Below are 288,358 nucleotides of genomic sequence, written 5' to 3'. Positions count from 1 at the left end.
ACCGATTTTAGTAATGATGATCGAAGCTAGACCTAAAATTCAAGCGCTAAAATCTTGGATCAGAGTGGATCAATTTGACTGAACTTTTTCAGCAAATTACCTTTACATTATCTTGCTTTTGACTATTATAGTGAGAACTGCCAACTCTTTATCTAATCTCCCATAATGTATTTTTAAGTCAACCAGTGTTGAATTAACCACCTTGTATTTTTTATAGTGTATCCTTCATAGAAATTGTATTCTCCATACAATAATTGAGGAAGACGTCTGGGATATTTGAAACGTATCATTAGATGAATTCATGTGACATGCTTTCATTTCGTTTTAATTTTTAAACTGGAGTTCAATGCACCTAGTCCCTGTCTTGGTTGAATGAACATTTAAACAGCATTTATTTCATACAAAGATAAATGAAATGAAATGAAATGAAATGAAATGGGGGTTTAACGTCCTACTGCTCTGCTCCTAACCTGGGCTAATGAAAACGGGCATGCGCCATACAGTGTGCTATGAGGGAAATTTTGCCCGGGCAGCGGTGCTACGGCCTACTCTTATATCGAATTCCAACTGCTAAGGGATCTTTTACGTGCACGCCAAAGTGTACACAGGACCTCGGTTTTTCGTCCCATCCGAACGACTAGACAGCTGTCCTTATCAGGCCCTCCATCCTGCATCACTGACAAGGGGAAACCACGCCGGAAAATCTGAATGAACTTTCTAGGCCAATGCAGGGATCAAACACCCGACCTCCAGACTAGCGAACCAGCGTCTTACCCACGTGATCCCCCACAAAGATAAAAATGTGGGAGTTCACATACAGAGGAGAGGGAAGTCGACACAAACTAGGTCATTTCGGGACTAACACGTGGTTCAATTTTATTTCAATAATTCGCTTGCGCGTAGGGGTCTTTAGCAGTGGGAGGAAATTTGAGGACCCGGAGAAAACCCACGAGATTGAACAGGCAACCCTACTCCTTGTCACGTACAACCGGGGAATGGAGTTCACATACAGATACATAATTAAATACTTTTAAAATAAAAATTAATATTGGCTGGACAATCGGGAAAACATGAATTAAAAACAAGATAATGACCGTTTTATGATCTGGACAACCGGGATTACACACACCATAATGACTATGACTATTTTATGATCAGGACAACCGGGATTACAAACCACGAAATGGCTGATTCATAGCTTGAACAAAAATCTGGACGCTCGAGACTGGATTAGAAAACGAAAGTTTGTTTAAATTGTAAAACTACGTGTGCGCGTTACATTATACGGTCTGTCCTTGAGTCAAGTGGTGTGGTTTCGATTTCCCCGCTTGTACGTGACAAGGAGTACGGTCGCCTGTCCAACCTCGTGGGTTTTCTCCGAGTCTTCCTGTTTATTCCCACTGCTAAAGACCCCTACACACAAGCGAATTAATGAAATAAAATTGAACCATGTGTCAGTCCCGAAATGACCTAGTTTGTGTCGAGTGGACGTTGAACCCCTCTCCCCCCCCCCCCTCTCTCCCCCCCCCCCCTCTCTCTCTCTCTCTCTCTGTAAACACAGAATGTCTGATATGACGATTTGTAATTGGCGGTGTTCAATCGAATTGTCTTCTGGGTATAACCTTCTCGTACATCTATCTAGTAGCCCACGCAAGCCGCGGGGTTTTGCATTGTTCATCTTGTATTTGATGTTTTATTTGCTGAGAAATTAATTTCAATAATGTCAACGTGGGTTGAATTGGGGGTATATGTTGTTATCAAGCGATGGTGCAACTAAGCATGCTGTTTCTGTGTCAACATGGCCTCCCAGCAACGACAGTGATTAAAACAAATCTATGTATCGTATATATAGGTCTTTAAATCAATCAATACAGATTACTTATATATATATATACACGTGCCTTTGTTGTTATTAACAATATTACTGTGGGGTTTTTTTTAATATTTTAAAGGGGCATTAAGATAGCAAGCTACAGAACAGTGAAATAAACTTAAAAGATCCCTTGGCAGTTAGAATGCAATATAAGAGTAGGCCATAGCGCCGCTGCCCGGACAAAATTTCCCTCGTAACACACTGCGTGGCGTAAGCCCGTCTTCATTATCCCAGTCGGAGTAGAACAGTAGGAAGTTAAACCCCATTTCATTTCATTTTTTTTTTAAATTTACTTTTGAATGATCTAAAAACATAGTTGTAGCGCCTTGTAACTCTACGATTCTCGCATAAATTGTAAGAAAAACATTAAAAAGTATCTTTTTTTATGTATTCCAGACACATTGTGATATTTACTTTTCAATCTCAAAAAATATAATTTTGTAACATTGTAACGCCACGATTCTTGCTTAAATTGTTGTTAATATATTTTTGTTTAGTATCCAAAACACCCATTTTCTAGAAGTTTCTCAAATACCCGTTTATTTTTTATGCTGCTTAAGCTACATTTTTGAAATTTTACTTTTAAATCATAAAAAAAGATATGATTTTATAACCTTGTAAAACACCATGAATCATGGTTATTTTTGTGAAAGAAAAGCGTTATAAGTATATGTTTTTGGGGTTTTTTGGGGGTTTTTTGGTATTCAAGACACCATTTTCTAGAGGTTTCCCAGCTACCAATGTATTGTTTGTAGTGTTCAACCTATAGCTATGTTTAACATAAACAAGTTTATAAAAAAAAACTTACTGTGTGTTTTTTTATTATGAATGAAAAAAGACCCATCATTGATAAACATCAATCTATGACGCACCTTGTTTTATTGTCTCTAGGCACATATATCATTCGTCTCGAGCTATATATTTCTATGGAACACCGTTCACGCCATTATTACTGAAATGGAGTTAACGTCCTGCATCTGCCGGGCTAATACGCCATACAGTGTGCTATGCGGGAATTTTGTCCGGAGAGCGGAGATACGACGTACTTCTATTTCGAATCAAAGGATCTTTTACCTACACGCCAACGTGTACAACGTCCTACGGTTTTGCTCCGACTGGGCTAATGAAGACGCCCATACGCCATGTAGTGTTCTATAAGAGAAATTTCATTGCTTTCGAAGTTTGGCCCCTTATATCGAATTCCAACTGCTAATGGTAGGTTCTCGCTATCCAGATTCGTGCTACGGTTGGAATCGTGCTGATCCTATCAGGTCTTATTACATATTGAGGTCAGTCGTAGCAATCACGTTGATCGCATCGAAACGTATCCGAACGTATCTGCACATACCAGATCGTGGACTCAATAGGGGCAACCCTATCGTAACGCATCGCGGGGATCACGTGGCTAAGTGGATAAGACGCTGGCTCGCTAGCCTGGAGGTCGGGTGTTCGATCCCTGCATTGGCCGAGAAAGTTCATCCAGATTTTCCGGCGTGGTTCCCCCTTGTCAGTGATGCAGGACGGTGGGCCTGGCAAGGACGGCTGTCTAGTCCTTCGGATGAGACGAAAAACCGAGGTCCCGTGTATAGATTGGAATGCACGTAAAAGATCCCTTGGCAGTTGGAATTCGATATAAGAGTAGGCGATAGTGCCGCTGCCCGGGCAAAATTTCCCGCATAGCACACTGTATGGCGTATGCCCGTCTTCATTAGCCCAGCATAGGAGCAGAACAGTAGGACGTTAAACCTCATTTCATTTCATTTAATTTCGTAACGCATCGCACGACAGTGGGAACCTAGCATAAAACAGAACAGAGATTATTATGTTCCATTTCAGCTTCCATATATTTCCAGATACGCTTCGTTGAATTCCCATTCACAAAAGAACTTCGTCAGCGTTGGAAGTTTCCCTTAACAAAGTGTTATTGTTATAAATATTCATTCAAGTTTAAAGCAGTTCCTATCAATTAGTGATAGTTGAATGACGATATTAAGATAGGTAGAATACGTTAATCATGTATAGGGGTGTAATGACCTCTGTCTGACCCATCTTAAGATATATAAAACATAAATCAAAGTATACCACAAAACAAAAAATAACATGAAAATAAATAAAACATGTTGTTTTGATACGAAAAATAAATTTTGAAGTTTTATTCACCTCCCATTTTTTGTTGTCGATTTTGATAATTTTTGAAACGCAATTTTGGATTTACTGTGGGTGGAAAGGGGTGTTGATGATTAAAATTTTATTATATAATAATAACATAAAAACATAAAAAAATAACATAACATAAAAATAACATAAAAACATGACAATAAACATAAAAATAATAATAAAATAAAACATGTTATTTTGATTCAAATTTCATTTTTCATTGTCGATTGTCCCGAAATGACCTAGTTTGTGTCGAGTGGACGTTAAACCCCATTTCTCCCTCTCTCATTGTTGATATTGAGAATTTTTGAAACGCAATGTGAGATTGACTTTGGGTGGAAAAGGGTGTTGATGATTTAAATTTATGATAAAGTGAAAAGCGACGAGTTCACATTGTTGGTGTTATAAGCGTCTGTACATAGCGTTGATGGGTGAGAGGTGGGGTTGGGTACTTTATTTTTCTGTCGGGACACAATTTTAATTTTTTCCACGTAAACACTGCTTACTGGCGGAAGGTGTGTTTCGTGTGTATTGTGTTGTGTATTTCGTAGTCGGAGGGGTGGTTATGGTTAGGTCTAAATATTAAGGCCACCTGCAGATGTAGGCCTAAACAGGGCTAGCGCTAACTCTTGCCCAAGCTCAGTGGTAGAGCTCTGGACCGGCAACTGCGGGGGTGGGGGGTAGCAGTAAGTGTGGGACGCGGCGTACCGCACGCAAACAAAACCGAAAAGACAAACATGGGGACAAGACACAAACTACACAAATATTGAAACCAATTAACAAGTATCAAATCAAGTGAATCGATCCCACAAACTCGGTCATTCCCTGACATATTCTTCAATTTCATTTCAACAAATAGCTTTGGCGTAGGGGTCTTTAGTAGTTGGAGGAAACTGGAGGACCCGGAGAATACCCACGAGGTTGTACAAGCGACCCTACTTCTTGGCATGTACACGCTGCGAATCGAAATCACGCAACATGATTTAAACACCAACACCATGCATTAGCAATTCTATATTTTATATTTTCTAGAGAAAACAAAAATAACGCCTGATTTTTATTAGTTCATCATGACTTTACCAGAGGACAGGAATCGGTTTTTTTAAAACATAATCTCGATTTCTTACCCTCACCGATATTTATATATAAAAACCTATTAATTTCTTTCTTGATACTGGATGAAAGATCAGTGTGTGAGTGCTTTTCAACCTTTTTTTTCAACGGCGCATCTTGGCACACATGAAAAAACAGCGGCACACCTGGCTAAATATATATGAAAATATTTGAATTTTCCAAAATAAAAATATGGTAAGTCCGAAGGCATACAACCGTAGACAGAGACTAGTCATAGATATATAGAATGACTCCAATTAAATAAAGAAAAACACAGCTATGAACTTATCAGTAGACACCAGTGAATACTCAATTGGGATCACGTGTATTTTCGAATTTTCTTAGTGTGCCGTTCAAAATTTCGGGAAGTTCTCGCTGCACACCTGTGTGTCGCGGCACACTGGTTGAGAATCACTGGCCTAATATTTTCATTTGTGTGAAACAATCAACATCTGGTACTACATTACACTTGAGAATCCGCCCACACATAGCCAACAAATACTTTGTATTTCCAATGACTGCGCATCAATTGATGCAATGACAAGATAATCAAGATTTGTAATAAAAAACTAGAAAAACTCATGTAGGCGGTAGGCTAAACCTTGCTATCAAATTCACTGCTATCACACTAAACGACACTAGAATTTCAACATTTTCGCGGAGGTTGTGGGGGGGGGGGGGCTCCGAACACCCATAGCTAACTTTCAGTCATGGCTTTCTGTTCTGTCATTCAAATGTCTGGCTACGTCACTGCAGCTGTATACAAGATAATGGTTCTATATTGGGTATACGGGACATCGGTTTTTCGTCCCATACCAACGTTTTGTCGTTCGGATGGTACGAAAAAACGAGGTCACGCGTACACATTTCCATGCACCCAAAATATCCCATGGCATTTTGAATTCGATATAAGAGCACCGGTTCCGTGCACTGTATGGCGTATGCCCGTCTTCCAGTGGTTCTCAACTTATTTGGGGCAACGACACACCTTGGCACACCTGGCTAAATATATATGAAAAATATTTGAATTTTGCAAAATAAAAACATGGCAAATCATAGACGGCATACAACCGTAGACAGAGATTAGTCATACACACATAAATTGACTCGAACTAAATAAAGAAAAACACAGCTATGAACTTATCAGTAGACACCAGTTAATACTTAATTAGGATCAAGTGGCTTTTCGCATTTTTTTGTGTGCCGTCCAATATTTCGCGGCACACTTAGGGTGTGCCGCGGCACACTGGTTGAGTATCACTGGTCCATGCAGTCGGGGTAGAATAGTAGGACGTTAAACCCCATTTCATTCCATTATATAGATTCACCTTTATCCTAACTTTAATCTACAGCCATTTATATCCCATCGGATTTGGTCTACACACATCAATAATCGAAACAAAGATATATCACATGTTTTCACCTCTTTACTATACACTGGATTCTCTTCTAATAAATAACACATTGGTTTTTTCATTGATATCTTAGACGAAACAACAAAAGAATCAAGAAAAAGTTATCAGATTGGTCTTTAGTGCAAGGCGGCCATTTATCACGCCTCCACACACTATCAAAATTTCTTCTTTTTTTTTCGCGAAACCGATTTTTTTAGTAATTTTTTTAAATACATGTCCACATCTTTTTTAGTAGAAACAAATTTTTTTAGTATTTTTTTTTATCTGAATGCCCACATTTTTTTTCAGTAGGAATCAATTTTTTTGTATTTTTTTTATCATTGGCTGATATTTTAGAAGAGATAAAAGAGAAGAGTTGGGTTATCAGACAATAATAAAATAGTCGATAGATTTACACGTCAACTGGTCATCTATTAGGTTTACTATCAGTTTTAAATATTAACATGCCCAAATAAGGTGTTCAACTGTGTTGTAAATAAAAAATAATCGGAACGAAACTGTAACCTATCATTAAAATCGGAACAAAATTGTAACCATTATTAAAATCGCGGAACGAAATTGTAATCCATTATCAAAATCGGAATGAAATTGTAATCTATTATTAAAATCGGAACGAAATTGTAATCTATTATTAAAATCGGAACGAAATTGTAATCCATTATTAAAATCGGAACGATATTGTAATCCATTATTAAAATCGGAACGAAATTGTAATCTATTATTAAAATCGGAACGAAATTGTAATCTATTATTAAAATCGGAACGAAATTGTAATCCATTATTAAAATCGGAACGACTAGACAGGCGCTTTTACTTCCCACCCACCTGTCCTGCGCCACTGACAAGAAGAAACCGGAGTGTGAAATTCCGAGGAAGTTTCTCGGTCAACATCGTGATCGAACCCCGGACCCACAGGTTAGTAAGCTAGCGCCATATTCACTGAGCCATCTTGCCTTCCTATAATTTAGAAAAGTTTAGAGAAATAGTATCATTTAACGTGGATGAAAACACCATTTGTTTATATATATAGAGAGAAATGGGGTTTAACATCCACTCTACACAAACTAGATCATTTCGGGACTAAAATATGGTTCAATTTTATTTCAATAATTCGCTTGCGCATCGGGCTCTTTAGCAGTGGGAGGAAACCGGAGGATCCGGAGAAAACCCACGAGGTTCGACGGGCGATCCTACTCCTTGTCACGTACAACTGGTGAATCGAAACCACGCCAGTTGACTCAAACCTTATAATACAACGCGTACGCGCTAACCATTCGACCATCCAACACCCCAGATAAAACAAATTAACATGGCCTGTCACTATACTGATCAAAAATAACCACACACGTCATTTCAGTGGAGGTCATTGTCGTGGGTCACCTGTTCTTTTGCCATGGCTTGAACCCTAAAATGACCATGTGAATGCCCTGCTGACCACCTACTACGAGATGTTATTAAAAATGAAACATGGTGTATAAATAATGAATACAATGATTGAACCAGATTATCTTGTTTTACTATTTGTACAATATAATGTATACTGGAGTTACAACAATTCAAATGTTTCTTAAGGAGAGAGAGAGAGAGAGAGAGAGAGATGAGGTTTAACGTCCACTCGACATAAACTAGATCATTTCGGGTTTAACATATGGTTCAATTTTATTTCAATAGTGGGAAGAAACGGAAGGGCCCGGAGAAAACCCACGAGGTTGGACAGGTGACCCTACTCCTTGTCACGTACAGCCGGCGAATCAAAACCACGCCAGTTGCCTCACTCCTCACTGAAAGACCTTATGATATAGCGCGCACGTGCTAACCAATCGGCCTCTCTATCTCTCTCTCTCGGTGTTTTAGATGAGAAGAAAAGATTAATGACCACAATTTACTTAATAAATTAGAAAACAAATAGAAACCATATTTCTATACATGTACTGCAGGATATAAATCAAGTTCTGCATGTCATGTTTGTTCTATTACCAGGTATAATACAGGTAAATAGGAGATAAAGTTATTGTAGATATAAATCATCAACTCACCTTTGTATGTTTTCCCACGACTCCTAACATCTATTGTTTCGACAATTATATCTGGATTTATTACTAAATATATATTATAACATTAAATCACGGGGGGACGGATGAGTTCATATCTATTTCAAGTAACAAGACGATATATTATACCAAAGACCAGAGAGAGAGAGAGAGAGAGAGGATTGGGTTTGACGTCCACTCGATACATCAAATGAAATGAAATGGGGTTTAACGTCCTACTGTTCTGCTCCTATACTGGGCTAATGAAGACGGGCATACGCCATACAGTGTGCTATGAGGGAAATTTTGCCCGGGCAGCGGCACTATCGCCTACTCTTATATCGAATTCCAACTGCCAAGGGATCTTTTACGTGCATTCCAATGTTTACACGGGACCTCGGTTTTTTCGTCTCATCCGAAGGACTAGACAGCTGTCCTTGTCAGGCCCTCCGTCCTGCATCACTGACAAGGGGAAACCACGTCGGAAAATCGGGATGAACTTTCTCGGCCAATGCAGGGATCGAACACCCGACCTCCAGACTAGCGAGCCAGCGCCTTACCCAACTAGCCACCGTGGCTCCCCCACTCGATACAAACTAGGTCATTTCTAGACTAATACATGGTTCAATTTTATTTCAATAATTCGCTTGCGCGTAGGAGTCTTTAGCAGTGGGAGGAAATCGGAGGACTCTGAAAAAACCCACGAGGTTGGACAGGTCAACCAACTCCTTGTCATGTACAAGCGGGGAATCGAATCCACGCCACTTGACTCACTGATAGACCTTCTGATTCAACGCACAGGCGTTACCCCCCCTCCATATATTATCAAAGTTACCCGTATAATTCATTTAGATGTTGAATAAGAAATAATCTTGGCCCAACCTATTGTGGTTTGAGGGTGTTCCGCGAAGATAAAGCCTACTCTGTCGAAACGTGTGGCATTGAGGCAAAACCGGGCCACAGTTGGTTCGGGCAACAAAACCCTAACCAAACATATAAATTGTAAAAAACACAGCTTTTAAAATAAAAGGAAGGGACATCAGGTGTTCTCAGATGTGTAAATGGAATAAGCATACGCTTCATGGGTCATGACATCCCTTTTGGTCACAGACTACTTACTGGTAAATCGAGGGATAAATTTAGACTTGTATTACAGGTATCACAGACTGCTAAACAATCAAGTACAGACGATGTCAAGTTAAAACATATGTCCATGTTCTATCTCACAGACAAATGTCTGTTCAACAATAATATACATGTTTCATCCATCATTTTATTTAAAGCGAGAAAATTCATCGGGATTTTCCGGCGTGGTTTCCCCTTGTCAGTGATGCAGGACGGAGGGCTTGACAAGGACAGCTGTCCAGTCGTCCGGATGGGACGAGAACCCGAGGTCTCGTGTACACATTGGCTTATACGTAAAAGATCCCGTCGCAGTTGGAACTCGATATAAGAGTAGGCCATTTCCCTCATAGCACACGGTATGACGTATGCCCATCTTCATTAGCCCAGTCGGAGCAGAACAGTAGGACGTTAAACTCCATTTCATTTCATTTTCTTTTATATTATGATATCAAAAGAAGCAATCATATAAATACGACTGCATTTGCAATTCGGCAGAATAAGCGGAAAGTGGTCTGTTTAGAAAGGTATCATATGACAGCGGAAACCGGTCTGTTTACAAAGGTATTATATGAGACAGAACGATACAGAAGATTATTGTTGTATAAAAGTGAACTTTTAAAACCGGAACTGATGTTATATCGACATGTTGTTTTTGGTTACGTAAATTACCCAATGAACTTTAGTCGTGTAGACATCAAATTTCTGTTCTTTTAGATATTGTAAAGGTCATGACTGTATTAACAAATCAGTCTAGATCCCATCCTAGTTGGCAAGATCGTATATCAGCATCACAGACCGAGATGGTTCCAATAATATTAATAACGGGAGAAAGTTTACAAAACGAATTCCTGATCGGTACTGTTGTTAGGTATGTTTATTTTTATCGTTTGTAGTCTTCGACATCTTTTCCTCACCTGTTGCGTAAAGGTCGGAAATTGCGTATTTGGTCTTACATCAGCCAAAACACAAAAAGGAAGAGGGGTAGGGAAGGAGAGAGAGCGAGGGGAGGGGGTAGAGGGGATTTTAACGTCCACTCGACACAAACTATGTCATTTCGGGAGAGGGTGGGGAAGGAGAGAGAGGGGGAGAGAGAGAAAGAGAGGGCGGAGAGAGAGAGAGAGGGGGTTAGAGGGGGTTTTAACGTCCTCTCGACACAAACTAGGTAGGTCATTTCGGGATTGTCATACGTACAAATTGTAGTTAAAATTGTGCGCAGGGGTCTTTACCCCGAGGAAACTCACGAGGGTGGGCAGGCAACTTGTCACGTACACAATTGGAATCGAAACCACACCGCTTGGCTTTAACTATGTTTGTACATATTAGCCATGACAAATTTCACAGGGTACCGAAAATGCAAATGACAACCAATGACTTTAAGAAAGAAAGCTTCAAAAGGCGTAGTATACCATGCCAGTGAAACAATACCCGACCTCAACCCTACCAGGTCAACTTTTCAGTGAAACAATACCCGACCTCAACCCTACCATTACAACTCCACAGAAGGTGAAAGCCGACTAAAACAACAGAATTTCTACGAGAATATAAGTAAAATAGGTGTAACGACTCAAGCAATAAATGAAAAACAAATGTTATTGGTTTGACCTCAGATCGTATCCTAAACACGTGGTACCACTAGACCACTTTCATTCATAAAAGCTGGGGTTTCCCAGTATCACAACATACGTCATAAATTTGCCAGGAATTTTCTCCTCATATGGAAGCAATAGTCAATATTTTGGTACTTGTGTTAACACGTGGCTACCTGTTGTGGTGGAATGATAATGTTTCCTTCTTTATTTCAAAGACATTTCGTAGAATATATATATATATATATATATATTTTTTTTTTTAGACCTTTTTTATTGTTTATTTTAACAAAATAAGATTGTTTTAAAGATTTTATATCCCCCAACTTTATCGTTATTACATGAATATTAGCTCTCCATGATGATAAATATATATATTTATTTTATGATCAGCAGTGGAATACCGCGTTTTATCAGTGAAATAAAAGTGTTATTCCACTGGCTAGTTGTTTTTACCTAAAATAATTGTAAAATCATAAAATAAATAGAACATTTGGCATGAGTGAAAATATAAACGTTTTCTTGCTTAGAGATGAAATAAAATATGTTATTCACGACAAAACGACAAATATCCTCTATATATATCTAGTTAAACATATGTTATTCAAGGGCTAAATCTGCCTATTGCGGTTCTTTCTTTAGGTCTGAATGTTATCTAAATTATTAATTAGACATTACTTAACTTGCCAGAAATCCATATTCAATTCTCAATGCCATCGAATACCTGTGACATTTAGTGGATTCGAATAACTGTAAAACTGGATAATCGAGAGTAGTAGTAATGATGATCGAGGCTAGTCTAAACCTGAGTCGCTAAATATATCGGGTCAGTATATTCTGTTTTCATTATCTAGTTTTTAACTATTTAGCGACAACTGTCAGCTCTTTATCTAATCTTACCTAATGCACCTTTAATTTTATTTCCGTCTTTGTAAGTAAGTAAGTATCGGGCACAAAGCCTTCAAATAGTCATTACTCTCAATCGCGCCCTTCTACCCCCAAGGCTGGTACCGCCCCTGTTCTGTTTGTTGTCTTGCTGCATTATGTACCAGATTAAATAGAAACATGTGCTTATCTCATCTCTGATAAATTGTATAATGTTTTATATTAGTAAAGAGGATATAACTCACAATGAATAATGTGGAGACTGGAGAGAATGATAAATATTTGTAAATCTATCAATTTATATTGTAAGAGACTTTATAAATAGATTAACTAGATTTTATCCCTTTGTCGGTAAACACGAATCATTTATAATCGTTAAATGTTTAACAAGCGGGCATTAATAACATGTTTGTTCACAAAAACCATTCGTCTTACAGGCTATCATTCTTCTAATTTTTACATCATCATCATCATCATCATCATTATCATCGCCGTGTCTATAAATCTTCCATTTTATGTATTAGGGTTGATATGTTTGATAACGACTTATGTGAGAGAGAGAGAGAGAGAGAGAGAGAGAGAGAGAGAGAGAGCGAGAGAGAGCATACATTCACTAATATACGACAGTCGAGACTAGCATATGGTTTGATCTTATTTAAATAATTAGCCATGGAAGAAAAAACCTAGAGAAAACCTATTAGGCTAGGTTAGTCCCAAAATGACCTAGTTTGTGTCAAGTGGACGTTAAACCCCATAAGTTGCAATTGATGTGATGTCAGCGTATCGAGTCATTCTGATTAAAATACAGGTCTATATTTCGTTTCGTTTTTTATACATTCGATGGCCTACACTACATGAAGATCTGGCCAGTTGTACTGCGGGGTCGCGTGAGAGATCATACGAGCGGCTTTTGATATTATGACGTCAGATATTGATTAATCAATCAGCGTTGACGTTTCTAGCGGTTTGGCCACAGTTCCGTGCAGAGGACACCTAGAACTCGCAGTAACATACTGTTTCATTGACTAATTCCTCACATCAACTAGACCGCCTGTTATATAACAACTCTTCCAGGTCATAGGGTTGTGAAGACAAGTAAAACGAAATTTTCAACTATAAAAAACGAAACGAAATAGGATCTGTGTTTTAATCAGATTACGTATCGAGTCTTCGTTATATAAATGAAACTGATATTGTTGGATTTTTTCAGCGTCCATTTTAGAACACGTGGTCAATGTTCGTGTGGATATCTGTTGAACGTTTCCATTGGTAAGGGAAGTGACATCAGTTCAAGGGTAACGTGGCACCGGTGAAACCCGTCATCACTGCATCGCAGTTCTAGTTGGATTATGTTTCATTTACGAAATGCCATTCAAAGAATAACATCTTCCTCCAATTTGTCTAAATAGACATGTACCGGGAATCTTGTTATTTTCCTCATTTCAGGTGGGTCGGATGGACGAATGGTTTAACCCGTGTCATTGAGTCAAGTGGCGTGGTTTCGATTCCCCGCTTGACAAGGAGTAAGATTCCCTGTCCAACCACGTGGAGTTTCCCCCAGATCCTCCGGTTTCGTCTCACTGCTAAAGCGAATTAATGAAATAAAATTGAACCATATGTTACTCTCGAAATGACCTAGTTTGTGTCGAGTGGACATTAACACCCCTCTCTCTCTCTCTCTCTCTCTCTCTCTCTCTCTCTCATTTCTGTGCCTAATAATTTCTTACTCATTTGTTATTGAAAGAACGCTGACGATTTCATCACGTGTCTGCCAAATTTTAAAATATGTTCATTGGTCAAAGTATATTATACGTAGAAAAACAATTCTTGGGGTGGGGTATATCGTATACGGATGTTGACGGAAATACGAGCACATTGTCAGCATTTTTTAAATGTTTTTTTTACGGTCAGGCGATTAGCTAACACGGATATGGGTCTAAATATCGGTGAACAGTCATATCTTTTATTTTGTTCTTCTATTTCTATTTTCAGTTTTAAAATATAAAAAGCTGAAATGTAACAAAATCTTTGAACTTTTGACACAGTTTGCAATGTGAAGAGAGAGAGGGGGGGAGAGGGAGAGAGAGAGAGACAGAGAGGGGTACGAGAGAGAGATATGGAGATAGAGGGGCAGGGGGAGAGAGTGAGTGGGGAGGGGGTCTAAAACATAATCTTTAGCCGTGGGACTGAAGAAAACCCAGTAGGTTAGGCAGGCGATCGCCACGTACGAGAGTAACACCAGATCTACAACACTGCACATCTTATCTCTCTACAGTGCGCGTCGCCTCTCCAACCTCGTGGTGTTTCTCCGGGTCCTCCGGTCCCCCCCACTGCTAAAGACCCCTACACGCAAGCGAATTATGGAAATAAAATTGAACTATATGTTATTCCCTAATTGACCTGGTTTGTGTCGAGTGGACGTTAAACCCCATTTCTCTCTTTCGCGAAATGGCCAACAAGAAAACTTGTCAAGTCGTTCGGATTAGACCAAAACCGAGGTCACGTATACACGATTGACAGAATGTTAAAGATCCTGAGTGGGCCGTATTGTCGCTGCCGTGGTCAAATTAGCTCATACTGCAATGCATGACATATACGGTCTCCATTAGCCCGGCGGGTGCAGAAAAGTAAGACAATAAATCCAATCTCATTTCACTCCCAATATAAGTCAGACATAATTGGATAAAAATGAAATGCTAACCGTGGAGACTAAACTTCGCTAAGTTGCTTTAAAATCGATACGAGTTTATTGAAATGTGTTTATTAGATGTGGTCGTGTGCATATTGAGTTAATAATCGATTTAGTTTTGTTAAATTAGATCTTTGAAGAACACCATGTTATAACTAAGCCTTATAAAGTACAAACCAGTCTAACACGGTTTATACAATAATGTGCTTTTTGCAAGAACAAATCTCATTTTCTAACAGGATTTTAACATTATAAAATTAGATTATTTACGTTCCTTATTTCAATACAGAGAGAGGAGGGGAGAAATGGGGTTTAACGTCCACTCGACACAAACTAGGTCATTTCGGGATTAACACATGGTTCAATTTTATTTCAATAATTCGCTTGCGGGTAGGGATCTTTAGCAGTGGGCGGAAACCGGAGGACCTGGAGAATCCCTCGAGGTTGGACAGGTGACCCTTATCCTTGTCACGTACAACCGGGGATTCGAAACCACGCCAGTTGACTCAATGACAGGCCTTATGATACAGCACGCACGTGCTAACCATTCGGCCACCCAACCCCCCATATGGAAGATAAGATAAAGAGTTGACTGTTCTCACTATAATAGTTTTAAAAAAAATAGATAACGTAAATAGAATATGCTGAAAATTTCAGTCAAATTACTCCACTCTGAACCGAGATACAAGCTTTTGAATTTAGTTGATAATCAAATGAAATGAAATGTAATGGGGTTTAACGTCCTACTGTTCCGCTCCTAACCTGGGCTAATGAAGACGGGCATACGCCATACAGTGTGCTATGAGGGAAATTTTGCCCGGACAGCGGCACTACGGCCTACTCTTATATCGAATTTCAACTGCCAAGGGATCTTTTACGTGCACGCCAATGTGTACACGGGACCTCGTTTTTTCGTCCCATCCGAACGACTAGACAGCTTTCCTTGTCAGCCCCTCCGTCCTGCATCACTGACAAGGGAGAACCACGCCGGAAAATCTGGATGAACTTTCTCGGCCAATGCAGGGATCGAACACCCGACCTCCAGGCTAGCGAGCTAGCGTCTTACCCACTTAGCCACGTGATCCCCTAGTTGATAACCAACTTTCAGTGTTATCATCAAAAAATCAAGATGTTTTTCTTTATTGTTTCAGAATCCAGGAGCGTATGGAATGCAGTACCATGACGTCAATCTGGACATGTGTTTATAGGCAATGGTATGTTTAATGGTTGACCAGATGATAAACAATCGGGGCAGTTGGTACTGTTGAAACCGATCGCTATACTTCGTAGTACTGTAATTGTTACTTGACACAAACTAGGTCATTTCGGAACTAACATATGATTCAATTTTATTTCAGTAAATCTCTCTTTAGCAGAGGGAGAAAACCGGAGGACCCGGAGAAACCCCACGAGGTTTGATAAGCGACCCTGCTCCTTGTCACGTACAACCGGGGAATCGAAACCACGCCAGTTGACTCAATGACAGCCCTTAAGATACAGCGCACACGCGCTAACCATTCGACCATCCAACCCCTAGACGTGTAGCGAACACGATTTCGTTTAATAATTGGTTTTCTGGTAAGACACAGAGGAATATGTACTTTGGGAAAAGATCTCTGCGCCGAATGGCCGCCATATTAGAAAATTAGTTTGGATTTTTGTCACGTGATTCAAATTCGTCTCATATGTTTCACGTCCACTCGACACAGACTAGGTCATTTCGCGACTAACACATGGTTCAATTGTATTTCAATAATTCGCTTGCGGGTAGGGATCTTTAGCAGTGGGAGGAAACCGGAGGACCCGGAGAAAACCAACCAGGTTGGACAGGCGACCCTACTCCTTGTCACGAACAACCAGGGAATCGAAACCACCCCAGTTGACTCAATGATACAGCGCGAACGTGCTAACCATTCGGCCATCCAACCCCTCTCGTATAATAAGACAGTAGCAACCACTTAGTGTGTTTTATTACTACGGTATGTTAAAACGTGATTTAAATCACCTGGTCCAGTTACCAGATACAAACCACGTGTTCTACTATATCTTACACTTCCGGCTAATGGTTGCCTGTTAATTCTCAACTCTCTGACCAGTGTAGGCAATAATCTGACCAATTCCTGGGTCAGGGGTTTATCCAGTCCACTGACCCTTCAACAATTCATCCCAGATTACTAACCTTACGGGTTTAAAGGTATGGATTTTCTTTTGTTTTCGAAAAATATATACTTTATCAGGGCCAATCTGATTTCGTTTCATGAAGATCTGAAAAGTTACAGGGGGGGGGGGGGGGTCGCGTCAGGATTCACACGACGTCAGACATTTGATTAACCAATCAGCGTTGATGTTTCTAGAGGGGATACCCTCAGTTCCGTGCACCGTACGTCAAGAATTCGGTGTAACAGACCGCCTCATTGGCTAATCCCTCACATCAACCAGCACTCGGGTTATATAATAACTCTTCCAGACCCTAGTGTAGTAAAGACAAGTAAAACGAAATATTGAACTATAAAAACGAAACGAAACAGGATATGTGTTTTAATCACGACCTAATCCGCGCTAAATTGATTATTTAAGATCTAATTAAGAATACGAAACTATCAACGGTAGATAATCATCAGACTGGATTAAAAAGAGGCCCATCAACAGATTTTACCCAACACTTAGAGGTGACGCTGGCATGACAGTTGGTATTCGATATAAGAGTAGGCTACAGCGCCGCTGAACGTACAAAATTTCCCACATAGCGCACTGTATGGCGTATGCCCATCTTCATTAGCCCAGTCGGAACAGTCCAGTAGGCTGTTAAACAGTTCGGGGCAGAACAGTAGGACGTTAAACCCCATTTCATTTCATTTCATTTTTTTTGGTTTAAATCATCTGTGTAAATACTGAGACAGATGAGCAATTATATTAAAAGGGGGGGGGGAAATTTCCTGGAATCGCAGAAAATGCTCCATTTTACCTGGCTCAAAGTGCATAAAAACAGGATAAGCATTGAAAGAGGTAAAGAAACCCTATACCGCCGGACAAAATTTCTCTTAGATAGAGGCACGACTGACAATTAACATCCAACTTTTTAGTGTTCATATCTGAACTTGATCTAAACGGTAACTATAACATCCACGGTACTAAACGGTAACTTTACCTTTTCCTCCCACCATACTAAACTCTAACTTTATCTGTTCATTCCCCTCCACCATACTAAACGGTAACTTTACCTGTTCACCCTACCGTACTAAACAATCAGATCGTACTTGAATTCATCTGAAAGTGATGACAGTGTAGAGATGACGGGATAGAGAAATTTACTGTTAATCTGGTTCAGACAACCCGATGAAAAACCATACAACAAATATTTTTCAAAAACAACACATGTGTTTAATCGTATAAGGTATGTGTGTGTGTTCCTCTTGACGGAGTCAGTCTACTAATTATTTTGGAAGTATGGTACACTCCCCCGTTTTCTAATGCCCTTGATGAACTTTATCGGATCTATTTGAGTGGGAGAGGATGGGTATTCCCATGCCCCGTCTCATTTTCTGTGCAACTCTTTATATGTCGATTGTATTCGTGATATATGTTGGCATGCAAGTAACAGAATCCTTGACAGTTGCAATTCGATATAAGAGTAGTCGACCGTAGTGCCGCTGTTCGGATAAGCTTTCCCACAAAGCACACTGTATGGCGCTGGACCACCTTCATGAGCGCGGGGTTGGATGGCCGAATGGTTAGCGCGTGCGCGTTGTATCATAAGGTTTATCATTCGATTCCCCTGTCCAACCTCGTGGGTTTTCTCCGGGTCCTCCGGTTTCCTCAGTCTGCCAAAGACACTACGTTAAACCCCCATCTCTCTCTCTGTCTCTTTCTGTCTCTCTCTCTCCCTCTCTCTCTCTCTCTCTCTCTCTCCCTCTCCCTCTATTCATTAGAGTATAATATACGTGATAGACCACGTATATTATACGTTGAGTTTATCAAGAATGAATTATCCCTGACTAAAAGCAACAACAACTACTCGTGTGTACATACATTGATAGGATATATTATAACACATGTTTTATATTGTTTATATTAGTTTTACATACCATACTTATCACTGACAAGACGAGATTAAAACATACACACAACCTGTCAATCATCACCACTTAGTCTTCTATCAGATACTTTCACCTTGTATTTATCTATGGAAAACTGAGATGTATGAGAATGGCCATCACTATCGACCAATGATTAGGCCTGGTACAGCGACGATGAACTGTGGTGTATCGACGATGATATCTGGTGTAGCGACGATGATATTTTGTGTAGCCACTATGAGATGTTGTGTAGCCCTATGAGATGTTGCGTAGCGACGATGATCTATGGTATAGCGACGATGGTCTGTGTTGTAGCCACTATGCTATGTGGTGTAGCGACGATGATCTATGATGTAGCGACGATGATATGTGGTGTTACGACGATGGATGATATGTGGTGTTACGACGATGATCTAGTTGTGTAGCGACGATATGTGGTGTAGCGACGATGATATATGGTGTTGTGACGATGGTCTATGGTAAAGCGACGATGATAGAGATTTGTCAGTCAAGGTTGAGTGTACATATATGGTATCTATTTACTATACAAATTATGTCTTTCTTATTTACTTGGACTACTTTTATTTTGATATCAATTTCATTCGCTGAGTAGTTGTTTTCACTGAAAAAGAGAGAGAGAAATGGGGTTTAACGTCCACTCGACACAGACTAGGTCATTTCGGGACTAACACATGGTTTAATTTCATATCAATAATTCGCTTGCGTGTAGGGGTCTTTAGCAGTGGGAGGAAACCGGATGACCCGGAGAAAACCCACGAGGTTGGACAGGAAACCCTACTCCTTGTCACGTACAACCGGAGATTCTGTTTTCACTGAAGACAAAGATGAAGGGGTATAGAAAGGTTGTGTTCTTCTTGTTTACAATATGGCGTACACTCATCTTCATTATTCTGTCCCAACTTCATGGGTTTTCTCCGGGTCCCCCGGTTTCCTCCCACTGCTAAAGACCCGTACGCGCAAAGCGAAATATTGAAGTAAAATTGAACCATGTGTTGGTCTCGAAATGACCTAATTTGCGTCGAGTGGACGTTAAACCCCATTCCTCTCTCTCATTATTCTGTTTGGTGCATAAAAGTAAGACTTTAACCCCCATCTCATTTTATTGCAGGGTGCCACGGTGTCTCAATGAGTGGGACGTTGGGTCACTAACCTGGGGTCCTGTGTTCGATCATAGATTTGCCGAGAAAGTTCACCAGGATTTTCCGGCGTGGTACACCTTTATCAGTTATGTAGGACGCGTGGGACAATGTATAGTCGTTCGGATGGTACGAAATGCGAGAAGGCCATAGCTCCGCTGTTCAGGCCAAATTTCCCTCATAGCACACTGTATGGCGTATGCCAGTCTTCATTAGCCCAGTAGGAGCAGAACAGTAGGACGTTAAACCCCATTTCATTTCATTTTATTTCATTTCAGTAACACCATATGCCACTTCTTCACAATATTCAATTGGGAAGTCCTATCATTATTATCCCGGTTGGTGCAGAACAGTAGGACGTTAAACCCTATTTCATACCATATTCATGTACTTTTGTAGGCTAACAAATCGTGCCATCCATATTAAAATAAGTGAAATCTTTCTTTATTTTGTTGCCAAAAACAAAACTATTAAGAGAAAGCTGGGTTGGTAGGCCTACTCTCTTTCTTAGTGATATTGACCTAACATATATATATTATAAGTTTAAACAGGTAACAAGTCTATTCTTACACTAATTGGACAATTTGTTTAAGGAAAAAGAAAGTTTGTGATACGGTTACGCTTTTTGGTTTACGGGGAAAAAACTTCAACATATAATGAGATATAATTTACAAGTTAAAAGTACCAGTGTTGATAAACTGGCTTTGAAGTTCTCGTCTAAGTTTAACTTTCTGCCGCCGTAGTTTCGTATATGTTTGTTATGGTTTTGTACTGAGAGGGTGTTTAGGTTACAGAACACTCGGCAAACCTCAGCGGATTCCAGTACCCTACATCTAGCCTCGGCTGTATAACGAACTCCGCCATTGGAACAACTTTCAAGTTCCCGGATTACCAACGGCGTTGCCCATGACGACGCCTTTGAAGAATGTGTTATTATACAAATATTTCAAAGTCTGAAGCTATTTTTCTTTCAAGTTTATCCGATTCTCTTCAAACAGGGACAACTTTGCACTGAAAATTCTACAAAATTTCGATGACTTCTTTTTAAAAGCGGCAAGTGTTTCTAATAAGTAAACCGATGCCGTATCGCAATTGTATAGGCGTAGGTACATATCACTTACCGTCATACAGCCGAGGCTAGATGTAGAGTAACGGAATCTGCCGAGGTCTGCCGAGTGGGTTACAGAAGAAACAGAGGAGCGATGTTTTTTTACCTTCTACAGACGTAGTGTCGTATAAGTTTGTTATGGTTTTGTACTAAGGGGGTGTTTAGGTTACAGTAGAAACAGAGGGTGTAGTGGTTTTTTACCTTCTACAGACGCGTGTGTATCCGCCTGCTTTAATAATTTACATTTTTTTCTTCTAATATCTTGGTTTCAACATGAGGCGGTGGGGGTTGGGGTCTTCAGCCGTGGTTTGCGATCCCCATGTCATGGCATTTTTAATGAAGTGTTTTGGTTACCGAATAAACAATAAAACGCATGGTAATACAGCCGAGTCTAGATGATCAAATGGCAATTGGCATGATTCTTCTGTGCGCAATGTTGCATCAGTTTGGTGAATTAGAAGTTTGAATTTCATCCAACAACATGGTCAGTTCCTGTTCTATAGTACGATCGTACCTGTTTTTAAAGTTATTTTTGTGAAATATAGGGTAAGAGATAACACGATTGCTCTGTTTGTGAGTAAGTTTGGTTTTATCAGATATTTTATATAAATGTTTGCTGGATCTGTCTTAATATTATCTCAATACTTCTACAGATAAAAGTCACGATGATCCATAAACAACATTTTATCTGAATGTCTATACTGGATGTTCGAGATGCATTCCCGGTGGAAGTAACTTTGGCAAGAGAATCTTTATCGAAGTTATTTTTGTAGGCTATGCGCAGCCGATTAGCTAGAAACATTTGCATTATGACAAGACATGTCTTCTTTTTTCATACAGAAAGCTCAAAACAGCCAATAGGTATCAGAACCTTCCATTCACAAGAAATTTGGGGAATTCTCTATGAATGAAAAAAAAAAAATATTCGAACGTGAAATAAAGCTATTCCATGCATCTTCAACATTTTGTCCGCATAATAATTGTGAAATGTTCAATTTTTGCCACGCGAATATTTACTACTGATCAGCTTGGTAGATTATTCGGCTTTTTATTTACAAAACACAAGTCTTGATAATCGAGATACATTCCTGGGAGGCAGACCTACATTTTGTAGGTCAAAGTTCATTAAGTAAATCGATTAAACAAACGTGTGTAAACACAGCAAGAATATGAGTACATATACAAACGTTAAACTTGTAAAACTAATTCATAAATCAAGTACGACTGTTGTTTGACTCGATTCGTTGGTGTCAGTGATTCCTATATCACAATAACCAACATTTGTTCTCGTTTAGCTAATAATATATTAGTGAAACAGACACGGGTATTAACTGCGTGCGAAATAGTAATTGATGAATTTGTTCCCGTGCCATGAATTAGTCTAACTAATATAGAATTTATCAGCTTAACAGCCGAGATTCTGATATAACTTCATATTTGTGATGTTGATGACAGTAACTATTCTCATCGAAAAACTACGTATTTGATACGTTGCCATGATGAACTATTTATCACGAAAACGGGTGGATTCCATCAAAATTTAGGTAATTGAAGGTGACAATTGTTTTTGGGGTAATCGTGATATTTTTGTACTTTTGAAAGAAACAAACATAAACACGTTTTCTAGACACTACTACTAATATCCTCTGTGGTATTTTGCCAGTTCAACCTCGTGGGTTTTCTTCGGGTCCTCCGATTTCCTCCCACTGCTAAAGACCCCTACACGCAAGCGAATTATTGAAATGACCTAGTTTGTGTCGAGTGGACGTTAAACCCCATTTCTCACTCTCTATTTTTGGGGGATCACGTGGCTAAGTGGGTAAGACGCTGGCTCGCTAGCCTGGAGGTCGGGTGTTCGATCCCTGCATTGGCCGAGAAAGTTCATTCAGATTTTCCGGCGTGGTTTCCCCTTGTCAGTGATGCAGGATGGAGGGCCTGACAAGGACAGCTGTCTAGTCGTTCGGATGGTACGAAAAACCGAGGTCCCGTGTACACATTGGCGTGCACGTAAAAGATCCCTTGGCAGTTGGAATTCGATATAAGAGTAGGCCGTAGCGCCGCTGCCCAGGCAAAATTTCCCTCATAGCACACTGTATGGCGTATGCCCGTTTTCATTAGCCCAGGTTAGGTGCAGAACAGTAGGACGTTAAACCCCCATTTCATTTCTCTCTATTTCGCCAGATTCTTTCTTATCTGGCTCACTAAAAACCCCTACGCACAAGCGAAGTATTGAAATAAAACTGAACCACGTGTTAGTCCCGCAATGACCTAGTTTGTGTCGAGTGGACGTTAAACCCCATCTCTCTCTCTCTCTCTCTCTCCCTCTCTCTCTCCCCTCTTTCTCTCTCTCTCTCTTGCCAGACCCTAACAAGGCAGCCATGGTGGCTCAGTGAGTCAGGCGTTTGCTCGCTAACCTGGAGGTCCCAGTGTTTGCCGAGAAACTTCATCTGGATTTTCGGGATTGGTTCCCCCTTGTTAACTGTGTAGAACGGAGGGCCTGGCAAGGGACAACGTTTAGTCTTTAGGAAGGGAGGTCCCGTGTATAAATCGGCGTGCACGTTAAAGATCCCTTGGTATTCGATATAAGGGTAGGCCATAGTGTCGCTGTCCGGGCAAAATTTCCCTAATAACAGACTTAATGGCATATGCCCGTCTTCATTATCCCAATCGGTACAGAACAGTAGGACGTTAAACCCCATTTCATTAGCCCAGTATAGGAGCAGGCTGTTTCACGAAATTTTAACTAAGATAAAATCCAAATTTTAGTAATTTGATTGGATAATATTAGATTGATTTTAGTGCTTAGCCAATCAAAATTGAAGTATCTACTAAAATTTGGATTTTATCTTTAGTTAAAATTTCGTGAAACAGGGCCCCGAACAGTAGGACGTTAAACCCTATTTCATTTCCTCTGTGTATAATCTGATATAAAGACATTATGACGTCAGGTATATGAAATGAAGTAGAGGGTAGTTAGGTAATTGATGTGATTGTCTCCACCCAGGAGTTGATATATTCCTATACAAGGTCCATGTCACCTTGTCAAATAAAACCACAATTGATTGTTTTATAAGTATGTTTGTAGACTGTTACAATATAGTCACACCTAACACAAACACGTTGTGTAATCTAGACTTGGCTAACTTTCTTCACGCCCTATTATTGTTGTGAACAGGGACACGTGCACTGTTTGGACATCTTGTTCGGTACATTATCACAGTAAAATGTAGGCCCTAACAACCCCTACCCCCCAGCTTCGGTTAACCGTCCATTTTTTAGGCAATGTATTTCCATTTTTCGGGAACAAACATTAGAAAATGAAACCATTAATCATAGAAATATAATGGTATAATAGTAAAATGAAATCGCTCGCGGTTTACGTTTTGAATACCAGAATACTTAAGGCCTTGACGAAATCTATAGATGGCCTTAATATTTAGACTTAACCGGTGGCAAATTTGGTCAGAACCGATCATGACGTCATCGGAGCCATTGTGGAACTGCTACGTCATCAAACATCAAAGTTCGTCAAGAAACAAGCATGCAAAGTTTCATTTCGATCGTAATTTCGAAGCGCGCCCAAGAAGAACAACAAGAACATTAGAACATGCGTTGTATCTTTGAAAGGCATTTAGTGAAAGTGATATATAATAACAGACAGCTTTATGGATGACATTCACTAGGTTTATTAACTGCAACGTTTCAATGAGGTCACTCTCACCGTTATGATAACGGTGAGAGTGACCTCATTGAAACGTTGCAGTAGTGAGAGTGACCTCATTGAAACGTTGCAGTTAATAAACCTAGTGAATGTCATCCATAAAGCTGTCTGTTATAACATGCGTTGTACAAATTAGTAGTGAACGTAGAAGATCCCTTAGCAGTTTGGAGTATGCATGCCCGTATTCATTAGCCCGTCTGGTACATTTGGGTGAAATGAAATTGAAATGGGGTTTAACGTTCTACTTTCAGCCAACACAGGGATCGAACACGAGACCTCCAGATAATAAGCCAACGTCTTACTCACTGAGCCACCGCGGCTCGCATCATTATAAAAAATGAAATGAAATGGGGTTTAACGTCCTACTGTTCTGCTCCTATACTGGGCTAATGAAGACGGGCATACGCCATACAGTGTGCTATGAGGGAAATTTTGCCCGGGCAGCGGCACTATCGCCTACTCTTATATCGAATTCCAACTGCCAAGGGATCTTTTACGTGCATTCCAATGTATACACGGGACCTCGGTTTTTCGTATCACCCGAAGGACTAGACAGCTGTATTTGTCAGGCCCTTCGTTCTGCACCATTGACAAGGGGAAACCACGTTGGAAAATCCAGATGAACTTTCTCGACCAATGCAGGGATCGAACACCCGACCTCCAGGCTAGCGAGCCAGCGTCTTAACCACCTAGCCACCGCGGCTCTCATCATTATAAGTAACCATCTCTTTATAGTATTAATTAACGTATCTGCCATCAACAACGACTTCTTGCAGACCTTTATAGTATTAATTAAAGTATCTACCATCAACAACGACTTCTTGCAGACCTTTATAGTATTAATTAACGTATCTGCCATCAAGAACGACTTCTTGCAGACCTTTACAGTATTAAACAAAAGTGTGCGTTCTTCAAATTAAGAAAGAAATATGTGTCCCTCAAATTAAAAAAAAAGTGCGCGTTCTTCAAATTAAAAAGGGGACGTTCTTCAAATTAAACATACATTATGCAAGAGCTTAATGTGCCTATTGCAAGTCTTTCTTTAGGCCTGAAATGTTATCTAAATTATTAATTAGACATTAATTAACTTATCCAGGCCATAATCAACTCTCGATGGCTTCGGATTTCTCCAATATTAAATAGATTAGAACAGTTCAGCCATATTTTGATTTAAGCTAAAACTGGAGGAGCGAGACTCAGCTTCGAACAATCAGTACGGTGGTTGAAATTATTACACACGCCTTGTCAAACCTTCAAAGGCTAATATCTTCGCTGGCAATAGAGTAATTTGAATAAAATTTTCAAATTATTCATTTTACATTATCTATTTTCGAACTATGATATCAAGAATGGTTAGCTCTTTATCTAAATCTTACATAATGTATCTTTAATTAAAAGAAACCCGAGGAGGGAGCCACAGTGGCTAGGTGGTTAAGACGCTGACTCGCTAGCCTGGAGGTCAGTGGTGCTGAACGGAGGGCCTGACAAGGACAGCTGTCTAGTCCTTCGGATGAGACGAAAAACCGAAGTCTCGTGTATATATTGGAATGTACGTAAAAGAGCCCCTGGCAGTTGGAATTCGATATAAGAGTAGGCGATAGTGTCGCTGCCCGGGCAAAATTTCCCTCATAGCACACTGTATGGCGTATGCCCGTCTTCATTAGCCCAGGTTAGGAGCAGAACAGTAGGACGTTAAACCCCATTTCATTTCATTTTGAAGTAGAATATGAGTCATTACCTTTATATGTAATTCTATATCTCGTGTTGGGTTTTTTAATCCTGTTTTTTCCCTCATCAAACATGTTGTATCTCAGGTTTGGTAAAGAAAAAAATCATTCACATCTGTTTGTGGTGAAAAGTAGAAAGAGTAAAAAAAAATAGAAGAATTGTCGGATGCAAGCTGTTCTTCTGTTCTATCGCTGATTACACATGAATTGGTTACCGTTACGATTGGAATTTGCGCAAGAATTGCGTCCCCTTGTGACTTTGATTCACATAAGAATTGGTTTCCGTTGCGACTGCGAACCGCATGAGAATTGCAAGTGCGATTAGATCAAAATTCGCCTCAGCGATTTGCTCAAGAATTGAATTCGATGCGGTCTTAAAAAGAAGGTAAACCTCAAACTCAAAATCTTCCATAATATTCGAAAGTAAAATGTCTTTATATAGCGCCTATTATCCGGTAGACTGCTCAATGGCGCTGAGTTGTCTGTCACAGAAAAATGATGTTATATGGAAGTAAACAAAGTATCGATATAGCGTCTATTATCCAGTAAACTGCTCAATGGTGTTGAGTTGTGTATCATAGAAAATGATAGTAAAGCGGTCAGCTTTGGGTCTCTTTTTGAATTCTAGAATAGTTCCTTCTGCTTTCACGTATTGAGGTAGCTTGTTCCACGGGACTGGTGCTGCAATAGAGAAAGCTCTATCACCACACGATACGAGATCTGTTCTTAGAATATTAAGATGAAAACTACAAAACTGTGAAAGTTGAATCTATAATAGAAATATCAGTCCCAAAAAGATTCAATTTCCGTTCAGTATTTACAAAGATATGATGAATTGATATTCCATCGATCTAAACTGACGGTCGCCATCTTTATTTGCCGTGAACCACATTGATGGGTATGTGTTATTCAAGCCGGGACATTATCTAGCGTTAATATTTTGATTTTGTTTTCTTACTTAAGTTCTATGCTATGCTTAAACGTTAAACATACATTATGACGTCACATTAATAATGATGTCATTGTAATGTATTAATCATATTAAACATACATTATGCAAGAGCTAAATCTGCCTATTGCAGGTCTTTCTTTAGGCCTGTAATGTTTTCTAAATTATTAATTAGACATTAATTAACTAATCCAGGCCATAATCAACTCTCGATGGCATCGGGTTTCTCCGATATTAACTAGATTAGAACAGTTCAGCCATATTTTAATCTAAGCTAAAATGGAGGAGCGAGACTTAGCTTCGAACAACTAGTACTGTGGTTGAAATTTTTGCACACGTCTTGTCAAACCTTCAAAGGCTAATATCTTCGCTCGCAATAAAGTAATTTGAATGAAATTTTCAATATTGTCATTTTACATTAGCTATTTTTGAGCTATGATAACAAACATGGCCAGCTCTTTATCTAAATCTTCCATAATATATCTTTAAATGAATAATCTGAGTACATATTAGCAAGGATTAAGCCTGTTTTCCACTAGGCGAATTTTTCGCGCGAAGCGAATTTATTTTGAGTACAGGCATGCGCAGTATAATTTCAGGCGGCGCCCCACTATACGCTGGCTCTTTTCTCTGCGAAAAAGTGAGTTCGACCAGTTTCTACTTTCCAGCCGCGAAAAAAGGAGCAAGCCAATCAGAATTCCGTAAACTCTGACGTGGTAATACAACTCACGTCCATTGTACATCTTCCGAATCCAAAACCTTTTTCTGTACTTTTGCAGTCGAATTTGACGTCTGCGTAGCAGTAAAATGTTAATCAATCTTACCTTTAACAAGAGTAAATATCTCAGATTAAAAGCAGCAGCCATTGTGGAAGTTCAGGAAGGAAACCTTTCGCGCCAATTCTGCTATGAAACAAAGAATGATCGAAAAAATCGCTTGTCTAGTGGAAAATACAAGCGTGATTGCTCGAAATCTTTCGCGGCGAAAAAATTCGCCTAGAGGAAAACAGGCTTTAAGCCGTGAGAAATTTGATATTTTCCGAAAAATGTAAATCAGACATGGTTACTTTAAGTATGTATATATGTAATCTGATATTTGTGATTAAAAGCGTAAACAGCTAGACACGTGTATCAACATTAATGTGAGTGATATATCGTGTGTTATAAATATCTTACAGCGTTATAACACATAAACATTAAAAAAAAAACATCTGAGACTGTATTTAAACTAGCGCTGCACGGCTTGTGCCTATAACTCCACAACCGGAAGCGGTAGGCCAATGCCACCAGGCCTATGTTATTCCCCGGTTCGAGCTACCCCTTTACTCCAAATTTCAGTCTCGGGATAGCCCTAGTGTAGCCGTCAATCCCGAACAGACAGACAGACAGAAAAACAAACAAACAAACAAACGACAGTCACAATATGAGTATAGATAAGCGATGCAAAATGAAATGAAATGGGGTTTAACGTCCTAGTGCTCGGCTCCGACCGGGCGAATGAAGACGGGCATACGCCATACAGTGTGCTATGAGAAAAGGTTTGCCCAGACAGCGGCGCTACGATCGACCCTCATATCGGATTCCAACTACCAGGGGATCTTTTACTTGCAAGCCAATGTGTACATGGGACCTCGGTTTTTTTGTACCATCCGAACGACTATACGTCGGTCCTTGCCAGGAATATGCGATACAAGATAGAAGTATAACTAGGCCAGGGGGTAATACACTTAAATGGACTATGGACCAGAAATTGAACATGACGTCGTCGCAGCCATCTTGGAAATATGACGTCATATTAAAAATGGAAGAGCGTCAGTTCCAAGAAGAATAACAACAACAACAACAACACCGTTTGATATTTGGTGGAAGGTCGGTGGTGTGGGGCGGATGTCTACAATTAGGCTATACATATTCCCAGAGAAGATGTTTTTGAAAATTGAAAAATCACAGCAAACTTTTTGGCCAACACCGGAAACGGACAAGCGGTTAGTGAAATGAAATGAAATGAAATTGGGTTTAATGTCCTACTATTCCACTCAGAACTGGGCTAATGAAGACGGAAGCGGTTATTGAGCCAACGGCATACCCAACGAGCCACCATGGCCAGCTAAAAGTAATAGAAATGAAATGAAATGGGGTTTAACGTCCTACTGTTCTACTCCTAAACTAAAAGTAGTAGAGACTGCCCCTTTAAGAAAATGATATAATCTTCACACGTTATGTAGGCCATAATTCTTCTTTATAACTTAATTGAAAGAAACATACTATTTTTTATATAATTTTTCTTCCTTAATTTAATTCAAATAAACATGCTGCTTTTTATCTGACTTGTTTTTTTAGATAGATATAACTTTAAGTCTAGTCTAAACACGAGATAAAGGAATTTAAACAACATACGACTTCCCTCATTCTTTTCTTGTTTAACAGATAGCAGATCGTCTTGCTTTATGCTCTAATAACCAAGTTTTCTCCGGGAGTTTTTTCGTTTTTTTAACATTTCTTACACTAGTATTGTCATTATGCAAGTCATTGGCCCCGTAGGTGCAAGAAAAAAAAGTAGGCCTTTAACCGATAAAAACAAGGCAGCCAACAAGGCCGTGACAGTTGGAGGTATAAATGAGAGAGGGAGAGAGAGAGAGAGAGAGAGAGAGATGGGGTTTAACGTCCACTCGACACAAACTAGGTCATTTCGGAACTAACATATGGTTCTATTTTATTTCAATAATTCGTTTGCGCGTAAGGGTTTTTAGCAGTGGGAGGAAACCGGAGGACCCGGAGAAAACCCACGAGGTTGGACAGGCGACCCTACTCCTTGTCACGTACAACCGGGGGGTATAAATGAAGTTTAAAACAATTTAAACTGTATGAATATATTTTGGAAACCCCTGTCAAGGGTTCTTTTACAACTGGAATTTTTAAAAATTTTAGTACTATACCACAAGGGAAAACCCAACTGGAAAATCCCCAGAAATCGGCTTAACCAACAACAGATATGTAAACCGGGAAGTTGGCCGAGTAATTTTGTAGTGAGTTTTGTTGATAGTATCAAATACGCCAAGCTATGATGATTAAACACTTCCGTGTTTCTAGGTGATAAGATATTTAATGTTATTCCTCATACAGACATGAATATAGATACAGGCACCTGTTATATAACATAAAAATATAGATACAGGCACCTGTTATAATATAAAAATATGACGATTTACACCACCTCAAATCTGTTATTCACGTTGTACACCGTTACGTCGTTGCGTCATCATAAAACTAATATATGGTACTGGAATTGGTCGAAACGTGACTGCCAGATTGTTTGGGTTTTTTTATTTAATCAGACCCCGTAACTAGGGGTGGGGTGGCAGGGGATGGAAGTTTCGCCCCCACCCCCCTTGTAAAAAAATTGTCGACCACAGATATACATTTTCCGTCAATTTTACAGCACCCCTGTGAACACTTCCCCCCCCCCTCGTTGCTCTGAGCTAGTTACGGCGCTGAAATTAATACTGTATAATAACCGATAGGTGCCGGATGCTTATCCATCGTTGATGGTCCGACTAATAAATATTATATAAATGAAATGAAATATAGGGTTTAACGTCCGGGTGGTTGGGATGGCCTAGTGGTCTAGAGTGTCGCGCTACGAGCCCTATACCGGCCGGTCACCTCTAGCTTGCTGTCGTGGGTTTCGATCCCTGGTGTGAGCGTATGTGGTTTGGAGATAGGGGGCGCCTTCTCAACCTCGTGCTTTTACTCCGGACAGGAAAGATAATAAACACGAGACCATTGTCTGCGAAGATCGAAAGAAATGGGGTTTAACGTCCACCCGACACAAATTAGGTAATTTCGGAACTAACATATTGTTTAATTTGTTATTTCAATAATTAGCTTGCGCGTAGGGATCTTTAGCAGTGGGGTAAACCGGAGGACACGGACAAAACCCACGAGGTTGGACAGGCGACCCTACTCCTCGTCACGTACAACGTACGGCCTAGCCTCGAAAAGTCAATCGCTAAAATCTCGGTTCATAGTGGATCAATTTGACTGAAATGTTTAGCAAATTGTCTTTAAATGATCTAATTTTTAACTATTATAGTGAGAACTGCCAGCTCTTTATCTAATCTCGAATAATGTACCTTTAAACTAAGTTAGGAATAAATCATTAACACGAACCATATATTAAAGATAGGTTTCAAAATAAAATATGGTATTAATGAAATCTAAAATAGAATTCTGTACTTGTTTTTTTTCTATACTTCAATTTGAAGATATATTTATAGCAGGTGTTGAGAAAATAACAAGATGGCATCGTCTTCATTGGGCGTGGTTGGGTAGCTGTGGTAGAAGAATTGAAAATGAAATAACGTGGTTATATGATGGCACGTCGATATGTAATATAACCCGTTTAATCCCGATATCTGAAATATCTTTACGCGATGATTATTATTGAAATCTGTCAGCAGGTAAAAGGTTATAAATGATAGTATTGTTCTGGATTAATGTCTGTATTATTGGACATCACGTGCCATTATATATATAATATCATTGCAATAAAATATAATGTAACTTTATTATATTGATGGAGCAGTGATATAGGCGCTAGCATGCTAATCTGGCAAGTGACATCGTTTATAGTTCGCATGTGACGAAAGATCGAGGCCCTGTGGTTTCATCCGTGGAACTATCGGATAGAAATTCAGATCTATATTTCGTGTCGTTTTTAAGTAAAACAAAATTTTGAAATATAAAAAAACGAAACGAAAAAGGATCTGTGTTTTAATCAGATTGACGTCTCTCCTGTCATGGGGGGGGGGGGGGTTGGCCGAATGGTTAGCACGCGCGCGCTGTATCAGGAGGCCAGTCATTGAGTCAACTGGCGTGGTTTCGAATCCCCGGTTGTACGTGACAAGGAGTAGGGTTGTCTGTCCAACCTCGTGGGTTTTCTACGGGTTCTCTGGTTTCCTCCCACTGCTAAAGACCCCTACGCGCAAGCGAATTATTGAAATAAAATTAAACAATATGTTAGTCCCGAAATGACCTAGTCTGTGTCGAGTGGACGTTAAACCCCATCTCTCTCTCTCTCTCTCTCTCTCTCTCTCTCTCTCTCTCTCTCCTGTTCTGTGAGAACTGTGTTTAAAATCCGCTATGGTTCGTCTCGGTCCACCCCGACTGGGGTACTACCCGATTATGATTTATTTTTCGTTCCTAAAAGAGTGAAGACACCTTCATAATTTTAGTCAATTTTTCATAATAAATAAAATTAAATCCCAGCTTGAATACGGGACCTCCAGTTTAGCAAGCCGACATCTTACTCTCCGAGCCACCATGGCTCTCGACTAATCTTATGAGTTTTAAGAGAGATTCGTGAACTTTAACTGGGTTACTACATTATAATAAATTTTCTTTAGTAAACGAGTGAAGACCCCCTCCTAACTCTAGTCATTTTTTATAATAAATAAGATTAAATCCCCGCTCCTATCCAGCAGTGAAGTTAATATATCTATTTAAAAGATCACTATGATATTGGGTAATGTTTAATTAAAGAGTGTACAGAACCACTTAAAACTAATACTCTCTAAAATGGAACATTAATATACTGTTGTGATGGCAAAATATTTTTGTAAAACGATTACGAAAATAAGGTAATGGACTGGGGGTTAACACAAAATAAATATTCCGCCATTTTGAAAACTGTTTTCAGCAGAAAAAAATTGGCCTAAAGAAAATGTCAGGCTGGTTAACTTCTCGTTAATGCAATGCCTGTGATTTGTGTAGACTTTTAATTGACACTGTCACCAATACAATTATAGAAAGGAACACTTGGCCCTGGCCGCGGTATTACGTTGCCTGTACTAGAAGTGTTCTTGGTCATTAATATTCATCTGCCACGGTGGCTCAGTTAGCAGGACGTTGGTTTTCTAACTTATAGCACATTGTATGGCGTATGCCAGTCTTCATTAGCCCAGTCGGAGCAGAACAGTAGGGCTTTAAAAATCCTATTTCATTTCATATGTTTCACTCACTACTAGCTGTGTAAAGAGAATTCCCTCTCATCGGTTCGTATACCAACTGATTTTCCTGCAAGACATATCAACGGAAGCGATGATACGTGTAATCAAAGTATACACATTGAATGTTTGTCTTGTTCTAGTTTGTTGAACTATTTGTCAAATAATCATTCCAATCTGAAGCACGTGTCTTAAATCAGGTCAAACATTGATCAAAAACGATGTAATCAATTACAGAAATACAGTAAAGATAAGACATGCTACATGTTCTGGTATCAACTGGGCTAATGAAGACGGGCATACGCCATACAATGTTCTGAGGGAAACTTTTCCCGGACAGCGGCACTGCGGCCTACTCTTATATCAAATTCCAACTGTCAAGGGATCTTTTACGTACACACCAATGTGTACACGTGACCTCCGGTTTTCGTCCCAGCTGTCCTTGTCAGGCCCTCCGTCCTGCATCACTGACAACTGGATGAACTTTCTCGGCCAATGCAGGGATCGAACAGCCGACCTTCAGCGTCTTACTCACCCTGACCACCGAGAGAGAGAGAGAGAGAGAGAGAGAGTATCAACCATCAAATTATATTGGTCACGATATGGTGCTAAAACAAATCTGCCTCTCAAGAATCCGATTTATCTTGTCATGGTATTTATCTTGTCATGGTATTTATCTTGTCATCTTGTCATGGTATTTATCTTGTCATGGTATTTATCTTGTCACATGGTATTTCCATCTACCTTGATTCAATGAATAAATGAAATGAGGTTGAGCGTTCTACTGCACAAACTTGGTTAATGAAAACTGACATACGCCATATACAGTGTCACAGCAAATTGACAGCAATTAAATTCCAGACAATCTGATTAAAATACAGATCTATATTTCGTTTCGTTTTTTTTTACTTTCGATGGACTACACTACCTGAAGATCTGACAAGTTGTAGCGATAGGTCGCGTCAGAGGTCATACGATCGACTTTTGACCTATGACGTCAAACATTTGATTAACCAATCAGCATTGATGTTACTAGTGGATTACCCACAGTGCCGCGCAAAACACGCATAAAGCTCGCCGTACAGACCGTTTAATTAGCTATTCCCTCACATCATTCAGAACACGTCAATGATAACAACTCTTCCAGACCCTAGTGTAGTAAAGGCAAGTAAAAAGAAATTTTGAACTATAAAAACGAAATGAAATTGATTTCCAGATGTCAAGGGTTTTTTAAGTAAACGCCAACTTATACACACGACATCGGTTTTTGTCCCATCCGAACAACTAGACAATGTTACTTGTCAGGCCCGCCATCCTGCATCTTTGACAAGAGGAAACCACCCTGCAAAATACCGAGAAACTTTCTAGATCGAGATCGAACCCCAGACCTCCTGGTTGTGATCCTGAGCCAGCGACTTACTCACTGAGCCAACGTGGCTTTCATGGACTCAAGGCCCGATGGTTGCAGAGATGTAGTAGCAACAACAGATCTGGGTTGTTTTTTGCTTATGGTCGACCTACTGACCTATTATTTAAATAAACATTCGATAAAAGATCCAATAATTAACCAAAACAAATCATGCCTATTTGATCGAAGGGGAAATACGTAGATGTTTTGTTTGATGTTTCATCCGATAACAAGTCTTTCGTCCCCACAAACTTGTAAAATCTATCATTAAACAATTGTAAAACGGGGCCGTGGATGTTCAACCGTCACCGTCAAATTAGAAAAAAACACAATGAACTATAAAAAAACTTGTTAATAATGTAAATGCATTTTAAGTACTTGTGAAAACTATAATTAGCCAATTATAAATGTCGGTCAATCGTTAACTAGTTGATCAAATTACAAGAATTGCTAATAATAAAAACCTGTTTATGTTGTAAATGGAGTTTAATAACTTGTAAAGTCATTAAACATACATTATGCAAGAGCTAAATATGCCAATTGTCGGTCTTTCTTTAGGCCTGAAATGTTATATAAACTATTAATTAGACATTAATTAACTTATCCAGACCATAATCTACTCTCGATGTCACCGCTAGCCTGCGATATTTACTGGATAATAATCCGATCTGCTGCTGAACGCTGATTCATGATTAAATGAAACCACGGATAATCGAGACTATGCCTTTTATCGTACCGACTTTGGTAATGATGATCGAGGCTAGGCCCAAAATTCAATCGGTAAATTCTCGGTTCAGAGTGGATCAATCTGACTGAAATTTTCAGCAAATTCCATTTACATTATCTAGTTTTTAACTAATATAGTGAGAACTGCCAGCTCTTTATCTAATCTCGCATAATGTATCTTTAAGTAAACAATTCTAATCTAAAACGAAATCGTGGATGTTCAATCGTCACCTACTTTATAAAATTACTAAAATATCTACAACATAATGGATTATATAAAAAAAAAATCTATTGATCTTGTTATAAACTAGTTAAATCTATAAATAATCGGTCTAAAATTGAATTATGGATGTTCCATCGTCACCATCTTTATTAAATTACAAGAATTTCTACCACGCAATAAAAACCTGTTGATCTTTAGGGGCGGATCTAGGAATTTTGAAAAGGGGGGGGGGGGGGCGCAACATGAGGGCACTGACCTCGGAGACGTGGTACGGCGCTGAGAGGGGGGTTTTGAAAGTGGAAGCATTAATTAGACCAGACTGGTGTGTTTGAGTCGATGGTTTGAGTCATTTGGGATCCCTGCAACGGGTTGGAAACGGACATATTTGGATCTGAGAAAAGGCACTTTCAGCTGTAAAAAAGGGCACTGTCGAAAATTAGGGGGGGGGGCGCCCCCCCCCCCCTTTGGATCCGCCTCTGATCTTGGAAGTTTTATAAATTGACATGAAATCTACAATAATCTTGTTTTATCTGGTTGAGAAACACGGCGATCATCACACGATGCTGGGTGGGAACACGGCGATCATTACACGATGCTATGTCAACTATTAATTGAAGTTCCATGTTGGATTACCAGGAATCTGTTTATCTTATCTCTTTGACCTTTGACCTTTGAGCATACCATATTGTACTACATGTGTAGTTATCAGGCAAACATGGCATCGTTATATCTGGGAAATAGGTTAATAGGCCAGTGTGTAGAATTTAATGGGGTTGGTCATTTGATACGGTTTAGAACATAACGACAGTGGCTCATGACTATCAGAAGTAGGTTTCAGTACAATGGTCAGTTTAAAAGTTTACAACATAATTCTGTCTTGGAACGTGGCAAAGTAGGTAAGACGCTGGCACGTAAAAGATCCCTTGGCAGATGCAATTCGATGTAAGAGTAGGCCGTAGCGCCGCTGCTTGGGTAAAATTATCCTCATAGCACACTGTATGTCGTATGCCCGTCTTCATTAGCCCAGTTTAGGAGCAGAACAATAGGATGTTGAACCCCATTTCATTTCATTTCATTTCTTTCTTGGTACATAACGGTATCTATGGTTATCAGAATAAAGGTGCCAGTACATTGGTCATTTTTAGAGATCTATAAGGCATTATGTTGTCTTGAACCATATCTCTGGTTATCAGAACAAGGTCCCATTGGTGAGTTTATGGGTTTACAAGATGATGCTATCTTGGAACATAACGGTGTCTTTGGACTATCTACAGCATAACGCTGTCTTGGAACATAACGGTATCTCTGGGTTATCAGAGCAAGGCGCCAATACATTGGTCATTCTTTTCAGATCTTATAATTATGTCTTGGTATATAACGGTATCCAGGGTTGATATAAAGAACGTGCCAACGTCTAGATAATTCATTCTTGAAAGGTAAATAACAGCAGTCGATATCCGGCACAGCGATGTATTGGAGTATAACAGTATCATCTTTATATCACATGAAAGGTTCTTACTTCTAATTAATTCTTGAAAGGCCAAACTCCATGACCGACTTGTTGTTTCAGATGCCTACAATATAATTGTGATCTAGTATTTGGTTATTCCGAAAAACAAGTTGTCGCGATGTAGAAATTGACTTTCTTGAAACGCAAAATCGGTAATGGTCATAGTAGGATTAGCGCTAGCCCTGTTTACATATCGTGACCTTTGATCAAATCTGCAATTGGCCTTAATATTTAGATCTAACCGTATTAAATGGAAATGAAAGAGAGAGGGAGAGAGAGAGAGAGATGGGGTTTAACGTCCACTCGACACAAACCAGGTCATTTCGGGACTAACAAATGGTTTAATTTTATTTCAATAATTCGCCTGCGCGTAGGGGTCTTTAGCAGTGGGTGGAAACCGGAGGACCCGGAGAAAACCCACGAGATTGGACAGGCGACCCTACTCCTTGTCACGTACAACCGGGGATTCGAAACCACGCCAGTTGACTCAATGACAGGCCTTATTTATGATACAGCACGCACGTGCTAACCATTCGGCCACCCAACCCCCCTGCACCAATCGGTCTAATAAAGAAGGGCATACACCATGTGGTGTGTTTTGGGGGACATTTGGTCCTGACAGCGGTGCTATGGTCTATCCTTTCAGGATATCTTTACCGTGCTAGAAATGGTACACCTGGAACCTGGAGAATCCGGAAGAACTCTAGGATGGAAACCGCTACCTCCTGTAAGTGAGCAAGTGTCAGAAGTGGAAATAAGACGAATATGTGAAATACATTTCCATTTTCTCTCCACCATCGTATCTTAAAGGGACAATAACACTCTTGCTGGCTTGACAGCTCCAGAAAATAAATAATAGCCTTATTCTAAGTACTAGATGTGTTAGTGTCCTACCTGCTGTGTAAATTATCCATTAAATCCTATTTTACTTGTCCAGAGGGTTCGAAAATATTTTTAAATCCAAGTCACATTTGAAAAGGTTTACGTTAGGCTTTTCAAATCATTTAGTTGAATTTTTCCAATTTTTTAAATTAGGTGTGTTAAGATGAAATTTATATCACCAATTAATTGGAATATTGTAAAAGAGTACAATTTGTTGACCAGAATAAAGATTGGGACATATTATTCAGTTACAACAAGAGTGGTATTGAGCCTTTAAAGGCTCTGTCACTGGGGGGGGGGGGGGGGATGGCCGAATGGAGTAGGGTCGCCTGTCCAACCTCGTGGGTTTTCTCCGGGTCCTCCGGTTACCTCTCACTGCTAAAGACCCTTACGCGCAAGCGAATTATTGAAATAAAATTAAACCATATGTTAGTCCCGAAATGACCTAGTTTGTGTCGAGTGGACGTTAAACCCCCTCTCTCTCTCTCTCTCTCTCTCTCTCTCTCTCTCTCTCTCTCTCTCTCTCTCATTGGGGGCTCACTGCCTCCCAAATATTCGACCGACCGAAAATCCGTGCAAGACAGTCACTGAAATTCGTGCCTCCCCCCAAGTATTCGGAAATGAAATAAAATAGGGTTTAACGTCCTATTGTTCTGCTCCGACTGGGCTAATGAAGACGGGCATATGCCATATAGTGTTCTGTGAGGGAACTTTTGCCCGGGTAGCGGCACTATGGCTTACTCTTATATCGAATTCCAACTGTCGAGAGATCTTTTACGTGCACGCCAATGTGTACACGGTACCTCGGTTTTTCGTCCCATTCGAACGACTAAACAGCTGCCCTGTTCTGACCCTCCGTCCTGCACTACTGACAATGCGAAACCACGTCGGAAAATTCCGATGAACCCAAGTATTCGGGCGACCGAAAAAAGGTGCAATACGGTCGCTGAAATTCATGCAACCGATGATTTGTGTAATGCGGTCGCTGAAATTCGGATATCCATTGCCCTTCTATCTATTCAGCCGAAGACATTAACGGTAAAATTTAAACTAGAAGCCTTATGGTTAACATTCCAATCTATAGTACCCAAAGAAGTTCTACTAATATCAATAATCTAATCTAGTTAAAATCTCGAGTATCCGATGTCATCGAGAGTTGATTATGGTCTTGTTTTGTTAATAAATGTTTAATTAAAGAGAGAGAGAAATGGGGTTTAACGTCCACTCGACACAAACTAGGTCATTTCGGGACGAAAAATGTTTAATTAAAGATACGTTATGGGCGATTAGATAACGAGCTTGTAGTTCTCACAATAATACTCAAAAACTAGATAGTGTAAAGGGAATTTGCTGAAAATTTCAGTCAAATTGATCCACTCTGAACCGAGAATTTAGCGATTGAATTTTCGGCCTAGCCTCGATCAACATTACTAAAGTCGGTATGATAAAAAAAACATAGTCTCGATTATCCAGTTTTTGATTTAATCAGAAGCAGCGGGTCGGGTTCTTATCCAGTAAATATCACAGGTTAGCGATGCCATCGAGAGTTGATTATGGTATGGATAAGTTTATTAATGTCTAATTAATAATTTAAATAATATTTCAGGCCTAAAGAAAGACCTGCAATTGGCAGATTTGGCTCTTGCATAATATATGTTTAATAGTTTATATAACATTTCAGGCCTAAAGAAAGACCCGCAATGGGCAGATTTAGCTCTTGCATAATGTATGTTTAAACTTCCGTGTAGGTGTATACTGTATGACTACAATGACATAAGGCAAATAAATAAACACGTCATTTTTACGAGTTGGATAATCTCTTAATATAGTCTATTCAAAATCTTATTTTTAACAATGGTCAGGATCTGACTAATCGACGAACGACAATTCAATAACCATTTGATTAAAATTCAAATATCATGTGGGCAGCAAGGCGTCATTCAAAATGAACAGGGATTGTACGTGGGTGTTTTTACAATTACAACTGACTTGATATTAAGTAGAAATAAATTATATTTAATGTTTATGCATACCCATAAAAATGTTTGTCTTTCGTATTGTTAGAGGAGAGGCCCCTGTCAGTGGCGGACCTATATTAAGGCGAGATGAGGCTTCAGTTGTTATGCAGATTCAGTAACCCCTGTTGTCTTAATTTGTCGGGGTTGCTCCGTGACAGCAAAAATGAAATTATTGCATAACACTACACTCGTACTGATTCAGGAGCCACGGTGGCTAAGTGGGTAAGACGCTGGCTAGCTATAGCCTGGTGGTCACGTGTTCGATCCCTGCATTGGCCGAGAAAGTTCATTGGGATTTTCCGACGTGGTTTCCCCTTGTCAGTGGTGCAGGACGGATGGTCCTGACAAGGACAGCTGTCTAGTCGTTCGGATGATACGAAAAACCGAGGTCCCGTGTAAACATTGGCTTGCACGTAAAAGATCCCTTGGCAGTTGGAATACGATATAAGAGTATCTGAGATATCCCCTTTAAAGATTTGACTAGACCCGGACGATATATCTGACACATTCCCTTTAAAGGTTTGGTTTTAACCAGACGATATTTACATCTCATGTTTGTCATGGTTATTTTTAAAATCTTGTCTCACAAATATCTCTCCTGTGTGCATAATATTTCTTTGAAAAGGTAAAAATATTTTTGTTGACAAACCACCCCGTCACCATTTTTTTATATTTTAAATATCCTCATTGCTGAATTACGCTAAAGAAAGGTCAGATGAATTTACGACTTTTCGGCGATTTTATTTTCTATAGAGACTCGAATGACCCGTATTGATAACTTCCCTCAAAAGCAATTTGAATGAAATTTTCAATATATTCATTTTGCATTATCTATTTTTGAAATATTATAGCGAGAACGGCCAGCTCTTTATCTAAATCTTACATAATGCACCTTTAACCTTAAAGGAGCTAAATCGCTAATATTTGCGACCTAGAAATTGTCACAAATGTGTCTCAACGCATATAATAATGTAATATGAATGTATATAAACTGATTTACATTTAATCGTTTCCGTTTTACTCTAATTTTAAATCAGTTATGTTCGGTGAAATATGCCAGAAGTCTCAATCGAATGGCAATCTCTAGCGTCTGGTTATTCCAGTCTACACCGATAGTTTTTATTTCGTATGCTCTCCAGATAAGACTCTGTCGTCACCGTTTGACATGACTTGTGGAAAATGTCTAACCTCGTTTTTCGAGTCCCTTGTTACAAATAGCGCTGAAACGCATTATGGTACACGAATCGTGTACCAATGGTAAAATGTTTATTTTGTCTTAAATATTGGATATCAGAAGCCCATCTTTTGCCGGTAAGGTCACAACATCAATGTTGATTTAAATTGACAAAAAAATTGTGTTTTCAATGTCAAAACCTTTGGTCGATATTGAGTTAGAGACTTAGCTACTTTAACTTATAAACCATCTGTAGAATTAAATATTTTAAATTAAATTTAGATGAGATAATTTGGTCTAGGGGACAGTATCCTTGTAGCCCGAATCCCCTCTCCACCCCACCCCCTCCAATACCCGCCTCGCTGCTATGGGGTTGGGACATCATTAATGGGATGGGGAAAATTTTCAAACTGCAAAATTTAAATGTGAAATAAAATTCAGATGGCTGGTTATATATTATATATTATATAAGGTCTGTCATTGAGTCAACTGGCGTGATTTCGATTTCCGGTTGTACGTGACAAGGAGTAGGGTTGTGTGTCGAACCTCGTGGGTTTTCTCCGGGTCCTCCGGTTTCCTCCCACTGCTAAAGACCCCTACGCGCAAGCGAATTACTGAAATAAAATTGAACCATATGTTAGTTCCGAAATGACCTGGTTTGTGTCGAGTGGGCGGTAAACCCCATCTCTTTCTCTCTCCCTCTCTCTCTCTCTCTCTCCCTCTCTCTCTCTCTCCAAAATCCTTTACATTTTAGAGTTTAATTGATTTGAATTTTATTTATTTTTATTTACTCTCTCTCTCTCTCTCTCTCTCTCTCTCTCCGCCCTCTGTTTATATGTTGTATGTTATAATGAGAACTATGAATATCGTGATACCAGTAGCGACACATTTGAAAATTAAATTTAAATTTTGATTCATCCGAAGGTTACGTAAATGTGAGCTGACGATAAAGAAATAAATTTTGACTTTGAACTCAAGAATACAATTAGACCGCTAATCACGAGACATTGTCAATTGTCAAACTACTTTCAAACATTGAATGTCGGCCTACGCGTTTCAATTTTTCACTTTACAATGTCTGGCTATGACTCAAACCGCTTGAATAAAGACATCGTTTAACAAACAAAAGAATTCGACAACCTCTACATTTTGCAAAATCAAATGAAAGGGGGTTTAACGTCCTACTGTTCTGCTCTGACCGAGATAATGAAGACAGGCACACGCCATACAGTGTGCTATATGGGGGAAATTTGCCCGGACAGCTGTACTACGACCTACTCTTATTTCGAATTCCCCGATAACACACTATGGCGTATGCCTGTCTTCATTATCTCGGTCAGAGCAGAACAGTAGGACGTTAAACCCCATTTCATTGGTACATATCTTCTATAATTTTGGTTGTATATTCTTGATGACCCTTGGGTCAAAGTCAAACGTTTCGGTAACATGATACAAGGTCTACATTCGTTATAATTTTACACGGGGGGGGGGGGGGGCGAATGGTTAGCGCGTGCGCGTTGTATCATAGGGTCTGTCATTGAGTTAACTGGTGTGGTTTCGGTACCCCGGTTGTACGTGACAAGGAGTAAAGTCGCCGGTCCAACCTCGTGGGTTTTCTCCGGGTCTTCCGATTTCCTCCCACAGCTAAAGACCCCTACGCGCAAACGAATTATTGAAATAGAAATGATCCACATGTTAGTTCCGAAATGGTCTAGTTTGTGTCGAGTGGACGTTAAACCCCACTTATAATATTAATAATAATTTATTTATAGAGAGCCTATAATCCAACATTTTGTTGCTCTCTCTCTCTCCCCCTCTCTCTCTCTCTCTCTCTCTCATTTGACACAGAAGCCTTGTCACGCATCTTACAACACTGTTGGTTCAACGACCACAAAGACACATTTCTTAATAACAATAAATCGACTTAAACTTCACATAATCTCACATTTACGCTAGAAAAATAACTTTCAATGGCTTAATTTTCTTTTTAAAATTGTTTAAGAAAAACATGAAGGAGGTCACATGTTCTAGAAAATCAAATATGGCGGTCCTGTCGCAATGTTACACAAGACGGATCTGGGATGTTTTTAACTTCTTCACTAGAAACTCCATAATGTTTATTTTTTCGATTATCCCGTGTTTACTTAACCTATGGTTGTAAGCTACTGGTCTACATTGAGGAATAACAGTTGAACATACCTACACCAATCACGTTCTGAAAGCCTTGTGCATACATTACCAATTCGTCAAATTATGCAACGTGACCCTCTTTTTTTAACGTGTTTGTTCTCTTGAGAAAGGGTATCTTTTTAATGAGTTGCTCTTTTTAAATTATGAACTGTGTCTATAAATATATCTAATGTATATATCTCAATTACGAAGAATTGCACAACTTTAACCATGTTTTTTTTTTGGGGGGGGGGGGAGGAGGTTCTTATTATTTCACGTGACTATTTTAAAAAACTTGAAGTGATGACGAGGCCATTACACGTGACGTTTCAACATAGGCTAATAAAGATGGCGGACCGACGTGTTGGTGACAGGGATTAAGACCACAGGCGTTAAAAAGGTGCTAATAAGAGCACTCGGTAAACCTCGGCAAATTCCGTTACTTTACATCTAGAAGTATTAGAATCTGCTAAGGTTTGCCGAGTGCATATAAGAGCTAACTATTTAGTGGGTGGTGGGGGTGTAGCTGCAATATTGTACCAGCGTCCTGTCTTATCCGGGCTACAATTGATACACTATTTGAGGCTTTGCGCAAGTAAAATTATGTTCAATTGCAAAATTTTCAACATGTATCTTCAGAGTTTGCATGAAAATAAGTAATTATGTTACAAATAGTGAAGAGTGGAACACTGAAATCTTAATCTTATCTTACCGAACAGTTTTTCAGTATTTTCGAGGTGACGTGAAATTACTTGCTTGTTCTAATTCTGGTTCGGCGGCCAATTTTAAATGGACAGAAATTTCGGGTAGCAGTTGGGTTTCATCAAATCATATAATCATGCGGTATGGTTTCACCTTTATTTCAATGGGAATTGGTTTATAATATGCTTAGGTATGTGTAGTACAGTGTGGGGTCGGTTAAACAGGAAGTTAAGGAAGTTATAGGCCAGTAACTTTTTTTGTCATCAAATCACGACAAAACCCGCTCAAAGGAAGTCCTTAGAACGATCCACTGCTGTGACTGGAGCGAGACGGAAGATATCAGGAGTGGAACCGTTTCTCATGGTGGTCATACTAGAATCTCCAACAGAAAGCACAGTCCGTGGATCTAACTTTTGACCTTACGCCCAGCGGATATCGGACCTCATGAAGACACTTATTCGCCGCGCAGTTGCCGATCCTACCCCCTCCCACAATCCTAGGTTTGAGGTTGGGGTCTATTGGTGCCGAAACGTCATACATTCAAAAATATTATGTGGACTATTTTTCTTTATTTTTAAATAAAAACTTATTTTGAAATTATCCAAAACTGAACTATGTAGGACAATTTATGTCAAATTAAGCATTAGGCCTACAATATTATTTTAAATGGCAAAATAAAAAACTGTATAATGAATCTCCTTCCGGTTCCCATATCGACGTTCCATTCTCTGGCTTCCATCTTTCAATGAACAAAGAACAAAAACAACTATGGGTTGTTTTACAAATGTTGGGGGTGGGGGGCGAATGGTTAACGCGTGTGCGTTGGATCACGAGGTCTGTCCTTGAGTCAAGTGGCGTGGTTTCAATTCTCCGCTTCTACGTGACAAGATGTAGGGTCGCCTGTCCAACCTTGTTGGTTTTCTCCTGGTCCTCCGAGTCCTCCGGTTTCCTCCCACTGCTAAAGCGAATTATTGAAATAAAAATGAACCATATGTTAGTCCCGAAATAACATAGTTTATATTGAGTAGACGTTAAACCCCATTTCTCTCTCTCTTTACAAATTTACTTTTTATTTATATAATGAATTTTAATTCATCTTTCCGCAACTCTGGGCAATATGTATGAAAATTTTAAAAAGACGAGTTGATATGACTTTAGGCTAACATGACATAAAGTCACGTGTTTTAAACTTGTTTGTCAAAAATAAAAAAAAAGATTCATCTCAACGGTGTCTTTTGTTGACAGATATTTTAAGTTTTAAATTGTAAAGAGCTGGAAAAATCTTCTCTTTGTGTTAGGAACGTGAAAGTTAGATCATCGACGTCCATTCAACACAGACTATGTCATTTCGGGACTAATATATGGTACAATTTTATTTCAATAATTCGCGTGCACGTAGGGGTATTTAGCAGTGGGGGCTGGGCTTGAGGACCTGGAGAAAACCAACGAGGTAAGCCAGGCGACAATACTCCTTGTCACGTACAAGTGTGGGTCGAACTCACACCACTTAACTCTATGATAAGACCTGATGATCTAAAGCGCACACAAACAACGCAAAAACAGAACCACTTCTTGACTATAAATAATAAATAGAGGGTTGAATGGCCGAATAGTTAGCGCGTGGGCGCATTGCATCACAAGGTCTGTCATTGAGTCAACTGGTGTGGTTTCGATTCCCCGGCTGTACGTGACAAGGAGTAGGGTCGCCTGTCCAACCTCGTGGATTTTCTCCGGGTCCTCCGGTTTCCTTCCACTGCTAAAGACACGTACGCGCAAGCGAATCATTGAAATAAAGTTGAACCGTGTGTTAGTTCCGAAATGACCTAGTTTGTATCGAGTGGAAGTTAAACCCCATCTTTCTTTCTGTCCCTCTCTTGACTAAATTGTAAAAACGGTCATTCGTTTGTTGAGAACGGTGGACCATGAAATTATATTGTTTTCTACACGAAAGTAATTCCGATAAAAGCGAGCCACTAACGTAATTATCGACAACAATATTGACCAATTTTATTGGAACTGTCTGACTACTGGCGGGAAATAGATCTATGAATATAAACAACTGACTATTATTGGATAATTTCATTGATTTCTAATAACCCCATTGATCAAATTAATATATACCCTGACAATTCCAATATTGTCTCGCGCTAACAGAAATAATTCCAGACTTTTGTTGACATTAACAGTAATGGCGGCTTTGTTTTGTCACGTTATCCTGACGCAAAAGAGAGAGAGAGAAATAGGGTTTAACGTCAACTCAACACAAACCAGGTCATTTCGGGACTAATGGTTTAATTTTATTTCAATAATTCACTTGCGCCTAGGGGTCTTTAGCAGTGGAGGGAAACCGGAGGACCCGGAGAAAACTCAGGACAGGCGACCCTACTCCTTGTCACGGACAACCGAGGAATCGAAACCACGCCAGTTGACTCAATGGCAGACCTTATGATACAACGCGCGGGCGTTTACCATTCGACCCCCCACCCCACCCCTTATCTTGATGCAATTTTATACGGTGAAAAAATAAAATACCTTAGTCTTAGCCGTTCAAACAAACGGTGCTTTTGGTGCGGAGAGGGGATTGATTTTTGGTCTCGATGACGTGCACGTTAAAGACACTTGATTAAGAGTAAGCATAAACGCCGCGGTCCCCGCAAAATCTGCCTTGCTTATGCCCGCCTTCATTAGTCAGGTTGATGTAGAAAAGTCGGACGTTAAACCCCATTTCGTTTCAAGTCGTTAAGAAAGCACAGAAACCCGAAATTAAAATACAATTCACATATTTATTTATCCGCCTTTGATTGTGAAGTTAGCCACCCGTATAGAGCAATACCCTGCAACTTTAATGGATATCTAGACCTGTAATTATGTTTGAGAATTTATAGAAGTTTGCTTTCTGTAATTGCATGTGTTCTGTTGTTTGGCTGCAGATGTTATCTGACCTCTGTACAAATCTAGACAGTCTGTTTTACTCATTGAGTCACTGTGCCCCTCTTTTACATAACTACAGAGACGTCAGTATTTTGGACATCTGCATCTGTAAATATGTATAAGAATTTATAGAAATTGCTTTCTGTAACTACTTGCGTCCCATTATTTTGCTGCAGATGTTTTCTGACCTCCGTAAAAATCATTTGACTCATTGCGCCACTGTGCTCCCCCTCTCCCCCAACCTTTTTTTTTAGATAACTACATTTTTGTAATTTCATGCGTTTTGTCGTTTTGCTGGAGATGTTTTCTGTATCTCTGCGAAAATCTAGACAGTATGGTTTTACTCAACGAGCCACCGTGGCTCCGCTCTTTGTAATTTCACGCGTTCTGTTATTTTGCTGGAGATGTTTTCTGACCTTTATGGAAATCTAGACCGTTTTCTATCTTCTTGGGCTACTGATTAATTTTATAGACTTAACCCCTGATCTCGGTACGGCAAGTTATTAATAAGTTGATATATACTATTCAAAAAAAGTAGGGGATATTTGATTTTTAAGTGTTATTAAAGTCACCTAATGAAACTGACGAAGAAACAAATGACAAAATGAAATGAAGTTCACATTCATCGATTTATTCCAAATGATCGTTAGACTAAGTAAGGCACAGACTGACCATTATAAGGGTAAAATGATACCCGGGGTCAAACAGCAAAGTTGCCACAGCATCACAACCAAGTCAGTAACGGGTAAATCCTCCTCTGTTTGCCAAACAAGCATTGATCCGACGTGGCATACTCCTAATGAGACGTCTAAGGTCATTTTGGTCCAGATTGTCCCATTCCTGTTGCAACGCAGCAGCAAGTTCTTGGACATTGGCAGGACGTTGTTGACGTTGACGTAACCTCTGTCCAAGCATGTCCCAGACATGCTCGATGGGGGAGAGGTCGGGACTCAGTGCTGGCAAAGGTAATGTGGTGATGTTCTGTTGTTGGAGGTAACCTGTAACGATCCTGGCCCTGTGACATCTTGCGTTGTCATCCTGGAAGATGAAACGGCGGCCATGACGTCGTGCGAACGGCACAACATGGACTGCCAAGATGTTGTCCCGGTAGTACTGGCCTGTAACACGCCCTGCAACAACATGTAAAGCCGTTCTTCCAGCAACAGTGATGCCTCCCCACACCATAACAGAACCACCCCCAAATCGATCATGTCTGATGACGTTAACGTCTTGGAAGCGCTCGTTTCGACGACGCCACACCCTCCTACGTATGTCCAAAAAATCAACAGTGAACCTTGACTCATCTGAAAACATCACATTGCTCCAGCGTCGATTATCCCAGTGTTGACGATCCCTACACCAACGACGTCTTGCCTGAATGTGATGATCTCTCAAACAAGGGATCACGCGAGGACGTCGGGCGCGAAGGTGACCCCTATGCAGTCGATTCCGAATCGTCTGGCCACTTACTCTCACACCAGTGTCTGTTTGAAGACGAGCGCTGATCTGAGTTGCTGTGATGACACGATTTCTCAAGGCCAAGGTACGGATAAATCGATCCTGGGCTTGAGTTGTCGCCCTTGGTCGACCTGAGCGTGGTCTGTCCTGTACAGATTGTGTATCACGGTATCTGGACCATAGCCTGCTTATGACAGACTGAGAAACATTCATCGTCCGCGCCACAACCGCCTGTGTTGTGCCGATCTGTAGCATGCCAAGGGCACGTAACCTTTCATTTTGGGTAAGCCGACGCATATCAAAATTTGTTTTCTGGTCACTAAAACAATTAAACTGATGTTTCCACCCTGGAATTCAATGCCACAATGACTGTAACATTCAAAGTCAGAGTCGTGCAAATCTTGGGTTGGACCCCCATGATGATCCCAAGCATCACCTGCATTCCATGCGGTAGCTATTGGTGCGTTTGGGCGTCACATGTAACTGGAAATGTTTCTTCTGTTAGGTTCTATAGTGACTTTTTTCGTAGTCATTTGCATATTTTAGTATTATGCCCCCAAAATCAAATATCCCCTACTTTTTTTGAATAGTATATATTCACGCCAAGATTGATTCGGCTAATTACCATAATCCATCAGCACGCGGAAAGTATGCACGTGATATGTATTAATATTGTCCAGACGACACATGCTTGAAATAACTGACAACACCCTGAAGTGATTTAAAAATAAAAAGTCGTAGTCGTTTAAAGGAGCTAAATCGCTAATGATGTAATATGAATGTATATGAACTGATTTACATTCAATCGTTTCCGTTGTTACTGTAATTCCTAATCTGTTATGCTCGGCGAAATACGCCAGAAGTCTCAATCGAATGGCAATCTCTAGCGCCTGGTTGTTCAAATCTACTCCAACAGTATATATTGTGCATGCGATATCACCTCGGTGGAAGCGGACGTAAAATACAACTAACTCACACACAGAAAAGAATATGGTGTAACTGATTGATATGACTTATGGAATATGTCTAGCCTCATCCTTCGAGTACTTTGTTACAAATGGCACTGAAACGCATTATGGTACACGACTCGTGTACCAATGGTAAAATGTTTATTTTGTCTTAAATATTGGATATCAGAAGCCCATCTTTTCCCGGTAAGATCACAACATTTAAATTGACATACAATTCGTGTTTTCAATGTCGAAGACTGTGGATGATATTGAGTTAGAGACTTAGTTACTTTAAGATGCCAATCATTGAGAAACATTCCATCGAACATTTAATTTCTGCTCCTTGATAGGAATTCTAAACACGCCTGTCTTCATTAGCCCAGACAGCGCAGATAAAACTCCATTTCATTTTATTTCACTGGATTCTGCTGTCTCGGACCTGAAAACCCCCCCAATCAAAATAGACCATTATCGTGAGATAGCTAGTATGTGCATAACAATTATGTGGTCGGACTACTTCTTGGATTGTCTCTGTTGTTTTTCTTGTACTGTTTATTATATCTGTATTTTGTTGTGCAGTTTTCCTGCTAAGACGTAGTTGTTAAGGAGTATGACTGATATTTGCCAAAGTGGGGTAAATCTAGAAATTAACCATTATTGAGGGGAGTAACACAAAACTTGTGAAATGGGAGTTAGATTAAATCTATTTGTTAAGGTCAGCTCAATTTTCGTCAAGGTCGCTGAGATGTAAATAAGGTTATTAGTACACGTGATTGTTAGAGAGATTGTGGGTTATGGTTAAGGTAAGGTCCAGGCTTAGGGTTAGGGTTGGGAATAGCGCTAGCCCCGTTTACATCTCGTGACCTTGGACCAAACTTCTAGTTGGCCTTATCAATTAGATCTAACCCGGAGTTTAAAGTCCTACTTTTCTGCGCCAACCGGGATAATGAAGACGGGACCCCTTTAATGAGTAATAAAATAGATATTTTTTTAAACATTATCCTCTGAAGAATTTTAGCTGCATAAAACAAAATATGTGAACCTTTCAGCGAGTATTCAACTTGCTAGTTTTTAACATTAAGTTCCTGAAGTATTTTGGCTGCACATGTTTTTATAAAGACGAGACAGACAGCTGACAAGTGAAATGAATTTACTGTCTGCCGTGTTGTTGATGGTAGGTAGACGAGGGATGGTTCCACCATATGTTATGTAATATCAGCTAGGATGAAAAGCTAAAATAACAAACTTCGAGATAATATCACGGCTTCTAGATTGTATTAAGGTAAGAAAATAGAGAAGAGTTCATCGTAAGTATGATCATATACACAGGTATGACTGAATCCTCAAAGGACGGATTTTAGAATACTTTCCATTTACCGTTAAATTTCCGTTTTGCTAATTCCGCGAATTTACTCATACTTTAGGTATAAATCAACAATAGTTTCCCCGTTTACCGTAAAAAAATTTGCCAATTCCCCGAATTAACTCAATGTCATTGTATAATTCAACCATTTTGTTGGTCTGTCACAATAACAAGGTAGTATTTGATGGTATTTGTATTGGAAGTATTTCGTTAGTATTGGGGTAGTAGGGATTGGATGGTCGAATGGTTAGCGTGTGCGCGCTGCATCATAAGGTCTGTCATTGACTCAACTGGCGTGGTTTCGATTCCCCGGTTGTACGTGACAAGGAGTAGGGTCGCCTGTCCAACCTCGTGGTTTTTCTCTGGGTCCCGGTTTGCTCCCACTGCTAAATCCCCCTACGCGCAAGCGAATTATTGAAATAAAATTGAACCATGTGTTAGTCCCGAAATGACCTAGTTTGTGTCGAGTGGACGTTAAACCCACTCTCCTCTCTCTCTCTCTCTCTCTCTCTCTCTCTCTCGCACAACATCGTTACCGTTTTCCGTGAAAGTTTCGTTCCCAATTTTATTTTATTGTTTGGTGCGGGTTAAATTCCAACTTAGTGTGAGATCCATTTCTAGAAATCAAACCAATCATTTATAAAATGTAACCAGTCGATTACCATCTCTTGTTACCCCCAGTTATTTTTATTTTCTTCTTCTTTCTTGTCCGTCTCGTCTTAAAATTATACCTTTTTGTCATGACAGATGAGTTCGCCATTGTTGTATAACCTAGTGGGCGTTTGGCTCTGTTCTTTGGAACATTAAAATAGGCTAAAAACTGTGTCTAAAAGCACATATTAATGTAATATGAATGTATGTAAAGTGATTTATATTCAATTTTGAAAAAGATATTGTAAATTCTAATCAATTATGTTCGGTGAAATACGTGAATAGGCAAATTGAACGACAGTCGTTTACGCCTGCTTAATGCATTCTACACGTTTTTTTAATTATTATTTTATCGTTTGTGAATCAACCATTATTAATTACTTCCGCATTATTATGTGGGATATGTTTGTTCTTTGTTCATTACAAATGGCGCCCAAAACCATAGAATACGGTTTTCCGGCGTGGTTCCCCCTTGTCAGTGATGCAGGAAGGAGGGCTTGACAAGGACAGCTGTTTAGTCATTCGGATGGGACGAAAAACCGAGGTCCCGTGTAAACATTGGCGTGCACGTAAAAGATCCCTTGACAGTTGGAATTCGATATAAGAGTAGGCCATAGTGCCGCTGTGCGGGCAAAATTTCCCTCATAGCACACTGTATGGCGCATGCCCGTCTTCATTAGCCCAGTTCGGAGTAGAACAGTAGGACGTTAAACTCCATTTCACTTCATTTCATAGAATACAGCCGTTTTCATTAGCCCAGTCAGGGCAGAACAGTAAGACATTAAACCACATTTCATTTCATAGAATATAAATTTTCATTGTGTCTTAAATATTGGATATTCCCGGCAAGATAATAACATCAGTATTGATTGATATGGACCAATATTGAGTTCTAATTCGTGTTTTTAATTTCGAATATTATGGACAATATTGAGATTGGGGTTTATCTCCTTTAAGATGGGAAACCACGGTTATTCTACTGGAGAAGAAACGGAAATGACATGCTTGTGGTTGTCAATAGCTTAGCCAAACGAGATGAGAAGGAATTGTGGACATATTATTAACGGCTGATACATCAACAGGGTTCCTGGCGTGCTGAACATTTTAATGCCGACGTTATGACAAGGATATGATTTCACCAACAGTGATGTATCCCTAACCCTTACCCACAATCCTCGACAAAAATCACGTGCCCTAACCCTGTTTATAACTCGTCACCTTGGTGAAATCTGCAAATATTTAGATCTGACCGCACCTCAACCCAGTATCTAGACAAATTGGATGTTGCCCAGTTCTTTAGCAAGTCTTGGACTATATCAGTTCTGTTTTAAGACATATTGGACGGGGTGTCCAGTTCCAAACTCCTACATATCGTTATTGTTTTATATAACGTCTGACAATGTCACAGATTAGAATTTGACATTTTAGCCAACCTTGTCTTAAGGAATACATGTCAGCCATGTGCATAGTACCGGGGAATGATAACACAGTCCAGTTGCAGGAAACAACCAACATTTGCTCAAGTCTTCATAGCAAGGTGGAGATTTAGAGACTGCACCTTATCGTCAAAAGCTGGTTCAACACTGAATATTCATATTAAAAGGGTACGGTTTTCATTTCTAGGACCCGGTTCTGTTAACCCACTACCACTAAGATGGCATCTATAATTTTTTCAGATTTTATCGGTATTTTGTCCGTGGGTGTTTTTCAGTATTCAGAATAGCCTGTGCCAGGGCTAACAGACTCATATCACTACCCTGCCCGTGATTTGGCACCGTACAGTTCTCAAACATAACTATGCTCGAAAACTGTGTCAGAGATACTTCTCAAAATGATGTGTGCTGTTGTGAGGAGTTGATTTCCAGGACCAGAGAGAGATAGAGAGATGGGGTTTAAGTCCCCTCGACACAAACTACGTCATTTTGGTTCAATTTTATTTCAAGTTCGCTTGCAGGTAGGGGTCTTTAGCAGTGGGAGGAAACCAGAGGACATAGAGAAAACCCACGAGGTTGTACTGGTGACCCTGCTCCTTGTCACGTACAAGCGGGAAATGGAAACCATGACATCTGACTCTATGACAGACTTATGATGCAATGCGCACACGGTAACCGTTCGGCCACCCAACTCCCCTCAAGGACTAGACCACGTTCTGTTAACCCACTTCAACAATAAACAACTAAGACATAAATTAAAAATATTATTTCTTTTATTTGACCAGGAAACGAAAACAAATGACCAAAGCAAGGCATCTTAATTCATCTAATTTTCCAAACAGAAAAATACAAAAAAAAGGTAAAGCTACCAATATAATATTTAATCAAATATTTATAAATTAGTTAACCAAAAAGAATGTCACAGAAAATAAATAATTCTTGTCCATAATTATTTACAAAATTCAATATTAATTTCCTAAACCTTCATGTATCTTTTCTCAAATTCTGTCTTCCTATCATCACCAGAAGTTTGCGAATCAAAATTTTCTGGAGAATAACATTCAATCATCAGATTTATTATAAAAGCTGCTGATCGCAATCTGAAACTACAATAGTTTCAATTTGTTTCAAAGTTGAATCCATCACAAGTATTTTAATTCCATTCAGATATGTTAAATTGAAAATTTCACAACTTTTAGTCATTCTCTGGGGTTTAACATCCACTTGACACAAACCAGGTCACTTCGGGACTAACATATGGTTTAATTTTATTTCAATAATTCACTTGGCTTAGGGGTCTTTAGCAGTGGGGTGAAACCTGGAGGACCCGGTGAAAACTCATGAGGTTGGATAGGTGACCCTATTCCTTGTCACGTACAAGCGAGGAATCAAAACCACACCACCTGACTCAATGACTAACCTCATGATTTCACTAGACTACCCACCCACCCTTAATATTTTGGTTTTGATATCTTAATTAAATGTTGAATAATCAATTTGAGTATATCTCCACGTGGATTAAGCTGTGAAAATTCAGATATTGTCTCAAAATTCAGATATTCTCGAAAATTCAGATAATTTCCCCAAAATTCAGATAATGTCCCTAATTCATATATTCTCGAAAATTCGGATAATGTCCCAAAATTCAGATAATATCTGAAAATGCAAATGATGATCAGAGATGGCTTTAATTCATCTTAATCCTAACTCAGAAGACTGGATAATCATAACTTTGTAAAAGAATATCACATTGACGAAAAATAAAAAACGATCTCTAAGATAATACGCCTTTACCAAAAGCTTAATGAATACGAAAAAATAACAAAAAAAGAAGCTGTATGGGAGCAAATTCTTAGAGAGTAAAAATAAGCTGAGGAAGGTAAGCTTTTAATTATATACAAGATAAGGTTGCCAGGCAACGAAAAATACGCCCACAGCAGCTAAGTTGTCCGGGCATAGGTAATGGGAGCAATTACATGTATTTATGACTCAAGGGCAATAACCTATGAAGTAATTATCAGAAATAAGTAAAATTTAACAGGCTTCTCAGTGCTAACAGAAATATATACTGGTAATCCGATTATAACATTAGCTGTTCAAGCTATTGGAAATTTTTGAAAATCAATGAATTCTTCTATAGGCTTCATGAACTTCAAAGATTGAGTATAAATTTCAAGCCAAACAGGTGATAACTTTAATTTCTAGAGCATCCACAAGAAAACGTATAGGGAAGGACGGACAGACAGATATAAGTGACAACTATATACAACCACATTTCAATGTGGGCTTATCAAAACAGTTTCAGACAAGCCTAGAAATATTCTGTAGTAATGTTTACAAGAATAATGGTCTGTAGAAGTTATTACAACAGAGTGCTGTTAGGTCATTCTAAATAGTTCCTTATACCGTTTTGGGAATAATATGGAAACAAGGTTAATGATATCATTGTAATATTCGAAGATAGAATTCTTGAATATTCATTAAAGTACTGATCTTTTGGCTTTTTTTGTTCTGAGATTGATGGGGAATAAGGTTTAATTTTAACTATGTAATATTCAAAGACAGAATCCCTGAATATCCATCAAATACAGAATCCCTGAATATCCATTAACGAACTGACTTAACCAAGAGAAGGTTCTGTAATAATATTTTTTTATCTTTGTGTGGTTAAAGAATGAATACACAGACACGGGTACACAATTTCATTACCATAACAATAACATTAGGATTACTGAGGCATTTCTGACAATGGAAGCAGAAATTATTTTGTTTGACTCGGTAATAATATTATTATTTTTATATGTGTGTGGTCATAAATATAGCTTATTAACGCCTGAAACTGTTGACAAAGAATAAATTACACAAAAAAAAAAAAAAAGATTGAAAATATAAAAAAAACATATAAAAAGAAATAGAATTTCTATGAAAAAGATGCCTTTTAATTGGAGAATTTATTATGAAAGCACAAACTGGTCACATTTTTTTTTACCAAAAGTTCATGAAAGCACAAAATTTGCATTATTTAAATAAAATAAAAACGTTTATAAACAAGAAAACATTACTTAAAACAAACGATTCCATCAACAACTCTGTAGGATGGTGTCGCATTTATTGTGACGTATTCATAGATCCCAATCGAAAAAATTAAGTATAGAGTTCTTTGTGGGACATTGGACAATATTTAATTGACGATAGTTGGCTTAATGGCTGCCATCTTAGTTAACGAGACAGTCTTGTCGGTCACATATTATTCGTAGTGTAATATTAAGTTTCTATTCACTTTTACGCCACTCTTTTTTTTTTACGAAAAAATAAATCCATAAGTCACACGTAAGTAGGTTCTTCCTTCCATTTTGAGCAATGTCTATTAATAGTTTCAATTAACAAATTTCATATACTATATAACAATTTCACGATTCCGAGAAGATCCAAAACTACAAAAATCCAACCGATTCCTATCTGGATACGGGTCTCGATTTTAATTCCAAATTAGGATGAAAGTCTTAGATTCAATTCCTGCGCAGGAAGCAATACTCCATCCCGCTGCTCTCCACCAAAAATTGCAAGATTAGATAAATCATAGAATGAGCCAAATCATGAGCGACACATCGGAGCAGTTTTTATTTCGATTGATAAATAATTTTATTAATATTTACAGCACGTTTGGCTTTTTATTGTTTAAAGTCGCTCCATTCAGTTTATTACAACACTACACCTCTCTTATTGCCACAAAGATTTGATATTTGTTTTGGAAGCACAGGTGCCATTTCTATTAATTATCACATGAAACAGCAAAACTTCTTCCAACCAGTCTTTTTAGCGTCGGAAGAATTCACGTCTGGTGGAGTTTTTGTGTCAATCGAGAGTTTACTTCGTTTAGATCTTCTGCTAGGTGTACGTTTTAAGGCACTTGTCAGTTTTAAGGACACAAGAATGGCCGTGTCAAACACTTCCTTAAGGTTTTTCTGGGTGAGAGCTGAACACTCCACATATTGCATGGCTCCAATATGATCCGCTAAATGTAAGGCGTCGGTTTCCGACACAGGAACTTCTTGATATCGCGCCAACTCGATGAGAACTTGGACGTCATTTCTGAGGTCACCTTGAGTTCCGACTAAAACAATTGGTGTTTTGGGTGAATGTTTTTTGATTTCCGGCACCCATTTTTCCAGAACATTTTTAAAGGATGTTGGTGAAACAACGCTAAAACAAACAAGAAAGACGTCAGTGTTCGGGTAGCATAAAGGCCGCAAAGTGTCAAAATCATCCTGAAAAATACAAAAAAACAAAACAACATTAGTATTAACATAAATTATTATGGGTTGTTTTGTTTTAAGGTTTTGACTGAAGTGGAATGGCTACATGTAGATCAAGACATTGTTAATATTTTACCACATAAATAAGTAGTGTGGCAATTTTTATTTGTCATATCATGTGCACTAGTACCTGCTAAACCTCATGGATTTACTTTGGGCCCTCCTGTTTCTTCCCACTGCCAAAAGAAAGACCCTTGTACGCAAGCAAATTATTTAAATACCCTACAGGTAGTGCTAAAATGACCCAATCTGAAATGAATGTCCTTCTCTCTCCCTCACCTTAAAGGGGTTAAATCGCTAATATTTGGTACCTAAAAATCGACACAAATGGGTCGCAGCGCATATTATAATGTAATATGAATGTATATAAACTGATTTTTATTCAATCGTTTCTGTTTTTACTCTAATTTCAAATCAGTTATCTCCAGATAAAAATATGGTGGACCGTTTGACATGACTTGTGGAACATGTCTAGCCTTGTTCTTCAAGTCCCTTGCTACCAATGGCAATAAAACGCATTCTGGTTTGGATGATATTGAGTTGGAGACTTAGCTACTTGAAAGCCGAAAGCCGATCTCTTCCCCCTCCCCCTCAATTCAGCAAAGAAATCTTTAGTGTACTGGATAACCTATTTATCGCTCTAGAAATCCTGTTAAATATCACCGCAAGCCATCAAAGTTTATTTTTAACCAATCAACAACCATTATCATTCAAAACAGATATCAAACAGCGAAACTTATTTCTTTAAATCCCCCACAATCTTATAATAGACTTTAAAAGAAAAAGGTAATTTTTGTGGATAAATCTAACAACCCCAGTCAAATAATTTCATTATGAACGAATAGATATCAAGCCGGGAAACTTATTTCTTCAAAATCCACCACAATCTTAGAACAGACTTAAAAAGAAAAGATAATTTTCGAGGATAAATCTAACAACTCTAGTCAAATAATTTCATTATGAACGAATAGATATCAAGCCGGGAAACCTATTTCTTCAAATCCAGCCAATCTTAGAAATGATAATTTTCGAGGATCAATCTAACAAACTCCAGTCAAATAATTTCATTATGAACGAATAGATCGTAATTTTTCAGGTGGTGATTTTTCTTTGTGTGTTTATAATAAAGTAGGTCCTTATTAAGGCGGATTGATTGTCTGAATAAAAGAAGTTAATCTTTAAACCCAGTTTCTTTAGCGAACACCGAGAACACGACTCCGCACACAGAGGTTTTAATCATAAAGGACTCCAGCAAGCACCTGGTTTATGAACGACTACATCAATGTAAATACAAAAAACATATTCACGACAAGACACCCAGGGGCTTAAACTTTTAATTTGACCTCAAGAAAAAAAAAACAACTAGCCACACAAGATCAAATCAAATACAGACCTAGATCAAAACGGCAGTCTTCATACAATATGACAAGTTTTCACAAATCTTAGAATAACACGGCCATGGAATTATGAATGAAGTAGTGTAACAAAGTGACCCTGGGTGGTGTACTATTATGAATCGAACATCAAAGGTGGCCGACTTCAATTAGATCGGATGTCTATGTTTTTAAAGCAAGTAGTAACAAGTATTTGGATCATTTAGTAAGGCTGACCACAGACAACTAGCCTACAGGACTCATGCACTCTAGTATGTATATATATGTATGGTCTACCTACATGTACCTACAGCCTACATGGGGTCAATAGTTGTACTGCATGCATTTTAAATCATAAGGTCTGTGATGGAGTCAAGTGGCTTCGATAAATTTGATTCCATACTTGTAGGTGACAAGGAGTAAGGTAGTCTGTCAAACCTCAAGGGTTTTCTTTGGATCTTCCGATTCCCTTACACCGATAAAGGCACACTTTGTGACAAGTGGATGTTAAACCCAATTTCTCTCTCTCTCTTTACTAACAATATATTTTTCACTAAACATTGCCAGACTGCAGGATGATGGATGGCAAGCAAGTTGTTTCTAAATTTCTATAAAATAACCCACAGATTGATCAATTTGATGTCCTGAACATTGATTTAACAATTAACTGATATTAACGAAGACAACATTCATATTCTGATCAATATTATCTTATTATCTCCCTTGAGCACAAAACATTATGAATGGTATGTCTCCTCCAGATAACTATTAATTAACATATTTGGAATATTCATTTGAAATAAAATGGAGTCAATTAAAACACTGTGATCGTAATAGACATTTTGTTTTCGTAAGGAATAGAATATACTAAAACAAAATCATGATGGAGATTACCTAAATATTTGACTTTCTTACAGAAACTTACGATAACAATTTAACCACAACCTAAAAATAATATTTGAAAAAATGGCTGAACATTAATGAATGTAATTAAAGGCTCGTAAGTATTGTTTCGTTTAAAATTTCATAACTTGAAATAAAAGCTTTGAGACTAGAAACCAAGTATTTTTTTGTTTTGCTGAAGAAAAGGGAAGCCAAAATAACTAAAACTCTAGTAGTTTGGCCTAGGTTCACAAGGATCATAGCTGGTGGTCTGTGGTAGCCCATTCACTAACAACCCATTTCATGTCACCGCGTAATGCTCAACAAGGACAACCCTTCTTCTATCATACTACTTGACTGATTTCATACACGCTTCATGGTTTCTACACAAACCTCTTATTAAACTCCACAATACACAGCCAATTCAGATATAGAAAATATCAATTCATGCAATATATCTCAATAAACTTGTTTTAATATTTAAATAAAGTTTGAATTTCATGCTCCAGTTTTTATTCTTTGTCAATTAATTTGTTAAACCAAGTGAAATAAAAGTTTAAAATTTTTATTATATTATAAAATCAACACCTGGGCTAGAGAAGAAATTATTTTTTAAAAAGGTAGAATAATATATAACTCAGTTATTGTGTTTTCTATGAAGGGAAAATGTGAAATGGAGATGATTAGGGAGCGAGAAATGGAAATGAAATGGGGTTTAACGTCCTACTGTTTTGCTCCTATACTGGGCTAATGAAGACGGGCATACGCCATACAGTGTGCTATGAGGTAAATTTTGCTGGGCAGCGGCATTACGACCTACTCTTACATCGAATTCCAACTGCTAAGGGATCTTTTACGTGCATTCCAATGTATACACGGGACCTCGGTTTTTCGTCTCATCCGAAGGACTAGACTGACAAGGGGGACCCACGCCGGAAAATCTGGATGAACTTTCTCGGCCAATGCAGGGATCGAACACCCGACCTCCAGGCTACCGAGCCAGCGTCTTACCCACAATGGGCTTCAACTCAAATTAGATTATTTCAGGACTCACATATGGTTCAATTTTATTTCATTAATTCGCTTGCAGTGGGAGGAAACCGACAGACCCAGAGAAAATCCACGAGGTTGAACAAGCGACCCTTCTCCTTGTCATGTACAAGCGTTGAATTGAATCCATGCCACTTGACTTGCTGACAGACCTTAAGATGCAACGCAAACACATTAACTATTCGGCCACTCAACCCCACTAAACATGATTAGGTCATTTTGGGACTAACATATGATAAATTAATATCAGCCAGGTGTCCAGTACGAATGTAAAATGAAACTTCCACTTGCATGTATAACAGCTATGTATGATTTGCTGCCTTTCCGCCTATGCTTCTTCGAAATTCCAATTGCCAAGGGATCTTTAACGTGCACTCCTAACCTTAGTTTAATTTGACAATCAATATGGACACCATTCCCAATACTCGTCCCGTCTTCATTAGCCCAGTTGGAGCAGAAAAGTAGGACGTTAAACCCCATTTCATTTCATTTCATTTCATTTCTTACTACTAATCTTTGTTTAATTTCACAAACAATACTCATCCCATCTTCATTAGCCAAGTTGGAGCAGAACAGTAGGACGTTAAACCCCATTTCATTTCATTTCCAATATTCGTCATTTTGGGACTAACATATGGTACTATTTATGTATGTTTAGGTATATATCCAATTCGATAGAGAAAATTTCGCCCCTTTAATCTTAGTTTAATTTCACAATCGAAACTAAAAACAACATTTTATTTGAAATAACATGCTCTAGTTTGGTTATTTACTTCAAGTAAACACCACATAATTCATAACACAATTGTTCAAACTGTGTTCAGCTCACCAATGGCTATGTAATATTTGCCTCTTATAATAGACTTTCTATGTTTAACCCTAGATTGCGATATTTACATTTTTGTCAAGTTTGTTATTTTTTTGTCTGGTGAATAAACATAGAGGTATCTGGCAGGTCAGGTCGTAAACAAAGTTTTACCTTTCAAGAGGACAAGTTTGTAATGGTTACATGTTGAACAGGGGGACGTTGATCTCTCTCATGTTTTGACAGCCAAACCCAACAATTAATGTTCTCTTGTCACAAATTTATGTTATTTTATAAGTTCTACAAAAGAGTTTTATGTCACAATATGTGCTACAACCTATCTAAATTATTCTCTTTAATACACTACCTCCATTCAACTGACAGATTTTCTTTCATAAAAGACATAACAGATCAAGTTTATCAACCTCAAGTCATCATAAATCTAATATTTCCAAACGAGCACCTCTGACCAAAACCACAAGACAATAAGGTCAAAACCTTTAAAACTTTGTATACTATAGACCAGTGAAATTTTGTTAAAACCTTGTGTTTATATCATAATATAGGACTGTGTTGTTTTATATTATCAATATTATCCATTCTTTAAATAATATCTAGAACCACCGTTAACTATTCATAATAAAACACAACACACGGTATATATGGATATAACTACTTCTCTATTATTTAAAGTAGCTAATAGCCCGTTCAGACGCTTAAGTTGAACTGGTTTAAAAACCCCGGGGATCGTTAAACCAGTTTAACTTAAGCGTCTGAACGCAAATGTGGGGCAAATAAACCAAGTTAAAAACCCCTGCTCGCTACCTGTCTTCGAGAAGGCTTTTTATTTTAAACTGGTTCATCTTAGCCGTCTGAACGGGTTGGCTTAAAAACCCCAGCTCCAGCTTGCTTCGAGCATGCGCAGTACGCAGTTAGTTACAATCCTGTGAAAATATTGGGGTCAGACAGTGTCAATGTTATCGAAAGCGTGCGAGAACCGAATAAAGAATGTGAAGCTACCCATGCGCAGTTAACTCTAACCTCCGACCGAAGAGGTCAGAATAGTTAAACTGGTTTGGCTTATAGTACGTGTGAACGCAACACGATGCTGTCTTAAAAACCCCAGCGATTATGAACTGGTTTAAAAATAAGCGTCTGAATGGGCTATAAGTCTCTAACTCAATATCATCCAAGTCATACACGTTGAAAATACGAATTATTTGTTAATTCAAATCAACATTGATGTTGTGATCTTACCAGGAAAAGACAGGCTTCTGATATCCAATATTTAAGACAAAATAAACATTTTACCATTGGTACACGAATCGTGTACCATAGTGCGTTTTAGCGTCATTTGCAACAAGTGACCAGAAAGAACGAGGCTAGACATATTCAACTGGAGAACCTGCTCAATAGACTGGAATAACCGGACGCTAGAAATTGCTATAGGGTTGAGACACAGGCTGTATTTCGCTGGACATAACTGATTTGAAATTAAGAGTCAAAACGGAAACAATTGAATGTAAATCAGTTTATATACAATCAGATTACATTATTATATGCGTTGCGACCCATTTGGGTCAATGCCTAGGTCCCAAATATTAGCGATTTAGTTCCTTTAAAGATGTAAGATTTAGGTAAAGAGCTAGCCATTCGTGCTATAACCTCATGTTGTGTTTTGTTATGAATTGTTTTATATTATGTTCAATTATTAAATGTCATTCAAAGATTCATCTAATAAAACAAGATTCCTTTTATCAATCACCAGTCAACATAAATCTAATAATTTCAATCTCTGTAGAGAATAAGGTCAAGATCTCTATTTCAGCGTGACTAATCCTTGTTTCATCCCTTCGTTGACAGAGAAAGTTCTTCAGGATTTTCCGAAGCGATTCCCACTTGTCAGTGGTGCAGGACATAGGGCCTGGCAAGGGATAACATACATGTACAGTAAAAGATCCCTTAAAAGAGTAGCCCATAGTGCTGCTGTCCTGGCAAAAAATCCCTCATAGCACACTATATGGCATTTGCCCGTCTTCATTAATCCAGTCGGAGAACAACAGTAGGATGTTAAACCCCATTTTTGGGGTGTTCTATCAATTTTTTTTTTATTTTAGATCCGGTATAATATAGAATCTGGGACTACAATGTTTAAAAAAAACCCGACACCTGTTCGTTTCCTGTACCACGTCAGCCACGCGTTTCTCAAATAACACACGTACATGAAAACCTGCAATCCGATGCATAATGAGATGAGAAAACTCATTTCTATACAAACAAGGATTTTATTTTCAAATATAATTGTAGGTTTATTAGCAGCATGATATAACATTTCTTTTATTAAATTCAAAATTCGAAACTGGGTGTTAGCCCATAAATAGGAATCATATTGTGTTTTAAAACTATTTGTTCAACTGTCCATGAAAAAAATTGCAAAGATATTTCTTCACCTGAGCCGTTCGTATGTAGGCGAATTAGATTTAATGAGTAGGTGTATTATTTCTGTATTTTAAATAGGTGATGAGTCATCATAATATATGTTTCAATTGTGAATATTATGTATTCTATTTCAATTGCTCATTGACATACTACTTGGTAAAATTCCACTGTGCACGTGGCTAAGTGGGAAAGACGCTGGCTCGTTAGCCTGGAGGTCGGGTGTTCGATCCCTGCATTGGCCGAGAAAGTTCATCTAGATTTTCCGGCGTGGTTTCCCCTTGTCAATGATGCAGGACGGAGGGCCTGACAAGGACAGTTGCCTAGTCGTTCGGATGGGAGGAAAAACCAAGGTCCTGTGTACATATTGGTGTGCACGTAAAAGATCCCTTGACAGTTGAAATTCGATATAAAAGTAGGGCATAGTGCCGCTGTCCAGGCAAAATTTCCCTCATAGCACACTGTATGGCAAATGCCATCTTCATTAGCCCAGTTTGGAGCAGAACAGTAGGACGTTAAACCCCATTTCATTTCATTTTGTTATTTTGCAACCGAAAGCTTATAAGAGTAAATAATCTTGTTTGTCATTTTTTATAACTAAGACTTGTACTGCAATGTTTTTATAACTTAGACATGTACAGGGTCCAAAACTCAAGCCCTAAATTCTCGGTTCAGAGTGGATCAATTTGACTGAAATTTTCAGCAAAGTCCCTTTACATTATCTGGTTTTTAACTATTATAGTGAGAACTGCCAGCTCTTTATCTAATCTCCCATAATGTATCTTTAAATAATGAACATCTGTTTGGATATTATAACTACGATAATTACGAAGTAAAGGTACATTTATCATCAGAAATATTATGAATACTGTTTAATGGGGTATTATCATATTTATAAGACTGGTCAATCACCTCTAATCTATATAATCTATGTTGCTAGGCAACTGATTATAATATCTATAGGAAAGGGCTGTATTAATACACATTACATATTAAACTTTGTAACTTGGCCAGGTTTAACACAGATTAAAGTAGCAGTTTGATTACTGATAAACTTTCTTATATAATAATCACTGGTTAGTCAAGTCTTAAATAATAGTCCGTATTATCAAGTACTTTGTACCTTTCATTACGTTACACCTATTGTTTAAATACCAGGTACCAGGATGAGTACCCACGAATCTTATCAATAATTGCCTTTTTATACAATTCTTAAAGATACATTATGGGAGATTTGATAAAGGGTTGGCAGTTCTCGCTATAATAGTTAAAAACTAGATAATGTAAAGGCAATTTGCTGAAAATTTCATTCAAATTGATCCACTCTGAACCGAGAACTAAGCGATTGAAATTTCCGCCTAGCCTCGATCATCATTACTAAAGTCAGTACGATCAACAGTATAGTCTCGATTGTCAATTTAATCGTTAAATCGTGAAGGAAAGTTATGCAGTAAATCGGCTCATAATCCACTAAAGATCGCAGACTAGCGATGCCATCTAGAGTTGATTATGGTCTGGATAGGTTAATCAATGTCTAGTTAATAATTTAGATAACATTTCAGGCCTAAAGAAAGACCTGCAATAGACAGATTTAGCTCTTGCATAATGTATGTTTAATACAAAGTTTCTAATTCCGTTCTCAAATGAGCTCTATTGCCATGGCAACACTATTTTTCGTTAAATTAAACCTGAGAATTAGTATTGAGATCATCTCACTTTCGTCTCAGAAATAATCTCGCAACTAGCATCGTATATTTATTTTCTTGATTACCAACGGCTTTACTGTCATCCAAATAATTCATAGACCCAAAAATATCTACTTGTATTAAATGCCACGAGCCTAATTTGTATTCTCGCCGTCTGTCTGGGTCAAAAAAGAAATTGGAAAATCTGATCAAAATAAATTCTTAATGTCTTAAATCTGACTCGAAATATAAATGTAAGATTTGTGACATTGAAGGATATGACATTAAAAATGAATTATGCAAGATTGAGATAAAAAGCTGGTCTTTTTTGTTATAATAGTTCAAAAATAGATAATGCAAAATGAATATATTGAAAATGTCATTATGTTTGAAGTTTTGACAAGATGTGGCAAAGATTGTTTATTATCATAAATAAATAAACTTAGCCTCGAATCGCCATTTTTAAATTAGATTATTAAATAGCAACCGTCTTTTAAGAGAGAGAGAGAGAGAGAGAGAGAGAGAGAGGGTTTAACATCCACTCAACACAAACTAGGTCATTTCGGGACTAACATATGGTTCAATTTTATTCAATAATTCGCCTGCGTGTAGGGATCTTTAGCAGTGGGAGGAAACCGGAGGACCCAGAGAAAACCCACGACCCTACTCCATGTCATGTACCACCCCAGTCAAATTACATGTAATGAAAGACCTTATGATACAACACGCACGCCCGAACCATTCGGCCATCCAACCCCCTACATCCTGATATGAAAAACTGATAAATAAAATAAGCGTCTTGGTGTGGGAAAACTTTTGTCTACTTGAATCTAAACGGCTACAAATATAGGTCTCTACTTGAACTAAGAGACCATCTAAATATAGAAACTGAAACATAACTACCCTGTTAAAATTAGAACATATCAAGATAAACATTTTATTTTAACAACTTTGGACAGATCAGTTTTCATAGAAATTTAATACAGTCCTACACACAATCCAGGGACCTGTTTCACGAAATTTTAACTAAGTTAAAATCCAGATTTTAGTAATTTGATTGGATAATATTACATTGATTTTAGTGCTTGCTTAGCCAATCAAATTTGAAGAATCTACTAAAATATAGATTTTATCTCTAGTTAAGATTTCGAGAAACAGGGTCTTGGCTCTGGTACAATCCAGCCATATAAGGACTAGATGTAGTGTTAACGATCATCCACTGTCATTAAACATACAGTTCTCCTTATAATAGTTGAAAAATAGATAATATAAATAGAATATGCTTAAAATTTCTGTCAAATTGCTCCACTCTGAACTGACATATTAGCTTTTGAATTTTAGTCTAGCTTCGATCGTCATTACTAATAGTCGGTACGATAAAAAACAAAGTCTTGATTATCCAATTATTTTTTTAAAAAATGTGTTCCGATCTGCTAAATAGCAAAGCTAGCGATGGCATCGAGAGTTGATTATGGTCTGGATAAGTTAATTAATGTCTAATTAATAATTTTATATAACATTTCAGGCCTAAAGAAAGACTTGCAATAGGCAGATTTAGCGCTTGCATGTTTAATTATGTATGTCTGTTTATTTTATGTATATTTTCGTTTTATTCATATATGCACATAACCTTGTAAGGTTTATGCAATAAAGTTTCCTCTTCTTCTTATACAGGTAAAAAGTATATATATAATTGTTATTTAACAGGGCTTGTCAAATCTCCACCAATCACAGCAGGCGTTATATTTATCTATATCCTGTTCATACAAGCGAAACAATCCAACTGGTAGAACCAGATATTATGAATGAAATCGGTCGGTTGGTGGGCTCGTCTTGTCTAACTTTACCTACATGTCAAGATGACGTCTACATCGTGAGATTATCATAAGTTTACAAATATACTCCGTCTTTATTACTTGGAGAGAGAGAGAGAAATGGGGTTTAACGTCCACTCGACACAAACTAGGTCATTTCGGGACTAACAAAATGGTTTAATTATATTTCAATAATTTGCTTGCGCGTAGGGGTCTTTAGCAGTGGGAGGAAACCGGAGGACCCGGAGAAAAACAACGAGGTTGGACAGGCGACCCTACTCCTTGTCACATACAACCGGGGATTCGAAACCCCGCCAGTTGACTCAATGACAGACTTTATGATACAGTGCGCGCACGCTAACCATTCAGCCATCCAACCCCCCCCCCCTTTATTACTTGGAGGGTTTGACAAGGGATAATGTATAGTTGTTAGGATGGGATGAAAAACTTAGGTCCTGTGTACACATTGGCGTGCCCATAAAAGATCCCTTGATAGTTGGAATTCGATATAAGAGTAGGCCGTAGTGCCGCTGTCCTGGCAAAATTTCCCTCATAGCACACTGTAAGGTGTATGCCCGTCAGTCTTCATTAGCCCAGTCGGAGCAAAATAGTAGGACGTTAAACCTCATTTCATTTCATTTCACAGATTGCAGAAATATATTCTGATGAGAACCTACCCTAAATTGCTGCCTCTAAAATATCTTTTTGTTACTTTAAGAAAATAGACCTGTCATTCGACAAAGACTAAAGCTATCCTATATAATTTATGACAAAAGTCTAAAAGTTAAGATTTTATCATTTTAAACATCAAAGGTCTGTTATTTATATTCTATCATATATATCTCCAATAATGACATATACATCAAATATTTCCGTATCATATTTCAAAGCTCTTGTCAAATTCACCAAGATTTTTTTTTATTCATAAAATTTAGTCTCAATTTTACGATAAGATCTCGAAACAATTTCAAAGATCATTTATGTTCCTCAGATTTCTTTTTTTATTCATAAAAAATTTATCCAAAAATCAAATGTGAGCTATAATGGGTAGTAAATTTGAAATCATTGATCCCAAACGTGTACAAAGGGAGCCACGGTGGCTAAGTGAGTAAGACGCTGGCTCGTTAGACTGGAGGTCGTGTGTTTGATGACTGCATTGGCAGTGAAAGTTCATCAGGATTTTCCGGCTTGGGGCTGACAAGGACAGCTGTATCATCGTTCGGATGGTACAAAAAAACGAAGATGCACATATACATTGGAATGCATGTAAAAGATCCCTTGGCAGTTGGAATTAGATATAAGAGTAGGCCATAGTGCCGCATATGCCCGTCTTTATTAGCCCAGTAGGAGCAAAACAGTAGGACATTAAACCCCATTGTTTTTTGGACAACATCAGTCACGATACGATACGTATTGCGATTCAGGTACGACGATACGATTCGTATACCGATTCATAACCAGGTCAATATTTACCAAGAAATCAACAGGATAAAATGAATAATTTTTATTTTTAGTCCTACCCATGTCAAAGAAATAAAAATGTTTTATATCAAGAGAGAGAGAGAGAGAGAGAACTTGGGTTTAACGTCCACTCGGCACAAACTAGATCATTTTGGGATTAACATATGGTTCAATTTTATTTCATTAATTCACTTGCGTATAGGGGTCTTTAGCAGTGGGAGGAAACCGGAGGACCTGGAGAAAACCCACGAGATTGGACAGACGACCCTACTCCTTGTCACGTACAACCAGGGAATCGAAACCACAGCAGTTGCAGTTGACTCAATGACAGACCTTATGATCTCTCTCTCTCTTTCTCTCTCTTTCTCTCTCTCTCTCTTTAGATATATATGCAGAATAAATTCCATTCAAAAATAGGGTCTGTGTTTTAATCAGATTGGTCAATATGCAGAATAAATTCCATTCAAAAATAGAAACAATTTTTCATGTTACAACATAAATTTAGTCCAAATTTGTCCTGGGAGGGAGGATCGAATAACATACCATGTATGTTATATACATATACATGTACATATAAGGAGATAGTGTTTATTTCAATCAAAGTTTGAGTGACACCTGTCATTTTTCAAAATGTAGTAGGATCTTATACAGGATATGAAGAGAGATATATGAGACACACCAAAATCTATTTTAGAAAATATGTTAGGACAGATTAAGAATGCAGAAGAGGCGCTCAAAATCTATTTTAGAAAATATGTCCGGGCAGATTAAGAATGTAGAAGAGGCGTTCAGTAGAATGGGTGAGATGGTCAATCATATGTGGAACTCTGGCAAAAAATCGAGGATCCCTGGTTGGCTAGGTTGTATGGTGTTATGTACTAGACCTAATTCTAAATTTCAACAATTTTTTTTTTCATAAAGACTAAAGAAATTTAGTTGGATTTGGGCCCAGAGATTCACGATTAATTAATATAGTGGACATGTACAATTTAATCTATTTCAAACTTATCTTGGACAACACTTCGCAGCCTAAACCATAAGTATTTTATTAACTATTTGGAACTTATCTCGGACAACATTTTAAAGCCTAAATCCTACTTGTATAATATGGACTATTTCAAACTTATCACAAGACAAGACTTTGCAGCCTAATACCTAGGGCAAGCGATCATATTGCCTGTGTTCCTTTCACAGGGACATGACCTCCAAATGGCTGCCTCCAATGCCAAAGAAGAATTGTCGATTCTTTCAGAAAGTCGTTGCCTTTTGTACATCACGATTCAGGAGTTTTAGGAGCAAATGAACAGCAGCAGAGTGGCATACGCTCTCGAGACAATCGCTACATGTGGCCGTTCGCTATCGTCCGTAAAAAATCGCTGGCAAAGTTAAATTGCCACGATCAGGCCAAAAAATATGCTTGTCTACCCATAGCTTAAATCCTCCTACATGTATGAATATATGAACTATTTTAAACTTGTCATCAAGCTGTACACTGTCTTAACATGTAGGTTAGACCAATTATACCACAATGTTGTTTTATTACATGGGGTTGTCACATGACTTACATTGTAATTAGTATGACATATTTTGGTTTTGTGTCATCAACTTTTGACAGTTCCGAAAATGGCCACTGTGTCATGTTTCCTTCCTGAACTAATGAACTTACATTAAAGGGAAATTATGGAAAATTAGATAAAGAGCTGGCAGTTCTCACTATAATAGTTAAAAACTAGATAATGTAAAGGGAATATGCTAAAAATTTCAGTCAAATTGCTCGACTCTGAACCAAGTATGATAAAAAAAAACATAGTCTTGATTATCCATTTTGGATTTAATCATCAATGAGCTGAGCTTTGAGCAGCAGATCGGATTCAAATCCAGTGAAAATCAGACGCATAAGATGGCATCAAGAGTTGATTAAGGTGTTTTCATGTTAATTAATGTCTAATTAATTCTTTATATAACATTTCAGGCCTAAAGAAAGACCTGCAATAGGCAGATTTAGCTCTTGCATAATGTATGTTTAAATGAAGCCAATTTCAAACTTTTAGTAAAAGTCAAACAACTTGTAAAACTCTTCAATACAAGATTGGTATTTCCATATTTAGCAAACATTGAAAATTGCAATTAATCTTAACAGGTTTCAATCAGAGAATGGGATTTCCAAACTTAGTAAAAGAGTCGAAAATTTCAATTTAGCTCAAAACAAACAACTTGTTACCCATTTCACTGTTCAGTGAAAGATTAATATTTATTGTAGAAACAAACCACTACCTATTTAAGTGTAATCTAGACTCTAGAAAAATAGCCACCCATGATATAGAGTGAACTAGTGAGAACCCCTCCCTGTCCAGGAATGGAGGGAATGGTATGTTTAGCCCACACGGCACTGAGTAAATATATCACGGCTGGTCACAATCAACTAGATGCCGACCTTCACAATTAACTCACCTATTATACCCTGACCTTTAGTCAAAACAACTGCTTAGATAAGGTTGTTAATAGGCAAAAACATGTGACTAAAACCAAAAGCTACAAATAGTACCAGTTTTAAAATAACAGCCAAACATTTTCAGTATTTTATGGCTAGAGTTTAAAGTTAATCTGGACCTCCCGTCGTCATTAGCCCCGGATGGAGCAGAATAGTAGGACATTAAACCCCATTTCATTTCATCCTCAGCAATAAAAGTCATCCAAAACTCCTACGTTATAGTCAGAAATATATTTTCACAAGAGATTTGGGTATTTTAATTAAACATCCATTATGCAAGAGCTAAATCTGCCTATTGCAGGTCTTTCTTTAGGTCAGAAATATTATATAAACTATTAATTAGACATTTATTAACATGAAAAGACCATAATCAACTCACGATGCCATCTTATATGTCTGATTTTCAATGGATTTGAATCCGATCGGCTGCTCAAGGCCCATTGGTAGATTAAACGCAAAAATGGATAATCAAGACTTTGTTATCGCGACAGCAGTAACAATGACAATCGAGGCTATGGTGATTTTAAAATAAGGTTTTTTTGACTTAAAGAGTCAAGCATTTTGACTGAATTTTCAGCATTTCCTCTTTACATTATCTATTGTTTTAACTATTATAGTGAAAACTGCTCGCTCTTTATCTAATCTTGCATAATGTATGTTTAAATTCTACAATAAATCTGGTTATTTTACTGAAATACAACCATAAAGAAACGTATTTTCTCTGCTTATTGATAGTCTCAGCACTCTGTGTTTCTCGTTTCCTCAGACTAATGATATTTCGCTTAATAATTTATTTCTAACTCATTGATTATTCTGACCTATTTTTTTCTCTCTCTACAATTTCTGGTTGTTAATCAATTAAACTCTGAAACACATTACAAAATTTACTTCGACTTACAGTAAACATTAACACAATAAGATAACTGTTCACAATACATCAAGTCCATAGGTGATAATCCCACAGAGAGAGAGAGAGAGAGAGAGAGAGATTCGAAAAACAAACTTGACAAAACTGTATCAAGGAGAGAGAGAGGGGCTTTAAGGTCTACTCACACAAACTAGGTCATTTCACGATTAACATATGGTTCAATTTTATTTCAATAATTTGGTTGCACATACATGTAGGGGTCTTTAGCAGTGGGAGAAAACCAGAGGACCCGGAGAAAACCGGAGGAGGTTGGACAGACGACCCTACTCCTTGTCACGTACAACTGGGGAATCAAAACCACGCCAGCTGACTCAATGACCTTATGATACAACACGCACATGCTAACCATTCGGCCACCCAACCCCCTTATTGTCCTTATAGTATGAAGTTAATTTGTAGTTTCAATGCATGTACCATTATATCAAGTGCTGATAAAGAAAGAATTTTATCTTAAGTAAATATCGTATGGATTTATGTTGATAGATTTCCATAACCCAACTTAAATTCGCTTAAGTCGATATGATGACAAAATAAGGACCCGGTATGTCAGGAGTATGGTTATTGGGACAGAAGTAGGTTTATTACAGACAAATATGTCAAGTATTTGATCTGTGATCTGTAGAAATGTTTTAAATGTTTAAGTGAGTTATTTTAGATTTGTATCTCTTGTTTTATTGTTTACATAAGTAAACAAAGCCTAGATGTACTACATAGATGTTCATTGTTTGGTGATTTTTATTAAAGGCCTGATGAATCAGTTGTATTTTTGCTAAATTATCAAATTTTTCACGACTTAATCCTTTCTAAATATGTACTCAGATTGATTATTTAACATTTAATTGAGAAAACAAAATCAATATACTAGATGTACATAGATGGTTAGTATCATTCTGTGAGAGAGAGAGAGAGAGAGAGAGAGAGATGGGGTTTAATGTCCACTCGACACAAACTATGTCATTTCTGGACTAACACATGGTTCAATTTTATTTCAATAATTCAGTTGCGCGTAGGGGTCTGTAGCAGTGGGAGGAAACCAGGGGGCCCTGAGGAAACCCATGAGGTTGTACAGGCAACCATATTCCTTGTCACGTACAACTGGGGAATCGGGGAATCGAAACCCTGCCATTCTACACACAGAGGACTACCTACTTTGAGAATAAATCTCTAACCTGAATGGCTGCCATATTTGAAAATTAGTATACTATTTTGTAATACAATTCTATTCGGTTTCACATCTTTCATACACACAGAAAAAATAAACCTTTTCAATTTTATAAATGAAGATCTGACTGGTTGTACTGTCAGTCATCGTACAAGCGTCTTTTGACCCTGTTACGTCAAGATATTGATTAATCAATCAGCGTTGACGTTTCTAGTGGTTTGCCCACAGTTCCGTGAAGTGCCAAGAACTCGTAGGAACAGACTGTTTCATTGGCTAATCCCTCACATCAACCAGAACACTGGTTATATAACAACTCTTCCAGATCCTAGCGTAGTAAAGACAAGGAAAACAAAATTTTGAACTATAAAAAACGAAACGAAATAGGACCAGTGTTTTAATCAGATTGCAAGGCTCTTCTTGTTCACTGTACATTTTATGAATGTCATTTATGACAGCAGAATGAAGTACATGTATATTTAATTTATTTGTCAGTAGTCCCTGTTATACCTCTATTAAATGGCCAAGGTCATTATTTAAACATTTAGAGATGTAAACATACTGAATCCATCAAGCATTACATTCCAGTTTTAACATCTGGCTGGCAGGAATTTTCATGTTTCATACTAAAAATTTAAACACCAGGTTTTTTTCAGGATATTAATTACAAAACAGGATAAAAATGTCGACATCTGGAAATTATCATATATATTTTTTTTGATATTTTAAGTATAAAACCTCCTTTTTATAAATTTTTAAACATTAGTTCGATTTTTTAGCTGTGCTGCTTGCTGATATTAAATTGGTTAAAGATCTGTTCCTGGGGAAACTAATTACGAAATCGACAATATTTAATTTCAGTTGACATTTATAGTCAGCGTGGGACAAGAACTGATATCTCTAAAATTTCTCCTAAATTCTGAGATTAAATGTCTTCATTCAAATACCAGTAACTAATATCACATTGTGAGAAGAATAATCATATATGGGCATATTCCACTCGCTTTTGTATGAATTTCAAAATACATCATCCAATGGATTTTTTTTTCTTTTGTCATTTGTGCTTCTGCTTTTTGAAATTACATTTGTAAGAAAAAGAGAGAAATGTGGTTTAATGTCCACTCAAAACAAACTCTGTCATTTTCAGATTAACATAAGCTTACATCTATACAAATTGTTTTCATTAATTCGCTTGCACATGTGAGGAAACCTGGGAGATAGAGAGAGAGAAATTGGGTTTAACGTCCACTCGACACAAACTAGGTCATTTCGGGACTAACATATGGTTTTAATTTTATTTCAATAATTTGCTTGCGTGTAGGGGTCTTTAGCAATGGGAGGAAACCGGAGGACCCGGAGAAAACGCACCCGGAGAAAACGCACAAGGTTGGACAGGCGACCCTACTCCTTGTCACGTACAACCGGGGATTCGAAACCCCGCCAGATGACTCAATGACAGACTTTATGATACAGCGCGCATGTGCTAACCATTCAGCCATCCACCCCTCCAGGAAACCTGAGGACCAAGAGAAAACCCGCAAGATTGGGCAGGCTACCTAATCCTCGTCGCGCACAAGCTTCATATCGAAACCACACCATTTGATTCAATGACAGACCTTATGATCTAATATGCATGAGTTTACCGGCTCGATCAATCAGTTCTCCCAATTACATTTGTAACAGTAGTTTTGTATGTATTTTCCAGTAATCATCTAATGAAAGAGAGAGTATGTGATTCAGGAACCCAATATTGATTATGAGATATATGTGACTAATCACATTGCTCATTTCTGAAACTGATTAATGTTTCATATTGCTGACCTTTATTATTGTTGCGTTAATCCTGATCAACAGGTAGAAGGAACCATAAATCGACTGATCGTTAATTAAGGGATGTTGAATCCCTTCCAAATGACAATATTGTTAATGTCAAATCTCTCCTATAGGAATATCGTAGTAAAATTGTTCTATTCCGTTGAGTATTTTACAAATATATATAATGAATGGAATATTTCGCGAACAGTCAGCATCTCTTCTTTCAAGGTTGTTTTGATTCTGTCAACGCCTGCCAAATCCCTCCATAAAAGAGTCTAGAATTTTGGAGAGAGAGAGAGAGAGAGAGAGAGAGAGAGGTTCAATTTTATTTCAATAATTCGCTTGTCAGTGGGGGTCATTAGCTGTGGGAGGAAATTAGAGGGCCTGGAGAAAACCCACGAGATTACACACGAGACTCTACTCCTTGTCACGTACAAGCGAAGAATTGAAACCATGCCACTTGACTCAATGACGAACTTGTGTCGAGATCTACCACTCACATGTAAAGCCATTCAGCCACCCAATCCCCCCTCTGGTATTTTAGACTACATGTATATATTCATCTATCCAACAGGATATATTTCTGTCACTAGATATTGTAATTCAGGCCATCTTGAACAAATATCACAGTACAACCAAATAAAACCCAAATCATATCAAATACTGAATTATACCTGGATTAAATTTCAATCATCTTTTGACAAACCTTGGTTCAAAGTTCATGTCGAGTTCATATATGGTGTGAAGTAAAGCCAATAATCTGTGCCTAGGTTCTCTTAACAAGTAATCAAACATGGCCATAATGACATCCAATTGTTTCTATAGGTGAATCAATTAAAGAACCTGTTGACCCAGACTATTGATAGTCTTGATTGATATGTTTATAATGCTTCTCAAGTATCGTTTAGACATGTGTACAGAAACACTTTCATTACAATTAGAGCTCTTTTGGTTGTCTATTGGTTTTCATTATAATCAGACCTCTAACGGGGAGTTGTTTATATTTCATTGAAGCCATGTGTTCATAGCGAACACCCAGTCTAACCCAGGTAATTCAAATAAACTCTTGTTCTATCAGTGATTACCTAAACGAAATCAGACTCTTTGTGTGGCATAATTGTCAATTTTTATTTCACAAGTACCACTAATGAGAAATACAAAACAGACCAGCTGAAATTCAAGATAAAAACCTCTGGTAATGTTACTTGAAGTTTTTTTTCGTACTCCTTTTCAACTCTTAGTCTTAAGGACATGGAAGGCAGAAAAACTTTTGACAAGATCAAAGCATTCAAGATAAGAATGTCAATTACTTAAGGTTAACAGCAAAAAAATTGTAACATTATGTTTTCGTTCTCCTCAAATACTCCACCAGAAGTCCTATTACTATATTTTTTATGCCTTACAAGTAAACTCAGAAAATGAGTTTAACGTCTCGGCAACACAATGCTTCGGTCATTTTTTAGACTAACACACAGCTTTCAAAGGTCATATATGTAGGTAGAATTTAGCCTTGACAGCAGTTCTACAATCGAATTCCAACTGTCAAGAGTTCTTTTTTCATGCACACCAAGGTGTAAACGGGTCAACAGGTGTAAACGGGTCAACAGCCTAGTGCCGTTACCTGTAAAATACTGTAGCCCCTTAAATAATCTAAGAATCCCCCCACACAACAGGCCTAAAAATATAATAGTAAATGAAAGCTAACTGTACTTATAAAAGTCCAGTGCCCTTTACCTTTAGACTACAACAGCCCCATAAATAAAAATAATCGAAGAACCCCCCTCCCCCCACCCCCCCAAAAAACAAACAAATAATATAGTAAACGAAGGCTACTACTACTTATAACAAAAGGATCTTAAACTCTATAATAAACATACTCTCCCTCTACATACAGTAGGTAAGTAAGAAGATTTAATGCTGAACTTTGATGGATTACTTTAAATACAGATTAATTATATATGTTGTATTGTTGACCTTCGGGTTAAACGTTTAATCCCCGATGTTGTAATATCCATTACTCAATATTCAACGGTTCAACTACTTTAACAAGACAAGAAAATACATGTATCTTACTGACCTGGCTTTACTATATCCTTTCAATAACATACATAGGCCTATATGTAACTATCTTACTGACCAGGCCAACGGTTTATTGATGGTGTCCCACATACATATATAAACAATAAAACCACTGTGTTCAATTTGACCCCTATTTTATACCGTCTGCTTGACACATGATTTTATAGATCTACATTTTAAAGATGCATTATGTAAGAGCTAAATCTGTCTATTGCAGGTCATTTTTCGGGCTTTAAAAATTAAACTTTATATAAATTCAAACATGTTCGCATGACAAGTCTAAAATCAACTTGTTATTTCTTTATTTGTCTGATATCTACATTAAAGATGATTAATTTCTGGACCAAAATGTTTTGGGTTTTTTAAATCTTCTTTTGATTATGTATTAAAGTCTATATTGTAGTAGTTTGGAGAGAGAGAGAGATGGGGTTTAACGTCCACTCGACACAAACCAGGTCATTACGGGACGAACATTTGGTTCAATTTTATTTCAATAACTCGCTTCCGTGTAGGGGTCTTTAGCAGTGGGAGGAAACCGGAGGACCTGGAGAAAACCTACGAGGTTGGACAGGTGACCCCAATTCTTGTCACTTACAACCGGGGAATCGAAACCACGCCAGTTGACTCTTCTTCTGATTGTGTATGTATGATATCAACAATCAAATTCAAACAAAATTCAAAAGTGAAGTTTTGCCTTTGAATGTTAATGCTTTGGGATGGGCTGTTAACTGTGAACAGTCTTAAACACTATATTTAACTTTCAGTGTGTACGTTTAGTTACGTCATATACCCATGACAACAAAAAATGGCTAACATATCATATCAACAATAAAATACAAAACTGAATTTGAAATTGACATTTTATATTTGAATGTGTGTCTCACGTTGTGATTTCATTAACACAGTTGGTGCAAAAACAGCATGATGTTAAACCCCATTTGAGTTCACAAACAGTGCTAATAGTGTATCCGTCACACAGTTTGATATCAACAATACACCCTTACACTACTTCCTTATAAGGTCTGAATGCTAACCACAGAACCCATATCAATAAAAAAATCTCGACTCAGTGTAAAATATTCAAATCATGCCAAAGCCCCGGGATATAACACCTTTATATTACTTCCTCAAGTCCGTCTACTCGTAATGTAGGTCAAAGAGAAAGCTTATTGGACAGGATTTATGACCAACAACTTTTAAAAATATCAAAATTTGAACAGACGTTTCTCTCTTGAATATTTGTGTTTGGTATCAATCATTTTACTGTGTCAATTTCAGTATTTCAAAATCTGACAAAACTTTACATCCCTTCATGTCTTTTCATCGTTATACAAAGTCACAAAACAAATTATTCTTTCCCAAATATGAATATTTTTAGGCCTACATTGAATAAAAATTCCTATCTTTATTTCAATAATCTGCTTACACACAGGGATCTTTAGCAGTGGGTGGAAACTGGAGTATCGGAGTGAAAAAACGCAAGTTATCAATTTTTACTATAGAACCATAATTACATTGAACAATCAACCCCAATAAATATACGAGAAACTGTTTTTTAAAGTTTTTCCTCCATGACAATAAAAATCAGTCCTTCATGTTTATAAAATTGTGCGGGAGCCATAAAAAGCTCCTGATACCTTGAATATATGCAGTTTAAACGTTAACAAAAACTGAAAGTAGTTTATTAATCTCAATATTTAGGAGAGCGATTTAGCTAATTTGCAGAAGTCTTTAATGACTCCTTCGAAGGAAAGCCGACGTGCGTCGAGAGGAACAGGAGCAAAAGCTCCCTTTAAACGTGAAGGACTGAAAAATACAGCAGAATTCAAACAGTAGAAAGATAAAAGGTAAAGTATATATTCTCACCTGTCCAGCTGTATCACAAAGTTGTAAACGAACAGGATTATTGTCAACTGTTACTAATACTGAAAAATATAAACAAATCAACATATTTAATATAAACAAATAATAATATTATACAAACAAATATTAAAGATACATTATGTAAGATTTAGATAAAGAGCTAGCCATTCTTGCTATGACAGTTTGAAAAGAGATAATGTAAAATGAATAATTTGAAAATTTCACTCAATTGCAAGTGAAGATATTAGATTTTGAAGGGTCGACAAGACGTGTCCAATAATTTCAACCAACGTACTGGTTGTTCGAAGCTAAGTCTCGGTTCTCCATTTTTAGCTTAAATGAATATATGGCTGAACTTTTCTAATGTATTTAATATCGGAGAATTCTGATGACATCGAGAGCTGATTATGGCCTGGATCATTTAATTGATGTCTAATTAATAATTCAAAAAACTTTTCAAGCCTAAAGAAAGACGTGCAGTAGGCAGATTTAGCTCTTGCATAATGTTTATACCTATATTGCATGTGTGAATGAAGTAAACTACAACTATGTATTACAGTATATATTTACTTATATTTTCCAGTAATACACATGATATCTGATATAGATAACTAGGTATATGTGGTATAAGTGCTATATTGCACGGCTGTGGTTCAGAGAGTGTGAATCATCTCTATATTTACATGCATGTGAAGAATATTGGATTCAGATGACTTCATGAGGAATACTGAGTAATTCTATCATATTCTATGAGTGCTCACAAAAGCAGAATATAATTCTTATCTTTATGGCTTCATTTATTTTTTATAATTAAATGTTCGCTCCTAGCTTTTTTTTTAATATCTTATTATCAGTTACCTTGGGCTTGATTAAGACAAGAAAATACGTATGAAAATTACCAGTGACTTATCCATGAGGTTATATTCATGTTATTTCAAAGTTTTCCAATCATTTCACAACTTCACAAACAATATAAATAGACCACACCATTAGTGTATATTAGTGATATACCATATAGAAATGTTTATTACAATACCCAATTAGTGTGATATACCATACATGTGTTGTGTGTATACTTGCTTGATTAGTTTTTGTGTATTTCATATTAACATTAATCAGTTACTGTGATTGTTAATCAGATGTAAATTGATATTAACACCATTTATTATGTGATATACATGCAGCTAAGCCTATTAGGATTACACATGTATGTTGTGAATGAAGCTGAATTAATTTTTCTTGAATGAACTTATATTTGTTTGTCCCTCAATGTCTGTCTTATTTTAATGCAGATTGTATATACACACAGACTAAATATGAAGATTATAGCTTTTAAAAAAAAATTGTGTCAGTTTACTAGCCTTGTCTAACCACTCAATGCCAAAAAAATAGCTTTAAATTCTAATAAAGAGACATGTACAAGTACATGTAGGTTATATTCAAGACCTTGAAATACATAAAATTAATATGTTATTAGCACATATAACTAATGATATGTTATATACCCTAACTATGTAAGTCCCATAGATAGATATTATTAAAACTACAATTTCAACCTAGTTAAATAATCAATAGCTTTTTATTGGTGTAGCCTATATATGACATAGATATTGTCTGCCTTTATATAATAACATCATTATTAAGTTAATTAGAACACAATTTTTATATATCCAATAAAAACTGTGTTCTGTTCCCCGATGGCTAAATGCCACTCAAAGATTACATTATTAATTTGACTAATTAGCTATATCTACTAATTATAGTCCATGTACATGTAATTAATCATATGTTATATCCTCTAATTATATAGAACATGTAGGCCAAGTCTTATAATAATAGATATTATATTATTATAACCACAATTGTGGAAGGAAACAGAATAGACAATAATAAATCAATTGGTATCTATTGGTGTACATGTCAGATTTATTTCCTACCGATTATAATAACATCATTATTATATTATTTAATTAGTCACAACCGAAAGTCGGATTTCTCACAGGAAAATCCTTCATAACATTTATTGACAAATCCCATCAACTTTTAGTTTGCGAAATGTAAGTTATTCACATAATACTTATTGACAAAGTGGTATCAGCTAGGGATAGACGTGAGAGTAACCTGTGTGAGAAAATAAACTAAGTGATCATCAATTAGGCCAGATATCAGGCTCTCTCAAGCAGTTATATCTACTTCTGAGTCATACTGTACAACCAGGATGAGATCATAAAATGATTTCGTCTTTCAAGTAATATTTTGTTTCTATCAAAGCAAAATCAACCTCAGATGAAATGTATACAAAATATTTAGATGAAATGTTGACGAAATGATGAAATTCTATATACCATACATATTTTTAAAGACATTGTATAGGCGGTTTTATTGCAGGGTTATTGTTGTTTTGTTCATATATTTTGTGGGAAGATGTTAAAGTCACTGGTTGTCATTTGAGGGGGTAATGAACTGCTTGCAAACTTCAATGTCATCACAATTTAATCTCTAAATGGAATAATGTTCCAAAATTGGTTCAATACCAAAATTTACAAAGATATGGTGAATTGAAAATTTTGCAATATATGGCATCTTCTGCAGAGAGTATAAACAAACCTACTGTTGGGATAACATCTTTTAGTCCAGGCCAAGAGATAATCTATTATTAACCGGTATTTTGTTTTTGTAGTTAAATTATCAATTTGGGTACATATTAGATTTGATTATCAGTGGCTTAAATTTTTGAAAATGTGTTTCAAATTATTTTAGAAATATACAGAATTTATTCAGACATTACGCATCAAAATTAGCTTTCAGTTATCTACTAAATCTCAACTGCACTTTGAACATTTAACGAAACATTAAAGTTTATGTATAAATGAAGAATAAATGTGTGACTAGTTTAGATGAACTTTGTGCTGTACAGGGCATTTAAATATAGGCCTATACTTGTAAAGGCTAAACATCAAAAGGCTGTATATCTAGAACAGTTTATCCTTTCCTTGGCAAAACTTGAACTGTTTATAATACACAAGTTTTAAAAACAGTACAAGCCATTTGCACTTCTGGCAGACTTTACACCAGGAATTTCCTGACTTTTTAGTTTTTATTTTCTGTCCTACAACAATCTGCCCTAAATTTTTAGTTTTCTTGCAGTCAGAAATCAGAAATATTAAAATATATTTTTTTTTATATTATATTTTTAAAACTAACATCTAAAAGTCAGTAAACTGTTGATGTAGGCTGCTTAATAAATGAAATTAAGAAAAATGTTTAAAGTAAAGATACACTTATTTGTTACTGGTATAAGTATTATTATTATGTGTTCATTGGACAATAACTTTGATTAACTGGTTTTGCTTTGATTAGAGAACCGTACAAAAGATCTAAAAACATTTTTTATGGTATCAAATTGGAGGCTTTTGGTAGCTTTTGTCAAAGTTTTACAAAAGGCTATTAGGGAGCAGAGTGATAAAATTATTACGCAATCATCATTTTTCATTCAATCTGCTAAAAACTCCCTTTGTGCATCTTTTAGAATGGTGACAGCTCAATGACAATTACCTGAAAAGTGGTCAAACGCCGTAGGCACATATTCCGTAGGGTATCCATTTGTTGTGTAACTAACAATCAGAGAAGTTTTCCCTACTGCCCCATCGCCAATCAAAACACATTTGACAGGGTGTGAATTAGGGTTCGAGTTCTCGGGTTCGGGTAATAAATTAGTGTTGTGGTCCATCATTGTCTGAGGTGGCATCTTAAGTTCCAAAAAATACTCTTCGAAGGTTAAATCCGTTCTCTGGATGTTCGATATATTACTACCGTACACCTGACAGTCTGTAACGACATATGCACAGCGGTCAGTCCTCACACCTGAGTGAGCTCAGCAAGGTATAACAAAAATTTCCGATAAGTCTTGTCACAACAATAATATCCACGACTACACGAGTCACTCTTGTAAAGTCGACTGCTAATAAAATCCAAACTTAAAAACTTGACGTGGTACTCTACTATTTCCAAATGTCCTAATATTGTTGCTCAAAATGTAATTTAAGAGAGAGCTAAAAAGTTTTTTTCCGACACAACATCACGTCCCGTTCGCCACACAACTAAACATACGACTGACTGAAGGCTGACATGCCAAACAACCTCAACCTGTCAAACATCAAATCTGATTGGTCGACTGTCGTGACGTCACATGAATGACTCACGTGCCCCACAAGTTGATTGATAAGTACTATATTTATCTACAGGTGCGAGAAAGTTATTGAAGTTTAACTCGGTAAGCCGAAACCATGTTATTGACGCAAAACCGATTTAAAATGATTTCGAAAACTGATTTATTAAAAAGCTGTGCATAAACGTTTGTAGAAAAGAAAGTAATAAAGTTAAATATAGCCCAAATTGGTTGAAAACGCCGCATATTAGGCCTATTAATATTATACACTTTTTGTTGTATTTTAAATGTGTGCATAAATTATTATAAATTTATTCAAATTGAGTAATATCTATAGGTGCAACTTATTGAGAAAAGGCCGATATTGAATACGTCATATCAATCCATAAGTTTTTTTGCGCAGTAAAGTCGTAATAAATTAATATTGTTTTTCTTAAAGATGTTTTGTTAAAAAAAAAAAAGAAAGAAAATGTGTAGCCTAATAGTCATATGAATACAAAATAAATCAAAATTATTCGTGAAAAACGGCTGCAGATTAGCAAATTCACCTTCAATTGACGCTCCATCCGATGAAAATGTGATGTTTGAATAATAAGATCGGCGGAGTTGTTTCCCCTTAATACTTTACCTGTACGTTTGACGAGCAACTGGCTCCAGAATATAATATGGTTCAAATTTGACATTTTGATAGAAAAAAAAAATCTGGACCCGAGAGGAGGCATTGGTATATATTTTTGTTTACTTTTAAGGAAATTATCTTGTCTTCAGACTTCATCAAAATTAACGTTTCATAAAACATTTCTCAAAAAACATTATTAAACGTTAAATGTTTTGGCATACTAAATTCATTTTCTTTATAAAATCATATCAATTGAATTAAACTAATGTGGGTATTTTTGTCATTATGTTTTCATAACTTTAAGCGGTGTGACATTCTGTGACAGCCATGGAGGAGGTGGCAGGTGCCATCTCAAAGACACGTTTCAAGTTTTATTAAGATAGTAAAATTGACACCTAATTTGTTTTTGTCAGGCAAGAGTCAATCACAGACTAGAGTCAATTGTTTTATTGTATGTAAAAACTAATTAAAATACGACATTTAGATGTGTGAGTTGTTATTATACAGCCAATAGTGCGCTCATTCAATTCTTACACCTGTAAAAATATCTCCTTTACATGACTGAACAATATTTTGATTACGTCATCGATGTATGAGTGACACGTCATAATATGTGTTTTATGGGTTAATTGATTAGTACATATTTCATGACGTGTTCATGTATATTTCAATCATATCTTATACATCATTTGTTTTGGCCTCGAGGGATCAAAAATATCGCTGACTAGTAACACCGTATAATTGTTGACCGAAAAACTTAATTAACAGATTTATTTAAAGTTTTTTGTGTGTTATTTGAAAAGATTATCGTCGGGGTGGTCATAATTATTTGTGTATACGTACGTGAATGTATAACCTGTCGTTAATATTTCCATGTCTTTAATAGTTTTGAACACGAAGCACTTGAAACGATATCAATGTGAATAATTTTTTGTTTGGGTTTAAATGGAAATTTGTCGTTTGTCATTGGCTGAAATCAAATCTTTAAACAGCGAACCAAAAAAGTTATGTCAAATCGTCCCTCTCACAGGGTAAATAACGATTTCGCCTACGTGCGACACGCTGTCAAAATACATGTATGTCAATCGATAACAGTGTCCAATAATTCTCTCAAATATTACAAAGCGTGCCCAGCATGATTTCACACCTCTTCTCTTCTAACCATTGGTCGTTTTCAAAAGAAGAAAGAGAGTTATCACACAAGAAAATATTTGATATTGGTTTTCTTCTCTTATGGGGATGGGGGTTGATGGCCGAATGGTTAGCACGTGCGCACTGTATCATAAGGTCTATCAAGAGAAATGACGTGTTTTTGATTTCCCGGTTGTACGTGGGTGGAGTAGGGTCGCCTGTCCTACCTCGTGGGTTTTCTCTGGGTCCTCCGGTTTCTTCCCACTGCTAAAAGATCCCTACGCTCAAGCGAATTATTGAAATAAAATTGAACCATATGTTAGTTCCGAAATGACCTAGTTTGTGTCGAGTGGACGTTAGATGACAAATTTAAAATATTTAATTTAAAAATTAATTAAGGACTTTCAATTAGTTTTTCATTGTTTTTGTCTTTTATTACTGTTTTATCGCAGCAAATATCTAATCACGTGCTTTACGGTTGTATATGCTTTGAATTATTTATATATGGGGGAGGGGGGGGCAACAAAATCGTTTAAGTGCTTAGGACCTCTGTGGGTCTTAATCCGGCTCTGCCCACCATACGTACTTGTAAAGTGGACCTTAATTGGCGCTTACTATACCAAGTCAAGGGTATCGTCATGGGTTTACAGAAAAAAAGGTCCCGAGGGCACATAAACTATTAATTTTTTGTAATACTTAAAGTTATAACGTTACTGTGGGGAGAGAGAGAGAGAGAGAGAGTTTAACGTCCACTCGACACAAACCAGGCCTCGAGTTCACAAAGCATTCTCAGATTTAAATTAAGAATTTACTCAAAATTGTTCGCCTTATTTTAACTGAAATATAGCCCTTTTATAAATCTTTTGTTGTTTTACTGTATCAAATACCTCAATATGAAACTATGTGCAAAGTTTTGTGTTTCTGGATCAAAGATATATCAATAATTCGCTTGCTCGTGCGGGTCTTCAGCAGTAGGAGGAAACCTGAGGACCCGGAGAAAAAACATTCGGCCATCCACCCGCCCCCCTCTCAAATATGGCGAGAGAGAGAGATGGGGTTTAACGTCCACTCGACACAAACTAGGTCATTTCGGGACTAACATATGGTTTAATTTTATTTCAATAATTCGCTTGCATAGGGGTCTTTAGCAGTGGGAGGAAACCGGAGGACCCGGAGAAAACCCACGAGGTTGGACAGGCGACCCTACTCCTTGTCACGTACAACCGGGGATTCGAAACCACGCCAGTCGACTCAATGACAGACTTTATGATACAGCGCGCGCACGCTAACCATTCAGCCATCCAACCCCCCTAAAAATATGACGAGAGGCATCACCTATTTTATACACACAATGTCTCTTGAACCCGTGTTTAAAGATGGGGGAATTATCCTCTTCAACAAAAACATGAAATTTGGATAGAGGGTCGTGTGTTTGCTGATCGGCGCCATTCGACGTCCACACTGAATCACACGGTACTTTCTCAATATTGGCTTAGCAATGGAAAAACACGGACCTTGTAATTTCAACACAGCTTTAAAATGAATTCAGCTGACGATAATATTGAACGTCTGTCATTAAATTAAAATGACATATTATTTGATTTTTGGCTCAGTGTGTGCAGCCTGTATACACCGTGTCCTCGGGATAACGTCCACTCGACACAAACTAGGTCATTTCAGGACTAACATATGGTTCAATTTTATTTCAATAATTCGCTTGTGCGTAGGGGTCTTTAGCAGTGGGAGGATACCGGAGTACCCGGAGAAAACCCACGAGGTTGGACAGGCGACCCTACTCCTTGTCACGTACAAGTGGCGAATTGAAACCACGCCACTTGACCCAATGACAGATCTTATGATGCAACGCGCACGCGTTAACCTACCCTCATACCAAACTGTACCGTGTCTTCATTAGCCCCAATTATACGGCATCTTCATTAGCCTAGGGGAGCAGAAAGGTTGGGCACTAAACCCCATTTCATTCATTCATTCATTCATTAAACCGAACTGTTTGTACAAGATACAAGGAATAGTGATAATCGCTATTCGTGTGTAACAAGGAACTCGCCGCCAGTCAGTAGCAAACCCTTTGTTTTAAAAATACAAAACAATATTAATCTATTTACTGAAAGTGTTTAACGAAGATTTACCCCCATTGAAATAAACAATTAGCAATCTTGTCATTTTTAAAGAACGTCAATTTCAAAGAGGTGGACACGGCATGATGAATTATCCCGTCTGACAATTTGTCTGGCTTCTAATTTAAAGTTCAACTAAATAACAATTAGTCTCGGTCACCCCGAACCTACTAGTCTTCAACGTAGAATATTTTTCTGGGTGATAGAGACTAAATAACAATAGGCTGATCCAATTAGTACGTATTGTGTGATTTATAACACGGAGAATCGAAAACCATTTTTATTTTCGCAACTTTCCATCGTTAAGTGGTTGCATTCTTCTATAATCGTTGCTAATCGATTAAGCCGTCCCTTGAATAGCTTACAAAAACTAAAACGGCCATATATCAATTGTTTCAATCGGACTCCACGAGGGATAATTTCTGTTAAATCTTCGCCTTGAAACTTATTAATACTGCCCAATTACCGGTTAATTATCGTAATAGTGATAATGTACCGTGTAACGTTATTCAATATATACTTTGATATAGGTGTGTGGGGGCAGCTTAAAGGGTTAACAGTTAGTATTAACACCAAAAACCATGAAAGGAATGTAACATTTAAAAAAATAACTCTGCACGGGAGAATTAATTGGGATTAATCTCATAACGCGGTGTAATTATGCTACACGTTATCTTAATTAGCATATTACAATGGTTGTTGAGGATAAGAATGTTTTTAATATCCTGGGAAACAAATGGTAATTTCATTCTTGAATAGCCCGGATTACGGTTTTGTTATATTGATATAAGCTTGTTATGGGGGTTATTTTGTGGGCGGAGGCAGACAAAGCTGAAGTTGACGTCCATTTTTTACTAGAATGTCCACTGTATGAAGATTTACGTAGGCCTACTGTCCATATTATATCCATAAATGGCAGACAATTATCTAATTTAGTCTCTAGAAAATCTATTTAACCCACCCAAAACAATTGCAAAATCTCTGAAATTATGTTAGACTATCGTAACCAAGGGGTTGGGTGGCCGAATGGTTGACGCGTGTGCGTTGTATCGTAAAGTCTGTCATTGAGTCAACTGACGTGGCTTCGATTCCACAGTTGTACTTGACAAGGATTAGGATACCCTATCTAACCTCGTGGGTTTTCTCGGGGTGCCCCGGTTTTCTCCCACTGCTAGTTTGTGTCGAGTAGAACTCTCCCTCTCTTCTCTCTCTCTCTCTCTCTCTCTCTCGTAACCATGGTAGTGTCTTCATACGGATTTTTACTCCCATGCATTTGTTCATATATCTAAAAAGAATGAGGAAACATAACGTTTGTTGACAGTTGAATGTCCCAGATGACAACTGCCATGTCACCTGTCACTCCCTGTGGTTAGGGGTCAAGCGCGTGGCGTCATGACAACTGACCTCACCACCAACTCATTACGTAGCGTTTTAATGTTATGTGATATAGTTGCTGAGAGATCTGCTTATTTATTTTAGGGACGGGGATGTGATAGACTACGTCTGAAGTAGCTTAACGTCAACTCGGCTCACAATAGACCAGAACATCATCTGGATCATTATTTTAACCTTCTCTCCCCCGACATATTTGATGTATGTTTACAATTGACAATACTATCAGGCCAGGAATTCACTTCTTTCAGTTCTCTAAGCGACCGTGGCATGTTCACAACACAACTGACCATGTTAGTTCAACACTGTTAACTAATTGATGTTAGTGACTCAATTATTTTCAGAATACCGAGAAATAAAATGGGGTTTAATATCCAACAGTTCTGCACCAACCGGGCTATACGAAAAACGTCATGCGAAATATAGGATACTAAACTTACACTATCTGTTTACAATTAGCTCTGCCTGAGAACAGACACTAAGCTAGTAGATCGACATTTTAAGTCCTAAATCGACGATTTTAGTCGAAAACATTAAGTATATTTCAAGAATTTTGAGAAGTATATTTTCTACTTTCATTTGATAAAATTGAAAAGGTTTAATTAGTCTTTGAACCGGAGTAGAGTCGCAGTACAAAGCAGTATACTTATTGTTGAATGTGGCGGCCATTTAGTGCAGAGATCTATTGTCGACATAAGGTAGATAGTTCTCTGTGTGCAGAGCTCTCTAGTCGCTCGGATGGGACAGAAAACCGAGGTCCCGTGTACACATTGGCGCGTGCACGTAAGAGATCCCTTGGCAGTTGGAATTCGATATAAAAGTAGCCCGTAGTGTGCTATGAGGGATATTTTGATGGGGCAGCGGCACTATGGCCTACTCTTATATCGAATTCCAACTGCCAAGAGATCTTTTTCGTACACGGGACATCGGTTTTTCGTCCCATCCGAACGACGAGACAGCTGCCCTTGTCAGGCCCTCCGTTCGTTCTGTACCACTGACAAGGTGAAATCGGAAAATCCCGATGAACTCTCTCGGCCAATGCATCGAACACGCAACACCAAGGCTAGCGAGCCAGCGTCTCACCCACTTAGCCATCGCCCCCCCCCCCATCATGGAGGTGGCCCGCAGCTAGCGGGGGCTCCCTTTCCATTATGAAGCCAACGACCAACGTACCCATATCAGTATTGGCGCCCCATAAAGCCGATAGTGACATTGGTTGGACGCCCCTTGCCCCCCGCTAGCTACGGCCCTGTGGAGTGATCATCATGGCGTGATCATCATGTATCAGTAAATCAAATGACTTTAATCTGTAACAATAAACACTCTATAAAACTAACAACCCTTCCTCAACAGACGGCTTCCATCATTGACACTTATTAAATAACCGTGGGTGGGCGGCCATATTGCGCAATTTGATCCAGTTCTACAAAATGAACCTGATTTGTATTTCATAGTCGACTGGATAAATTGATTAATGTTGAAATTCTAACATAAAGTCTTAAAGTGTCAATCTCTTCAAATTTAATTTCAATAAAACTACTCCAAGAGTTGTTGTTTAAAATTCTTTTTTCAGCAAGATTGGGGCCTGTTTCACGAAATCTTAACTAAGATAAAATCCAAATTTTAGTGATTTGATGGGATAATATTAAATTGATTTTAGTTCTTAGCCAATTAAAATTGAAGTATCATCTACTAAAATTGGATTTAATCTTATAGTTAAGATTTCGAGATATTACTGCGATACCACTTCGGTGAAAGCGGACGTAAAATACAACTAACTAACAACAATTTCGAGAAACAGGGCCTGATATTTTACAGAGTGGAGTGGCTGCCTCTTTAAAAGTCTTATTTCAACTAGACTGGTGTTTTACAGAGTGGAGTGGCTGCCACTTTAAAAGTTGTCAATGTACAGCTGCCAATCATTGTAAATAAAGATACAAGCCGATATCAAACACATTTGGAGGTAGTTAATATGTAAACGTTGGATTATAGTGTCATGAACAACATGTTCGACAGAGATCCGACACCAGGGGTCGGTGTACTGGCGAAACTGGACACAGCAGTCTCTGTGTGCATGTATATTAGTTAACATACCACCCGCTTGGTTTGTTATAGATTTCAACTACAGATAGCCAACTAAATCAACTGAATATCGTATTATTATGTCAATTCGCAAGATATTTCATGCCAATCAACGAATGGATGGTTTACCCTTTAGGCCTCACCAATTTGATTTGCTGTTCGGGAGGTTAGGTCTATTGTTTAAGGCTAAGTTTGGTCAAAGGTTACGAGATGTAAACAGGGCTAGCGCTAATCCCAACTCTGGACCTAGCCCTAATGCTTACCCTAACCTACAATGGCGCTAACAATCACGTGCCCTAACCTTATGTACATCTCAGCGACCTTAAGGAAAAATTGAGCTGGCCTTAACAGAATTAGCCGGGGACACGGGAGTTGGGTGAAATGAAATGAAATGGAGTTTAACGTCCTACTGTTCTGCTCCCACTGGGTTAATGAAGACGGGCACACGCCATACAGTGTGCTATGAGGGAAATTTTTGTTCTAGAAGCGGCATTACGGCCTACTCTTATATCGAATTTCAACTGTTAAGGGTCCTTTTACGTGCACGGGACCTCGTTTTTTTTTGTCCCATCCGAACGACTAGAAACAGTTGTTCTTGTCAGACCCTCCGTCCTCAAAATCCCGATGAACTTTCTCGGTCGGAAGTTAGGTGACAGAATATTCTAACGCGTGTGCTTTGGATCATAAGGTCTGTCATTGAGTCAACTGGCGGGGTTTCGATCAAACACACTTGTACATGACAAGGAGTAGGGCCGTCTGTCCATCCCCGTGGGGCTTCTCTGCGTCCTTCGGTTTCCTCTCACTGCTAAAGAACCCTACGCGCAAATAACTGATTGAAATGAATTGAATCATGACCCGAAATGACCTAGTTTGTGTCGAGTGAACGTTTCACCAAGCGAGTTATTGAAATAAAATTGTTGAACCATATTGTATTCCCGAAATGACCTGGTTTATGTCTAGTGGACGTTACCCCCCCCCCTCTCTCTCTCGCGCCCTCTCTCTCTCTCTCTCTCTCCCCCTCTCTCTCTCTCTCTTATAAACTTCTGCCTCCAATTTAGTCATAACAAAAAATAATTTTAACACAAATAGTATTGAGTTGCTTTTCTCAAAACCGCTTAGTTCCAAATATTTAAGTTTTGACAAACCATTGAAAACAAGAATTCACTGGCTAGACCCTAAAAATACTAAGAATTAAATTAATTAGGCCTAAAAGAAATATGACCATTCCCTCCCCGTTCAGTAGACGATATAGTCTGTCTTAAGAACAAATAAATGGTCAATATGATCGGGTGTATATTTAGGTATATTTGCTAGTATACCTGTTTTATCAACAGGAGTATAAGGGGTAATGTAATATTATATACAAGATGTGAATAACCCTTACATGTTTACAAGACAATATACAAGATAGAACATACGTGAAGAAATATGAGATTTATTATTAGAAGTTTTCTAATCATACCTGACAAATAATACATTTAAAGGGTCATAGCAACAGTATTTAAAAAACAAATTCCTAATGATTGAGAAAATGAAAATTATTTCGACATAATACGTAACAGAATGTATTGCTGGCTACATTTTTAAGTTCGCATTATGGGCATACACCCACTACTTATTGTTCACCCATAAAATTATGGGCATATACCCACTACTTATTGTTCACCCATAAAATTATGTCCGCCCAAAAAAATTATTTCGACATAATACGTAACAGAATGTATTGCTGGCTACATTTTTAAGTTCGCATTATGGGCATACACCCACTACTTATTGTTCACCCATAAAATTATGGGCATATACCCACTACTTATTGTTCACCCATAAAATTATGTCCGCCCAAAAAAATCCAATCTGATTAAAATACAGATCTTTATTACGTTGGTTTTTTTATACTTTCAATGGGCTACACTACATGAAGGTCTGAGCTGTTGTAGTGGGAGGTCGTGTCAGGGGTCGTGCGAGCGGCTTTTGGCCCTATGACGCCAGACATTTGATTAACCAATCGTCGTTGACGTTTCTAGTAGGACACCCACAGTTCCGTGCATCGCAAGCCAAGAAGTCCCTGCAACAGACCGTTTTATTGGCTAATTCCTCACATCAGCCAGAACGCGGAATATATACAACTGAATGTATGGTAATCGTTTGCTACTTGTCTGTCGATCATTTTTGTATCAGTAACAGGGGTCCAGGCGCTACTCAAGTTGTTGTTCTTCTTGGGGGCGGGGGGGGGGGGGGTAACGTGTGCACGTTGCATCATAAGGTCTGTCATTTCCCGCTTGTTCGTGACAAGGAGTAGGGTCCAACCTCGTGGGTTTTCTTCGGTTCTTCCGGTTTCCCCCCACTGCTAAAGATCTCTACGCGCACACGAATTATTGAAATAATTATTTTTATTTCAAGATGGCGGCGATGACGTCATACACGGTTCCAGGTCCACAGTACACTCATGATTGTTTTTTTTTTTTTTTTTTTTTTTTTTTTTAAAAGTTTCATTATCTTAAACTGAAAATTTTGTAATGACAATGGGAAACATACCATTTATTCATATTTGATATGCATATTTAAGCGAACATTATATCTTCGGAGACCCTCGTGAAAAAAAGGACCCCACCTTTAAAGAACAATTCCATCGCGGGACAGTAATATGAAGAAATTAAATTGTAGGTATGGTAGAAATACCAACTGGTGAATGTTAACAAGGGGGGGGGGGGTAATTATTTACTCGAGTCTATTAAATGATTTGACTGATATATATTACTGTTGACAGAACTGTCACGTGGATGCGTGTGACAATAGTTTGAGCCTAATGTGACAGGGGGTCGTGTTAAGATGAACAGAAGCCAAGACCCGTGGGGTGATTACTGACGATAATTTTCTTAATAAAACATATCGTCTTTCTTTAAACACAAAAACTATCAAACAGAACATTCAAATATTTGTATATATAACTTTGTCTGCGATATCACGTCGGTGGAAGCGGACGTAAAATACAACTAACTCACACACACACACAAACTCACTGTATATTATAACGTTTCACAAACAGAATTATAGAATTTATAGATCTTGTTCATTTAGAGAGGATTAGATGACCGAATGGTTAGCGCGTGCGCGCTGTATCATAAGATCTGCCATTGGGTCAACTGGCGTGGTTTCGATTCCCTGGTTGTAAGTGACAAGAAGTACGGTCACCTGTCCAACCTCGTGGGTTTTCTCTGGGTTCTCCGGTTTCCTCCCACAGCTAAAGACCCTTGTGCGCAATGGAATTATTGAAATAAAATCGAATCATGTGTTAGTCACGAAATGACCTAGTTTGTGTCGAGTGGACTTTAAACCCCAGTGGACGTTGAACCCCATCTCTCTCTCTCTCTCTCTCTCTCTCTCTCTCTCTGTTGATTTAGATTAGTCGGAGCATTTCATTTCCAATACAGAGTTCACATGTAATTATTACTCATGACATGTATTTGACCGATCAAATCCGGATAATCGATATTACGATTAATCGATATTTGTCGCCCTGACTAAAATATTACATAGAAACAAGCCGGGTGATAATCGTTTAATCCTGAAGATATTTGACTAATCGTGTATTTTATGATTTTTATCATGTGGATAACGAGATGGATTAGCCTATAATCGTGTTAATACTGGCAGGTCTATAGATCATATAATAATAAATAGTATCTGTAAAAACTAATGATAACAAAACTTCCTACAGTTTATACAACGGATTAGATAATATACATAATCTAATCTAGTATCATAGCTAAACCGAATGACGTGCACAATAACACTGTTGCATTTTGTATTGGAAGAGAGAGAGAGAAAGAGAGAGAGAGAGAGAGACAGAGACAGAGACAGAGAGAGATGGGTTTAACGTTCACTCGACACAAACAAGGTCATTTCGGGACTAACATGGTTCAATTTTATTATTTCAATAATTCGCTTGCGCGTAGGGGTCTTTAGAGAGAGAGAGTGGGGGGGGAGTTTAACATCCCCTCGACACTAACTAGGTTATTTCGGGAATAACATATGGTTCAATTTTATTTCAATGATTCGCTTGCGCGTAGGAGTATTTAGCAGTGGGAGGAAACCGGAGGACCCAGGGAAAACCCTCGAGGTTGGACAGGCGACACTACTCCTTGTCATGTACAACCGGGGAATCGAAACCACGCCAGTTGACTCAATGACAGACTTTATGATACAGCACGCACACTCTAATTATGATACAGCACGCACACTCTAACCTTTGGTAGACCTACTACGGTTTATACAACGGATTAGATACGTCATCTAATCTTGTAACATAGCTGATCTGGATGACATGCACAATAACACTATTGCATTTTGTACTGGAATGGAATGAAAGAGTTAAATGGGGTTTAACGTCCTACTGTTCTGTTCCGACTGGACTAAGGAAGACGGGCACCTATACAGTGTGCTATCAGTGAAATTTTGCACGGACAGCAATTGAAATCCAGCTGTAGATTTGACCTCTATTTTTTGTCCTTGTCATAGGTTCGCTCACGTTGTTCGCCGAGAAAGTTCATCAGGATTTCCCGGAGTGGTTTCCCCATTGTGAAGGGTGCAGGACGGATGGCCTGGTAAGGACAGCTGTCTAGTCGTTCGAATGGGACGATAAACCGAGGTCCCGTGTACACTTTGGCGTAAAAGATCCATTGGAGGCCAGTTAGAATTAGATATAAGGAGTATATCCGGGCAAAATTTCCCTCATAGACGATAAACCCCATTTCATTTCATTTTGAAAGTTGGAAAGATCGCTCTCCTATGACCTAGCATTGCACATGTAACTATAGAAAAAAAACTTATGTTAGTCCCAAAATATTGTGTTTTCACGAGACGTTCAGTTTAATTCCTTTTCTGTTATCATGGGAACAGGTACAATAGTTAAATTCCAAAAATTTGAGTATCATATTAGTTGGCATATACAGTGGAAGGGAGGCAACTCCATTTAAGAACACAAAACAGAGTTATTTCCAGTAACCAGTACTTTCATTTCATCACCAACCACCAAAATTGTGACTAACGCATGATCAGTTCGTGAACATTATTACATCGGAAGTCCTTATTCTACATGGCTCAATGGTAATTTTTATTTTTGGGCTTTTCTTTCAATCTATGACAATTGAAAAGGCTTTAGCATTTTAATATTTGTGTCCAATGTCTTGTTAAAACTAGGGTAAACTTGAAATGTCTGAAATGAATGAAATTGGCTCACGTCATGTCGAGTAGGCGGCCTTGACCTTTCGAATCGCCACTGGCACGGGATAAATTAAGTAACGATGAACTTAATAAACCGATATTTGACCTACAAAAACAAATGTCGTAACTTTAGTTTATGCCTCCCTCTTGACCCCTTCAACTTATTTCAGATTGGAAAAGCCTAATAATATGATTAATTTTGCTTCGATTTTGCGTTATAAATAAATAAAGGGCATATTGACCTCGCTATGACGCTAAATACAAATGTACGAGAAAAACCTTGGACTTGGCGAGTTTTCAGATGAAAGTGGGTTGGGCTGTGAGGTTATTGAACTATTAGGAACGTACTTTATTGTTAGCTCAGTATCTGTTCTAACCCTGACTCAGACAGTCGCGTTAGAAGCAGTAGGCCCACTAACCTACAAGAAGTTGTTAGAATTAGAAGGTTTTTAATTTCTAATTTGTTGAAATGATGAGAATTGAGAGATTAGGCTACAGTTGATATGATAATGATGTGGTACAATTTGTAAGTAATAATAATAATAATAATATTAACACCTTTTGTTAGACGGGATTAGGCCTAATAATAGGATACAGGATTTAATTATTGTATGTTATTGTGTGGATTACCATCTGCTTATAGATTATTGTGTAATGAGCTTGTTTGATTTTCTCATTGGAATTATAAAAATATGATTTTGTATATAAAATGTAATAGTGATTATTGCTTTTGTTTAGGTGATAAAAATTATTAATTTCAGTTTTATATCAAAATATGATTTGGGATTTGGAGACCATCACAAATTTCAACTCCCGCAGAACTGCGTGAATGGGTTGAACGACACAGCGAATAAAAAAAATGATGAATTAAATGTCGGTTATCTATCCAAGTCAACATTTGCTTACATCATCGACGTATATCATTTGGAGAGAGAGAAATGAGGTTTAAAGTCCACTCGACACAAAATGGGTCATTTTGGGATTAACATGGTTTAATTTTATTTCCATAATTCGCTTGCGCATAGGGGGTCTTTAGCAGTGGGAGGAAACCGGAGGACCTGGAGAAAACCCACGAGGTTGGAGTGGACAGGCAACCCTATTCCTTAAAACATACAAACAGTTAATCAAAACCACGCCAGTTGACTCAATGACTGTCCTTATGATACAACGCGCACACGCTAACAATTCAGTCATCCCACCCCCTACATCATTTGGATGTAAGTGTTGAAACTTTGCGACTGTACATAATAATAGTTATTATTGCCCTTGTTTAGAAATAGTTATTAATTTCAGTTTTATATGAAATAGAAATCGTATGTTTAATTAGAGATGTATAGGCCTATGCATTAAAGGCTCAATACCACTCTTGTTGTAACTGAATAATATGTCCCAATCTTTATTCTGGTCAACAAATTGTACTATTTTACAATATTCCAATTAATTGATGATACAAATTTCATCTTAACACACCTAATTTAAAAAATTGGAAAAATTCAACTAAATGATTTGAAAAGCCTGATGTAAAGCTTTTCAAATGTTACTTGGGTTTGAAAATATTTTCGAACCCTCTGGACAAGTAAAATAGTATTTAATGGATAATTTACAAAACAGGTAGGACACTAACACATCTAGTACTTAGAATAAGGCTATTTTTTATTTTCTGAAGCTGTCAAGCCAGCAAGAGTGTTATTGTCCCTTTAATACTTGTTATATAACAACAAAAAAATCTCCTATTTATTCACTGTCAAGTCTAGATTTTCGTCTGTGTATAGTCAAAATCACGACTTGAAGTTTCCTTTCAAATTAGAAGTCTTATTGACTGATTTTTAAACTGTGGGGGGATCAAGTGGTTAAGACGCTAGCTCGCTAGCCTGGAGGTCGGGTGTTCGATCCCTGCATTGGCCGAGAAAGTTCATCCAGATTTTCCAGCGTGATTCTCCCTTGTCAGTGATGCTGGAATGAGGGGCTGACATGGAAAGCTGTCTAGTCGTTCGGATGGGACGAAAAACCGAGGTCCCGTGTACGCATTGGCGTGCACGTAAAAGATCCCTTGGCAGTTGGAATTCGATATAAGAGTAGGCCGTAGTGCCGCTGTCCGGGCAAAATTTCCCTCATAGCACACTGTATGGCATATGCCCGTCTTCATTAGCCCAGTTTAGGAGCAGAACAGTAGGATGTTAAACATGTCACATTATCACATCACATACATCTATGACACGGTAAAATGTAATGGATATTGATATTTGCATATTATCTAAGTTGTAGTTTACACTCATTCAGAAATATTAATTGAGGAATATTCTCCATTAGATATAAATTGTTGATCGACATGTACTATCAGGTGATCAATTAGTGTCTCCCTATATTAAAGAGGCATTATGTAAGATTAGATAACGAGCTAGCAGTTCTAACTATAATAGTTAAAAACTAGATAATGTTAAGGGGATATGCTCAAAATTTCTGTCAAATTGATCCACTGTGAACCAAGATATTAGCGATTGAATTTTAGGCCTAGCCTCGATCATCATTACTTAAGTCGGTACGATAAAAAACATAAGTCTCGATTATCTATTTCTTGATTTAATCATCAATGAGTGTTGAGCAGCAGATCAGGTTCAAATCCAGTGAAAATCAGATGCATAAGATGGCATCAAGAGTTGATTTAGGTCTTTTCATGTTAATAAATGTTTAATTAATAGTTTGTATAAATTTCAGGCTTAAAGAAAGACCTGCAATAGGCAGATTTAGCTCTTGCATAATGTATGTTTAGTGTATAAATAGAAAGATTATGGCATGGTAAAGGTGTATGGTTTTGGGGTCTAGACAAGGAATAACACTTTACCCGTCACACGATTTGCATTGAATTAACATTGGATAATGCGGTCTTCAATCACCAATCAATTATCTGTGAGCATAAAACATGTGTCGGTCTCAGTTGATTACATCTATAATTTAATAATTTCTTGGAAAGAGAGAGTGCTTGGCATTTGATTTGAGTTTCTCACGTCAAATACACACTCGGCAAACCTCTGCAGATTCCGGAACTCTACATCTAGTACTTCTGGCATAATGCTTCCGGTATTGCAGCAATTGAATATTCCGACATGCTGTGTAATCCGTACGATGTCGGAATTAACATTTATAAAAGTTAGAATTTGTGTATTTTTCAGATATTTGGTAAATATCTGTCAGAGATCCGTTGGTGCCACTAGGCAACTAGCATGGATCAGAATGGAGAAAACGAGACCAAGAAAATTCTCCAGTAAAAGAAAATCTGATGAACACATCATGAAATCTGATCCCAAAATAAAATGTACAAGTGTAGAGACTGGGGGCTCAGCAAAAGTAACAAAAGTTGGGGCCAGTGAAGTTCAGAATCCACGACCAGCAACGATGACAGATTATCAGCAAAGTTCTCAGGCATCTTGTGATCAACGAAATCGGTATTCTCTAACATCAGCTCCAACTTTAACCAATCAATCGGTCCCCGTTAGCGAAATCTCCAAAGCTTCGGTTCTTCAATTCCAACCTAGAGCCCTGTATTCTACGCGAACACAAATACATGTTAAATCTTCAAAAACGTCTGTAGATGCAAGTCAACATACCACGACTTCTAATAATAATATGGTTGAGAACGTCGCGCAAGGAAATTGGACTTCGCTTCGACCCAAAGAAAAACAGAAATATAATAGAGATGACAAACCGTTGTGGTCGAGATATGATGACCCTAAACAGTATAGAAAACACAAAAAAGACTATAAACCTTCTAATAAGGGGAAAAGAGACCCAATTGGTAAGAAAATTTGATTTTTGAAAGAGATTTAGAATTTATAATGTTATCCCTCTTTTGTTTTAGATTCCTTCATTTCTTATTGATTTACGAGATTCTAAGGCCTAAAATTGCTGTAAGGCCTACATATACTTTAGAAAAAAAATGTTAAAATTGTCCAGAAAAAATGTCTCCACCGTAAATGACCTTGGTAATGTGTTAACTAGACATTGAATTTCCAATTGCAAGATTTTATGTTTTGTTTAATACTTGAAATCTGATTTTAAAAACACCGATCCTATTTCGTTTCGTTTTTTATAGTTCAAAATTTCGTTTTACTTGTCTTTACTACACTAGGATTGGAAGAGTTGTTATATAACCTGTGTTCTGGGTGATGTGAGGGATTAGCCAATGAAACAAGTTATTGGCATACGGGGCACGGAACTCTGGGTATCCTGATAATTACTGCCAGAGTTATGGCCCTTGATCACTTTGAAAAATCTTGTGAACGCTCTAAAGGCTAAAGTTAATATCTGATTGACTTTGAATTTACACGCAGTGTTAAATGTCATGAGACAAAGAAGCCAATTGATTTTCAACTATATCCGATAATTACAGTCAGAGTTATAGTTATAGCCCTTGATGTCATTGAACAATCGTGTAGAAATCATGAGATGAAGAAGCCTGTCAATTTTCAATGATTTCCAATGATTATGGAAATTGATATTAAATGTTTTGTATGTTTAAATAGGGCAGAACTAGAAGCCAAATGGTTTGTTACTTGTAATCAGATTTTAGTGTGACAAAAAACAAAATATGCGATAACCCTTGTTGACACCCTGGATGACTTAGCTGCTGTGGGCGTATGTTTCGTTGCCTGGCAACCTATCTTGGTATATGTTAGAAATTAATTTATTTATATGTTTGATTGTAGGATTTTCGAGTCTTCCTAGAAAATGGGAATATACAGAAGCTGGTTTAAGATTTGAAAGAGAAAGTTCTGGTCGCTTTAAATCGGGATTACCGTTTACCGTGATGTCATATAACGTATTATCACAGAAATTACTAGAATGGCATTTACAACTCTACGCTAATTGTTCACCGGAATCATTGGACTGGGATATGCGGAGTGAGAGAATATTAGAAGAATTGAAATATTTTAAACCTGATGTAAGTTTCTGGTTAACATATGCGCGCTGTATCATAAAGTCTGTCATTGAGTCAACTGGCATGGTTTCGATTCTCTGCTTGTAGGGTCGCCTGTCCACCCTGGTGGGTTTTCTCCGGGTCCACCGGTTTCCTCCCACTGCTATAGACCCCTACGCACAAGCAAATTATTTAAATCAAATTGAACCATGTGTTAGTCCTGAAATGACCTAGTTTGTGTCCAGTGGATGTTAAATCCTCTCTCTCTCTCTCCTCTCTCTCTCTCTCTTTCTCTCTCTCTCTCTGATTCTGATTGTAATTTTTGAGGGATTATTAATCATAAATTTTTGAACTACAATATTCTAAAAGTTGCATCTATAAAAGTAATGTCAGAACAAAAATGACACACTGTTCAGCAGTGAATATTCGCTAGGCTGTTACAATCGCTGAGAGGGGTGACATACATACTGATCAGCAGTGAATATTCACTAGGTCGCTTCAATCATTGAAAGGGATGAATTTGATGTGGCTTAATTAGCTCCCAATATTAACTTTTTTCCTTCTGCAAATTAAATTCTAGAACATTTTTTTTGAAGTATTAGAAAAATAGAGGCACCATTCTTCCTGGACCAGTTTATGCTACAACGTCCTATGTAATCAAGCCTATGATCGACATAATGTATCTTTGACTAATAACCAATTTAGGCAGATTTGAACGTGGTTTAAGAGGTGAAAAATGCAACTGACATTTAGCAACTTTAAACTCCTAGACTCAGATGAAATAACTGTAGTCTGCCTAGGCTCAGGTGTGAGGTTTCCCTTGTCAGTGGGGCAAGACGGAGGGCCTTACAAGGACAGCTGTCTAGTCGTTCGATGGCACTTAAAACCAAGGTACCGTGTACACATTTTATTGGTGTGCACATAAAAGATCCCTTGGCAGATGGAATTCGATATAAGAGTAGGACATAGTGCTGCTGCCCGGGCAAAATATCCCTCATAGTACACTGTATGGCGTATGCCCGTCTTCATTAGCCCAGTAGGAACAGAACAGTAGGACGTTAAACCCCATTTCATTTCATTTCATTTTGTTTTTAAGCTCAGTATTGAAACTGTTACGATAATCATTCTGTTGTGATTTTTATTTATTTATTTTTTTTTTTTCAGATCATCTGTTTACAAGAAGTTCAGTTTGATCATTATGAATCTTTCTTTAGACATCATCTACGTAAGATGGGTAAGTGTTATATTTATTTTCCGGCGTTGTTTCCTCTTGTCAGTGATGCAGGACGGAGGGCCGCCATAGCGCCACTGTCCAGGCAAAATTTTCCTCATAGGATACATTGAAAATATCTAGTTAAGCTCCACCCAATCTATTACAGCAAAAACAATCTGCTTATTTAACGAACAGAACAATGGTAGATTCCCCCGTCCTTGTTACAGTTCGGTTTGGGAATTCTGCTCAGTCATTTGTACTGAAGTTGAAAAAGATATTGCAAATGGCCTCTTTTGTTGTTCTATTGTCTAGAATTTTCATGTTAAAGGAGCTAAATCGCTAATATTTGGGACCTAGAAATTAACACAAATGGGTCACAACACCTATAATAATGTAATATGAATGTATACAAACTGATTTACATTCAATCATTTCCGTCTTTTCACTCATTTCAAATCAGTTATGTTTGGCGAAATACACCAGAAGTCTCAATCAAATGACAACCTCTAATGGCTGGTTGTTCCAGTCTACACCGATAGTATTTATTGGGCATGCTCTCCAGATAAGAAAATGGCATCACCGTTTGATACGACTTGTGGAGTATGTCTAGCCTCGTTCTTTGAGTCCCTTGTTACAAATGGTGCTGAAACGCATTATGGTACACGATACGTGTACCAATGGTAAATTGTTTATTTTGTCTGTAATATTATATATCCGAAGCCCACCTTTTCCCGGTAAGATCACAACATCAATGTTGATTTAGATTGACAAATAATTTGTGTTTTCAATATCAAAGACTTTAGATGATATTGAGTTAGAGACTTAGCTACTTTAAATTATTTATATTATTTGTGTTGCGCGGAATTTAACAATTGACACATGTAATGAACACTAAAACATATTATGGAACACAATTACTATTTTAATTAAACATACATTATACAAGAGCTAAATCTGCCTATTGCAGGTCTTTCTTTAGGCCTGAAATTAGACATTAATTAACTTATCCAGACCATAATCAACTCTAGATGGCATCTTTAGTGGATTATGAGCCGATTTACTGCATAACTTTCCTTCACGATTTAACGATTAAATGGATATTCAAGACTATGCTGTTTATCGTACTGACTTTAGTAATGATGATCAAGGCTAGTCGGAAATTTCAACCGCTTAGTTCTCGATTCATAGTGGATCAAGTTGAATGAAATTTTCAGTAACTATTATAGTAAGAACTGCCAACTCGTTATCGAATCTCCCATAATGTATCTTTAAAGCAACATTTCATTGAGGGTTCTGGGATGGCTGAATGGTTAGCATGTGCGCGCTGTATCATAAGGTCTGTCATTGAGTCAGCTGGCGTGGTTTCGATTCCCCGGTTGTATGTGACAAGGAGTAGGGTCGCCTTTCCAACTTCATGGGTTTTCTCCTCCGGGTCCTCTGGTTTCCTCCCCTTGCTAAAGACCTCTACGTGCAAGCGAATTATTGAAATCAAATTGAACCATATTTTAGTCGCGAAATGATCTAGTTTGTGTCGAGTGGATGATTAACCCAATTTCTCTCTCTCATTGCGGGTTCTCTTAACGTTTTTGAAGCAAATGATTATTTTGTTATTGTATTTTACTGTTTTGTTATATTTTACAGGTTATGGTAGTGAATATTTGAAACGATCAGGAGACAAACCAGACGGCTGTGCTACCTTCTTTAATCTCGAGAAATTCTCTCTTCTCCAATCAACACCAGTCGAATATTACCGAGGTGGACTATTAGATCGAGACAACGTAGCGTTAATCCTCGAACTAGCACCGAATTCTAAATTTTACCACGGATCAGCAAATAAATTATGCATTGCCAACACTCATTTGTTGTACAACCCACGTCGCGGAGACATTAAATTGGGTCAGCTAATGGTTTTATTAGCGGAGCTGGATATCTGTCTTCACAAACCCTCGAAAAATGACGCGCATTTCGATCACGATCCGAAGTTACGTTATGCTCCTGTAGTATTGTGTGGTGATTTTAATTCCGGACCGCAAAGTGATTTATACAAGTTTCTGTCAACCGGTTACGTCCATTACGAAGGCCTTTTAACAAGACAGTTTTCAGGACAGCGTGAAGGTTTTTATGGAAGGAATGTTCAACTTCATAGACATTTTTTCGACAAATCGTACGGAATCACCGATCAATGTCAGTATGTTGAACATTTAATCAAGCGTCACATTAACATACAACAGACGAAAAGACTTGAAAATTCTGAAATGCCACCGTCAGCATCAGTTGAAACCGAAACGCAAAGTGATATTCAAGATAGGGAACGATTAAATTTCGAAAATGTTGGATTTAAGGAAGACGCTCCAGTTTCTGATGTTTCAAAAACTGTTCTAAAATCTGATGCGAGTGAAAATTGGGATGCAGAGATTGAACAAAACCAAACTCTTATATCAAACGACAGTTCTACCTCGGATTATAATTCTTTATCATCCAGTACCCAACCACATTTTAGCCACGCCTCGGGTAAATTATGGCACAAGTTTAATCTGTTATCGGCATATAAACACCGAATACAGCGATGTGGTTTCCGTGAACCGGAGGTCACAACCCTGCACGATTCGGAAGGATGTACCGTAGACTACATCTTCTATAGCGGAAGTCGTTGTAATAGACCCGAGGGTAAACCTGCAAGTCAAGAAGGAAAATTAAAATTGTTGGCTAGATATGGTCTGATGTCTGGACGTGAAATAAACAATATCGGGGGATTACCCAATCACATACAAGGTTCCGATCACGTCAGTTTATTGACGAAATTCTTGTTGAAATAAAAAAACAATATTCTGGTCTCGGATACTCCTCCATCACTGAGTCCCATGACTTGTTCTTATATCAGAAGATAAAAAGTCTTATTAATTACCCAGTCACATACAAGGTTTCAGATCACGTCAGTTTATTGACGAAATTCTTGTTGAAGTAAAAAGATAGACTAAGGCCATACAAACACCTACATCACTGAGCCACATGACCTGGTCGTATATTGCCGTCGCCCCCGTCCGTCGTCCACAATTTTTATATCAAAAGATAAAAAGTCTTATTAATTACCTCATTTAAATATTTTTCCTCAGTTATAGGAAGCAAATATTTGAAGTGTACACAGTGGTGCAGGACAGCTGTCTAGTCCTTCGGATGATACGAAAAACTGAGGTCCTGTGTATACAGGAATTTGGAATTTGATATAAGAGTAGGCAATAGTGCCACTGCCCGGGCAAAATTTCCCTCATAGCACACTGTATGGGGTATGCCCGTCTTCATTAGCCCAGTTTAGGAGCAGAACAGTAGGACGTTAAACCCCATTTCATTTCATTTCATTTCAGGGTCATCTGCCCATTTCATTTCATTTCATCATGCACGACATTAGATTATCATACATTCCTATAAACAACGACAAGATGAGATTAATATTGTGCCTTGAAATGTGATGTGAGAATCCATTAAGCCCAGTAGTGACTGGATCCTTTGACACTCAAATAAAAACCTCCCTCTCGAATATAATTTTTGAAGAGGATTGTCTAGCTGATAACCAGAATATTATTTTTGTACGGCCTTACATTCTTCGTCCCCTGACAAAATAAAAACACAAAATAAAAAATACTCCCTCCAGCATCAGATTTTTAGGGAGGATTGTCTGGGAACCAAAATATTATTTTTGTACGGCCTTACATTCTTATAAAAGTTTTAAGTCACCTTTAAAATTTTTCACAGAAGTAAGATGAATTACAATTTTCTTAGAAAGTGAAAAAAATTAAAATTATTTGAGGATTTAGGCCACAATAATATGAATTTGTGTTCTTCGGGAAGTTTGCTTTATTCTTGTGCACAAAAATATATTTGATATACAAAAATACTTGGCTGCACCCTTACAGTGTGCAATGAGGAATAACGTTTGCCCGGACAGCGGCACTACGGCCTATTCTTATTTCAGATTCCAACTGTCGAGGGTTCTTTTACGTGCATGCCAATGTTTATATGTGATCTTGGTTTTTTGTCCTATTTGAAGGACTAGACACTGTCCTTGCCATGGAGAACTGTGATGGGAAATCCCAAAGAGCTTTATCTGCCAAGATCACCAGCAAAGGGAGACACCCAGGTTAGCGAGCCAAAATCTTACTCAATGATCCACCGCGGCTCTCTGCATGTCTCCAAAGCTTTTATTTCTAACTTTGAAATTTTAAACAAAACATTGTTCACAAAAGTTAAAGACCTCGAAGAACTAAAAATTGAATTGCTTTGGCGTTGTATTTTTTGAGTTTGATTTATGATGATTGATCATCAAGAGTGCTGTTTGATTGATTTATTACATTTATCAAAATACAGGTAATGAAGGCCACACCAAGTAAATATTCTGTTCCATGGGAATAAAATGAAATGAAGTAAAATGAGATGGAGTTCAAAGTCTTGCTGTTCTGCTCCGACTGGTCTAATGAAGAGAAGTATACGTCATACGGTGTGCCCTTAGTGAAATTTTGCCTGGACCGCGACAGTATGGCCTACTCTTATATTGAGTTCCAACTGCCAAGGGATCTTTTACGTGCACGCCAATGTCTACACGGGACCACAGGGCAAAATTCCCCTCATAGCACACTGTATAGCATATGCCCGTCTTCATTAACCCAGTCGGAGCAGAACAGTAGGACGTTAAACCCCATTTTATGCCATCTCATTTATCAAGACCCCAAAAAACAGAAAAAGAAATTGATGTAGCCTAAATGCAGTGTATATAAATGAACATTTATTTGTAAAATTTATGGGCTTGAATTATTGTTAATATTGGCAGAATTGTCATAAGTTGTCTGATTTTGTTATTAGAAGTGAATTACCGGTATATTAATTTGTATAAATTAATATTTTTTATACATTTAATCAGAAATATTATTAATATAATTTCTTCATTGTCATTACCACATTATTTTATATTTCTTTATGTAATCATTGTTAATGTATATAGTTTAAGAATGAGAGAGAAAATTCAAAGTGAATAAAATTAAAACATAGCATCTACGTGACAAGGAGCCGAGTCCTTCCACAACTAAAGACCCATACGCGCAATTAAATTATTAAAATAATATTAAAACATATATCAATCAAGAAATGACCTAGTTTGTGTCGAGTGGAGGTTAAACCCTATTCGGAATATAAGTCCAGAAATTAAAAACTCTTTGTTTGCTATGTGTGGTTTGGAATCTGAAATTTGTGATGTTCGGGATTTTCCAAACCCTGTTGTCATCTGTTGGGTTGACAAGCAACATATGTCCAGTATACTGTAGTTGGTGGGTACAAAATAATGAGGGGGACTCACAATCAGAAATTTGTGATATTCTGCATTTTCCAATCCCAGTTCAATAATGGTGGGTGGGGCACCTGTTGCCTCAGTGTTTGGATGAAAAGGAATATCTAGGGCAATGTAGTTGGAAGGTACAATAAAACGGAGGTTCTGTGGAAAAAGTGATCATTCACATATGCGAAAGAGATCGTTGTCAGAATCCAAGAAGAGTAGGCAAAAACACTACTGTCAAAGGAGAATCGTTTCCGCCTCCCCAACACACACTGCACATGTAACCATAGAAACATTTCAAGAGCAGCTGAGAAATCCATAAAGCTTGTGGTAACTTTACTAAAACAGCGAAAAAATGAAATAAAATTGAACCAGATGTTAATCCCAAAATTACCTAGTTTGTGTCCAGTGGATGTTAAACCCTCTCTCTCACAATAAAACACTAAACCAAATGAAAGTATCACAGTAGGATTTATTTGAGTAAAAAGACAACATTGGTTGCAAGGTCTCTAACTCTAAAACGAATAGGCAAGATTATTGCACATGGTAGAATTATTTTTAAAAAATTGAAAAATCAATTTCAAATAAAAGTTAATTATTATAACTCTGATAAATAATACTAGTATTAATTCTATAACCACATAGAAATACAAGAAAATATCATTGAATACAGCCATTGAATAACCCATGGTAGTATTCAATGGCTTCGACAGAGACTTCTTTTGTCCAGAATGATGTCATTTTCAGAATTATGTCAAACTGTAATGAGGTCAACACTAGCCACCACAATTTTTGTAAAAAAAGAAAGAAAAAAGGGGCGGAACTTATGATGAATTTTAACGTTATTGGTGATTTTGTTTTTTATAATCTGGATAGTACAGTGTATTTTGAGATTTACATGTAGTTATAGAATAAAAACAGAACTCAATGACCATTGAATACTGCTCGGGTTATTCAATGGTTCGAGAGAGTGTATCGTCATGTCTAAAATCTAAAAATGTTATTCTAATACCAATTATCCGGGTAGCTAAATTTATCTAGCAAAATATTGTTCTGTTTTTGTATTTTAATTTATTTTGCTGATAGAACGTATCTCTATAATTAAATTGTTCCTAAAGTTATACAATATCAACAAATAACATTATACAGAAATATTAATATAAACCAAAAGCATTTATCAAAAACATCATACCTAAATTTAAAAGATGATTTATCTTTTAATGTATAATGGTGACATAACGTTAGTCTTTTTTTTTTTATGATAAACTGAAATTAAATTCCTATTGTTCTGCTCCGATTGGGCTAATGAAGACGGGCATACAGTGTGCCATGAGGGAAATTTTGCCCGGACAATGGCACTATAGCCTACTCTTATATCGAATTCCAACTGCCAATGGATCTTTTATGTGCACATCCCCTACGAATGACCATACCTTGGCTCTTGCCAGACTCTCAGGTTCTGCACCACTGACAAGAAGGAACTATGATGAATTTTCTCTGACAACACAGGGATCGATCACAAGACCTCCCGATTAGCGAGCCAATGTCTTACTCACTGAACTACCGTGGCTCCCTTTTATGATAAACACTTTTGTAGAATAATATTGTGCCACGTTTAAAATAACATGACAATTCAGATTTATCAAAAACTTCATATCAAAATTTAAAAGATGATATATAATGGTCGTATAAATAAATAACGTTACTCTTTACTTACAATAAACTTTTTTGTAGTATAATAATAATAAAATAACACTGCAATTAGACATGCATTATGCAAGATCTAAATCTGCCAATTACATGTCTTTCTTTAAGCCTGAAATGTTTTCTAAATTATTAATTAGACATTAATTAACTTATCCAGACCAAAATCAACTCTCGATGCCATCACTAGCTTGCGATATATAGTGGATTTGAATACATTTCATGACGGATGATTTAACGTAGAAATGTAGAACCAAGACTTTGTGGTAATTATGACGTTCAAGGCTAGCCTAAAATTGAATCACTTATATCTCGTTTCAGAGTGAAACAATTTGACTGAAATTTTCAGCATTTTCTGTTTTCATTATCTGTTTTTTATCTGTCAGCTCCATAATTTAATGCCCCTTTAAGTTTAGATCAAAATTTAAAAGATGATATATTTATGTATAAATATATTTTAGTAACTTAAATAAATAAATAAATAATACTTTTTTCTATAATAATATTGTACCCCGTTTAAAATAACTCGAAATAAATTCTTGTCTATAAAGATCAACATTTAAATACAATCATAAATTACCAGCAGTTCTAAATTATTGTACAATAACATTTAAAATTCTCAGCAGTATACAAGTTAACGAATAATATATTCTAAAATATTGTAGAAAAACATTTAAATACTCAAGTGTACAAGTTAACAAATATATTCGAAATTATTGTACAATAACATTTAAAATCTCAGCAGTATACAAGTTAACGAATATTATATTCTAAATTACTGAACACTAACATTTAAAATTCTCAGCAGTATACAAGAATTCTAAATTCCTATACAATAACATTTAAAATTCTCAGCAGTATACAAGAATATTATATTCTTAATTATTGTACAATAACATTTATAATTCTCAGAAGTACCTGTACCCTGGCAGATAAATATTAACACAGGGTATACACAGGTACTAAGAATATTACTCTGTGACCTTTCAACGATGAAATTATCGTCTTTTATCAATAAAATAATATAAATATGTGAATGGTAGACAAATATATACAGAATATACTATACAACAAAAATAATAATAAATATTAATTTGTTAATATTTGAAATCCTTCGTTTAAACAATTATATATATTTTTAATAACATAAAATCTCAGCAGTGTTCTCTTTATATATACAAACATTTGTTTTTGCTATACAGAATATTTCATTAGTATTCCCTTTAACAGACATTATTGTATTAATCACGGCAGTTTTATGGAAAACAATCACAAATGTTCTATGGAAAACAATCACAATGGTTCTATGGAAAACAATCACAATGGTTCTATGGAAAACAAACACGAATGTTCCAGGGAAAACAATCACGGCAGTTCTATGAAAAACAATCACGATAGTTCTATGGAAAACAATCACAAATGTTCTATGGAAAACAATCACAAATGTTCTATGGAAAACAATCACAAATGTCCTATGGAAAACAATCATGGCAGTTTTATGGAAAACAATCATGGCTGTTCTATGGAAAACAATCACTGCAGTTCTATGAAAAACAATCACGATAGTTCTATGGAAAACAATCACGACAGTCTATGGAAAACAATCACTGGGTTTTAATGAAAGTATGTAAATTCTCTTTGCTCTTCGGATAAAATACAGTCTTCCGTAGATATGATGTGATTATTTTAATGTTTTCATTTGCTATTATAAACAGTAAATTGGTATTGTACAAAAACCATTTGGAAGTATTCCCTTCCATAAATTTAAATTGGTCACCATATGGAACATCAAAGCAGTATACAGTTTAATAAATATTAATGTACAATAACATTTCAAATTCTGAGTAGTAAGACACTCTCTTTAAAATAAATATTAATTCTTTACCATACAACATCTTGACAGTACATAACCATCTTGACAGTACATAGACATAACCATCATGACAGTACATCAACATCTTGACAGTACATGTCTTGACAGTACATCAACATCATGACAGTACATAACCATCTTGACAGTACATAACCATCTTGACAGTACATAAACATCTTGACAGTACATAAACATCTTGACAGTACATAAACATCTTGACAGTACATAACCATCATGACAGTACATAACCATCTTATAAACATCTTGACAGTACATAACCATCATGACAGTACATAACCATCTTGACAGTACATAACCATCTTGACAGTACATAAACATCTTGACAGTACATAACCATCTTCATTCTTATTAGATCTCATTATGATAATAAAATAATTCTACATTCAAAATAATAAATTCTCAGCAGTACCCACTTTATCAAGTTTCTATGAGTAGGTTCTCAACAGTACCCACTTTATTAATTTTATATGAGTAAATTCTCAACTGTGCTCACTTTATCGAGTTTCTAAGAGTAAATGTATAGCAGTACTTGATTTATCATGTTTTTGTGAGTAAATTCCCAGCATATCTCAGTTTATCAAGTTTATATGAGTAAATTCTCAGCAGTACTCACTTTATCCAGTTTCTATGAGTAAATTCTCGGCAGAACTCAATTTATCATGTTTTTATGAAAATATCCTCAGCCGTACCAAATTTATAAAGCTTATATAAATAAATAAATTCTCAGCAGTACTCACTTTATTAAGTTCCTATGAGTAAATTCTTAGCAGAACTCAATTTATCAAGTTTCTATGAAAATATTCTCTGCAGTATTAAATTTATAAAGTTTTTATGGATAAATTCTACGCAGAACTCAATTTGATGAACATACATAAAGCACAGAAAATATTGTGTTACCAATGACAAAACCCAGACAAAACGGGATAGTTATTAACATTATATTCTGTTTTAGAGACATGTGCTGTTGAGAAGTCGACTGTTCCTATGGTAAAATTATATTCTGTTTTAGACACATGTGCTGTTCAGTAATAGACTGTTTATATGGTAACATTATATTCTCTTTTTTGTTCTGTTCACTAGTCGCCTGTTCACATGGCAATCACTTGTTCAGCAACCGACTGTTGATCAATGGTAATATTATATTCTGTTATAGAAACTTGTGCTGTTCATGATGTAGATACTTATACAGGCCACAATTTTATAGAATACAATTACTACTTATTATTGAGCGATGTTCTGACTAGGTTTCTCTAGTCATTATCAAGCAATAATAAAATATGATCTATAACAAGACAATATATACATGTACACAACAATACTTAGTTAATGCTGACCAACCAGAGATACCCCTTAATTGCACGTACCTAAAGGGAATCTAATTTAATTAGTCAGTAATAAGCAGCAGTAATTGTATTCCATAAAATTGTGACCAGTATACTCCAGTTCAATTACTAAATAATGTTTTGGGTTTTCTTTGTACTGTTGACTAGGAGGTTGTTGATATGGTAACATTGTATTCTGGTTTGGACACTTCCACTGTTCAGGAGTAGGCTGTTCTCACAAGGTAATATTATATTCTGAGTAAATATTCGTTATTTCCCGAAGAGACAGGAGATTTAAGAGAATGTTGTGAATTATCTTGTATCGATGTTTGTGTATGTCCTCCATTACTTGTTGATATACTCTGTTCAGTTATACCGAATTGTCTGAAAAATAAACCGAAGAAAACTATAAATAAAATCTGAAAAGCCGTTTATATTTATGATTGTAAACATAATTTGGTTTCCAAATGGAAAATCACAGTAGACCAATCTTTCAGCCACACAGGTTAAGAGAGAGAGAGAGGGACAGAGAGAGAGAGAGAAATGGGGTTAACACAAACTAGGTAATTTCTGGACTAACATATGATTTCGATCTCAATTTTGTACATGACAAGGAATGGGAGAGCGAGAAATGATGTTTAACGTCCACTCGACACAAACTGGGTCATTTTGGGACTAACATATGGTTCAATTTTATTTCAATAATTCGCTTGCGCGTAGGGTTCTTTAGCAGAGGGAGTAAACTGGAGGACCCAGAGAAAACCCACAAGGTTGGACAGGCTACCCTACTCCTTGTCACGTACAACTGGGGAATCGGAATCATGTCAATTGAATCAATGAGACCTTATAATACAATGCGCACGCGCTAACCATTCGGATATCCAACCCCCTTAAAGTTGAACATGTTTGCTTAGTCTTTGTGTGTATGAAGATAGTACTGGTATATACTAATATTTGAAAATGACTGCCATTCAGTGCAGAGATCCATTCTCAATGTAGCTAGTTCTCTGTGCACGGAATGTGTTTCAACCCAACATGAAATATAACTTACGAGAATGATGATTTAGTAGATACTTGTGATTTACTGCTACTACTAGAACAATCTTTTACTGTATCGATAAATGTAGACATTTTCTTGGGCGCTCCTGGTGGCATAGTCCACGATCTGGCTTTGGACCGAATAACTTTAGCATGTTGATCCAAATCTCGAACCATTTCTTTCTTCAATGATTTACATACATTTATGTTAATACACTGCAAGAAAAATTATTTACCATTTTGTGACATGTTTTAAATTAATGGGACTGACTATGAGGCATAGCCAGAGTTTAAACATACTCTGTATAAAAGAGAGAGAGACAGAGAGAGAGAGAGATGGGGTTACCGTCCACTCAACACAAACTAGGTCATTTCAGGGCTAACATGGTTCAATTTTTGTTTCAATAATTCGCTTGCACGTAGGGGTCTTTAGCTGTGGGAGGAAACCTGAGGATCCGGGGAAAACACACAAGGTTGGTCAGACGACCCTACTCCTTGTTACGTACAACTGGGGACTCGAAACAACACCAGTTGACAGACCTTATGATACAACACGCAAGCGCTAACCATTCAGCCATCCCCATCATAACCCAACTTGCAATTCAACTTGAAATATTATTTGTGACTCGGTAGTCGTGAGGCTTGTGACTTGATAGAAATAAGGACTCGAGTCGTGGTGAAGGGACATAACTCCTACATACCTTATTTGCCATAAATTGCTGACTCACTTGATTAACTGGTGACTTAAACGGGACTCGGGCATTGTGAAGACTTGGGGCTCGACTCAGTACTAAAGTCAGCAACTGGCAACTAGACTCGGTACTAAAGTCAGCAACTGGCAACTCGACTCAGTACTAAAGTCAGCAACTGGCGACTCGACTCGGTACTAAAGTCAGCAACTGGCGACTCGACTCCAATCCGTACTAAAGTCAGCAACTGGCGACTCGACTCAGTACTAAAGTCAGCAACTGGCAACTCGAATCGGTACTAAAGTCAGCAACTGGCGACTCGACTCGGTACTAAAGTCAGCAACTGGCGACTCGACTCCACTCAGTACTAAAGTCAGTGACTTGGGGCTCGACTCAGTACTAAAGTCAGCAACTGGCAACTCGACTCGGTACTAAAGTCAGCAACTGGCGACTCGACTCCACTCAGTACTAAAGTCAGTGACTTGGGGCTCGACTCAGTACTAAAGTCAGCAACTGGCAACTCGACTCGGTACTAAAGTCAGCAACTGGCGACTCGACTCCACTCAGTACTAAAGTCAGTGACTTGGGGCTCGACTCAGTACTAAAGTCAGTGACTTGGGGCTCGACTCAGTAATAAAGTCAGCAACTGGCAACTCGACTCGGTACTAAAGTCAGCAACTGGCGACTCGACTCCACTCAGTACTAAAGTCAGTGACTTGGGGCTCGACTCAGTACTAAAGTCAGTGACTTGGGGCTCAACTCAGTACTAAAGTCAGCAAATAGCAACTCGACTCGGTACTAAAGTCAGCAACTGGCGACTCGACTCCACTCAGTACTTAAGTCAGTGACTTGGGGCTCGACTCAGTACTAAAGTCAGTGACTTGTGGACTCGATTCAGTACTAAAGTCAGTGACTTGGGGCTTGACTCAGTACTAAAGTCAGTGACTGGGGACTGATGGGAATCAAAACCACACACTTGACTCAATGACAGAATCTTTATGATTTCACGCACACACGTTGAACCACAAGACCACCCATCCCCTCTCACACTCTTTAAACATGCTTATTAATATACCACCAGACCAATGACAAGGAGTAGGGTCACCTATCCAACATTGTTTTCTTCGGGTCCTCCCACTGCTAAAGACTCCTATGCGCAAGTGAATTATTGAAATAAAATTGAACCATGTGTTAGTCCCGAAATATATAAATGTAAATATATATTGCATACAGGTAAATGAACACTAAACAAAGCTATATTAAAGTAGCTAAGTCTCTAACTCAATATCATCCAAATTCTTCGACATTGAAAACACAAATTATTTGTCTATTTAAATCAACATTGATGTTGTGATCTTAGCGGAAAAAAGTGGGCTTCTGATATCCAATATTTAAGACAAAATAAACTTTTTACCATTGGTACACGAATCGTGTACCATAACACGTTTCAGCGTCATTTGTAACAAGGGGCTCGAAGAATGAGGCTAGACATATTCCACGGTGACGCTATATTCTTATCTGGAGAGCATGCGCATTAAATAATATCGGTGTAGACTGGTATAACCAAACTCTGGAAATAGCCATTCGATTGAGATTTCTGGCGTATTTCACCGAACTTAACTGATTAGAAATTACAGTAAAAACAGAAACGATTGAATGTAAATCAGTTTATATACATTCATATTACATTATTATAAGTGTTGTGATGCATTTGTATCAATTTCTAGGTCCCAAATATTAGCGACTTAGCTCCTTTAAACCTACCTTCCATGGAATAGTTTCATAACTATGTGGATCATGAATAATAGGTAATCCCACTTTTACTTTTTTTAACTCATGGTGAACTGGAGAGAGAAAAAAATTAAACATAACAGTTTCCAGACAACAAATATACGCCCACCAGTTTCATTTTGAAATGTCAACAACTGTATACATAAAATGTAGGCATATAAAAACAACTGAAATATGTAATAAATACTACGATTTATGTGTAAACAATGCACGCGCCACTGAGCCAATGATTGAAGGTAGTCATCTTTTACAGAGATATTAGAAGACTTTCGTAATCCTCTGTGAAACAGATTGGATAAATGTATCGAAAAGTAACATAAATATTTCTAAAAACTTCATATAAACTTACTTACATTTGATATAATACTTCTGAAAATCTAAAATCAAATCTGAAAGCGTCTGAAAAGAAAAGAAATAAAAATTATTACATCGATACCAGATAGTTTCATCCACAATTGGCATCGTGGAGAGAGGTTACTATTTCCGACAACAATTTACGGATAAACTTATATAATATTAAATGTCTTGATTTTAGCATATCATACGCTCGTAAGTTGTGTGCTTTTCAGAGCATAATAAATGTCTATTACATACATTATTCAAGAGTTAAATCGGCCTATTGTAGGTCTTTCTTTAGGCCTGAAATGTTATCTAAATTATTAATTAGACATTAATTAACTTATCCAGACCATAATCAACTCTCGATGCCATTGTTAGCCTGCGATATTTACTAGATTGGAATCAGATCTGTTCAACACACATTAATGATTAAATCAAAAAATGGATAATCGAGACTATGTTTTTTATCGTACCGACTTTAGTAATGATGACTGAGGCTAGGCCCAAAATTCAATTGCTAAAATTCTCGGTTTAGAGTTGATCAATTTGACTGAAATTTTCAGTAAATTCCCTTTACATTATCTAGTTTTTAACTATTTATCTAATCTCCCATAATGTATCTTTAATATTTTTAGATTATCATGAAAGATACAGACAAATTTTATTTGTTCATAAAATATTTCACAACTTTATCAAAGCCCGGGAGCCACGATGGCTAAGTGGGTAAGATGCTGGCTCGCTAGCCTGGAGGTGGGATGTTCGATCTCTGCATAGGCCGAGAAAGTTTATCAGGATTATTTCGACAGGGTTTCCCCCTGACGGCTGTCTAGTAATTTGGATGGGACGAAAAACTGGGGTCCTGTGTATACACTGTATGGCGTATGCCCGTCTTCACTAGCCCAGTCAGAACAGAACAGTAGGCCCTTGTTTTTTTCCCCATCCAAATGACTAGACAGTTGTCCTTGTCAGGCCCTTTCTATCCTTCACCACTGACAAGAGGAACCAAGGCCATAAAATCTTGATGAAATTTTTCGGGCAAAACCGGGAGCGAACTCGCGATCTCCAGACTAGCGAGCCAGTGTCTTACCCACTTAGCCACTGTGGCTCCATAAACACAGAAGGTTATTTAAACTGTATTTATTTATCTTGTACAGGGGGGTTGTTGTATCATAAGGTCTGTCATTGAGTCATCTGGCATGGTTTCGATTACCCGGTTGTACGTGACAAGGAGTAGGGTCGCCTGTCCAACCTCATGGGTTTTCTCCGGGTCCTCCAGTTTCCTCCCACTGCTAAAGAGAGAGAGAGAAATGGGGTTTAACGTCCATTCGACACAAACTAGGTCATTTCATGACTAACATATGATTCAATTTTATTTCAATAATTTGGTTGCACATACATGTAGGGGTTTTTAGCAGTGGGAGGAAACAGGAGACCAGGAGAAAACCCACGAGGTTGGACAGGCGACCCTATTCCTTGTCACGTACAAACGGGGATTTGTAACCACGTCAGTTGACTCAATGACAGGCCTTATAATACAGCATGCACGTGCTAACCATTCGGCCATCCACCCACCCCCCACTGCTAAAGACCCCTCTGCCCTAACGAATTATAGATATAAAACTGGACCATATGTTAGTCCCGAAATGACCAATTCTGTTTACCTTGTACTGTAATGGTTTATACATCAGTTCCTCTCTTCTACTCATTCCAATAGCACCATATAATCCTCCATAATACACACCTAATACAACATGACGATGTACATGACATCCGAACGTACTTTTAAAACTTATAGCATATCTCTCTAAACCCATTGTACCATTCGTTAAAAATCTGTACCAGTTAAGATATCTTTTTATAATCTGCAGATACATGTAGCATATCTGGACCTGACGGCCATGTGGGTATCCTAGTAGAAACATCAACGCAAATTAGTAAATCAAAAGTTTGACGTCATAGCATCAAAAGCCGCTTGCATGACCCCTGACACAACCTCCAACTACAACCAGTCAGCTCTTTATGTAGTGGAGGCTATCGAAGGAATATCAGATTGCCCTTGTCAGTGATGCACACGGAGGGGGGGGGAAGGCCTGGCAAGAGACAGCTTTTAGTCATTCGGATGGTAAAAATACCCAACATGATCCAATGTACACATTGGTTGTTAGAATGTATGTAAAAGAATCCTTGACAGTTGGAATTGTAGGTGAAAATGCAGCTGTCTATGCAAATTTCCCGTATAGCCCACTGGTTGGTATATGACCATCTTCATTAGCCTACTTGGTACAGAAAAGTTGGACGTTTAAACTTATTTCATTCTGTTTTATTCGACTGTTTGAAGTAAAGGATACGTGCCAAGTATAACTGCTTCTAAACATTTAATAGGTAAAGCTTCTCGTATCATCTCTTTTGCACTTTCCATTAACCTGAGGGATAAAAACAATCATCAGTATTATTATATCTAGTTGATCAAATCGGGCTTGGAAATAATGATATTATTTGTAGGCATACCAGACACATGTAAGCATCATTAATGACTGAAGCTGTACCTGATATTTGGAACTTTGTGCCAGAATTATAAATGTATTAATTATATCTATATAAATAAAATTAAAGATGTCTGTCTCTGTGTGTGTCCGCCCATCACGCTTCGTCAGTGAACTCAACCCCCACAAATGTGACTGGTATCAAATTAACCAGTATGACCCGGTTAATTGTCTTAGGCCATCAAATTTGGGGCCTTGGTGAATTAGGCCCTGGATCTTTTTTCACGAAATCTTAACTAAAGATAAAATCCAAATTTTAGTAGATACTTCAATTTTCATTGGCTAAGCACTAACATCAATCTAATATTATCCAATCAAATTACTAAAATTTGGATTTTATCTTAGTTCAAAATTTAGTGAAACAGGCCCCTGTTCGAATTTGGGCCCGTGGTGAATTTGGGCCCAAGGAAAATTTGACCTCTGGCAAATTTGGGCCCTTGGCAAATTTGGATCCGGGGTGATTTAGGCCCCGACAGAATTTGGGTCCCTGGCAAATTGGGCCCCAGGGAGAGAGAGAATTGCGGTTTAAAGTCCACTCGACACAAACTGAGTCATTTCGGGACAAAGATTTTGGTTAAATTTCATTTAAAAAAATTCTTGCTCGTAGGGATTTTTAGCAGTGAAAGGAAACCAGAGAACCCGGAGAAAACCCAAGAGATTTGACAGGCAACCCTACTCCTTATCACTTACAACTGGGGAATCGAAACCACGCCAGTTGACTCAATGACAGACCTTATGATCTACATCCCCATCCCCCTCCCTCCAAACATAAATGTAGAAATGAAACAAATTGAATAAATGTTGAATGAACAACTTATTTAAACCTATCAATCATATTCACTGTGTACATTATTTACCCAGAGATTGGTCTGTTTTTCTTTATCTCAAAAAACTGAGTTCCTGTATGATTATATCTATGTTGTATTAAGGAAATTTAGAAATAAACATCATCAATTAAAGATACATTATGGGAGATTTGATAACAAGTTGGCAGTTCTCGCTATAATAGTTAAAAACTAGATAATGTAAAGGCAATTTGCTGAAAATTTCATTCAAATTGATCCACCATGAACCGAGAACAAAGCGATTGAATTTCCGCCTAGCCTTGATCATCATTACTAAAGTCAGTACGATAAACAGCATAGTCTCGATTATCCATTTAATCGTTAAATCGTCAAGGAAAGTTATGCAGCAAATCGGCTCACAATCCACTAAAGATCGCAGGCTAGCGATGCGATCTAGAGTTGATTATGGTCTGGTTAGGTTAATTAATGTCTAATTAATAATTAGATAACATTTCAGGCCTAAAGAAAGACCTGCAATAGACAGATTTAGCTCTTGCATAATGTATGTTTAAGTTAACTTTATTATATGGATTAACTTATAACTTTAACCCATCATTACTGGAAAACTACAATACTGTGAAGGTTATATCTCTAAAGGAATTCCAGTCAAGAAATGGAGAAAATGAGAGAGAGAGAGAGATGGTGTTTAAGGTCTACCCGGCACAAACTAGGTCATTTTGGGACTAAAATGGTTCAATTTTATTTTATTTCACTAATTCTCTTGCGCGTAGGGGTCTTTAGCAGTGGGAAGAAACCGGAGGACCAAGAGAAAACTCACGAGGTTGGACAGGCGACCTTTCTCCTTGTCAAGTACAAGCGGGGAATCAAAACCACACCACTTGACTCAATGACAGACCTTATGATACAACGCATACGCACTAACCATTCGGCTACACAACCCCCGGAAATACAGACATAAACATCACTAACATTATTTAACTTTATCATAAACTTATAACTTTAACCCATCCTTAAAGCTGCTAAACATTTGAAGGATTTCACATTCTTGTCAGTCAAGAAACGATTCAGTTCCATTGAGTAGGCCTATTTACAAAGTTATCATGAATTAAAAATTTCCCCAACATTCCGAATCCAATGCAGACAACATATACAGGGTAGTGCCAACTATAATTTTTATATAACATCTTTTGATGGGCCTATTTTAAATTTTATGAAGGATACTGTAATTCTCTCATATAATTTTGAATTTTCTCCAGTTTCTCGGCAACAGGCATCTGAACAGGTAACGAAAATGGTGGCTGTGGTGTTGGTATCTAAAGTAGAGACAAAAATATTTTTACAATTATGAACAATAAAAGAAAGTAATAGAATAAGATTTATTGTCTTGTTAAAGCAATAACTTGTATGATAAATTTAATGTTCAGTTGATAAACACGTACGGTGAATGTAAATAAAATCTTGTCCAGGCATATTTGCAAACTCTCTTCCAAGTCATACTGCTAAGGGATATTTTACATGAACTATTAGTATTTGCCTGAAAACCATACCCTAATATAAAATGAGAAATGCTTGTGGTCAATATGTTTCACCTACCGGGGGGTTGTTTGGTCTATTGGATTAACATGCATGTGTTAGATCATAAGGTCTGTCATTGAATCAAGTGGCGTTATTTTGATTCCCTACTTGTACATTACAAGAAGTAGGGTCGTCTGTCCAACCTCGTGGGTATTCTCCGGGTTCTCCAGTTTCCTCCCACAGCTAAAGAACCCCTTGGTGCAAGTGAAATTAATTAAACCATATGTTAGTCTCGAAATGAGCTAGTTTGTGTCGAGTGGATGTTAAACCCCATTTTTTTTCCCGTTTTACCATGGACCTTATAATATTATAAGGTCCATGGTTTTACTCACCTGTGGTAAATCTTTGGCACCTCGAATACTACACACCATATTATAACCACCGGGATGTATCTTAGCAACATGATCCCACATTCTATCCCATGTTTTATCTTCCACAGGAAAACCGCTTTTATTTACCCAAAACCAGACTCCATTTTCCTCTTGTCCATCATCTCTACTGCTTTCATCATTTCTACTTCGCAGTGAAGCATGAGTTTGACTTCGTTCAAAACCTGGAGTCTGAGGTTTCATTGATGGTAATGAATGTCGAGACCTTCGTTTGTTTCTGAAACCAGCTATAGATCTCGGCCTTTGTGGATCCAATAAGCTTTGTTCGGGAATTCTTATTAAGGACCCAAAATTACCCAAAACTGGTGAATATCTCTTTGGTGATGACATCAAGGATATATTGTAACATGTTTTGCTGGACTACCTAGTACAGTATTTGTAATTTGTAAATCATATATATAATTTTTAAATTATTCGTATCCAGGTCACTTATCCCACAACATAATCATCATAATGATCTGTGTGACACAGCATATGTGTTAAAAAAATAAATAAATAAAAGAAAGAAGAACGGTAGATCTGACTTGATAGTTTGCAGTAAAGTGAATAGACAGCTTGCCAAGTGAGAATTGAAATTGACTGAATCAATAACTACATTTACTGACACATGCTGAGAATGGTGGCTAGGTTTAGTCAGTTATCAGGATTTTTTTTTTTTCTCTGTCTTTCACGATCTCAGATATTCCGTTTTTGCACAGCAAAATATTCAAACAAATTTGATCATCCCAAATTCCTCAAAAAACAAAACTCTGATAATTAAATTTCATCTTTTGGGAGTTCTTCCAGTTAAAAAGGGGGTAAATTTACCATTATTTTTGCATTGTTTATTGTGTATTCATGGAGGCCGCCATTTGTTTATTGGTTGTTATCTTAAGCGCGTCTGTTTCCGGTTTACGACATTCAGATCGGACAATTTCTTTTTATTTTCTGTTATATAGACTAAATTACGGAAAGGATGTTTTTCTAATTGCAATCAATTTTAAAATAACGATATGTTTTATTTATTCAAGAAAAAACAAACTTAAATTACAATCCAGACATTTACGACTATTAACATCAACTAAATCATGCCACGGATCGACCCATTAATTGACCCCGCAAAGTTCATCAAGGATTAACACATTTCTTGTAGCAGACGCTTTATTCCAGAGAAATGGTAACTGAAGTGTTTGCTGAGAGATATATGCGCTATCTACGAGTGTGGATTGGTTTTGTGGCTATTATGGCTTTAGGAAACACAGTCCAATGCTTTGTAGATCCACAATTGTTAAAATCTAAATTATATACAGTCACTCCAAGCAATGGTAAGCAATGTGTTATTGGTACCAGTACCAAACCAAAACAGTAAATGAAATGAAATGGGGTTTAACCTCCTACTGTTCTGCTCGAAACTGGGCTAATGAAGATGGGTATACGCCATACAGTGTGCTATAAGGGAAATTTTCCTGGACGAAGGCACTACGGCCCACACTCTAATATCAAATTCCAATTGTCAAGGGATTTTTTACGTGCCAATGTGTAGACTGGACCTCAGTTTTTTGTACCATCTGTACGACTAGACAGCTGTCCTTGTCAGGCCCTCCATCCTGCATCACTTGCAAGGGGGAACCACGCCGGAAAATAAGGATGAACTTTCTCGGTCAATGTAGGGATCAAATACCCGACCTCCAGGCTAGTGAACCAGCGTCTTACCCACTTCGCCAGCTAATCAGTCACAGGCTGTACTTGCACAACAGCTCCACAAAATAATAAACTCTAAAGGGATCGAATGGTAGGATGCTTGGGCTTTAGATCAGAAGGTCTGTCATTGCATGAGCCCACACTTGTACATGACACTGAGTAGGGTCAGCTGCTTAGCCTTCTGGATTTTCCCAGAGTCTGTTGATTTCCTGTCACAGCTAAAGAAAGAATCTTACATGCATGCGAATTATTGAAATAAAACTGTTAGTCCCAAAATGACCTAGTTTCTATTTGAGTTAACATTAAACTCTCTCTCTAAACCCAATTAATTACTCTCTCTCTACATTAAACCCAATTAATTACTCTCTCTCTCCATTAAACCCAATTAATTACTCTCTCTCTACATTAAACCCAATTACTCTCTCTCTACATTAAACCCAATTACTCTCTCTCTACATTAAACCCAATTACTCTCTCTCTACATTAAACCCAATTACTCTCTCTCTACATTAAACCCAATTACTCTCTCTCTACATTAAACCCAATTACTCTCTCTCTCTCTCTCTCTCATATCATTGATGGATCTAATTGTAGTGAATGGACTGGTAGCTCGATTATTTGGTGTATGGACTTTGTTGTCTGGTGTTTTAAGATTTTATTGTGCGGTTGATATTTATAACAAAGCGTAAGTATTTCACAACTTTAAGGGGGTATTACTATTTAAATCTTGGCGCGCACTTGCTCTCTAGCCTGGAGGACTGGAGGTCCAAGATCCAATACAAGCATTGGCCCAAATTGATCAGCAGTGAATATTCACTAGGCCACTACAATCACTGAGAGGGATCACATCGGTGCAGGTTAATTAGCTCATTAGCTCGCAATATTAACTTATTTCCCGCTGCAGATTAAATTGAAGTATTAGAAAAATAAATAAAGGTTTTTTAAGTATAAAAGGGTAGATTACACGAAAGCGTAAAATGAGTAAAAGGCACCATTACTATTTTAATTAAAGCGATGCTTCGTAATGTATTCCTCAACAAAATATCGCATTAATTAAAATAGTAATTGTGTTCCATATTATTTTGTGTGTTTATTATGATATCTGTATACATCATCTTCTATTACTGTTTAACGTCCGCTTCCTCTGAGGGTGATATCGTAGACAATTTATCTTATTTTTATTATCTTAGCACATGCACAGTTGTCTTTCTTGTGGGAGAAAGCCAGAATAAACCCACAAGGTTAAGAAGGCATGCCTATCTTCAAGCCATATATGCTCATACCAGGGATCAAATCCACGCATGCAAGCCAGGGGTGACTGGCCAGCTATAGCTCTAAGCATGACACTAGGCCACTAGGCCATCCCAACCGCAAGCCAGATGTGACCGGTCAGCTATAGCTCTAAGCATGACAATTTTGACCACTAGGCAGTCCCAACCGCAAGCCAGAGTTGACTGTCCAGCTAGAGCTCTAAGCATGACACTCTAGAGTCAAAAATGACCGGCAGTGAAAATTTTGAAGTGGAAGCCCTTCTCAAGAGCTCTAAGCGTGACACTCTAGACCACTAGGCTGTAGCACCAACCGCAAGCCAGAGGTGACCTGTCAGCTAGAGCTCTAAGCATGACACTCTAGTCCATAGCACCAACCGCAAGCCAGAGGTGACCTGTCAGCTAGAGTTCTAAGCGTGACACTCTAGACCACTAGGCTATCCCAACCCCCTATACACATCATACTATGAACATCTCTTATACAAGGTTCGCACACTCCTTGAATCTGCTTGAAAATCCTGGAAAAATGAAAATGTAATTTCCACTACTGGAAAATCCTGGAAAAACAAGATTACTACTTGAAACTCCTGGAAAATTAACAGCACTTCTTGAAACGCCTGGAAAATTAACAGCACTTCTTGAAACGCCTGGAAAATTAACATTTGTGGTTTCGCTATATATAATAAGATATAAAACTGAACGTAGTCATCGAATGTCTCTTCAAAAGTTCACAAGTTCGTTGCTGTAACTGTTCTTCAAGCGTAAAAAAAAAATACATTATGATGTAGAATTCTATACAGGGACTACTGGAATCTGGTAAAAGACTCCTGGGAAACTCCTAGAATTTTAAGTGTTCTGAGTTGTGCACACCCTGTTTGATTTCAGTGAACCAAATATCGCTGGGAGAATCGGTGAATTAATTTATTTCATAATTTGACATGATTTATTTTATTGATCTCCAATAAATATTTAACTTTTTGTTTTCTTTTTCTAGATTATACAACTTAACATATTTGTCCTTCTATCTGGCATTGGGACATTTTATATCAGAGGTTTTATTATTTAAATCAGCAGGATTTACTGTAGGAGTTATGGCACCATTATTAGTATCAAGTAAGTTACATTTTTCTTTGGCTCCCCAAACTATGCGAGAACATTTAACTTATTTAGGGGCCCCAGAGAATACCATACTCACAGCCTCTTTCTCAGTCCACCCTGAGTTTCCCAACAAGTCGTTGCCATGCAAGATACACCCACATTTTGCAAAAGATGGACAGAGAACAAGCTAAAAAAAGGTAGTGATTTTTCGTACAATCAAGGGTCATAATCCAAAAAGGTACAGTCCGATATGCGTGAATATCTACTGGGACTGGGATATAAACATATATTTTAAGTTTCGTCAAAATCAGATCAAAATTGTGACCTCTAGAGGGTCCACAACCTGAACATTACATACATTAACACTATTTGCGTACAAGGAGTAGCCATTTCGTTCGGCAGTTTTGTTCCGATTTTCACAACATTCGAATTCAATCATCACTACGGTGTAACGGTGATATATTTGAACATATTTTAAAATCGGATAAAATTGTGACCTCTAGAGGAACCACAAGCTAAAACTATCGAAAGTAACCGAGATCTTTGGGTTATATACATACATTTCAAGTTTCTTCTAAATCAGATAAAAATTGTGACCTCTATAGTGTCCACAAGCCAAAAACATAATTTTTCGTACAATCAGCGGACATAATCCATGAAGTTTCAATCTAATACATGCCAATATCAAAAGGAACCAAGATCTTTTGGAGATGATTCAAATGAACCTATATTTAAAGTTTCGTCAAAATCGGATAAGAATTTTGACCTATAGCGTGCCCACAAACAAATTGTGGACGAATGTCCGGACAGACAGGAGCGACGACAATATACGTCCACATGAAAATGACTATGGTGTGAGTAGTTTTCCAAAAAGAAAAGTTTTTATCCACATTATAATTATCAATCTATATGAATTTAACGTAAAATTATTAAATGATTTATTTCAGGTTTATCAATTGCGACTATGTCTATAGGATATTTATATCTAGGTCGTCGCTCATCCACGGATACATCCGATGAAAATAAATCTCTAGCAGGAAAATTACGGAGTGGAAAATACAAGAGAAAAGATTAATCAGTAATCAGTCATATATTTTAATAATTTCAATCAGTCATATACATGTATAAGGATTATACTCATATATTTTAATAATTTCATAATAAATCATTATCTGCCTGCTCTTTTTCCTTCCCAGATGGTTAGATCTATTTGATAAGGCCAACTTCAAGATGTAAACAGGGCTAGCACTAACCGTGGTTAGGGCACATTGGTCTATTAGGTTAGATAGATCTTATTGATAAGGCCAACTTCAAGTTTGATCAAAGATCACAAGATATAAACAGGGGTAACGTTAACCCTGGACCTAACCTTAATGTTTAGCCTAACCCAAACCCACAACCTCACCAACAATTACGTGCCCTAACCTTATTTACTTCTCAGCGACCTTGATGAAAGTTGAGCTGGCCTTAACAACTAGATTTAGCCTTCTGAAATGGTAGCCACGGTTGCTGAACTGAACATGAAGCTGATTCAATAACCAGAACAGAGGGCCTGGCAAGGAAAAAGCATCTATTTTGTTGTTTGAATGGGACAAAGAATGTAAGAACCCTCGACAGTTGGAATTGATAAAGAGTAGATGGTTACGCCGATGTCCAGGCACGCTGAATGGTATACGTCCGTCTTTGTGCAAATAAGTAAAATGTTAAACCATATTTGATTTCATTTCCTACTGAAATTGAAATGAAGTGGTGTTTAATGTCCTACTGTTCTGCTCCGACTGGGCTAAGGAAGGCTGGCATACGCCATACAGTGTGCTATGAGGACAATTTTGCCCGGGCAGCGGCACTACAACCTACTCTTATATCGAATTCCAACTGCCAAGGGATCTTTTACCTGCACGCCAATGTGTACACAGGATCTTTTTTTTCATGTCCCATCCTAAAGACTAGACAGCTGTCCTTGTCAGGCCCCCGTCCTGCACCACTGACAAGGGGAAACCACGTCAGAAAATCCCGATGAACTCTCTCTGCCAATTACCGAAATGGAACTCTTTTTTGTATCGTGGGATTTTGGGCAACTATCTGATAATGTACAATCTAAGAATCGAATCCATGACTGCATTGATGACAAGATGAAATCAACCAAGAGAGAGGGGGGGGGTAATGTCCACTCGACACAAACTAGGTCATTTCGAGACTAACATATAGTTCATTTTATACGTAGGTATTTTTAGCAGTGGGAGGAAACCTGAGGATCTGGAGAAAACGCCACGAAGCTGGACAGATGACCCTACTCCTTGTCATGTACAAGCGGGGAATCGAAACCACGCCACTTACTCAATGACAGACCTTCTGATCTAATGTACACACGTTAAACCATTTGGCCACCCAACTCCCCCTGAAATCAACAGAGTAACGCTTAAGACCAATAGATGAACAGAGGTGGGAACTGGAGTCCCGAGACTTAGATTCAAGTCCTGTGCCTCGGGCTCAAGACCAATTTAAGTTGCATCAAAGACTCGACTCTGCAGTTGTGAAAACTTGTGACGGCTAAGGACTGAGTTGTGGTGAGGGGACATAAGTCTTAACTTGCCTTATTTGCCATGAATTGCTAACTTATTTGATGAAATTGGTGACTTTAACAGGACTTGGGTTTTGTGAAGACACAGAATTTGACTCGATACTAAAGTCAGCGGCTTGGGTCTCGACTTGGACTTGAGGTGCAGTGACTTGTGACTCGACTCAAACTCGAGGTTCCACAGTTCCAACCTCTGTACATGACTATAGGCAGTCATGTTTTAGTGAACTCAATTTTATGACCATATTTTGTTTCCTTGCATCAATCATCTAACAATAAATCAAATGAATATCAACCAAGATTTATTTTATTGATTAAAAAACTAACAAAAATATAATATTTAACAATATCACACATTTTTTTCTTAACATCAGATCACAGTTTAATAATAAATAATGAAAAGAATGAATTTAACTTAGATAGATAGCTACACAAATTAGCATGATAGCTTAGATAGATAGCTACACAAACTAGCATGATAGCTTAGATAGATAGCTACACACACAATCTAGCATGATAGCTTACATATAAAGCTACACAACCTAGCATGATAGCTTACATATATAGCTACACAACCTAGCATGATAGCTTAGATAGATAGCTACACAAACTAGCATGATAGCTTAGATAGATAGCTACACACACAATCTAGCTACATATATAGCTACACAACCTAGCATGATAGCTTAGATAGATAGCTACACAAACTAGCATGATAGCTTAGATAGCTAGCTACACAAACTAGCATGATAGCTTAGATAGATAGATAGCTATACAAACTACCGGTAAATCTCTCTTAAACTTTTTATCCCTGTGGTTTTCTCTTTCGTCTTAGTTTCTTCCTACGGCCTTTATTTTTACGTCTCCGCCGTCGTCGTTTCCCCTTTCTTCGTTTTTTGTTTAACTTTTTCTTTTGTAATGAAGACTTCTTTTTAGCTAATGGAGAGCTCTTTTCTGGTACTGGTGAACTCTTTTCCGGTAATGTGGACTCCTTTTCAGGTAATGTGGACTCCTTTTCAGGTAATGTGGACTTCTCTGCAGGTAATGTGGACTCCTTTTCAGGTAATGTGGACTCCTTTTCAGGTAATGTGGACTCCTCTTCAGGTAATGTGGACTCCTTTTCAGGTAATGTGGACTTCTCTTCAGGTAATGTGGACTCCTTTTCAGGTAATGTGGACTCCTTTTCAGGTAATGTGGACTTCTTTTCAAGTAATGTGGACAACCTTTTAGGTAATGTGGACAATTTTTCAGGTAATGGTGACTTTATTTCTGGTGCATAGAACTTCTTTTCTTGTGAATGTAACTTCTGTTCTAATGACTGCAAATACTTTTTATTTGGAGACTTTTTGCCACCTAATGAAGACTCAATTTCAGAAACCTTATTGGATAACAAATCTTTTCGTTTGTTTAAATGATTTTGAAGTAACTTTTCGGAAGTATGCAATCTAGTGTTGTTTTTCGTCTTTTCCTTTGGTGTCTTATGTTTCAACGCCGTAAACTTGAGATTTTTTGGCAACAGAAGATGCTTAAATGATTTTTTAACAGACCCAAGTCCTTCTTTTAAAGGGACTGATATTTCCTTCTTAGATTCCGGTGTCCTGGCTCTCATAGCTTGTTCTTTCATATCGGTCAGAGTCTTTAATTTATCTTTTAGATTTTCTGCAATTTTTTCTTTGTCAGAGGTGTTTGGTACTGCAGTTTCACCGGAACTAGTTGATTTAGATGACAGGTTCTCATTCGGAAGTTTTTTAACAGCAGGTGGAGGTTTAGAGCTCTCTGTTTTTGTTGATTTGAGTTGTTTTTTAACAGCAGGTGGAGGTTTAGAGCTCTCTGTTTTTGTTGATTTGAGTTGTTTTTTAACAGCAGGTGGAGGTTTAGAGCTCTCTGTTTTTGTTGATTTGAGTTGTTTAACAGGAGACAGTTTGTCAAGTTTTAAATCTGATACACTCTCTGATGTCAGTTTAGACAGAGCCTCACCTAATGAAGATGCTTGATCAGACAGCTGAAAAAAACAAGGGAGATAATTTCTTAAAGGTACATTAGTTAAGAGTTTTATAAAGAGTTGGCCATTCTTGCTATATACTTCAAAAATAGATGATAAAAAAAAAAAATGTTGAAAACTTCAGTCAAATTACTTTGTTCTGAATGGAATTGTCACTGCTGGAAGTTTGTACTAGAAATAGGCATCAATTGTGTCTGCACCGTCTATGAGAATGGGTGATTGTTTGATTGACAGACGATAACTCCACCCACATATTCTCGATTATCAAGTAACATGCTCAATGGCTATGGTAGCCTCGCTTGGTAGACCTTTCATCACAAGTTTCCGGTGGTGACATCAGCAACTAACGATAAACGTTAGCTTGATCCGCCATTTATTGATTTAATTTTAAATGGACGACTGTTTAAATCCAAACTGTATCCAAGCCATCCGTGGGTCTACAGAGTTGATTTTTAGCTTGTTGTTAAATAAATAACTTCTATAACATCTGAAGCCTAAAGAAAGACTTGCAATAGGCAGATTTAGCTCTTGCATAATGTATGTTTAAATAAATAATTCATGTTTTTATTGGCGTATTTAATGGGATATCTTTCGTAATCCGACTAATTAAAGTATTCATCAGACAACATCTAATTTTTCTTGGCTTAAATAGTAAGTGCAGGGGGACTGCACCACACACAAACAATCACACAAGAAAAATTTAAGGACAAGACAAAAGAAGGGGGAACCACGTCGGTAAATCCTTATGAACTTTCTTGGCCAATATAGGGATCGAACATGTGACCTCCAGGCTAGCGACCCAGCGTCTTACCCACTTAGCCATCGTAGCTCCCTCATGGGATTCAAATCTCGCAAATCATGGTGAGCAACTTTGGGTGTACCTCAAGGGAGATTATCTTAGTCTCTGATATTTAATATAATGGGAAAAAAAGAAAAAAAACATACTTACTTTTTTATTTTTGCTATCATCCACCAAACGTTCAAAACTGCGAGTCATTTTATGAATACTCTCGTCGAAATGTGAGACTTCCTGTTTGAGTTTAACTTGATGTACTTCTAGATTGTGGATAACTTCCAGAATTCTCCTATAAACATCTTCTATTACACTGATCTTATTTAACACATTATTCTAGAAATAAATAGATTAAATTTTAATAAATATACAACTCAAAATAATTGTTACTATCAGGTTACAAAAACTAAAGGGACATTATGGGAGATAAGATAAAGAGGTGACAGTTCTTGTCTTAATAGTTGAAAAACAGATATGGTAAAGGGGATTTGCTGAAAATTTCAGTCAAATTGTGCCACTCTGAATAGAGATATTAGCGATTGAATTTTAGGCCTAGTCTGGATCATCATTACTAAAGTCAGTATGATTAAAAACAAAGTCAATTATCCATCACAAAATGTATTCGAATCCACTAAATATTTCAGGCTAGCGATGCCATCGAGAGTTGATTATGGTCTGGATAAGTTAATTAATGTCTAATAATTTATATAACATGTCAGGCCTAAAGAAAGACCTGCAATAGGCAGATTTAGCTCTTGCATAATGTAGGTTAAACGTACAATTTATCCAAATAAAATAATATGGGGTTTAAAAGTTTACTGAAGTCGGACCTACACCATGCAGTGTGCTATGGGATAAATTTTGCCTGGACAACGGCACTTCCGCCTTCTCCATCATCAAATGTTTTTTCATGCATGCCAAAGGGTACACAAGTGGATGTTTTTTTCCTGGCTCGGCTCTGCATCCTGTACTATAGACAAGGGTAAACCAGAATGGAAAAACTGAGGAATGTACTCGGCAAACACCTGGATTTAAATCAGAGAACAGTCTCCCCTCTCCCCGCGCTATTGATTGTGGAGTAAAAAAAAAACAAAGATAAAACAAAACAAAAAAAAATAATGGTCAAATTTTAATAATATTGATAATGTGCTCTGAATGACAAAGATCAGGCGACCCTACTCCTTGTCACGTACAACTGGGGATTCAAAACCACGCCAGTTGATCAATGATAGGCCTTTATGATACAGCATGCATGTGCTAACCATTCAGCCATCCACCACCCCTCCCCCCCCCACCAAAAAAAAACTGTAATTAGATTGAGTGTGTTAATAATATGCTTTGTTGAATGATCAAGATTTTTTAAAGGGGGGTGGGGGAGAGAGAGAAATGGGGTTTAATGTCCACTCGTCACAAACTAGGTCATTTCGGGACTAACAGATGGTTCAACTTTATTTCAATACTTTGCTTGTGCATAGGGGTCTTTAGCAGTGGGCGGGAACCAGAGGACCAAAAGTAAACCCATGAGGTTGGACAGGCGACACTACTCCTTGTCACATACAACCGGGGAATCAAAATGCCAGTTGACTCAATGACAGACCTTATGATACAGCGCACACCCCGCTAACCATTCGTAGTCATTAGTAAAACATTTTTTACAAATCTAACCTGTTCTTTTGACATCTCATCGAAAACTTGTTGTGTATGTCTGTGTGCCATGGCAACAGCTGTTACTCCAGCACGATTTGTCTGTCCGTCTAATTTAGTATTGACTACATCTTTAACTAAATCCATCAAATCACTTCGAGTTAGTTTGAGATTTTTGTACACTTCCTCGTTCGATCTCTTTAATAACGAAACCTCATTCTTTAAATTTGTTAGAGTTCTCAGACGTTCCATGTTGGCTGATGACTGAAATAACAAGATAGGGTTCATTCAATTTCGGGCGTTTGGAAAATAGCGTCGGACATGTCCGGAATATATGGGCGTAATCCCATCTCTGGTTAATTGATTCTGATTTAATTTCTTTTTATACTCCGAGATTTCAGAGTGGTGGTATTATGCTGTCAATAATTTTTATCAAATGTGGTGTGAAGCATTGAGGTCATAAAATCTTCTGTTCCTGAGTTACACACCCCCTTACACCTTATGAATACATAGAGGCTACAGCTTTTAAGCCAATCTGTTTCACAGAGAATTACGAGTCTAGTAATATATCTCTGTCAAAGATGACTGCCTTAACACGTGCTTTCACAGCACGCGGCGTCAATCATTAGCTGAATGGCGCATGCATTGTTTACATAGATGTTACTGCTTCGGAGAGAATGCTGCATTTTAGTCATTTTAATACCCATTTACACTAAATAGGAAATAATTTTTACCTACAAATACGTCAAGCGCCTTTATTTATTTTTCCATTACATAAAAAAAATGTTTTAGAATTTAATTTGTCGCAGGAAAAAAGTTAATATTACTGGCTCATTAAGCCGCATCGATGTCATCCTTATCAGTGATTGTCGGGGCCTAGCAAATATTCACTGCGGATCAGTGTGCTTTTAAGCTTGTGATCATTTCTTGAAGGTATCCATATCAAATTTGGTCAACATCTTAGTTTTCTTTTCGAATAAGCTGCTGTCTTGCACAGCATCATTTCTGCACGGTCATAGAATTTCAACTTTCTTTTACGTGCATCTCAATTTTCTGAGTGGATCTTCAGTTTTGAATGATATTGAGTTACATTTTTAGCTACTTTATGAAACTAAATTTCAATTTCGTCAAGCCTGGTAATAAAGCACCTGTCACAGACAATGTCCGGCACAAATTCAGGCTCATCAGGAATGACCCCCCATTTTTCTTTTTATCAGTGTTCTTAAAGATATATTATGTAAGATTTAGATAAAGAGCTAGCCATTCTTTCTATTACTTCCAAAATAGATAATGTAAAATGAATAATTTGAAAATTTCATTCAAATTACTCTATTGCGAGCGAAGATATTAGTCTTTAAAGGTTTGACAAGACGTGTGCAATAATTTCAATCACCGTACTGGTTGTTCGAAGCTAAGTCTCGCTCCTCCATTATTAGCTTAAATCAAAATATGGCTGAACTGTTCTAATCTATTTAATATCGGAGAAATCTGATGCCATCGAGAGTTGATTATGGTCTGGATAAGTTAATAAACGTCTAATTAATAATTGAGATAACTTTTCATGCCTAAAGAAAGACCTGCAATAGGCAGATTTAGCTCTTGCATAATGTATGTTTAATGATATCAATAATACCTGTCTTGCATGTCTTGCAGAAAATTCATAAATATCAAGTAATAGTTCATTAGTGTCGGACATTTTGTCAGGTACAACTACAATCATTTATTTCCAGGCCCGACACTTACATAAATTTCTTCTTGTAATGTATATTCATCATTCCCTGCATACTCCTCACAGTATTTCATTTGATTAGACCTAATCCCGCACGATACTGGATCTCGGACGATCTGGAAAATATCTTTCCCTGTATATACTCACATAGTTTTACGCACAATCCACCGTTTTTACAGCTTCAATTTGTACGTTTGACATGTAAATTGTAAATCTAACCCTAACCCTAGAAATATATTTTCCAGATTGGCCAAGACCTTCTAGTATTGTGCCCTAATCCCACTCAACACTGCCGTAATGCCCGAAATGAAAGCAAATTTCTGTTCCAAATTATGACTGGTCAATAGTCCGTTTAACAACCAATACCTAACTGTGTAACAATATCTTTCGGGTTTAAACAGAGCTCTAAATATGTTTACATATTGTTATGTCATGACTCACAAAATTTATTATACCCAATTAACCAGTGAATAGCAGAATATTGCAGAAAAACTAATTGCGTGACAAACGAGGCTATATAAAACGGCTACAATGTAAACAATACTGTTTGGAGACGAACAATACTTTCACTCTTTTTAATACCTTAAAATCACTGTCCAAAGTTTTAGGGAAGACACCAGATTAAACGAAGGGCTGTCATTTTGCTGAACTTGGGATAGATTTGATTGAATGGGAAGAATAGACACACTCCCCCAAAAGCTCAAGTATCAGAAGCCAATCCAGCAATGGCCAGAGAGGGATTCCTCGGGCCATTGCTTCAGGAATATGATGGACACCCAACCCGCCTGCCTGTCAAATCCAAACCTATGTTTATTTTAAAGCACACAGGTTGTTTTTAACCGGAAATAGAAGAGTTAAAACTATCTCGTATGATTTATAGTCAGTATTATCTGGACACTTGAATAATTTATCAAAAAGCCGAGGATTTCTCGGGCCATTGCTTCAGGAATATACATTACCTGGGGATTCTGCATTCTTTTGAAATCATCTTGTAAACCTTTCAATGTTTTTTTCATGGATATCAAACTATTTTCTAATGATCTTCTATCTGCTTCATCACCGATAACCCTTCCCCTCAACTCATCGTAAGTTTCGTCTGATTTAATCTGTTTATTATCAAAGGTTGTCACTTTTCCTTCCATATTGTCCAATGTTTCAGCCAACACCTTCTGATTATGTAGTATTTTCACTACTATAGGACTGTTCTAATATCAGAAAATAATAATATTTTCATTTATATCAACATCCCTTATAAATCAAATTTGTTTCCATGGAAATACAAAAATTATTAAATTTGAGAAGTAGCAAAATGCATAAGAATCATAATTTGGTAAATCATTGCACTTTCATCTCTTCCACATAACAGTTTATAATCGAAATGAAATGGGGTTTTACGTCCTACTGTTCTGCTCCGACTGGACAAATAAAGACAGGCATACACCATACAGTGTGCTATGAGATTCCAACTGTCAAGAGATCTTTTACGTGCACTCTAATGTATACACATCCGAACGAATAGACAGCTGTCCTTGTCAGGCCCCACTTTCATGCACCACGGACAAGGGAAAACCACTTCGGAAAATTCTGATGAACTTTCTTGGCCAATGCCAGTTTATAATCATTAGGGGTCAAATTCAAACACGATCTTTAAAAAGAATAAAATTCCAATTTACAGTACTTAAATTAAAACCAGTAATATCAATAAAAAACAAAACCAACAAAGTTATATGGGAAAACAATCACTGGTTTATTATACACAAACACAAAGTTGTGATACACAAGCACAATGTTTTGATACACAAGCACAATGTTTTGAAAATTGTCTTGATAATGATAAGAGGATACTTATTGAAACGTGGTGCTTGTGTATAATAAACCAGTCATTTTTTCCCATATAATTGTTCTATTTTCGTTTTGTTCTAAATGGCTAAAGGAGAGAGAGAGAGAGTGAGTAAGAGAGAGGAGGTGGGGTTTTACCTCCACTCCACATAAACTAGGTCATTTCAGGACTAACATATTGTTCATTTTTATTACAATAATTTGCTTGCGCATAGGGGTTTTTAGATGTGGGAGGAAACTGGAGGACCCGGTGAAAACTCACGAGGCTGGACAGGCGATCCCACTCCTTATCACGATTGAACCCGCAAACATTAAACCATTCGCCGATTCGGCCACATATGGCTCCTCTAAAGGATTAATTCAATATTCATATATTAAAAAAAAAACAGCGATAGTCACTATTTGGTTTATTCTCCCAAATCGGGGTTTTTTGATATATTTGTCTCCTGACCCTTACCTACAGCCCACGGCTTAATTCACACACACACACCCACCCCCTTCCCCAAATCAAAGAGAGAGACAGAGAGAAATCGGATTTAACATCCACTTGAGACAAACTAGGTCATTTCGGGACTAACATGTGGTTCAAATATATTTCAACAATTAGAGTGTGCATATAGGTCTTTAGTGGTGGGAGGAAACCGGATGACACGGAGAAAACACAAGAGGTTGGACAGGCAACCCTACTCCTCGTCACGTACAACCAAGAAATCAAAACCACGCCACTTGACTCAATGACAGACCTTATGATACAGCGCGACATCCATCAACACCCTTATGATAAAGAGAATTCATTCAATTACCCTTAATTCTGCATGTGTTGCATCCACCTTTCTCTTCAATTTTTTCATCCATTCATTGATCTGTTCATTTTTACCTCTCAAAGCTTCTACCTCATTTTTATTTTCATCGTCCTCTTTTTTTAACGCTCCAATATAAACCTCTAATCTATCGATATTATCCAAAGCATGTTCTAACAGCAAGTCAGATTTTCTGTTCTTCAGGCGTAACGAGCGTAACTCCTGGGCTGCTGATTGGCGTTTATGCACCATATTAGAAATTTCGGCCTGTAACAGGGATGCCAACTTTCCTATTTTTACCATTTTAAAATTCAGTTTACTAATTGCTCTCTCTGAAACTGCGGAATCTTCTTTTCCTTGATCAGTATGTTTCATTTCAATTTTCATCAATAACTTTCCCATTTGTTTCTTCAAAGTCTACAAGTAATAAATGGAAACAATCAATAAATAGGCCTGGAAATAACGGTTTTAGATGTACCTGACAAAATGTCAGGCATTAATGAAATACTACCTGACATTCTTTAACTTAGTGCTGGACATGTATTAATAATATTAAAGATACATTATGGGAGATAAGATAAAGAGATGGCAGTTCTCGCTATAATAGTTAAAAACTAGATAGTGTAAAGGTAATTTGCTAAAAATTTCAGTCAAATTGATCCACTATGAGCCAGGAACGAAGCGGGTGAAATTTTCGCATAGTCTCGGTCATCATTACTAAAATCATTAATATAAACAGCATAGTCTCGATTATCGACTGTTTTGATTTAATTATCAATGGCCGTTAAGCGGAATATATCTATCTAATCCAGCCAACATCGAAGGCTAGCCTTGACATCGAGAGTTTATTATGGTCTGGATAAGTTAATTAATGTCTAATTGATAATTTAGATAACATTTCAGGCCTAAAGAAAGACTTGTAATAAGCAGAATTTGCTCTTGCATAATGTATGTTTAATAAAAAAGACAAATCAGTGTTGGACAAAATGACAGGCACCCGAGGCTTTGTGGCTGACAAAGCCTGAATCTGTGCCTGACCTTGTCTGTGACACTGACAGGTGCCTTATTTCCAGGCTTGTGACAATAAATGACATGCCATGTAATATAATTTTGTCATTTTATATAAAGGCAAGCCAAACGTTAAAACAATTATTAGTACAGTAATGGATAATTTGAATACTGTTGTATGGTTTTCTTGTTTTAAAAGGGGACATAATACAAAACTTCTATACAAAAATGAAACCAAGAGAGAGAAGGGGGAAAAGGGGACTAATTCCCACTCAATACAATGTAGGTAATTTCAGGACTTATATAATAATACATATTTAATTTTACAAGGGGGGGGGGTTGGATGGTCGAATGGCTAGCATGTGTGCGCTGTATCGTAAGGCCTGTCATTGAGTCAACTGGCGTGGTTTCAAATCCCCGGTTGTACGTGACAAGGAGTAGGTTCGCCTGTCCAACTTCGTGGGTTTTCCCCGGTTCCTCCGGTTTCCTCCCACTGCCTAAGACCCCTACGCGCAAGCGAATTATTGAAATAAAAAATTAAACCATATGTTAGTCCCGAAATGACCTAGTTTGTGTCAAGTGGTTGTTAAACCCAATCTCTCTCTCTCTAATTGAACAAGATGACTAATCATCATCATCCCGCGCCCTTGCGTTTGTTTGGAAAGCATTTATAAGGAAAAACAACTTCTTGGAATATCAATGGGACTAGTAAACAATAAAATGTCATTTTATTTTCAGGACATAATTTACTTGTGTGTAGGGATCATTAGCTCAAAGAGGACACTGCGGGACAGGGATAAAAACCACGAGATTGGGCAGCAAACATACTCCTTGTCTTATACAAGCTTGCCATCGAAAACAGACAACTACTCACTGTACTACGCACAATGACAGACACGATCTAAAGCGCTCATGCATAGAGAAAAAACATTAATCTACTAATGTGAGCCAGCTTTATAAACTTTGTACAAAACCTGAAAACTGTCAACTCTTGAATTGAGGTCATTTAATCTCTTCTTCAGCTCATGAATTTCATTTATTTTAGTTTTCACCAGTTTCCTTCTTTCTTTCATAAATTTTTCAACTTTAGCTGGATCAAGACCTAAAATGATAAATATTCTCAGATCCTGATGTTAAGCGGTGGACACACTAGCCGAATGATTCGGCCGAATCAATCGGCGTCGAAATTCGCCTAGTGTGTCCACTGTCATTCGGCCGAATGATTCGCCCGAATCAAACAGGTTTGATATATTCGGCTGAATTATATTCGCCTGGTGTGTCCGCTTCGCCGAAGCATTCGGCCGAATATAGAATTCATTAGCCAATCACCACTCATTTCGAGAAGTCACGTGATAGATTGAAGACATAGACGCCGCCATGTTTAATCATGTGACGTGAAAGGTGATGCAATCGACAGGTATATTCGGCCGAATTATATTCGCCTGGTGTGTCCGCTTCGCCGAAGCATTCGGCCGAATATAGAATTCATTAGCCAATCACCACTCATATCGAGAAGTCACGTTGAATCGGGCGAAGCATTCGGCTAGTGTGTCCACCCATTCGGCCGAATGAAATTCGGCGCCCATTGGTTCGGCCGAACGATTCGGCTAATGTGTCCACTGCTTTAGGCTCATGCACTGTATATAAAAGCTAATAAGGCTACAGGGCCGGCGGAAGCAATTCTTGATTGGGGGGGCTTCCATCCTAGGTCCTTATATAGGCGTTGGTCCAGGGGCCGCAATAACCTGGAGAAAAGAGTACTAGCCCCCCCCCCCACTCCGCCGGGCCTGGGCTAGTACTTAGTACTGGTGGTGCCAGCAGTTTCTACAGTAGTGTGTGTAGAGCAGGGCTGAGAATCTAAAAAGTTCCCAACAAAATGTATTATTTGGAGTATATCCTGGATAAAAAAAACAATGACAAAGAAATTATTTTTTGTGTTGTTATTCTGTATACTCTAATTTTTCATCACAATCTTCAGAGTTCTATAAGTCCTTTAATTAAAAACTGTTTCATTATACCTTTTTAAGGGCTCTGACTGCAAACCTGTCAGTTATTCTGTCATTTCCAAATCAATATCACTCTGAATATGTGTAGATCGTATAAGCTTACGGTATATATAGAGTAAAAAGATCAGACAAATAAAGATATAATTTTTATGTGAAGATGGGCTACCTATATTTTTAGCTTGATTAGCAACATCAGGATGATCTGTTGATGAAAGAAGACATGTTTTTTCAGCTTCAAGGAACAGGAAATAATGGCATTTCAATAAAGCCTCTTTTTGACAAGCGATTTCACAATCACTGGTATTCTGTCCTTCTCGTTTTACAACAAACTGTGCCACATCCATGAGTCCTAAGAAATAAATCAAAAAATAAAAAGTCATTTTATTTTCAGCACGTTTTCAGGAATCAGAAGCACTAGGGAGGTCAACGCGTCCGAAAGGTATAAAATTCTCAATCCTGTTTTTCAACACTGAAACAGTATCTTAATGAATCTTATTCCGATTCAAATTGGTAGGTAGGGCCTATCCATTGCAGGCCTTCACGTAAAAGGAGCATGATCGCTCTCGCTCTCCTGGACGCGCCTGGATGTCAGTCGAGGTGCGCTTTTTATAGCTCTCCTCAATGTCTAATTTGACTCCCCTCAAAGAAAATAATCAGGAAAAATATACTGGTAATATCATATCGACAATCAACTTGCTTGTCGGCTACAATAACAGCATACCTTAGTGAGAATCCGCCATCCGTTTCATAATCCGAGTAATTAGCACATTTAACGGTAATTTTGATAATTCGGCAAAAATAACCCCAACAAGCCTGCTGGTTATTCATAACAGGTCCACTAAGTTTCCTTTGTAATAATAAACCACGTGGCGAAGGAAGACATCTCGCTCCGCATGGATTGTGAATCTCGTGCTTCGCGCCCCGTCTTCGACTCTCGATCCGTACGAATTCTAGGTAGATATGAAAATAATAATTGGATAATGCATTTTATGGTTTCACTGACCCGTTGTTAGTTAAATTTAAATATTCATTGAATAATCCCTGATAGAACACCGGATATCCCGAGAAACAAATATTAATAACTAATATATTTTTCCGTCAAGATCTTCAATGCTTTCAGATTCCCGATAACACGTGACATGCATTGGTTGGAATTAGGTCAATAAACCAGCATTGCAAGATTTATTTTTAAATAGTGTTTTAGTTTTATTCAATTTTATTTTTTACACATGCTGACAGGGATTTATTCTTAAAAATATTGCCCTTTTTATTTAAGGCCATGGCATAGTCGTACGGAATTTTATTTTATATAAAGCAATTTCAATCATGGGAGTCATGTGATCATTGTGTGGCTTGTCTTTCATCCACGAATGAAAAAAATATTGTAAGTTACGTGATAGACAAAAACATTAATTTGTGTTTTAAATATGAAGAAATGTCATACTGTCGCATCAGCTTATTTTCGCCGTAGTAGATAAATCCTAATTTCGATCGACTGATGATAAACGAAGACAGTAGTCTATTCAGGAATATTACTGACTTGAACTTGTTGAAGTCAGATATTAAAGTTAACGGGAGCTTCGAATTACCCTGTTTCTTACCGGGACCTCACTTGACCCAATTCTGGCCGGTTGGTTTCGAAATAGATTAAAATCTCTGGACTTTATCACAAATGCTAACAAAGCTCTCCTCAAGAGATTCAGGAGAGCTTTCTCAGGAGAGCGATTTCCTCTTTTTTCAATTTCAGGAGAGCTTTTTTTGACTCCCCAGGAATTTATTCACGTGAAGGCCTGCCATTGTTTTGGGGATGTTTGGTTACAACCAATTTAAATTATGCTACTTTTCCTCTCTCAAAAAGAACCGAAAGTATAATCGTCATTGGCCCATCTGAAATGAATAAAAAGTAGCCAAACTGCAGCCTGCAGGTTATCCCAACTCTAAAGTATCTGTACTTTGTCTGTAGTTACTTTTATAGTAACGGATTCTTATCGGCTCTGGCCCCTATGTACTAGGCCTACAGAATCCGTTAGGGCCTACCGTACTAAAAAAGTAACTAAAGTCTCTGGAACTAGGTTAGGTCTATCTATTTCTAGATAAATAATGAAAGAATAGGCCTATAACTGATCGTTATCCTATTCCTATATCAATTTTGATCGTCATTTAACGTCAACGTCAACACTCAAAAAAAGGCCTAGGTACCTACCTTCTCCATGACAGATCTTGATCTGTGTGATGAATATAACCAATAAAAACAGACTGTAGCATTTACATAACGAACTACAACCTTCCATTATCTTTATACACTAACAGTAACAACCATCTAATATCATTGGCATGCTCTTGTCAACTTGCAACGTCAGTCAAATGAAAGAAATAACAAAAAAAAAATAAAAACGTGAGAACTTGTGACGCCCGGTTATCTGAGTTTTGACTGTTTAAGTTTTAGGCCTAGGCCTACTGCAGTACTGATCAATTTGCTTGAGAAAAAAAAACGAAGCCAAATTATGCATCGGCCTTTGGCGTCTTTAGTAATTAGAATGTTATTGTTCAAAGTAAAACAGATATCTGATTTCCATTTTAGTCGTTTGTGACTTGTAAGTTGAAAATTTCACATCTGAAAAACGGAAGGAACGTTTGACGTCATTGCAAGTGGATACCGTAGCAAACAAGGGGAGATAATTAAGAATTGTCTCCCATTTATTGTTCATTCGGATCAATGCCTGGCCATAGAAAGAAAGAAAGACAACTTATTCATAGAAATATATGTATTTCTATGAACTTATTAATATTTCTCTATGCTTTCAGTACGGTGATTAAATGTTCCACTTACATAACTATATTTGTATTCACTAAAATATAATGAAGTAGGCCTATTATTATTAGATGAATGGCCAAAACTATATGGGTTTTTGTGCCAACATACATGCGACTTCATTTTGTGTTTTTGGGGTTAGGCCGATAATTTCCACGTAGGCCTAGGCCTACTTATATCAATAATCCCTATTTAGAAGGTTTCAAGAACCAGATTAATGTTTTACACAGCTGTTTTGAACATTAATTTTTTCTCCATTCCAAAACAAAAAAACCTTAGGCCTGCTGCATTTTATAACCATTCATGTTTTACTGAGTGAAGACCTTATAAATATGGGCCTAATCATGACATAGAAATAGTATCTATTGCATAGAAATATACAGAAGTGGTCTTTATGCATACCAGATGCCAAATATCAGCCCCTTGCACTTAAAGATGGGTTACGATTATGGTTAAAGACTGAGGATAGTTATTAGGTTAGCCCACTGCTAGCTTTCCAATACCCTAGTGCTGTTTTACCAATCCTAATCACATTTTATTATCTTCAATCTTCATGAGGAGCAGTGGAGGCTCAGTGGGTAAGACCTTGGCTCGCTAACCTGCAGGTCCTGTATTCAATTAGTTCATCAGGATTTTCAGCATGGGTCACCCGTGTCAGTGATGCAGGACAGAGGGCCTGACAAGGGACAATGAATAGTCGTCTGGATGGTACCAAAAAAATGAGGTCCAGTAGTGGCATGCACAGAAAAGAACCCATGGCAGTTTGAATTGGATATATGAGTAGGCTGTAGCACCGTCATCTGGCAAAATATTTCCTTCATTGCATGTATGGTGTAGCCCAAGTCGGAGCAAAACAGTAGGACGTTAACCCCATTTCATTTCTTTTTTAATCTTCATGAAGGTTTTTAAGTCTTAACAAAGGTTATTCCTTCACAGCCACAAACACTTTTCCGAAAATCTCCTTATTAGCATGATAGAGGGGAAGAGCTTTTGAAATCTTTAAAAGATTAGATTTCTTGAAGGATCCTTGATCCTTATCAAATTTGCTCAACATCTAAGTTTTCCTTTCGAGTAAGTAAGCCGCTGCCTGTGCTTATACTTTTTTAAAGACACAACTGTTGTGTGGGCATATTTCTGTACTACATTTTTCCTAAATATTGCAAACACACAAATCTACAATAACATTTCTTATAATTTGTTCTATTTTTACTTTTTTTAAAAAAATTACTTTTGCATCTAATCATAGGCGTACGCCGCCCCCCCATTTTGGGCACCAAATGATGGGAAAATTTGGGCACACAATTGTACTTTGTAAAAGTTGTATAAAAAAAATATTGCGCTCTTGAATGTGTCCAATTTAACAGCGAATTTATTATTATTATGTAACATACTAAGAACCCAACTACATTTTTTGGGCACCAACCACCACCGCCCCCCCCAGTCAAAAATTTCCCCGTACGCCTATGCATCTTATTATCACCGATATTACAACACCAAACTCACCACCATTTTCTTTTTCTGTACCATCTAGGTATTATTGTGAGTGACACATGTAGCTGACCAAGGTAGCGACTTAAAAAAATTCCTTTCACTGAATGTTGTTCAAGGGCGGAAGAATCTCAAAGCACAGTGCATGTAAGCGCTTGGATCTCAGTGATAAGGTCAGAGTGGTACAGGAAAAAATCTAAAAAAATCTAATCACTAAGTGACAAACCTTATAATACTGTGTAAAAGTTGAGTGGGTTAATTTTATAAAAAAACTGGTTACGCTTCCATGATTTCACAACTTGCCACAGTTTTGTGGCTTTTTATTTGCTAAAAATAACACCACTTTCTCTACGTGACAAATGACCGGCTGGGAAAATTTTGAAGTGGAAGCCCTCTTGGCTGTTGCCACCCATTCCTTGACATTTGTCACTAGTAAATCCCACCTCCCAACCCCTCGGCTATTACTTAGAATTTGTCTGAAGAGAATCCTGCTACTTTCTTATTGGGCCAGTGTCAGCTAAAATGTCTTGAGCCCATTTTGAATGTACGCATTTTTGCTGGTGACATAGAAACAGTCCCATTACTTTTGATAAGACCAACTTTTTTGCCGGTGAAAATATGTGTATATGGAGAGAGATAGAAAAGAATGTCATCTTGTTGAATTAGAGCGAGAGAGATTGGGTTTAACGTCCACTCAACACAAACTAGGTAATTTCGGGACAAACACATGGTTCAATTTTATTTCAATAATTTGCTTACGCATAGAGGTCTTTAGCAGTGGTAGGAAACCGGAGGACCTGGAGAAAACCCATGACCCTACTCCTTGTCACGTAATGTGTATATAAGTTAAATACAAGTTACCAAGCTGTTAAAGAAGACTGACTTAAACTGGAGCCCAGATTTAACAGTTACAGATAAGGTAATATCCTTCCTAGAAACTTACTACACATTAAAATTCTTTAGGTAGCATTAAGTATGAATTAGACCCATGAGTTACCTCACTACAGAGAGAGAGAGAGAGAGACAAATGGGACTTAAGGTCCACTCGACACAAACTAGGTCATTTTGGGACTAACATATGGTTCAATTTCATATCAATAAGGGGTCTTTAGCAGTGGAAGGAAACCGGAGGACCCACGAGGTTTGACAGGCCATCTCACAGCAGAGGGACAGGATGGATTTTGTACTGTTCTGTAGACATTGTTTATATATTTTTGTGGTTTCCGAGTTTTATTTAAAACAATGCAAACAATGTTTCTGATTCATAGACCTGTGGAAGACCTGGATGTTCTTTCCTTTTCATGCAAAACAAATTATCAACAACAAAACCTTCACATAAAAATCTGAGACTAGCACTAATAATGTATTACTATCACAGTTCTTGTAAGGCAATAAATTACAATAAATCTACACTGTAATCTGGGTACCATTAAATCTACACTGTAATCTGGGTATCATTAAATCTACACTGTAACTCGAGTACCGTTAAATCTACACTGTAACCCGGGTATCATTAAATCTACACTGCAACCTGGGTATCATTAAATCTACACTGTAATCCGGGTACCATTAATTCTACACTGTAATCCGGGTACCATTAATTTACACTGTAACCCCGGTACCATTAATTCACACTGTAACCCGGGTACCATTAAATTTACACTGTAACCCAGGTACCATTAAATCTACACTGTAACCTGGGTACCATTAAATCTACACTGTAATCTGGATACCATTAGATTTGCACTGTAACCTGGGTACCATTAAATTTGCACTGTAACCTGGGTACCATCTTTCGTTTAAAATTTGCACTGTAACCTGGGTACCTACTTTCATTTGAAAATTCGTAAAAATGTCTAAGCTCACCCAAACCAATTTTTAAACAAAGATTTTATATTAAATGAATGTCAAATCAACAAGAGCTTAATATGCAAGATTAAATGATACCCGGTTTACATTGCTATACATCAGATTGGTACTGGTAGATATAACTTTACAATCAAGCCTTGCATATTGTCAGTGAAGTGTCAAAAGGGTGTATCTCGGGAAATTAGTCAAATACATTTTTTTGCATTTTTAAAATCTCCCAATTAATATGCACATTTCTGTCTTGTATCACTAAGCCAATTATAACTGTTCTGGGTATCATGTGTCCAAATGTTGTATCTTGATTTGTGGAAATTTTGAAATGCAAAAGGTTCGATTTCTTAATCTTTAGAAATTCTTAAATACACCCTTTTGACACTTCACCGACGATACGTTGATCTGTGTGGTTCTGATCAAAGAGATCCAACTCTAGAATCAAGACTTGCATATATTGATTTTTAATGTCAAAGTGGTAGATCCAACTTTAGAATGGAGACTTGCATTTTAAAATCTAAATTCATATTTCTGATTTTTAAGTCCTCATTTGTAGGAGTCCCTGAAGAGTCAATCATTGTTTTTCTGAATAACACAAGTCTGTAATTTAAAACATGTTGATCACACTAGAACTTTTCATAATTACTTTCTTAAAATAAATCACTATCAAAAGCCTGGATTCCAGTCAATAACTTGTGTGACTTGTTTTGAATCGAAACACTGGATAATGTCGCCTTCTTCAAATATAAAACTAGAGTCTGATAAACTTAAACCACATTCTACATCCATTTTTATCGTCTCGACTTCGTTCTTTAAATGTTTTAGAGAATTTATGGAACCTGAAAAATAAATAAATAAATCAAAGTAACAAGACAATATACCGGTTATTTTTCAAAAATATGTTTATAAAGTCTATTGCAGCATTTTAGCGCAATAGAAAATGAAATGGGGTTTAACATCCACTCGACACAAACTAGGTAATTTCGGGACTAACATATGGTTCAATTTTATTTCAACAATTCAATTCTGTGCTGGGGTCTTAAGTAGTGGGAGGAAACTGGAGAATGCAGAGAAAACCAACGAGTTTTGACAGACACCCTACTCCTTGTCACGTACAAGCAGGGAATCAAAACCACGCCAGAAATTTGCCTGTGTATTCTCGTTCTCGCTCGTTACTTCAGTCAGTTATATAGAAGGTTAACACATGTTTCCTTTTGCTTTCGTCACTTCCGTTACTACAAATCTTCAATACGCATCTGTCGTAGCAATGTTTAAATTATATTTTGAACGTGTTTAAGCAGTTCTATCACATATATATATAATATATAATATAATAATCTATTTATAAAGCGCTGAATATCCAACAAACTGGTTGCTCAAGAGCGCTATGTGATAATGGCTGACACCAATATTGTCCGTGAGATTTTAACAGGCTATACCATACCTTCATACACAACTTCATCATTTCTAATAACTTTAAAATTTTTCTTCCTATGTAATAACCCTTTCGTACATCTGCAACCTGCCACAATGATTTCTTTTTTCTTCTTGCTTAATTTAAACAATTGTAAAACTTTGGCCTCGCCTGAAAAATGGAATAAATTAGGGCACTGTTACATGATTATCTGTGACAATGAAATAAAAGCATTGGAAAAATAAAATGAAATGGGGTGTAACGTTCTACTGTTCTGCTCCGACTGGGCTAATGAAGACAGGCATAAGCCATACAGTACGACATTAGGGAAATTTTGCCCGGACAGCGGCACTACGGTCTACTCTTATATTAAATTCCAACTGGTAAGGGGTCTTGTAAGTGCATGTCAATGTCTACACAGGATCTCGGACTATACATTGTCCCTTGCCAGGCCCTCAGTCGTGCACCACTGTCAAGGGGGGACCACGCAGGAAAATCGCAATGAACTTTACAACACCATGATGAAACATGTTAATGAGCCACAAAGATGTATGTTAAGTCAAGAAATAACTGCATAATAAATGAGTAGAGCAAATTACTGAAGTAAAGCATCCACAGGACACACAATGTCGGACTTTGTCAGACACTGTGGCTGTGTGCAGGAAGAACTAACTGGTCCAAGCACAGAACCCTGAGGAACTCCACAGTAATTTTCTCAACTCTGAATGTCACTTCATGTACAGTCAAATTACAGTGAGAGACAGAGGGACATGGGGTTTAACTTCCATGTGACAAAAGCTAGGTCATTTTAAGACTAAGATGTTATATTTATTTCAATAATTTACATGCGTGCAGGGGTCTTTAGCTGAAGAACATCAAAGACATTTGGATTTTGGAAGGCTTACTTATTGCACAATCTAGGGATGATCTAAAAAAGGATGCTTCAAACCACTTGGCCAGCCAACCCAACCGTAAATTCAAATTGTATCAATAAAGAGAGAGAGAGAGAGAAATAGGGTTTAACATCCACTCAACACAAACTAGGTCATTTCGGAACTAACATGTGATTCAATTTTATTTTAATAATTCGCTTGCGCGTAGGGGTCTTTAACAGTGAGAGGAAACCGGAGGACCCGAAGAAAACCCATGAGGTTGGACATGCGACCCTACTCCTTGTCACGTACAACCGGGGAATCGAAACCACGCCAGTTGACTCAATGACAGACCTTATATTTTATATTTAACAGATCTTAACTTTTGTTATTTCTATTTTTTGTATTTATCATATCTTTGTGAGTATCATATTGTAAAGCGCTTCTGAACCCAGTTGTGGAAGTAGCGCTACAGAAATGTATGTATAATAATAATAATGATGCAACGCGCACGCACTAACCATTCGGCCATCCACACCCCCTCCTTATATCAATAAGAATACCAACCTATTGTTTCCTGTTCTTCTATAACGGGTAATTTAGCATTAAGTTGTGAGCAGAGATCATCAAATAAGTTATAAATAACTTGATGTAAGGATATAGGTACATTACACGACTCAGCTATTTTCTGTACAGTACTAGGAATGGACACATTAAATCCCATAACCACACCTACAATAAATCAAATAATACAAATGCTGTTTGTAAAAGATATGAAATGAAATGGGGGTTTACACTGTAATCCGGGTATCATTTACTTTTGTGTATCTAGCACTAATTTCTTTCATATTTGTTTAATATCAAATCTTTGTTTAAAAATTTGTAAAAACTGTTTAAATCACCATAAATCGTTTAATTTGTACTCCTGTCCAGCTTAAAGCTGACCATTTAATTTTGATAATAAGTGTTCAATTTACAAGTGTTTAATTTCTCAATCACTGTTAAAAAATAAAAAACCCAATTGACTAATGATGTATAATGATTTATTTTTGAACAGTGGTCAGGAAATTAAATACTTGATGCTAATCAAGTATCAATAACAAACACTATTTGCTGTCAGATTTTAAATGATTGGAAACTAACCATCAAATGATTCAGCTAATTTGATATCTTGTTCTGTAATATTACCAACACCATAATGAACGAGATCTAGATTACATTTCTTAGAATTATACATCACTAGGGTGTCCAAGATGGCTTCAACAGATCCATCTACATCACCTACAATATATAAATATTTCAATTAAAATATAGTTCCATCAATTTATAATGAAACTTCAATTCTGTTATATTTTAAAAACTAAAGATAATTGTGGTCTCAGCATGTATGTTTTATGTCAGTAGACAGTCAGACAGAGAGGTTCTATAAAACCACGCTCCTGCAACATGAATCGGGGGGCCGGGATGGCCTAATGGTCTAGAGTGCCGCGCTTCGACCTCTAGCTGGCCGGTCACCTCTGGCTGATGTGAGTGTATGTGGCTTGGAGATAGGGGTGTCTTCTCAACCTCGTGAGTTTACTCCGTATACTCTGGTTTCCTCCCACAGGAAAGACCCCAGGGCATGCGCCAAGATAATAAAAATGTCTGTAATATCACCTTTGGTGAAAGTGGACGTTAAAACACCAAGAACAACCTGAATCAGATTTTTTGGAAGGCTTGTCTGAAAACCAGAATATTTTTTTCGCATGGCCTCACAATAACACTTCAAATTCTCTTACCTTTTAAAACTAAAGATAATTGTGGTCCCTCATGTGTTATTATTGTCTCTTTCCCTTTCTTAATTCCCCGATTACTGCCATATCTAAATCCTCTTTCAAGTCTAGCAGCAGTCATAGCTTCGTAACCCTTCCTATGTTCTGCACGTTTTTCTGTTATTGCTATTTGATCTACCTCCGCTTTATCTTGTAATGCCTGGTGTAACCTGTTATCTACAACTTCTTTGGCAAATTTCTAAACATGACAAAATTAATTCAAATTTTGTAAACTCATATATATACATAAATATAATTCTGACTGGGGCTGCATTCACCAAAATTTCAATATTTTAAGAAAAGCAGCCTTCTAAAATCTGACATTTTTTGTAGGATTAGGACTTTCAGGACTTACATATGCTTCAAATTTATTTCAATAATTGCTTGTGGGTCGGGGTCTTTCACAGCAGGAGGGAGAGAGAGAAATGGGGTTTAAAGCCCATTCGACACAAACTAGGTCATTTCAGGACTAACATATGGTTCAATTTTATTTCAATAAATCGCTTGCACATAAGGGTCTTTAGCGTGCAGCGAGGGAAACCGGTGAAAAACCACAAGGTTAGAATGGCGACCCTGCTGGCTGTTACGTACAAGCGGAGAATCAAAACCACACCCTTCACGCAATGACAGACCTTTTGATCTATTGCGCATGCATTAAACCATTCAGTCCCGCCAAAACCCCAATTCAACTGAGACAAAGCAGACGACATGTACAAATTTATTTTACCTCTGAATCAACTTCTAAAATTTCATCACCAGCTGACGGTAATTCTTTCCATCCAGATATTTCTACTGGTGTTGATGGTGGCGCCATCACTATTGGTTTACCATCATCGCCAAACATACCACGTACCTAGAGTACATCAAATGGAATTAAAATATTGTGACAAATGGGGTTTAACATCCACTAGACACAAACAGTCATTTTGGGCCAAACATTTGATACAATTTTAATTTAAAGATACATTATGGGAGATAAGATAAAGAGATGGCAGTTCTCGCTATAATAGTTAAAAACTAGATAGTGTAAAGGTAATTTGCTGAAAATTTCAGTCAAATTGATCCACTATGAGCCGAGAAAGAAGCGGGTGAAATTTTTGCATAGTCTCGGTCATCATTACTAAAATCATTAATATAAACAGCATAGTCTCAATTATCCACTTTTTCTGATTTAATTATCAATAGCCATTAGCGGCATATAGGAATCTAATCCAGCCAACATCGAAGGCTAGCCTTGACATCGAGAGTTTATTATGGTCTGGATAAGTTAATTAATGTCTAATTGATAATTTAGATAACATTTCAGGCCTAAAGAAAGACTAATAAGCAGATTTTGCTCTTGCATAATGCATGTTTAATAATTCGCTTGTGCGTAGGGGTCTTTAGCTGTGGGAGGAAACCACAGGACCCGGAGAAAACCCTTGAGGTTGGGCAGGAAATCCCATCCCTTGTCACATACAAACTTGGGATCGAAATCATGCCACTTGACTCAATGACTGACCTTATGATCTAAAGTGAGTCAAGGTGAGCAACCATACTCCTTTTCATGTTCAAGCTGGGAATTGAATCCATGCCACTTGATTCAAGCGCAGATATTTCGATCAAAAGCGCACATGTTTTATAAGACTACCTCTGGCAATAATATTATTACCAAAATACTTGGAGCGAAACAGAGATGTAGTTATACACAACAAGATCAGGGGTACTTTATGTGGCGACAACAGGATTCTGTATCTCTTGCAGCATGATCCACCTTAGCACGACTTTTACTACATGTTTTACCCTAGCCAGTGTCCAGTATGATCTACCATAGCTCATGATTTTATGTATGATCCACTTTAGCTCAAGATTTTCAGTTTGATCCAACTTGGCTCAAGATTTTCAGTGTGATCTACCTTAGCCCATGATTTTCAGTGTGATTCACCTTAGGGGCCATGATTTTCAGTGTGATCCAACTCATGATTTTCTGTGTCATCCACCTTAGCACATGATTTTCACTACATAAGTTTTTTTTTATTTACCTTAGCCAATGTTTTACCAGCAACTATAATTGAACCTCTTTTTAGAGTTCCTCTCTTTACAACTGCTGTAACCAGTTTTCTACAATATAAAATAGCAGAGTTCAATGTCTCATCAACATTATCGTGGTAACTTTGAGACCACCTCATGTCTTTCAGGTTTTTTTATGGTCACATGTAAAATACTCAAGCTCAATGTCTCATCAACATTATTTTGGTAAGTTTTAGACCACCACACGTCTTTCAGGTATTTTTATGGTCATGTGTAAAATAGTCGAGTTTAATACCTTGTCAATAATACTTTGGTAGGGTTTTGAGACCACCACTCGTCTTTTAGGTTTTATTATGCCCACGCGTGCAGCGCCTGGCACCGAATTCCAACTGCCAAGAGTTATGTGCTCCTGAATGTGTACACGGGTGAACCTTGGTTTTTTTTTTTGTCCCATCCAAACAACTAGACACAGTCAATGTCAACCAATTAGCCACTACCCTTGACAAATGGATTCGATGTGTCATTTTAAGCGATATGAATCCCTTGCAAGTCCAATAACGATTCAATTCCGTTCACTATTTACAAAGTTATGATAAATTGAAATTTCATCGATCTATGCAAACTACAATATTGTGAAAGATGAATCTCTATTAGGAATATTAGTAAAAAAAATGGTTTTGGTGAAATTTTGGGGTCAGCGAACAGAAATGTTTTTTTTAAACCGATTGAATTCAAGCCGTGAGATTATCAAGCGTTGGTATTTTGTTTTCTTAATTAAATGTTAAATAATCAATCTGAGTACATATTAGCCTGGATTAAGCCGTGATTAATATTGTAACGAAAAATTCAAATGGTGCATCATTACTTTAAGAAAACAATATCAAAATACCAATGCTAGATATAATCGCCCATCTTGGAGTCAATCGGAGTCTAGCGTCTGTACCATGACCCCATCATCTGCTACTACAACTAATACTATAAATGCTAAGGTGAAATGAAATGAAATGGGGTTGAACGTCCTACTGTTCTGCTCCGAATTGGGTTAATGAAGACGGGCATATGCCATACAGTGTGCTATGAGGGAAATTTTGCCCGGGCAGCGGCACTATGGCCTACTCTTATATCGAATTCCAACTGTCAAGGGATCTTTTACATGCACACCAATGTGTACACGGGACCTCGATTTTTTGTCTCATCCGAACGACTAGACAGCTGTCCTTGTCAGACCCTCAGTCTTGCATCACTGACAAGGGGGAACGACGCCGGAAAATCTGGATGAACTTTCTCGGCCAATGCAGGGATCGAACACCCGACCTCCAGGCTAGCGAGCCAGCGTCTTACCCACTTAGCCACCATGGACGCATTGATAGTTTTAAGGCCATCAAAATTTTATTGAAAATGTTGATGAATAATTAATTACCCTCTACCAGGATCTGTTCTGGATTCAATAACTCGACCTTCAACTAAACCAACCGGATCACCCTTAATCTCCATTATTTCGGACTGGGTAATAATTGCTTCTTTTAATTCTTGAATATTAGTTCCCTGTAGAATATATGTGAAGATCAAAATATTTTATAGGAATGGTGAGAGATAAAAATGGGGTTGAATGTCAACTGGACACTTAAACTAGCTCATTTTGAGACTAACATATGGTTCCATTTCATTTCAATAATTCGCTTGCACGTAGGGATCTTTCAAGTGCGTGTTGAGATGACCTTTAACCTCTACGAAATACCGAATCACTTCACCCCCCTAACCGAATATCCCACATCTGCAACTGTGCTGCATAGAGAGAGAGAGAGAGAGAGAGAGAGAGAGATATGTGGTTTAACATCCACTCGACACAAACTAGATCATTTCGGACTAACACATGGTTGAATTTTTTTTTTCAATAACTCGCTTGCACGTGGGGGTCTATAACAGTGGGGGAAACCGGAGGACCCGGAGAAAACTCTTTGTCAAGTACCTGCGCTGCATGCAGCATTAGCCAACTTGATACGGTAAGCATAAAATTATACTCACTTTTAGAGCTGATATTGGAACTGCTTGTACATCGCCACCAAACTCTTCTATTAATAACTGATGTTCCATTAACATTCTTTTTGTACGCTCCTACAATATGTAAACAAACTTGTTGCTAGGAAACACACTATGAGTAATGGCTGTGCCAATACGATTTATTTTCCATATGATGCATATTGTCAATATGGCAATCCAATACATGATACATATTGTGATACAGTGATCAAGATTCTTGTTCAACTTTAATCAAACTTTTTTGAATTTTCAAACATATATTTTAAGTGTATTTTATATGTTCAAATCAAATGTAAATGAAAAATTAAATAAAAGGTGGTTTAACATCCTACTGTTCTGCTCCGACTGGGCTAATGATGTGTACTATGAAAATGACAGAAAATGGCGTTTCACGTCCTACTGTTTTGCTCCAACTGGACTAATGAATATGGGCATACGCCATACAGTGTGCTATGAGGGAATTTTTGCCCGGACGGTGGCTCTACGGCCTACTCTTATATATCGAATTCAAACTGCCAAGGGATCTTTTACGTGCAAGCCAATGTGTACATGGGATCTCGGTTTTTTGATGTCATCCGAACGACTAGACAGCTGTCCTTGTCAGGCCCTCTGTCCTGCACAACTGAAAAGGGGAAACCACATGGGAAATCCAGATGAACTCTCTTGGAGAAACCCGAGACCTCCAGGCTAGCTAGATGAAAAGTAAAGAGTAAAAGCCAAAATGATAAAATCAAGTACATACAAGATCAGCTTCAGGTTTATCCATTTTATTTACAGCTACTATTATAGGCACTGAAATAAAAATAAATAACATTGCCCGATAGAATATTTACAGCTACTATTATTGGCACTGGAATAAAAGTAATATGGTAATGAAGGGAAACCTGTGACTTACAACTTACAACATGTTTATTGTTAGACATTCCATTTTTATGCCAACACATGGATCGAACAGAAGTATTTTGAAAATGAAGGTAATCGTACAGGTATCATCAGCAAAATGTTTTGGACATAATAATGGTTACAGTAGCAATGGTGTTGTAACAGAAATCTAATTGCGTAGTGATCTTTCTGAAACTCCACTTAAGTAACTTTTCCGACTTCCGAATCTAAAAGCACTTTCCATGTCAGACCCACAGGCATTGATCTTACTTCCCAGGAAATTTAAATTACTAAATGAAATGGGGTTTAATGTCCTACTTCTCTGTATCTACCAGTTAATAAATATGGGCTATTTCATACAGTTTGCTATGAGGAAAATTTTGCCTAGACAGTATCCTAGCAACTAGGCTCTGTCTCTGTTAGGCATCCGTCCTTTATCATAGACAATGGGGAATCACAGCAGAAAATCCTTAGGAACTTTCGTGCCAACACCTGGATCGAACCCGGGACCTTGAACCAGAGACTTACTCACTGAGCCACGGGGCAAATTTAAACGACAAACGCTTACCATTAGCTTGTTTAGCATGTTGTATTGATTCTAACGTCTGTTCCATGACGCCATCATCTGCTGCTACAACTAATACTATTATATCTGTCACCTGGGCTCCTCTAGCTCTCATCGTACTAAACGCAGCATGACCTGGTGTATCTAGAAACGTTATCGTCTCGCCGGACGGCAATGGTACTGAAAATGTAATACTTGTGTTTTTTATAAACAATATTTATTCAGAAACTGAGGCGATTGGGGAACAGCCAAAGCCGATATAACCCCCCCCCCCCCTCTCCCAGTTACAAATAAATTACATAATATTACTGTTGACACTATAATCACTGATTGGTAAACTTTTATTAACACTAATAATACAGAGAGGCCGATGCCATGTTCTCTTCCCGCCCTGAACACTGCGCATGCACAAATACATATTTATATAAGGTAAGTAATAGTAAATATTATGATTACGATTACAATAAAGGCTAACAATTACAATAGATTGAAAAACAAAGAAGAAAAAAGGAATAGATAAAAAGGAAATTATATATATCATAAAAATATTGACTTAGATGATCAAATACCAACAAATGAAATGCATTGTTTACTTTTACACTATTTTAAAACTTATCCCAGATAATAACAGACAGCTTTATGGATAACATTCACTGGGTTTATTAATTACAACATTTCAATGAGGATACTCTCACCTCTCACCATTATCAAAGCTGTCTTTTATTCATATCACTTTCATTAAATGCCTTTTAAACATGTTATCCCAGATGCAACGAATGAATGGAATGGGATTGGATTTAACCTCGTATTTTTTCAGCACCAATGACTGGTCAAATGAAGTGAGAGAGAGAGAAATGGGGTTTTACGTCCACTCGACACAAACTAGGTCATTTTGGGACTAGCATATGGTTCAATTTTATTTCAATAATTCATTTACGTGTAGGGGTCTTTAGCAGTGGGAGGAAACCGGAGGACCTGGAGAAAACCCAAGAGGTGGGACAGGCGACCCTACTCCTTGTCACATACAACAGGGGAATCAAAACCATGCCAGTTGACTCAATGACAGACCTTATGATACAACGTGCACACGCTAACCATTCGGCTACACACCTCCCCTAAATATGAGCGGAAGTATGCAAATAAAGATCTAATTTCATGTACTACATTTAATTTTTTTTCTGATAAATAACATAAATGCACTTCAATTTTTAGTTTTACCAGAAAAGGCTCCAATGTGCTGTGTTATTCCTCCAAATTCCTTGTCAACAGTCTTCGATTTACGTAAATAGTCCAACAGAGTTGTCTTCCCGTGATCAACATGACCCATTATGGTAACCACTGGAGGGCGCTTCTGTAGCACAGATTCATCTGGTGGAGGTCTAAAAGAAATGAAAAGGAAACAGAGTTAAATATCCTACTTCCCTACTCCGAAAAGGCAAACAAAGACCGGGATACGCTGTACATCGTGCTATTAGAATTTGCCAAGGTATTCAAAGGACTTCGTTTTTTTCATCCCATCAGAACAACTATTTGTTATCCCTTGCCAGACCCTCTGTCCTGAAACACCAACAAGGGAGAACCACGCCAAAAAATCACGACGTTGAACTTTCTCAGTCAACACAGGTATTAAACTAAAATATAGCCCTTTATAAAACTTTTGTTGTTTCAATGTATCAAATACATCAATAAAAAACTATGTGCAACGTTTTGTATTTCTGGATCAAAGATATTTCTCCTAAACAGGTAGTAAATTCTTGAGGAACTATCTCCACCAACATCCGGATCGAAACTGACATTGTATAACCCAATTTTATTCTACTTACTGTCTTACTATATCAACTTTTTCTTTCTCAGATTTTTGAGCTTCAACCAGTTTATGTCTGAAACCACATTTCTTCACAACTTCTTTTATTACATCAAAATTATCTATAACTAGAGACAATGTTATCTATGAAATAAAATCTTACTGTTCTGCTTCGACTGGGCTAAGGAAGATGGGCATACGTCATACAGTGTGCTATGAGGGAAACTTTGCCTGGGCAGCAGTGATACAGCCTACTCTTATATCGAATTCCAACTGCCAAGGGTTCTTTTACGTGCAAGCCAATGTGTACACAGGACCTCAGTTTTTCGTCCAATTCAAAGGACTATACATTATCCTTTGCCAGGCCCTCCGTTTGGGACCGAAAACAAACCACTTGACTCAAGGACAGGCCTTCTGATCTAAAGTACACATGTTAGGACACTTGACTACACACAACTCGGATCAACAGACTATTTCATTGGCTAACCCCTCACATCAACCAGAACGCAGGTTTTATAACAACTGTTACATAGAGTAATAAAGACAAGAAAAACAAAATTTTGAACTATAAAAAAAAAAACGAAATAGGATCTGTGTTTGAACTATCTGTACCTGAATGTTTTTTCCTGTAAATGTCTCCTCCATTAACATATGATAAAGCTTCAAATATCTGATCTGGAAAAAATGATGTGTTTTTTGCCATATCATTCGATAAATAAATAGATATTCTATAGATAAATAGATATTCTATAGATAAATAAATAGATATTCTATAGATAAATAGATATTCTATAGATAGATAGATATTCTATAGATAAATAGATATTCTATAGATAAATAGATATTCTATAGATAAATAGATAGATGTTCTATAGGTAAATAGATAGATATTCTATAGACAATTAGATATTCTATAGATAAATAGATATTCTATAGATAAATAGATATTCTATAGATAAATAAATAGATATTCTATAGATAAATAAATAGATATTCTATAGATAAATAGATATTCTATAGATAAATAGATATTCTATAGATAGATAAATAAATAGATATTCTATAGATAAATAGATATTCTATAGATAAATAGATATTATATAAATATATAGATATCCTATAGATAAATAAATAGATATTCTATAGATAAATAAATAGATATTCTATAGATAAATAGATATTCTATAGATAAATAAATAGATATTCTATAGATAAATAAATAGATATTCTATAGATAAATAAATAGATATTCTATAGATAAATAAATAGATATTCTATAGATAAATAGATATTCTATAGATAAATAGATATTCTATAGATAAATAGATATTCTATAGATACACAGATATTCTATAGATAAATAAATAGATATTCTATAGATAAATAGATATTCTATAGATAAACTGAATTTGTGTTCCAGTAAGCCAAAATTAATGACACAACCTAAGTCATGTCGGGACTAACATATTGTTGAATTTTATTTCAACATTTAGCTGTGTGAAGAAATCCAATAAGGTTCGACAGGCAACCCTACTCTTTGTCATATACAAGCGAGGAATCAAAACTGTGTCCCTTGAACCCATTGACAGACCTTATGATCTAATGTGCCTGCGTTAAACCAATTGGCCACCCAACCTTTTTTCTCTATTTGTTTTAGGGAACCAGGGTATGGAATATTTATATCTACAAACTACTAAAGGACTAAATCAAATGAACAATACCCACCCACTGATCTGTCTAATTCTTTCGCTAATTGTGTCACCGTCATATCAGGTTTTATTGAAACCAATTTGTTTATCTTCATTGGTTTTGGTCGCCTTAGGATCGGATCTTTCTGAAAACACAAGAAATACAGTGTCTGAGAGAGAGAAATGAAATGGGGTTTAACGTCCTACTGTTCTGCACCGACTGGGCTAATGAAGACGGGCATATGTCATACAGTGTGCTATGGAGAAAATTTTGCCTGGACAGGAGCACTATAGCCTAATCTTATATCAAATTCCAACTGCAAAGGGTTCTTTTACTTGCACACCAATGTGTACACTGGACGTCAGTTTTTCATCCGATCTGAACGACTATTCGTTGTCTGGCCCTCCATTCTGCACCAATGACAATGGAGAACCACACCAGAAAATTCGGATGAACTTTCTCGGTCAACACAGGGATTGACACAGGACCTCAAGGTTAAAGAGCCACCATCTTACTGAGCCACTGCAGTTCCCCATCAGTATATAGAAATGAAATGAAATGAAATAGGTTTTAACGTCCTACTGTTCTGCTCCGAACTGGGCTAATGAAGACTGGCATACGCCATACAGTGTGCTATTCGTTGTCTGGCCCTCCATTCTGCACCAATGACAATGGAGAACCACACCAGAAAATTCGGATGAACTTTCTCGGTCAACACAGGGATTGAACACAGGACCTCAAGGTTAAAGAGCCACCATCTTACTGAGCCACTGCAGTTCCCCATCAGTATATAGAAATGAAATGAAATGAAATAGGTTTTAACATTCTACTGTTCTGCTTCGAACTGGGCTAATGAAGACGGGCATACGCCATACAGTGTGCTATGAGGGAAATTTTGCCCGGACAGCGGCACTACGGCCTACTCTTATATCGAATTCCAACTGACAAGGGATCTTTTACGTGCATGCCAATGTGTACACAGGACCTCGGTTTATCATCCCATCCGAACGACTAGACAGCTGTCCTCGTCAGGCTCTCCATCCTGTATCACTTACAAGGGTGAACCACGCCGGAAAATCTGGATGAACTTTCTCAGCCAATGCAGGGATCAAAAACACGACCTCCAGGCTAGCGAGCCAGCATCTTAGGCACTTAGCCACCGTGATCCCCCATCAGTATATAGATTAGGGCTGTACATCAGTATATAGATTATATATTTATCTAAAAAAAATACCTACTTTTGCCCTTCTCGAATCGAACCTAACTGACGTTGTAGTAAAACTTTTAATCAGATGCATCTGAGCCAACTGATTGATTCCCCGTCTTGTAAGTTCTGGTTCTAAAATACAACTAGTACGCCTGACATTGTCTTCTAGTAGACAACGTAGTGGAAATGTCGGAGACAAACAGAGTCTCACATTCATTATACAAGCAAGACGACTCATAGTTCCTCGGAATGTATGTTATCGGTGTTTTTATCTGTAATCAGACATCCATTAAGATCAACGACTCATGTCCAGTTCTTTTCATTCATTCCCTGTTCTGACTTCTAATGTTCCTTCAATCTGTAAAGAAGAAATATAATCAGCTATCGTCATTTATATTTTTTGGAAAATATCAAAATTTTCCCAGCTATTAATTGACATAATTTGAGTGAACCATTTTATATGAAAGTATCGCCCAACCATTAGTAAATAAAAGCAGAGGATGTTATCTGCTAACCAAGGCCGGGCTAAACCCCAACCCTTTAGAACCTAATTTTTCGCATGTGTATGCTATTTTGGAGCTACGTACTTTCATACACAAAATTTTAATTTTCTGGGAATGCTATAAATATAGTACGGCCGTATTCCGGAATAGCAGTAGCGTCCGTGCTCCGTGGTCGGTGTTTTTTTTTCCCCAAACTGTATGGCTAACATTAAGAACAATAGGATGATTAATCGGGTGTCAAATAACTATATATATGCATTGGTCTATGATGACATTCATCACCCGGGTGGATAAGAACCATTCAGGGCATTCAGTTCACGTAATAAATATATTAATAATGAAAGCCAACCGGCCGGCGTTTACTTTCACAAATAAATGGGCGACAAGGACAAATAATCAGGAATATAAGTCATTTATTAGACACTCACTTGACATTCCTGGATTACTTATTCGATGGTGCTGCACTGACAAAATATAATTTGGTCAGAATTAAATGGCATGCCGAAACTGATGAAAATATAAAATTCACGTTTTCAAGGGCGCAGCCATATTGGTTGTTACAAATTTGACGTCGTGGATCAAATCCCGACAAACGAAATACAGCGTTCATTTTCGCAATATTTTAAAACTCATCTCACTACAGGCGTTATTTTGTCTATTTTTAATCCTCCTACTTTTCTGTTCCGATCGGGATAATGAAGACGGACATAGTCCACACCATGCAATGAGGGAAATTACGCCTTGACAACAATTGAATTCTTTGGGTTCTCTTACATGCACGCCAAGGTATATACCAGATCTCTCTTTTTTCGTCCCATCCGAACGACTAGGCGCTGTTCCTTGCCAGACCCAGTGTCCTACATACCACTGACAACGAGGAGACCATGTTGGAAAATTCAGGGGAACTTTCGATGTTGGCCAATATCGCGATCGATCCCCGGTTCTCATGGTTAGTGAGCCCGTGACCGGATTAAGTTGGCATGGGGGGGGGTCCCTGGCTAAAAATGTCACTGGGGCACTTGTATCAACAGTGAAAATGGGGAATATTCTGGTTATTTATTTGTCACAAACATATAGCCCTACAACATAATAAACAAAATCATAAATTATTCTTTTATAACTAATTTGGGGACCGAAGCAGGCTCCGTAGTTTAAAATGGTCTGTCTAAATTACATAAATGAATGTTGGGTTTAGAACTGTTTAGTTTCTCAAAAGGTGTGAAGTAATTTACAGACTAAATTGCTTGATTAATCCCCCAATGAGAACAATAGCAGGGGGCACAGTGAGATGTCCCCGAAACGAAACAGTTATAAACCCAACACCCATTACCTAATCTAGACAGACCATTTAAACTAACAAATCTTTAAATGACATCTAGAAACACCGTTAACTATTCATAACACAACACAACACACGGTATATATGGATATAACTACTTCTCTATTATATAATAACCACGTTTCGTTAAACATATAGGTCACGTTTTCAAGTTAATGATAAATATCCATCTAGTCAGCCTATTTATACATATTAAACCTTACACCAGCTTAATTACAAAAACCAAAAGAAACCATTAACATAATTAGCAGTACCTCAACTAACAATACATAATACGAACAGTAATAATGAAACTAACTGACCCTTAGTAGGATTATAACAGGTAATCAGTATCATTAACTTGAAAACGTGACCTGTATGTGTTACGAAACGTCGTTATTTTAATAATAATAGAGAAGTATACAGTTACATCCCTTGTGTTGTGTTTTGTCATGAATAGTTAAAACTATACAACAGTAAAAACCCAATGGTTTTCTATGATTCTTAACGGATTTCATCAGTTTTCCAACATTGATTTGAAACTAAACATTAAATACAGAAACATGTTATAGTGTATTCCCGGCTTCGTTAGCCCCGTTGGTGCAGAATAAAGTCGAGCCACCCCAATGAATCGACAATGATGTTATTATACGTAAACGACCACAAGAAACACACTTCATCGATGATGTTTAATTGTACGGAAAAGATGGTTATAACAGCGCCGTGCACGAAATCCAGCAAGATTTTAAATACAAAAAACCCCATCAAGAATGGAGAAGTCCAGTTTCTGGAGAAAGAGCATCATGTTTGAGTTGCCGCTCTGTAAAGAAAGTGCGCTATACCCGTGACAAATCAGGCACCCGATCCGCCTATTATCGGGTGAATCAGGAAACTTCATTTTTCTATTCTATAACGTTTGAACACATCCTAAATTAAAATATTTCTAACAAACGAGTAAGAATCAAAGTAACTTGATCCCGGTGTCCCCCCTTGTCAGTAGTGGAGGACGGGGTACCTGGCAATGAAAAGCACGTAGACGTTAGTATGAGACACACAGGGCCGTAATATAGCTCAGAGCAACGAGGGGGGCGGGAAGTGTTCTCGGAGGGTGCTGTAATTGACGGACAATGTATATCTATTGTTTTTATGGTCGAATTTCCCCCACCCTCTTAGTTACGGGCCTGGAAACACAAAAACAAGGTCAGGTGTACCACGTTCGTGGGCACATAAAAGAACCCTTGAAATAAGAGTAGGTCATAGAGCCCGATGTCCGGACAAAATTGACGCACAAAATTGGTGCAGAAAAGTAGGACTTTAAGCCCTATTTCGTTTCATTTCATTTCTAACAAACCAAAGAGCTATGTATATATTATATATAAAGGGAGACAACGTTCCCGTGTCTTATTTTCAGAGAAAAGCGAATGACGAAATAACCCAAACGTGCGCATATCGACTTCGAAAGCTTGGCACAAGTAACATAAAACGTGCACCTTCGAGATGCATTTTTACATTTGTACACCATAACGGGGAGTCACGGTGGCCTAGAGGTCGGGTGTTCGATCCTTGCATTGGGGCAGGACAGAGGGCCTGGCAAGGGACCGCGTATAGTTGTTTGGATTGGACGAAAAGCCGATGTCGTTTGGTATGCATGTAAAAGAACCCTAAGAGTAGGCCGTAGTGTCATTGTCTGGGCAAAATTTCCCTCATAGCACACTGTATAGCGTATGCCCATCTTCATAAGCCCAGTCGAAGCAGAACAGTAGAGAGATTTTTACGTGCACGCCAAACTGTACACGGGACCTCGGTTGAGAGTAATCCTTATACTTTAGGGGGGTTGGATGGCTGAATGGTTCGCGTGCGCGCGCTGTATCATAAAGTCTGTCATTGAGTCGACTGGCGTGGTTTCGAATCCCCGGTTGTACGTGACAAGGAGTAGGGTCGCGTGTCCAACCTCGTGGGTTTTCTCCGGGTCCTCCGGTATCCTCCCACTGCTAAAGACCCCTATGCGCAAGCGAATAAAATTAAACCATATGTTAGTCCCGAAATGACCTAGTTTGTGTCGAGTGGACGTTAAACCCCATTTCTCTCTTTCTCAAGGTTTGCAATCTTTATTACCACATGTATTAGTACAGTTTTACAAAAAGAATATATAAACAAAATGACCGGATATAATGATAAATTATTAATCTAAAAAATGAAGTGGTGTATTAAAACGAAAAACTAGACGCCTTTTTTTTGTCAAGCCCTCAGTCCGCCAACACTGACAGGGAGAAAGCATACTGAAAAACCCCGAGGGAGCCAGGGCATGGCCCATTTTAAGGAAGGACAGTTGACAAGGACAGCTGTCTAGTCGTTCAGATGGGACGAAAAATTTGAGGTCGCGTGTACACATTGGCGTGCTCGTAAAAGATCCCTTGATAGTTGGAATTCGATATAAGAGTAGGCTGTAGCGCCATTGTCCGGACAAAATTTCCCTCATAGCATACGATATGAGGTATCCCGTCTTTATTAGCCCTGTCGGTGCAGTTAAACCAGGGTTGGGTGATAACGAAATAAATTTTGTGATAATAATTTATCAAATATCATGATAAACGATATTATCGGGATAATTTATATGTGTGTGTCAGTAGTCAAATTTTGAATACTTGGGCTGAAAATCGTTGCTTGACGTCAAATGTTTTGTTGCTAACGTCGGTAGAGATGGAGATATACCATAGACCGCTGGTACTTAATAATGCTATTTTTTACTATGATTTTTTCGGCGACTTTTTCGTCGCGTGGCTTAACGGCGAGTCTCGTGTTGTGAAAGTCGCGGGTCGCCGTTAAGCTAGTACGACGAAAAAGTCGCCGATCGGCGCCTTTTTCGTCCTGCTGGCTTAACGGCGACTCTCACGTTGTATCTAGAAACACGCCGATCTAAATGGACGCTTTCAGCCACCATATTTTACTGATGACTTTCATTCTATCAACAGAATGTCATAGGTGTTGATATAGATATATTATCACCAATATTGGGACATGATAATGATCATATCGCGATAATTTTGGTCATCACGATATACCGGTTTTTCGATAGAATAAAATCGCCGATGATTTTATCACGATCCGAAAAAGCGGTGTATCGCTCAACCCTACGTTAAACCCTATTTCATTTCACTTTATATGGTTATCCTATATAGGCATTTCTAATGATATAAAATGTCTATATCGTCATTAGCCTTTACAAGTAGGGTGTTAAACTCCGTTTCGTTTTATTTGTGTATCACGGCAGATATATTACACGTATATTGCAAATGGTTCTCTTTTTTGTTCTTATTTTTGGGGAGACGCTCTTCGAAAAAGCCTTTAGCGTCGTCAATTGAAGTCCGATTGACATGAAAACTGACATGCTTCTTCAGTCTTCAGTGAACAATTCGACATCGATTTGGTGAATTAGAGTTTCGAATTTCATCCAACAACATGGACCAGGGTCAGTTCATGGTCCATATGATCGTATTTGTTTGTTAGAGTAAAGGGGACAGGCACATAAGGACATGCAAAAAAAAATTATCTCGAACGTTCGGGATACTAAGTAGAGCGCTCGAGATATTAGTTGAGCGCTTGAAAAGTTGAGATACTAAGTCGAGCGTTTGCTGTCTCAGATGCCTGTGTGAAGGGATTTTGCACGTGCTGTCACACAACATGGCAATCTTGTCGCCTTGTGGTAACCCTTGGTTTACCAGTTCGGGGGCGATCATTCGTGGTGTTGGTGACCCGAAAGCGTTGTTGAAGCCTGTGGATGGTCCTAACATTGACTTGGAACGGCTCGGGCAGTGTGGCCAGCGTCGAGTCTTCCAAGCGCCTGGTTCCTCTGAGCTGTCGTGAGTTGTGGCATGCTGCTGACGTTGTAGTGTGAATGATTCAACCAGGTATGGGGGTGCATTTTATAGGACTGGTCCCGGTTGACCCGGTGAACAGCACGTGCAGTATGAGTTACATGAAGATCATGGAGAACACATTATCATCTCGGAAGTCAGGTTGCGTTTTTGAGAACATTTCCTGGGTTCAATTCTGTGTTTGGGAAGGAATCTTATTGCTCCGGTAAAGATGGAGATGTGGTCACAAATATACAATAAAAATATTTGACAAGTTTTATGCAATGCCTCTATTCCGAGTAACATACCAACCTGACGGTTCTTTTGCTGCTTAGTATATATCGAGATTACAGAGTATTTCTAAGAGAGATTGACATTTCCTCTTATCTAGAAGCCCGGGTCCAAGGTTATTTATTCATATGTAGGAACTGATCATTGGCTAATTTACCCTGGCGCAAGTGGGGCGATCGTGTCGGGCTTCTACATTCAGCCACCGTACATTAACAACGGATAACTTATTAATTTCCTTTTGGGAAATCAACAAAGCTAGTTTACTTATTGGGCGCTTATCGAATTCAGAGTACTATGTCGACTGACTAAAGGGTGGAATGGGGGCTATCAGGGGCGGGTGTCAATTATAGCTTACGTATAGGGGTCAGATACGAGAGGATAACACCCATTCTGTCAAAACTACAATGGCTCCCTGTGAAAAAGCGGATTGCTATCAAAATATTTCTCAATACTTACAAGGGATTAAAAAAACAAATGCCGAACTACATGAAGGAGATGCTCATAAAGCCATGAATCCAGGCCGGGGACACGTTCTTCCTCAAAAGACAAATACAACTCGAACACGGTAAAAGATATATTTTGCGTTTGATGCACCATATATCCCCGGAACCCGACTCTGTCGAAACATTGTTGTCAACATTGAAAACCCATCCTTTTCAAACTAGTCTTATGAGACCAACGAGAAAATACTTAAAAGCGCATTTGAAGGCCTACTTGTTGTTTAGTAATCGTACGTTACATAAATTCTGATATTATATTATTATACGTGGGTCTTTTTCAAAACACCTGATAAGGCCCAATAATGCGAAGAGTAAATACTAGACTGAATTTTAAGCTATAACTTTATTCCGGCAAAGTCCGCATACTGTACTTTGTCGTTTTGTGTATAATACTATGGACTTAAAGGAGCTAAATCGCTAATATTTGGGACCTACAAATTGACACAAATGGGTCGCAACGTATATAATAATGTAATATGAATGTAAATAAACTGATTTACATTCAGTCGTTTCCGTTTTTACTCTAATTTCAAAGCAGTTATGTTCGGCGAAATGCGCCAGAAGTCTCAATCGAATGGCAATCTCTAGCGCCTGGTTATTCCAGTCTACACTGATAGTATTTATTGCATATGCTCTCCAGATAAGAATATGGGGTCACCGTAATTTGGATTGTATTCCTAAAGCTCATCATTTGGAACAAAAATAGAACAGTTTAAATGATAAAAGCACTGTATATACGGAACTATAGGGCAAAATTACGATAAAAATATATATTCTAATTAAGTTACCATATCCTAATTGGGACTTAACTATTTGGCCTTAATTACGCTTCCGTAACTGTGTAATTTAGTGAGAGAGAGAAATTGGGTTTAACGTCCACTCGACACAAACTATATATAGGTCATTTCGGGACTAACATATATGCTTCAATTTTATTTCAATAATTCGCTTGCGCGGTCTTTAGCAATGGAAGGAAACCGAGAGAACCGGCGAAAACCCATGAGTTGCCATGTACAAGCGGAGAATCGAAACCACGCCACTTGACTGAATGACAAACCTGGTCCAACGCGCACACGTTAACCATTCGCACCCACACACCCTTATTAATTCAGTAGCCTAGCAATAAATATTCTAATTAACAGTTCCTTTTTGTTCTTTAATTAGCGCAATTAACGGCCGGTTGGGAATATGACGGTTTGTCTTTAATATTCGATTTCATTCGCTCATAAAGATAGATACGTGTGAATTTTTTACCCCAATATTTCTACTTTTCTAATACGGGTAAATCACCAGCCGCAAGGGTTTCTAATCTTATAAAATATAGCTTACTGATTAGCTCGAATAATCAACATTTTTAATAGGTTTTCCAACGAATCATAAATAAACAGCTAAAATATCATTATTACATGACAGATGTATAGATATACGATCCGTGTTCATTTAATATTCGCTCGCTCTGGTTGTTTACTATCCGCGGCTGGAGTGGCATTCACGATCCATATAACACTGCGTTGTCGGCTGAAGTTTCATTCAGCCTTCAGACGAGTGAATGGCTGTGTTGAAATACGCGCCTAGCGCAAAACATGTGCGCGCTATTGGAAGATATGTGCTTTGAAAAAATATATGGAGTATTGTAGTTTATCATAAATTTTAATTGTAATATTATGATCCGAATACGACTCTGTTGGATTTTTTTAGAACTGTGAAAATAATTTATTTTGTGTTTTAAACGCCATAAATGAAGATGTATAAATGCCAACAAGTTTACGACGCTTACTTCCGGGAGCATCAAAACAATAACACGCATGCGTTGAAAGGATTAAAGAAAATGGCGGATAGGCCGTCAAAAAATACGGGATCGGGTGTAAAACCCGTTCCCATGAAATTATTTGCAACCTGGGAGGTGGAAAAAAGCTCCCCAAGCTGCATCCCCAGGTAGGTCCATTTAATTCTATGAATTTTATTTATGTCAGAGCTGGAATAATTGGATATTTTCTCTTTATTCATAGCTATGATTTTTGCAATAAAAATGTGTCTCGTACTCTCGATCAATCGGACAGATTCCCAGATGTCAACTGTCAAAATACACTGACTCATATCAAACGGTATCATTTTCCGACTATCGTCATTGTGTTTTTTGTTTGTTATTTGATGTCAAAAACGTACATACATAATCCCATTTATTAAAAATGAGGCTTGTTTAACATAACAACCGGCTGTCTTTGCTGACTCCCTGCTCCGATTCAGACGTCAGCTGAATCTATAGTATAATGATAATCTATACGTGTAAGATGTTGGAATCACTTCTCTTAGTCTTACACCCCCACAACAGTAGGGTACCTTAGGTCATTGTAAGGTCCATGATTTGGTCTATACATGTATATTAAAAAATCAGCATATATTAAATTTGAGGTGCAAATCAAGTAGTCACTAGTTGTTCCAAGATATAACTTAAAAGTCATATGGGTATAGCCTTCAGTTCAGCTGGTCCTAGATAGTAGATAGATTAATTAATGAACTGCCACAACAGATCAAGAATCAACAGACTTTTAATCAATTTAAATCCACACTAAAGACTTTCCTGTTTCGACAGTGTTACCAGTAGAGTCATTACTGAAGCGCTTTGAGCATGTGTCATTATTATTATTATTATTTATTATATATAGAAATTATAGGAGTGGCACTGAAAAATAATAGGCTTGGGTATCGACAAACTTGACATCGCAGAGGGGTATGCAGACAACTCGGAACAAGACCACTCGGACCATTAATTTACCATGTGGACCAAGACAGAAGACTACTCAGAACAACAAATAAATTGATAGTTGTATTTATTTGTTTTCTTTAAAAAACACTTGAACCATGATACAATTTTTTTTAATAAATTGTTGAAGTAATAAAGACATAATTATTTATTTGCTGAACATTTACTTGCCGGTGAAATAAATAATAAAGATAAAAAACAATATATTAGTTGTAGTATTTTAATTTAATTTTGTCTGAGTTGTCTTCAGCTTGGATCATGTATTAAAACAAACACAACTATCGTGGTCCGAGAGGTCTTCTATTGGTGTTCTTGATTCGAGTGGTCCTTGGTCTGAGTTGTCAGATAAATTTTTCTATAATATTAAATGTCAAGCACGATATGCCAGACATTGACCTGTGATTTACTTGAAATTACAAATATTGACATTGACAGACCCTACAATCATGGTATCATGAACCTAAGCAATATATTGAATTATAATGTTATTAATGAGTTTGATAAATTTGTCTGTAGTATTAATGTCAAGCACGACATTCCTGGATGAACTGTCATTTACCGGTTCTTGAAATTACAAATATTGACTGACTCAATGTACAGTATTCATATCATAAATTTGTCTGTAGTATTAATGTCAAGCACGACATTCCTGGATGAACTGTCATTTACCGGTTCTTGAAATTACAAATATTGACTGACTCAATGTACAGTATTCATATCAACATCTTAACTTGTATTGAATTATACATAGTACATACTGTCTTGTTCATCTTACATGTATGTAGGCTACATACGGTATATGTTTACTAACCTTGGGCAAACAGTAAACACATTGTGAGACTAATATTGAGATAAGAACAAAAGATTTTAATATTTGTGTGGTTAGGGTGTGCAATATTTTAAGAAATTCACATATATCGCATATTTGTTCCTTTGTCCTTGTACAATTTTGTGTTACTGTTAGGCATGTATGGTATCCATGTACAGAGGCTCTGTATCATGTGTGGGAGCCACGCAATCTGTTTTACAGAGGATTACGAAAGTCTTCTAATATCTCTGCTAAAGATGACTGTCATCAGCACGTTGACGTCACATCACGCGATGTCAATCATTGGCTTAATGGCGCCTTATAGTATTTTAATACCCATTTACACCACATAGAAAATAATTTTTACCTACAAATACTTCAAACGTCTTTATTTATTTTTCTAATACATAAAAAAAAATGTTTTAGAATTTAATTTGTCGGAGGGAAAAAGTTAATATTTCTGGTTCATTAAGTTCGCTTCGATGTCATCCTTATCAGTGATTGTAGCGGCCTAGCGAATATTCACTGCTGATTAGTGTGGGAGCCACAGTGGCTACAATGTTGGCTCGCTAACCTGGAGCTCCCTTGTTCGATCCCTGTGCTGGTTATCGGGATATTTCCGCACGGTTCCTTCATGTCAGTGGTGCAGGACTGAGGGCCTGGCAAGGGACAAGTTATGGTTGTTTGTATGGTACGAAAAACCAAGGTCCCTAGTACACATTGCTGTGCACTTTAAAGATCCCCTGGCAGTTGGAATTTGATATAAGAGTAGGCAAAATTTAGCTCATTAGCCAAGTCGGAGTAGGATGTTAAACCCCATTTTATTTCTTTTCTATATCATGTGGGGGTAAGGTTGTCTAGTGGTTTTACGTGTGCTCGTGAAATCACAAGGTCTGTCACTGAGTCAAGTGGCGTGGTTTCAATTCCCTGCATGTACGTGACAAGGAGTAGAGTGGCCTGTCCAACCTCATAGGTTTAAACACCAGGTCCTCCCGTGAATCCTTCCACAGGTAAAGACTCCTATGTGCAAGCGAATTATTGAAAACTTACGCTTTCTGTCTACAATTACATGTAGCTCTGCTTGAGAATATTTTAAGTCTTAAATCGATGATTTTAGTCAAAAACACTAAATATATTTCGAAAAGTCTGCTTTCATTTAATAAAATTGAAAAGGTTTAATTAGTCTTAGGAGTAGGACCGCATTACAAAACAGTATACTAATTCTTGGATATGGCGGTCATTTAGGGCAGAGATCTATTTCCGAAGTAGAGTAGATACTTCTCTGTGTGCCGAATTGAAGACCGGACTCCTGCATTTCCGCAGGATCGTTTACGCACAGGCCAACATGTAAACAGTGACATCATTGTTCCTACCATCCGTACCATAAGGCAAATTTTGCCCGGACAGCGGCGGTTCCGCATACAGAGAGAGAGAGAGAAATGGGGTTTAACGTACACTCGACACAAACTAGGTCATTTCAGGACTAACATATGGTTTAATTTTATTTCAATAATTCGCTTGCGCGTAGGGGTCTTTAGCAGTGGGAGGAAACCGGAGGACCCGGAGAAAACCCACGAGATTGGACAGGCGACCCTACTCCTTGTCACGTACAACCGGGGATTCGAAACCACGCCAGTTGACTCAATGACAGGCTGTATGATACATTTTTTTTTTGTGTATAACAGATGTGAACCGGAGTAGGACCGCATTACACAACAGTATACTAATTTCACGAAGTAGATTAGATTGTTTGTGTACAAAATGGATGACAACTTTATTTCATTGGGGCCAAATACAGACTTGGTAAACGGCTCATTTTCAACGTTTTTTTTTCTTCTAAATAATCTAAAAAAATATATATTGTATTGTTAACTTGCTTTACGCGTACAATCAGTGTACATGTACATGTATTTAATGAAAACATTTTAAACTAAATAATATTATCTGATCACGTTTAGCTCAATTGTGACAGAAAGGAGAAAGCCCTTTAATTGAATGAATGAAATCTTTAATATAAATCAGATTCGGATGTCAATTTCCTCTATATCAATTATGTTTTTTTGTTGAAGGAAATCATATATAATTTTAGTACAATATATACATGTACCTATATAATATTCTATGTACATATAGTATGTATGTGACCACAAAAATTCACCTTACAACAGCAACATGTTAGATTATGTTTTTCGTACCTTGTGTCGACACTGACAATGACACAGCTGTAGAGTGAGTCAGTCATCTTACTGCACTATGATTTTGATAAAAGAGTACGGTTTTATTATTGATTATAAAAAACATGATGTGTACCTGTACATCAGTTATTATACATGTATGTAATCAAGGTGTAATTAGGTACAAAAACATTCATTAAATAAATAAAAAAACAAACCTGAGACAAATCAATTTAATTAAGGATGTAACTGTGATAATAATTCAATAGAGGGAGAGAAATGGGGTTTAACGTCCACTCGACACAAACCAGTTCATTTCGGGACTAACACATGGTTTAATTTTATTTCATTGATTCGCTTGCGGGTAGGAGTCTTTAGCAGTGGGAGGAAACCGGAGGACCCAGAAAAAACAAACGAGATTGGACAGACAACTCTACACCCGGGGAATCAAAACCACGCCAGTTGACTCAAGACAGACCTTATGATACAACGAGCATGCGCTAACCATTCGGCCATCCAACCCCCCTAATAATTCAGTACCCTGATAGTAAAGTAGTACCATTTGTTCTAGAGAGTAGGAAATGCGAGGGGGGGACGGTAACACTCCCTTAAAAGATTAGCACAGGCTGGACAAGCCAGTAGATTCGTGTAGCTGCTGGATCAAACGATTGTGCCAGCGAAGAGAGAAGGTGTTTAAAAATCCCCACTCAACAGCAGTACAAAAACAGGAAATGAAAGATAGTTTATTCATCGTCATAAGTTTTTGGGTAAAAATACGTCTTGACAAGGACAACTGTCTAGTCGTTCGGATGGTACGAAAAACCAAGGTCCCGTGTACACATTTGTGTGAACGTAAAAGATCTCTTGGCAGTTGGAATTCGATATAAGAGTAGGCCATAGTGCCACCGGCCAGGCAAAATTTCCCTCATAGCACACAGTATGGCGTATGCCCGTCTTCATTAGCCCAGTCGGAGTAAAACAGTAGGACTTTAAACCCCATTTAATTTCCGGGTAAAAATACCCTTTATTCTAGAAGGTGTTTGGTGTAACATTACATGTGCATGTTTACTGCTATAAATTTGGAATTTGGAATTCGATATACATTTGTAATATAAGATTAAGAGTAGGCCGTAGCGCTGCAGTCCGGGCAAAATTTCTCTCATACATGTAGCACACTGTATGCCTGTGTTCATTAGACTTACATGTACTAGAAATGGTTCCACTACTGATGTCTTCCGCCTTACTAGCCTATAGCTCCCTTAATTTACACATAAACTGACCTCATGCTGTACTGCACATAGCTTAACATATAATAAACCAATTCCCATTGAAATAAAGGTGAAGTCATACCACATAATTATATGATTTGATGAAACCCAACTGTTACGCGAATTTGGTGAGATTTCATCAGGCTGGTGTCATGGCAGCTTACATTAAAAGAAAATGTAGAACGCATAAATATCACAAAGAAAAACTGTTCAATAACTATATCAGTGGTTCAGTCTTCACTATTTGTGATAGAATTACTTATTTCAATACAAACTGTAATGATATGTGTTGACAATTGTTCGTTTGAACCTAATCGTACTTGCGTAAGGAATCTTAGACTGTATCAATTGTAGCGTTAGTTTAAGGCTAAGACATTTGTAGCTATAGACTAACATGTAGGTACAGAATAGTAGGATATTAAACCCTATTTCATTCTACTTTGTAAAGAGGGAATTATTATACTACCTGATGTCAGTTTTACATCAGAACCTCACAAAGAATAAAGATTCATGATATTTTCAAACTGAACACTAATCAGCAATAAATATTCGCTTGGCTACTTTCACGATTAACAGGCATACTGAGGTGAGTTAATTAGCTCTCTCATTATTAGCTTTTTTCTTCTGCAAATTTTATCCTAGAACAATATAAAGGTCAGTTATTGTGTACAGATTTAATAGGAGGCTTTCACATTAACGATGGGAAACAGATTGTTATATTTTTGGAATGATGTGTAATGTACATGACTCCTGTAATCTGGAAAAACCTAGCAAGTCAAATATTGGTGAAAATTGAGTTAGACCCATATATAGACTGGTACATGTATGTGTGAGAGAGAGAGAAAGAAATGGGGTTTAACATCCACTTCACACAAACTAGGTCATTTCGGGACTATAATATTGTTCAATTTTATTTCAATAATTCGTTTTCGTGTAGGGGTCTTTACTCTTTAGCAGTGGGAGGAAACTGGAGATCCCAGGGTTTGGACAGATGACCCTACTCCTTGTCACGACCCTACACTTTGTCATGTACAACCGGGGAATCAAACCATGCCAGTTGACTCAATGACAGTTAGATTAGACCTATATCCTATAGGTTTTTCTCATTCACTAAAAAGTCTTCTAATTATCTTCATCTAAAAAGCCAAAATAAAATTTGTTTTATATTCAGTACCTTGATCCTGAAACAAAACAGTTTTTCTTTGTTTTCTCAAATTTGCATTCAACACTAGACTTACTAGGGTTTATTCCAGATTTTGGGAGATGGATCATTGAGACTACATGAACCAACTTGTTTGTTTTAAAAAGAAACTATTCTAGTATAAATCAGTACCAAATAAATCATTACTACTAACGATACTAATCTGACCAGACGATACTAAGCCCAATCAGTACTAATATCCATTCATTAGTTGTTAGCGACAGAGAGAAATGGGGTTTAACATCCACCCAACACAAACTAGTGGGACTAACACATGGTTCAATTTTATTTCATTAATTTTCTTGCCTGAAGGGTCTTTTGTTTTATGTCAATAATTCTCTTGTGCATAGGGGATTTGAGCTCTGGGAGGAAATCCGAGGACCCTGAGAAAACCCACGAGATTGGAAAGGTGACCTTATTTCTTGTCACATAATTCACTAATGATGGAGAAGCAGTCAAGAGACCAAAATATTAATTTCTAGTGTACACATGTTTTAGATACCCAGGAGACCATTCAGGTCACAGTGCCGAATAATTTTATGTCCCTAGATACATGTACTCTATAGATGTACATGTACTCTGTGCACAGACTAGACTAATGAAGTACGCTATGAGGGAAATTTTGCCTGGACAGCGGCACTACAGTCTACTCTTATTTCGAATTTCAACTGTCAAGGGTTCTTTAATGTGCACACCAAAGAGTATACAGGGCCTCATTTATTTCATCACATCTGAAAGACTAGGCACTGTCCTTGCCAGAAAATCGAGCTGGAAAAATCCTGGGAAATTTTCATGGTCAACATTGGGATTGAACCCCTGACCTCTTGGTCAGCACTACAAATACCTACATTAATAAAAGAGATTTTTTTGTAAATGATATTCTTAGCTGTCTAGGTGTTATAACAGTATATACATGTAGTTCACTAGGACTACAGTAAGTCCATTGTATACAGGAGGTCATTATATTATATACATAGTCTGTTACTGGGTAACCTTGTTTGTTATACACTGATCTACACTGATCTACAGGCCACAAGTCTTGACAGTTGAACTAAACTTTTAACCTAATAATCCTAGGAGCTACTGTATTCATTATATCAATTGTCTTCTTCTGGTAAATAAACAAACAAACAACATTCTTAGGTTTAAATAGAGACAGATGTGGTTCAATGATCTCTCAACACAAACTAGGCCATTTCAGGATTAACATATATACATAATTATTTCAATATATGTGAGGGGGTTGGATGGCCGAATGGTTAGAGCGTGCATGTTGTATTATAGAGGTCTGTCATTGAGTCAACTGGCGTGGTTTCGATTCCCTGGTGGCACATGTACATGACAAAGAGAAGGGTCATCTGTCAAACCTTGTGGGTTTTCTCCGGGTCCTCCGGTTCCTCCCACTGCTAAAGTCCCCTACGCACAAACAGATTTTTGAAATAAAATTAAACCATGTTAATCCTGAAATGACCTAGTTTGTGTCAAGTGGACTTTATACCCAATCCCTCTCTCTCTCTCTCTCTCTCTTTCTCTCTCTAGAGTTGGAATAATTCCAGTGGACCCATAGATAACCCACGAGATTAACAGATCATCCTACTACCTGTCACAAATTAAAGCCTAGGATCAAAACCAGCTCTTTTGTCTACAAGACAGACAGGATTATCTAAAAACAACCATCGAATCTCCTAAAACTTTTAAAGTAGATTTGTTTCTGTATTCTGGATTTTCCAACTTGGTTTCCCCTTGTCACTGGTGCATGACGGAGGGACAAAAAACTGAGGTCCCGTGTACACACTGGCGTGCACTTAAAAGATTCATTGGCAGTTGAAATTGGATATGAGCAGGCCATAGTGCCGCTGCCCAGGCAAAATATCCCTCATAGCATACTGTATGGCGTATACCCATCCTCATTAACCCAGTTGGAGCAGAAAAATAGGAAGTTAATATTTATTTCATTTCAGTTGTTTCTGTATAGTGTATACCCGACATTTCTTTGTTGAACTAACTATAAAAAATATCCCAATAAAATGTGTTTAAAAATATCGAGGTTGTCAGCGATGAATGAGATTAACCTTTGTACACCATGAATCATAATGTGATTTAACAGGTAATTGTCGAGAATACCATTTGAAAGAAGTCACAATCTTTTGTGATGAAGTCAAACAGGAAAATGTGTATCTATTTGTCACTAAAAAAATTATGCTGTAAAGTTTTAAACCTTCTTTCATTTTGTCATTAGAGAGAGAGACACAGAGAGAGAAATGGGGTGTAATGTCCACTTGACACAAACTAGGTCATTTTGGGACCAACATATGGTTCAATTTTATTTCAATAATTTGCTTGTGGGTGGGGGTATTAAGCAGTGGGACCGGGAGGAAACCCACGACCCTACTCCGTGTCACGTACATTGGGGGACTCGAAGATACAACACGCACACGCTAACAATTTGGTTATTATTCAATCAACTTAAAGGTACATGTAACACAGATCCTATTTCCTTTTCGTTTTTTATGGTTCAAAATTTGGTTTTACTTGTCTTTACTACACTAGGATCTGGAAGAGTTGTTATATAACCTGCGTTCTGGTTGATGTGAGAGATTAGCCAATGAAACAGTGCACTGAACTTCGGGTATCGAACTAGGAACATCAATGCTGATATGTTAATTAATCAAATGTCTGGTGTCAAAGGATCAAAGGCCACTCGTATGACCCCTGACAGGACTTCAAATATTATATGTATTATTATTTCGACATTTATTAACCTTAAACAGGCCCATAATGAACTCCCGAGACCATCGGATGGCAGAGATTTAAATGGATTTAAAACATCCACGAGATTTTAAAATTTGATAATAAAGTGGAAAATCACTTTTCTCCAGTTCTGTTGCTACAATAATAAATAAACAATCGATGCTGCATCTTCCTACACTCATACATGTACCTTCACTTGAAACAAAGTAATTTGAATGAAATTTGTAAAATATTAATTTTTCTTTATCTATAAAGTAATTTAAATGAAATTTGCAAAAAATTAATTTTTCATTATCTATTTTGTGAGCTTTAAGAGGCATTTAGTAACTGGATAGAGCAATAAATAAGTAGCTGTTTTCCCTTAAGAGTTTATTATTTTTGAGCTATTACTATTATAGCGAGAACTGTCAGCTCTTTATCTAAATCTTACATAATTAATCCCTTGTGATATTAATAGTAATATCATGGCCCGTATATACCCGATCCATGGTAATAATAAAGATACATTATGGAAGATTATAGATAAAGAGCTGGCAGTTCTTACTATAATAGTTAAAAACTAGATAATGTAAAGGGAATTTTAGTCAAATTGATCCACTCTGAACCAAGATTTTAGTGATTGAATTTTCAGCCTAGCTTTGATCATCATTACTGAAGTCGATACGATAAAAAACATAGTCTCGATTATCCATTTCATGATTAAATCATGAATGGAAGTCAAGCAGCAAATCGGAACCTAATCAAATAAACTTCACAGGCTAGCGATGCCATTGAGAGTTGATTATGGTCCTGTTTTGTTAATAAATGTCTAATTAATAATTTTTGGATTTAATCATCAATGAGCGTTGAGCATCAGATCGGATTCAAATCCAGTAAAAATCTGACACATAAGATGGCATCAAGAGTTGATCATGTTAATAAATGTCTAATTAATAGTTTATATATTATAACATAATCCTTGTAAGACATATAGAAATATAGAAGTAGTATATCCATACAAGTGTGTTTATTTTTAGTTTATATAACGTTTCAGGTTTAAAGACACATGTGATGACATCGATAGTTGATTAAGATCTTTTAATAAACGTCTAATTAATAGTTTATATAACATTTCAGGCCTAAAGAAAGACCTGCAATAGGCAGATTTAGCTCTTGCATAATGTATGTTTAACAAGAGTCTGTATATTTACATTTAATCACAGGTTTATCTTTACATGTATTTCCATATACACATAATGCTGGTTCAGTTTTAAAGGTCTGGCCCTGAGTTCACAAAGCATTCTCAGACTTAAGTTAAGAATTTACACAACTTTCAATCACTGTTTATGAGAAATATCTTTGATCCAGAAACACAAAACTTTACGCATAGTTTCTTATTGATGTATTTGATACATTAAAACAACAAGTTTTATAAAGGGATAAGGCAAGCAATTTTGAGTAAATTCTTTACTTAAGTCTGAGAATGCTTTGTGAACTCAGGGCCTGGTATCCTTGAAAAATGTTTCCATTTTGGCTTTTGTCATAATTTTACACTCAAAATGTGAAGAATAAACTAAGCTGGCATTCAATTTAGATTGTTCACATGTCACCTAACATACAGGTACATGTATATAATTTATTAGAAATTACAATAAATTTTAAAAATTGAATGTAATACATCTTTATAGACATTTATATCCCATTACATGTAATGTGTGCTGTTAGACCCATTTTCTTCTATTTTAAAGGTTCAATACCACTCTTGTTGTAACTGAATAATATGTCCCAATCTTTATTCTGGTCAACAAATTGTACTATTTTACAACATTCTAATTAATTGATGATACTAATTTCATCTTAACACACCTAATTTAAAAAATTGGAAAAATTCAACTAAATGATTTGAAAAGCCTGACGTAAAGCTTTTCAAATGTGACTTGGATTTAAAATATTTTTGAACCCTTTGGACAAGTAAAATAGGATTTAATGGATAATTTACACAACAGGTAGGACACTAACACATCTAGTACTTAGAATAAGGCTATTTTTTATTTTCTGGAGCTGTCAAGCCAGCAAGAGTGTTATTGTCCCTTTAAAGTTTAAAAAAAAAAGAGCTACATGTATACGCTCTTTTTAAAATGACTACCGTAATATTAATAAAGCACATTATGAAAGGCCATAATAATAGGTCCCTTTTTCTGCCTTTGTATGAAAATATCGACACTGATGGATGCAACAGGTGACTACTTCTGTTATTATAAAATGAAATAAAAGTAATATGTCATTCAGACCGACAGGGTATAAATATAAATTTCTCGTAACTTTTTATTCTTAATTATTCACCGTGAAAATATTGATGACTTCAGTATAGTTCTGTGATAAGATAGGGGGGTTGGATGGCCGAATGGTTAGACGTGCGTGCTGTATCATAAAGTCTGTCATTGAGTCAACTGGCATGGTTTCGAATCCCTGGTTGTACGTGACAAGGAGTAGTGTCGCCTGTTCAACTTCGTGGGTTTTCTCCGGGTCCTCCGGTTTCCTCCCACTACTAAAGACCCCTACGCGCAAGCGAATTATGGAAATAAAATTGAACCATATGTTAGTCGTGAAATGACCTAGTTTGTGTCGAGTGGACGTTAAACCCCATTTCCCTTTCTCTCTCTCTCTCTGTGATAAGATATTGTATTATTAGACCAGAGCCATGGTGGCTCAGTGAGTAAGACCTTATCTAGCTAACCTTGATCCTTGTGTTAGCCAAAAGAGTTAAGGGATTTTTCGACGTGGGTCCCCGTTGGGGTGGATGACCGAATGGTTAGCATGTGTGCGTTTTATCATAAGGTCGGTCATTGATTCAACTGGCGTGGTTTCAATTCCTCGGTTGTACGTGACAAGGAGTGTGGTCGCCTGTCCAACCTAGCAGGCTTTCTTCGGATCCTCCGGTTTCCTCCCACTGCTAAAGACCCCCACGCCCAAAATAACCTAGTTTGTGTCAAGTGGATGTGAAACTCTCTCTCTCTCTCTCTCTCTCTCTAAAAGATTATGATTGTAAATACTGGTACAACTAAAACATGTAAATGTGAAACGTGTTATATATGTCCAGAAATAATACCTTGACATTCTGATGATGCATATATAGCCTACACTGTTAATGGTATATATGTAAATATGGTATTCATTTAGACTACAGTTATTCACAGAATATTCCACATACAAATAAACAAAAGAACATGTGGACTTACTGCCACATGCATTACAAATAAACATTTTCTCTTAACAAACAAATTATTCACAAGTCAGAAAGATTATTCAAATTGAGTTTCAGAAATGTTATCAGATTGCTTGCTTCTATAGTCATTATGGCTGTAGACCATTATCAAAATCAAACTTCCTTTGAAAAATATCACAATTTAGAAATATCATGATTTTTGTAAACAAAGGAGGGTGGGGGTGGGTATTATGCTAGCTTCCCACTGTCGTGCGATACGTTCTGATAGGATTGTCTCTATTGAGTCCATGATCTGGTACGTGGAGATACGTTCGGATACATTTCAATACGATCAACACAATTGCCACAACTGGCCTTAATATATGGTAAGACCTGATAGGATCACTACGATTTCCCTACAATTAAAACCACAATTTCAATCGTAGCACAAATAGTGATATAGTGATTGTGAAAACCTAGTTACATATACACGTAGATGGTTAATGACAATTAACAAAATCAAAACAAGATTGTCTATTTTTGGCTGACAAACCTGGATTTTTGTGTAGGACTAATTAATAATAATTAATCGTACATATTAATTATATACATGTACCATATATATGTACACATTAAAATAGTTGTTTTACATTTTACTTTTAGTTTTAAATTTTTATAAATATGTGACCACTTTAAAACGATTGCAGGAAGTGATATTTGAAGTGTGTCAAGTTCATGTGTGTAATATAACTATTACCATTTATACATATCTCTTCTATCTGTTCTTAGTGGTGTTGGATGGCCGAATGGTTAGCAAGTATGCGCGCTGTATCATAAGGCCTGTCATTGAGTCAACCTGGCCTAGTTTCGAATCCCTGGTTGTAGGTGACAAGGAGTAGGGTCACGTGTCCAAACTCGTGGGTTTTATCTGGGTCATCCGGTTTCATCCCACTGATAAACACCCCTACGCAAAAGTGAATTATTGAAATGAAATTAAACCATGTGTTAGTCCCGAAATGACCTAGTTTGTGTCGAGTGCACCTTAAACCCCCATCTCTCTCTTTCTCTCTCTCTCTCTCTCTCTCTCTCTGTAATTAGTAATTATCCAGCCAATTATTACATGTAATTGTACAACATAAACATGGTTAACTAGACATATTATGAATTGTACCGTACCGAATACTCCTTTAATTTTTATGCAATCTTTTCGAGATTCATTATGTAAGAGCTTAATAATCTGCCTAATGCAGGTCTTTTTTTTACTGGTTTCAAATCTTATAAATTATTATTTAGACATTTCTAGACCACCCGATGATCATGATTTACATGGGACTAGAACACGAGCAAGATTTTATAATTTAACTATAAAATGGATAATCGAGGCTAGGTCTCGATTGTTAGGTACATGTACCATTGCTACATCTCCAAACAGTCAGAACTTTGCTCAGGATAAAGTGATTTGTTTGAAATATTCAATATATTCATTTCTCACTATCTATTTTAGAACAATCAGTTCTTTATCAGAATTTTACATAATGTATCTTTAATTTAATTTAAATTTTAAATGTCCTTTAATTATGAACAGTCAGGGGATTATACAGCCTAATACAGGTGCATTCAGGCCTACGTGTAGGTGTTATATAAATATACCTACAGTACATGTAACAAAAAGTTAGGCACTAATGAACTAGTACATCTACCCAACATTTTTTGCTTTATAGAAACAGTGATATAAAAAAACCTAATCTGTGCTAGACAAAATGTCAGAAACCAGGCATAAGGCACCAGAGGGATTGTGCCTGACAAAGCCAAAATAACATGTTTACGTACATATAGAATTAGTGCCTGGTAAAGTTTAAATGGTGCCTGACATTGTCTGTGGCAGGTGCCTTGTTTCCAGGCTTGCATTTGCCTTAAACAATGACCATAAGTACATATGCAAACATTGCAGCCAGTAAAAAGCATATTGGCTGCAATATTTGCCTTCAAATATGTGGAGAGGTATATCTGCATTGTCAGCATATGTTTTAATTGTAAGGCCTGATATATTTAATTCTTCATAATAAACTTATGTCTCAGCTTGTGTAGTTCACATATGTATCATTAAATCTAAATTGATTGTAAATAATTTTTTCAGGTTGTGCAGTTTAACATTACATGTAAATCTAAATTCGTTGTGAATATTTTTTCACATTATTATTATTATTATTGTTCGATTTATATAGCGCTTCATTACACGTGAAGTGTTTCTAAGCGCATATCACAAACATATACTTCAAACACACAGAAACAATCAAAATCAGGAGAACATAATTAAACACAGCTGCCTGTTAGGCGCTATTATTCAAAGGTTTATATCCAACAAATCAACCGGCTAATCTCAATATTGAACTCAGTCGAGGTATTACCTGATGAACACCTACACCAAGTAGAGTTCAAAAATAAAAACGAAGTTTAAAAGAATCAACTTCATTAACAAAAATTAAACAATCAAAAACTAAACAGATAAATCAAATTCAAACAAAACAAATAAAACAAAGAAAATGAAAAGAGCAGTTCGTTACCATTCTACATTAACAAAATAAAGGAAATCAACTTGTGAAAATTTTTTCAAAAAATAAGAGCAAAGTAACACTAATGTTAATAATTATCAAAAGGAACCAAGATCTTAATGATAAAAACATATATTTAAAGTTTCATCCAAATTGGATAAAAACTGTGGTCTCTAGAGGGTCCACAACCTTGATATACCATATCTATCTATTTCTTAATTAATTACAGGTATGTAAATTATTGTACCGGTAACCTAAATTTTATGAATATTGTTGTGATGTTATGACGATGTGCAATGCATATTGACATTGTGTTTACCTGTTTAAGATGAGTCAATAAAAATCTTTTCTTAAATATTTAGCACCCATGCCATTTAATTGGACGTACGGTATCCGAGACTTTATCATAGCAATCCAATAGTACATGTACCTATGCCTATTTAAAGATACATTCCTGTGTACAAACTGGGTGATTTATGGTATTATAATAGGACTAAACACATATACAAACTAATTAATTTGTCATAATTTTGCTTCAAATCCTTCTCAAAACATTGTAATTTTAGGCTAAATAAATCTTGTCAAAACATTCAAACATACGGTAGACCTATACTGAAATGAAATAAAATGGGGTTTAACGTCCTACTGCTCCGAACTGGGCTAATGAAAACGGGCATTCCATATAGTGTGCTATGAGGGAAATTTTGCCCTGACAGCGGCACTATACGGCCGACTCCTATACATAGGCCTATCGAATTCCAACTCTCAAGGGATCTTTTACGTGCACGCCAATGTGTACACGAGACGTCAGCTTTTCATCCCATCTGAACGACTAGACAGCTGTTCTTGTCACGCCCCCCGTCCTGCATCACTGACAAGAGGGAACAAATATAATATATAAAGTAATTTGAGTTTGAGATTTTCAACACATCTATCTTTAATAAATTATTTCAAGAACCAACAGCTCTTCGTTTAAATGGAATCTTACAATTTATAATATGTAAAAAAAAAAACATTGTGCAGTTTAGCATTAAATCTATTGGTTGTGAATATTTTTTCAGGATGTGAATATATTTCCATAAAATCAATTGATTGTGAATATTTTTCAGGTTGTGCAGTTTAACATTAAATCGATTGGTTGTGAATAAATCTTTAGAGAATGATCTCACCTCGGTCATCATAGCTGTTAAAATGCAGGTAAGTTTATTATCAGGTTCTTTACGTGCACCTAATTAAATGAAGGACTATTTTAATCTGTTTATTCACAATAAGGCCTGTTTTTCATTTGCGTGTTTTCACTGGCGCAAATACATGTATAAGGGGATTGTTTCCATGCAACAGACGAAAATGGACGTGGAAAACAAGTCTAAGTAAGACAGTAGCCACGATGCAATTTTAAGTGGAAACACAAGGGGCCTCTATCAGAAATATTTAAAACATTCCAAAATAAATTTAAGCAGTTTGGAGGATGTCCTGTATAAGAAATACAAACAATAGAAATAATTAGCATGGTTTTAAAAATAAAGTAATTTTGTCTGTCAGAAAACGACTAATGTGAAACACAGGCAAATTTGTAAATATCTGTGCTAGATATATACTATAGCCTGTTTTTCATGTACACGTTTTTGTGCATGTTTTGGCCAGTTATATGGAAATAGTCCCATTACATTTGCATAAGACCGACTTTTTCGTCGGCAAATAAAAACACACACGAAAACACTGAGAAAACGCGTAAATGGAAAACGGGCCTAAGAAAACTCATATACTAAGTTTCTGTTCATACAATGTATATCTAGAATGACAAATGTATAAATGAAATAAAATGAAATGGGGGTTTAACGTCCTACTTTTCTGCTCCGACTGGGCTAATGAAAACGAGACAAATGTATAAAGAATGTTTTGATTGAAATTTGTGTTTTGAAAAAGATACCATGGTATTTGTTAAAGTTACAATTTCATATTTTCTAAGAAAGTCAAAACATAATTATTTCTATGTCTTTTGCTCAATAGGTTGTCAACTCACTATTATATGATCATAGTTTATCTTTCTCACACTTAAGAATCTTCACACCGGAAATAATAATACAATTACCTTCCAATTACCTCCCTTGTTTTCTTATTCCCCACCGTGGAATAGCTATCTTCAAACGTTTGAATTTGAAGTTGAAAATGATATTTTTGCCAATTTCTCAACTGGCAATAGTGAATTATAGTAATAATAGGATTATTCTTTAACAAGGATGGACTGTTTATAGATACCATCTATTTTAGTGCTTTTTTTTAATACATGTTAAAAATATAACTTAAAAATATGAAATTGTAACTTTAAAATATAGCTTCATTCAATAGTTTTTCTGTGTATATTTTTAGAATTCCAAGAGAGTGTTACGATCGAATGAAATAATCGTACCTCCAGGTGGATCACTCGATACAGAATTAGACTTGTCATTCTCCTTACAGGTAAGGAATTTATTTTTTTTTTTTGTTCATTCCTGAAAATAACGATTTTTGATTTTAGTTGTACTGGTACCTGACAAAACATCGGGCACTACTGAACTAGTACATACCTGATATTTTGAATTTTGTGCTAGATGTGTATTATAAAATATTGTTAAAAAAATGATAAAGGTAAATCGGTAGCAGACAAGTGGGGTTGTACCTGACAAAGCCTTAACGGTCACCGGAAAAGCTGTAGAAATTTTTTTTAAGTTTAGTCCTTCTCCTCATAGAAATATAGACTCTAAATATGACGTCACAGATTGTTTATTGATGGAATGTTATGACTACCCAAAGAGAATGGCAGAAATTAATAATGTTGAAATTGACCTGTTGCAGGTAATATTGACATTGGGGTTCGTGTTATACTTATAGAAAGGAAATATTGACATTATATTAAAAAAAAAATTGAACCCTTTCCAGTGACCTTTAATTTGTGCCCAATATTGTCTTTGGCAGGTGCTTTATTTCCACTGTTGTTTATATTGTTAGATTCAAAAAATTGAAAATAAATACCATTAGTAGACATTCTTGGACATATTCCATGGATTATTTTATACGCATTACAAGACCTGGTATCAGTTGTTCTCAAAATACTTCCAAGCCAGGTTGTCAGGGGTGGCGCCTGAAAATTACCATATGTTATTCTTAAAATGATGAAAGGAAGTATTGTGTTGTTAAGACTTTAAATCAGGGGTGTCAAACAAGCGGTCCGTGGGCCATATCCGGCCCACCAAGGGTTTAAATGTGGCCCGTGGAACAAATTTTAACAAACTGACGTGTTGAATAGACGCTTACGGCTGGCCCCCGGATCCATTCACGTGATTTGATATTTTATTTATTTGGTGCAATGTCTATTTTCTGTCCTTTTTTTTTGTGCGTGTAGTGCGGCCCTCCTGCACTTACTATTAGAAACTAGCAGTGGAATCGATTATTATAGTTTTCCGGTTTCAGTAAAACTCTGACTTTTGTGCTGTATGTCATAGATATATAAGTTGTATGTAATACAAGGGGGGTTGGATGGCCGAATGGTTAGCACGTGCGCACTGTATCATAAGGCCTGTCTTTGAGTCAGCTGGTGTGGTTTCAAATCCCCTGTTGTATGTGACAAGGAGTAGGGTCGTCTGTCCAACCTCATGGGTTTTCTCCAGGTCCTCCGGTTTCCTCCCATTGCTAAAAACCCCTATGCGCAAGCAAATTATTGAAATAAAAAATTAACCATACAATGTACGTTAGTCCCGAAATGACCTAGTTTGTGTTGAGTGGATGTTAAACCCTATTTCTCTCTCTCTCTGTATGTAATACAAGAGAACGTTGTGTATAATATATAACGATTTGAGTCAATTAAATCAATAAAATTTTCTGTATCTTGATATTTTTGTATATCTCCGGCCCTTTGATGTAAAATTTTAGTTCATGTGACCCCTGAATCAAAATGAGTTTCACACCCCAATCTGATTCAAATACAGATCTATATTTCGTTTCATTTTTTGTCCCCCGCCTTTCGAAGAAAGCAGGGGACTATTAAAATGGGTTCGTCCGTCTGTCTGTCCGTCTGTCTGTCCGTCACACTTTTTGGGACACAATAACTCTCTTCCTAATTGAGCTAGAATGTTCAAACTTGGTGTATGTGTTTATTAGGTCAATGCCTTGATGGAGTTCGAAGATGAGCATTTTCCGCTTAGGGTAAGCAGAGATAAGCAATTTGATTGGTTGATGCTTTGGGACACGATAACTCTCTTCCTAATTGGGCTAGAATGTTCAAACTTGGTGTATGTGTTGATTAGGTCAATGCCTTGATGGAGTTCGAAGATGAGCATTTTCCGCTTAGGGTAAGCAGAGATAAGCAATTTGATTGGTTGATGCTTTGGGACACGATAACTTTTAATTGAGCTAGAATGTTCAAACTTGGTGTATGTGTTTATTAGGTCAATGCCTTGATGGAGTTCGAAGATGAGCATTTTCCGCTTAGGGTAAGCAGAGATAAGCAATTTGATTGGTTGATACTTTGGGGCACGATAACTCTCTTCCTAATTGAGCTAGAATGTTCAAACTTGGTGTATGTGTTGATTAGGTCAATGCCTTGATGGAGTTCGAAGATGAGCATTTTCCGCTTAGGGTAAGCAGAGATAAGCAATTTGATTGGTTGATGCTTTGGGACACGATAACTTTAGTTCTAATTAAGTGAGATTGATGAAACTTGGTGTATAGATTTATTATATGAATACCTTAACTAAGTTCGATAATGAACATTTTTTGCTGAGGGTAAGCAGAGTGATAAGCAATTTGAATGGTAGAAACTTTGGAACACAATAACTCTCCTTCTAATTGAGGTAGAATGTTCAAACTTGGCATAGGTGTCTATTAGGTGAATGTTTAAACTTGATGTATATGTAGATGTTCATTAGGTGAATGTCTTGACTGAGTTCAATAATTAACATTTCGAGCTGAAGCTAAGCAGAGCTAATCGATTTCATTTGTCGATGGTTTGGGACAAGATAATCTTGATTCTATCTGATAGAGAGTGATGAAACTTAGTGAAAAAAATAAATGTGCGATTAATTAATATGTGTCATCTATTTATTTTGCAATTTCGGCGGGGGACATCAGCCTCACTGTTGGCTTGTTTATACTTTCGATGGCCTACACTACATGAAGATCTGACCGGTTGTAGTGATAGGTCAAGTCAGGGGTCAGAAGACCGACTTATGACCCTATGACATCAGACATTTGATTAACCAATCAGCATTGATGTTACTAGTGGATTACCCACAGTTCCGTGAAAAACACGCTTAAAGCTCGCCGTAACAGACCGTTTCATTGGCTTATCCCTGACACCATTCAGAACACGAGTTAAATAACAACTCTTCCAGATCCAAGCGTAGTAAAGACCAGTAAAACGAAATATTGAACTATAAAATGCCAAGCATGTATTATGAAATATCATTTAAAAAAAGATACAAGACATACCTGTGTTAATCTGATTAAAACACAAATATATATTTTTTTTTTTTTTAATACTTTTGATGGCTTCCACTACATGAAGTTACTACCGGTTGTAGTGGAAGGTGGCATCGCGGGTCCTCGACACCACACAATTGATGAACCAATCAGCGTTAATATTTCACTTTACACCACAGAACTCAACAAGTGACCAAAACAGACTCTTTCATTGTCTAATCCCTCACATCAACCAGAACGCTTCCAGATCCTAGTGTAGTAAAGACAAGTAAAACGTAAATTAGAACTATAAAAAATGAAACGAAATAGGATCTGTGTTTTTAAAATCAGACTGAATCTGTGTTGAACAAAATGACAGGAATCGGAGGAATTGAGCCAAATTTGTTCCTGACAACGTCTGTAACAGGTGCTCTATTTCCAGGTTTGCTATTCCTTTCCAATCCATTATAAAAATTCTATCAAAAACTAATAAAATAAGAAAATTTTTAGACATGAGAGATTTTTTTATCAAAAGCTAAAAATTTCAATCTTCTGGCCCGGAGTTCCATTGTAAAAAGTCTATGAACGTTATCATCATAAAACTGATAAAATAAGGAACTATTCAGACATTATATATGAGGTTTTTATTTTTTATCAAAAGCCAACATTTTCAATCTTCAGATCTCCCAAGATCTATTTTATTCCATAAAACAAAAACTTAAAACACTTCAATGAAATTTTAATGGAATATCGGTAATAAATTTTGAAAGACATTACACTAAATCTATGCTCAAGTCAAACTTGAGAGAAGATTGAATTAAAACTAACGTAGCGTATTTGTGTTTCAAAATCAATACGGGTTTATTATGTAATAAAAACGCTAGATCTAAAATAGTGTGAATTGAGTAGGATTCTGTTAGAGAAATTTATGCGCATGAATAATACATGGTGTTATTGCATGCAGGTCTTGGGAGACATGTTGTATTACATGTGACTTTGTACAGATGTCGCATAAAAATGAATTGAGAGTTTAATGTCTTACTTTTCGGCACCAACCATAAAAATGAATTGAAATGGGGTTTAACGTCCTACTGTTCTGCTCTGAACTGGGCTAATGAAGACGGGCATACGCCATACAGTGTGCTATGAGGGAAATTTTGCCCGGACAGCGCCACCATGGCCTACTCTTATGTCGAATTCCAACTGTCAAGAGATCTTTTACGTACATGTCATTGTGTACACAGGACCTCGGTTTTCTGTAGCTTCCGAACGACTAGACCGCTGTCCTTGTCAGATCCTCCGTCCTGCATCATTGACAAGGGGGAACCACGCCGGTAAATGTGGATGAACTTTCTCGGCTAATGCAGGGATCGAACACCGACTTCCAGGCTAGCGAGCCAGCGTCTTACCCACATAACCATCGTGACCCCCTCCCCTCTGCATAATGAGGACATGGTGCTATGAGGGAAGACATGTAATGTAGCATGAAAACGAAATGGGGTTAAACATCCGACTAGGCTAATGAAACAGAGTTTAAAGATACATTGCCCCGAAGGTATTTATCGGGTGGTTATTTTCAATCAAAGTATGGCAAATTTGGTATATATGTAAAGTATAGACGCCCAATCTTACTAGAAAAATACTGGACTACCCGAAAAACACCCATGGGGCAAGCACTGGACAAAAATTTCCATCATAGCACACTATATGGCGTATGCCCGTCTTCATTAGCCCAGTATAGGAGCAGAAAAGTAGGATGTTAAACCCCATTTCATTTCATTTCATTTCATTTCATTGCACACTGTATGGTGCATGTCTGTCCTCATTAGCCCAGTCGGAGCAGAAAAGTAGGACGTTAAACCCCATTTCATTTCATTTCTTATCCATAGCTTGGAATTTCCAAACATCAAGCAAGGACAAATTTGCCAAATTTTATGTTTTTCTTGTATTGAAATAAAGAAAAAACAAACTGAGGGAAACTTGAATGTTTAGTCAGGGGTACATATTTTGAGAAATTCAGCAAATGTTTTAGTTGTAAATTTCCGTTGTTACGAAGTTGATGAAATACACTATTGATTACGTCAATGTCAATGACCCACTAAGCTCATAAAATAGATTCGTTGAGAGGGGAAACTTGACATGGTTGTCCAGTGACCAGACTGATTATTTGATGAATTGGCATGTTTTATACTGTTAGGACTATGTAGCTAGATTATTGGATGACGTGACCTCACTCATGATCTTCATTTAATCATTTATTGTCTGTGTACTTATATATATATATATATATATATATATATATATATATATATATATATATATATATATATATATATATATATATACATGCAGAGAGAGAGAGAGTCCATTGACACATAGTCGGTCATTTCAGGACAAACATACTGTTCAAATTTATGGGGTTTAATATCTACTCAACACAAACCAGGTCATTTTGGGACCAATATGGTTTCATTTTTTTCAATAATCTGCTTGCGCGTAGGGGTCTTTAGCAGTGGGAGGTAACCGGAGGACCCGGAGAAAACCCATACAACCAAGGAATCGAAACCACGCCAGTTGACTCAATGACAGACCTAATGATACAACGCGCATTTGGCCATTTAAAAGGGATCTTTTATGTGTATGCTGATGTATACACAGGACCTTGGTTTTTTGTCCCCTCCAAATGACTAGACAGCTCTCTTTGTCATACCCTCCGTCCTGCACCACTGACAAGGGGAAACCTAATAATAAGACAGTGGGGATCTTTTCAGTGGAGTGGAAGATATTGGTCCGAATTTGATCCATTGACAATCTGATTAAAATACAGATCTATATTTCGTTTCTTTTTTATACTTTCGATGGCCTACACTACATGAAGATCTGACCGGATGTAGCGATAGGTTGCGTCAGGTCATACGAGTGTCTTTTGACCCTATGACGTCAGGCATTTCATTAACCAATCAGCATTGATGGTACTAGTGGATTACCAACAGTTCTGTGCAAAACACGCCTAAAGTTCACCGTAACAGACCGTTTCATTGGCTAATCCCTCACACCATTCAGAACACGTCAATGATAACAACTCTTCCAGATCCTTGTAGTAAAGACAAGTAAAACGAAATTTTGAACTATAAAAACAAAACGAAATAGGATCTGTGTTTTAATCAGATTGATCCAGTGATAGATCAGTATCCATGATAAAGCTGCAGCTCAGATAATGAACTATAAAATAAACAACTTGAAAATAGCTTGACATTGATTATCTGCCATTGTAGTTTAACTTGAATCCTCGTTTATCTCGGAGTGCGAGACCTCCATCGAGGAAGCAAGATTCTCGTATTTTATATCTTGTTTTTGCTAGTTCTTTATTGAAAATGTCTGACAGAAAAATTGAATTACCTGAAAAAAGACATTATAAATATATCATCCAATATATCTCTTGTTCTGAGTTTTGTTTTCATCTGAAGTGAAGACTGTATCACTACAGTCCTGGGACAGGAAAGTACCAATACAAATCGTACTTGTTGAAGACATAAAATAAATTAATTTTTCTGGCATGAAAAAAAAAACACTTCATAACAATATGCGGTATACAGACAACTCATCCCAAAGACATCTCATCCCAATATAAGACAACGATGTCTGTGACAGGCACCTCATATCCAGGCATGATTATAACCCTAACAATATCTTGGCATATTGGAATACAGTACCTGACAACTCATAAAAAAGACAACTCATCCCAAGACATCTCATCCCAATATAAGACAACGATGTCTGTGACAGGCACCTCATATCCAGGCATGATTATAACCCTAACAATATCTTGCCATATTGGAATACGGTACCTGACAACTCATCCAAAAGACAACTCATCCCAAGACATCTCATCCCAATATAAGACAACTCATCCCAAGATAAAAGACAACTCATCCCAAGATAAAAGACAACTCATCCCAACTTTAAAACATGGGTCAAGATATAAGACAACTCATCCCAACAAATCTAGTTATATTTGTTTTAATAAAATTGCTGTCTATGAAGACCACTCAGATCATTCTGATTTTGTTATAAAAATGTTATAAAAATTGATATTGTTGTTTTACTAAAATGGATATTGTTGTTTTAAATTTTAAGTTGTTTTAGCTTTTGTTATAAAAATGTTATAAAAATTGATATTGTTGTTTTACTAAAATGGATATTGTTGTTTTAAATTTTAAGTTGTTTTAGCTTTTGGGCGCTCTGTATACTTATCATAGCGTACACATTTTAATTCCTTCTTTGAACCATACACGTGACTGAAAATTTTGGCCCCAGTCGTGCGGATTGTTTCCATATCATTGTCTGATAGAAATTTGTTAGAATATGACATATCCTTATCGTTATGTATAAGTTTCAGTATAGCTAATATCTTGGGATGAGTTGTCTTATATTGGGATGAGTTGTCTTTGGGATGAGTTGTCAGGTACCGTATTCCAATACGCCAAGATATTGTTAGGGTTATAATCATGCATGGATATGAGGTGCCTGTCACAGACATCGTCAGGCACCAAGTGACGTGGTTACGATTTCCCGCTTTTATGTGACAACTTCGTGGGTTTTCTCCGGGTCCTCTGGTTTCCTCCCACTTCTAAAGACCCCGGCGTGCAAGCAAATTATCCAAATAAAACTGAACTATTTGTTATTCAAAAAATGACCTAGTTATTGTTGAGTGGACGTTAAACCACATCTCTCTCGCTCTCCTCCTGAACTCCACACCAAACACCTTGATGACTAAAGTTTCAGTCTAATAATAGTACAAACGGTACATCCAAAAAGCAATCTGATTAAAACACAGATCCTATTTCGTTTTGTTTTTTATAGTTCAAAATTTCGTTTTACTTGTCTTTACTACACTAAGATCTGGAAGAGTTGTTATATAACCTGCATTCTGGTTGATGTGAGGGATTAGCCAATGAAGCGGTCTGTTATGGCGAGTTCTTGGCGTGCGCTGTACGGAACTGTGGGTAACCCACTAGAAACATCCAAGCTGATTGGTTAATCAATGTTTTGACATCATAGTGTTAAAAGTCATCTGTATGACCCCTGACATGACCTTCCACTACAACTGGTCAGATCTTCATCGAAAGTATAAGAAAATGAAATGATATATAGATCTGTATTTTAATCAGATTGACCAAAATGCAGAATGGGGTTTGGATGGCCGAATGGTTAGCATGTGCATGTTGTACTTGTATCATAAGGTCTGTCATTGAGTCAACTGGCATGGTTTCGATTCTCTGGTTGTACGTGACAAGGAGTAGTGTCGTCTGTTTCCTCCCACTGCTAAAGACCCCTACGCGCAATCGAATTATCGAAATAAAATTGAACCATATTTTACTCCTGAACTGACCTAGTTTGTGTCGAGTGGACATTAAACTCCATTTCTCTCCAAAAGGTAGATTATAAAAAATAGCAAGTTTAAACCATTAGTGAAATTAACAGAATATTTATGGTGGAATGAAATTTGTTTTTTGATCGATTATAACCGTCCATTCCTCTACAAACTAACCATTAAAACCGTATTAAGAACAATAATGAAATCATATATATTTGAATAGTAGATCACAAATATTACATTAATTGATAGACGATATTGATAAAATGATTAATTGCTATCCGATCTTTCATCTTTTGCTGATTCAGACCAAAAATAAATTTGTCCAAACAATAAGAAGAAATGAAACATTAATTACTATGATTATAAATGTACTCATAAATGCATCAATGCATGCCTGAAATCTTTAATTATTGATTCAGAATAAATTTGTCCAAACAAGAAAAAATAAAATATTAATTTCAGTGATTAATATGATTGTAGAAATGTGTGGTAAAAATAATATGCGATACATCTAGGCCTGGATGCTTGAAAACTTTTAATTAGTTGTTCAGTTTCATATGTTGTCGTACCTTATCATTAATCAGTTTTTACATACATGTACAAAGGGGTCTAAGTGGATAAGACACTGGCTCACTGGCCTGGAGGTCGGGTGTTTGATGCCTGCATTGGCCGAGAAAGGTCATCCAGATTTTCCGGCGTGGTTCCCCCTTGTCAGTGATGCAGGACCTGACAAGGACAGCTGTCTAGTCGTTCGGATGGGATGAAAAACCAAGGTCCCGTGTACACATTGGCATGCATGTAAAAGATCCCTTGGCAGTTGGAATTCAATATAAGAGTAGGCCATAGTGCCGCTGTTCGGGCAAAATTTCCCTCATAGCACACTGTATGGCACATGCCCGCCCTCAATAGCCCAATTTCAATTCAATTCAATTCACACGTGTACAAAAGAATGAAAATCTGACAGCCTTGAAGTCTCTGAGGGTCATCTGTAGTACTAGTATTCAGATTTCAGACAATATCTATCCATCTTCTTTGAGCGGCATTTAGCAATTGACACACATAATAAACACAAAACCATAATATGGACCACAATTACTATTTAAATTAAAGTGACGTTTCCCGTTTCGTTGAGGATTCTCTCTTGCTTGAAAACATTAGAGAACCCTCAACAAAATGTTTCTTTAATTTAAAAGTTATTGTCTTCCATATTATGTTTTTGTGTTTAATATCTATCTAATGATCTTTTGGGGCATTTAGTAACTGGATAGAGCAATAAAGTATAACACATACTTATGGAAGAACAATTACTGATTTATTTGGGCGACGTTTCGAAGAGTATTCTCTCAACGTTTTCAAGCAAGTACAAATAAATCAGTAATTGTTCTTCCATAAGTATGTGTTATACTTTAATATCTATCTACTTTATAATATTATAATATCTCATACTTCAAAAATTTGTAGGCCTACTATTTTAATATGTAATTCAGCAGGGGGTTGGGTAGCCAAAGGGTTAACACATGCACGTTGCATCATCAGGTCTGTCATTGAGTCAACTGGCATTGTTTTGATTCCCCGCTTGTACATGACAAGGAGTTGCCTATTAACCTACGTCAATGTACCTCCTTATCGTCATTCAAGAAACTTTTAAAAACTCATTTGTTTCTTATAAGTTATAACTGAAAGCTAAAGACGCTTTATGTAGTATGTATTGTCAAGTGCTATAAGCACAATTTTGTAGAGTTTTGGCCCTGTAAAAATGGACATTTATTTTTATAAAAATAAGAGCAGCAGATATAAATTCTGGGACCATTTACATGGAATATATTTAATAATTTCTTTGTTCTTTCCCTTTTTCAGTATCCACATTTTTTCAAGCGAGACGTCAACAAATTACAGATTATGTTACAGCGACGTAAAAAGTATAAAAACAGAACAATATTGGGATTTAAAACTTTGGCCTTGGGACAGGTGAACATGTCACAGGTAAGAGATAATACATTGTTAAGCCTGATTTTATTTCAGGATTATGAGATGTGCTCAATTCTCTATTTTCTCAACGAGGCTGAATGGCTGAATTGTTTAATGTGCGTCCGTTTGATCATAAGGTCTGTCATTGAGTCAAGTGGCGTTGATTTGATTTCCCGCTTGTATGTGACAAGAAATAGGCATCCTCCCACAGCTAAAGACCCCTATGCACAAGTGAATTTTTAAAATAAAATAGAGCCATGTTTGTCCCAAAATGACCTAGTTTGTGTCGAGTGTATGTTAAACCCCATTTCTCACATAGAAGCTGGGATTCAAAACCACGCCACCTGACTCAATGACAGACCTTATGATGCAACGCGCACACGTTAACCATTTGGCCACCCCCCCCCCCCTTGTTACTTGAAGGGGGGGTTGGATGGCTGAATGGTTAGTGTGTGCACGCTGTATCATAAAGTCTGTCATTGAGTCAACTGGTGTGGTTTCGAATCCCCGCTTCTACGTGACAAGGAGTAGGGTCGCCTGTCAAACCTCGTGGGTTTTCTCTGGGTCCTCCGGTTTCCTCCCACTGCTAAAGACCCCTACGCGCAAGTGAATTATTGAAATAAAATTATACCATATGTTAGTCCCGAAATGACCTAGTTTGTGTCGAGTGTTACTTGAAGTTGACTAAACAAGTTTAATGACTCATACAAATTGTAAAGTACAGTAGGTCTACATATTATATCATGACTATTTGATAAACAATACAACAACTAACATTCATTTAGTCATAATCAACAACTTAACAAAACAATCCATTTACACTTTCTAATGGTACATTATTAACAAAGGACAAAAAATGGATAAATGATGTTATTAATATAAAAAAAATGCATGTTTTCAGGTAGGGATTTTGGTTGAATGAATAACAAATATTAATAAATAGACTGTTCAGAAAAACTATTCATCTATGTCCATAGATAAAACAAATAACAATTCATGAAAACTCTTCATACATGTAATGTAGATAAAACAACAGTGCATCTGAATTGGTCAAATGTATGAATTTACAAGCGTTCTTATGATCTTACTAGTGTTCACATGATCTTAGTAGCATTCTCCTGATCTTACTAGCATGCTCATGATCTTACTAATGTTCTCATGATCTTACTAGTGATCACATGATCTTACTAGTGGTCCTACTAGTGATCTTACTAGTGTTCTCATGATCTTACTAGTGTTCTTCGTTAGGATATGTGTGAGCAAGTATTTAGTAGCCTATTGTATAGCAGAAATTGAAAGCTCACAGTATATGTTTTGAGCAGGAAGATATTTAATATAATTATTGTATCCAGTTTACTGTGTATACATGTACATGTACCGCATGATATTGTGTAGTATACAAAATAAATCATTGTTTATACTCTATCTATGCATGTTTAGGCCATTACATGTATCAACATAGTATTATATAGACCTGGTTAATTTCATTAATGATAGAACTGATGCACTGATGATGTGATGAATATTTTATTACAGATCTAAGGCCAAAACAGTTTATTTGATTCCTCGTAGCTACTCACGTCTTGTGAATGATGTTTCATTTAAAACTTCAAGACTTCAAAAATTTGGAACCAAAAGCTAAATATACATCCACATAATAAACAGAATACAAAATCAACAAAAACTTCATTTTATCCAATGTTCCGTCAGTATAAATACTAATTTCTTCAGGAATGAAAAATTAGATACAGTACAAAAACATAAAATATTGTATTTAATTCTTCATCCCTGAAGAAGTTAGTATTTTTACTCACAAAACGTTGGATAAAACGATGTTTTTTTTGTTAATATTTTGTTCTATTTATTATTGTATATAAATTTTTAAAAATATCAAATGCATCATTTTGACTTAGTTAAAATTGATTCCATTAAACCGCTTGTAATTGTTTTGTGTTATGCATGTATGTTTCTATTTATGGAAGGTTTCTCACATTTGCATGTGGACATATTACGTCGTTGCCAGGGTCCATTCATATTTGTTAGTGGACACTCTTAGAAGTCAAAACTTTTTATCTGATTTTGATGAAAATATACTTTTTTATATCCCAAAGATCTCAGATGCCTTCGATTTTGGCATATGCTGTATCGATCCATAACATTCTAGATTATTCCCCATGCTTATACATTTAAGAAAATAACCGGCGTAGCTTGTGGACCCTCTACTAGGAGCATGTTAAATTAGTTTTTTCTGGCAAGCTAAGACCAAAAATTAAACTTGGTGTGGCCTAAGATAGAGATTCTATACAAGTATTAAGATAATATAAGATGAACATATGTCCACATGGTATTTAGAACATGTTAAATAATAGGTTAGTGGTATTTACATGATATTTATTCAAATGGTTATATATAGATCAAAGGGATTAGAACACGATGTACATAGCCACTTGCTTTGATTAAACATACATTCATACAAATGAACCAACGATTTTAAAGTTCCTTGAGCATGGTTTTCCCTTGTCAGTTGTGAAGGATGGAGGGTCTGACAAGAAACGAGAGAAACGGTTGTATGTGACAAGGAGTAGGGTCACCTGTCCAACTTCGTGGGTTTTCTCTGGGTAATCTGGTTTCTTTCCACTGCTTAAGACCCCCTATGCGCAAGCAAATTATTGAAATAAAATTGAACGATGTGTTAGTTCCGAAATGACTTAGTTTGTGTCATGGATGTCTCTCTCTCTATGATAATTGAAATCTTCTAGTAAAGTTTTGGAATAAAATAGATACATGATTTTTTTTTATGTCTGAAAGTTATTCAGTGTACATGAGGATGGTATGTACGTATGTTATTACCACCTGGTAAAAAATCTCTGATAAAATTTGGTCTCAACTACCGTAAATGTATACATGCATCAAATTATTCACATTATCTGGAGGTATGTTGATGCACCAGATTCTATCTGAATTCATTAACAGGATATTTGGCATTGCTGAAATATTATTTTAAATTCTGATTCCCAATTTTAGATTCAGCAGTCACAGATAAGGTACATGTAGATAGATGTTTTGGGGTTTTGTTTTGTCGACTAAGTTCAATGTTTCATATTTCTGTAATGTTATTTCTGGCATAACAATCCTTGGTATGGAGATGGAAACATGCTAAAGAAAATTTATGCTCTTTCATTGCCTATACAACCTTGTGAGTTTTCTCCAGGGTCCCCCCGGTTTCATCCCACTGCTAATGACCAGTACATGCAAGTGAATTATTAAAATTAAATTGAACCATATGTTAGTCCCAAAATGACCTGGTTTGTGTTGAATGGATGTTAAACCCCATTCTCTCTCTCTCTCTTTCTCTCTCTCTTTCTCTCTCTCTCTCTCTCTCCCTCTCCTGAATTCTTGCAGGGATGCTTTAGTTGAGTGACAAAATGCTTGTCTTCTGTTTCCAAGTGATAAGCATGGGGAATTCAATAAAACAGCACTCAAATCTTGATCCGTTTTCCTTCAGAATTGATGGAATTTGTCTGGTATCTTGGTCCAAGTATCTCATGTCTTTTATAATCTTCTTGAAGAACATTGTTAGGATGCCATGACCGAAGACACCATTAATTGTCATATATTGTGTTTATAATACGGCTAGAACTAGAATCAGGAATAAATAACCTGCTCTTAATGAATGTTGCATGTTGTATTTTCCCAGCAAATGGTTTTTTATTGTTTGTAATTATTGATATATGTACAAAAAAAAAATATGCAACTGGTATTTTCACCAGTTGGAGTACTGGAATCTTAATGTAGGCGTAAAAGAATTTGTATAGGAGTAGAAGAAGTGTTGTGAGAATTCATGGCAGCGTTTGAATTTGTATAGAAGAACTGCTGTGAAAGTTTATGGCAACATTTGAAATTGATTAGAAGACATTTTATCGCTTTTCCTTTTTGCTCCTGTCTATTTCATCAATTCCAAAAAAATTTGTGCGATAAGAAAATTAAATTTTTAAAATTTTAAATGTTTTCTGAGATTCTTGAAATATGTAACAATAAAAATATACAGAAGTGAAAAAACACAAACATTTTCATAATTGATTTTATGCTCTAAATTTGTGCGATAAGAAAATTAAATTTTTAAACATGCATTATGCAAGAGCAAAATCTGCTTATTACAAGTCTTTCTTTAGGCCTGAAATGTTATCTCAATTATCAATTAGACATTAATTAACTAATCCAGACCACAATCAACTCTAGATGGCCTCGCTAGCCTGTGATCTTAAGTGGATTGTGAGCTGATTTACTGCATAACTTTTCTTCTCGATTAAACGATTAAATAGATAATCGAGACTATGCTGTTTATCGTACTGACTTCAGTAATGATGACCGAGGCTAGGCAGAAATTTCATTCGCTTAGTTTTTGGTTCATAGTGGATCAATTTGAATGAAATTTTCAGCAAATTGCCTTTATATTATCTAGTTTTTAACTATTATAGTGAGAACTGCCAACTCGTTATCGAATCTCCCATAATGTATCTTTAAAATTTTAAATGTTTTCTGAGATTCTTGAAATATGTAACGATAACTGAATGAAAATATAAAAAAGTGAAAAAACACAAACGTTTGCATAATTGATTTTATACTCTATCTTAAATGTTTTATTTGTTTTTCTTTACAAAAAAAAAAAAAACCCACAAAATTTTGGGAAATTTTTACTCTCTGCACACCAGGATTGACGCCATTACATTTAACATAATGCATCAATACATTTAAGTCTAAAAGGAGGTAATCACTGAGCAGCGTCCGATATTTTTAAATTTTTTTTATAGAGTACTTCTGTAAGAAAAGTTATAACATTGTATGTGTTTAGACAAGTACATGTATATGCAGGCCTGGAAATGATAATTTTAGCTGTACCCAGAGGTAGTTCCTCAAGTTCCGCTACTAGAAATCTAGCCTGACTTCAGTCACATCAAAGATCTGACTTTTGCGAATCAATTTGAAATATTTATCGTGACTCCTCTGGCTGTACCTGACAAAATGTTAGTTGCCATTATCCTCTTTAATTTTGAATTTTTTGGACAAAATACATGTGTTAAAGGTACCAACATTGATACATTATCAATGAAAAATTATTGAAATAAAATTAAAACATATGTTAGTCCCGAAATGACCTAGTTTGTGTGTCTCTCTCTCCAACAAAATGACATGCAACAGGTGTAACACTATCTTACAGATAACAGAAGATCAGCATAATTAATAAGACCTTTATTAAGAACATGAAATAGACATTAATCGGGAGGAGCTCTATTCCAAGTCTGACTTGCTGTCAGTAAAAGCCTGCTTATATAGCGTCTAACAATTATGGGAGATGGACAGGAGTGATAATCGTATGGTATTGTTTATTATCAAATTATGGTGTTTGTAATTACACTGCATATTTCTTTGGAAGTCATTGTCAGGTCAAGGCACTGACCACTAATACATTCTCTTTGAAGTTCTGTCGAATTATACACGGATCATGTGTAGTTTGTAAAGAACATTGAATAAACTAGATGTTTATTAAGATCGTGCCTAAGTTTAAACGTCAACTTCAGGTATAGATCACTTTGTCACACTGGACAAACCCTAAATTTGAGGCTGACAACGTCTGTGACAGGTGCTTTGCTTTCTGGTTGATATGATGTCAAGTTATTCTGACCAACATAAAAAAAAAATCCAGACAATGAAAAAAGAAAAAAAAAGTGTTTTGTAAAATGAGCTATTACTGAAACTTTTAATAATTTCAGCCAACTCATGTGCAATTTATCAGATGAAGGAGAGATACCTCTGGCACCAAGTTTCATCTTACTTGGCTTGCTAAGTCTTTACACCTCAATCAACGTACTGATTTAACTACGGTAAAAAAAAAAATTCCAATTTATTTTATATCCCACTTTTATAGCCTAAAATGAGAAAGCTTGATAGTGATTTTTACAGAAAGTGAATTTCAATTTTCGTAGAAATGGCGTTCTAGGATCAAAATAGACAAATGGTAATGGAATATTTTATCATGTAGGTTGTCATGATTTTGAGGTCATGTGAGACCTCGCAAGAAAAAAAATAACCTTTATAAAAGACTAGTTGTTAAGAAAATTAAATTTGTAAAAAGTGCTGAAGGCTGTAATAGCGTTTAATAGCTTTATTTGTTTCAGAGTCTGACTTAATTCGGTAGATTCAGCTCAATTCAATGACAAAGTGGCATGATGTGTGGGAGGAATCGAACAATAAAAACTTTATGCTAAAAGTCTTCTGGAAGAATTGAAGCCAGACTTTTCTTGAAATATTCCTTCTCTAGGCTGAATGTTTTAATGCATGTGGGGGATCACGTGGCTAAGTTGGTAAGACGCTGGCTCGCTAGCCTGGAGGTCGGGTGTTCGATCCCTGCATTGGCCGAGAAAGTTCATCAAGGTTTTCCGGCGTGGTTCCCCCTTGTCAGTGATGCAGGACGGAGGGCCTGACAAGGACAGCTGTCTAGTCCTTCAGATGAGACGAAAAACCGAGGTCCTGTGTATACATTGGAATGCACGTAAAAGATCCCTTGGCAGTTGGAATTCGATATAAGAGTAGGCGATAGTGCCGCTGCCCGGGCAAAATTTCCTTCATAGCACACTGTATGGTGTATGCCCGTCTTCATTAGCCCAGTATAGGAGCAGAACAGTAGGACGTTAAACCCCATTTCATTTCATTTCATTTTTAATGCATGCGCTTTAGATCATTAGGTCTGTCATTGAGTCAAGTGGCATGGTTTAGAATTAAGGTTGCTTGTCCAACCTTGTGGGTTTTCTCCAGGTCCTCCGGTTTCCTCCCACTGCTACAAACCCCTGCATGTAAGAAATAATCAAGACTTTGTTTTTTTATCATACCGGATGTCCGTATGGTTAGCGCATGTACGTTGTGTCACAAGGTCTGTCATTGAGTCTACTGGCGTGGTTTCGATTCCGGGGTTGTGCGTGACAAGGAGTAGGGTCGCCTGTCCTACCTTGTGGGTTTTCTCTGGGTCCTCCGGTTTCCTCCCATTGCTGAAGACCCCTACGCACAATCAAATTATTGAAATAAAATTGAACCATATGTTAGTCCCGAAATGATATTGTTTGTGTTGAGTGGACATTAAACCCCATCTCTCTCTGATTAGTTTGTGCTGTACTGACTAATAATTAATGTATAAGTGTCGAATGCACATTTATCATTTATTTGGAAAGTAGCCAATGCTAAAATATTGTTTAAAGGAGCTAAATCGCTAAAATTTGGGACCTAGAAATTCACAAAAGTGGGTCGCAACGCATATAATACTGTAATATGAATGTATATAAACTGATTTACATTTAATGGTTTCCGTTTTTACTCCAATTTCAAATCAGTTATGTTCAGCGAAATAAGTCAGCAATCTCAATCGAGTGCAAATTTCTAGCACCTAGTTATTCTAGTCTACATAACTCCATTTGATTTGGTGCAATGTGTCTAGCCTCGGCCCTCGAGTCTCTCAATACAACTGGGGCTGAAGCGCATTAACCAATGTTAAAAAAATTATTTTATCTTAAATATCGGATATCAGAAGCTCATCTTTTCCCGGTAAGTTTACATCATCAATGTTGATTTAAATTGACCAATAATTTGTGTTTTCGATGTCGAAGATTTTGGAGGATTTTGAGTTATGGACTTAGGTCCTTTAATGCTTTCTTGCGGAAGTGAAATTGGTATGCATCTGTTGTTATGTGTTGTATCAAATTAAGAGAGATACCAGAACAAAGTTTCATGGTTTCATTCAGTGGTGTGATGTGTACCAATTAACAGACAGAAACATTTAAATTTGCGTTTTAAGATTTAGATAAAAGAGCTGGTCGTTCTTGCTTTAATAGTTCAAAAATAGATAATGAAAAAGGAATATATTGAAAATTTCATCCAAATTACTTTATTTTGAGCAAAGTTATGAGTGTTGGAAAATGTAGCGGAGACTGTTTATTGTTGTAGTCTCATTCATCCAATTTGGCTTAGTCTCATTTATGAATTTGATCTTTAAATTTTTAAATCTCACCTGCATTCCAATCCGAATAAATCTCAGCCATCTGATTGTCTAGTGAGTTGATTATTGGCTTGTCATGTGAATAAATGTCTAAATAATAATTTATATAACATTTAAGGCCAAAATAAAGACATTCAATAGGCAGATTTAAGCTCTTCCATAATGGGTCTACCAAAATAAATGAAATGTGGTTTAACGTCCTACTGTTCTGCTCCTAACCTGGGCTAATGAAGACGGGCATACGCCATACAGTGTGCTATGAGGGGAATTTTGCCCGGGCAGCGGCACTACGGCCTACTCTTATATCGAATTCCAACTGCCAAGGGATCTTTTACATGCACGCCAGTGTGAACACGGGACCCCGGTTTTTCATCCCATCCGAACGACTAGACAGCTGTTCTTGTCAGGCCCTCCATCCTGCATCACTGACAAGGGGAAACCATGCCGGAAAATCTGAATGAACTTTCTCGGCCAATGCACCCGACCTCCAGGCTAGCGAGCCAGCGTCTTACCCACTTAGCCATGTGATCCCCCGTCTACCAAAATAAAGACCAAAATAAAGACATGCGATAGGCCGATGTAAGCTCTTTCATAATGCATCTGTAAGTTACTTCATGGCAGTTGCAAGAAAGTGACAGGCTAACCAGCAACTGCTCACATGTCTTGACAAATGAATAATTTGTTTTGACGTTCCAATCTTATTTAATTCAATCAATGTATGTTTGACTTTCTCGATATATCCGTTTGATTTGATTACAGGGAAACTTCTTTACTTGCTTGCATATTTATTTCTTTAGACTACCATGTTATGAAGGTTTTTTTTGCATTTTTTGTTGTGAAGAAACGAACTGTTAAGTTAAATTAGTAGATAAATTTCTTACTGTTATTCAACAAATATTTTGGAGAGAGAGAGATTTTGGAGAGAAATGGAGTTAAAGGTCCACTCGACACAAAGTAGGTCATTTTGGGACTAACACATGGTTTAATTTCATTTCAGTAATTCGCTTGTGCGTAAGGGTCTTTAGCAGTGGGAGAAACCGGAGGACCCAGAAAAAACCCACGAGGTTGGACAAGCGACCCTACTCCTTGTCGCGTTAGTTTGGACAGACTTTCGCGTAATTAAGTTTTGTGCATTTTGTTTAAAGTTCACATGAACAATTGTAATGCTCTATGAGTCTGGACGAAAATTGCCCTTACAACGAGTAATAAATACTTTTAGATTGACTTTCTGCTACTGGCAAGGGCCAAGAAAATCTAATCAGTCAGAACAACCAGGGGCATCATGAATACATCGAAAACTGTCGGCACTAGCCTCAGACAGTTTCTAGTGAGCCGTCCGTACATGTTCTCCATTTGCAATCACATGTAGTTACAAACAGTTTTGCCCAGTTTAATTGTCTATGGATTTCCAGTTTAGAACAGTCTGAGGTACCGAATAGGGACTGGTTTACAAGTCATGCTATACTACAGCAAATAGTAGGAGATTTAATTCCAATTTATTTCATTTGGAAAACTACCATTGCTGAAGTTATTTGGACTTATGCCGCTGGAGATGTGATCAAAGTTACAATCCTGACAAATCTTTTCTATCAGATTTGACCAATCGTAGGTTAAATATAACAGTTTTTACTGGTTTCTAGTTTTGTTGTGTTGGAGTTATTCAGTAAATTGTAAACTATCACCCTCAATTATTCGACAACAAGTGTTCATTATGGTTTACTCTGGGTCTTTCGGATCCCTCCATCTGCTGAAGCACGCTATGCGCAAGCGAATTATTGAAATTAAACTGAACCATACATTCATGTATCCCGAAATGACCTAGTTTGTGTTGAATGGTGGTTAAACCCTATCTCTCTCTCTCTCTCTCTCTCTCTCTCTCTCAACACTGTACTGTAGGTCATTGCAACTTAATCCTCAGTTACAGATACCCGTAGCCAGCTGGGAGTGTACATGTACATGGTGCATATAGTACATGTACCAGTGATGCTAGATTATTGCCTTTTATTCTTGTTACAGATAGCCAACTGTGCTTAATCAATATACAAAGTGCATCATATTTTCACAATGTTCAATTATTTCCTGGGCTTGGCATCGTAAGACTGTTTATCACTCTACCTCATTCACTCATCAGATATCGTACTGAAGTGAACTCGTCTTAAAATATCAAGAAAACTATTTTGTGTAGGGATTGGCAGGTAGAAAAGGAAGGTCTATAACTTATAAAAAAAAACTCACTAAAAGATAATTACAAAATTGTTAAAGCAGCAATAAGTCTATGTAATCTAGATTAATTTGTTAGCGTTAATCAGCCTTTTGATATCGTAACAGAACACAATTTTTATGGGAAACAGTCAATGAAAGAACATTTCGACAAGTATCCTCTTATCGTTATTAAGCACAATGTCATATACTAATTGTTTAATATGTATGTATATTAATTTAGAAGTTCTTGAATAATACCCATTGTTTATGTCTCTGTAAGTCAATTACCACTACTGTAAGCAAAAGTTATTTTTGGGTAGACAACCAATTAAACAGATTATGCATGCAAGAGCTAAATCTGCCTATTGCCAGTCTTTCTTAAGGCCTGAAATGTTATATAAACTATTAATTAGACTTTTATTAACATGACAAGACCATAACCAAGTCTCGATGTCATCGGATATCTCTGATATAAGGTACATGTACATTAGAACATTTAAGCCATATCTTTAAGTAAAAACTTTAAGTAAAAACTTTTAATAATTTTAAGATATTACCCAATACTGAAGTACCATTAAGTATATATAACTGTAATAAAACAACTTGAAATCATTTAGCTTTTATGAACACATTTAGAGAAATTTGACTCCTAAAATATTATGGAAGTGATCTGTTCAAAGATACAATCCAAATCTTAGTGAGGGGGTAATCATTTAGCTGTGATATTACTGAGAAGTCTGTGATATTTGGCATTTCAAGAAATACTACATAATAAATGTTAAGAAAATAAACGTAGAAGAAGAGTTTAATGTGAGGATTATCATTAGTTTGTTATGATAGTAAGGTAACATCACAGAGCATTGATAGGATGCAGATTAAGGTGACGACTATTGGTAGATAAAGATATTACCTGTAGATTCATTTTCTCCTCAGGTTTTGTTTTTCTGTCCACACGGATGGCGCCAAATATCAGTCAGCTGGACCTCCTGTTTTAACTTGTTTTTATTATGACAAAGAGAGACGATATTATAAGTGTGTTTTAAGGTGTTTTCCTCGCACTGCTAAAGACCCCTACACACAATCAAATTATTGAAATAAAATCAAACCATATGTTAGTTCCGAAATGACCTAGATTGTGTTGAGTAGAAGTTAAACCCCATTTCTCCATCTCTCTTTTTTCTGCACCAACCATTATAATGAAAACGGATGTTTATACCTGGCAATAACATTTTTGCTTTGAGAGATTATGCAGAATTTGGCTTGTTTACTAATTACTTCTTCATTAGCCTGGTTTATTTAGTAAATTATGATTAACGTTTGGTTTGGCTGATTAAATCTACAGTAGACATCAATATCGGTTAATCACCACTCTCACGTTATTTAAAGACGTAAAATTTTAACGATTTCAGGATGTTATCCCACAGAATAAAGTAACATATGAAATCCAATTAAATACCCAAATTTATTTTTAACTGAAGGAATTTTAAGATCACCATCGCTAGTGGTGGAAATATCCAATTTTGTTAAAATGTGATAAGAAAACTTTTCAGCCCTTAGATTTGTTGCTGTGTTCATTGACCTTATACCACAGTTTGCCTTTTAGAAAGCCAGGAAATAACCATTTTAGTTCTACATTTTCAACTTAAGGGATTTTTAATATCGCTGGCAGTGGAAATATCCATCTCTTCTTAAAAAGATAATTAATAGATTAGATGCTGTGGTGATTATATTTTAAGCAGATCTGGAAGTAGATAACCTTGCAGTTGCCATTGATGTTCGCTAGCGTGGAAATATCCATCTATTCTTTAAAGGTAATTATAAGATTAGATGGTGATTATATTTTAACCAGACCTGGAAGTAGATAATGTTGATGTACCAGACTTTAAATGTTAATCCCCGCATGGCGTGGAGATCATGTGGTACAAACAAATAAACAATGACTAACTTACAGTGTAGATAAACATCCATTGTGGTATTAAAACAACTTATATTAAGATAGGGAAATACCCATAATAGATTTCTAATCAGCTGTTGATGGAGCAAAGACACAAGTTATCTTGTACTGCTGATTATTTTATGACAACTGCAATCAAAGGCATTTAGAAACACTATCTTGGCAATGAAAATGAATTGGGGTTTAACATACTACTGTTCTGCTCCAGCTGGGCTAATGAAGACGGGCATGCAGTGTGCTATGAGGGAAATTTTGGACGAACAGCGGTACTACAGCCTAATCTTATATCAAACTCTAACTGCCAAGGGATCTTTTATGTATATGCGATTGTGTATGCGGGACCTCGGGTATTTCGTCCCATCAGCGTGAAATCGGTTCCTTAGTCCCCGCTCCCCATGGTGGCTACTGATTGGCAGGATTTGTTTGAATGAAAGGCTGTCGATTTCAAAATGGTCGGCGAGTTTTACCAGAGATAAACGAAGGGTAAAGTCATCTCTGGGATTGAGATTGAATTTGTGCTTGACAATGTCTGTCACAGGTGCCAATCTGATTAAAACACAGATCCTATTTTGTTTCGTTTTTATAGTTCAAAATTTCGTTTTACTTGTCTTTACTACACTAGGATCTAGAAGTGTTGTTATCATTGACGTGTTCTGAATGGTGTGAGGGATTAGCCAATGAAACAGTCTGTTACGACGAGCTTTAGGCGTGTTTTGCACGGAAGTCTGGGTAATGCACTAGTAACATCAATGCTGATTGGTTAATCAAATGTCTGACATCATAGGGTCAAAAGACACTAGTATTACCTTTGACACGACCTATCGCTAAATCTGGTCAGATCTTCATGTAGTGTAGGTAAGCCATCGAAGTATAAAAAACCTAAACGAAATACAGATCTGTATTTTAATCAGATTGTGACAGGTGCCCAATTTCCAGACTTGGCCTTTAATAATCTATAATTAATGAACCTTAATGACTATTCTGTGAAGAGTCTTAAAGATAATTATACTTTTCTAGATATAAAATATTATGTATATTTTGCCAATACATTAGCACTTCGGAGGTCTTGACAAGCCGGGAAATAATTTAGGTTTGAAATGATTTTACTACATGACGTAAATATTAACTTTACCAGTCATACAAATGTCTTAGTGGGGTTTATCAACACTCACTTCAAATTTACTTATGCTAAATAAGTCAATTTTTTTTTTTTTTTTCGTTAATTATGAAAGTGTAGTAATTGGAATGTGATATTATTCACAATTAATTGCAATTAATCTTCTGTCGAGAGTGGTTATTCCTCTTTGAAATGATTTATCTTCTGAATTATAAAATTAAATCTGTTAAGTCTGTCGTTTATTCGGATATTATCTAAGATTTAAACAAACATAAGCAGCTTTATTTGTAGCAATTAGCGTTAAATACCAGGAAATAAATTACTATTCAAATCCACTTGATCTGATTAAGTAACTCATATTAGTAATAAAGTAAATTTTAAAAATAAAACCAGGAAATGATATGTTGCTGGGTATTTTATAATAGATTTATGCTTAATGGTAGTTCCTATTAATCTGTGTAATTGGAATGAAGTTTCAACTAGTGTAAAGTAGCTAAGTTTCTAACATGATACATCCAAAGTCTTTGACATTGAAAACATAAATTATTTGTCAATTTAAATCAACAGTGATGATGGATTAACCAGACGCTAGAGATTGCCATTTGATTGAGACCTCTTGCGTGTTTCGTTGAACATAACTGATTTGAAATTAAGAGTAAAAACGGAAATGATCAAATGTAAATCAGTTTATATGCATTGACATAACATTATTATATGTGTTGCGACACATTTGTGTCAATTTCTGGGTCCAAAATATTAAAGATTTAGCAGCTCCTTTAATGCCAGCTAAAATTTTAAGCATTGATGCTTTTCACTCCTGTGCTTTAGTATTAACAAAGTTTGAAAACAAAAACCTGATAATGAAAATAGTTTGTGCGTAGTGGACTACTGGGAGGAAACTGGAAGGTCCAGACAAAACCCATGAGGTTGTACAGGTGACCCTGTTCCTTGTCACTCTCAAGCTGGGAATTGATTCGATGACTGACCTTATGATCTAAAGTGCACCCGTTAGATCATCAGGCCACCCAACCCCCCACTTTCAAAATGAAACAAAAACCTGATACGTGAAAATAGTATGATGCATGAAATAATATTAAGACAGATGCAGAGTAAAAAATATTTATATTATTACTCCGCCTGGATGTCAAGGGATGCCTACGACTGGCTGCCAGATCCATTCAATTGATTTTATGTATGTCTTTTGTTTGAAATGTATGTCTTGTCCTTGGGTTTGTCTTGTCTTGTGTATTTGTTTATGTATGGGGGGGGGGGATCGGTTTGGATGGTCGAATGGTTAGCGTGTGCAGGTTGTATCATAAGGTCTGTCATTGAGTCAACTGGCATGGTTTCAATTCCCCGAGTTGTACGTGACAAGGAGTAGGGTCGCCTATGCAACCCCATGGGTTATTTCCAGGTTCTCCGATCCTCCCAATGCTAAAGACCCCTACTCGCAAACAAATTATTGAAATAAAATTGAACCATATGTTAGTCACAGAATGACCTAGTTTGTGTTGAGTGGAGTTACCCCCCCCCCTCTCTCTCTCTCTCTCTCTCTCTCTCTCTGTTTATGTGGGGTGCAGTCCTCCTGCGCTTACTTATAGAGCAAAGTTGAAGATAATAACATTTGGGTTACTCGTGGGTTACCACATGATGGCTAGTGAAACACGTATGTGTAATACATTCTTTGGAAATAGCTATCCTGTTAAATAATTTAACTTATTTGTATTTAAAAATGGAAGGATTCTTGCAATTTTGACGCTTTTGCCAAAACTAATATATAGCCACCTGCCATTTAGCATTTCTTCCTGCATACCTGATTGGTGGGGGTTAAAATGGTCATCTGATTTAATATATATATAGAACACCAGATGTCTAAACAAACCATAATAATATTTATAACCATGTTTACATTACAGTTTTTAAATTGTGGATGGAATGGTTCTGAGAATGGATAGTCGTCATTTTAAATAGCTTGCATTGCTTGTATTACAAGTTTGTGAGGAAAAAGGATCAAAGTGTCAAACTCATTACTTCAGAACTGCTCTCAGAACGGATACCATTTGCACTATGTAAATTTAAGCACGTCGTTCTCAGAACGGTTCCAAAAACACCTCACTTCGGTGATCCAGATTTGAACCATTCACTAAAGTTTTAACTGTTCTGTTCTTGGAACCGTTCCGGGTGCACTTAGAAATGGTAATGTAAACAGGGTTTATGATAAAGAGAGTCATGCTATATGAACAAACCATATTGGAGAGAGGCATGCTATCTGAACAAGCCATATTAAAGAAAGTCATGCTATCTGAACAAGCCATTATACAGAGAGGTATGCTATCTGAACAAGCCATATTGGAGAGAGTCATGCTATCTGAACAAACCATAATACAGAGAGTTATGCTATCTGAACAAACCATAAGAGTCATGCTATCTGAACACACCATAACACAGAGAGTCATGCTATATGAAAAAACCATAATAATGTCTATCATACAGAGAGTCATGCTATCTGAACAAACCATAATAATGGCTATCATACAGAGTGTCATGCTATCTGAACAAACCATAATACAAAGAGTCATGCTATCTGAACAAACCATAATACAAAGATTCATGCTATCTGAAGAAACCATAATACAAAGAGTCATGCTATCTGAACAAACCATAATACAAAGAGTCATGCTATCTGAACAAACCATAATACATAGTCATATTATATGAACAAACCATAATACAGAAAGTCATAATACAGAAAATACAGAACAAACTATAATACAGAGAGTCATGCTACGTGTATCTGAACAAACCATAATACAGAGATAATCCTTGAGTGGCATTTAGCGATTGGGCACATTAAAAAACACAACAAATTTATATGGAAAACAATCACTGGTTTATACATGTATAGCACGACATTACGACATTTGTGCTCGAAAATGGTAAGAGAATACTTGTTGAAACGTCATGCTATATGTGTATAAACCATGCAGTGATTGTTTTCTAGTGTTGTGTTTTTTATAACAGAGAGTCATGCTATCTGAACAAACTATAATAATATCCGTCATACAGTGTCATGCTATTTGAACAAACTATAATAATATCTATCATACAGAGTGTCAGACTGTCTGGTTTGTTAACAAAAATTACATCCTCTTCTAGCTGTTTACATAAAAAAGGCTACTTACAATTTGTAGGCTTTTAATGAAATTGTATGAAATGGAGTCATGTATTATTATATCATCCATTTATAAAAGATGTCATCTATTTCCTGTACATGATTTACTTTAACCTCTTCAATAAAAATATCTGTGGGTTTTTGGAGAACTTGTTTTTATATCTGTTAGTATAGAAAGTTACATGTATGTATTTGATCATGGGGGTTGGGGTGGATGTTGGATGGCCGAATAGTTAGCATGTGCGCGCTGTATCATAAAGCCTGTCATTAAGTCAACTGGTGTGGGTTCGATTTTCCAGCTGTACGTGACAAGGAGTAGGGTCACTTGTCCAACCTCGTGGGTTTTCTCCGGGTCCTCCGGTTTTCTCCCTACACTCAAGCAAATTATTGAAATAAAATTAAATGTCATATGTTAGTCCCGATATGACCTAGTTTGTGTCGAGTGGACTTTAAATCCCGTTTCTCTCTCTCTCTATTGGATCAAGATATTGTCTTTTAGATGTCTGACACAAACCCGGGTTTTAGCAAAATCCACCATACTAAACTTAGTCTGCCTGTCTACAGTTAGCTTCACTTGAGAAAAGTCACGATGGTAGTTGACCGACCTTTTCATTCCTACATTGATGATTTAAGTCGAATATACTAAGTATACTACAAGGATTTTGTTAAGTTTTTATTCTGCTTCCATTTAATAAAATTGAAATAGTTTATTTAGTCTTTTTGTGTATGACATGAGAAACATTGTAGAAGCCCATTAATTACAAAACAGTATTCTTTAAATGGCATTTAGTAATTGGAACATAATCAAATAACACACTATTTATGGATAACAATTACTATAGTTTATTTCACTGGGACGTTTCAACAAGATTTCACAAGTCATTATCAAGCATATAAACTATAGTAATTGTTATCCATAAATAGTGTGTTGTTTGACAAGTGATACTAATTTTTGGATATGGCGGCCATTTAGGGCAGAGATCCATTCTCGAAGTATGAAGCAGATGGATCACAGTGTGCAGAATAAAAATCCACCTGTCTTCATTAGCCAAGTCGGAGCAGAACACAGTTTGGACATTAAACCCAATTTCATTTCATTTAGCAAAATCCAGTCAGATAATGAAGCCATATCTACTGTTAATTGTTACAATGTATATCATTCATCAACTGTAATTAATAATAAATGGAAGCAACTACATGTATTTAACTGTGTGTTTGATGTCAAAGAAAGTCTGAGCATGATATTTATCTGTTAATAATGACTTCTGTACAGATATTCATCCATAGTAACCTTTACAGTCTTCTAGGACAGCTTTTTTTTGGGGGGGGGGGAATTTTTAATGTCTACTCAACACAAACTAGGTCATTTTGTGAGTAACATATGGTCCAATTTTATTTCAATAATTTGCTTGCGCGTAGGGGTCTTTCGCTGTGGGAGGAAACAAACGAGGTTGGACAGACGACCATACCCCTTGTCACCTACAACCAGGGAATCGAAACCACGCCAGTGAGAGAGAGAGAGGGAGAGGGAGAGAGGTATCCAAGATGGTGGTGATGGCTCCATCCTACACCAGTTATTCAATAGTTTCTAGGGTACATCTGTCTTTTGTACTTTTGATCATCTTTTAAACCTTGGATAAGTAGACTCTGCAAGTGACACACAATTCAATTCATTAGGCCTATTTAACACTCTTTACAAACTTCCATAATGTATTATGTAATATATTGAATAATATGTTTAATAGTGTTAACCTTTTCACCTCTGGACTGCTCTTACTAGTACCGCCATATTGGATAACTCTCTCTCTCTCTCTCTCTCTCTTGCTTAGACAACAAGTTATTGGGTAGCCACTGTGTCATACATATAACTAACTTAAAGATACATTATGGGAGGTTAGAGAAAGAGCTGGTAGTTGTCACTATAATACATGTAGTTAGAAACTAGATAATGTAAAAGGAATATGCTGAAAATTTCAGTCAAATTGATCCACCCTGAACCAAGTATATAAAGATTGAATTTTGGGCTTAGCCTACATCATCATTACTAAAGTCGGTACGATAAAAAACTAAAAAACATAGTCTCGATTATCCATTTTTTGATTTAATCAAAAGCAGCAGACCGGGTTCTAATCCAGTAAATATCGCAGGCTAGCGATGACATTGAGAGTTGATTATGGTCTGGATAAGGTAATTACATGTAATGTCTAATTAATAATTTAGATAACATTTCAGGCCTAAAGAAAGACCTGCAATAGGTAGATTTAGCTCTTGCATAATGTATGTTTTTATAAACAATAATATATGTATACTAAGGCAAATATCTTTAAATGATTTTATAGTATAGAGTGGCCAGTCTCAAGTCTGAAAAAAAACCCCAGTTACCGTAAAATTTACTAAATTATTAGGCTTTTGTTTGAAAATGCTTTAATAAGAAAAAAACCTAATTGAGAAAGTGGTGTTTTTATTGTGTCGGACCGAACATTTGAATGTACATCATGTCTGACAGGTGCAGTTGTATGGCCTATTGGTTTAACACAACAGATTATAAGGTCTGTCATTGAGTAAAGAGGTGTGGTTTCAATTCCCCACTTGTACATGACAAGGAGTTGGATCGCCAGTCCTACCTCATTGGTTATCTCTGTGCCCTTCAGTTTGCTTCCACTGCTAATTCAAGACCCCTACGTGCATGCTAATTTCAGCCATCTAGGAATTTTCACTGTCGTATTGTTTCCTTTTGAGACTGATGTTAATAAATTAGTATAGGCCTATGTCAGACAGACATTTGAAAGTTATTTCCAGACCTGTTTGTGAAACACTGATAGAACAACATTTTTGTTTGTAAATGCGTTAATGAGAAAGAAACTAATTGAGAAAGTGTTGTTTTTTTATGCTGGTGGTTTATCTGACATGACAGGTAAACATCTTAGTGATTGTTGCCATCAACAGGTACTGTAGAAATATTCCAGGAATCTGACCTCCAGTAACATCTCATATACTATAGTCAGATACAGATGTCAGTATACTCTACAACTAATAATACTAGTAGTATGATATCAGCTGATTCTAGGCACCAATATTAACTGTGTTATAAAACTTCTATATTATAGTCAGATGTCTGCATACTACTACTACTAATTAATACTAGTATTATTGTCCCCCGCCTTTCGAAGAAAGCAGGGGACTATTAAAATGGGTTCGTCCGTCTGTCTGTCTGTCCGTCACACTTTTTGGGACACAATAACTCTCTTCCTAATTGAGCTAGAATGTTCAAACTTGGTGTATGTGTTTATTAGGTCAATGCCTTGATGGAGTTCGAAGATGAGCATTTTCCGCTTAGGGTAAGCAGAGATAAGCAATTTGATTGGTTGATGCTTTGGGACACGATAACTCTCTTCCTAATTGGGCTAGAATGTTCAAACTTTGTGTATGTGTTGATTAGGTCAATGCCTTGATGGAGTTCGAAGATGAGCATTTTCCGCTTAGGGTAAGCAGAGATAAGCAATTTGATTGGTTGATGCTTTGGGACACGATAACTTTTAATTGAGCTAGAATGTTCAAACTTGGTGTATGTGTTTATTAGGTCAATGCCTTGATGGAGTTCGAAGATGAGCATTTTCCGCTTAGGGTAAGCAGAGATAAGCAATTTGATTGGTTGATGCTTTGGGACACGATAACTTTTAATTGAGCTAGAATGTTCAAACTTGGTGTATGTGTTTATTAGGTCAATGCCTTGATGGAGTTCGAAGATGAGCATTTTCCGCTTAGGGTAAGCAGAGATAAGCAATTTGATTGGTTGATGCTTTGGGACACGATAACTTTAGTTCTAATTAAGTGAGATTGATGAAACTTGGTGTATAGTTTCATTACAGTAATACCTTGACTAAGTTTGATAATGAGCATTTTCTGCTCAGGGTAAGCAGAGCGATACGCAATTTGATTGGTCGAGACTTTGGAAAACAATAACTCTCCTACTTTGATTGTTAGACTATAAGTAAAGATATACTGTTTGATTGTTCAATACTTTGTAAAAGATAATTTGTGATAAATTTATATGTGTCCTATTTCGGCAGGGGACATCAGCCTCACTGTTGGCTTGTTAAAGTAGCTAAATCTCTAACTCAATATAATCCAAAGTCTTTCACATTGAAAACACGAATTATTTGTCAATTTAAATCAACATCGATGTTGTGATCATGCCGGGAAAAGATGTGTTTCTGATATCCAATAATTTAAAACAAAATAAACATTTTACCATTTGTGTACCATAATGCGTTTCAGCGCCATTTGTAACAAGGGACAAGAAAGATCGAGGCTAGACATTCCTTAAATCATGTCAAATGGTGACGCAATATTCTTATCTGGAGAGCATGCGCAATAGACTAGAATAACCAGATGCTAGAGATTACCACTCAATTGAGACTTCTGGTGTATCTCGTCGAACTTAATTGATTTGAAATTAGAATAAAAACAGAAACTATTGAATATACATTCAGATTACATTATTATATGTGTTGAGACTCATTTCTTGTCAATATCTAGATCCCAAATATATTAGCGATTAAACTCCTTTAATAATTTATCACATCAGTAGTATTATCACGTCAGCTGATTATAGGCACCAATATTAACTATATTATAATAAGATATACAGATGACAATATCAATAATACATGTACATAATTATTATATCAGCTGATTCTATGTACCAATATTAACTATAGCTTATATATATAATAGTTATATATACATATAGATGACAATATACAACTAACACTGTAACCCAGGCATCATTTAATCTTGTGTTTCTAACACTAATTTATTTCACATTCGTTTAATATCCAATCTTTGTATAAAAATTCATAAAAACTGTTTAAAATCACCATAAATCATTTAATTTGTACTTCTGTCCAGTTTAAAGCCGACCATTCAATTTTGATAATGAGTATCCAATTTACAAGTGTTTAATTTCTCAATTCCCTTTAAAAAATAAACAACTCAATTGTTGTACATGTATAATGATTCATTTTTGAACAGTGGTCAGGAAATTAAATACTTGTAAATTGAACACTCGTTATCAAAATTAATCAGTCAGCTTTAAACTGGACACCAGTACAAATTAGATGATTTTTGGTGATATTAAACGATTTTTACGAATTTTTAAACAAAGATTTGAAATTAAACGAATGTGAAAGAAATTAGTGCTAGATACACAAGATTAAATGATACCTTGGTTACAGTGTAATAATACTAGTAGTATTATATCAGCTGATTCTAGCCATCAAGTCCTGTGTATACATTGGCGTGCATGTAAAAGATCCCTTGGCAGTTGGAATTCAATATTTATTCAAGAGTAGGTCATAGTGCTGCTGCCCTGGCAAAACTTCCCTCATAGGACACTGTATAGCATATGCCCGTCTTCATTAGCCCAGTAGAATGTTGAACCCCATTTCATTTCTAGCCATCAATATTAAAGGCCTGTTAAGTTCTAACTTCATACCTGTCTTCATTAGTCTAATCAGTGTAGAACAGTAGGACGTTAAAGGCCATTTCATTTCTAACTCAATATTATCTACAGTCCTCGACATTACAAACAGCGTATCACATCACCAACACAAATAATTGGTCCATTCCAATTGTTGTTATAAATCTAACCGTAAACATATGGGCTCCTGATATCCAATATTTAAGACACGATGATGTGAAGAATGTACAGTCTGCTCTCAAATGCCATTTGTAATTAGGTACCTTGATGAATGACCCAAATCGTCAGTGTGAAAGTTAACGGTCAAACTGTACTCCCAAGTGGACTAAGCAGGTGTGAGTGACTGTTATTCAATTTGGACTGCTCATGTATTTTAGCGAACATAATTGATTAGAAATTACAATAAAAATTTTAAAAATGATTGTAAATCAATCTATATACACTCATTAAAAACATTTATATGGATATACTACTTCTAAATTTAATAACATGCTACGTTTCGATACACATACAGATATCGTTATCAAGCAAATTACTTGCTTGATAACGATATCTGACTGTATGTGTATCGAAACGTAGCATGTTAAATCCAGAAGTAGTATATCCATATAAATGTTTTTAATTTGTGAAATCTACCTCTATACATGTATGTCTTATAAGGATTACATATATATACACTCATATTAAAATAATATGTGCTTTTAGACGCATTTTCGTTCATTTGTGGTTAAAAATAAAATAGAGATTAGTTATTTTAACTGTTTTACTATATATATGAGACATGATTGAAAACAAACTATAAAACCGGAAATGAAATCAGCTGATTCATCATACCCTAGGGATAATAAGCTTATATGAGCCATACAGGAAAACAAAATATATTAAAGATTTTTATTCCTTTGATATTTTGGGATCAAATCTTATGAATCTAACCACCAATATTAACTATGTTAATAAGCTTGTATGAGCCATGCAGGAAAATAAATTATATTAAATTAAAGATATCTTTTTTTTTTACATCCAATAGCAGTGGGAGGAAACCGTAGGCCCCGGAGAAAACCCATGAGGTTGGGCAGGTGACCCTACTCCTTGTCACGTACACAGTACAAGCGGGGAATCAAAACCACATGCACCTTAGATCCCAATGCCTGTCATCCATTCAGTTGGAGATCCATTAAACAAGAGGTCCACTAACCTTAATCGCCCATTGTGTATCCATAAAATTGTACCTTGTGTTAATATGTTCAATTACTAAATGCCAATCAAAGAAGATATACATGTACATAAGACCATATTGATTTGATTAAATCAAATAGCCTGGGGTGAATTTAGCAAATCCACATTTTTATTGAAAGAGTGATTACTCTCGATCATTTTCAGCATGTTTTCATGATATAAGAATGGCTGCGCATTCACTTTCAGTGCAAATGACCTCATTTGACCTTTGACCCCGAATATCTCGAAAACGCCCCAAACGGTGGACTGATTACCACTTGGCATCGTATTCTACGAAAAATTTTACTCTAGAACAGTTGGGTCTGGTATTGTGCCCATTTGATGGAGACCCCCCCCCCCCCCTCCCCCGCACTGAGCCTACGGTCTAAAAAGAGACAATCAAACATTTTCAAAAACACCATAAAAGGGCATGTTATGATCAGAGCAATTTTTTTTCTTCTAATATTTAAAAGTCAAGATGTTTCTTGCAAATTTTATTGCCTTGAAATTTTTGTAAAAGTCATATTTATATATTTGTAGGTGTTACAAAGATGTGTTGATCGAGAACTAAAGTTATACAGTGATCATAAAGAACGAACGAATGTTGTCGCTCGTATTTCAGTTTTAATGTTAACCAGTCAGCCTGTGGATCACGATGAAAATGGACATAGAAAACAGAACTCATCAGATGTCGGTAAGTTATATTTTAGAAATTTAATATTGTCAAGTTTTCAATTTCATGCCACGCAGAACATGAAATGATATGATCAAATTCTAATTTATTGCTGTCCTAAAGCCTGGCTTGGAAGTAAGGCATCAAATTCAGTCTGTGTATGGATTGGAAATCTGTTAAATTCTTAAGCGATCCAGGTAGACAGATTTTCAAGGCACTGATTTCAACTTAAAGATAGGTTCCCAGAAGAGTATTTATCGGGTGGTTATTTCCAATAAAAGTATGGCAATTTTGGTATATATGGAAAGTAGAGATGTCCAATCTTACTAGAAAAATACTGGATTCCCTGAAAAACACCCATGGAGCGTATATAGGACAAAAATGTAAGGGTTCCCCTAATCGACAGCCCGACGATTAGGAATATCTGCATGTGTGACGTCAAAGGTTGCACGCGGAGATGAGCGCTTGATGTACATGTTGATAAACTTTATGAAGAGTTATACGTACAACACTTTCTGAGATAAAAATCACGGAAAAAGACGCAGGCAGTGGATAATCCGAAAATTTAATTAGGATTCGATATTTTTATAAATAGTCAGCAATTAAAGACAACATCGTCTTGTGTATGCAATGAATTCTCCTCGACTTCACACCCGTTGCTATAAGTACCGAGAGAGGTAAGTCATGTGACACAAACATGCTCTCTTTTGGTCGATTTTTTATAGCAGGGGTATTCCTTGGCAATTACAATGTTTTGAGAACGATTTTAAGCAAAATTATGATCAATTAATTAGTTTGAATATGTTTTTAGTCCAAATATATCATCAAATCACCCAGTTTGTACGAGGTAATGTATCTTTAAACTCCATTTACTTTTCATTCATTTGATTGTTTATTCATTCATTTGTTCATAAAAACAAACAATTTATATGTTCTTAAGAAACTAACATCATTCAAAATCCGTACAATTTTTGCTTGTTGTTGCTCCATATTTAAGAAATAGACTTGTTTTGTTGTTGCCCCAGATTTAAGAAATAGACTTGTTGTTGTTGCCCCAGATTTAAGAAATAGACTTGTTTTGTTGTTGCCCCAGATTTAAGAAATATACTTTTTGCTTGTTGCCCCAGATTTAAGAAATAGACTTTTTGTTTGTTGTTGCCCCAGATTTAAGAAATAGACTCTTTGCTTGTTGTTGCCCCATATTTAAGAAATAGACTTGTTTTGTATGTAGACGGTAATCTCTGGAGATATAAAAGACATTACTTGTAAGATTTCTAATTCTAATTTGTAAATCTATAACTTCATAAATGGGAGAAGAACATGACAGGAAAATGACTGAGTATATAGTATTACTTTCTAACTGTATTCATGGCCAGGGGCATACATAACTTTTCTTTTCTCAGTGCTTCTACTCAAATTTCAATGACTAGAGTTCTTTGATTTGAGTAAAAAAACAAAGGTGTTGATTTGATTGAATTTGATATGTTCATTTGTATTGGAAGTGAGTATCTATTTGCGTTTAAAATCTTAGAGAAAACCCAAGCTATTTTGAGGTGACCGCTCAACGGTAAGACGGTACATATTTTGACGTGGTATTTTCACTAAACAAAATGGCTCAACTTCCCAAAAGGTATATGTCATCAATAAAAACAAGTTGACATGTTTGGTATCATTACAAAGTTGATTCTATTGTTAATACAGTATTTAAAATTTAGATGATTTCATTCATTATTAATTGAGGTAGCTTTAGGCAATTGTCTTCAGACAACTTTTTGCCAAAATAACGGTGTCATTCACTTTGGCGTCATGTCATTTGGTAATGCTAATCTTAGATCAACAGATATAGTCAAAGTTGAAATAATGCCCATTTTGTGTTCCACTGTCGACAGATTAAGCCGAAAACTAAAATTACTAAACTACATGTAGCTGACTTCACTGATTATTTTGTGTTGAAATTTTAATTATTTTCCATACATTGTATGTACATGTATAAGATAAACTGGATTTGAGATTTTAACATAAATCATGTGGACCTTAAACCCCATTTCTCTCTCTCTCTCTCTTTTTCTCTCTCTCTCTCTTTTTCTCTCTCTCCAAATGTTTACAGTATAATCAATAAATGTTATCCCTTGTTTGTCAATAATTTTAAAAATGTCTTGTTTTATTGGACTTCTGTCATGTTAACCAAGTACAAATTATGATTTATTAGGCTTTCATAAGAAAAAAAAAACATTTCATGTTATTATTGTTATCATCATATCTTCAAATATTGACCCCAGGCAATTATTACTCATGGTAAAAATAAATAAAAAAAAAAGAAATTAAAATTAAAGTTTTCTTTTGTAGTCATCATATCATTTCTTTAAATATCGCCATGGTAATTAATGCTCATTAGGTATTTTAAAGATATTGGTGATACTATTAACTTGAAGTAAATAAAGGGGGGTTGGATGGCCAACATACATGTATGTCTTCAAATATCGCCATGGTAATTAATGCTCATTAGTTTTTTTTAAAGATATTGGTGATACTATTAGCTGGTACTTTATACATATGTCTTTAAATATTGCCATGGTAATTAATGCTCATTAGGTATTTTAAAGATATTGGTGATACTATTAGCTGGTACTTTATACATATGTCTTTAAATATTGCCATGGTAATTAATGCTCATTAGGTATTTTAAAGATATTGGTGATACTATTAGCTGGTATTTTATACATATGTCTTCAAATATCGCCATGGTAATTAATGCTCATTAGGTATTTTAAAGATATTGGTGATACTATTAGCTGGTATTTTATACTTTCAATATATGTCTTCAAATATTGCCATGGTAATTAATAAGTAATACTAATTAGGTATTTTAAAGATATTGGTGATACTATTATCTGGTATTTTATACTTTCAAATATCGCCATGGTAATTAATACTCATTAGGTATTTTAAAGATATTGCCGGTGATACTATTAACTTGTAGTTAAGGGGGTTGGATGGCCGAATGGTATCATACGGTCTGTCATTGAGGCTTTGTTTGGATTCAATGGTTGTACGTGACAGGGAGTAGGGTCGCCTGTCCAACCTTGTGGGTTTTCTCTGGGTCCTCCGGTTTCCTCCCACTGCTAAAGACCCCTACGCGCAAGCAAATTATTGAAATAATAATTGAGCCATATGTTATTCCCGAAATTACCTAGTTTGTGTCGAGTGGAGGTTAAACCTCTCTCTCTCTCTGTCTCTCTCTCTCTCTCTCTCTCTCTTATTTTATACTTTGTTGAAATTCTTTGCCTTCAGATGTAGATGTAGATTCTGTGATGTGATAAGTTTTTGATGACATATAAATGTAAACTAACATTTCCGTTTGTTTTACTTGAATCTCTTATTCAATTAAAGGAAAAAAAAGGCTGCTATGTTGCATCTACTTTAGAAATAAGTGATTAGGCTTTTGAGTGAAACTTCAGATGACAAAAATAGCAAAATTGTTAATTGAGTCAGTTCAAGATATCGAGGAAATAAATCAGAAATCCTTACGAACATCTGAAAGTTAAAACATAAAAACAGAGAAAAGGAATGAAGTGTAGTGTTTGTGGGATGTTTGTGGGAAATGGAAAAACTAAAATTAATTGATTTAATTTAGATAGTATAGTATCAGTGATATTTTCCTTTTTAAATCGGATACTGATAAAGTTTTTAATCTCGTAGTTTTAATTGAATGAAGAAATCTGTTTCTTTGAAAATTCAAAATCAAGACTGAAGTAATTACTCAAGAAAAATATGTAATGTACGTACTGATTACTGAAAAATATGTAATGTACGTACTGATTACTGAAAAATATGTAATGTACGTACTGATTACTGAAAAATATGTAATGTACGTACTGATTACTGAAAAATATGTAATGTACCTACTGATTACTGAAAAATATGTAATGTACCTACTGATTACTGAAAAATATGTAATGTACCTACTGATTACTGAAAAAAAGAAAAGAAAAAAATTATATATTTCGTGTAATTGCAGCAATTGTAAAAATTGTTTGAAGTTTTTTGCTCATAAATAAAGTCAACAATTATAAAGACGTAACATTCCAGATGAAAAGACAAATATAGAAATTCCGACCATGCATAAACCAACCTGACTTCTCTTTGTAAGCAGGGATGTCAAAAAAATTGAAATCGATATATTGCAATACGACACACACACACATTGTAACCCGGGTATCATTTAATCTTGTGTAGTTAGCACTAATTTCTTTCACGTTCATTCAATATCAAATCTTTGTTTAAAAACTTGAAAAAATTGTTTAAAATCAACAAAAATCATCTAATTTGTACTTGTGTCCAGTTTAAAGCTAACCATTCAATTTTGATAATGAGAGTCCAATTTACAAGTATTTAATTTCATGATCACTGTTAAAAATAAACAACCCAATTGATTATTGGTGTATAATGATTAATTTTTGATGATCTCTGGTGATTTTAAACGATTTTTTAGAGTGAAAGAAATTAGTGCTAAATACACAAGATTAAATGATATCCAGGTTATGGTGACAGATCCCCTGCAGCTCGTAACACAGTATGCAATTTGTGATATTTATAATTTTGCTCTAGTTTCATTTTGTTTGAAAACTGATTATTGAAGGTTATTTTCCTTCTCTGGTATTAAAATGGTTTAACACGTGTGCGTTAGATCAGAAGGTCTGTCAAATAAATCAAGTGGCGTGGTTTCGATTTCCCGCTTGTACATGATAGGGGGTAGGATGGGTTTTCTTTGTGTCTTTTGGTTTCCTCCCACAGCTAACCTCTACACACAAGTGAATTATTGAAATAAAATTGAACTATAAGGTCTGTCAAATATGTCAAATGGCGTGGTTCCGATTTCTCGCTTGTACATGATAAGGAGTAGGGTTAAATGTCGTGGGTTTTCTCCGGGTGTTTTGGTTTGCTCCCACAGCTAACATCTACGCGCATGTGAATTAATGCAATAATATTGAATCATCGGAAACATTCCACGAATATATGCACAATTGTTTCAATTGAAAACTTATTTTACAATATATTGCAATACATTTCAGTAAGATTCGGGGTCGCAATAAACAGCCCTACTTGTAAGCAGTGCTGCAAATAGGGCCTGTACTGGAAAAGCATATGGTCGTTAAGATGGGACAGCAAAATAAAGATCTCACAGTTATAAAAGTAGGCTGTAGCGCCACTGTCGGGGCAAAATCGGTCTCCCGTCTTCATTAGCTCAGTCCGGAGCAAAACAGTAGGAAGTTATAAACCCCATTTCATTTCATTTTGCAAAATCGGTCTTAGTCTGGATTTTATTTCACACTAATTTCATAACCAGATTATTTCATGAGAATTTCAGGATAAACTTTATTTTATTCATTTCATTTGTAAACAGAGCTCTTTCAGTTAAAGAGTGACTCAATTTTTGGGAACCTTAAAAGAGACAAAAATGCACATATTAATGTAATATGAATATATTCAATTTTTAAAAAAATTATTGTAATTTCTAATCAATATGTTCGGTGAAATATGTGAACAGTCCAAATTGAACAGCCGTTTATGCCTGCATAGTCCATTTTGAGTTTAGAGATTTAGCCCCTTTTATTAATGAAGGGGAAAGCTGGAGTAAACCCAGGTGTATACGTTCTCATTTCCAACAGACAGCATTAATAATTATCTAAGAACACGGATGGAAAAAATATCAATGAATCTTGGAAGATCAAAGTAGAAAAACATGTAAAGCTCATAACGAGTGAAATTTTCTGATCATGGCGGCTATTTTCGACTTTTTATTATTAACCTGTTTTTAGTTGGCAGGCGGTCAGACCTCCTGCTGTATTAACATCACAGCTGATTGATTCCGTCTCATCGATTGACTGTCAGGTCTCGGGAGATAATTGGTAGATACGAGCAAATCTCATGATTACTCCTACAAAATAAGAAAATGGATGATTTTTATGATCGTTAGTGGCGTTTAGTTCTGATCAAAACATACTCCTGTTTAATTTAATGTGAATTTAACTGGAAATAAGCAATTTATTACTGATAGGGTAGAGTAGAAATGGAAATGAAATGAAATTGATGAAATGAGGTTTAACGTCCCAATTTTTCTGCTCCGACTGGAGACGTGTATACGCCATGGAGGAAATTTTGCCCGGACAGCAAAGCTATAGCCTACTCTCATATCAAATTCCAACTGTCAAGGGATCTTTTACGTACACGCCAATGTGTACAGGGGACCTTTTTTTTTTGTCCCATCCAATTTTTGTCCTATAAATTTTGTGCTTGTTGATGTGGGATGATATGTAAGCTCAGGTGACCTTGGAATCATTATCACCTTTGTCTAGGATTAGTCTTAAGAACAAGAAACTTGATATCGGCATGACAATTTGCGGTAGATTTGAAATCAATGACTCTTAGATGGTTAGAATTTTGTTTACTGTTGGAAAGTTTCATCGTTTGTCTAATTCTTAACCCGTTAAGTGCGTAGGTAGTTATATAACATCCTGGACAACTTCCACTCACTGTGTGTAGGGCGTAATATAATGCCTTGGAGGTATTTTCCCCAACCTATTCTTAGAACATAGTTCGTCACTTGAGGGAATCCCTTGGGAATTCTCCCACGATCGCAGCATGTGTAGGACGTTATATTACGTTCTGGACAACTGCCACTCACTGTGTGTAGGGCGTAATATAACGCATTGGAGGCATTTTCCCCAACCTATTCTTAGAACATAGTACATAGTTCTTCGTCACTTCGTCAAATTAACTCGCTAGCCTGGAGGTCGGGTGTTCGATCCCTGCATTGGCCGAGAAAGTTCATCCCGATTTTCTGGCGTGGTTCTCCCTTGTCAGTGATGCAGGACGGAGGGGCTGACAAGGACAGCTGTCTAGTCGTTCGGATGGGACGAAAAACCGAGGTCCCGTGTACTCATTGGCATGCACGTAAAAGATCCCTTGACAGTTGGAATTCGATATAAGAGTAGGCCGTAGTGCCGCTGTCCGGGCAAAATTTCCCTCATAGCACACTGTATGGCGTATGCCCGTCTTCATTAGCCCAGTTCGGAGCAAAACAGTAGGACGTTAAACCCCATTTCATTTCATTTCATTTCATTTCGTCAAATTAATTACACAATTGGGGGTAGTTAACGTTTTAAAAACGTCACGCTTAACGGGTTAAAAAAGATCTACAGTATCCCATGGGTGGCGGGATGGGGTGGTCGAATGGTCTAATGCATGCAGTGTTTATGCTTTAGATCATAAGGTCTGCCGTTTGAGTCGAGTGGGGTGGTTTCGATTCCAAGCTTGTACATGGTCCTGTCAATACCCTTGCAGCACAGAATAATAGCAGACCGTAGTGCAAAATTTACCTTCTTCTAGCACATGGCATGGCATCAGTCTTCATTAGACTGGTTGATGCAGAACAGTAAACCTCTTTATTAGACTGGGTGGTGCAAAAAAGTAAGCCTCTTCATTAGACCGAGTAAACCTAGACATTAGACCGGTTGTGGCAGAAAAATAAGTCTCTTCATTCTACCAGTTGGTGCAGAAAATTATGCCTACATTTACATTAGACCGGTTGTTGCAGAAAAGTAAACCTCTACATTAGACCGGTTGATGCAGAAAAGGAAACGTCTACATTAGACCGGTTGATGCAGAAAGTAAACCTCTAAATTAGACCGGTTGCTGCAAAAAAGTAAGCCTCTAAATTAGATCGGTTGCTGCAAAAAAGTAAGCCTCTAAATTAGACTGGTTGCTGCAGAAAAGTAAGCCTCTACATTAGACTGGTTACTGCAGAAAAGTAAAGCGTTAAACCCCATTTCATTTCACTAATATAATGATAAAGGAGCTGTCAGAGGCCAAAATGTTAAATTCTGGAGGACATGTAGTTAAGATACTCAGGAGACCATTCTAGTCTCAGACAAAAATTGCTTCATACTCATAGCACAATACACATTAGCCTATTTGGTGTACAATAAGGTCATTTGGATTGGCTGGGAAGGATTGAAATAAAATTGAACCATATGTTAGTCCCGAAATAACCTAGTTTGTGTCGAGTGGATGTTAAACTCTATTTTTCTCTCTCACTATGTGAATGTGGTCAATGAAAAATATGACTTTGCTACTCCCAAAATAACTTAAAGTAAAGATACATTACATGTAATTAAGAGTCTTACTATAATAGATAATGTAAAATGAAGTTATTGAAAATTTTCATTTAAATTACTTTATTCTGACCCAAGTTATCACTGTTTGTAGTTTTGACAACATGTGTGCATTGTGGTAACCAGAGCCCTGGTATATTCGAGACTTAGCCTCGCTTTCCCATTTTTAAATTAATTTTTTAAATGGCGAATTGTTCTAATCTAGTTAAAATCTCGAGTATCTGATGCCATCGATTGTTGATTATGGTCTTGTTTTGTTAACAAATGTCTAATAAATAGTTTATGTAACATTTCAGGCCTAAAGAAAGACCTGTAATAGGCAGATTTAGCTCTTGCATAATGTATGTTTAAAGGAAGTGTTGCAACAACATTAAAGATACATTATGAGAGATTTGATAAGGAGTTGGCAGTTCTGACTACAATAGTTAAAAACTAGATAATGTAAAGGCAATTTGCTAAAAATGTCATTCAAATTGATCCAACTATGAACCGTGAACTAAGCGATTGAAATTTCCGCCTAGCCTCGATCATCATTACTAAAATCAGTATGATAAACAGCATGTTCTTGATTATCCATTTAATCGTTAAATCATGAAGGAAAGTTATGCAGTAAATTGGCTCATAATCCACTAAAGATTGCAGGCTAGCGATGCCATCTAGAGTTGATTATGGTCTGGATAGGTTAATTAATGTCTAATTAATAATTTAGATAACATTTCAGGTCTAAAGAAAGACCTGCAATAGACAGATTTAGCTCTTGCATAATGTATGTTTAAAGAAGATAAATTGTTTTTGAGAGAGTAACAAAATCAAGTAAAGCAACCTACAAAATTTAAATCTTACGACCAGTAATGATATGCCAGGTTTCCTTGTTATACAAGATGAATTAGAATCTGTGAAATGAATAAATGTCAGCGATGATCAAAGGAGCACATAAATAGCTGTTTGTGTGTTTGAAGAGACAGGAAATTGTCTTGAAGGTTGTTTGTAATCTTTAATATAGAATGATTGAAAGTGGCATGTTTATGTTTATCCCAAAAGAACGAAGTCTTGTAAAATAAAAAGAGATGAAATAGAGAAGTAATAGAATTGATTGAAATGAAGAAGGTCAGCATGGCTATGTAGAAGGGAAATATGTTGGTTAATAAATGAAAAAATATGAAAATTACAGAAAAAAAATTGTACGGCTATAGCAAAATACAAAAACATGTGGGGTAATAAATAAGATAATAAAAAAACTTGGAGATTAAAACATAGCAAAATACAAAAACATGGAGGGTAATAAATAGCAAAATACAAAAAAAAAAAACCCCAAAAATGTTGGGAGGTTAATAAATCACGAAATACAAAAGTACAACAAAAACTTGAATGTTAAAAAATCGCAAAATAGAAAATAAAAAAAAAAAAAACTTGGAGGTTAATAAATAGCAAAATACAAAAGTACAACAAAAACCTGTAGGATAAAAAAATGCAAAATAGAAAATAAAAAAAATCTTTAGGGTGATAAAATAGGATAAAAAATAAATATATATATATAGGCTAATCAAAAGTAATGGTGATGGTAGAATTAGATTGTTGAATGATGTTGATGTCATTGAAGAGAATATTATTATTGATAAAGTAGGGTGTTAAGGTAATAAAATATTTACCCGATACACCTTCTACTCCCCACCGTCTCTCCGTTGTTGAATGGTATTGATACATGTATGTCAGTAAAGAGATTATTATTTATAAAGTTATTTGAATATAAATTATTTACTACATACACCCCCACTCCCCCATGTCTTTCCGTTGATGATGGTAGAATTAGATTGCTGAATGGTATTGATGTCATTGAAGAGAATATTATTATTGATAAGGTAGGGTGTTACTGTAATAAAATATTTACCTAATACACCCCCAGTCCCCCATGTCTTTCCGTTGGTGATGTTAGAATTAAATTGCTGAATGGTATTAATACATGTATTTCAGTAAAGAGATTATTATTAATAAAGTAGAGGGATAAATTATTTACTACGTACACCCCCACTGCCCCATGTCTTTCCGTTGATGATGGTAGAATTAGATTGCTGAATGGTATTGATATTCCAATGAAAAGAATATTGTTAATAGTCGAACATCATAAAGATTGGGAGATTGACAGATAGAAATAATCAGTTTATTGGATAGGTCAAGTTAGCCTCAAGCATTCAATGAAAAACAAGTTGGAAATAATAATAATAAAAAAACAAACTAAATCTGTCTGAGAAATCTCCCATTAAAGAAAATAATATGTTATCTGTAAAGAGAGAGAGAAATGGGGTTTAACGTTCGCTCGACACAGGCTAGGTCATTTCGGGACTAACATATGGTTTAATTTTATTTCATTAATTCGCTTGCGCGTTTGGGTCTTTAGCAGTGGGAGGAAACCAGAGGACCCGGAGGAAACCAGAGGACCCGGAGAAAACCCACGAGGTTGGACAGGCAACCCTACTCCTTGTCACATACAACCGGGGATTCGAAACCACGCCAGTTGACTCAATGACAGGCCTTATGATACAGTGCGCGCACGTGCTAACCATTCGGCCATCCAACCCCCCATGTTAAGTGAAAAGATGTTCACAACTAATAAACGAAATCTGACAGAGAAACGGAAGCCATGGTGGCTATGTGGGTAAGATGCTGGCACGCTAGCCTGGAGGACTTGTGTTCGATCCCTGCATTTGCCGAGAAAGTACAAAAGGATTTTTCGAAGTGGTTTCCCCTTGTCAGTGATGCAGGACGGAGGGCCTGACAAGAACAGCTGTCTAATCGTTCGGATGGTACGAAAAACTGACGTCCCGTGTACACATTGGCATGCACATAAAAGATCCCTTGGTAGTTAGTATTTGATATAAGAGTAGGCCGTAGTGCCGCTGTCCGGGCAAATTTTCACTCATAGCACACTGTAAGGCGGAAGTCCTTCTTCATTAGCCCAGTTGGAGCAGAACAGTAGGAGGTTAAACCCCAATTACTTTTCTATATGCCTTTGATTGCAGATGTACATAAAATGATCACCATGCTATCAGCAGTACAAGATAACTTGTGTCTTTGCTCCATCAACAACTGATTAGAAATCTATTATGGGTATTTCCCTATCTTAAAATGAGTTGTTCGGATGGTATGAAAAACCGAGGTCCTTTGTACACATTGGTGTGCATGTAAAAGATCCCTTGGCAGTTGGAATTCATTATAAGAGTAGGCCTCGATGCCGCTGCCTGTGGAAAAAATTCGCTCATAGCACAATGTATGCCTGTCTTCATTAGCCCTATCGGAGCAGAACAGTAGGACATTAAGCCCCATTTCATTTCTGACAGAAAAAGGAAAATGACAAACATGTGGACATAACACACACAACACACATATAGAAATAAAATTGAACCACATGTTACTCCCAAACATTTATAGAGCTCCAGAAATCCAACATCAATTTCCTTATAGTGTAACAGTAAAACATTTAGTAATCAAGAAACTTTCATTTAAAGATACATTATGGGAGATTAGATAAAGAGCTGACAGTTCTCACTATAATAGTTAAAAACTAGATAATGTAAAGGAAATATGCTGAAAATTTCAGTCAAATTGATCCACTCTGAACTGAGAATTTAGTGATTGAATTCTGGGCCTAGTCTCGATCATCATTACTAAAGTCAGTACAATTCAGATAACATTTCAGGCCTAAAGGAAGACCTGCAATTGGCAGATTTAGCTCTTGCATAATGTATATTTAACTCGCACCATTTGTTATCAACAATAACAAAGTAAATAACTCAAATATATTCATAACCGTCAAGGTTGTTTACCAGTATTCATCAGATATATTTGTTTTTTTGATAATTGTTTTCCATGTGACATAATTTTGGTCCTTTCAGCAAATTGGTTCATTAAGTCTGACCTTTTTGTTGGCGACCATTATGAAGGTAATTTCCCACTGAAACAGTGCGTAGGTTTACTCAATGAAATTAAGTTTCATTGTCAATTGGCACAGTAATGTTTGTATTTTATCTCCCTCAAGACAGACAATTTATTACAGCGTTTTGGCTTTGAACCAAAAAACCAATAGGAATGGAATAATAACAGTGGTAACTGATTTTGGCAAAAAAAAAAAAATCGTAAAATGTTTTTGTTTTTTTTTCTTCTCATGCAAAAAAAGTAGGACGTTAAATTTTATTTCATTTCTGCTCTATGATATTTTTAGACTAACACGTGGTGTCTTAATTGTTATTTATCTGTCTACATGGTGACTTAGTGGTTAATGCATGCAGTGTAAATCGTCTATGAAATAAATGAAATGAAATGGGGTTTAACGTCCTACTGTTTTGCTCTCAACTGGGCTAATGAAGATGGGCATACGCCATACAGTGTGCTATGAGGGAAATTTTGCCCGGACAGCGGCACTATGGCCTACTCTTATATCGAATTCCAACTGTCAAGGGATCTTTTATGTGCGCGCCAATGTGTACACGGGACATTGGTTTTTCATCTCATCCGAATGACTAGACAGCTGTCCTTGTCAGGCCCTCCGTCCTGCATCACTGACAAGGGGGAACCACGCTGGAAAATCTGGGTGAACTTTCGCGGGCAATGTAGGGATCGAACACCCGACCTCCAGGCTAGAGATCCAGCGTCTTGCCCCCTTAGTCACCGTGACTAAGTTACTTGTTTGTTCCTTGCAAGAAGTGGGGTTAGGTGTCCGAATTCTTTAACGTGTGCACGTCTGATCATAAGGTCTGTCATTGGGTCAAGTTACATGGTTTCGATAGCCCGCTTGTATGTTTAGTTTAAACAATATTTTATTCAATAAACTGAATTGGATTGAACAACAGGCAAAGGCCTATATAAGTTCTCTCGCTTGTATGCGTCAAGGTGTAGGGTCGCTTGTCCAACCCAGGGTTTTTTCCCAGGGTCCCCCTGTTATTTTCCCACTGCTAAAGACCCCTATTTATTGAAACAAAATTGAACTGTATATTAGCCTCAAACCGTTGATCCCCTCCCTCTCTCTTAGTTTAAGTTTTCGTGAATAAGGGCCCCGGTAATTATTATTCATATTAAACATCATACTAAAGTTGTAATTAAAACCACTCGTTGTTCTGTTCGCGTCAAGCATTTTCGTCCAAAAATCTGTTTTGCCTTTTATGCGAAAAGACAAAAATGTGACTTAGATCGTTCTTCCCCTGGACTCTTCAAATACTGTACAGAATTGTTAGAGATCCTACTTTCACAGAGTATATTAAGTGTTGAAAACTATCCTTTTTGAACACAACAGCTGATGTTTAGAGTTTATTTTTAATTTTTTACCCATTTTTGTGTTCTGATTTCAAAGATAAGCTAGCTTAACGCTCACCAGGGATTTTAAAATTAAGCCGCAGAATGGCATATTAGACTTGTCCCACATTCATTCAATACGGTCAGATTAATTTTCAAAACTAATATTTTTTTTGCGTGTGCATTAGATACTTTAGATTATCTGTACTTAGATAAAAATGTCAGTAAAGGGTTTTATTCAGTTACATTCCTTACACTCAAATTAATTTTCAAAACTAGTATTTTTTTTTCGTGTGTTGTATTTTATTATTTTTTTTGATTATCTGTACTAAGATAAGAATGCTAGTAAACAGATAATTCATAGTAAGCATGGTTTTAATATGACAAGGAGTTGGCTCCTGTTTCCTTTCACTGCTAAAGACCCCTAAGCGCAAGAAAATTATTGAAATAAATGGAACCATGTGCTAGTCCCGAAATGTTCTAGTTTGTGTCGAGTGGCCGTTAAACCCCATCTGTCTCTCTCTCAATCTGTATGCGCAAGCTAATTTTTGAAATAAAATTGAACCATGTGCTAGTCCCGAAATTACCTTGTTTGTGTCGAGTTCCTTTTAACCCCATCTCTCTTTCTCTCTCTCTCTCTCTCTCTCTCTCTCTCTCTCTCTGGGTTTTAAATCCTGTATTGGTTATATAATCATCAAGAACACCATTATCCGAGCCATCAGTGTTTTTATATGAGATAAAGATGGATTAATGATGGATGAGATAGTCATGTGTATTGATGAATAAAGATCTAGGAGAGATCTGATCGAGTAATTTAACCGAGGAATGTACAAGATATGTATTATTTATAGACAAAGTTATGTGCATAATGGATGTCAGTGTAACCCGAACTCGACGACGCAGAGAGGCAATTAAATTAATATGCATCACAAGCGCTGAATATTTGATTATTTCTGAGAAGAGTTTTCCCACCGTCTCCAAGCCAGCTTTAATTTTCATGATTTGTGTTAAAATCTCCTTGAGTATTTTGATGAAAATTGATTGGTGTATATTTAAAGTTGGTGGAGTAGCCATAGTTATTAAAAATGGCTCCACAGTATGCTTACATGTCTATTGTGAAGTATGTTCTTCATTTAGTATAATCCTTTATAATCGTCAAAACGTCGCCCAAATAAATTAGTAATTGTTCTTCCATATCTGTTATAGTTTTTTGTTCTATCTAGTTACTAAATGCCTCTAATCTTGCCTTTGATCTTGTTGTTATCATGCATGGTTTCTGATTTGTTATTGTATATCTATTGCCCTACACATTTATTACTGTACTTGCTTGAAAACTTTGAGAGAGTACTCTTCTGAATGTTGCCTAAATAAATCAGTAATTGTTCTTCCATAAGTATGTGTTATAGTTTATTGTCATTTAGTATATTAGAAAATTTACATCGATTCTGAAAAGGACATAATACTGTTGATTTCCTTGTTAATATTTGTTTTAGATTTCTAAAAAATGTCTTAGCAATATTGGTTTTCGAGAGAGATATTCAATAATGAAATGGAATGGGGTTTAATGTCCTACTTTGCTGCAGCAACTGGCATGGCAAGTGAAGACAGACAAACGCCTAGACTCTGTTTATTGCCAGGCCCTTCATCCTACATCCCCGGCAAGGGGAAACCACAAGGAAGAATCCTGAGGAAACTTTTCTTGACGAACACATTTTCCTTGTCAGTCCCATGGGTTCTATTCTTACCAAGTAGGAACAGGGCTTTAAATATTCAAAAGTTTTTCTCAACACATGCGGAGATTCAAACCCGAACCGCTTGACTACCAAGACCTTTTGAATAGATAATCTTTACAATGTGAAGTCCTCAAATGAGAAGTGGTAAACATTGGGGAGCCAAGGTGGCTCGGTAAGTAAAACACTAGAGTGGTGGTTTCCCCTTTCCAGTGGTGCATGGCAGAGGGCCTGTGTAGACATGGGCGTGCACATAAAAGAACCCTTGACAGTTGGAATTTGAGATAAGAGTAGAAAAGTCAATGCAGAAAAGTTATGAGGTTAAAACCCCAATTTATTATATTTATTTACTAATACCAAATTTTAGATGGATAATTTGATTGTAATGATAGAAGAAGTTTTACGCCCATCTTCAATAGCCCAGCCAGTGCAGAAAAGTTATGACATTAAATCTCCATTACATTTCATTTCATTTATTTACGAAAACCATATTCTAGATGGATATTTTTATTAACCCTAACCCACGCCAATCTTCAATAGCCCAGCCAGCGCAGAAAAGTTATGACTTTAAATCAACATTACATTTGATTTCATTTATTTACTAAAACCACATTCTAGATAGATATTTTTTTTGTGATGGTAGAAAAGTTGTACTCCAATCTTCAGTAGCCCAGCCAGTGCAGAAAAGTTATGATGTTAAAATCCTAATTCATTTCATTTATAGCATGTGCGCGCTGTATCATAAGGCCTGTCATTGTGTCAACTGCCATGGGTTTGAATCCCCGGTTGTACGTGACAAGGAATAGGGTCCCCTGTCCAACCTCGTGGGTTTTCTCCGTGTTCTCTGGTTTCCTCCCACTGCTAAAGACCCCTACGCGCGCAAGCGAATTATTGAAATAAAATTAAACCATACGTTAGTCACGAAATGACCTAGTTTGTGTCAAGTGGACATGCTGTTAAACCCCATTTCTCTCTCTCTCTCTCTCTCATTTGATTTATTTGCTAAAACCACATTTAAATGGTTATTTTTATTGTGATGGTAGAAAAGTTGTTTTCTTATTGATTCAGTCTTGTAGGTGTATTATTGTGATCTTGTGGTTTGAATGTATTGTATATTAAAGTCAGTCAACAGGTGGTCACATCTGTTAAAGTAGGCTTGGTTCTACTAGAGGTTGGGATTACAAAAACATAAATAGTAATTATGATCGGCTTTAGCCTTATCGTCTTCCGTGTAAGAAAATACATAACTGGAGAGATTATTTATATTTCTAACGAATGATCCATCTCGTGGCTTCAGTACTTGATGATAAACAATAAAGCCAGTTGTATAACCATGTGTAGTTAATACACATTTTTAATGGAATTTTCATTTGCCTCATTCTTTCAAGGCGGAGAGAGAAAATGCCAGAAAAAGTAAAAACCAGAAAAAGTAAAAACAAGAAAAACGAAACATTTTGGGTTGTTTCCAAGATAAATGAAAAAATGTTTCAGAGTTTTCTTTGAAGATTAATGCCTAGTTGTTTATGATCGTTACTGATAAATGTTGAAAGTCAGAATAACATTTATTTAATAATTGATAATAATCTTGTAATGTGTATGGTTTCAATGAAAGAATTCAGAATTCCTTCACGGTAATATTTACTACCATATCTAAAAACAAATTGTTATTTTCGATGATTTGTGTGTAGTGATATAAGGTACTTTGCTTTAGAAATAAGACAGGGGGTGGGGGTGGCCCTAAGGAAACTGTGCTCCCCTAAATAAATTGACAGTATAAAAAGTTCAAATATGTTTACTAATACCAAATTTTAGTTGGATATTTTGATAGAAAAGTTTTACTCTAGTCTTCAGAAAAGTTATGACATTAAATCTCCATTTCATTTCATTTCATTTCATTTATTTACTAAAACCACATTCAATCAATATGGATATTGTTATTGTGATGGTAGAAAAGTTGTACTCCAGGGTTCAGCCCAGCCAGTGCAGAAAAGTTATAATGTTAAAACCTTAATTCATTTCATTTATAGCACGTGCGCGTTGTATCATAAAGCCTGTTATTGTGTCATAGGTCGTGGTTTCGAATCCCTGGTTGTACGTGACAAGGAATAGGGTCGCCTGTCCAACCTCGTGGGTTTTTTCCGGGTCCTTTTGCGCTTTTTGTTGTTTTGGGGAGATGTTATATTCGGCTCTGGATATGTGCCACAAATAACCATTAACACGCCGATTATCCCAAATTTTCGAAGGTACTCCCCAACGCTGACCCTTGCACACCCATAAATATCCCGCTTCTGCCATTGCAAATAAGTACCGGTATGTATTTTATTCAGTTTATTTGTTTTTGTGGAGGAACACTTTAAGAAATTATCTTACGAGTTTACAAGACAACAAGCCACGGTGGCTAGGTGGTTAAGACCCTGGCTCCCTAGCCTGGAGGTCGGGTGTTCGATCCCTGCATTGACCGAGAAAGTTCATCCAGATTTTCCGACGTGGTTTCCCCTTGTCATTGGTGCAGGACGGAGGGCCTGACAAGGACAGTTGTCTAGTCCTTCGGATGAGACGAAAAACTGAGGTCCCTTGTATATATTGGAATGCACGTAAAAGATCCCCTGGCAGTTAGAATTCGATATAAGAGTAGGCGATAGTGCTGCTGCCCGGGCAAAATTTCCCTCATAGCACACTGTATGGCGTATGCCCGTCTTCGGAGCAAAACCGTAGGACGTTAAACCCCATTTCATTTCATTTCATTTTACAAGACAACAAATGGTGTTTCAGAAATGATCTAGATGTTAAAAGCCACTTATTTTGCTATAAAGATTAATCGTTTTTGCATATTGACTTCTCTGGTTCTGGTAAACTAAGTAAGACCATGCAAAAATAATATTCTGGTTTTCAGACAGTTGTTATGTCTGAGGCTTTTGTTTTACTTGATGCCGTTCGCAGGATAATTATCAGCCACGGAAGAATTAATTAATAACAACTTGGCTCAATTTAGGGTTGTCCAGTGCCATCAGTAATGATGATTGAGTCAACTCGACACTTCTAATTTCAATAGGAAATGTTTTTTTTCCTTTAACACTGGGGGCTGGGTGGCTGAATAGTTGATGTGTCAGCATTGATTGAATCAGAACATCTGTCATTGAGTCAAGTGGCGTGGTTTTGATTCCTCGCTTGTATGTGGCAAGGAGTAGGGTCACCTTTCCAACCTCCTGGGTTTTCTTCAGGTCATCCGGTTTCCTCTCACTGCCAGAGACCCCTATGCGCAAACGAATTACTGAAATAAAATTAAACCATATGTTAGTCCCAAAATGACTTTAACCTCTCTCTCTCTCTCTCTTTCTCTCTTTAACACTAGAAATATATTGATGTGGCCTACAGATTGCCATATTTCTTTCTGGTTGGAAGCAGTATGATAAGATTGATGTTCTTACACAGGTATAACACATACTGCTGTTTTCATACAGACATAACTAACATATTCTACCTTGTGCCAATTCCTCTCTGATTCATAAATTACAAAAGCGTGTTACTAACATGGCTTACTGGTTAATCAGTCCTACATATATATATATGCAACCCAGTTTTTGGCAAAATCTAGAGAGAGAGAGATTCCCCGCTTGTACGTGACAAGGAGTAGGGTCACCTGTCCAACCTGGTGGGTTTTCTCTAGGTTCTCTGGTTTCCTCCCACTGCCAAAGACCCCTACGCGCAAGCAAATTATTGAAATAAAATTAAACCATATGTTAGTCCCGAGATGACCTAGTTTGTGTCGAGTGGATGTTGAACCCCATTTCTCTCTCTCTCTCTCTGTTGAGCAGGAATGTTTAAATATCCATTTATGTCTAAATGTTTTTGTACACATGATCAAGATGATAGGATGGGTAATAGGTAATGATCTTTAGAATATTATAGTACCTCTTCTGAGTAATATACCCATAAAACTATCTTACCGGTAAATGGGATGGACAGGACATGTGAAAATTTTATATTCTGGGTTGATTGATCTCAGATTGAAGATTATAATCATTGAATGTGATATATGTCAATATGACTCTATGGACCATATTATAGGGAGAGAGAGAGAGAGAGAAATGGGGTTTAACGTCCACTCGACACAAACTAGGTCATTTCGGGACTAACATGTTTTAATTTTATTTCAATAATTCGCTTGCGCGTAGGATTCTTTAGCAGTGGGAGGAAACCGGAGGACCCGGAGAAAACCCACGAGGTTGGACAGGCGACCCTACTCCTTGCCACGTACAACCGGGGATTCGAAACCACGCCAGTCGACTCAATGACAGACTTTATGATACAGCGCGCGCACGCTAACCATTCAGCCATCCAACCCCCCCCCCCCATATTATAGGGTACATGGTTTCTGTTAATTATTTTTCAAAATAAATTTTAACTTGTCTGATCACAATTGTAGGGATTTTGAATCCTTGTAAATTACAATATTGTGAAAGTTGAATCTCTAATGGGTAGATATTAGTCCAAATAGGGGGGTTGGTTGCCTGTCCAACCTCGTGGGTTTTCTCCGGGTCCTCCGGTTTTCTCCCACTGCTAAAGACCTCTACACGCAAGCAAATTATTGAAATAAAATTAAAAACCATATGTTAGTCCCAAAATGACCAGGTTTGTGTCAAGTGGACGTTAAACCCCATTTCTCTCTAGGGGATTACGTGGCTAAGTGGAGGTCGGGTGTTCAATCCCTGCATTGGCCGAGAAAGTTCATCCAGATTTTCCGGCATGATTCCCGCTTGTCAGTGATGCAGGATAGAGGGCCTGACAAGGACAGCTGTCTAGTCCTTTGGATGAATCCAAAAACCGAGGTCCCATGTATACATTGGAATGCACGTAAAAGATCCCTTGGCAGTTGGAATTCAATACAAGAGTAGACGATAGTGCCGCTGCCTGGGGTTAATTTCCCTCATAGCACACTGTATGGTGTATGCCCGTCTTCATTAGCCCAGTATAGGAGCAGAACAGTAGGACGTTAAACCCATTTCATTTCATTTCACTTGCTACTTCCTACGCGCAAGTGAATTATTGAAATAAAAGTGTACCATATGTTAGTCCCGAAATGACCTGGTTTGTGTCGAGTGGATGTTAAACCCCATTTCTCTCTAGTATAAGTCTAAAAATGGTTCTGTTCCAGCCTGTCTTTAAAAAATGATGAATTGAAACTTGCAATCCTTCAGCATCGACAGCTGATTGATAAATTAGATAGGATATTGTCAACACAAGCCAGTACCACTTATAAATTTCGCTCAAACTGTTTGATATACCAACCTCCTTTTAATCTGCTTAAATCCAAGCTAACAGATTATCTTCTGTTGATATTTTGACTTTGTGTTCTTAATTAAATTTTAAAAAATCAATCTTGAGAACATTTTAATTTTATGGACTTGTTTTTAATCTGATTGAATTCAAATCAAGAGTTTAAATTATGTTGATGTTCTGTTTTTAATTAAATGTTAACGAATCAGTCTTTAGAAGATTTTAATGTGGTTTAAATCGTAAACAATGAAAGGGCGTTTAAAGTCCTACTGTTTGAATTCCAACTGCCAAAGGTTTTTTTAACATGCACGCCATTCTGGTTAAAACACATATCCTTTTTCCTTTCGTTTTTATAGTTTAAAATTTCGTTTTACTTGTCTTTACTACACTAGGATCTGGAAGATTTGTTATCATTGACGTGTTCTGAATGATGTGAGCTATTAGCCAATGAAACGGTCTGTTATGGCGAGCTTTAGGCGTGTTTTGCACAAAACTGTTGGTAATCCACTAGTAACATCAATGCTGATTGGTTAATCAAATGTCTGATGTCATAGGGTCAAAAGCCGCTCGTATGACTTCTGACGCGACCTATCGTTACAACCGGTCAGATCTTCATGTAGTGTAGGCCATCAAAAGTATAAACAAAACGAAATATAGATCTGTATTTTAATCGGATTGCATGCACGCTAATGTGTATGTGGCATGTACGTAAAAGTCCTACGGTTCGAATTCCAACTAGCAAAGGTTCTTTTACATGTACAAGCACGCTAATGTGTACACGGTACATAAAAGTCCTACGGTTCGAATTCCAACTAGCAAAGATTCTTTTACATGTACAAGCACGCTAATGTGTACACGGTACATAAAAGTCCTACGGTTCGAATTCCAACTAGCAAAGATTCTTTTACATGTACATGCACACTAGTACACAGCATGCACGTAAAAGAACCCTTGGAAATGTAAACAATTTTCAGAAAGGGACAAATTAAGATCATCGACTTTCAACAAATAAAATGAGAAAACAGGAAGGAAGAAAACATGCAAGTGAGAAGGTTTATCTATCTGTTCCAGAATGTTAACTATAATAGAGGATTGTTGGTACCTATAGTCTGTTCCAGAATTTTAACTATTATAGAGGATTGTTGGTACCTATAGTCTGTTTCATAATAGATACACTGGCATATCTCAAACGTGATTTATATACCAGAGAAGTTCAACATGTGCTTTATCTTCTTTTGCTCATGTTTTTGAAAGCCAACTATTTGTTTCAACAGACAGGTAAAAAAAAAAAAATTGGACGAAAGTCGTTAATCAGACATGTTTAACAGGTGTTTATTTTTTGGAAGATGTTGTTGAAGTAAGATTGAATTTGATGAAGAAGAAAAATGTCATGGCATGATATCAAAGAAATGGAGTATGGAACTCATTCAAAAATTATAGTACACACCCAGTAGGTATTTTAATCAGGGTCATATCTCGCTAACCCGGAGATCCTGTGTTGGATTCTGGTATGGGCAGAGAAAGTTCATTGGAATTTTCCTGCATGGTTCCCCCTTGTCATTGTTGGAGAGCCTGACAAAGGACAACATAGTATTTCAGATGGGATGAAAAACTGAGGTCCTGTGTCAAATCGTTTAATGCATGTGCTTTAGATCATAAGATCGGTCATTGGGTCACGTGGCATGGTTTCGATTCCCTATGTCATTGGTGGAGAGGCGGGCAAAGGAAAACAAATAGTTTTTTGGATGGGACAAAAAACTGAGGTCCTGTGCCAAGTCGTTTAATGTGCTTTAGATCATAAGATCTGTCACTGAATCAAGTGGCATGGTTTCGATTCCCCATGTCATTGGTGGAGAGCATGGCAAAGGACAACAAATAGTTGTTCGGATGGGACAAAAAAATGCCTGACTTTAGATCTTAAGAACTGTCATTGAATCAAGCAGCATGGTTTCAATTCCCTGCTTGTATGTGACAACGAATAGGGTTGTCTACCTAACCTTGTGGCTTTCTCCCACTACTAATTATATGGACCCTTACATGCTAGAAAATTATTGAAAAAAAATTGTAAGCTACCATAATATGTTAGTCCTAAAATGGCCTAGCTTGTGTTGAGCGGATGTTAAACCCCATTTTTCTCTTCCTCTCCGAAGAATAAACAAATCAAAAATTGAGTTGATTGATCTCAAGGCTGTTGGATGAATTATACTGTAGAACTCTTCATATTTTATTTTTATGCACAACTTTCCCATACTAATTATTTAGCTAGTAGGCTTTAGCGAGAAGAAAGGTCCATGGATGTAAGTTAATTAGAGCTCATTATTTTTAATTAGTTCACTGAGTCTAGAAATGTGTGAATGATCTATAGAAGGCCATACTAACTAGGTAAATTGTGATGTTGAGCAGAATATTGAAAACTTTGAAGTTACATTTACTATAACCAGAAACATTTGGAAATGAAAATGAAAGAAAATGAGGTTTAGCGTCCCATTGTTCTGCTCCAACTGGGCTAATGAAGACGGGCATACTCCATACAGCATGCTATGAGGGAAATTTTGCCTGGACAGCAGCACTAAGGCCTACACTTAAATTGAATTTCCACTGTCAAGGGATCTTTTACATGCATGCCAATGTGTACATGGGACCTCGTTTTTTTTGTACCATCCAAACAACTAGACAGCTGTCCCTGTCAGGCCTGCCGGAAAATCCTGATGAACTAGATATTGTTATTTATCCATGAATTTATTGCCAGAAGACCCAATACTTACAGGTCATGGCCCCTTTTAACCCCTAAAAATTGATTAAAGATACATTATGGGAGATTCGATAACGAGTTGGCAGTTCTCACTATAATAGTTAAAAACTACATAATGTAAAGGCAATTTGCTGAAAATTTAATTCAAATTGATCCACTATGAACCGAAAACTAAGCGAATGAAATTTCTGCCTAGCCTCGGTCATGATTACTAAAGTCAGTACGATAAACAGCATAGTCTCGATTATCTATTTAATCGTTTAATCGAGAAGGAAAGTTATGCAGTAAATCGGCTCACAATCCACTTAAGATCGCAGGCTAGCGAGGCAATCTAGAGTTGATTATGGTCTGGATAAGTTAATTGATGTCTAATTAAAATTTAGAAATCATTTCAGGCCTAAAGAAAGACCTACAATAGACAGATTTAGCTCTTGCATAATGTATGTTTAATGCTTTTTGTCATCTAAAATTCACATAACTTAATACTGTTGATTTAATTCTACCTGTTGTTTTTTTATTCTGGTCAATTAACAACTAAAGGAAACTTTATTTCTGTTAATGAACATCAATGTCAAGATGGTATTTATCCTATATATTTGTTTAGTTTTAATTGTATAAATTACAATCTAATAAACACCTTTAAATTCTGATATTCATTAGATTTAAATAAGGTAATTATTTATTGGCCTTCTGGCAGATCACCGTTTTAAACATGCCAGGAGCCGTATTTTGGAACACGTTCATTGATAATTAGATGAAATGTGAATCGTGATATCTGGAGAAAACATTAATCGTAAGAGAGGATGAGTAGATATATTCTTGCTTGGTTTAATTTGGAACATGTTCATTGATAATTATCCAAGATGTGAATCTTGAGATCTGGAGAAAATATTATGCGTAAGAGAGAATCAGTACTTTTGATCATAAATATATTCTTGCTTGGTGTACTTTACATTTGGAGAGAGAGAGAATGAAATGTGGTTTAACGTCCACTCGACACAAACTAGGTCACTTCGGGACTAACATATGGTTTAATTTTATTTCAATAATTCGCTTGCACGTAGGGGTCTTTAGCAGTGGGAGGAAACTGGAGGACCCGGAGAAAACCCACGAGGTTGGACAGGCGACCCTACTCCTTGTCACGTACAACCGGGGATTCGACAGGTGTGATGATACAGCACCATTCGGCCATCCACCCCGCCTTTACATTTGGAACTTCAGTGAACTTATTAAAGGTGCCTTATACAAGTGTTTAATTTACCTGCCTATTGCCGGTCTTTTTTCGGGCTTTAAATGTCATATAAATTATTATTTAGACATTTATTCACCTGACAAGCCCATAATGAGCTCTCTAGACTGTCAGATGACAAGATACAGTGGATTAAACAATGTCTGCCATATCTTTGTTGAACATTAAAATCGAAAATCATGACTTAATATTGTAGCAATGATAATCAAGACTATTTAAGCTATCAGTGTCAAAACTTCAATCATTCATAACCTTGCACAGAATATAAAGTACATGTAATTTGATTGAAATTAATTGTTCATTATCAAGAACAACCAACTCTTTATCAAAGGGGTGATTGGATGGCCGAATGGTTAGTGCGTGCACGTTGTATCATAAGGTCTGTCATTTAGTCAACCAGCATGGTTTCGATTCCCTGGTTGTATGTGACAAAGAGTAGGGTCGCCTGTCCAATCTTGTGGGTTTTTTCCGGGTCCTCCGGCTTCCCCCCACTGGTAAAGACCCCTACGTGTAATCTAATTATTGAAATACAATTGAAACATATGTTAGTCCCGAAATGACCTAGTTTGTGTCGAGTGGACGGTAAACCCCATCTCTCTCTCTCTCTCTCCCTTGACCATAGGATGGAAAATCATGACTTTATTATCGTAGCAATGGTACTTGATAATCAAGTCTATTTAAGCTGTCTATGTCCAAACTTCAAACATTTATAACTTTGCTCATAATAAAGTATTTGTGAAGTATATCAAGAACAACCAAGGCTTTATCAAAGTTTTTCATAATGCGTCTTTAATGAAATGTGTAGTATTTTAGGAAGTTTTTCAAACCAGAAACCAGGCATCGTTTCTGTTTATCATCTCCAACCGATTGAGGCAAACATTTAGACAGACTCAAGTAAGTGGATGAGATGAGAGATAGGTTTAATGGTCTTGTTTTTCCAGACTTCTTATATGTTTTAATGGACTATCAAAGTTCTGGATGATTGAGAATGGCTTTGATTTCTGGCCAAATAACAAAACGTAGTTTATGAACCTGTCTGTATAAATGTGTGTATATATATAATAGATACTGTATTTGATTAACATTAATTTATAGTATTCAGCTGTAATTTACAGAGAATGTGAGGCAAGTTACTGAAGTCTGAACTTAAAGATACATTATGGAATATTAGATAAAGAGCTGTCAGTTCTCGCTACCGTAGTTAACAAATAAATAATGAAAAGTGGATATACTGAAAATTGCAGTCAAATTACTTCACTCTAAGCCATGAAAACCTTTTTTTAAAATCACTGTAGCCTTGATTGTCATTGTTACCACTGTCACTATAACAAAGTCTTGATTATCTATTTTTGCAGTTAATCATCAACAGGTGTTGAACAGTAGATCGGATTAAAATCCAATGAAAATCTGGTATATAACATGGCATCGAGAGTTCATTATAGTCTTTTCATGTTAATTAATGTCTAATAGTTTATATGACATTTCAGGCCTTTAAGAAAGGCCTGTAATAGACAGTGGTTCTCCAACTTTCTTATGTCGGGGCGCATTTAAAATCCTAAAATAATTGTAGGTGCATTATACAAATTTTTCGATAAATATGTTATATTTAAGTCAAATATACAAAAGAAAGGGTGCGACTAAAAAATATGAAATGAAACATTGGCCGAGAAAGTTCATTCAGATTTTCCGGCGTGGTTTCCCCTTGTCAGTGGTGCAGGATGAAGGGCCAAGGATAGCTGTCTAGTCATTCGGATGGGACAAAAAAACGAGGTCCCGTGTACATATTGGCGTGCACATAAAAGATCCCATGGCAGTTGGAATTCGATATAAGAGTAGGCAGTAGTGCTGCTGCCCGGGCAAAATTTCCCTCTTAGCACATTGTATGGCATATGCCCGTCTTCATTAGCCCTGTTTAGGAGCAAGACAGTAGGACGTTAAACCCCATTTCATTTAGTTACGGTATATCCATCGTAATCATTGGCGTAATAAAATGATAAAGGCCTATGGTATTGTAATTATATATATTTATTTTTATATCTGAACACTGAGTTCTCTGCAATGCCACAGGGCGCACCTAGACATATTCTAGGGAGCGCCCAGGCGCACACTTTAAGAACCACTGGCGTATACGTTTAACCCTACATCGTCCTGTATCAGTTTCAGAAATAAATGTTTTCTTCGAAAATGGTGTCATATACAGCCTGCAGTCGAGCTAAAAAGAAAATATTCTTTTCAGTTTGTTAGACTGGATTGTGTTCATGAAGGGTTGCGAGGCTACCAACTTTTACATTAACACAAAGAACGATTCAAGACATTGTTTCTGTTTTGTTAGTTAATATAGATATATAGGTAATATGTACTTGACAAAGTCGGTGACACATGCCCTATGTCCAGGGTTGTAAATGGAATGATTAAAGATATTGTTTCTGTTTTGAGACATGTCTCTTGGCTTGTTTGTAAATAAAGATACCTGTAGTTGTGTGGTAATTTGTACTTGACAAAGTCGGTGACATTGCCTCTTGGCTTGTTTGTAAATAAAGAATAAAGTTAGATAGTTAGGCCATACAAAAAGATAAATATTCTCGGACAATCCTTCCTAAAAATCTGATGCGGGAGGGACGTTTTTTCTTTTGAGTGTTTTTATTTTTGTCAATCTGATTAAAACACAGATCCTATTTTGTTTGTTTTCATAGTTTAAAATTTTGTTTTACTTGTCTTTACTACACTAGGATCTGGAAGAGTTGTTATATAACACACATTCTTATTGATGTGAGGGATTAGCTAATGAAACGGGTCTGTTACGGCGAGTTCTTGGCCTTTTTTTCACGGAACTGTGGGTAAACCACTAGAAACATTAATGCTAATTGATTAATCAATGTCTGATGTCATAGGGTCAAAAGCCTCTCATTTGACCCCTGACGTGAACTCCCACTATAACTTGTCAGATCTTCATGTAGTGTAGTCCATATAAAGTAAAAAAAACGAAACGAAATATAGATCTGTATTTTAATTGGATTGTATTTTTGTCAAAGGATCAATACTGGGCTAAATGACTTCACACAGACATCACCTTTCAATGCATCTTGTTGTTGAATGTATATTACATCTTTCCCCGGTTGTACGTGACAAGGAGTAGGGTCACCTGTCCAACTTCGTGAGTTTTCTACAGGTCCTCCGGTTTCCTCCCACCGCTGAAAAGACCCCTATGTGCAAGCGAATTTTTGAAATAAAATTGAACCATATGTTAGTCCCTGAATATGACCTAGTTTGTGTCGAGTAGAGGTTAAACCCCATTTTGTTTCGTTTTTTTTTTATATATACTTTCGATGGCCTACACTACATGAAGATCTGACCAGTTGTACTGGGAGGTTGCGTCAGGGGTCATATGAGTGGCTTTTGACCCTGTGACGTCAGACATTGATTAATCTTTCAGCTTTGATGTTTCTAGGGCTTACCCAAGAACTCGCCGTAACAGACAGTTTCATTGGCTAATTCCTCACATCAACTAGAATGCAGCTAATATAACAGCTCTTCCAGATCCTAGTGTAGTAAAGACAAGTAAAACAAAATTTTGAACTGTAAATAACAAAACAAAATAGGATCTGTGTTTTAATCAGATTGGGTTTAAATAAATGTTATTGTGAAAGAATAGACTAGGTGGACAGATTGCCTGTTCTGTATCTGATAATCAGGTTTCATCTCCTCTAGCACTGATACTCCTTCATGTGAGGTCTTATTCAGAAGAAATATTTATAGGTGTGTAGTGTACATCAGGAAGTAGTCGACGACGATACCTGAAGAATTTTTTTCAAAGCACAGCATCACAGGAAATAATGATGGTTTGATTTGCTTTGAATAAGGCAATTTGATATTGATATTTATGGAAAATAAAAGAAATCAAAATCAAGATCTTTGTTTTTTTGTGATCCTGTATTTTTGTTGGCCAACATTGCATTCAAGATGTAATAAAACAATGGATGAAGTGTTTATATTATAGACATGTGTTCGAGGTGGGTCAATCATAATAACAATCCGTTATCGCGTAACGATTAAAGATACATTCCCTCGTACAAACTTTGTGATTTGATGATATATTTGGACTAAAAACATATTCAAAGTAACCAATCTATCAAAAATTTGCTTCAATTCCCTCTCAAAAATTTGTATTCGCCGGGGATAGCTATAAGTAAGCCGTTGTTAGACGCAATGTTTATTAACTTAGCTTCATTGTGGGAGGGTCTATTTTTCAGAATGTATTTATCATTACTTACTGTACATTTACCACACATATCGAGATCTAAGTAAATTCTTAATTATTTCTGTCAACTTCTTCTTCCACCGTTTAATTGCAGAGTCTTTTGTGCTTTGACACCCCTCAATGTTCCCAAAATTGCCTAACCATTTGATCAAGAAGTGATAACCGCTTCTTCACTTAAACTGGCAAATAACAGTCTGGTTGCCAGTTAGTGATACCCTGACAATTTTGCCCAGTGCTTGCCCCATGGGCGTTTTTCGGGTAATCCAGTATTTTTTTAGTAAGATTGGGTGTCTATACTTTCCATATATACCAACTTGGACATACTTTTATTGGAAATAACCACCCGATAAATACTTTTCTGGGAAAGTATCTTTAATATTAGGCCGGGTGCATATTAAATTGATTCAAAGAAGCAATATACAGAAAACAGATTTATGCAACCAATGTTATGTATTGATCATGTTGCCTGCAGCATGCAAATGAGAAACAGAAACTGCATACTGCACACCAAAAATAGATATTAACAACTAAACAAAAAAGTTGAGTATTATAATCGATGTGAAATGAAATGAAAAGAAATAAATGAAGTATAACATCCTAAGAAAAAAAAAGACTTCAAATGATTTCAAAATCAGAAACTACTGAACAGAAATATATATTAACAACTAAATAAAAACAATTGGGTAATAAATCAAGATGAAATGGTGTTTAACTTCCTAAAAATAAAATCAAAGTATGTGCATGTGATTTCAAATGATTTTAAAATGAAGTATTTAAATATCAGAAAGTTGCCTTTTACATCAAGTTCTTTTTATTTTGTATAAGCAATGTCTTTGGGCTCATATTATAAATAAGAATTGCCCCAGGTTCGACAATTTGAAAGTCACATCTAATTGTCCAATGTAGTCTCTGGTTTAGGTAAACAATAAATTCTAAACATAATTGTTTATTGTTTACCTAAACAAGAAACTGTATTGGTCAATTAATTGTTTAGTGTTTATCTAAACAGTTCTTTACTGTTGATCTAAATGGTTGTTTACTGTTTACCTAGTCGGTTGTTTACTGTTTACCTAAATGGTTGTTTACTTTTTTACCTAGGTGGTTGTTTACTGTTTAGCTATATGATTGTTTACTGTTTACCTAAATGGTTGTTTACTGTTTAGCTAAATGAATTGTTTACTGTTTACCTAAATGGTTGTTTACTGTTTAGCTAAATGAATTGTTTACTGTTTACCTAAATGGATTGTTTACTGTTTACCTAAATGGATTGTTTACTGTTTACCAAAATGGTTGTTTACTGTTTTTAAGCTAAATGGATTGTTTACTGTTTACCAAAATGGTTGTTTACTGTTTTTAAGCTAAATGATTGTTTACTGTTTACCGAAATGGTTGTTTACTGTTTAGCTAAATGATTGTTTATTATTTACATAAATGATTATTTACTATTTACCTAAATGATTGCTTACTTTTTATTTTACCTAAATTGTTGTTGACTGTTTCTCTTAGTGGTTGTGATAAATTCCTGACAATAGAAGTGTCTTATTTCCAGGCTTAGTCTTTAAATAGTTCCTGTCTTCTGTCTCATTAAGTATTCTCATATTTGTTGATGACTGTTTTTCAGATCGTTCACCTGATGTTGATAATGATACTGATGAAGATGAGGTGCATGATTTTAACGACCCAGAATCCTCTTCTAATGACGATCTTAGTGATGGAGAGTTGGAAGAACATTCTCGGCGTCGACCACGTAAAGTCAGCCGTGGTAAAATAAGACCAGTCACATCACGGGTAAGTATTGCTCCCAACGGCATTCACTGTAACCTGGGTATTGTTTAATCTTGCGTATTTAGCCCAAATTTTCTTCACATTCATTCAATATGAAATTTTTCTTTTAAAATTTGTAAAACTTGTCTAAAATCACACCAAATCATCTGATTTTTATTTGTGTCCAGTTTAAAGCTGACCGTTTAATTTTGATAATGAGTGTCTAATTTACAAGAGTGAATGATAATAGGGTTACAGTGATTATAGTCAAACAAAATGAAAACCACAAGAGACTAATTGATTGTAGAGACATATAGCTCTTGTTAGATACAGTATTTATTTTCCATAGAACTGTTGTTTATTTTATGTTTTTATTTGACAAAGTACGTTCCTATTTGCTGTTTCTGACTCTATCAGGACTGTGCTTGAAAATGACAAGAGAATCATTGTAGAAACATAGCTCTGGTTGAAAATACATTAATTGTTTTATATAGAGTATTTTAATGAATTAGGGAGCTGTAACAGATGTGTATCTTTGTGACGACTCTGCATGGAAGACTTTATAAAAAAGTTATAATTTTTGTCCTATTCATATATCTGAAGCTCTGTAGTAATTTTGCTATTTCTGAAAACGACAAGAGAATCATTGCAAAAACATAGCTCCGTAATAGAATTGTTGGTGTTATTTAAAAGCTGCAATTTCATATTTTTAAGTTATATTTTTAAAATTTATTAAAATAAAGCCTTAAAATAGATGGTATCCATAAACCGTCCTACCTTGTTAAAGAATAATCCTATTAATCCTATAAGTCACTATTGCCAGCTGAGAAATTGGCAAAAATATCATTTCCAACTTCAAATTCCAACGTTTGAAGGTAGCTAATGCATGGATGCAATAGGAAAACAAGGGAGATAATTGTGTTATTATTTCCTGTGTCAATGATTTTAAGGGTGGGAAATAATTCCCATGGTCGTATAATAGTGAGTTGATAACCTACTGAGCAAAAGACATAGAAATAATTATGTTTTGACTTTCTTAGAAAATATGAAATTATCGCTTTAATGAATTTGGGAGCTGTAACAGATATAATTAATGTATTTTGGTGAAGACTCTGCATTTAAGACTTTTAGAAAGTTATATCTTTTATTCTATTCATTCATCTGAAGCTCTCACAAGGAAGTTCTTGGTAAAAAATTTTAAAACTCGGTTATGTTTTGTAGTAGAAAATAAGGAGGATCCCAATTGACAGAGGGCCTGGCAAGGAACAGAGCGTAGTCATTGGATGGGAAAAAATACTGAATTTGTGTGTACACAAGACATAAAAGAACCCTTAACAATTGGAATTCAATCGCTGTCCGAGAAAAATTTCTGTCATAGCACACTGCATTCATTAGTAGGGTTTTTGATAATTGGGCTGCAGAAATAGTGTCATGGTGAAGGGGGTTGGATGGTCGAATGGTTAGCATGTGAGTGCTGTATCATAAGGTCTGTCATTGAGTCAACTGGCATGGTTTCGGTTCCCCGGTTGTACGTGACAAGGAGTTGGGTCGCCTGTCCAACCTCGTGAGTTTTCTCGGATCCTCTGGTTTCCTGCCACTACTAAAGACCCCTGCACGCAAGCCAATTATTGAAATAAAATTGAACCATGTGTTAGTCCTGAAATGACCTAGTTTGTGTCGAGTGGAGTTAAACCCCATTTCTCTCTCTCTCTCTCTCTCTCTCTCTCTCTCTCTCATGGTAAAGTTGTAGTTTGTGTATATTAACATACCCACCTGTATAATATTGATTATTAAAGTATATATACCTACCTGTATTGATTGTTAAAGTATATATACCTACCTGTATATATATACATGTACCTACCTGTATTGATCATTAAAGTATTACAATATGATATTATGACAGTATTATAATACAACTATCAGTAGCCAACCCACACCTTCATCAGTATATATTATATTCTTAGTTAAATACATCAATATATTCAATTATATTTTTATACCTATTTTCTGAAATGTTGTTAATTATAATAGATAAATTAATCATCTTGTAATAACGAAGATCAAATTACGTCTTCAGCAGTGATAATATACGACTACGAGTAACCAACCCACACATATACCTTCAGCGATATATATTATATTCTTTATACTTACACCTTGATCAATATAATATATCCTTTGATCAGTATTCCTATATTCTCAATTGTTGTTAATTATATAAACCTACAAACAGACTTTTTATAATGTAGATCAAATAACGACCTCACCACGCGTGATAATGTGTTAATGAAAACAAAAATAAATCGAGAAAAAATCCCCCAACCAATCACGTAGTCAACGAATGTTCATATTGTTTTATAATGATGAACATCAAGGTAAAGATGACAATTGTGGTCTATTTTTTTTATTTCTATATTCGAAGATGCATTATGTATGAGATAAAACGACCTAGTGTGGGTCTTTCTTTGAGCTCAAATATTATATAAGTTATCAATTAGATATTTATTCACACGACAAACCCGTAATCAACTTAGACCATCAGATGGTTGGGATTTGCAGTGGATTAAAGCATGATAGCTATTTAATGATTTAATTTAAGAATGGATAATTGAGACTTTGTTTTTGGGTACTTGACAGTCAAGACTATATTGTGATAATGTTGCTCAGAAAAAGGAAATTTGACTGGAATTTTCAATATATTAATTTTTTCAGCTCTTTGTCTAAATCTTGAATAATGTATTATTAAATAATATTTACATAATTGTAACTTAACAGCATTAGGTTTAACATCCACTCGTCACAAACTAGGTAATTTCGGGACTAATATGTGGTTTTAATTTTATTTTAATAATTCGCTTGCGTGTAGGGGTCTTGAGCAGTGGGAGGAAACCGGAGGACCCGGAGAAAACCCACAAGGCTGGACAGGCGACCCTACTCCTTGTCACGTACAACCGCGGATTCGAAACCACGCCAATTGACTCAATGACAGGCCTTATGATACAGCGCACACATGCTAACCATTCGGCCATCCATTAAGTTTGAAAAATGATAAAAGGGATATTGTTCCATCATACATGTGTATCCCTGGACAACCAGAATCATCCAGAATCATTCATTATTACTGCTCCTTGACCATAGTCCAGCTCAAGTCCTGTGAATAAAGAAAGAAATGGGGTTTAACACAAACTAGGTCATTTTGGGACTAACACATGGTTCAATTTTATTTCATAAGGCCTGTCATTGAGTGAGAGGGCGTGGTTTCGAATCTCCGGTTGTACGTGACAAGGAGTAGGGTCGTCTGTCCAACCTCATGGGTTTTCTCCGGGTCCTCCGGTTTCCTCCCACTGCTAAGCGAATTATTGAAATAAAAAATTAAACCATATGTTAGTCCCGAAATGACCTAGTTTGTGTCGAGTGGACGTTAAACCCCATTCACTATCTCTGTCTATTAAAGGGTTAATCTGAAACATACAATTTTGTTTTTTTTGTCAGCAAAGAAATTTAAAGCAGCGATTTATAGCTCTGTGGAAGAGGTTTAAAGTATCTGAGGATGTAAGTCAAATTTAAATATATTATTTTTTTTTCTTACGTGTTATGGTTCCCCAATGTCAGTGATGCAGGATGGAAGGACAGCTGTCTAGTTGTTCGGATGGGACGAAAAAAACGAGATCTCGTGTGGACATTGGCGTGCATGAAAAGATCCCTTGACAGTTGGAATTCGATATAAGAGTAGGCCGTAGTACCGCTGTCCGGGCAAAATTTCCCTCATAGCACACTGTATGGCGTATGCCTATCTTCGTTAGCCCAGTTTGGAGCAGAACAGTAGGACGTTAAATTCCATTTCATTTCATTTCTTTCTTGTTTCCGTACTTGGCTTCGAATTCATATTGGGCAAAATGAAAGAAATATTCTGGTTCCCTTCTAACGTGTCACCAAAGAAAGAGCCGCATGACCGTTTTTTTTTTATTAAATGTTTTTCACAGGTTACCTTAAGTAACTCGGCTAAAAAACTTAGAATGAATCCATAAATGTACCATAGGCTCAATTATCAAGTAATCAACCCTGATAAATGGTTATTGACAGTCAAAGTCATAAATGATACTGGATAATCATACATAAACAACATGATTAGATAAATGTAACACCTTGAAATGCGATGTTTATGAGACGTCGTTTAGCCCAGAAAATGAAATGGGTTAACGTCCTACTGTTCTGCTTTGATTTGCTAATAAAGACGGGTATATGCCGTGTAGTTTGCTATGAGGGAAATTTTGCCCAGACAGCGGCACTACGATCTACTTTTATATTAAATTCCAACTGTCAAGGGATTTTTGCGTGTGAACACATGACCTCGGTTTTCCATCCCATCCGAACAACTAGACAACTGTCCTTGTCAGGCCCTCTGTCCTACACCTCTGGCAAGGGGAATCCACGCTGGAAAATCATGATGAACTTTATCAGCTGACACCCAATCTGTTTCACAGAGAATTACGAGTCTAGTAGTAATATCTCTGTCAAAGATGACTGCCTTAACACGTGCCGTCACAGCTCGCGACGTCAATCATTGGCTGAATGGCGCGTGCATTGTTTACATAAAGCATTACTTCTTCGGGCAGAATGCTGCCTTTTAGTCATTTTAATACCCATTTACGCTAAATAGGAAATAATTTTTACCTACAAATACGTCAAACGCCTTTATTTATTTTTCCAATACATAAAGAAAATGTTTTAGAATTAAATTTGTCGCAGGAAAAAAGTTAATTTAATATTTCTGGCTCATTAATTCCCATCGATGTCATCCTTATCAGTGATTGTAGCGGCCTAGCGAAAATTCGCTGCTGATTAGTGTGGCTGACACCATGTGCGAACCCATTTAGCCCAGTACTGATCCTTTGACAAAATAAAAAAACAAAAACCTCCCCTTTCACATCTGAATTTTAGGAAGGATTGTCTTGGAACGAGAGTATTTTTTTTTTTTTTTTGTATTGCCTTGTCAAAGTTTCTTTATTACGTGATTTCATACTAATGTGTAAATACATATGGATGTCGTCTTGTTGGAATATCTGAATTTTAGGAAGGATTGTTTGAGAACAAGAGTATTTTTTTTTGTATTGCCTAGTCAAAGTTTATTTATTATGTGATTTCATACTAATGTGTATACACATGTGGACGTTGTCTCATTGGAATATATGAATTTTGTATTGCCTTGTCACAGTGTCTTTATTACGTGATTTCATATACTAATGTGTATACACATATGGACGTCGTCTCATTGGAATAACGACATGTCATTCTCACGTCTTTCCGTTTCCATCCATTTTCAGGCGTTAGATTCTGAAGCTGATCACGATTTAATAGATCCTGATAATCCTGCTGGTGATATCGATGATTTGTTATTCGATGAACTGGATGATCTTAGTGATAGTGGACCAGAACTTGATACTATGAGCGTCATGTCCACACCGAAACCCCGTCTCAGGTATATATTTACATCATTGTTATTTGTTAAACATACATTATGCAAGAACTAAATCTGCCTATTGCAGGTCTTTCTTTAGGCCTTAAATGTTATATAAACTATTAAACATACATTATGCAAGAGCTGAATCTGCCTATAGCAGGTCTTTCTTTGGGCCTTAATTAGACATTAATTAACTTACCAAGACTATAATCAACTCTCGATGCTATCGGATGTTTGCACAGGTGAATTTTAGTGGATTTGAAAAATAATGGATAATTGAGACTTTGTTTATTATTTTATCAACCATGGTAGTAATGATGATCAAGGCTAGCCTAAAATTGATTCGCTAATATCTAGGTTCAGAGTGAAGCAATTTGACTAAAATTTTCAACATATCCTCTTTTTATTATCTAGTTTTGAACTATTCTAGCGAGAACTGTCAGCTCTTTTGTCTAAATCTTACATAATGCATCTTTAAAATGTTTAAATTATTTAAAATGTTTAAATTATTTAAAATGTTTAAATTATTTAAAATGTTTAAATTATTTAAAAAATGTTTAGATTATTTAAAATGTTTAGATTATTTTAAATGTTTAAATTAGTCACTATATATATGATTTATTTTTCCAGACCCTTTTTCTCTGGTAGAAGTAGTAGTAGCCATGATAGAGAGGTTCCTACGAAAATACAAGTAGGTTTTCTTCTTTATATATCATCATTGACATAGTTCTGTGGAATGATATATTGTTTCCATGACATTTAGTAATAGAACCTGAAACAAAGGACACCATTCTGTGGGATACTATTACTGTTTGGTACTGAGCGATGTTTCAAAAATATTATGTCTTTCAAAAGGAGAGGGGTATGGAGATAGATAGAAATGGTTTAACTACTGATGTCTTCCGCCTTACTCCAGCCACAGTAGTGGCTCGTCCATCAGAGTTCCTTTGCGCAAGTTTTTTTAGTCAAATGACTACAAAAAGGTTACTGGCTTGTAGCTCCCTTAATTAACACATAAACTGACCCAAAACATTACTGCACATAAATTAACATAATAATAAATCAATTCCCATTGAAATAAAGGTGAAGCCTTATCGCACAATTATATGATTTGAAGAAACCCAACTGCTACGCGAAATTTCAACTGGCAGGTGTCATGGCGGCTTGCGTAATAAGTCATTACAAGAAACATCGCTATGCAAATGTAGAACGCATAACCACAAAGAAAAACTGTTCGGTAACTATTTTAGTGGTCCAGTCTTCACTATTTGTCATAGAATTACTTATTCCAATACAAACTGTAATGATATTTGTTGACAATTGTGCGTTTGAACCTATTTGAACTTGCGTAAGGAGTCTTAGACTGGACGTTATTTTTATAAAATAAAAGTCTGGTTTATTCAGACACCATATAATACAGCTTGGTACACAAGTCTCCATTTCCAGATGAAGACTGACTGTTGAAAATGTATCGCGTATGTTAGTGCTGGGTATTGCGACTGCAGTCATGATACGATACGTATTGCGATTCATGTGCCACGATACGATACGTATCGCGATTCATAACTAGGTCATAGATTTATCAATAAAACAACAAATTAAATATGTGATTGTGAATGTGATTTATCTTCCACTACAGAGTAAGACTGCAGATCTTGTATGATAAATCTAGTAACACTCTCGGTTTTTCTGTAGCCCGCTTTGAGTTTCATGGAAGTTTATTTTGAAATGCACTTTCAATTGTTGGATGTTGACCTTGAACTTCACCGCAGGTTGAACTGGCCGTCTTCTTAATCTTAGCAGACGAACTTAGACAGTTGCCACTATGGTGTCTTGTCAAGTGACACAATATTTTAGAATAGTTTTGCATATTCTACAAACAACTTTCGTTGTCACCTTTTAAAAACCCAAAGTTTTCTCTAACTTTAGATTTATATTTCGCTGGAGGATTTGTTATTGCGACTGTGTTTTCCGCCATTTTGATTTTTACAAGAGCTACTATCTATTATATTTACGTTCTAAATTTATAAAATTCTAGAGCAAAATGTCGTTTTATGTATTTAAATATGCATGTTTTATTAACTAAGCCTTATAACAAACTTCAAAATTCTGAAACAAAACGAAAAGGCGTTAGAATGTTGTTAATCTAAACCTACGTAACTAACGGTAATTACGGTCGTGCGCTATTTATAGTAACACACATGTCAAGACTACTGGACATCGTTTGCGAAGTGTCATTGTTTCAAATAAAGTTTAGGGTATAACTTAATATATTTGAGAAAACGCAAAAAAGAATCGTGAAAAATCGATTCGGCATCCTCCAATTCAATACAGGTATCGTGAGACGGTGAATCGCGATACATCGATTGAACGATATATCATGCCATTAGCCTGACAAGGACAGCTGTCTTGTCAAGCTGATGGGACGAAAAACAGGTCCCTTGTAAACATTGGCGTGCACGTAAAAGATCCCTTGGCAGTTGGAATTTGATATAAGAGTAGGCCGTAGTGCCGCTACCCGGGCAAAATTTCCCTCATAGCACACTGTATGGCGTATGCCCGTCTTCATTAGCCCAGTTTAGGAGCAGAACAGTAGGACGTTAAACCCCATTTCATTTCATTTTCATTGCGACCCATTTGTGTCCCTTTATAGTTCCCAGATATTAACGATTTTAACTCCTTTAACGAGAATTGTTAGAAAATCACAGAAATTAGTTTAATCACAATTTTGTTTCTTTTCTATCAATGTGCTTTCAGGAATCAGGGAAACAATCTGAAGAATGTTTAATGAAAAGAACCGATTCCGATATGAATGCTGTAAGTTTATTTGATCTAAAGATTATTTTATATTAAAATAATATTTCATCAACTCTAGTCATGAAATACAAACATCGTATTATCTACTGGTTTTAGTTGAATGTCTGTTTTTGTCTTGCTATGGGACCAGGCTGTTAACCTGTGCTTTTTCATCATCAAAGATTTTGGTAAATGTCTGGTTTGATGAGATTTCAATATTGATTTGTTATATTTCTAGAGGAAGTCGGAATTTATTTTTAAGATCAAAAGTAGTTTTATTAGGCGTGTAATGTAAATGATTAGAATCTGGTGAAATTCTAACTTTCACAAAAACTAATTAACCCTTTCAGTGTATTAGCCGGTTTGCATCTTTTAGAAATTGGAAATATCTTCCACAATGCTGTTGAAATCTGACAATTGACCTCTTCATTCCAATTTTGGAAATGAGATTCTAGCACTGAAAGGGTTAAAATCTTTTCATATTTAAAAATTATACTAAATACTGAAATTTTTCAAATAAAATGTAAAACTTTGTAATTATGTAATGATCTACAATGTGGTTGATTTATATTTTCTTTTGGATTTATGACCTCTACTCGCAAGTAGATTTGTGAAATAAAATTGTACCATATGTTAGTCCCATAATGACCTAGTTTAATAATTTTGAAATGTTGATTGAGTTTGTATTACAATAAAACCAGACATAGCCCAACGATCTTTGATGGAAATATTGTGTTGTCTGACTCTATGTAGCTAATTGCATTACAACATGTCTTAAATCAAGCATGGTTATTTTTTATTTTACATGTTCATGTCGACATTTGATGATTTTTGTTTTAAAGTGCGTGTGTGCGTGCGTACAACCATGTTTTTATGTGCATGACTAGTAATTTGTCATCAGTGACTTCGTGTATGATGATGAGAATTTGATGTTATATGACAGCATTTGAATTCTACATTTACATCTCTCAGGCCTCATCAATTTTAGTACTTCGGGTGAAAGTTTCACTTCAATTTTCTTGAGCAAAAAAAAAGTTTGAAATAATAAAAAAAACAACATTTGCTTACCCTTCTCAAAATCTTGAAATTTTAAGGAAAAAAAACTCCAAACATTGGTCAAAATCTCTCACAAGTTCCCGAAAAACTAAAAAAAATTGTTCGGCCATAGAGTGATGAGGCAATAGATATGCTACAGTTCGTGTGTGACATGATTTTGAAAGAGCATTAATAAACTTTAGTTATGGGGTTCGTGTAAGATGCTTACCACTTGTGCCGATATCACAGCTTCATTAGTATATATTAATTGTGTGACAGTGGAAAGAAATAAGTCTGTTGTCGGCCGTTTAAAGTTATTTAATTTGCGCCAAACATTTATTAAAAAAGGCAAATCTGTGTCGGACATAATGACTGGTACTAGATGAATTTTATCAGAATATATGCCTGTGAAAGGTGCTTTATTTGCAGACTAGCCACAGTTCATGAAATTTGTGACTGACAAAGCCTGAATTTGAGCTTGCCATAGTTCACAAATTCATCTGGCAATCTGCAATGTTGATATAGGTATCAGGGTCAAATTAACGTAAAAAAACCCAGGGAGAGGGATTTAACATCGGCTAAGCCTGTCCCCCAATCCCGTTCAGATATCCTGAATAAAGATTTTTTTTAAAACGGCAAAGGTCTGTCGTTAAAATAATATTGAAGACTGACAACTGGCCTGGTTTCTTTCTGAGTTTGTCCAGTTATTTAGTTGGTGATTGTTTATTTATTTCCAGAGTACCATGGCGTCGGCTATGTTAGATGTTCTTGTGAGTCAATCAATTAACAAAACATTTTAAAAAATATATTCAATGCTCAAATATATTCAAATATATATTTTATATAGAGATATATCATTTTTAATGGAAACCTTTTTATGTGGTAGAAAACTTATCTCTCAGCTTCCAGCTTGCTTTTTACTAATATTTAAAGAGCAACATTTTTATGTGGTTGTACATGTATATCCTCATTGTTCATGTTCGATTTTTTTATTCCTCCTTCTGTCGTTCTGGCATTTTGTCTCTTTATCATTCAACATATGTATATAAGTTCAGATTGAGTTTAAAAGCCACTGATGGTCACAGGAGGGATTTTCAATCCCGATCAGTCGAACTATGTTAAAATATGTTAAAATGTTAAAATATCTTATCCATTGAGCACATGTATATGTATACTCCGGTGACTCAAGGGGAAATATCGCCTCCTGAAAAACTGGGTCTCATGAATACTCCTCCTTGAGGCATCGGTCTTGTAGGTCTAAAAGGTAATAAGCTCAAATTCAGTTTAAAACTGCTGCTCGTCATTTGAATGATTTTTAATTCCTTACAAACTTACAATATTTGGAAAGTTTGATCTCTAAAAGGGAAAATCAATCCAAAATGCTGTTCAATATTTACAAAGATAAAATAAAATAAAAAAAATGAAAATGACGACCAGCGTTTTAATTATTTCACCCCCAAGATATTCCTAGAATCCGATATTATCTCAACTTTCTGATCTCAACCTTCCAGTCTTTCATAATTTTTAATTTTGACATTTGACTTTTATTATTCATACTTTGATTATGGAGAACAAGCTGTTTGCATCAAAATATTGGGGTCTGGGGGGAGGGGGGCGCGGAATTGGAATAACTCGAAAATCATTTCTATTCTTTGGTCAATATCTAATTTTTCACTGGTTAATTCGCAATACGATGTGCTCAAATTGATTATTTAATATCTGATTAAGAACACAAAACCAAAATATCACATAAGGCCTGTCATTGATTCAACTGGCGTGGTTTCGATTCCCAGGTTTTACATGACAAGGAGTAGGGTCGCCTGTCCAACCTCGTGGGTTTTCTCCGGGTCCTCCGGTTTCCTCCCACTGCTTAAGACCCCTACGCGCAAGCGAATTATTGAAATAAAATTGTACCATATGTTAGTCCCGAAATGACCTGGTTTGTGTCGAGTGGACGTTAAACCCCATCTCTCTCTCTCTCTCTCCCTCTCTCCCAATATATCAATGATAGAGAATCACTTGGCCTGAATTCAGTCGGATTAAAAAGAGATCCATCAAAAGATTTTACCCAACATTAATAGGTGGCATTGGCTTGTTCACATGATCAATAATAGAACACAGTTTTTATGGGAAACAATCACGACGTTTCGACAAGTATCCTTTTATCGTTATCAAACACAATGACATTTAGTAAACTTGAGGTCAATATATATACATTGTATATAGGATATAAAATTCATAGTGAAACCATTTACAAAGATTTGAATAACAGCAACAATAGGAATCAAAAAAGGTTTAAACAAAAAATCACAAATATTTTTGCTTTTAGAATAAGACTAGTGATTGTTACCCATCAAGATTGTGTTCTATTATTGTGTTTCCTGATCGCTAAGTGCCACTTAAAGATTCATATTGTAAGTACGGGATGCTTTGAAATTTCATTTTGTCATTGATATGTTTGTAAATACAGTAAATAGAAATACTGAACGAAACTGAAACATATTTGAAATGATATTCCTTTTTTGAGATTAAACTTTCGTAATATTGTAGTTTGGAAGGGATTCTAAATCCAGAGGATGTCGATCAGCCGCCGTAAATATTTTATATCTCCAGAAAGCATTTAGTTTATTTTTCTATTATTTAAACTATGTTTTGTTCTAATTTGGGGAAAATACCCATGCATGTATTTTATTTGATTCAAAACTTGAATTTTATTTGATTCAAAACTTTTTGATTCTAAACTTGAATTTTATTTGATTCGAAACTTTTTGATTTTAAGCTTGTATTTTATTTGATTCTAAACTTGAGTTTTATTTGATTCGAAACTTGAGGTTTATTTGATTCGAAACTTGAGGTTTATTTGATTCGAAACTTGAGGTTTATTTGATTCAAATCTTGATTTTAAACTTGTCTTTATTAGTATTTTAATAGATTCTAAACTTGTATTTTATGATTCAAAATTTGTATTTTATTTGATTCTAAAAATGATTCAAAACTTGTAGTTTATTTGATTCTAAACTTTTTGATTGTATTTGATTTGATTCGAAACTTGTCTTATATTTGATTCTAATTTATTTGATTCAAAACTTGTGTAAAACATTTGTTATTGATACCGTATTTTAAAACAAAGGGCAACTTTTGAATTGTTTTTGATGCAAACAGTTTTAAAAACCTGGATGTTCACGAAAAAATATGAATGAGAAGGAAATGAAACATTAGAAGTACACTTATAGCTGGAAGTTGAAAGATTTGTAGCCAGATTCCCAATTTCCTCTTTTGATATTTAGACTAGATATAGTCATATATATATTTATATATCCACCTATTATGTATATATTGTTATGTTTTTTTTTTATATTTTGTTGTTTTTTTGTTCATGATTTGATTAAAGAGACATTTCACTTGCACTAAAAGTAGTAAAACCCTTTAATATGTTTGCACAATTATAGAACTATTGTTAAAGATATAAGGGTTGGTGGGGGTGGACGATTGGTCTAACTTGTGCCCCTTAGATCATAAGATGTGTCATAGAGTCAAATGTTGTGGTTGCGATCCCAGGCCTGCACACAGAATGGAATAGAGCCACTTGCCAATTCTCAGGGTTTTCTCCAGGTTGTCACATTCTAGTTGATTTTTAGAATTTTCTAAGACTATTTTTAATTGGGTATGTTTTAAAGTATATGTTAGCGATTTAATCAGTGTGACCTTTAACAATTGTTACAATACTTTTCACATGGGAGCAGGATATATACACTATAACAGACATTCAATTATCACACGCATGAATTATTGTGGAAATTTTATGCAACAGGATGTCTCTGTAATTTTATGATAGAAGCCCATCAGTTAATTTGCCCTTTGACCTATAACTCGCGGTGTGTTCCAATCCACCACTGGTAGAAGGCACTTGTACTGTTAAAGATGCATTATGTAAGATTTAGATAAAGAACTGACAGTTGTTGCTATAATAGTTCAAAAATAGATTATGAAAAGGGAATATGCTGAAAATTTCAGTCAAATTACTTCATGCAGAGTTATTGCCATTAGAAGAATGGTGTAGTCTCGATTGTCATTACTACCGTTGTTACAATAATAAACAGTCTCTATTTTCCTTTTTTTTTTATTAAATTATTAACTGCCAATTGTGTTTAGTATAGAGATTTAAATATGGGCTTGACATGTGAATAAATGATTTTTTTAAGGCCAAACAAAAGATCTGCATTGGTCAGATTTAGCTCTTACATAATGCATCTTTAAGGTGGCTTTGCTCATGTGTTAATTGCTAATCACATGATGTTGTATCATAATCCAGTCATGAACAAATTTATCTAGTCATTCGGATGGGATGAAAAATGAAGATCCTGTGAACACATTGATGTGCATGTAAAAGAACCCTTAACAGGTGGAATTTGAAATAAGAGTATGCTGTAGTGCCGCTGTCCAAACAAAATTTCCCTCATGGCGCACTGTATGGCGTAAGCCAGTCTTCATTAGCCCAGTTGAAGCAGAAGAGTAGGACGTTAAACCCCATTTCATTTAAGAAAATTTATCTTTTAAATTACTCCATTTTATGGGGGATTGGTGGTAACTTTTAACATTTGAAGGGAGGGAACTATGTGTGTCCTGGTTAGGATATTTTAGGATTAAAGTCTTGATGTGTCATTTGCATTTTCACTAAAATATTAAATTTCTCATGGCTTAGCCCATGCTATATATGTACTCAGATTGATTATTAAATGTTTAATTAAGAAATCACAATTCTTGCGGCCTGGATTCAGTCAGTTTTAAAATAGGCCAATCAGGTTTCTCTACAACCAATAAAAGATTGCGGCGCTGTCTTGTTACGCTCAAGCAGCATAGATCGATGAAATTTCTCGTTTTGGATGGGACGAAAAACTGAGGTCCCGTGTATACATTGGCATGCACATAAACGAATTGACAGTTGGAATTCGATATAAGAGTAGGCCATATTGCCGCTGTCCAGGCAAAATTTGTATGGCGTATGCCCGTCTTCATTAGCCCAGTCAGTGTAGAACAGTAGGACGTTAAATCCCATTTCATTTCGATGAAATTTCAATTCCATATTTAAATACTGAATGAAATTGTACCATTTTTCACTGATATGCCTTTCACAATATTGTAGTTTGCAAGTGATTCCTATTGCTTAAAATGACACATCAATTAAGATTGATTATTTGAAAAAGAATCTATATTTATATTAGTCAAATGTTTCTATAGTGCTAAATGATACATCAATCCTTTAATTAAGATTGATAATTTAAAAAAAGAATCTATAAATATTTTTATAAGTGAAATGTTTCTATAATCCGTGAAGTTTGTATATATATACATACCCTGCATGTTATGTTTTTGCCTTGTTTGTATCAATATTTAGGAGCATGAAGCAGAACATTCCGATTCCACTAACACAATGAGCGAGTCGTCACCTAGGCCTCGATCACCGCTGATTAAATCACGCCATTTTGTCAGAGAGCGTTCCACATCATACAGAGAGACAAAACTCAAACCGGTTTACTCGCTGACAGATCGAAGACATAGTGCCGGAGGCATGGAAGACATGGTCAGTGTCTTGTCCATTTTTACTTTTCATATTTTAGAAAATATTTTCTTTATTATTCTGAATTCTCATGTTTACTTCTCCATCACGTCTGTCAGCTTCAGATATTCTTAATCACACCATTCCACAATTCTACCTCTGATTTAAAAAAAAAATACAAAAAAAAAACAAACTGTGTAAGAACTGTGTAAGTAATCTGTAAGAAAGATAAGAGTTTACTTTTAGTAAAAGATTTTCTGAAATATAACAAAAAGCAAGAAAGATATACAAAATCACATTATGCTATTAGTAGCTTATGCATTTGTCCACTTAGCCAATTGCACTTCCACTAAAATATGCATGCAATGCAATGCAGCTAATTTACAGGGACCTTATTCAATGAATTTTTATGTATTATGTATACCAGCTGTTCATTGGATAAACACTAAACCATGGCACAGATTTAGCTTACAGTCAATAGATATGCTTCCGTCTTAATATTTTATTAGTTAAATATTTCATTAAAGTTGCAATTTCATACTTTTAAGTTATATTTTTAAAATGTATTAAAATAAAGCCCTAAAATAGACGGTATCTATAAACAGCCCTACCTTGTTAAAGAATAATCCTATTAATCCTGTAATTCACTATTGCCAGTAGAGAAATTGGCAAAAATATCATTTTCAACTTCAAATTCAAACGTTTGAAGATAGCTATTTCATGGTGGGGAATAGGAAAACAAAGGAGGTAATTGTGTTATTATTTCCGGTGTGAAGATTTTTAAGTGTGAGAAAGATAACCTATGATCGTATAATAGTGAGTTGACAACCTATTGAGCAAAAGACATAGAAATAATTATGTTTTGACTTTCTTAGAAAATATGAAATTGTAACTTTAAGGTCCCTGAAAATATTTCTTCAAAGAGCAATGTGTTAATGTAATAATTTATATCATTAATCAAACTGTGAGCATATTAATTAATATGCATATTAATTTATTAATTCTTATATCGAATTAATTTTAAAATATTAGTTTTTGTATGCTGTATTTTGAGAAATGTAGGAGATCCTCTGACTGTAAGACATGTATAATAAATATGTTCAAGAGAATTTGTTTTAAAATCAAATTGATTCTTTAACAAAACAATAACAAGACGATTTATATTAATTTAAAACATTGATTCAAAATAAGATATTGTATAATGATAGTGATTATTGAACAAAATAAGATATTGTATCATAATAGTGATTATTGAACAAAATGATGAAGATAGTGATTATTGAATGAAATAAGAGAATAATAATAATAGAACAAAATAGGATACATACTGTAAATAATAATAGAACAAAATAAAATTCTGTAAATAATAGTGATTCTTGAGCAAAATAAGAAGAGACTATATAATAATTTAATATATCATTGATTCAAAATAAGAAATGATATCATAATCGTGATTAAACTATAACACATACATACGGAAAAACAATTACTTGTTTATTTGGGCGATGTTTCGAAGAGTTGAAAATATTGAGAGTAACTCTTCGAAACGTTGCAAGAATAAATTAGTAATTGTTCTTCCATAAGTATTGCTACAGTTTACTGCTCTATCCAGTTATCCTGCCTTCATGCAATCGAAAGTGAACAGTAGGACGTTAAACCCCATTTCATCTCATTTCTATCCAGTTACTAGCCTGGACATAACGGTTTTAGATGTACCTGACAAAATGTCAGGCACTAATAAAATAGTACTTCCAACTTAGGAAAGACAAATCAGTGCCAGACAAAATGACAGACACCAGAGGTTATGTGTCTGACATTGTCTGTGACAGGTGCCTTATTTCTAGGCTTGACGCCTCTAAAGGATTCTAATACTGATATTGTTTAGTAATTTAAAACATCATTGAATCCAAATACAGTTTTGAATAATAACAGTGATTCTTTAAATACGATATTGTGTAGTGATAGAGCAAATTTGTTATTTAAATAAAACTGTAATAATCAACATTATTATGTAGAAAAGTTTGATTAGTTATAAACAAATTTAAATGAAGTGTCCGTGTACACATTGGCGTGCACTTAAAAGATCCCTTAGCAGTTGGAATTCAATAAAAGAGTAGACCATAATGCCGTGCCCGGGCAAAATTGCCTTCATAGCACACTGTATGGCGTATGCCTGTCTTCGTTAGCCGAGTTTAAGAGCAGAACAGTAAAACGTTAAACCTCATTTCATTTTTTAAATGAACTGTCTAGCCCTGTTGTAATTATGTTTATATAATATTTATTTATAGCATCATTAAATGAAATCTATCCCGTTTTGTTTATTTCTCTACTACTGCCTGCAAGGTCTATAAAAATAGATCTAGTTGTCCTTGGTTTTTAACATCAGAGAATAGGTCATTGAGTAGAAAAACAATAACTTGACCTCCCATGTTAAAATCTAGCACTTGACACTTCCGAGAATTTGGTTATTGCATATCGAAACACTTCATATAAAAAGTGAAAGATTGGCTTGACCTCCAAGGCGAAGTTCAAGAGATTAAAATAACTCAATTATTTGAGACTTCTGAGAGTTTTCTTATCACATATCGAAACACTTTGAATGAAAAAGCAAAAAGATTAAATGGAGTCTAGAAGGTTTTGTTTATTTCTGCTACTGGCTACAAGGTCTATAATAGATATGTTTGTCCTTGTTATTTCACTCTATGACCTGTCTCGATATTAAAGCCCCTGTCACACCAAGCTAAACTATTTCTCACTACCTTCTGGAAAAGGCCATATAAAAGCATATTGTGTTTCTTGCTACCCAGAAGTCATATTGCATGGTGGCATAGGAATCTCCTGTTGTGAGATAATGAAGTTCTCACTACCTTCTGGAAAAGGCCATAGAAAAGCATATTGTGTTTCTTGCTACTTTGAAATCATATTGCATGGTGGCATAGGAATCTCCTGTTGTGAGATAATGAAGTTATCACTACCTTCTGGAAAAAGCCATAGAAAAGCATATTGTTTCTTGCTACCCACCAGTCATACTGCATGATGGTATAGGAATCTCCTGTTGCCAGATGACGAAGTGTGATTTCTTGCTACCCACCAGTCATACTGCATGGTGGTATAGGAATCTCCTGTTGCCAGATGACGAAGTGTGATTTCAAGCTTCATCCCAACTGCTGGGAGGCTCTGAAAGCAGTGATAAGGCTTTAAATCACACTGTGTCATCTCACAACAGGCCCTAAGTTCACAAAGCATTCTCAGACTTAAGTTGAGAATTTACTCAACTTTCAGTCACTGCTTATGAGAAATATCTTGGTTCCAGAAACATAAAACTTTGCACATAGTTTCTTATTGATATATTTGATACATTGAAACAACACAAGTTTTATAAAGGGTTATATATTAGTTAATATAATGCGAACAATTTTGAGTAAATTCTTAACTTAAGTCTGAGAATGTTTTGTGAACTCGGGCCAAGAGATTCCTATGCCACCATTCAATGTGAAATCCGGGTAGCAAGAAACATGATATGCTTTCCTATGGCCTTTTCCAGAAGGTAGTAAGAACTAGTCTAGTTTGGTGTGACAGGGGCTTTAGATAAAACACTTGAGATTTCCAAAAGTTTGCTGATATAAATCAAAACACTTTGAATAAAAAAAAGTGAAACATTGACTTGACCTCTGATGCTAAGTTCAAACACTTCAAATAACTTTATTACTCAAGAGTTTGCTTATTGCATGTCAACTTTAAATAAAAACGCAAAATATAAACAATTTTAGTGTCTCGATATATGCCGACATTTAATGTTAACACTCTACAGGTTAACAGTTCTTTACAGATTTCAAATTCGGAGGGATAGTTCATTGATGCATAGGGAAGACTTTCGTCAAGTTCAGTTTCTTTTTCAATCGCGTATATATGAGTTGTACGCCCATCACATACTAATTTATGAAATATTATGAATTTTAATAAAAATTGTTAAGATTGTAAATTTTCTATGCATTTAGTAGTAATTGTTAACTTGCTACAGTGTGATTAGGATAATAATTATCTGAAAATTATTGCCTTGGCTCTTTAAATGATAACAAATAATATCAGAACTGTACAGACTACAGTATTGTAATTATTAGTGTGTGTGATATTTTCAATTCATACATTAAAAAACACTTCGCCCCAACTTAGCACAGCATATAATTACAGTATGTAACATGAATCTCGTGAACTATTCAACTTGACAACTTCAGCACAATGTCTGGTTATTTAATATATAAACAATAAACACTAATGTTTGATTATAATCTACAGTTCTAATATCAGTTGTTTCCAAGACTACATTAGGAATAATTATTTTCCGCAATCACAGAAAAAGCACGGAAAATCGCTGAATCTTGAATTTGGAAAGGTAAAAACTGAAAGTTCCACCTCATGAAACGGAAAAAAACAGAATTCACAGTGTTTAAAACGGAATTTCCCCTACTTCAATAAAAGTATAATAGTTTTGATATAAAGTTATATATATCATCAGTTTCCTAGACTACCATAAAAAGTATAATAGTTTTGATATAAAGTTATATATATCATCAGTTTCCTAGACTACCTTAAAAAGTATAATAGTTATAAATAAAAAGTTATATAATATCAACTGTTTCCAAGACTACCTTAAAAAGTATAAAAGTTATATAATATCAATAATTTCCAAGACTACTTTAAAAAGTATAATAATTAATCTTTTTCTTTGATTTATCTTTTCTTATTTATTCTCTCCACCTTTGTACACATTGTTTGATCCAGCAATTCAATCTCTAATTCAAATCCAGTCGGGGCAGAACAGTAGGACATTAAACCCCATTTCATTTTATTTTCTAATTCAAATCCTCAATTTTTCTTTTAAAAATATTCTTGTTAGTCCCAAAATTGAGGTTATCCAAAACAAATACAGATTTTTTTATTTTTTCGATTTTATTTTTTATTTTTATTTTTTGATTTCTTAATTTTGTTTGAAAAACAACTCTGAATTTTGTTTGAAAAACAACTCTGACTTTTGTTTGAAAAAAACAACCTTTTCTGACTTTTATTTGGAATTGAATATTTAAAGTATTTTTTTTGCTGTTAGTCTTTGTTCCACAGAATGTATCTCAAGAGTTATATGGTTCCTGTAAGTAACATATAAAAAAGCTTTAAAAATAGACTATTCTTTTCTTAGGATCGGGTAGATTTTACCATTCTTATTATATGGCTTTGCACAATATGCATTTGTTTTGTTAGATTCATGACATTCTTTTACAGGCTTTTGCCATTGAACTTATGCTAGGTTCTCACTGTTGTACGATGCGTTAAGTTGGCGTGTCCCTATTGAGTCCATGATCCACTAACATCAATATGTGATAAGACCTGATAGAATCACCATGATTAGGCTACTCCATTGTGGGGTGTTGGATGGCCAAATGGTTAGCACGTGCGCGCTGCGCTGTATCATACGGTCTGTCATTGAGTCAACTGGTGGGGTTTCGATTCCCCAGTTGTACGTGACAAGGAGTAGGGTCGCCTGTCCAACCTCGTGGGTTTTCTCCGGGTCCTCCGGTTTCCTCCCACTGCTAAAGACCCCTACGCTCAAGCGAATTATTGAAATAAACCCCATTTCTCTCTCTCGCTCTCTCTACTCCATTGTTAAAATGGTGATTTCAATCACAGTACTAATCGTGATAGTGTGAACCTAGCATTAACAATTCATGAAAGCATTTAAAGCTCGGTTAATTTGTTCAAAAATTTCAGTCAATCTAACAGAAAGTTGTATAGTGTGTCCAGCCCTTTAGCCCATATTACAAACAATAACTATATGTAATCATATGCACAGTGATGTGTGGACTACAGCAAGTTTGACTTATATAACTTAATAACAATAGTCTCCAGTAATTCTAGTTCTTTATTATTGATCAAATTTTATTTCAATGGTAATATGAATTATGGTTAGATTTGAGTGATTTCTAGAAGGTTTTATGACTGACAATATCTTGCAAACAAATAATCTTATTTTTTTTTAATATAAAATTACTCTGCTATAAAATAATTCCCCTCTTTTTTTTTGTCTTTTATTATAAATATACTTTATGACTGAATATCTTGCAAACAAATAATCTTTTTTTGTTTTCCTTTTTTTTTTTATTATATAAAATTACTCTATGCTATTAATTAATTCCCCTGTTTTTTCTTTTATTATATACTAATACATTATATATTATCAATCTATCTCAAAACATATTTACAAAGACTTTCATCCCATATATAATATATATGCAGCTCTTGTAAATATAAGATTCTATATACTTTTGCTTCATGCAAAATTCAGTAGTAAGCAAGCCGCAGCTAGAAAAAGTTTATAACATTTTGGAACAACGTTGGGGCTTTCCTCATACCAAAGAGTCAAAGTTTGGTATGATTGGACTGACTTATAATTGATTGTGTAGAGGTCTTTTTTCAATCATATTTACAAGTCTATTTCAAGGAATTTCCTATTAAAACAATAATATAATTGCTAATCCAAGATGAACAGCCCCATTATGTCCCTTAATCTCGATCGAGGAGAGTCCTTTTTTGCAGCACCTTAAAGTTTCAAAATATTTTTTTTATTGTTGACAAATGCTTATGAGTCACTGTGTAATAGTTTAGGGAATGAACGGTGCAGCAAAGTAGGATGTTAAACCCCATTTCATTTTATTTCATTTCTATAGAATGAAGTCCTGACTATATAGACTTTAAATCTTGTACGAGGTACTCTAAAGTATCCCTGCCTTCAGGAGTAGAGCTGATGATAGGCTTATCAATATTGATATAGTTCTCATCATGTGAATGATGAAATATAGAATTATTTACATTTACTTACACTGGGTATACAACAGCTGTTAATGTTACAGAAGACATGTGATAATAAATAGTCTGGCCATGATACCCAGGCCATGATTACTGTAGATAAGATTTGATAGTTTCAATACACTCAGAGCAACATAAATATTATTAAAATAGAACCAAAAAACATATGATGTATGGTAGTAAAAGAAAAATACGCAAATACAACTATCTTCATTTACATCATGTATCAATGTTTATCTTCTATCGTTTCAAAAAACGTAAAATTTGGTTGGCAGTAATTCATGTGAAAAACACCGGAAAACAACCGGAAAACACCATGTTATACTGAATACCGGAAAAACACTAAATACCGGAAAACACCCTTAATAGGTAACCCGGGTGTCTGGTCTTCTGTGTGCAGTTTTAGACCTTGGGTTAGGGTTAGGTTTTTCCAGTAATTAGTGTGTTTTCCGGTATTTAGTGATTTCTGGTATATAGTATAACCCAATAATTTACTCAAAAGAAAAACAGATCAAAAACATTTCACTAATCACAATTACACAATAATTCACTGTTCATCTTCCATGGAGTAGGAATGTTTATTATTCACAAATTTTTATTGAGAACTTTTGATTTATTACACCCATGAAACCCCATATTTATTACCAACCAAATTTTGGGAACCTGATAGTGATAGTCTTAAAGCACCTTCCCTTTTCTGTTTGCAGCACCTAAAAATGATTTTCCATTGCAATATCGTTTAATTGAAATTATTAATTCATTTTATAATATCTTGATTTCCCTTTACCAATATCTTTTAATTGAAATTATTGATTTAATTTATGATATCTTGATTTTCTCCTTTGCCAATAATTTTTAATTGAAATTATTAATTTATTTTATAATATCTTGATTTTCTCCTTTGCCAATATCTTTTAATTGAAATTATTAATTTATTTTATAATATCTTGATTTTCTCCTTTGCCAATAATTTTTAATTGAAATTATTAATTTATTTTATAATATCTTGATTTTCCTTTAAATATCTTTTAATTAAAATTATTAATTTGATTTATGATATCTTGATTTTCCTTTGCCAATTTGAAATTATTAATTTAATTTATAATATTTGGCATTTATGTATATCTTTCATTAAGATATTTTTGCATCTTTTATATGTAATGTTAGCATTTGTCTTCTTTTCAAAGCTAGTAATGAGTTTCAATAATACAGCAAACCCAAATAGATCTAATTATTATATACTATTTAATTGGAAACATCAGATCCTCTTTATCAAATAAAGTATGCCTTTTAGAAATTGATTAATTAGATAGACATAAGTAATTTCCGTAAAGTTTCTGGTTTCTTAAAGCATGTGTAGTAATGTACATATATTGTTTTTGTATTCCTCTTATGTTATGTATATTTTGTGATTATATATATTTAAACGTATTTATTTCATTAATTTAATCTGACTGGAATTGAATAATTTGTGGCTGTGATCTTATGATGTAAATATCTACAGGCCTTTTCAATGAAATGAAGTGATGCATAGTAAACCATGTTATACACTACAACTCCGATATCGTGTAGTGAATGCTGGATCATATGTGCAGGACCGTCTCTGATCTAGCGTTCTCCATAGTTGTGCTGTTTTATTTAATTATTCACCACCACTAGCCTGACAAGGACAGCTGTCTAGTCCTTCGGATGAGACAAAAAACCGAGGTCCCGTGTATACATTAGAAGGCACGTAAAAGATCCCTTGGCAGTTGGAATTCGATATAAGAGTAGGCGATAGTGCCGCTGCCCGGGCAAAATTTCCCTCATAGCACACTGTATGGCGTATGCCCGTCTTCATTAGCCCAGTATAGGAGCAGAACAGTAGGACGTTAAACCCCATTTCATTTCATTTCATTTAACACCACTAGTGAAACTGAGCACTTGTAAACCCAACACTCATTATCTCATCTAGCGGACTATTTTAAACTCCGCGACAGTAGAAACCCAATACTCTTTGATGATTCTCAATTCTCAACAATTTGCCAACGAAGGTTTGAAACTAAACATTAAAATACAGAAACTCCCACTAAAACAGCAGGAGGGTTGGATGGCTGATTGGTTAGCATGTGCGCACTGTATCATAAAGCCTGTCATTGAGTCAACTGGTATGGTTTCGAGTCCCCGGTTGTACGTGACAAGGAGTGGGGTCGCCTGTCCAACCTCGTGGGTTTTCTCCGGGTCCTCCGATTTCCTCCCACTGCTAAAGACCCCTACGCGCAAGCGAATTATTGAAATAAAATTAAACCATATGTTAGTCCCGAAATGACCTAGTTTGTGTCGAGTGGCCGTTAAACCACATCTCTCTCTCTCTCTCTCTCTCTCTCTCTCTATCTCTCTCTCTCTCTCTCTCTCACTAAAACAGCACCACTACATGATACCCAAGTTGTAGTGTAGTGGTACTTATATTATCCAGTGTTATTAATAGTATAAATGAAATATGTTTTAACCTATTATGTTTTTTTTTTATTTTATAGCCACGTAAAGTATTATTAGATCAGTTAAGTAATGTATTAGATACAGGGGATGATAAAGTACCAGAAAGTTTGATTCTAGTCAATACAGCAGAATGGCAGGGACAGGTATGTACTGTATTCCTTTATTATAACACTAATTTGTCTTTTCGTTGCTATGGAGTTGTTAAGGGGCGTGGTTTCAATTTCAGATCTGTATTGTGACAACACTGTAACACAGTTATCATTTTAATCTTGTGTATCTAGCATTAACTGCTTTCACATTGGTTTAATTATTTAAAATCAACGAAAATCATCCAATTTGTACCTATGTCCAGTTCCCCTTGTCAGTGATGCAGGACGGAGGGCCTGACAAGGACAGCTGTCTAGTTGTTCGGATGGGACGAAAAACTGAGGTCCTGTGTACACATTGGGTGCACGTAAAAGATCCCTTGGCAGTTGGAATTCGATATAAGAGTAGGCCGTAGCGCCGCTGCCCGGGCAAAATTTTCCTCATAGCACACTGTATGGCGTATGCCCATCTTCATTAGCACAGGTTAGGAGCAGAACAGTAGAAGTTAAACCCCATTTCATTTCATTTAATACCTATGTCCAGTTTAAAACTGACTGATTAATTTTGATAATGAGTGTCCAATTTACAAGTATTTAGTTTCCTGACAACTGTTCAAAAATCAATCATATATCAATAATCAATTGGGTTGTTAAGTTTTTAACAGTGATCGAGAAATTAAAATACTTGTAAATTGGACACTCATTATCAAAACTGGACACAAGTACAAATTAGATTTGATATTAAACGAATGTGAAAGACATTAGGGCAGGATTCAACTCCCTACCATTTGCTTACCAAAATTAACCTCATAGCACACTGCAAAATTGAATCAAGAATGAGTTTTATTAGTTCATTAACTTGTTAATGAATAATTAAAGAAAAAACTTTCTCTGTGTAATTCAATTTATAAAATTCTGGAGTTCACTTTCAAAGACTGCCAGATTTATTTTATTAAAGGAAATTGTTTAATCTAAATACATTATGCAATTAACTAGTTCAGCCCAAAAAATTTTTCTCTGAAGTTAAATTGGACTAATTAAAAAAATGAATGAAGTGGTAATTAGGTTTTTTCTAAAAAGACAAAAATATATGCTAACATTAAAGATGCATTATCAGTGACCGCCCTAGACTCTTAAAACCTTTAGCCAAATTTTTAGCCAATTCAAAATTTTATTAGCCAATTCAGAAAGTTTTAGCCAAATATTTTATATCATTTTTATTCATATGTTTGTTAATTAAAAATGAAAATAAATGTGTGTGTGTGTTTGTTGTATTTTACGTCCGCTTCCACCGAGGTGATATCGCGGACAAAATAAATGTTTAATATGTACTTTTATTTTATAATCAGTAGTGGAATATCGCGTTTTATCAGTGAAATAAAAGTGTTATTCCACTGGCTAGTTGTTTTTACCTAAAATGATTGTAAAATCATAAAATAAATAGAACATTTGTCGTTTTGTCGTGAATAACATATTTTATTTCATCTCTAAGCAAGAAAACGTTTATGTTTTCACTCATGCTACGCATTCGTGAAAATATAAGTTTTCTTGCTTCTCGATGAAATAAAATATGTTATTCACTCTAAAACGACAAATATCCTCTATATATAGTACACAAGAATATTATTTTATCTCCTTGTTCATGCAAAAGTTCACATTATTGAGAGAATGAATGCAGATAACAAAAAAATGTTTATAGGACGTACTTCACAGTCACATGATTTAATTTACTTCATCGTCATAACAGAAAAGACACGACGATTCTTTTTAAGACACCGCTGATTTGAAATTTATGTCCGGTCCATCCATTTTTATAAGCATGAGGTCATTGAGGGTTAGCTCGACGGTCTCGGTTAAAGGTCTAATTTTTGTCCACATGTTGATGAAGCCAACGAAGGACTTGCGTCCGAGATGACACGCTCACTCACGGAAGTAGATTCTGGACTAACAGTAGTCGTAGGAAGGAAAAAGGAATCTATCCTTATTTTGGGTTTACTAGTATTAGTTGTCATTAATGTGCGTTTTATTTATTTGCTGCGTAAGTAAAGAAAACTTGTAGTGAAGCGAATGTAAACAACGCAGTGCCACACAAAAGGGGCGTAACTGTGTTTTATAGTCTCCAGACTCGATCTTTCGGTCGTTTTAATGCGTAATATTGTAACATTGACTGATTTGCGACTTGTAAGATTGAGACTAGAGTAATTAATGTACTAAAAATAGACACTCCATCGAGTCGATCGAAAGAAGCGTTTAACGAGACGATTTCAAGTTTAATATTAGCAGATTTACGAAATAACACTCTCTAAAATTCATTCGCCAAATTTTTCGCCAGTATCATCACTTTATTCGCCAATAAAAATAATTGTCGCCATTGGCGAATTGGCGAATGTCTAGGGCGGTCACTGCATTATGTAAGAGCTAAATCTACAGGTCTTTCGTTTGGCCTAAATTACTAATTAGACATTTATTCAGATGCCAAGCCCATAATCAACTCTCTAGAACATCGGATGGTTGTGATTTTCAATGGCTTTAAACCCCATCTACAGGTCTTTCGTTTGGCCTCAAATTTTATATAAATTACTAATTAGACATTTATTCACATGCCAAGCCCATAATCAACTCTCTAGACTAACTGATGGTTGTGATTTTCAATCGATTTAAACACCATCGCCAGTTAATAATTTAATTAAGGTATAGATAATCAAGACTATGTTCATTATCGTAATGGCAGCAATGACAATCAAGACTACACTATTCTTCAAACGGCCATAACTTTGATCAGAATAAAATAATTTGACAGAAATTTTCAATGTATTCCCTTTTCATTGTTTATCTTTGAACTATTATAGCAAAAACTGTCAGCTCTTTATCTAAATGTTACATAATACATCTTTAATTCATTGGCCGAGAAAGTTCATCCAGATTTTCCGGCGTGGTTCTCCCTTGTCAGTGATGCAGGACGGAGGGGCTGACAAGGAAAGCTGTCTAGTCGTTCGGATGGGACGAAAAACCGAGGTCCCGTGTACACATTGGCGTGCACGTAAAAGATCCCTTGGCAGTTGGAATTCGATATAAGAGTAGGCCGTAGTGCCGCTGTCCGGGCAAAATTTCCCTCATAGCACACTGTATGGCGTATGCCCGTCTTCATTAGCCCAGGTTAGGAGCAGAAAAGTAGGACGTTAAACTCCATTTCATTTCATTTCATTTACATCTTTAATTTTTGATATTTATGTATTTCAGTTATTAGTACAGAAATTACAAGAAAAACAGATGAGGCTAATTTGTACTTGTTCAAATGCAGATGTAAAGGCAGCCATTACTTTCCTGGTCGCTAAGATACAGAAATAGTAAGAATTTATTAATATATGCAAAATGAAGTTGAGCTAACGACATTTGAAAATCTTTCGTGAAATCTAGAAGTGAACATTTAAAATACAGTGTAAACTGAATTCTCCTTTAGAAATTTATCTAAAAAGCAAGAAGCTGTTCACTGATCATTCAGGAATTCTGATAAAAATGGGTGGCCGAATGGTTGAACGCGTGCATGTTCAATCATAAGATCTGTCATTGATTCAAGTGACATGGTTTTGATTCTTCGATGGAGGTGACACGGATTAGGGACGCCTGTCCAGCCTCTTGGGTTTTCTCCGGTCCCTCCTGTTTCCTCCCACTGCTAAAAACCCCTATGCTGAAGTGAATTATTGAACCATACGTTACTTATGTTGAGTGTTCGTAAACCCCATTTCTCTCTTTCTCTCTCTCTCATTTACTGGTTTGGGGATCACGGTGGCTTAGTGGGTAAGGCGCTGGCTCGCTAGCCTGGAGGTCGGGTGTTCGATCCCTGCATTGGCCGAGAAAGTTCATCCCGATTTTCCGGCGTGGTTCTCCCTTGTCAGTGATGCAGGACGGAGGGGCTGACAAGGACAGCTGTCTAGTCGTTCGGATGGGATGAAAAACCGAGGTCCCGTGTACTCATTGGCGTGCACGTAAAAAGATCCCTTGACAGTTGGAATTCGATATAAGAGTAGGCCGTAGTGCCGCTGTCCGGGCAAAATTTCCCTCATAGCACACTGTATGGCGTATGCCGTCTTCATTAGCCCAGTTCGGAGCAAAACAGTAGGACGTTAAACCCCATTTCATTTTCATTTTTTTCATTTACTGGTTTGTGCGTGTACAACAGCTATGCTTGTCATGTCGCTGTCTAAGTAGCCCTGGTTTTGGGTGGTATAACTGCTAGAGAGTTAAACTTGATTGAATGAATCTGTTTTATGTTTCTCTAGTTGTAATAGTAACAGTAAGACACCTGGCCCTATAAAACTAGGTGTAGCAGGGAGTGATGGTTATATTAATTCAGTCATGAGACCATATGTTGAACAATTCTCTACTAAGTCACCTGATTGGCAGGCATACACCAGATTTCTAGTCATTCCATTAGGTAAGTCACGTCATTTTCTATTTTCAAGTCATTTTCTATTTTCAAGTCATTTTCTATTTTCAAGTCATTTTCTATTTTCTGATTTATCCTGTGAACGTAAAACAACCCTTTACAGTTGAAATTCTATATATAAGAGTAGGCCATGGTGCCACTGTGCTGTCAAAATTTCCCCAATAGCACACCTGTCTTCATTAGCCTGAATGCTTGCACATTGTATTATAAGTTCTGTCATTGAGTCAACTGACATGGTTTCGATTCATGGTGGGTTTTCTCCAGGTTCTCTGGTTTCCTCAAACTGGGTGTCCAGACTTAAAACTCTCTCTCTCTCCCTCCCTCTCTCTCTCTCTCTCTCATGGCATATATACCAGTCTTGATTAGCCTGAATGGTGCATAAATAAAATGCCTTCAGTAAAATTTCATTTCATTCATGCAATTAAAACTGCACTGATCAAAGTCGTCCTTCAGTCAAAAAGACCTTGTAGAAATATATGTAGAATTAATGTATAAATGTTTCAGGTGTCAGTTCTATTGGGCGTCATATAGCTAACATAGATCCAACCTACTCATCTTTATTTATGGATTGTTTATGGAAAGATACATTTGAACGCACAGATTCTACGAAATTAGGTTGGTACTATATAAGTATTCTATACAATAGAAAGATTCATCCTTTTATGGGGGGGGGGGGTTGGATGGCCGAATGGTTAGCACGTGCGCGCTGTATTATAAAGCCTGTATTCTATACAGTAGAAAGAGTCATCCTTTTATTGGGTGGTTTGATGGCTGAATAGTTAGCACGTGCACGCTGTATCATAAAGTCTTTATATTCTATACAGTAGAAAAAGTCTTCCTTTTATTGGGGGGGTTGGATGGCCGAATGGTTAGCACGTTCGCGATGTATCATAAAGTGTGTCATTGAGTCAACTGGCGTGGTTTCGAATCCCCGGTTGTACGTGACAAGGAGTAGGGTCGCCTGCCCAACCTCGTGGATTTTCTCTGGGTCCTCCGGTTTCCTCCCACTGCTAAAGACCTCTACGCGGAACCGAATTATTGAAATAAAATTAAACCATATGTTAGTCCCGAAATGACCTAGTTTGTGTCGAGTGGACGTTAAATCCCATTTCTCTCTATCTCTCTCATCCTTTCATGTGTACTTTTATGTGATTTTTACCATCGGGGGTGGTACTATACAATAGAAAGAGTCATCCTTTCATGTGTACTTTTATGTGATGGTGGCATCAGCGGCAGTTCTATATCCTACATGTATACTTCATGTAATGGCTGGTATCTGTTGTGGTTCAGTGATTAAGACTCTGGCTCGCTAACCACATTGTCTGGCTGAGAAAGTCCCGGCGTGGTTTCTCCTTTGTCCGTGCTGCATGATGTGGCAAGGAATGCTGTCTAGTCATTTGGATGGAACAAAAAACTGAGGTAAAAGAACCATTGACAGTTGAAATTTGATATGAGAGTAAGCCATAGCGCTGTTCTCTGTGCAAAACTTCTGACATAGCACACTGCATGGCTTATGCCCGTCTTCATTAGCCCAGTCCGTGCAGAAAAGTGGGATGTTAAACCCCATTTCATTTCATTTTATTAGCCCGGATTGTAACCAAACACAAACAATTTAAAAATTGTTTGTATTTTAGGGAGTCCTGAAAATTCCCAGAAAATATCTTTTAAAGCCTTCACTATAACAAGGTCAGGAAAACTTGCTATGAATAATGGGGGAAACAACTATAAAAGTTTAAAACTTATTAAATGTTTTGTGATTTATTTCAGATGCTTCTGAGATAATAAATCGTGTGAGTAAATATGTAACGGGAGCAACACATCTACATCAGATACCAATAGCAGAAGCTATGGTCATGTGCAAAGGAAAGAGGTGAGAAGATGTATATAAAGGCACTATCACTTATGGGAGATATGATAAAAAGCTGGCAGTTCTCACTATAATAGTTAAAAAAAAATATATAATGCAAATAGAATATGCTGAAAATTTCTGTCAAATTGCTCCACTCTGAACCAAGATATTATCTGTTAAATTTTAGGCCTAGCCTCAATCATCATTACTAAAGTTGGTGCAATAAAAATCAAAGTCTTGATTATCCATTTTTGGATTTAATCATCAATGAGTGTTGAGCAGCAGATCAGATTCAAATCCAGTATGTATCGCAGACTAGCGATGACATCGTGAGTTGATTATGGTCTGGATAAGTTAATTAATGTCTAATTAATAATTAAAGAAAGACCTGCAATAGGCATATTTAGCTCTAGCATAATGTATGTTTAAACCGGTGTTATGTAAGAGCTAAATTTGCATATATGCAGGTCTTTATTTGGGCCTTAAATGTTATATAGATTATTAATTAGACATTTATTAACATGGCAAGACAATAATCGATGCCAACAGATGGTTAAGACTTGAATAACAAGTACAGTGGTTATGATCATTGCAAACATCTTGTCAAATCTGCAACCATAGATAACTTCGCTCAAAATAAAGTAATTTGAATGAAATTTTCAATATATTCAGTTTGTATTATAGCGAGAACTGCCAGCTCTTTATCTATATCTTACACAATGTATCTTTAATAAAAATCACAATATTGTGCCACAATACTACAATAACTGAATCTCAAAAATTCTTATCGGTCTAAACATTGTTCAATTCCATCCAGTACTGACAAAGATATTGGCAAGATAATGGTGAACAAAAAAATTATAAACATTCACAGTCCTCTCTGTTGGCGATATATATTTTCTTGGTGAAAATAATGTTATACTAGCAGACGACCTAGCGCTGCATGGATTGAAAGTAGTGTAACTCTGAAACCGGAAGTGCTATGCCAACACCACCTAGCCCATGTTACTTCCTGGCCTGAACTACCCCTATGCACTAATTTTCAACCTCGGGACGGCCCTAGTGTAGCCGCCAACCCTGAACAGACAGACAAACAAACAAACAAACAACAGTCATAAATATTATTATAGATTTAGATAAAGTTGATTATTGAGTACAGGGATCGATTTTGATGGACGCAAACACGCATGTTGATTTTGTAGACTGCGTGTTACAAAATATGTCACACGAAAATAAATGTGTGTAACATTTTTTTGCTTATTGATTGAGTAAATAAAAAAAAAAGTTACCTGACATAAATACCAGAGCATAACAGACAATCAACAATGACTTTCTTCACCACAAACTTTTTTTGCACAAACAATTTCTGTTTTGCATAAAAAAAAGTTTTATATGTGAATACCAGAGCATGATAGACAATTAGCAATGAATTTCTTTGCCTCAAACTATTTTCCATATGTGAGACAAATTAAAGTTGAGTCTGTTTGAACAAGTCATTAAATGTTAGAATTAGAAAATTACCTTCAGGAATGATTTTATAGCCGGAAAACCAAAGTGTGGATAATATTGTATATATATCTCTATTTTTTCAGCTCTGATGAAGCTAAGCAAATATTTATACCATTTGTTAGTGTAAGTAGGTTTTGCTAATTATTCCTGAATTCTGTAACTACAAAAGTTTCAGTACAGGCAGAAGATATCTGGCAGTTTTGCAGTAGTTTGTGAGGGCTGCGGTGATCGGCGGGTTGGATGGCCGAATGGTTAGCACATGTGCGCTGTATTATACGGTCTGTCATTGATTTAAGGGGCGTTTCGATTCCCCGGTTGTATGTGACAAGGAGTAGGGTCGTCTGTCCAACCTAGTCGGTTTTCTTCGGGTCCTCCGATTTCCTCCCACTGCTAACGACCCCCTACGTGCAAGCGAATTATTGAAATAAAATTGAATCATGTCTTAGTCCCGAAATGACCTAGTTTGTGTTGAGTGGACGTTAAACCCCATTTCTCTCTCTCTCATTTTGTTTCTAGAAAAAAGAAACTCTTTTAGGCAAACTAAATTGCCTTCCATAACATTCTTTGCATTTCATTCAATTCTATCTTGGTTTGTATTATTTTTTATTTGTTTTATTTGTTATTCAGGAGGTAAAGATCGGTACAACAGAAGTCTTTAACATGTCAGGTGAGATAACAACTGTCGAGTTGACTCATAACTTTTATTATTCATATAAAACTTTATAGAATGCTTTCTGATTTAGAAAAAAACTATGTCTCTTATCCTCATTTGAGGGATTCTTAATGCCTTGCAAACTAGTTGAATCTCTAACAGGAGTGTCAGTCCAAAATGGTTCCTTTCCATTAAACCCCATTTCTCTCTCTCTCCCTCCCTTCCATTCAGAATATAGCAAAAGTTGAATCTCTAAAAGGAATATCTGTCTAAAATATTATAGTAGATATGGAAGAGGGTGTATATGATATTATTGTTATTATAGTAGATATGGAAGAGGGTGCTACAAGTCCACCAAATTTATCAAGTTCTCCTCCATCAACTACAACACAACTTATAGAGAAAACTAAAGAAGGTCATACTCCACCCAGTTCACCTAATATAGGCGCTATGTCTCCATCAGGAAGGTTTGTACTAAACTACACAGCTTTATACATCTTAAAAGGAGCCACAGTGGCTCAGTGAATAAGGGTCCATGTTCGATCTGAGTCGACTGGCGTGGTTTTGAATCCCCAGATGTACGTGACAAGGAGTAGGGTCGTCTGTTAGACCTTGTGGGTTGACACCAGGTCCTCTGGTTTCCTCCCACTGCTAAAGACCCCTACGCGCAAGCGATATATTGAAATAAAATTAAAACCATATGTTAGTCCCAAAATGACCTAGTTTGTGTCGAGTGGCTGTTATAGACAGTCTAAACGGGAGTAGAACACGCATGGTCGATCTAGCCATCTTCATTAGCTAAGTTGAAGCAGAAGACATTTTGGTAGTTATACATCAGAACGAAAACATTTACATCTGTAAATTGAATTTTAAATTGATATTGTTTCTTTTATTTTAAAATATATGTTTTATATTGCAGCCAAATACCAAGTATCAGTTCTATGAATCTGGGTGATTTTGTGGAACTACAAGTAGATTATTGGACCGTGGTCACCAAGACAGATGGGGTTGATAAAGACAAGGCCAGTAAAAAGGATACTAATAAATGCTCACTGAAGACAGCTTTCCGATCGCTGAATGTATCTCGTCTACCGTATACCGGAGATATGACTTCACAGACTTTCTCTATGATGGTTGTGACACGAGAAAAGAAACAAAAAAGTAAAAAAAAAATTTTCAGATCGTAATAATAATCCATATTAGAGAGTAACATCCATTGTTGTTGGTTTTTTAAAGATACATTATCGGAGATTAGATAAAGAGATGGCAGTTCTCACTATGATAGTTAAAAACTAGATAATGTAAAGGGAATTTGCTGAAAATTTCAGTCAAATAGATCCACTGTGAACCGAGCATTAAGCGATTGAAATTTCCGCCTAGCCTCGATCATCATTACTAAAGTCAGTAGGATAAAAAAAAATAGTTTCGGTTTTCCATTTGATGATTAAATTATGAATGGAAGTCGAACAGGAAATCGGACCAAATCCAATAAATATCGCAGGCTAGTGATTACACTGAGAGTTGAATATGGTCTGGATAAGTCAATTAATGTCTAATTAATAATTTAGATAACATTTATTTAAGGCCTAAAGAAAGACCTGCAATAGGCAGATTTAGCTTACGTTTAAACAAATACTTGTTAATCTGGAGGTCCTATGTGTGATCCCGGTGTTGGTCAAGAATGTTCATCTGAATTTTCTAGTGTAGTTCTTTCTTGTCAGTGGTGCAGGATAGAGGATATGGCAAGGAATAGTGTCTAGTCATTCAGATGGACAAAAAAAATGATGACCCGGGTTCACGTTTGTGTGCACGTAAAACTACCCTTGACAGTCTGAATTCTTTATAAGAATAGCCTGTAGTGCCGCTGTCTGGGCAAAATTGCCCTCATAGCAGAAAAGTATGATGTTAAAACCACTTCATTTGTAAGTGCATATCTTGATACAAATGGTGACCGCATTACAAAATATGTTTATGAGTTGAGTGGGTGAATAGTTTAACACATGCGCTTTAGATCATAAGACCTGTCATTAAGTTAATTTCCGTGGTTTCAATTCCCAGCTTGGACCCGACAAGAAGTTGGGTGGCCTGTCCATTCTAGTGTGGTTACTCCGGGTCCTACCACGGCTAAAGTGCCCTACGCACAGGCGATTTGTTGAAATGAAATTGATCCATATGTTTGTCTGGAAATGACCTGGTTTGTCTCAAGTGGAGGTCAAACTCTCTCTCTCTCTCTCTCCCTCTCTCCCTCTCTCTCCTTGGTTTTCTTCAATCATCTGACTTGCAGACTTGCTAACGACCTCTGCACTTTTTAGAGACTTATGGCATGGACATAAAGAATATTTAATATGATATGTCCGTCCAAAATGTGTAAAATATAGGTGTGTCGTGTATAGCAATGGTATAACTTGTATATTATTATTATTTTCTAGTAATGAGAATAGGAAAGAAAGGAAAAGATTTAGAATCTAAAAGTCAAGTTATAGAAGGTATTAGTCGGCTCATCTGTACGTCAAAAAGTCAAAATTTTACACTTAAAGGTAAGGATGATTTCTTCTATAGCAGTTTGATATTTTACATTTAGAGGTAAGAATGATCTCTTCTATAGCAGTTTGATATTTTACACTTGGAGGTAAGAATGATCTCTTCTATAGCAGTTTGATATTTTACACTTAGAGGTAAGAATGATCTCTTCTATAGCAGTTTGATATTTTACATTTAGAGGTAAGAATGATCTGTTCTATAGAAGTTTGATATTTTACACTTAGAGGTAAGGATGATCTCTTCTATAGCAGTTTGATATTTTAAATTATAAAGATGTGTAGAATATGTTATAATAACACAAACTCCATACAACGCCCACCTGTTAAATAGTTATCTCCTCTTATAATACAGAATATTGAGTCAACTCGCGTGGTTTCGATTCTCCGGTTGTATGTGACAAGAAGTAGGATCGCTTGTCCAACCTCGTGGGTTTTCTCCGGGTGCTCCGGTTTTCTCCCACTTTTAAACACGCCTACGCGCAAGCGAATTATTGATATAAAATTGAAGCATAGGTTAGTCTTGAATAGGCCATCTCTCTCTCTCTCTCTCTCTCTCTCTCTCTCTAGTAAGGTTTCTGAGTTATCAGAATCTGTGGTGGGGGGGCAGTTGGGTGGTCGAATTGTTAACGCGTGCGCTATGGATCAGAAGGGTTGTCATTGAGTCACATGACAAGGAGTAGAGTTGCTTGTCCAAACCCCCGGGTTTCTGTGGTTTACCTGGTTTCTCTCACTACTAAAGACCCCATGTGCTAGTCCCGGATAGACTTTGTTCGTGTCGAATGGATGTTAAACCCAATTTCTTTCTCTGAATCTGTAAAAATGTGTACATAATTTTCCCCCGTTTTTTTTCAGTGGTTGTTGATAGCGTAGAATGGACCGGAGTAAAGTTTTTCCAGTTATCATCACAATGGCAGACGCACATCAAATATTTTCCGGTGGCCATCTTTGGATTATATGACTCAGCATTATAGAAGATAACAAGACAATTGGAGAAATTGTTTGAAAATGAGAGAACTGAGTGAAAGAAGGACAAATGTGATGGAATGAAAGAATAAAGTTATTACGGATAAATGAGGAACAAGAGTGAAACTTGGAAGATTTTTTGAACTGATTTAAAGTTCAGTAAGAAAACAGACATTTGATTGTAATTTTGTTTTCGCGAATGTGCAAATGGAACAAGAGATATGGACAAAATGGTTACAACGCCAAAATTGTATTTATTTTATGTATCAAGAATTAAACTTGTAAAATAAACAATGTAAATATGACGCACTGATGGAAGGTAAATTGTGCACACAATAATTTTAAATGTAAAATTGTACTTGTTAACAAAAAAAGGATACATGCGGAAACTGTTGATATTTATTAAATAGATCTATGTTTAATGTGTATGTACATGTGGTAAATATCTCCTTTAATTGTCACGTGCATATTATAATTGACTGATTAATCGACCATTATCAGAAGATAAATATTCCGTGTTTGATGGTGGTGATCTGAACGATCATAGTAGCAAGTTTGGAACATGGAAAACAGTAAAAAACATGTGTCCCCACACCATGACAGATGTCTCTCCCTTTTTTTCCACGGATGAAATTTGCCTTTGTTAGTAGTAAAATAATTAATATTCATTTCGAAAAGGAAATGTTTTACTTAATGTTCCTTTCAGTCCCTATTATAAACAGGAATATTAAATTAATTACGATTTGATAGGAATAGTATGATGGACATGTCGATATTTTTATTATTTTAAATTAATCTTCCATTTAGTTGTATGCTACATGCTGATGATTATAAAAGTAAGTGAAGGAAGACTCCACCACACATAAATACCTGTAAGACACACAATCGAAAGTTATAGCCAAGAAAAGTTACAATATTTTAGTACTTTTTAATTAACTCGACCAAGAAAAGTTACAATACTTTAGTACTTATATTAACTCAACTATTGACTAATTTGTCTCATTTCCATATACCTTGCCAAAAGTCACCAAATACACAGAGTATATCTCCACCAGTAACAGACAGTGTATTTAGTTGATAGCAACTGTTTTCCACATTGTTGTTCAAAATAAAAATCATAACTTTGGAGACCCTGTTTACTCCACCAGTAACAGACAGTGTATGTTTTCCATGTTATTATTCAAAATAAAAATCATAACTTTGGAGACCCCTGTTTTTATTTCAAATGAAAATTGTGGAAATAGGACGCTATCTGACATTTACACA

The 288,358-nt window shown here is 36.5% G+C and overlaps 7 protein-coding genes across 8 annotated transcripts; 3 read left to right on the top strand and 4 right to left on the bottom strand.

Moving 5' to 3' along the window:
- Positions 1-53,968: 53,968 nt before the first annotated feature.
- Positions 53,969-83,497, bottom strand: LOC126822395 (cell division control protein 42 homolog). The gene is made up of 3 exons (XM_050551293.2): positions 82,926-83,497; positions 79,374-79,432; positions 53,969-57,481 (listed from the first exon to the last, which is right to left on the bottom strand). Exons 1-3 carry the CDS (start codon positions 83,116-83,118, stop codon positions 56,993-56,995), a joined length of 741 nt encoding a protein of 246 aa, XP_050407250.1. The 5' UTR covers positions 83,119-83,497; the 3' UTR covers positions 53,969-56,992.
- Positions 83,498-95,910: 12,413 nt separating this feature from the next.
- On the top strand, positions 95,911-107,290 carry LOC126822350 (protein angel homolog 2). Of its 2 annotated transcripts, none has more exons than XM_050551201.2 (5): positions 95,911-96,006; positions 99,294-99,916; positions 100,827-101,062; positions 102,203-102,272; positions 103,893-107,290. In XM_050551201.2, exons 2-5 carry the CDS (start codon positions 99,355-99,357, stop codon positions 105,065-105,067), a joined length of 2,043 nt encoding a protein of 680 aa, XP_050407158.1. In that variant the 5' UTR covers positions 95,911-96,006; positions 99,294-99,354; the 3' UTR covers positions 105,068-107,290. The 2 variants fall into 2 exon arrangements, with proteins under 2 accessions (XP_050407158.1, XP_050407157.1); XM_050551200.2 differs by lacking the exon at positions 95,911-96,006 and adding an exon at positions 96,283-96,649.
- A 5,276-nt stretch (positions 107,291-112,566) lies between these two features.
- On the bottom strand, positions 112,567-122,503 carry LOC126822380 (tubulinyl-Tyr carboxypeptidase 1). Its single transcript, XM_050551266.2, has 9 exons — positions 121,605-122,503; positions 120,919-121,010; positions 119,749-119,805; positions 118,697-118,771; positions 118,010-118,181; positions 116,363-116,408; positions 115,983-116,062; positions 113,543-113,745; positions 112,567-112,875 (listed from the first exon to the last, which is right to left on the bottom strand). The coding sequence occupies exons 1-9, from the start codon at positions 121,989-121,991 to the stop codon at positions 112,740-112,742; spliced, it is 1,248 nt and encodes a 415-aa protein (XP_050407223.1). The 5' UTR covers positions 121,992-122,503; the 3' UTR covers positions 112,567-112,739.
- Positions 122,504-122,716: 213 nt separating this feature from the next.
- LOC126822403 (ergosterol biosynthetic protein 28 homolog) lies at positions 122,717-126,795 on the top strand. The gene is made up of 4 exons (XM_050551302.2): positions 122,717-122,965; positions 123,936-124,026; positions 125,604-125,722; positions 126,655-126,795. Exons 1-4 carry the CDS (start codon positions 122,815-122,817, stop codon positions 126,780-126,782), a joined length of 489 nt encoding a protein of 162 aa, XP_050407259.1. The 5' UTR covers positions 122,717-122,814; the 3' UTR covers positions 126,783-126,795.
- Positions 126,796-128,639: 1,844 nt separating this feature from the next.
- Positions 128,640-139,502, bottom strand: LOC126822343 (interaptin). The gene is made up of 6 exons (XM_056101505.1): positions 139,075-139,502; positions 137,096-137,509; positions 135,413-135,658; positions 132,746-132,988; positions 131,237-131,416; positions 128,640-130,287 (listed from the first exon to the last, which is right to left on the bottom strand). The coding sequence occupies exons 1-6, from the start codon at positions 139,171-139,173 to the stop codon at positions 129,091-129,093; spliced, it is 2,379 nt and encodes a 792-aa protein (XP_055957480.1). The 5' UTR covers positions 139,174-139,502; the 3' UTR covers positions 128,640-129,090.
- Positions 139,503-144,426: 4,924 nt separating this feature from the next.
- LOC126822348 (translation initiation factor IF-2, mitochondrial) lies at positions 144,427-161,693 on the bottom strand. Its single transcript, XM_050551198.2, has 17 exons — positions 161,492-161,693; positions 160,592-160,918; positions 159,390-159,498; positions 158,277-158,339; positions 157,684-157,792; positions 157,079-157,239; positions 155,864-156,040; positions 155,156-155,205; positions 154,399-154,488; positions 153,794-153,918; positions 152,385-152,463; positions 151,091-151,216; positions 150,331-150,562; positions 149,696-149,833; positions 149,120-149,284; positions 147,711-147,851; positions 144,427-147,105 (listed from the first exon to the last, which is right to left on the bottom strand). The coding sequence occupies exons 2-17, from the start codon at positions 160,796-160,798 to the stop codon at positions 146,933-146,935; spliced, it is 2,145 nt and encodes a 714-aa protein (XP_050407155.1). The 5' UTR covers positions 160,799-160,918; positions 161,492-161,693; the 3' UTR covers positions 144,427-146,932.
- A 6,891-nt stretch (positions 161,694-168,584) lies between these two features.
- LOC126821333 (phosphofurin acidic cluster sorting protein 2) lies at positions 168,585-286,999 on the top strand. Its single transcript, XM_050549740.2, has 22 exons — positions 168,585-168,961; positions 184,838-184,925; positions 186,099-186,188; positions 196,402-196,527; positions 220,239-220,392; positions 250,716-250,882; positions 254,354-254,413; positions 256,186-256,340; positions 256,953-257,013; positions 259,080-259,139; positions 260,891-260,923; positions 265,549-265,734; positions 270,815-270,856; positions 275,085-275,189; positions 278,373-278,479; positions 279,413-279,567; positions 280,084-280,194; positions 281,347-281,449; positions 283,021-283,060; positions 283,565-283,604; positions 283,873-283,889; positions 286,982-286,999. The coding sequence occupies exons 1-22, from the start codon at positions 168,765-168,767 to the stop codon at positions 286,997-286,999; spliced, it is 2,115 nt and encodes a 704-aa protein (XP_050405697.1). The 5' UTR covers positions 168,585-168,764.
- The last annotated feature ends 1,359 nt before the right edge of the window (positions 287,000-288,358 follow it).

This window comes from Patella vulgata, chromosome 5, assembly GCF_932274485.2.
Source record: "Patella vulgata chromosome 5, xgPatVulg1.2, whole genome shotgun sequence".
Classification (NCBI taxonomy): Eukaryota; Metazoa; Mollusca; class Gastropoda; family Patellidae; genus Patella; species Patella vulgata.
This window is presented reverse-complemented; position numbering and strand designations above follow the sequence as displayed.

Bases quoted from the DNA above. Each gene is read 5' to 3' on its own strand.
- LOC126822343 (XM_056101505.1), bottom strand. From the start codon at position 139,173: ATGAAAGAAAGAAGGAAACTGGTGAAAACTAAAATAAATGAAATTCAT. The intron at 135,659-137,095 runs GTAATTGAATGA...TTCTGATATTAG, and splicing joins CAACACATGCAGAATTAAGG to AACAGTCCTATAGTAGTGAA. The intron at 130,288-131,236 runs GTAAGTATGTTT...TGTTTTTTTCAG, and splicing joins ATGATAGCAAAAATAAAAAA to CTGTCTGATCAAGCATCTTC.
- LOC126822348 (XM_050551198.2), bottom strand. From the start codon at position 160,798: ATGAGTCGTCTTGCTTGTATAATGAATGTGAGACTCTGTTTGTCTCCG. The intron at 157,240-157,683 runs GTAAGTAGAATA...CATTTCTTTTAG, and splicing joins AAAGTTGATATAGTAAGACA to ACCTCCACCAGATGAATCTG. The intron at 153,919-154,398 runs GTGAGTATAATT...TATATTCTACAG, and splicing joins TTCCAATATCAGCTCTAAAA to GGAACTAATATTCAAGAATT.
- LOC126822380 (XM_050551266.2), bottom strand. From the start codon at position 121,991: ATGTCATCACCAAAGAGATATTCACCAGTTTTGGGTAATTTTGGGTCC. The intron at 116,063-116,362 runs GTAAGTAAGTTT...TTCTCTCTCCAG, and splicing joins TCAGAAGTATTATATCAAAT to TTCACCATGAGTTAAAAAAA. The intron at 113,746-115,982 runs GTAGGTTTAAAG...TTTTTCTTGCAG, and splicing joins ATGAAACTATTCCATGGAAG to TGTATTAACATAAATGTATG.
- LOC126822403 (XM_050551302.2), top strand. From the start codon at position 122,815: ATGGTAACTGAAGTGTTTGCTGAGAGATATATGCGCTATCTACGAGTG. The intron at 124,027-125,603 runs GTAAGTATTTCA...TTCTTTTTCTAG, and splicing joins GTTGATATTTATAACAAAGC to ATTATACAACTTAACATATT. The intron at 125,723-126,654 runs GTAAGTTACATT...GATTTATTTCAG, and splicing joins GGCACCATTATTAGTATCAA to GTTTATCAATTGCGACTATG.
- LOC126821333 (XM_050549740.2), top strand. From the start codon at position 168,765: ATGAAGATGTATAAATGCCAACAAGTTTACGACGCTTACTTCCGGGAG. The intron at 168,962-184,837 runs GTAGGTCCATTT...AATATTTTTCAG, and splicing joins TCCCCAAGCTGCATCCCCAG to GTTGTGCAGTTTAACATTAA. The intron at 275,190-278,372 runs GTATGTACTGTA...TATGTATTTCAG, and splicing joins CAGCAGAATGGCAGGGACAG to TTATTAGTACAGAAATTACA.
- LOC126822395 (XM_050551293.2), bottom strand. From the start codon at position 83,118: ATGCCACCTCAGACAATGATGGACCACAACACTAATTTATTACCCGAA. The intron at 79,433-82,925 runs GTAATTGTCATT...TATATTTTTCAG, and splicing joins GGCGTTTGACCACTTTTCAG to TATTAGTAACAGTTGACAAT. The intron at 57,482-79,373 runs GTGAGAATATAT...TGTATTTTTCAG, and splicing joins TTTGTGATACAGCTGGACAG to GATGATTTTGACACTTTGCG.
- LOC126822350 (XM_050551200.2), top strand. From the start codon at position 96,627: ATGATAATGATGTGGTACAATTT. The intron at 96,650-99,293 runs GTAAGTAATAAT...TGTATTTTTCAG, and splicing joins ATAATGATGTGGTACAATTT to ATATTTGGTAAATATCTGTC. The intron at 101,063-102,202 runs GTAAGTTTCTGG...TTTTTTTTTCAG, and splicing joins TGAAATATTTTAAACCTGAT to ATCATCTGTTTACAAGAAGT.